This window comes from Pelodiscus sinensis, chromosome 19 (genome assembly GCF_049634645.1).
Source record: "Pelodiscus sinensis isolate JC-2024 chromosome 19, ASM4963464v1, whole genome shotgun sequence".
NCBI classification, from domain to species: Eukaryota; Metazoa; Chordata; order Testudines; family Trionychidae; genus Pelodiscus; species Pelodiscus sinensis.
Genome location: NC_134729.1, coordinates 5030510 through 5256070, shown reverse-complemented (window position 1 = coordinate 5256070; position 225561 = coordinate 5030510). Strand labels below are relative to the sequence as shown.

The 225561-nt window shown below is 60.7% G+C and overlaps 14 protein-coding genes and 2 non-coding genes across 42 annotated transcripts; 5 read left to right on the top strand and 11 right to left on the bottom strand.

The window, feature by feature from the left end:
• The first annotated feature begins 4717 nt into the window (after positions 1–4717).
• On the top strand, positions 4718–15275 carry TMBIM6 (transmembrane BAX inhibitor motif containing 6). 4 transcript variants are annotated; one of them, XM_075902020.1, is made up of 10 exons: positions 4718–4874; positions 11086–11191; positions 11494–11602; positions 11910–12030; positions 12289–12337; positions 12420–12517; positions 12595–12674; positions 13283–13383; positions 13643–13715; positions 14063–15275. In XM_075902020.1, exons 2-10 carry the CDS (start codon positions 11136–11138, stop codon positions 14084–14086), a joined length of 711 nt encoding a protein of 236 aa, XP_075758135.1. In that variant the 5' UTR covers positions 4718–4874; positions 11086–11135; the 3' UTR covers positions 14087–15275. The 4 variants fall into 4 exon arrangements, with proteins under 4 accessions (XP_075758135.1, XP_075758134.1, XP_075758136.1 ...); XM_075902019.1 differs by lacking the exon at positions 4718–4874 and adding an exon at positions 8531–8811; XM_075902021.1 differs by lacking the exon at positions 4718–4874 and adding an exon at positions 8862–9123.
• Positions 15276–19839: 4564 nt separating this feature from the next.
• Positions 19840–46106, bottom strand: NCKAP5L (NCK associated protein 5 like). 2 transcript variants are annotated; one of them, XM_075902005.1, is made up of 13 exons: positions 46045–46106; positions 31625–31695; positions 30820–30909; positions 29668–29736; positions 29503–29541; positions 28770–28889; positions 28255–28368; positions 25276–27761; positions 24682–24841; positions 24509–24587; positions 23436–23759; positions 22782–22924; positions 19840–21420 (listed from the first exon to the last, which is right to left on the bottom strand). In XM_075902005.1, exons 3-13 carry the CDS (start codon positions 30901–30903, stop codon positions 21181–21183), a joined length of 3858 nt encoding a protein of 1285 aa, XP_075758120.1. In that variant the 5' UTR covers positions 30904–30909; positions 31625–31695; positions 46045–46106; the 3' UTR covers positions 19840–21180. The 2 variants fall into 2 exon arrangements, with proteins under 2 accessions (XP_075758120.1, XP_075758121.1); XM_075902006.1 differs by lacking the exons at positions 19840–21420; positions 22782–22924; positions 46045–46106 and adding an exon at positions 34351–34563 and having other exon boundaries at positions 23623–23759; positions 24682–27761.
• Positions 46107–49913: 3807 nt separating this feature from the next.
• KANSL2 (KAT8 regulatory NSL complex subunit 2) lies at positions 49914–68932 on the bottom strand. Of its 2 annotated transcripts, XM_075902016.1 has the most exons (10): positions 68801–68932; positions 67312–67564; positions 66360–66538; positions 62682–62796; positions 61934–62101; positions 59308–59470; positions 58318–58414; positions 54926–55179; positions 52012–52251; positions 49914–50855 (listed from the first exon to the last, which is right to left on the bottom strand). In XM_075902016.1, the coding sequence occupies exons 2-10, from the start codon at positions 67560–67562 to the stop codon at positions 50721–50723; spliced, it is 1602 nt and encodes a 533-aa protein (XP_075758131.1). In that variant the 5' UTR covers positions 67563–67564; positions 68801–68932; the 3' UTR covers positions 49914–50720. The 2 variants fall into 2 exon arrangements, with proteins under 2 accessions (XP_075758131.1, XP_075758132.1); XM_075902017.1 differs by lacking the exons at positions 52012–52251; positions 68801–68932.
• On the bottom strand, positions 51059–51195 carry LOC112547140 (small nucleolar RNA SNORA2/SNORA34 family). The gene has a single exon (XR_003090887.2). It is a non-coding gene; the product is annotated as a small nucleolar RNA SNORA2/SNORA34 family (small nucleolar RNA).
• LOC112547139 (small nucleolar RNA SNORA2/SNORA34 family) lies at positions 58095–58230 on the bottom strand. Its single transcript, XR_003090886.1, has one exon. It is a non-coding gene; the product is annotated as a small nucleolar RNA SNORA2/SNORA34 family (small nucleolar RNA).
• Positions 68933–71751: 2819 nt separating the features above from the next.
• On the bottom strand, positions 71752–87960 carry CCNT1 (cyclin T1). Of its 4 annotated transcripts, XM_075902013.1 has the most exons (10): positions 87735–87959; positions 87077–87158; positions 86282–86410; positions 85810–85896; positions 85418–85478; positions 83962–84024; positions 83019–83064; positions 78761–78924; positions 78343–78413; positions 71753–77683 (listed from the first exon to the last, which is right to left on the bottom strand). In XM_075902013.1, the coding sequence occupies exons 1-10, from the start codon at positions 87914–87916 to the stop codon at positions 76277–76279; spliced, it is 2292 nt and encodes a 763-aa protein (XP_075758128.1). In that variant the 5' UTR covers positions 87917–87959; the 3' UTR covers positions 71753–76276. The 4 variants fall into 4 exon arrangements, with proteins under 4 accessions (XP_075758129.1, XP_075758128.1, XP_014433072.2 ...); XM_075902014.1 differs by lacking the exon at positions 85810–85896 and having other exon boundaries at positions 71752–77683; positions 87735–87960; XM_014577586.3 differs by lacking the exons at positions 85418–85478; positions 85810–85896; positions 87077–87158; positions 87735–87959 and having other exon boundaries at positions 86282–86413.
• A 3129-nt stretch (positions 87961–91089) lies between these two features.
• Positions 91090–94672, top strand: SPMIP11 (sperm microtubule inner protein 11). 2 transcript variants are annotated; one of them, XM_075902018.1, is made up of 5 exons: positions 91090–91285; positions 92563–92697; positions 93032–93176; positions 93288–93377; positions 94514–94672. In XM_075902018.1, the coding sequence occupies exons 1-5, from the start codon at positions 91201–91203 to the stop codon at positions 94560–94562; spliced, it is 504 nt and encodes a 167-aa protein (XP_075758133.1). In that variant the 5' UTR covers positions 91090–91200; the 3' UTR covers positions 94563–94672. The 2 variants fall into 2 exon arrangements, with proteins under 2 accessions (XP_075758133.1, XP_025044543.2); XM_025188758.2 differs by lacking the exon at positions 93288–93377 and having other exon boundaries at positions 91096–91285.
• A 1740-nt stretch (positions 94673–96412) lies between these two features.
• On the bottom strand, positions 96413–121470 carry ADCY6 (adenylate cyclase 6). Of its 5 annotated transcripts, XM_075902008.1 has the most exons (24): positions 119661–120071; positions 118596–118809; positions 117626–117773; positions 116423–117287; positions 111224–111373; positions 110531–110652; positions 109794–109905; positions 109347–109474; positions 108634–108792; positions 108167–108308; positions 107894–108022; positions 106596–106621; positions 106208–106355; positions 105920–106017; positions 105627–105714; positions 105122–105238; positions 104581–104739; positions 103835–104010; positions 102733–102768; positions 102249–102378; positions 101526–101789; positions 100324–100528; positions 99934–100058; positions 96413–99073 (listed from the first exon to the last, which is right to left on the bottom strand). In XM_075902008.1, exons 4-24 carry the CDS (start codon positions 117284–117286, stop codon positions 98945–98947), a joined length of 3507 nt encoding a protein of 1168 aa, XP_075758123.1. In that variant the 5' UTR covers position 117287; positions 117626–117773; positions 118596–118809; positions 119661–120071; the 3' UTR covers positions 96413–98944. The 5 variants fall into 5 exon arrangements, with proteins under 5 accessions (XP_075758123.1, XP_075758125.1, XP_075758127.1 ...); XM_075902010.1 differs by lacking the exons at positions 118596–118809; positions 119661–120071 and adding an exon at positions 121446–121470; XM_075902012.1 differs by lacking the exon at positions 117626–117773 and having other exon boundaries at positions 119661–120073.
• A 13198-nt stretch (positions 121471–134668) lies between these two features.
• On the top strand, positions 134669–149385 carry CACNB3 (calcium voltage-gated channel auxiliary subunit beta 3). Of its 7 annotated transcripts, none has more exons than XM_075902001.1 (14): positions 136948–138069; positions 138105–139730; positions 142799–142921; positions 143321–143443; positions 143624–143739; positions 144100–144164; positions 144621–144640; positions 144975–145055; positions 145828–145886; positions 146031–146140; positions 146605–146756; positions 147120–147215; positions 147789–147938; positions 148246–149385. In XM_075902001.1, the coding sequence occupies exons 2-14, from the start codon at positions 139686–139688 to the stop codon at positions 148525–148527; spliced, it is 1422 nt and encodes a 473-aa protein (XP_075758116.1). In that variant the 5' UTR covers positions 136948–138069; positions 138105–139685; the 3' UTR covers positions 148528–149385. The 7 variants fall into 7 exon arrangements, 6 of the variants coding, with proteins under 6 accessions (XP_075758119.1, XP_075758118.1, XP_075758116.1 ...); XM_075902000.1 differs by having other exon boundaries at positions 136948–139034; positions 139211–139730; XM_075901999.1 differs by having other exon boundaries at positions 136948–139092; positions 139211–139730.
• A 599-nt stretch (positions 149386–149984) lies between these two features.
• Positions 149985–160771, bottom strand: DDX23 (DEAD-box helicase 23). Its single transcript, XM_075901996.1, has 17 exons — positions 160618–160771; positions 158281–158450; positions 158103–158195; positions 157363–157462; positions 156658–156723; positions 156335–156473; positions 156048–156181; positions 155633–155745; positions 154986–155129; positions 154523–154748; positions 153743–153888; positions 153438–153615; positions 153124–153366; positions 152763–152914; positions 152466–152574; positions 151449–151623; positions 149985–150999 (listed from the first exon to the last, which is right to left on the bottom strand). The coding sequence occupies exons 2-17, from the start codon at positions 158448–158450 to the stop codon at positions 150776–150778; spliced, it is 2412 nt and encodes an 803-aa protein (XP_075758111.1). The 5' UTR covers positions 160618–160771; the 3' UTR covers positions 149985–150775.
• Positions 160772–161864: 1093 nt separating this feature from the next.
• Positions 161865–174179, bottom strand: RND1 (Rho family GTPase 1). Of its 2 annotated transcripts, XM_075901992.1 has the most exons (7): positions 174107–174179; positions 167599–167738; positions 166679–166903; positions 166090–166177; positions 164494–164603; positions 163536–163670; positions 161865–163308 (listed from the first exon to the last, which is right to left on the bottom strand). In XM_075901992.1, exons 2-7 carry the CDS (start codon positions 167608–167610, stop codon positions 163063–163065), a joined length of 816 nt encoding a protein of 271 aa, XP_075758107.1. In that variant the 5' UTR covers positions 167611–167738; positions 174107–174179; the 3' UTR covers positions 161865–163062. The 2 variants fall into 2 exon arrangements, with proteins under 2 accessions (XP_075758107.1, XP_075758108.1); XM_075901993.1 differs by lacking the exon at positions 167599–167738 and having other exon boundaries at positions 174107–174143.
• DRC2 (dynein regulatory complex subunit 2) lies at positions 172291–179043 on the top strand. Of its 2 annotated transcripts, none has more exons than XM_075901990.1 (9): positions 172291–172422; positions 175020–175158; positions 176044–176211; positions 176442–176611; positions 176834–176972; positions 177253–177450; positions 177569–177787; positions 178132–178284; positions 178571–179043. In XM_075901990.1, exons 1-9 carry the CDS (start codon positions 172403–172405, stop codon positions 178868–178870), a joined length of 1506 nt encoding a protein of 501 aa, XP_075758105.1. In that variant the 5' UTR covers positions 172291–172402; the 3' UTR covers positions 178871–179043. The 2 variants fall into 2 exon arrangements, with proteins under 2 accessions (XP_075758105.1, XP_075758106.1); XM_075901991.1 differs by lacking the exon at positions 172291–172422 and adding an exon at positions 174138–174276.
• A 741-nt stretch (positions 179044–179784) lies between these two features.
• FKBP11 (FKBP prolyl isomerase 11) lies at positions 179785–185581 on the bottom strand. 2 transcript variants are annotated; one of them, XM_075901995.1, is made up of 6 exons: positions 185452–185581; positions 184249–184314; positions 182695–182782; positions 181547–181580; positions 180891–180961; positions 179785–180019 (listed from the first exon to the last, which is right to left on the bottom strand). In XM_075901995.1, exons 1-6 carry the CDS (start codon positions 185473–185475, stop codon positions 179802–179804), a joined length of 501 nt encoding a protein of 166 aa, XP_075758110.1. In that variant the 5' UTR covers positions 185476–185581; the 3' UTR covers positions 179785–179801. The 2 variants fall into 2 exon arrangements, with proteins under 2 accessions (XP_075758110.1, XP_075758109.1); XM_075901994.1 differs by lacking the exon at positions 185452–185581 and adding an exon at positions 184523–184702.
• Positions 183415–194515, top strand: LOC142818935 (uncharacterized). The gene is made up of 2 exons (XM_075901989.1): positions 183415–183646; positions 188874–194515. The coding sequence occupies exon 2, from the start codon at positions 189232–189234 to the stop codon at positions 192178–192180; it is 2949 nt and encodes a 982-aa protein (XP_075758104.1). The 5' UTR covers positions 183415–183646; positions 188874–189231; the 3' UTR covers positions 192181–194515.
• A 4050-nt stretch (positions 194516–198565) lies between these two features.
• On the bottom strand, positions 198566–205449 carry ARF3 (ARF GTPase 3). The gene is made up of 5 exons (XM_075901988.1): positions 205310–205449; positions 202288–202507; positions 201056–201166; positions 200583–200707; positions 198566–200443 (listed from the first exon to the last, which is right to left on the bottom strand). Exons 2-5 carry the CDS (start codon positions 202433–202435, stop codon positions 200282–200284), a joined length of 546 nt encoding a protein of 181 aa, XP_075758103.1. The 5' UTR covers positions 202436–202507; positions 205310–205449; the 3' UTR covers positions 198566–200281.
• A 6401-nt stretch (positions 205450–211850) lies between these two features.
• On the bottom strand, positions 211851–221610 carry WNT10B (Wnt family member 10B). Of its 5 annotated transcripts, none has more exons than XM_075901984.1 (5): positions 221464–221610; positions 218710–218858; positions 216943–217205; positions 213903–214264; positions 211851–213290 (listed from the first exon to the last, which is right to left on the bottom strand). In XM_075901984.1, the coding sequence occupies exons 2-5, from the start codon at positions 218748–218750 to the stop codon at positions 212832–212834; spliced, it is 1125 nt and encodes a 374-aa protein (XP_075758099.1). In that variant the 5' UTR covers positions 218751–218858; positions 221464–221610; the 3' UTR covers positions 211851–212831. The 5 variants fall into 5 exon arrangements, with proteins under 5 accessions (XP_075758099.1, XP_075758098.1, XP_075758100.1 ...); XM_075901983.1 differs by lacking the exon at positions 221464–221610 and adding an exon at positions 221273–221455; XM_075901985.1 differs by lacking the exon at positions 221464–221610 and adding an exon at positions 220588–220722.
• Between the last annotated feature and the right edge of the window lie 3951 nt (positions 221611–225561).

The following is a 225561-nucleotide window of genomic DNA, read 5'->3' as shown; positions in this document are numbered from 1 at the left end:
TCCCCTGCCCCCTTCGGCCCTGCATCCTCTAAAACTCACCCCTTGCCCAGACGCGGCTACTCCTACCCGCCACGGATCTCCAAGCGCGTTACAAACATCACTCTCTTAGCCCCTTCTGCAGCCTGGGAAACTCAGGCGTGTCCGAGGCTCCTCCGGGCTAGAGCCACATGGACCCCAGGAGTCCTGACTCCCATCCACCCACGGCTACACCACAAGCCCCTCCGAGCTGGGACTAGAACCCGGGTATCCCGAGCCCTTTCGCCCAGTAGCTGCAGACTCCCTCGGCTCCCCTGAGCTGCCAGGGGCCGCCTAGGAAGGGAGAGGCCGCCCCCTGCTGGCGCTTGCTGGAACAGACACACCTACCCCCGCGCGGAGAATTTCTGGGGCGGGGCGGGGAGGCAGGCGGGGCCATGCGGCCACAGGGCCGGGCTGCAGAGGATGGGGAGAGAGGGAGGGGGCGGGCTGGGCATCTGCATTCGCGCCAGTCCTTGGTGGGGGGCATTTCTCTGCGCTCAGCTCCCCAGCTATACAATGGGATAAAACCGCCTCCTCCCCCGCCCCCACTTGGGCTGCGGGCCCCGTGGGCAGGGCCAGGCGTTGCTGTAACCCCAAGGTCAGGAACAGCCATCAGCGAGCTGCAAGCCACTGTACACGCCGGCCCCGGCCACCCCTAGATGTGGCACCAGCAATGCACGTCACCCCAGGGGGAGCAGCAACTGGCACCGCACCCTAGGACCCGCACCCCGGGGACACAGCTGCAGGGCACCTTGCTGTGAGGTGCAGCCGGGAGGGGGCAGCTGGCCATGCACTGGGTGCACCATGCCAGGGGAGCTGAATGCTCCATACTGGAGATCACAGCCAGCAATGCTCCAGATGCACCATGCTGCAGGTTGGGGGGGGACACAGCTGCCAATGCACCGGATGCCCCATGCCCAGGGGGCACAGCCAGCAAGATACGGGAGCCACTGTATCGGGGGCACAGTTATCTCTATATGCTGGACACACTGTACCCGGGGCATGGACAGCAATGCACTGGACACACAGGGCCCGGGGGCAGGCCTGCCAACAGCAGTGCTGGACGCCAGGGCAGAACAGTCAATGGGCCCCCGCATGGGTGGTGTTGCGCCTGCACTGGCTGGTGCCCAGCAAGCTGCCAGCTGCACTCTTCCAGCACCGTCAGGGTTTCCACATGCCTGCCCGGGGAGAGCTGCCAACTGTCTGAATCGCAAAAATCCAAAAACCCTTGCCCCATGGGGCAGTTGCCCTGGGGCTTGGTGATTCAAAGGGCCCTAGGACTCCCAGCTGCTGCTACTGAGCCCCCCCGAGCCTCAAGCCTTTTAAATCACCCACCGTGCAGCTCTGAGGGCTGAAGGGGGACATGTCATGGTTCCAGCAGCATGGAGGGCTGGCTGCCCTGCCCCTTCTTTCTAAGGCCCCGCCCCTTCTTTCTGAGGCCCCGCCCCTTCCGGGAGCACAGAGCCAGAACCTTTACCTTGTCCAGGGGCCCACAGAGGCTGTTGGCTCCCCTGCCCTACCCCTTCCATCAGGCCAAGTTCCTGCCCAGTCCCCAGCTCACTCCATCCCCTCCTCGTGGAAACTGCCCAATGGGAGCTGAGAGATTTTGCTAGGGGCAGGGACAGCAGGGAAAGCCTCCTCTTTCCCCTTGGCACCTGGAGCACAGAGTCACAGGGAGCATCCAGCCATTTTGAGCAGCCTGGGGCTATGGCAGGCAGGAAGTCTGCCTCAGGGTCCTGCAGGGCTGCTGGCCAGGAGCCACCTAGATAAGTGCCTCTTGGCCAGAGCCTGCCTCTCGCACCCCAGCCCCTACCTTCCCTCAACTCCCTTCCCCAGGCCACCATCCAAACCCCCTGCACTGCCTTCTCTCTTCCCCCAGGTCACAACTCCCTCCCAGATCCTGCACCCCCTTCTACACCCCTCCCCAGGCCAGAATCCTCTCCTGCACCCCAAGTCTTTACTCCAGATCACAACCTCCTCCTTCACCCAAACTCTCTCTCAGCCCCCACACCCTCTCCTGCAGCCCAGTTCCCTACCCCGAGCCCCCTTCTGACCCAGCCTCGGTCCCAGATCCCACACCTCCTCCTTAGAAAAGTGCAGCCCGTGACGGTGGTCGGGGAGCCCCCCGATCCTTCACCCCTGTCCTCAGCAAGATGAGACTCCACCAGCCAGTAGAATGGAGAGGGTTAATTGCTTCTCCAGGATACAGCACAGCATAGACATGATGTGGTTATAGGAGTCAGGGCCAGGCAGCCTTAGACCCCTTGGGGTAGGGGTCCACTGGCCCCTGACCCCTCGGTACTCAGCTTAGTCTCCTCTCTTCATGTCATCCCAGCCAAAAACTGCGCAGCTCCCAGGCCCTGCACCCCAGCCAGGTGGCCGTTTCCACCTCCCTTCGTCTCTCCCCCTGGGAAGAGCCTTGCTATCTACTCAGGCTGGAACTAGGTGTCTGGGCCAATCCACATGTGGGTGAGTCAAAGGGAATCACACATCACAGGGTAGAGGAAACCCGGGTTACAGAGCAGACAGCCCCCCCACTACAGGTATGTCTACACTGCATTCCTGCAAATGCAGCTGAGCGAAATCGCAAATGAAATGTGGATTTAAATTTCCCGTGCCGCTTTTTCGGAGAAACGCTGCCTAGATGCAGTTATTTCGACAGAAAACCCTTCTTTCGAAATTACCCTCAAACCTCATTTTATAAGGAGTAAGGGTAATTGCAAAAGAAGGGTTTTCTTTCAAAATAACCGCATCTAGACAGCGTTTCTTTTTTCGAAACAGGGTATTTCGAAAAAGCGGCCGGATGCGATTATGCAAATGAAGCACGAGAAATTCAAAACCGAGCTTCATTTGCAATTTCGCTTAGCTGCATTTGCATTCCTCTCTCGAAAGAGGAATGCAGTGTAGACATACCCTACCTCACACAGCCCTTGACCGCTTACCAGATCTTGGGAGTGGCCTGCCCACCAAAAATTATTGCCCACCCCTGGTGTAGAACTTGTCAGAACAGTAAACAGGAACGTTTGGTAAAACTGATCTTTGGGAGAGGAGAGTCTCTGGCTAGGGCCTGGCTCTTGTCCTGAACCCAGGGGTGAAAGGAACTCAAGCTTCTTACCAGTACTATCACCCTCCCTATGGAGGGGTCAGGGCAGGGGATTAGAGAGGAGGGGGCAGAGGGCAGGGGGTGGGTATGTAGAGGTGCAGGGGTCAGGGTTGGGGGTGAGGAGGGGCTCAGGGCAGGGAAGTGGGAGCTCAGAGCAGTGGTGCTGTGGGGGGTTCAGAAGTCTGGGCAGAGGACTCAGGATGTGGGGGGCTCAGGGCAGGAGGGTGTGGGGGGATGTGGAGCATGGAAGGCTCAGTGCAAGGAGATTGTGGGGATTCAGAGCTCAGGGCAGGAGGGTTTGGGGGGTTCAGGAATCAGGGGTGGGGGAGGGGAGGCTCAGAGCAGTGGGAATGTGGGGGTGGGGGACTCGGCTAGGGATGTGAATGGCTAACCCATTAAGCCTTAATGGTTAACCAATTAAATGGGATTTGACATCCCTAGCAAGGGCGCCTTCCATTGCAGGACAGTGGGGAAGCTGCAGCTGCACATGTCACTGCTGCTCTTCCTCATCCCCTGACAATCAGGGAGCAAGGGGAAAGTGCACAGCCTGCTTCATCCCCCTCTGCCCCTACCCTGGGCAACTAGGAGCAAGAGGAAGCCATACAGGCGGTGCACTTTTTCCTCGCTCCCTGATCGGCTGGAGAAGGGAAAGAGCAGCAGAATTCCATATGCATGGCTGCAGCCCCCCAAGAGCATGGGGAGGGTCTAGGGGCTGGGCCAAGCAGCTTGTAGGAGAACCCCAGGAGCCCAGCTGGGAGCAGTTGCAACTGAGTGCCTGGTTAGCTGCGTTCCTGCTGGTGCGCTGCACGGGGGACCACCGGCTTACTTGCACTTCTGCTTGAACCCCAAGCCAGACACTCTTTCCCGGCTCAGATTAGGAAGAGCTGGAGTCACACCCCAAATTCCCATCACCATCTAGGTTTTGGTGCAGTGCCCCAGTGGCACACACAGGGGGTTGTAGGACAGTAGAACTCACATGCAACATGACAAAGTGAATAAAATCCCCACTTCACAACCAGATACACGGGGGGGGGGCACAGTCGTGCACCATGGGGGGGCACCAGGTGCACCATGGGGGGGGGGGGGACAGCTGGCAATACAGCAGGCATATGGTACCCAGTGGTGGCACAGCCAGCAATGCACAAGATGCTCCGTGTTGGGGAGGGGCACAGCCAGCAATGCACGGGATGCACCGCGGGGGGGGGGCGCCATTCGGGGGGGGGCACGGCCGACAATGCACCACGCGCACCTTACGGGGCGCGGCAGTACCCAGCGCTGCCGCTGGGGGCGCTCCGCTGCGGGGCGCCTGCCTCCTGCACTCCCCTCCAGCGACTCCACAGCGAGAGCCTGCAGCACCCGGTCCGGCCTCTAGGGGCCTCCGGTGACTAGCTGGCCAATAGAGCCGCGGGAGGGGGCGGGCCGACCACTTATTGGGCGGTTGTGATTGGTCACCGGTGACGGATCCATGACCAATGGACGCGCGCCAAAAACGGCCAATGTTGGGGTTTCGTCGGGCCAATGGCGGCGCTTGGGTGCGGCCGGAAGCCTATTGGAAGCGGCGGGACTGACAGTGACCCGCTTTAGCCAATGGGAGGCGGCGAGCTCTTTAGCGGAGGCACCCAATGAGCTGCGGAGGGAGGCGGGAAACCCGCTCTGGGCGAGCCAATCAGCGGCGGGGCCTAGGTGGGAGGTGGCCGCAGGAGAGCGAGGCCAGAGACACGTACGGGCCCGAGCGCAGCGGTGACGGAGACGGCAGGTGAGAGCGGCCCGGGGCCCTCCTTCCCCCCCCCCCACGGGCCCCCTCCCCCCCACGGGCCCCTCTCCGCCCCCGCCCCCCCCCACCGGGCTTCCCTTCCCCCCCCACGGGCCCCTCTCCGCCCCCGCCCCCCCCGGCCTGCCCCCCCCCGCCCCCCCCACCGGGCTTCCCTTCCCCCCCCCGCCGGGCTTCCCTCCCCCCCACGGACCCCTCTCCGCCCCCCCTCTGCCGGGCTCGCCTTCCCCCACCGGGCTTTCCTCCCCTCCTCCCCCGCCGGGCTTCCCTTCCCTCCCCCCCCACGGACCCCTCTCCGCCCCGCCCCCCCCGCCGGGCTCCCCTCCGTCCCCACGGATCCGTCTCGGCCCCCGCCTCCCCTCCACCGCTGGGCGGCTCCTCCCCCCCCCATGGACTTGGCCTCTCGGCCTCCGCCTGGCTCCCCTCCCTACGGATCCCTCTCGGCCCCAGTCTCCCCCCCGCCGAGCTGCCTCTCTCCTCCCCCCCCCCCCATGGACCTGGACATCCTCCTCCCCCTCCCCTTAGCCGCGGGCCGCCCCCCCCCCTTTCCCATAGGCCTGGCTCCCATCGTCCCCCGGATATCCCCGTGTTCCTGCCCCCTTCTCCCAGATTCCCTTGGGCCTGGCTGCCCCCCATCATCTAATTCGCCATCGGGCCCGCCCTGGGTGTGTCTCCTCTCCCTGCCCTTTTACCCGAGTCCAGCATGGATCCCCTAGCCTGGCACAGCCCCGTCTCAGGCCCCTCGCAGGCCTGTGCCCCGTGTGCCCAGGCCCCGCTCCCTCCCAGAGACCAGGAGAGGCCCCAGGAGTCCTGGCTCCCGCCCGCCTCTTTGGGCTGGTACTTTCTAGGCCGCCCGGACCAGTGGCGAAATTTCGCAGTTGTGTCCAAGTGACACCACAGAAATGACATGTGTTGGAGCGATTAATGATGCCTTGTAGCTTGAGGCTTTTACAAATTGTAAGTCAGAGCCTGCTGAGGAAAACAGGAAGTAGCAGAGACTCTCCGATAAGGCGGCGGGTGGGGGGGGAAGGAATTTCAGTAGCACTTTGCTAAAGACACACACTAAAGTTGTGTTGAGTACATCCAAAGTGGGAAACCTGCCAAACGTGCAGTGGGGCCACCAGACGACAAAGGTGTGAAAGGCGAGCTCCAGGAAGGCAAGGCCATTACAGAAAAGCCAGATGAAGTGTTTGCTTTGGTCTGAGTGGCTTGCGTCACTGCTCTTGTTGAGCAAGAAACCTGAAGTAGTCCTGCGAAGGGATGTGTCAGAAGAGGTTTTAAAACAGTGATCACTAACCAGTAATAAATTACTAGAAGTAGCTGGGCTAAAGGGACTTGGACATGAAATTACAGAACTGCAAAATGAAATGTAGTCTCATGCTTAAGCTAGCCTCTGGCCTAGATGATTGGAAGGTAGCTTCTGTAGCACTGATATTTAAAAAGGGTTCTTTGGGCAATCCTGACCAGTAAGCCTACCTTTGGTACTGTGCAGTTTGGTAGAAAAAGCATATTAAAGAAAAAAAATTTGCCTGACATAAGGAAAATACAGCTCGTTGATGGCGAGTGAACATGGCTTTTGTAAAGGGAAATCGTGTGATTTCTCCTTGGATGCAAGGAGAGGGCCTCTTGCAGGTCAAACGGCTTGAAACTTGGAAACAGTGGGAATAAATGGTCAGTTTTTCCACTGTAAAGCCATGAGCAACAGAGTCCCCCAAGGATCTGCCCCAGATCTTTAATGAAGATCTGGAAAAGGGGGTAATCAGTGAAGTGCTATCATTTGTGGACAATACAACATTAGTCAGCATGGTTCCGTGTAAAGCAGAGATGTTAAAAATTGGGTAATAGGGTAACCCTGTAACTGCTGAAAAATCTGGTAGCTTTATACTGCAGAGTCCGCAGTGAAACCTCCCCAGGACTGGGGCTGCCAGCCCAGCTCCAGGGGAGGAGGCCTTGAGCAGCAAAGAGACCTGCCTGGGTGGCTGAGTGTAACTGACACCATTAAACATCAGCTTATTGGTTAAACGGTTAGTCATTTTCACTCGACTATCCATAGTGTAAAGTAGATTGAGGACTTACCCAGGTTTCTGAGATCTGTCTAAGAAAATATAGTTGAGTTTCATCTGCTAAGTAGTACTTGGGAACAGATAGTCCCAGTGATGAAGTCTCCATTGGCCATTACCACCCACAAACAAGGTCTTGGAGCCACTGTGGCTAATTCTCTGTAAACTACAGCATGATGCTCAGCTGCAGTCAAAAAGGCTGAGGGACTGTTAGGAATGAGAGAAAAGGTAAAACATACCATAAAGGCACTCTGTAAATCCATGGTGCACCTGTAACTTGAACACTGTGTCCAGTTCTGGTTGTCCCATCTCGGAAAGTATCCAGGAGAACTGGAAATAGTTCAGAGAAGAGCAGCAAAGATGATCAAGGATATGGAATGGCTTCCATCCAAGGGGAGACAAAAAAATGAGAGATGTTAAGCTTAAAGAAAGAGACCATGATGGAGGGAGAGCATAAGATACAGAGCTGACCAGTCTGAAGTGGTGTGCCCACATACAAAAGCGAGAGGTGACCTAATTAAATCAATAGGCTTAGGACAAAGAAGAAGTCCTTTTTCACACAAGACAGAACTAATCTATGGAACCTGTTGCCGCGGGGAGAGTGATGGCCAAAAGTATAATGGAGTTAAAAAATACTGTGAAAATTGGAGGGATCCATCAATGGCCATTAACCAAGATGATCAGGGGTGCAACAGCGTGATTGGGACAACCCTTATCTTTGGACTAGTCAGCTGTGGAAGACAGGAATGGATCACTCCACCGTTGCCCTTTCCTGCTCTCTCTCCCTGAAGTTCTGGAACAGAAGGGGGTAGATGGTCTGACCCGGTATGACAGCTGTCACACTCATCTCGACTCTGGCTCAGGCTGAGTCAGCTAACAAGGGAGATGCAAACCAATGGGGAGCAGACCCCACCTTTGAAGAGGGTATTTAACCCCCAGCATTACGGGGGGGACTGAGGCAGTAGCAGAGCTGGCTTCTGGAAGTCATCTTGAAAACCCCTACCTGCATGGGTGCAGTTGAGCAGGCTAGATTCTGGTGATTAGCAGGCTAAAGGCCTTTCCCCAGCTCTGATGCAGAGAACACCTGGGTTCTTCTAGGGAAGGAAACAGAGGAGCCAGACAGACATGGTGCAGGGCTAGGAAACAGGAGGATTCCTGGGTTTTCAGTCCCAGGCTGCGTGGCCTCAGGTCTGCTACCATCCTGCTGCGTAGTGGGACATCTGTCCCCAGAGCAATCTCTGCAGCTCCTTTGAAGCTCAGGTCTTGCTGATAGGATGCCCTTGTCCAGGGCAAAACAGCTGGGCTTTGGTCAGGAGCTCTCAGCCCTGGACTTGCTGCCACAGCTGGGGCTGAGAAGCCTTATCTGGATTCTGAGCGGGGAGCAAACAGCTGCCCAAGCACTGGCAAGGACAGGTGCCTGCAGTTTGTGGGGCTGGGACGTGTGGAGGGCTCAGGGAAGGCTGAGGACTGAGAAGACCCTGGAAGAGCTGGGGGTACCCTCCTAGGGGAGGTGTAGAAGGAAAATACGCGGGGCTGCCGCCTCCTGTGCAGAACCAGAGCTGTGAATGCCAGGGGGAGTGGGGCTTGCAGGATTTCAGGCAGGGCCTGGCTAGCTTGTTCTGGCAGTCCGGCTATCCCAGGAGGCAGAATAATGGGACTGTGATGTCATAGAGGGAACTGCGATGTCATGGGTGGGCTGTGCCAGCAGTTCTGCTGTGCTGTCCCGGCGCGAGGGTGTTTGATTTGCCTAGCACAGTCTGGGACAGCGTTTGCGCCCTGCCTCGCCTTTCCTCGGGGCAGCGCAGGGGTTCAGGCAGGCAGCAGAGCTCCCCTCGGAGCAGGCGCCGAAAGGCCAGGGCTCGGTGGGTAAAGGTTGCAGGGGTGGCCGGGTTCACTGGTTATTTATTGACGAGCCAGGGTTTGGCTGCTTACTGACCTCACCCCAGGGGTCTTGGTGACACAGGGGGCGGGCTTTCCGCCTGTTTGGTTCCCCTGCCGCAATTGGATGCTTTCGGACCATCCCTGTAAGCTCAGTCACACCCGTGTGAGTTCACCTACCACCACTGAAACCGATCGCCCCTCGGGGCTGACACGGGTGGCAGCAGAGGCCAGCCCGTGTGCTCCAGGCTAGGCTGCAAGAGGGCCTGCGCCGGGGAGCCACTGAACTCAGCCTGGTAGGCAGAGCACGGCCATCCCCCCCCAACCTCCGCCCGCCTGGTTCTTTCTCTTTCACTTTCCCGTCCCTGGGCCCACAGGCTGGGCTCGTGGCTGGCCCTGGATCCGCTCTCCCGACTTCCTCTGCCCAGTGGAGTCAGAGCCCAGGCTGACGTGAGCCAGGGGGTGGGTGAGCTCTGCCCCGTCTGAGCCTCCCCCACACACCAGGTGCCGACCTAGTTTGGAACCTTGCGCCGACTCCCCACGCCTGGGGCGTAAACACTGAGTCCTGCCCTGATTCCAGCTTGGGAGCCGAGTCCCGGCTGTCCCTGTTCCTCTCCCCGGCTGGGGCTGAGACGACAGGCTGTGGGAAGCGATTGTGGCTGTGCCCATGGGGCCTGAGCAGTGACGTGCTGTGGGCCAGGCCTTGGAAGCGGGGGGCTGAGGGGATCACCTGCTTTCTGGAAACTAGGACCTGGTAGCTCTTGTCCTGGCAGGATCTGGCGCTGTCCCAGACTGACGATCCCTTCGCGGTGTCTTGGCAGTGGGCTGATTCCTCAGCCTGGCAGCAGAGCAGCCTTTGCTCTGCTCCTGCTAAAGGTGGCAGGAGATCCAGGCTGGGCTCAGGCGCCCCCCACTTGCTACCATCACTTGGCACCAGGCTTGTTTGGCCTGGGCACGCTGGGCTGGCTGGCGCTGCTGGGCTGCACGCGAGCATCCCGAGGGGGAACCCCCGACAGACAGTCACTCTGCAGCCTCTGGGCATTGCGGTGCCTAGCCAGCGCCCCAGGGCCTGTGCCCACAAGAGGTGCCTTGGGCTGATTGTCCCATGGATGAGCCACCTTCCCGGGCTGAGCGCGTACACCAATCCTGGGATCAAACTCAGCCAAGGCATCAGGCCTGCCCTGTGCTTCTCAGGGAGGGGCAGCCCTAGACCTGTGTCCCCGTGTCACTGCATAGGGCAGGGCCACGGCCTCAGTAAACGTGCTGTAAGCCAGGCCCAATCCCCCGCCCTGTCCCTTCACCCCCTTGAGCCAGAGCCTGGGCTGGCGTCTGCACACAGGCTGCTGGGTGGGCAGGGAAGACCTGCTCTTGGTTACAGCGCTTGCAGGGATTCACTCCTGTCTGGCCCCCGTGGATCAACCCGGTGAATGAGGGAGGGAGCGACCTAGGGCCAGGGAGCAAGAAGCCTCCCTGCCCAGCGCCGATCCCGCCCGGTGACGGCCCTGCCTGGGGACGTCATTAGGGGCACTAATGGAAGCCTTGAACAAAGGCACTTTCCAGCTGCTCTCGCCTGCCAAGTGGAAGTCCCCGGGGAGCTGGGCTCGCTGGGAGCCTGTGACTAGCCCTGCAACAGCCTGCAATAATTGCACCAGCTAGACTTTGGGCCCAGAGCCCCGGGCAGGGGGATGAGGCGGCAGACGCTTGAGAGGTTTGCACAACAGCGGCACGGCTCCTACACGGTCCTCGGGAGCCAGGCTGAGCGCGAGGTGGAGGGAAGCCCGGTAGCTCGCCACTGGGGGAGGAGATCTTGACAGGCAGCTCCCTGGTGAGTCAAATCTCCCTGCACAGCAGGGGCTCCGAGCCAGGTTGCCGCTGGCTGTGGCGGTCGGGAGCCGGCAGAAGGCTGCAGCCCAGGCGTGGGGCGGAGATGGAGCTCACCGCGCCAGGCACGTCACGGCCCGCGGCCTTCGCCCAGCGGTGTCGCCTTTCCCTCCCGAGAGTGGTTCTTGTGTTTCCTTATTCTGTGCCCCAGAAAGCACCCTGCCACGCCTGGCTCCCTGCCTGCCGGGGTAGGGCGAGGTGGCCTACTAGTGCCAGCTGGAGGAGGGGGGTTGCTCAGGCCCCCAGGCTGGGGGGGTGTCTCCAGGCAGGGCTCTCCGGAATGAGCTGGGCACCGAGGGCTGTGCCTGGGGAGCTGGTCTTGGCAGCAGGGCTCCACTGTGGTGGTCTAATGCGTCCCCCTGCCCTGTCTTTCCCAGCTGGTGAAGCTCCACAAGGCGAAGGCGTGTCCGACCCACCAGCCGGCGCCATGGACGTGTTCAACCGGAACATTGACTTCAATGCGCTCTTCAAGTTTTCCCACATGTGAGTGTGGGGCTCCCTCCCCGGCCCTGATCCCCCTGGGCAGGAGTGGGTCCTAGTGGTTGGAGCCTGGGAGCCAGAATTCCTGGGTTCTTGCCTGGCTCTGCCCCAGAATCACTTGTCGGGGTGGGGCTGCAGGGCTTTGGGGCTCCCAGACTGGCCTCTCCGCCCATCGGGGCTGGTGCCAGTGGCCGTTCTCTGGCTCAGCTGGGCAGCTGGCTGAGCAGCCCTGGCAGTAGCCAGGCTGGGCTGTGGGGCAGCTCTGAACTCTGGGGGCTGCTGACTGGCTCCTTTCTGCCCCGCAGCTCCGCCTCCACCCAGCAGCACCTGAAGAAGGTCTATGCCAGCTTTGCTCTCTGCATGTTTGTGGCTGCGGCCGGCGCCTACGTCAACGTGGTGACCCATGTGATCCGGGTAAGGGCAGCGGCCCCGCCTAGTCCCCAGCCGGCCGCTTCTTGAGGGGGCTTGATGGGCTCTCGGGGGCATCTCCTGCCCATTTCTGAGTGCTGGCAGATGGGTGGTGGGCGCGGCAAATGGGCACCTGCCCTGCTGTCTTTGCTCCCGCACTGTGGCACTGACCCCTGTCGGCAGCGCCCTGTCAGCCCCCCAGCTTCTCCCATCTCCGGGCGGCTGTGTCGGCGCTGCCCATGGTGGGATAAGAATGGGGGGGCACCCCTTTCCCTCTCCACGGGCTCCCCGCTTACCTGTCTGTGTCCAACAGCTCAACCTGCTCTCTGGCCTGGGCTCCCTGGGACTGCTGATCTGGCTCACGGCCACGCCCCACAGCAGGGAGACGGAGCAGAAGAGGCTGGGGATGCTGGCTGGCTTTGCCTTCCTGACTGGTACGTGGGGGCTGCTGCCCTGTAATCTCCTGAGCAAAGGGGGTTGGTCTGCAAGGCTCCCTTCTCCCCTCGCTGGGGCCTGTGGCTCACCTGGGCGGAGGGCCACCCTTCTTCCAGGGCTGGGCACAGGGCGGTTGGTGGCAGATCCAGGCCTGGCACTGAGCCCTGGGCCCATCTCACCTGCCCTGAGCCCCACGGGGCTGCTGGCTGCTGACGGGGCAGGTCCTGTCACTGACGTGTGCTGTGTTGCCCTTGCAGGAGCCAACCTGAGCCCTCTCCTGGAAATGTGCATCGCCATCAACCCCAGGTAGGCACCATGGCATGTGGGGCGGGTGGGCTGGGCGCCCGTGTCCCTCTCAGCCCCTCTCACCCGCTCTCCTTCTCTGCAGCATCATCCCCACGGCCTTCCTGGGCACCGCTGTGATCTTCAGCTGCTTCTCGCTGAGCGCCCTCTACGCCCGACGCCGCAGCTTCCTGTACCTGGGAGGTAAGAACCAACCTCGGCCTCCCCCGGCCTGGCTTCCCCTCCCAGCACGGGGGCTCATGCCCCTCTCTCTGTCGCAGGCGTCCTCCTCTCTGGCCTCTTGCTGATGCTGCTCTTCTCCGTGGTTAACATCTTCGTGGGGTCCACTTGGCTCTTCACGGTGAGTCCCTCCCTCCCTGTGCACAAGGGTCCTGCCAGGACAGCCGGCAGTGGGGGGGGGGGCAGGGCAGGCGGGTGCCTCGGGCTGGCTGGGGGAGTCAGTGCAGTTCCCAGAGGTGGGTGTGATCCTGTGGGCCTTGTGCCACAGCCTGTCTGGAGCCACACTGGGCCCAGCGGGGCAGACGGCCCAATCCTGGGAGACCAGGTTCAGTGGGCCCCTTGCGGGATTGGGCCCTTGTCGCTCCCACTGCTGGGCCGTGTTTCCAGCCTGCTTTGCCTGGCACCCATCGCGAGACTGCAGCTGGCGGGGGTGGGTAACTCACCCCAGCTCGGGGCAGCCCGGCCCAGGAGCTGAGAGGGAAACGGGGGGGGGGGGGGGGGGAGACTCACACTGGCTCCGTTGCGCACACACAACAAAGTGGGACCTGCCTTGTTCCTGGAGCAAGTGAGACCAAGGCCCCCCCCACCCTCCTGGCCCCAGAGGGGGCAATTACTGGGGCAGGAACAGCAGCCCCTGCTGCTTGAGGGGGAACGTCCCAAACAGACTGGGTGGGATGGGGCATCTAAAGGGCTCGGGGGCTGTCCCTGACACTCCCTCCTCCCCACCAGGCTAACCTGTACCTCGGGCTGATGGTCATGTGCGGCTTCGTGCTCTTCGACACGCAGCTCATCATCGAGAAAGCAGAGAGCGGGGACAAGGATTACATCTGGTAGGGAGGGGCGTGGCGGCGCTGAGCCAGTGCGTGGGGGTGGGGATGACAGCTGGTGGATGGGGGGAGGGGTGGGGAGGACAATGGGGAGCTGAGTGGGGCTGGGAGGACAGCGAGCAGGTGAGTGAGACGGGGACAGGGATGACTGTTGCGATTGTGGGGGGACGGAGCAGGTACAGCTGGTGAATGGAAGTTCGGGGTGCGACAGGCAAAGAGCCCAGCCCCAGGCTGAGCCCCCAACTCTCTGCCTCTCCCCCAGGCACTGTGTGGATCTCTTCCTGGATTTCATCAACCTCTTTCGGGAGCTCATGATCCTGCTGGGGATGAACGAGGTGAGTCCCTGCCCGGCTCCAGGTCCCCGGTCAGCCGAGGCTGCCAGCCAGGCTGAGCACTTGGGGCAGACCCGGCAGCGTGGGCCGAGTTCAGCCAAGCAGGGACGTGGCCCAGAAATTGCCTGGCCCAGGGTCTCTGCAGTGGGCCAGGACAGTAGCCAGCACCCCTGGGCCCCTCCCTCCAGCAGCCCCATGGAGCTGAGCGCGAGGGTGGGGCCGCGCAGGGGCTGGCGAGGACGGAAAAGCTGGAGGCCCCCGAGGGGCAGCCGTCTTGCCTGCATGGAAGGGGCTGCAGAAGGGCTGAGCCAGCCGCAGGCCGGGCACTGACTCCTCCTCTCCTCTTGCAGAACAAGAAGAAGAAGGAGAAGTGAAGAGACGCCAGGTGCCAGTTGGGTGGAGCCCCCGCCGCCCCCCCCCACACATTAAAGGGGCTGCGCTCTGCCAGCGACAGGCAGCCGGGTTGCTTTTGTATTTTGTGGGTTGTTTTCCCTTGTTTGAGCTTTTTTTTTAAATTAGAAACCAGCTGCTTAGCAGCTCCTCCTGGAGTTTGGTTTCCTCTTCCTACCCTGCAGCTTGCTCCTGGGGGGGCCCCTCCCTAGCTCCTGTGTCCCCTCCCCCCAGCTCCACTGACTGAGTCTTTGCAGGGTTTGGGGCCTTCAGCGGCGTCTCTTCTCAGAGCAGGGCCAGGAGCTGGCTGTAGGGCTCTGCCTAGAGCCACGAGATGGGCCCCAAGCTTAAAGGGATCCAGGGCAGCAGAGGCAGGGGTTGTTCATCATCCCCCCCCCCCCCCCCCCATCCTAAGAGCTGAGACGCCTCCTAAAGCTGATCTTGCAGCAGCCCTGCCCTTCCTGCCCCTTCACTCAGCCAGGGTGTCTGAACCAGAGCGAACCTGCCCAGCCACCAGCACAGTCCTGTTCCCATGAGGTGCAGGCCCCGATCCCCTGGGGACTAGGCTCCTAGAACCTCTTGGGCTCCAGCTCCGGGGATCAGGGCCTGCCCTTCTGTGTAACTAATCCACTGGTAGAGATTAGTCACCTCCCCATGGGAGCAGCCCTACAGCCAGGCGTGGCACCTAGGGGCTCTGGCAGTAACACCAACCACCCCCCCCAGCTTGTGCTGGAGCTGACCTCGCTGCTCCCTGGCCTCCAGCTCCTCTGTGCTGGCCAGTCTCCCCTCACCAGGCTGCCAAAGCCCCAGTGCAGCTCCTGCCCCGCCCAGGGAACCCCTAGAGTTTTTGTGAACTTTCTCCCTGCCAGCCAGGCCTTCCTCCCCTCCCTTAGGCCAAACTCCCCCCTGCTTGCTCGGGCGGAAGGAGTCCCGCTCTCTCTAGAACCAGTGCCAAGAATTACAATGTAAGAAATCTACTTTTAAAGAGACGTCTAACAGGTTTTCATACCGTAACGAGTGTAATTATCCTTCTCTTCTGTCGGTGGCCAGCTGTGGCTGCGTTATCTAACTCATACTGTGAAGACAAAGGTGTTTTGATTCAGAAATATGAAATCTCCATAGTCTTACTTTGTACAAAAATAATAAATAAAAATCCTCAGACTTTAACCTTTACAGCCAAGCTGCCTGCTGCTCCTTGCGGGGTGGGGGGGGGAATTCGAGGCCTGCTGGGGTTGGGGCTGGAGCTGCTCTTGGCCGCCTGAAGCCCCAAAGATCTAAGGGTCTGAAGAGCCAGAGCTGACCAGCTACGTGTTACACAGGGGTTGGGCCTAGTCCTGCAGACCTGTGGAATCCTGCCTTAAATGTACCAGTCACCCTTCCACAGTGTGGGGCTTGGACAGCTCCTATCTCTGTTCTCTGGGGCTGGTCTCTACAGCCAGCCTTCTGCCTGCCCCACTGTGGCTCAGCTGGGGGAGTGATCCTGAGGCAGTCGTCAGCTTCCCCCCAGACCTGCGGGCCCCCCAGCACCAGCAGTGTCAGATGGAGCTGAGGGGTAGCAACAGGTAGCCAGTGGCTCTGGGTTGTAGCACGGGCATTCGTAGATTGGTGCAGACAGACTGGGGCTCCTAGGTGAGTGGAAGGACTAGTAGCCTACAGAGGCTGGCTGGGTGAGGGGTGGGGAGAACAGAACTGAGTAGCCACCCTACCTTGCCCTACACCTACCGCTCACCCAGGAGTGGGCACCCAGCCGGCCTCCCCTCAAATCCCCTGCCTGCTTCACTTAGACACTGTGGCCACAGCATGCGGCTGTGATTGCAGCCACCCCAGAAGCAGCTGCAGGGGCTGAGATCATGTTGCTTTAAGAGTGCTCAGGGGCAGTGACAGTTATAACAGGAGCCTGGGCCTTGCTTCCTTTCATGCCTACACCCCACTAGCCCTTTGCCCCACAAGGCATTTTAGACCATGGATTAACCCTGTAGGCGGCTTGCAGCCAGACTCAGGGAGGGGCCCCAGGCTGGATGAGAGATTGCAGCACAGCCAGGAGTTGGAGGGAGGGGAATGGTATTGGGGTCTGGTTTCCCTTCTTCCTCCAGTGAGGCAGGGGGCTGGGATGCCCTTGCCCACATGGGCCTGGCTGTTCCCTGCACTTGCCTTATGGGGCAGCTTGCACCTCCTCCACGCAAGTGGCATCACAGCTGAGAGGGCACCTAGCAAACACCCCCACACCAAGGAGAAGGGAGGCCAGAAAATGCCCTTGCTGGCTGTGAGCACCTTGCCCCAGACACACACACCCTGTCTGCCAAGGGAGCAGGTAACACGGGCTGCGGGCAGAGGATCAGTGGGGCTGGGAGTCACCCCTGGGAAAAGGGGGCCCTACTGCAGGGAGAGAGGGGGATGGTAAGTATGGCCCCCAGCAGGGACTGCAGCCTGGCCACACTGCCAGTGGTGGGGGGCAGCCTGGAATGCTGGACACAACCCCCCCCTGCTGCCCCGCCTTTGGGGGGCCCCTCCACATGGGGGGCTCTTCAGAGTGTGCCCTGTGAAACCTCCTCCAGCGAGGAAATGGGGCGGTGCCTGTGGAATGGGCCCAGCACAGTCTGTGGGGGGGTCAGAAACCACCCCCCACCTGCCCAGGGGAGGGGCCCTGTGAGGGGAGTGATGCAACTGCCCTGCAACCAGCGGCGCTGACCCGCGCTGGCCACAAGGGGGCGCTGCTGGTGCCTACCTGGAGCCACAGGAGGGGAAGGGGCCACTTCCCTTGCCTGCCCCATTCCAGCCACTGCCCCGCACCCAGCAGCCCCAGTGTGGGGGCTTGTGGGGGGGGGGCAGCACCTTCTCGGGGGGGGGGGCAAGCTGTCAGTATGTGCCAGAGTAATTAGTGCCCCCCCAGCCTGAGACCCCACAGACATCCCCTAGCACAGGGTGAGCCCCGCCCTCCCCCGCAATGTGGTACGCACCCCCTCCCTTCTCCAGCCACCTCCTCCTGGGAATCCCCCTCCCCCCAGGGCTGCAGCTCAGCTGAGCTCCCCCCATCACACTCTGGGTCCTGTGCATTGAGCCCAGCAGGGGCCGGCCCCTCACAGCCCCCCCCCCCCAGCCCGGGCATCTCCTCCTCCCCAACAGCCCTCTCTCTACAGCCTGGCCCCCACAGGGCAGCGCGCCCACAGGAGGTGGGGGGGGCAGATCTCACACGTGTGCGCGCCACAAGGGCATCACCTACTCTCCGGCCCTCACTTTAGGGGCTGGCGTGGGGTGACTCCTGCTGGGGTAAGGGGGGGGGGCTTCCGCCCCAAGGCAGGAACACAGCAACCAGTCCTGGCCCTTCCCCATCTCGCAGGGGACTGGGGAGTAAATTAATACCCCACTGGGGGTGTTACTGACCCTGCTCCCCACCCAACCAAGCCGCCCCCCCTTGTGCAGCTCCATGGGTTGATTGCAGGCCCCGCCTTAGGTGTATCGGCGAGCAAGGTGGTTGCTTTGGGCCCATGCAGGGCCCCGCGGTGCCTGTCCCCCACCTCCCTGGCTGCTCACTCGCTGCCCTGGCTAGGAGCCGCCCGGGGGCACAGCACAGCAGCTGTCAGCAGGCTGCCTTGGGCCCAGCAAACTCTTTGTTCGGGCCTGGTTGATGGAGGCCCCTGTGACCAGCCAGCAGCACCCTGGGCCAAGGCTCTGGGTGAAGCCCCAGTGCACACCCTGGGGTGGGCTGAGTCCCTGCTCCTGCTCTCAGCCCCTTCTGTGGCATCCTCCGTCCACCCAGGGCCCTGGGCTTAGCCCGGCCGCCCGCGGGCAGCGCTCACCCACCTACTGATGCCTGCCCAAGCCAGGCCTGCTGCTGCTGCAGGCTGGCTTGGCTGGGGGTGGCGCTCGGGCTGGTCGTGGCTGGGTGCAAGCCCGTCCCTCGGCTGCCTTTCTGCACACACTGGACAACACGGCGGCGAATCCCCCGCCCCAACTCCCCAGAGCTCCCTGGGGCCCCTGCTTGTGCCCGGGGGCTGGCCGAGTCTCTCCCCTCAGGGAGGGGGAGTCAGCAGGGGGAGCGCTGTCCCTTCATCTGTCCATCCCTCCCAACACAGCCCCCCGAGCTAACAGCTGCTTCCTGCAGCACACACCTCACCTTGCTCCCCCGCAGCCTTGGACACCCGCACCAGCAGCCTGTGGGGGCCGAGCACGGATGGGACAGCTTAGGGGGCACGCAGGCAAAGGCTGCTCAGCCCCAGCACGGGGGGCCTGGGCCATGCATATACACCCCATCACCAAGAGGAGCAACAGCCTGTTGGGGCACAGGGAAAGGCACAAAGTGGCTCTTCCACCTTCAGCCCCCCCCCCCCCACACACACACCCAGGCCCACACCTGCTCAGCCACAGAGGAGCTGATACACCTGCCCCACCAGGCTCTGGGCACAGGAGTGTCAGGCCACACCCGACCGTGGAGCACACAGCCTCCCCCAGCCCCCTCTTCTGCGCCGCACCCCATCACAGCCAGAACGCCTGCCCTCCAACTCTGCCCCTCAATCCCAGGGATCCTCCCCCTCTGCCCCACACATGCTGCTCAGCCCCTACCCACCCTGCAGAGGCTGGGTGCTGAGCCCCCCGGGGCCTGGCCTTGCGAGGCTGCAGCTGGGCCTCATCCTGAGAGCCGGGGTAGGTGGCTGGCCTGGACCCAGCTGGTGATGCCTGGGAGCAGAAAGGGCCCTGGCCGGCTCCGGGCTGGTCACCAGGAGACCATGGAAAGCAGCTGATTATAATCACCCCCCTTGGAGCCCCATTGCCTTGGGGTAAACCACTGGTGCTTTGGAAACCCTCCCTCAGCCACCCCCCCACGTGCCAGCCCTGCTGACACCCACTCCACCCTTCCCCCTCACTGCGCTCCAGCTTTGCCTGGCAGCCCCCAACAACCACTGCAGCTTGGCCAGCCTCCAGCCCAACTCCTCTGCCAACGGGCTGCTGCATGCTCCCCCCGGAGGCAGCTGGGGCTGCTCCATGCCCTCCCCAGAAGCGGCTGGGGCTGCTGCTCTCCCCCCCCCCCCCCCCCGAGGCAGCTGGGGCTGCTCCATGCCCTCCCCAGAAGCGGCTGGGGCTGCTGCTCTCCCCCCCTGCCCCAAGGCAGCTGGGCTGCTGCATGCCCCCCCGGAGGCGGCTGCATGTCAGCGCGGGCGCGCAGTGCCTGGTACAGCTGCCGGGCCGTTCGCTCAGCTGGGCACATGCTGGGATGGTGACAGAGTCGCTCTGGTCGGGGTTTCTCTCCCCTGCTCCTGCACCACTTGCTAGAGCAGCACCAGCTCTTCAGAGTGCGTGACAGGGAGAGGGCTCCCCGGAAGAGGGGCCCAACCCCCCTTTCCAGCCTGTCCTGCACGGGGTGGGGGGAGCCCCACTGGCCAGTCAGCATCTGTGGTTCCTACCTGCAGCTCAGAAGAGAAAGGGACCAGCCCGGGGGGGGGGGGGGGGGGGATCTCATCCGATTCACGCTGCATGAGTCCATCACGCCCCCCAGGTCCCTGCACTGGTGCCAAACCGGCCCCAGCAGCTCTGCGGTCACCTTCGTGCCGTGCTGCGGGACCCTGCCCCCCATGCCCTGTGCTTCAGCTGCTCGGGGGCACCCTGAGCCCATTTCCACAGGCGTCTGCAGTGGCTTGGGGGCCCTGCCCAGGGACCGATCACTGCCAGGGATGGCTGCAGGCTCCCCTGCTGCAGGTGGGTAGGCAGGGCGGGGATGGGAAACTGCTCATTAAGCCAGCCCAGCTCTTAACCTTTTATTGGCAATTGGAAGGGAGACCAAGGCAGACAATAAACAGCTGGGTTCACAATAACTTATATAAATAAAACCAAGTGGGAGGGCAGCATCCTTGAATAGAAAACCCAAGTGGAAGGCGAGAAAGGGCGGGCGGGAGAGGATCTGTACAAGGCAATAGCACCATCAGCGGGAGCCAGCCAGGGCAGGCAGCAAGGGTGGGAGCAGCCAGCCTGGCCCCATGGCAGCTCCAGGACCCAGCTGGGGTCAGCTCCTGGGAGCTGACCCCACAGCACCAGTGGGGAGAGAGGAGCAGGCGGGGCAGGGCTCAGAGCGCAGAGGGAGGCGCTGCACGGTGCCCCCTAAGCCCCACCCTGGCCCTGAAGGGGCACAGGAGAGAGGGGAACTGGTCCGCAGCCTAGAAACCCCTGAACTCCAGCCCCTCTGCCCCTGTGCACTGGGGGGCAGGGCAGCAGGGGGCTCAGGGCTCCTACAGCATTGACTCCCTCCACTCAGCGGCACTCACCCAGAGCTGGTGCACGAGAGGAAGGCAAACCTCCCCCTCCCGCATCCCCAGCCTGTGGAACTCCCTGCCACCAGAAGTTGAGGTGGAGAGCCGAGTAGGCAGGACCAAGGGATTCAATGCAGCCAAGAACCACAAACCAGCCAGTTACCTGAGCAGGGCAAAGCACCCCCTGCTGTACAGACGGGTCAGGCCCTAGCCCCCCTCCCTACCCGCCCGGCACCTCACGGCAGAACCGCCCACAGCAGGCGTCATGCACCTTCCTCAGCGGCCCTGGTGGAGACGGCCTGAGAGGGGGCCCTGGTACAGTCTGGGCTGGCAATGCCCACGTACCCACCCGATGCCACAGGGAATCCCCTCCTGACCTGTGCAGGAGCCTGGCTCCTGGGGACGGGCCTGGGCTGATCCGACCGCGCACAGGCCCTGCAGCACCAGGTGCCCACACCAGCCTCCGGGGGACGGAGGTTGGGGGGGGGGGGGGTGAGCCTGGAGCAAGCAGCAGGAATCGAACTGGCCCCAGGAAAGCGCCAGGCCCGGCAGATTTGGTTGTCGCCTCGCCCCTCCCGGCACCTAACATGGGGGGGGGCCGTGTCCAGGGCGAGGTGGCTGCTCAGTCCCACTCAGGAAGGAGTCCGGTGCTGACCCCCGGCCGCGGCTCCTCTGTCGGGGGGAGAAGGACCCAGCAGGATTCTGTGGCCCCCAGCGCCAGCAACGGGCTGACTGGTCCCAGCGCGAGCGCCTGGCTCCTGAGGGGTCGGGGGAAGCCCCCAGCACCAGATCTCCGGGCTGCAAAGGGGGCCCCGGGGGCACCCTGAGATCGGGCCCCGTCAGCCCTGGCTCCCGCAGGAGGACAGGCTGTCATACAGCGAGTCACTGAGCGACTCCGAGTTCTCCAGGCCCGGCTGGCCCTGCCCTGTGTCCCTGGACTTCAGGTCTGTGCTGCCTTCCTCGCCCACGTCCGAGGCACTGGGCGTCCTGCTGCCGACGAACGCCAGGGAGGAGGGGGGCAGCAGGTGGGGCACATCCGAGGAGGCTCTCTTCCGCTCCGCGGTGCTGCACACAGAGCCCTGCGGGAACAGACAGGAGCGTGAGTGGGAGTGGGAATCCTTGGGACATGGGTCCAAGATGTGTGAGCTGGGGGGGGAGGGGGGGGGGGAGATCTGTGAGCCCCGGGCAGACATCGCTCAGGGATGGGGAGCAGAACCCAGGAGGCTGGGGGGGCCCCGGCATCCCTCAGAGAGAGGCTGGGATTGGAGTTTTCGGGGGCTGGGCACTACAGAAGGAGGGAACCTTGACTTCCATAAACTGGACAGCCAAGTACCCCCCCACCGACCCTAGATCCCCCTCCCATCCCACTGCTGACACAGACCCCCCAAATATCCCCTCTCAGTCTGCCCCACAATACCCAGACCCCCAAACACCCCCAAATCCTAAAGCTCACATCCCAGCAGCCCTGGCTTCCTGCAACCCCCGACATCTCTGCCCCACTGGCCACAGCACCAATGTTCCTGGCCCCTCTCTGACAGCTGCTCTTGGCCCCAGCCGCCCTGTTCCGTAGGCTCGGCGCTCACACGCTGCAGGCGTGATGGGGTGATTGGGGGGGGTGCTGGTCGTCGTGGTGCTGCAGGGCCCTTCCATTTGGGGGGTTTTCCTCAAGAGGGGCCCCATGCGCATGGGGGTTAATCCAGGCTGGGCGCCAGACGGCCTTGCAGCTCGCTGCACATGCAGGCTGAGCCATGGTGCCAGGGCCCCATGCCCAAGAATTCTTAGCCAGGCCCCAGCCCCGTTCCTGTGAGGTGCCGCTGCCTCCTCCCCAGAGGCAACTGCATGTGAGTGGGGCCCCCGGCCTCCAGTGACAGCGTAACAGAAAAAGGCCAGAGCGCAACAGGCGCTCAGCTGGGCACCCCTTGCATTAGCCAGGTCACACGGGGCACCCCGCCAGCCTGCCCCCCGCCCTCCCACACAGCCCGCAGCAGGGCCGCTCCCGCGCCAGGTCCACAGCCCCGAGGGAGCTGGGAATGGGGGCGGCCGTGCAGGGGGGCGGAGGGGGGCTCTGCAGAGAGCCAATGCAGGCGGGCACAGGGCTGGCTGAGGGACCTGGCTGGTGCGGGTGCTTCCCGCTCGTTGCCCAGTCAAACGAGGGCCCAGGGCTGCTCTGTGCCAGCGCGGGGGCTGGGCTCTCCCTTCACGCTACTAACTGAATCCAGCTGTGCCCACATCTGCCAAACAGCCCCTCCTGCCTCCCCCCTGCACCTCCCACCTCCCTGCCCCAGCAAAGGGCCCTGAGAGCAGCCAGCTCCCCTGCCCTGACGCTACCGGCGCATCCCTGGCGGGGGCTGGGATTCCAGCGGGCAGGGCCACGGGGCCCACCCATACCGGCCCTTGGCAACACTGGCAGTTCCCCCCCCACCTCCAGTGAGCTCCTTACCCCGCCCAGCCCGTGCAGCCCCGCGAGGTCCCGGGCCGTGCACAGGAAGGGGTCAGCGGCGCCGCCGCAAGCTTTGGAGTTGGGGAAGGTCCAGTTCTTGCTCTGCCCCGCTCGCCGCGCTCGGCCGGTCTCCACGCAGGGCTCTGGCGCCGGGAGAGAGGGGGTGGGGCGTTAGCGGAGAGCTCCGGGCCTGGCCTGCTCGATTCCCCCCCGTCCTGGTGGGCAGGTCAGCACAGGGTGGGGGGGAGGGGGGCTACACCCTCTGGTAGAGGGAGAAAGGGGCCAGCACGGCCCAGGTGGTCTGAGAGGCACACGAGCAGGGAGGCCAGCTGGGACACAGCTCTGTGCCATGGCCAGGCTGGCAGATGCTCCCCACCTTCTCGGGGAGGGGGGGTCTCCTGGCATCCTCCAGGGAAGGATCCATTTCCCACAGGCGGTTCCCGATCCCTCCCCATGCCAGAGGCCCGAGCCCCAGGGTTCAGCAGGAGCAGGTTGCCAGGGGAGCAGCCGGGAGCTGGGCCGGAGAATCCCATCGGGGTGGGACCAGCAGGGATCTACGCATTGGTGTAAAACCGTAACGCCCCACGCTCAGGTGTGTGCACAAGCCCCCAGCTCGCTGGGCCCAGCGTAAGCCCCCCCACACCCGCGACTCACCCGGGTACAACCCGTCAGGGCAGCCCGTGCGGCCGCGGAGGCTCGGGGGCGGCTCGGCACCGGCCGGCACTCCGTGGAAGGCGGGCATGCTTTGGTGCTTCCCAGGCGCCAAGACGTCCTCTGCGCTGGGCACCTCCCTCTCCAGCGTCCGGGCCTTGCGGGGGACTCGGGTGGCACCAGGGGGCTGCCCCAGGGCGACGCTGGGCAGCGGGTCCAGGCTGGGTCTCGGCTTGGGGAGGTTTTTACTGGGAGCCCCACTGCAGTAGTCTGGGGGCGGAAAGGTGCCGATGCCGCTGTCCAGGGTCCGGGTCAGGGAGCCGCAGGCTGCGAGCGACAAGGCCAGGGCAGCGTTAGTGGGCGGGGCTAGGCCAGACAGACTTCTGGAGCCCCTCCCCACGGGGCATCCCAGGCTGAGTCCCTTCACTGCCATGCCCCTCCTACCTCCAGACTGACACTGCCATAGCCCCGCCCACCTTCCACTGCCACTCCCCTCCTGCCTCCAGACTGACACTGCCATAGCCCCGCCCACTCTTCACTGCCACGCCCCTCCTACCTCCAGACTGACACTGCCATAGCCCCGCCCACCTTCCACTGCCACTCCCCTCCTGCCTCCAGACTGACACTGCCACAGCCCCGCCCACTCTTCACTGCCACGCCCCTCCTCCTACCTCCAGACTGACATTGCCATAGCCCCGCCCACCCTCTACTGCCACGCCCCTCCTGCCTGCAAACTGACATTGCCATAGCCCCACCCACCCTCTACTGCCACGCCCCTCCTGCCTGCAGACTGACATTACCATAGCCCCGCCCACCCTCTGCTGCCACGCCCGTTCTGCCTCCAGACTGCCACAGACCCTCCTACCCTCAGACCTCCCCCTCCCTGCCTCTCCTGCCTCCAGACCTCCATCACCCCTAGCCCCAGCCACCCTCCAAAATGCCAATCACCACGCTCTGCCTCCCAAACCATGCACTCAGGCACTCTGCCGATAACTAGCCTGGCCTGACCCAGGGTCTGTGCCACACGGGCTTAGATAGAGAGTGGAACCGCGGGGGGCGGGGCCGGGGGGTGTCACCTGTGAAGTGCTGGGAGCTCACGGACTCGGCCAGGCTCTCATCCGAGGGGATCTCCTCCCGGAGCTTCGCATCTGGGCTCTTCAAAGGAAAGGAGAGAGGCGGATAAACACGGGGCCCGGGGCTGCCCCCCCCACCCTCGTGGGGCATGCAGCCCAGCCAGGGGTGCCCCCACCTGTTCAGGGGTCTCCTCGCAGCTCCGCAGGTGGCCGACGATGCCGTTCCGGGGCGGCCGGAAGAGCCTGGGGTCTTTGGCGTCCTGAGAGACCCTCTGGAAATCCCGGAGCTCCCTCTTCTGCTCCAGCCTGTTCTCGTAGGCTTCCTTCCCATCCACCCTGCAGGGAGGGGGCATGAGCCACCACAGGGCCTCCAGCACACACAGTTGGACCCCCACAGCCCTGCCCCCAGGTCAGGCAGCAAGGGGACCCCCTCCCCTGCCTCTGGGCTGGGCCCAGCCTGCCCTGGTCTGAGCTCAGGATGGCTGCCCCGGAATGCAAGCCCCCCCCTCCTCCCCTCCGAGCATGCCAGAGCTTGGGAGGCAAAATTCCCATTCGCAGAGGGTGAAACTGAGGCCCAGAGAAGGCTCCGGGAGTCTGTGCCAAGGCTGGGGACTGGAGCCAGGAGTCCTGGCCCCCCTTTCCTCACTCTGACTAGGCCCCAGTCCCCTCCCAGCGCCAGGGCGAGCGCCCAGGGGCCCTGGCTCCCCACACTGCTGACCCATTTCTGCTTCCGCCCCGAGCTCTGCCGGCTTCTCTCCCCCGCCCGGTACCTGTTCAGAAGCTGCTGCATGAAGTTTTCGGCCGTCACCTCCTGGTACATGACCTGCAGCTCGCTCTGCGTCTGCTCCACGAGGACGCCGCAGGCGTGGGGCCGGCCCTTCTCCAGCGCCAGCCCGTTGAGATAGGCCTTCTCCTCCTCCAGCGCCTTGCGCAGGTCCTCCGCCTTCTCCATCAGCCTGGAGATGTTGAGGCTCTCCGCCTCCAGCTTGCAGGCGGCCGCCTTCCCCTCCCTGCGGGGCAGCGGGGGGCCCGGGCCCCGCTCCTTCCGCTCTTCCTTGGCCTTGAGCGCCTCGGGCCGCCGGCTCAGGGCGGGCAGTTTGCTCTTGCGCAGCCCGAACCAGCTGGCGATGCCGCTCGAGTTCTTCGGCTTCCCCTCGCCCGCCGGCCCCTTGTCCTGGCCCTGCAGGCGCAGCATGTTCTCCTCAATGCCCTTCATCACCTTCTCCTCGATGGCCGAGTGCAGGGCCGGGGCCTTGGCGCTGTCGGGCGCCTTGCGGCCGGCGCCGGGGGGCGGTGTGGGCGGCCGCTTGGGGCTGCCGGCCTTGGGCTCTTCGGCAGGCGGGCGGGCAGCCCCGGGTTTGGCCGCTGCCTTGGTGGGCGACTTGGAGGGCAGCTTGGTGGGGCTCCCGTGGGGGCTCTTGTTGCTCTTGGCTGGGGGCACCGGAGGGGCTTTGGGGGGGTTCCTGGTGCCCAGGGGGGTCCCCGGCTGGCGGGCTTTGGCGGCGTAGTGCTTGGCGGAGCAGGCCTCAGCCTCCAGCCGGGAGCCCACCGAGCCAGAGGAGTAGCAGCGCCCGGCGGCATCCCCGCTGCGGCACTGCTCCTGGTGCTTGAGGCTGCCGCCTGCACCGGGCCGGGGGTGCGCCCGAGCCTCCAGCGCCTCCTCGCAGGGCCGGCCCGGGGCTCGGGGCTTCGCGGGGCAGCTGTTCTTCTCCAGCCCCGGCGCCTCCTTCCGCTCCCCGGCCTCCGCCCTCTTCAGCTTCCCCAGCGCCGAGAGCCGCTCCTTAAACGGCAGGTGTCCCGGCTCCGGCTGCTTCTTCCCGGTGCCGCTCCCCAGCCTCCTGGGCCCAGCGGAGTCCCCGGCAGTCCTGCGGGCAGGCGGCGGGGACTCCGTCCCCCGCTCCTTGGCCGGGGCGTAGGGGCACAGCTCAGGCGGGCAGGGGGGGGCACCTCGCCCGGGGGTGGAGCGGGAGCATTTGGGCAGCTCCGGCGGGGAGGCCAGGCCACCCACCGACAGCTCCGAGACGTTCTCGTAGTCGTGCGCCTTCAGGGAGCGGTGGCCGAAGGGCTCCGGGGAGCGCACGGCCCCCTCGGCCGTCCCAGGAGCCAGGGGCCTGCCGGCCTTGGGGGAGGCCTGGCCGCCTGCCCCAGGGGTCAGGGGGCAGGCAGGCCCCACGGGCCCTTCAGGGGATGCCCTGCGGCTGAGCCCGGGCGAGGGGCACACCTCGTAGTTGTTGCTGCGGCAGGGGATCTTGGAGCTGCGGGTGAGCTGGGGGCTCAGGCGCAAGGGGTTGGGGCCCTGAGGCTTCTCCCCGGGCGTGGGGATCCTCAGGAGCCGGAGCATCTTGGAGGGGGAGGGCAGGGGAAGTGCCCCCCCGCCCGGGGACGTGGGGCCCGGCTGCAGCTTGGGCTTGCCCTTGGCGCTCTTCTCGGGGGGCTCGTCTCCGGCGAGGCAGACGCTGAGGTAGGCCTGGCGCTCCAGGGCCGCGTCGGGGAAGGGCCCCAGGTCCTGCTCCCCCGGGGCAGTGCCAAAAGCTGGCTTGTCCGCGCTAGCCTGGGCCAGGCCTGATGCCGGCTTGATGGGCTGGTACCTGCCCATGGCAGAGAGGCCAGTGAGCATGTCGCGGCTCAGCACCCCCGCGGGGGGGCCCAGCGCCTCCAGGGGGCCCTCCAGCCGGTAGGCGGCCGCCGGCTCCCCGTTGAGCGGGCAGCCCTCCTTCCGGAAGTGCTGCAGGTAGCACTCCGTGTCCTCCAGCAGCAAGCCCAGGTCCAGGGCGCTCCGCAGGGCCTCGCCCGGGGGCCCCTTCTCCAGGGGGCCCGGCTCCCCCAGCTCGTCGGAGGAGGAGGAGGAGCTGCCCTCGCCCTTCTGCTGGCAGCACAGCGGGGGCAGCAGCTGGGGCCGCCCCCCCTCGGCTTCCAGGCCGCCCCCCTGGCCCTCCTCCTCCTCGCCCTTCCACTTCAGCGCCTCCTCCAGGCCCGTCTGCGCTAGCAGCAGGCAGGGCGGCCAGCGCTGGCGTGTGGCGGCCAGGAAATCGGCCGGGGGGCCCTCCCCATTCAGGGGCGACTCTGGCTGGCTCCCTGGGACCGGCTGGCAATGGCGGGAGCCGGCCTTGGTGGGGGAGTAGCCGGGCTCTCTCCAGGGCGGGGGGCACAGCAGGGGGTCCGTCTCCTCCAGCTTCCGCAGCACTTCCAGGATCTGGGCTTTCTTCTTGAAGAAGGGCGACAGCGCCTCCATGGGTTGGGAGCCAGGGCTGCCCGCCTGGGGAGAGGGGCAGGAGGAGCCATGAGACGCCCCTGCGCCAAGGCCCCGAGAACCCGGACCCCCAGCCCGGCTGCAGCTCACTGCTCCGTGGCGTTCGCTGCTGGCCACGTGGCTGCCCCCCCGCTCCGTCCCAGACATGGGGAGCCGAGTGGGAGCCCGGCTGCTGGGGGTGGAGGGTCCCTTTTGATCTCGGCGCCATGCCAGGGCCGGGGGCCAGCTCGCCCTGCGGCAGGCTGGGCTGTAGGGGGAGGGGACTCTGGGGCAGCCCCACACCTGCGAGGGTCCCATTCCCCCTGCTCAGGCCGGAGCCCACTGCCCTGCCACCCCACTCCATCAGGGCCATCCCCACAGCTCCCCACTGATCTGTGTCGGTCTGCTCGGGCCTGGCGCCCCCACCTTGGTCTATGCTCTGCGTGCCCGTCCCCTCCAGCTGGGAGCCTGGCTGGGCAGGGAGCTGGGGGTGGGGGTGGGGGTGGGGGGAGGGACATACCTCCCTCGGCAGGGCGCAGCATCCCAGGGGCAGCGGGGGGGCCAGCTTCTCCACCGAGCCCAGCTGGAGACTGGCTGGGGGGCTGCAGAGCGAGGGCACCGGGTGCAGCGCCAGCTGGGAATGAAAGCAAGGCGGTGAGGCCCAGAGACGCTGCAGGGGGAGGGCAGGGAGCCTGGGGGGCTGAGGCAGTAGCAGAGAGCTGGGGGGGGCGGGCAGCTGAGCTGGTACCAGGTGGCTGGGGAGGGACAGGGAAACTCAGGCCTTTACCGGGTAGTCGGGGGTGGGAGGGAGCCTGGGGGGGCTGAAGCTGCCCCTAGTGACCTGGAAGGTACCCAGTGGCCAGGGCTGGATGCGGCGCTCAGGCCGTACCGGGGAGCTGGGCGGGGCAGTAGCCGGTAGCCAGGCCTTGGCCGGGATGGGGCCGTACCCGGTGGCTGGGGGGATGGGAGGCTCAGGCCGTACCGGGGAGCTGGGCGGGGCAGTAGCCGGTAGCCAGGCCTTGGCCGGGGCCGTACCTGGGGCAGCGAGCCGGTCGCCAGCTGCAGCTTCTGCTGGAAGAGGTCGCTCAGGCTCTGGTTCTGCCGCTCCAGGTCAAAGACCCTCTTCTTCAGCTTGATGCACTCCTGGCGCAGGTCCTGCGGCCCCGGGGCAGAGCAGAGGGTCTGCGCCAGGGCCCCCAGCGGGTGGGGGGTGCTTGGCCCTGCTCTCACCGCCAGGCACTGGGCTCCCCTCCCCGTCCACACAGCTGGGTGGGGGTCTGCTAGTGTCCCCAGAGCCACCTCCCTCCACCCATGTGGCCCCCACCATGCTGGCCCCAGGTCACAGCCCCTTGGGGACAGGGCTGGCTCCCAAGCCAAGGGCATGCTGAGGATCCGTCATGCGATGCGGCATGCGGGGCTGGCTCACCGATCCAGGGCAGCTCCTATATCCCCAGTCCCCACCCGCAGGCCCGGCCCGGCCTGTCGCCACCCGCTACAGCCCTGGCAGCTGGGCACAGAGGCCGCCAGTACCAAGTAGGCTGCTTCCCTGCACCCCAAGTGCAGGCTCCGGGGCTCTGTTCCCACCAGGGGCAGGGGAGTGCTGTGCAGTGGTTATGGGGGGGGAGGGGCAGGACGCCCGGGTTCTATCCTTAGCGCGGCGTTGCTCTACAGCACCCCAGGGCCCTCTGCCCAGCCCCCAGCCCCCACCCTGGGCAGGTCCCTGCAGGAGGAGGCGCAGGTGGGCAGAGAGGCTCCGGTACCCACTCACCTTCTGGTTGAGCAGAGCCTGCACCACGTGGTTGGCAACCTGGAGAACAAGGAGGACACATGAGGGGTGGGAGAGGACGGGGGGGCAGAGCCAGCCACCAGCACCCTGCCCCCCAGGCTCGGCCTGGCGAGGCTCTGGTCTGGGCGGCAGGGCAGGGCCTGTTACCTCGTCCAGGCAGCGCTCGTAGGTCTCCCTCTGGTTCTCATTGGCCTGAGCCAGGGCCGAGTTCTCTGCCTGGGACCGAAAAGGAAGGAGCAGAACAGGTCAGAGGCCCAGTCACTCTGCCCCGACAGCCAGGCCGCCGGGGGTCTCCCCCTGGCTCTGGGGGGCAGTGAGGTCTGGTGGGTAGAGGGGGTGGGGCTGGGAGCCAGCACCCGGGGGTCTCCCCCTGGCTCTGGGGGGCAGTGGGGTCTGGTGGGTAGAGGGGGTGGGGCTGGGAGCCAGCACCCGGGGGTCTCCCCCTGGCTCTGGGGGGCAGTGGGGTCTGGTGGGTAGAGGGGGTGGGGCTGGGAGCCAGCACCTGGGGGTCTCCCCCTGGCTCTGGGGGGCAGTGGGGTCTGGTGGGTAGAGGGGGTGGGGCTGGGAGCCAGCACCTGGGGGTCTCCCCCTGGCTCTGGGGCACAGTGAGGTCTGGTGGGTAGAGGGGGTGGGGCTGGGAGCCAGCACCCGGGGGTCTCCCCCTGGCTCTGGGGCGCAGTGAGGTCTGGTGGGTAGAGGGGGTGGGGCTGGGAGCCAGCACCCGGGGGTCTCCCCCTGGCTCTGGGGCGCAGTGAGGTCTGGTGGGTAGAGGGGGTGGGGCTGGGAGCCAGCACCCGGGGGTCTCCCCCTGGCTCTGGGCGGCAGTGGGGTCTGGTAGGTAGAGGGGGTGGGGCTGGGAGCCAGCACCCGGGGGTCTCCCCCTGGCTCTGGGGGGCAGTGGGATCTGGTGGGTAGAGGGGGTGGGGCTGGGAGCCAGCACCCGGGGGTCTCTCCCTGGCTCTGGGGGGCAGTGGGGTCTGGTGGGTAGAGCAGGAGGGGCTACGAGGTAGGACTATGGGCAAGGCCCTGGCCCCTCTACCCCAGCCCCCCGGCTGCGGGGCTCTGGGATGCCGGGTGCGAGTCCCGCTGGCGGGCGCTGCCCTTGGAACAAACCCCCGAGCAGCCCGGGGAAGAAGACTCAGAGCCGCAGGAGGGAGCCGCACGGCTCCGAGCTCACCAGCACGGTGCCCGGGGCCCCCTCCCCATGCGAGTCCCACGTGCCAGGCAGCTCCTGGGGCAGCGACCCCCCCACGCCCAGGATCGCGCCAGCCGGCCCCAGACAGCCCCGGGGCGCCGCACCTCCAGCTCCCGCAGTCTCTGCAGCAGCTCCTGGCTGGTTCCTGGCTCGCTGCCGCCCTCTTCTGGCTTCATGTCTCCTGACATGGAGCCCTGCAACACAAAGCCGGGGGCCAGTGAGCCCCAGCGGTGCGCCCCCTGCCGGCTCCTCCCCCCCGCACCAAGGATGGGCCCCCTTTGTGCAGCTCCTGCGCCAGGCTCTCCCCACGGCCAGCCCAGCCCAGCCCCCAGCAGCCCTCCCCCTGGAACAAAGCATGTGCCCCCAGGGCAGAAGGGAGCTTGGGCTGCAGGAGGGCCAGAGCCTGGGGGGGATCACTCCAGAGGAGGGCAAATGAATGCCAGGGTGGGCATGGACACACATGCATGTGCAAAGGAAGGAATGCACACACGTGTGCAAGAGCATGTAAACGTGTGCATGCAAAAGAGGGAGTACACGTACATGCTAGCAGAGTGTTTTACATACACGTGCAAAGGAAGGGGCCTGAACAACCCTGCATGCACAAAAGGGGGTGAGGACACACATGGGCTTGCAAAGGAGGGTGCACACACACATGTATGTACAAAGGAGGATGTACACACACAAGGGTGTGCAAAAGAGGGGGCATACACACACCTGCACGTGCAAAGGAAGGTGAAGACACACGTGATCAGAAAGCGCCTACATACATGTGCACGTGAAGGTGAGTACACACACGTGTGCACACAAGCAGGTATTTACGTGCAAAGGGTGCACACGCAGGCGTGCAAAGGATGCGTGCACACACACACAGTCATACGAAGAATGGGGGTGATCTCTCCCTTTCCTTACCTCGCTCTGGGGGCCTGACCCCAGACCAGGCAGCACCTTCCAGCCTTCCCTCGTCACCTCTGCCCGTTCGCCTGCAGGGGGGTAAACCCAGTTATGAGACTGGCCCCCCCTGCAGAAGTCCCCAGTCCAAAGAGCCTGGAGTGGGGGGGTGCTCTGGGAACCCCTCCCCCCGGCACCCAGAGTCCGAACCCCGAGGCAGCTGAGAGCACCAGCCCAGGCAGGCTGCAAGGGGAGAGACTCTGACAAACGAACGTCCTTGTGGATCTGGTTGGACCTTGACGGGGCTGGAGCCAGGCATCAGCCAAGGCCGGCTCCACGCCCGAGCCGGCTGCAGCCCCGCAGCGCTGCCCGAGAGGCTGCCTAGCCTGGGTGCTCCGGGCCCAAAGCACCTGAGCTAAATGGAGTCGAGGTGCCGGGGGGTGACGCCCCAGACACTGCCCCAGCCGGACCTCACCCTTCTGCCGACTGTCACCAGCCCCAGACGCTGCCCTGAGCTGGGGCCCAAATGCTCCTCCAAGAGCAGCCAGCAGAAGGTACCTTCCCCTTGCCGTCCCACCCATCCTCTCTGCACCCAGCCAGGGGCAGTGCCTCCCCAAGCACCACCCTCTCCTGTGCCTCAGTCTCCCCAACGTGCAGTGGGTCTAAGAACTGCCGCCTGCCTCCCACAACAGCCTGTTCCCAGGAGGCTGTGAGACTCGGGGGCTGGAGGGTCTCAAAGGAAAGGCCCAGAGCAGGGCTAGCTCTCAGAGGGACAGCCCGAGTGCTCCCCGCCCCACCTCTCCAAAAGGCCCTGGAGCTGAATTGCACCCGGCCCCGCTTCCTAGCACTGGCGCCAGTGGACACTGCACAGACGCATCTCAGCAGCAGCGTTCCTGCTATTTTTTTTTCACCCCGTATGGAATAAATTTTGTTATGTGCACCGAGGCAGGTGTGGATGCGCACCACCCATTTAACCACGGGGGCGTTCTGCTAGTCACTGGGGTGGTCCAGAGCACTCAGCTTACAGGGACACTGCTCGGCATCGGTGCTGGTTTGCCCTGCAGGCTCTCGGCCCAGCCAAGTCAGAGCCTCCCGGGGCCGAGGGCTGTGTCCCCCACCAATCCCAGAGCAGGCAGGAAGCTGCCAGGTGGCACCGATGGCTCCAGCCTCACACCAGCATCTTGGAGTGAAAGCAAAGGGGGCCCGGAACAGAGACTGGATCCTGCTATGACTCCAGAACCCTGGGGGGACAGCCAGGGAATGGGGCAAGGTACCCCATGAGGGGCAGAACTGCTGCTTGGAGAGGGTGAGATCCAGCCTCTGAGTTACCCCAGCCCACCGCCAGCATGGCACCCCCTCTCTGGGACACTAACAAAGCTCCCAAAGCCAGCAGCCCCCAACCCCAGCACCCGGCCTCAGCAGGGTCCAACACATAAACACAAGTTTACAGCAGAGGGCACCAAAACCCGGACACCCAAAACCTCACTCCAACACCCCCAAAACTTGGCCCGCACATCTGTGACCCCCACAACAACCACCAAAACTCAGCCCAACACATGCCCAGCACCCCCAAACCTCAGTGCAATACACAGAACCCCCCAAACCTCAGCCCAACACACGCCCAGCACCCCCAAACCTCAGTGCAATACACAGAACCCCCCAAACCTCAGCCCAACACACACCCAGCACCCCCAAACCTCAGTGCAATACACAGAACTCCCCAAACCTCAGCCCAACACACACCCAGCACCCCCAAACCTCAGTGCAATACACAGAACTCCCCAAACCTCAGCCCACCCTCCCAGCACCCCCAAACCTCAGTGCAATACACAGAACCCCCCAAACCTCAGCCCAACACACACCCAGCACCCCCAAACCTCAGTGCAATACACAGAACCCCCCAAACCTCAGCCCAACACACACCCAGCACCCCCAAACCTCAGTGCAATACACAGAACCCCCCAACCTCAACCCACCCTCCCAGCACCCCCAAACCTCAGTGCAATACACAGAACCCCCCAAACCTCAGCCCAACACACACCCAGCACCCCCAAGCCTCAGTGCAATACACAGAACCCCCCAACCTCAACCCACCCTCCCAGCACCCCCAAACCTCAGTGCAATACACAGAACTCCCCAAACCTCAGCCCAACACACGCCCAGCACCCCCAAACCTCAGTGCAATACACAGAACCCCCCAAACCTCAGCCCAACACACACCCAGCACCCCCAAACCTCAGTGCAATACACAAACCCCCCCAAACCTCAGCCCAGTACAAACCCAGCACCCCCAAACCTCTGTGCAATACACAACCCCCCCAAATCTCAGCCCAACACACACCCAGCACCCCAAACCTCAGTGCAATACACAACCCCCCCAACCTCAACCCACCCTCCCAGCACCCCCAAACCTCAGTGCAATACACAACCCCCCCAACCTCAACCCACCCTCCCAGCACCCCCAAACCTCAGTGCAATACACAACCCCCCAAATCTCAGCCCAACACACACCCAGCACCGCCCAAACCTCAGCCCAACACCCCCAAACCCCAGTCCACCACACACCCCATCACCTCCAAACTTCAATCCAACATCCCCCCGAAAATCTGACCTCACAAACCCCGGTGGCCCCCCGAACCCCTCCAACTTCATCCCAAGACACACACCCCGAAATCCGCCCCCCCCCCAGTCACCCCATCTCCCCCCACCCCGACCCACGCGCCCCGGCCCGCCACCCCCCCACGCACCCAGGCCGGGCCGGGCTGTGGGGCGGCCCCGGGCGGCCGCTGCTCCGGGCGGGGCCCCCCAGCGCGGCGGAGCCGGGTCCCCAGCATCCTCCTCCGGCTGCGGCCCCGGCGGCTTCCGCTGCGGCGGTTCCCAGCCCGGCCCGGCTCCGGCCGCGGCTCCGCTATTGTTGGGGGAAGAGGCGGCGCTGCTGCCGCTCCAGCCTCGGCGGCTCCCTCGGGCCTGCGGCTCCGCCTCCCCGCCGCTACCGGGGAGGAGCCTGGGCCGGGGACCCGGCCCGGGACCCCCGAGCCTGGGGGGAGAGGGACCCCCGATCGGGATCCCCGGGCATGGGGGGCCCACGCCGCGACCCCCGAGCACGGCGGGGGGGGGGGGTAGGGGATCCCACACCGGGTCATGGGAGGAGGAGGATCCCCAAACTGGGACCTCATGAGTATGGGGGACCCCCTGGCATAGGGGGAGGGGGACCCCGATCAGGATCCTCGGGCATGGGGGAGCCCACCCCGAGCACAGCGGGGGGGGGAGTACAGGGGATTCCACACTGGGTCATGGGAGGAGGGGACCCCTCAAATTGGGGCCCCCCAGAAGAATGGGGATGGGAGGAGAAGGGTCTCTGATCAGGATCCCTAGTCATGGGGAGCCCACACTCGGACCCCAGCATGGGAGGAGGGGACCCCCGAAACTGAGACCCTTGCAATCATGGGGATGGGAGACCCCCAACATGGGAGGAGGGGACCCCCGAAACTGAGATCCTTGCAAGCATGGGGATGGGAGACCCCCAACATGGGAGGAGGGGACCCCCCAAACTGAGACCCTTGCAAGCATGGGGATGGGAGACCCCCGACATGGGAGGAGGGGACCCCCCAAACTGAGATCCTTGCAATCATGGGGATGGAAGACCCCCGACATGGGAGGAGGGGACCCTCCAAACTGAGATCCTTGCAAGTATGGGGATGGGAGACCCCCCCCGACATGGGAGGAGGGGACCCCCCAAACTAGGGCCATGGGTGGGAAGAGCTTCCCAAACAAGCTCCCCCTGAAGAGCCCCCTTGAGCCCTCAGGAATCTGAGTCCCCCAAACCAGGTCCTGCCTCCAGCACGGGGGGGGGGGGACCTCCAATGTACCGCCCCCCCCCCCCAGCTCCTTAGGATCATGGCACAGGGACTTCCCTCCTGGATCATCCGTTGTGGGGACCCCTCACAAACTGTCCCCAGGACCAAATGCTCTGACTGGGAGTTGGAGGACCCCCCGCCCCTGCCGCCCCCTTCCCGGCATCGCTCTAGGGGTGCTTCCAAGCCAGGCCCAAAGGAGGCCGATGTTTCCCCAGGCCGAGTGACTGTAGGTGCCCAGATCAGGACCCTCGGAGGAGCCTCATGTCCTGCCGGGGCTAAGCCCCCACTCTGAGCCCTAGACCCCTGCCCGAGGGGGCTGAGCCAGGCCAGCGCAGCCCCCAGGCCCAGCAGGAGCTGAAGCTGATGGGACAATGGAAGGAGGAGACAGAGCAGCTGTTCCGCCCTTAGGGCCACGGGGCTGGGGAGGAGGCAGAGCTGGGAGCAGTGACCCGGCTGAAGGACAGAATTAAGCAGCTCTCTGCCGCAGACCAACACCATTCCCCCCAGCCACCACCTGCCCTCCCTCACCGGCCAAAGTGCCCTGGCTGTGCCCAGCATGCGGCCCCAGGGCCCCGCTGCTAGCCCTGGCGCCTACGGGGCAAACCCACATGCCCAGGCCTTTTCGGCAAGGAGCTGCTGCCCGGACACTGCGGGAAGAGCACCCCAGGCGTGTCCTGACGGCCCAGAGCAGAGCTGCCACCGGGCGCCAGCCTGGGGCTGGATACGCCGAGCTTGGCCGGTCAAACGTGCACTGCTCCAGAAACGAGACAGCAGCAGGATCTATCTCCCTGGCATCGCGCCCGGGGTGCTGCCAAGTGCCAGCCAAGCGTCTGCCAGGGACCTGCAGCTCCGGCCTGCCCTGTCGCCGAGCGCCGGACAAGTCCCGGGGAGAGAGAGGAGCAGTCGGCGCCTCGGGGCGGTTCTGCGTCGTGACGGGTTTGCTGCCCATCACAGGACACGGTCTGGTGCCCCCCTCGGGATCCAGCCTTGTGCGTGGAGGTGGCAAAGTCTCCCTTGGGGCGCCAGAGGCTGATCCTAGCAGAAATCACCAATGTTGGAGACCTCCTGACTACGACAGGGGGGACTGGGGGGACCCCCGGGCGCTCGCTCAGCGCATGGGGCTCTCCACCCCCTGGATCCCGCTGCACGTGCTACAGGAGGTGAAGGCGGCTTTGTCACAGCCCGCCCTGGATTTCCTGCAGCGAGCCCTGCGAGAGAGTACACCCCGCTCCCTCCCCACAAGCCCTCTGGCCCTCTGTCCTGGCCCCGTTCCATGCCCCCCACCCCCGCCTCCTCATCCTTGGACCCCCAGCCGGCTGCAGGATTTGCAAACTGAGCCCATCTGCACAGGCGTGTGGGCTATATGTTGCGTGTTTTCACGTGTTTTCGCGTGTTTTCAAACTGAGCCCATCTGCACAGGTGCGTGGGCTATATGTTGCGTGTTTTCACGTGTTTTCGCGTGTTTTCAAACTGAGCCCATCTGCACAGGCGCGTGGGCTATATGTTGCGTGTTTTCACGTGTTTTCGCGTGTTTTCAAACAGCCCATCTGCACAGGCACGTGGGCTATATGTTGCATTTCTTCACCTTTGTGTCCCACCCCAACACCAAACAGGGGCAGGAGTAGCTCAGTGGTTGGAGCATTGCCCTGCTAAACTCTGGGTTGTGAGCTCAATGTCTGAGGGAGCCACTTTTAGCATCGGGGCAAATCTGGCAGGATGGGGCAAATCTGGCAGGGATGGCACTTGATCCTGCCGTGAGGGCAGGGGACTGGACTTGAGTGCTCAAGGTCCCTTCCAGTTTTATGAAATAGGTGTATCTCCATGTATGAAATGGTGGGACTATCTAAGACCCGTCAAGGGGCTGTCCCTCCCACAAGTGTGGGGGAGGAGCCTTTAGAACTGCAGTGGGCCGGTATGTACTCCAGCTTAATCCCACGGGGATGCAAATTGGTGGCTCCCCCACGGAGCCATGAGCACGGGTGTGTACCTGGGGCGGTATGCCGGCCCCTTCTGCAGCGTGAGGGAAAACCTGGCACACGCCTACCTAGGATCACCAGGTTGTAGCCCCTTTTCCAGCTCCACCCAAACCTTGCCGAGGTGCTGGCTGCACGTCTCCCTCCCCTGTTCATTTACGCCCACCCCATCCGTGGCCCCACAATGTCGCGAGGCCACGTCCGCCTCCTCCTGGCCCTGGCGGCAGCTGCCTCCTGTAGCAGCAGGAGGAGGATGCTGGAGGGGGGGGTGCTCTGCGACCGTGGGGCCCACTTCTGCTCCTCTGGGCGGCATCACTGGCTCCCTAGACAGCTTCGGGGGGCAGTGGGCACCGGGTGAGGTTCTCTGCTCGGTGTCCCCCTCCAGTACCCTCGTTTTAAACCTTTGACCCGGATTTTCATTATTTGTCCCCCAGAATCAATTGAACCCTGGGTCCAGTTGTCCCTCCCACAAGTCTGGGGGAGGGGCCTTTAGAAGTGGGTGGGGTGATGCCTGCCCACCCCCCTTGGGTTTCAAATAGTGGTGCCCCCCTTGGCCACCAGCTGGACGTGGGTCCCGACGTGTCAGGCCACGTCCCCGTGCAGCTCGCAGCACTTGGCCGGAGCCAGGGGGCCCCGTGTGCTCCCCAGTCTCTGCACCCGACTTTACAATCCTGCGGCTGGAGATGTCCCGTGTCGGCCATCCCCGTGCGACTCGCTCCCCGGCCAGCCGGCAGCCGATGGCAGCCGCCGGGCCAGAGACAGGAGGCCAAGGTGGTGGATTTATGTCCTTTCCCGAGGAGCCTGAGCAGAGCACAAAGGGGCGTGTCAGCAAGAACGAAAGCAGGAGGCGACCTCCCGAGACAAGAGGACGGGAAAGGCTCAGTCATGCCACTAAAGGGCAAGGAGAGAAGCATCCAAGCTACAGGTCGGGCAGCAGCCTCCCTGGAGACGGCGGCGAGGACAGGATCTGACTCAGACCCCAGCTTTCGGGACAGTGCATCAGCATCTTCTCTCACGCCCACCCGGTCCCGGCCTGCACGGCACGAGGAGCGACAGACGCCAGCTTTGGCTCACCGGCCTGTCTCCTCGTCTCTTCTGCAGCATGACACCCACCCGTCTGGGCCGTCCTGGATTTCCCCTGCCCTGCTGAGGCTCTCGGTTGGGAGGCGCTGGAAAAGCAGGGAAATGACACGGGCTGCTCTTAGCAGCGGGGTCTGAAGATGACAGCATCCCTCAAGCAGAGCAGTCACCAGAAGGCCCAAGCAAACAGACCTGGGTCCAGTTTGCCCTCGTGCTGCGTTTTGCAAGTGTCACTCGCTATTTGCACTGCTGTGAATGGCCGGGCAGGAGGCAGGGAACCCGGGGCCCTCCCGTATTGGTCCATCACTGGAAAAGCACGTGACCTGTCAGGTAGGTACCGGAAGGGGAGCTGCAGTGCAGGGAGTGGAGGCTGGCGGTGGGCTGGGCTGGAGCAGCCCCCAGCATTGGGGGCAGGACCATCCTGGCTAATAAGTATTGATGGACCTAACCTCCTTGAATTTATCTAGTTCATTTTTGAACTCCATTAAAGTCCTCATCTTCACAACATCCTCTGGCAAGGAGTTCCACAGGTTGGCTGTGCGCTGCGTGATGAATAACTTCCTTTTGTTTGTTTTAAACCTGCCAGCTACTAATTTCATTTGGTGACCTCTGGTTCTTACGTGACGGGAACAAGTAAATAACTTTTCCTTATTTGCTTTCCCCATCCTGTCACGATTTTGTAGACCCCTACGATATCCCCCCTTAGTCTCCTCTTTTCGAAGATGAAAAGTCCCCGTCTTTTTAATCTCTCTTCACATGGCAGCCGTTCCAAACCCCTACACTTTTTTGTTGCCCTTTTCTAACCTTTTCCAATGCCAAGATATCTTATTGCGAGGTCTGCGTCACCACTTTCAAATGAGGCTATTTCTCCCCCCTTCCCCCACAGCAGGCCAGGCTCCTGCAGGGGGAGGAGAAAGAGCCACAATCTGGCCTGATTCCTGCCAGGTGCCAACATTGCTTGGCCTGTGACCCGCAGCTTCCTCCTGTGCCCGTCAGGTGGCCCACAGGACGGGAGGGACACCCGCCCCAGGCAGGGAAACCTGGCAAATCCCCAGGGACCAATCACAGGCTGCTCTGTCGGCAACAGACCTCAGTTGTGGGCAGCTCCATGCATCACAAAGCAGAGACAAGGGGAGGCCCTGCAGCCCAATAGCCCCTATTCCTAGTGCACCGGCTCAGCCCAAATACCCGCCTCATGCATCTGACGCCCCATGCAGCAGAGTAGGACGCCGATCTGCCTTGGCACTGGGGGACCCGGTGTCAGGACAACTGGCCCTGTTCCGAGGTCTGTCAGTAAACGTGGGAGCCGCTTCATTTCCATCTAGACTGGGCCCGGGGCTCAGCCAGGAGCAGCGACTTGTCCCGATTTAAGTCAGCAGAACACAGATGTCCTGTCCGGTCCCTGAGGCTTAGACCATCCTGCCTCCCCCTATAGCAACAGTCACCCAAGGCCCAACATACGTCCACCCGCAGTGGGGGAGCCCGGGTCAGTTCCGTCCCGTCCCACGACACAGGATGTTTGCACAGTTGCAGAGGTTTTACACATGGGAATTCTGTTCATGCACAACTCCTGTAGCGATGCTACGGATCTCGCACCTTCCCGGGATAGAGTCTCATGCACACGCACAGATATTTCCGCCACCATGCCATTCGCTCCCAGGCAGACCCGTGACCCAGGACGCGAGCTCTCCTCCTCACGCCGGACACCTGCGTGGAGGTACGGGGAGCTGCAGAGGCTCAGCACCCCCTGGAGATCAGGGCTCAGTACAGAAATGACATGGAGGGATTGTATCCCCCACCAGTGAAATGCAGCCACCTCTGGGCTAGGGCGCAGCAGCTGTTTCCCAGGGAGCTGCGAGAGATCAGGGCGGTGGGGTGAAGAAAACCCATGCAGCTGATTGTGAAGCAAACTGAACTGGGGAAGAGGGAATCTGAGAAAGACACAAGGACTTCTCTTACCACCCCACGAGGGCTGGGGGACCGGCACGGAGCAGCCAGGACCTCGACTGACCGCCTCCATGGAGTGAGGAAGTGGCAGAATGCTGGGGCCACCCAGAGGAAGTGCCCTAGGTCGGATGCATCCCATCCCGTCCCGGATATGCAGAGGGCAGGACAGCTCTGGGGGAGGTTTCTCAATTCCATGCCCCCCGGCGTCTGGGAGAGGAGATGGACGCGGAGCTCAAACTGCGGGAGGCCGCGCCAGGATGTGAGAGAAACCCACAGCAAACCCTGCCACACTCCCTAAGCTCAGCGCCGAGCCGGGACCAGACACAACAAGAGCTGCGAAAATAGCCCAGGAGCCCTCGCTGGGAAGACGGAGGGTTATTTATAGCTGGCTCGCTGCAGCTCGGACACACGCCCAAGCTGGGGGCGCTGCAGCTGGGAGCTGGCTGCTCCATCAACCTCCCGCCTGGGGCTCCATCCCAGCACAGGGAGGGGGCTCTCCCAGTGCCGTGCCCCTCGCCAGGGTACGCTGCACCCCCGTGGGCAGCAAACCTGGAAAGGCAGAGGGCCGGGGCTGGAGGAGCAGCCCAGCTGCCAATGTCCGAGTCATTGCACCACGATGCAGCCAACGGGCCTGCCGGGCGCTCCAGAGGAAGCCACCCGGAGTGGGTGAAGGGGGAGCCCCAGGCTTGGCCGGGGCTGGACCTGCAGCTGGTTCAGGTCCCCACAAAGCAGCTCTGAGGTGCGGGCTCCAGGGGTCTCCTCCAGAGGGATTTTGTTCTGCCAGAACTGGGACGTATCCCACTGCCCACAGCGGCCCAGAGGTGCCCAGGCAAAGGGGCGGTTTGCCAGCGGACCGGTACCCACCCCTCCCTGCCATGGTGCTTTTAGCCACCCCGTTTCCATAGCAGCACAGTGCTGGGGCCAGGATGGGCTCCAGCAACCAGGACTCCTGGGTTCTGTTCCTGACCCGCCCGCCCATTCTGCGTGCGACCTCGGCCGCGTCACGCCCCCTCTCTGTGCCTCAGTCTCCCTGTGTGGATGATTGGGGCACAAAGCCACTTCTCCGCTGGGCAGCCCCCACCAGGTATACAGCAGGGCAGGGTCCGGGGGCCGAAGGATGCAGCTGCCCTGCCGTTTACAAGGGAGATTGCTCGTGCAGAGACCACCCTTCCCAGCATGCAATGCTCGGCGTGACCCACACAGCCTGGAACCCACTCAGCTCAGGATGGGGCGGTGCATGCTGGGACCTGCTGCTGCAGCCGGCATGGCCCTGGGTGCCCCGCGGAGAGTCTGACTGAGCCCCCGCGTGGGGACCCTGCTCCGCTCCAGGTCACTTGGGGTAAATCCCCGGAGCTCAGGGAGAAGGCGCCGTTCGCACAGCTGGAGCAGAAGGGGGGCCGTGAGGGGGAGCAGCTTCCAGCCCCAGCTGCCTGCCTGGAGTGGGGCCGCTCAGCTGGGTGAGTGACAGCAGGGCCGGGGTGTCTTCGGGAACCTTCCCAGCCCCCAGAGGGATTAGTGAGGAGGGATCAGAGCCCAGGCTGCCCCCAGCTTAGCATGTGGAGGCAGGGAGCGCCCATGGGGCAGAGACCTGGGCATCACTGGGGCAGATTTAGGCAGATCGGGGCTTCTCTAGGGCTATGCAACTGCACTGCGGCACCCCCAATGCAGTCATTGCTGGGATCGGAGTCTAGTGGTTAGAGCAGGTCTGGGAGCCAGGACTCCTGGGTTCCATTTCTGGTTCTGTCGCTGACTCGGCACTCGGCCCCGAGCTCCTATCGTGCTGCTGAGCCTCAGCTTCCCCATCTGTGCCACAGGCCCGGCCCCAGGGAGCCATGCGGCTGCCTCCCAAGCCCGCACTTCCCCTGGCTAGGAAGCTACGCTCCCCCAGGCTCCCTGCCTCCCAAGGCCAGAAAGGAGCCGCCATTCACCCGGCTGCCCCAGCACAATCCCTGCGGTGACGGAGGAGCCACCGACCCTCCCTGGTGTGCCTGGCGCGTGCTGGGCGGCCCGCGGCTGGACCGACGAGCCGCTGATTAAGGGTTTGTTCCCCAGGCGGATCCTGGCAGTGCTCGCCGGCACCGGCAGGCAGGTTTCGAATTCCGCCTTCCTTCCCGGGGCCCTTCTCTGAACTCAGACCCACGCAGCACGGCCCCTCTGGAACGGGGACCCCAGCATGGGACACTCCCGGCAAGCGTCCTAGAGGGGCATCAGGACACCGCCTCCAGCATCCAACCTGTGCTGGCTGCCAGCCCCTCCCCCCATCTGCTTTCACTTTGACATGCTAGGGCCCCCCCCCCCCCCCCCGGTCTATTCCAACAAGCGGACACAGCTCACAGATGAGACCAGCTCCAGGGGCTCCAGGAGCTGGACCCACGTTTGACCAGGCCTCCCAGGGGACCTGCCAGCTGCCTGGCTCTGTTGTTGGCTCAGAGCATGGGGGTCCTGGCACCAGGCTTGGAGTGCAGGGGCCCCGGCAGCGCTGGCCTGGGGCCCGTTCTGGCAGACCCCATCCTGAGGGCCCCAGGCTGCCCTACAGACAGACTACAGCCTACTGGGCCCTGGGCTGGCACATTCGGCTTTGCCCCGGAGGATCAGTGGGGCTAGCGGCCAGGTCCTGGCAGCAGCCAGATGCCACACGTTGCAGAGCTGCCCAGCGCCCAGGCTAGGGCCCCCCACCGACCTCTCCAAGTAACCCGCTGAGACCAGGAAGCACGAGACTCAACCTCCCCCACCCTCATGGCGGCTGGCCTGGCGCAGGCGCGTTGCTGCTCCGGCCCTGGGCTGCTCCCTGCACATCCACCTGTCTCAGTGCCCGGGGAGCGTTCCGTGTCACCAGGCATCACCTGGGGAGCAGAGCGGGGGAGCCAGAGACCCTCCAGGCAGTGCTGGGACTGGGGATCCCAGCATGCGCCAGGCAGCGAGGTAGGGGAGGCCTGTCTCCCTGCTCCCCACGCCTGGGGGAGGACCCCACAGCACACAGCCGCCCTCCACTCGGCTCCCAGTGCAATAAGCCCCCATCTCCGGGCTGCTGCGGCTTGTCTGAGGAGCTGGCAGGAAACAGCCGGGGGACAGAGCCCTGCTAATGGACAGAGACCTGCGAGGCCCATGGTGGGAGCAACAGCCGAGCCCCACAAACACCCTCTTCCCTCCCCACAAAGCAGGCAGCGAGGCCTCATCGGGGCAGGACGAGGGGCGGGGGTGCTAACCTGCAGCCGCAGCGGCGCACGGAGCCAGCCCCCTCCAGCTGAGCTGGGAGCAGACGTGGCCACATTTGCCCCAGAGCCGCGCTCCGAGAGCTAAGGGGGCCGGAGGGGGGAGTAGACAGAAGTACACAGAAACCATCCCCACGCGCGGCTACAGAGCCGCACCGGCACCCCCAGCCCAGGCAGACCCGCGCCCGGCCTCAGTGAGACATGGGGAATCGGAGCCACCCAACACGGTGGCCGATGCTGCTCAGGGCTCTGGCGGGTTGACTCAGCCCCGGCGTGGCAGCAGTCAGGCTGTTGGACGGATCCCTGTGTGGGACAGGACAAGGCCTGGGGCTGAGCAGTGCAGTCCAGCACCGGGGCCGCGCTGTCGTGGCCGGAGACCCAAACCCAACCCGCCACGAGCCACGTGGCTCCGAGAACCAACACGCAACACAGCACCTCAGCTGGCTTCTGGCCTTCTCCCCAGGGGCCCATCACTGACCATACGCCCGCCAGGAGGTAGCCAGGCTGGCAGCCTGCCCCCCATTACCACAGCTAGGGCAGCGCAACCCCTCCCTTCCCATCAGCCCTCCCCAGGCCTGGATTCAGAGTAGCCAAGATGAGCTTTGCCCCTGACGTTTCCAGCATGCCCGGGAATGATCCATGCACGGCTCTGAGCCACTGAAAGGCTTCCCCGGACCCCGGCCTCCCAGAGCTGGGGGGAGTCCTTCTCCCAGTGCTTTGGGCTTGTCCAGCCTCGTGCCATGTGAGCGCCTGGCGCCAGCTTCGCCCTCCCTTGCCAGGAGCTTGCAGCAGGCCAGGGCACAGCTTCCGGACCCCGCAGAAAGGCCACACTGGTGCGCAGCCGGGCCCCCCCCGTGCGAGACTCATTCAGCAGCTCAGTGAAAACACTGGCCGGCCCCACGACAGGGAGATTTTAAACGCAGGGGGCAGCTCTTTCCAAACAGGGCAGGACCAGAGGTTGCCATGGCGCCCACATCCCCAGCCAGCGTCTCAGTGACAAGTCAAGGGATGGTACAAGGAAACCGGCCGGTTCCTTTAACTCTGCCGCCTGGGGCGTGGCGCACCCATTAGGCAAAGGTGGAAGACGGGGGCTGCCGGGGCTCAGGCACACAGCTCCTTGGACCCTGGCAGGGGCTGTTCGGAGCAGCTGAACTTGCTGAAATGCGCTTGGTGGTAACAAAGTGCTACAAAGACCTGGCAGGTTTCTGGGCAGTAGGGTCACCTCTGCTGGGCAAGGAGAGGGAGGCGATGCCCAGGTGGGATGGGATCAGTGCATGCGGATCATCCAGGGGCTGGGGACATTGAGTCATCCACAATGCCTGCTGAAGGCAGGAGCCGGAGCATCTCAGGGTCCAAAGCACCAAAGGGGAATATCCCAGTTGCAAAAACACTGGCCAAAGTCTTCAAGGGCAGGAGAGGTTTGAGGGAGCCGGCGAAAGGCAGGCAGGGTCCGAGAGGGTAACCTATTAGCTCGGGTCTGGACAGGTGGCACCAACTGGCGATGACTGAATTCAGAGCCGGTGCGAGGAGCCACAAGTACAAGTCAATCAAAGGTGGGTGGGACAACAGCTTAACAATAACGCTCTGCCTACCCCTAGGCCCGCAAATTATTTCTTAGACAGACTCAGCCCCGTCAGGCGGGTCAGTATCATCCCAGTTTTACAGACGGGGAAACTGAGGCAGAGAGCCAGGCCAGGATCTGCCAAGGTCACCCAGTGACAGAGGCAGGAATAATCCCAAGACTCCTGACTCCGGCTCCCAGGCCACACCCTCTGGCCACCCCGTCCTCCCCTCTAACATGGTGGGGTGGCTGGCAGGGGAGCGGGTCACTCTAGGGGTGTTTTATGGGCCCATCCCTGCACCGTGCGGGTGGCCTTGGTCCCTGGCACTCACAGGGCGGCTGGACTGACCCAGGCGGCTGCCAGCCACCGCACAGAGCACATGCTCCAGAGGCCAGGCCCAGGTAAGACAGAGCCCCCTGCCCCAGCCCGGGCTGGCATGCTCACCCCACACCCGGACCCTGCACGCAGCTTGGGACTCCGACCCACGGGGAATTCCTTCTCTCTGCAGGACCCGGGGACGCGCGACGGCCCCCCTGCGCGAACCCCCTGGGCCACTTCGGCTGCGGGCTGCGCAAAGGGGCGGTGGCGCCGGCCCCGATCCCCGAGGCTCGGTCCGAGCCGGGGAGGGGGGGGGGGCAGAGCTTCCGCCCCAGCTCGTAACACGCAGGCGCAGCATAAAGTTGTTTTAACCGCCCCCCCCCCCTTTCCCGCATCCCGATAACTTCGCTGGAGACTTCAGCGCGCAGCGCGGCTGCCCGGAGCGACTCCGGATTGACGCCGCAGCCGCCCCGAGCTCGCTGCAGGACTCACCCAGCGGCAGCGCAGGGGGCGCCCGGCCGGGCCCTGGGCCGCGCTCCGGAGACGCTGCGGAGGCCACTCCGGGTGGAAGGCGAAGTGATGTCACAGCTGGGGGGGGGGGCTGGCAACCCCCCTTCTCCCACAGCCTGACCCGCCGCAGCCAATCGGCGCCGGGTCCAGCCGCGCTCCCCGCCAGATGTTTCCCATTTGGGAGCCCGGGCTGGGCTGGTTCGAATCCCGGGGCAGGACGCTCGAAGGGGGCGGCTGCCCCTCCCCGGGCAAGACCCCAAAGAGGTGACAGGGGGCCGCGGGGAGGGGGGGGCAATTCAGCGGCTGCGCTCTGGGGCCAGGGATTTGCTCAGCGCCCCGATCCCCTGGGGAGGGGGGCCCGCAGGACGCCCTGCAGCCAGCGCCCAGCCGTGGGGCAGAGGAGGCTTTGGGGACACTCGGCCCCAGAGGTGGCTGTTCACCAAGGCCCCCAACCGTGCTAGCTTGGAGACCAAAGCGCAGCAGGACCGTGCCCACCCCCACGGCTCCATCACTCCACTGCGTCTCCCTCTGCCACCCTGCGTGATTCCAGCCAGGGGCACCAGCCTGCTGCTGCCTGGGGCTCCTCTCCCCCGCCCCCACGGATCAGACATTTCTGCATGTTCCCTGCCCGCTGGCCATGGGCCTGTGGTGCTTGGAAAGGAGACCAGCTCTTAATGGCTCCCCTGCCTCCACTATGCCCCAACCAAACCCGGCTGCTTAATGTGGCTCTGTGGTAGCTGTGCCCCTCTCAGCCCCACGAGCGGAGCCAGGCGCACAAAGCCCAGCAAAGGAAACCGGCTGGGGCGCCCCTGGACAACGCCTCTGTCTCAGGTCTCCCCTTTGCCAGGTACAGCAGGAAGAGCAGGCCAGGATCCTGGCAGGTACCCCACACAGCCATTCCTGTAATCCTCCCTGCTCTGCCAGCTCTCCTTCCCCACCACCGGGCTCTGGGAGCCCCCGTGCCCGGGTGTTGGCAGATTTCCTACAGCTGGCTTGTCCCCGCCAGTGAGCTGGCACAGAGGTGCCCGCACCACATAGCGCAGCCCAAAATCTGCAACCCTCTGTCCCCGCAAGAAAGCCTGTTTTACTGGAAGCCAGAGGGGGGGAAGGCCTCAGGCAGAGAGGCCTGGGCTGCAGCAGGCCCTGTGGTTCAGGGCTGGCATTCTGCCCTCTAGGGAAGAGAGGTGCCCATTCCACAAGCTGAGGCAGCCCAGGAGTGGGGCAGTGCTGAGCAGTGGTTGCTGTTGGAGGGAGCGGGGCAGGTCCAGCATGCCCAAGACCAGCCCCGGCTCCATGACTCTGGGATGGAGAAGGTGCCATGAGTCTGCCCTACAGTCGCAACCCAATGGGGCTGTTGGAGGAGCTAGCTCCAGGAACCAGCCCAAGTCTCATTTGGGCAGCGACATTCTGGCTCCCCCTTCACCCACATGCTGTTTCCCTTCCCTCGTGGCCTCGTGCTGTTGAACAGCTGCCACATTCCGTCCCAGAGGTGGCTGCATTTCAATGCTGGGAGACCCTGGACCGTCAGGCCTTTGCATACACAGAGCTCTCTGAAATCAAGGTGGAAGGTCCCGAAACAGCCTCCCCTTGTTCACATGGTGCTGGGAGACTGAACCCCTGGCTGCAAAGCTCACGCAACAGGGTGGCTGGAGCCTCCACCAGGAGTGAGACATGCCAGGCAGGCACTTCATCCCACACACCCAGGACCACCACTTGCCCTGCTTCCTCCCCAGGCAGCTCAGTCACCTCCCTTCCACAGCCTGCTCCACCAACCATGCCCCGCTCCTGCTGGACTCCATGCTCTCTCTAACAGCTCCTGGCTGATGAGGGGCAGGGACAGCTGTGGAACTGGGCTGGGTGCAGAGCAGGAATCAGGACCCCTGGGTGCCAGCCCCAGCTCTGAGCCACAGGTCAAATCCTTCCTTTGCTCCCTGCGCAGGGAAACCGAGTCACCTAGATTCAGCAGCTGCCTATAAACATCATGTGGCTGGTGCCCTCTCAGGGACATAAAGCACAAAGGGTTGCTGGGCACCCTGTAGGATTGTGTCAGGCCAGCAGCCCCCACTCCCCGCCTCTGTACATCCTACCCTCAGGCACCTTCCCTCCCAACACACCACTCCTGGGGGGTCCAGTGAAATGCTGTGGCAGGCCCATGGAGCAAAGTACCTTGTCCGTTTGCAAGGCCAGGAACAGTATCATGTCAACAGTAAGCAAATGGATTCCCCCTGCCTCCCCATCGGAATGTGAATGGTTAACCAGTAAGCATCTTTACTGGGTGAATGCTTCCAGGTTACGGTTACCCAGCAGGCTGGAGCAGCTCCCTGCTTCCCCTGGGGGGGGGATCTGCTGCAGGGGTGGGGCTACAGATGCTTCAGGCTAGCTGGACTAGCTCTGCCCCAGCAACTCCTGCTCTGCCCACCGTTGCATCAGTTAACTGGTTAAAGAGAGTGATTAACTGGGATTTTACATCCCTACCCCCAAGCATTGGGAAAGGTTAGAAAACAACATCCACAGAGTGATTACAACAGATGGGGGCTGCCAGATCTGTGCTCAGTACTGGGCACAGGGTGAGCACAGCAGGGGAAGGGAGAGAGGAGGAAAAGAAAAACCCCAAAAGAGAGGCAAAGCTTAAATGCCTGAACCTCGGGAAAGTCAAGCTCCCTTTGCACGTCGCCACCAGGGCAACAAGCCAGCCCCAGCCTTCTGATCGGACAGAGCCAGGACTGCTCCCACCGAAACGAGGGGTGGAGCATGCATCACCAAGCAGGCCCTGCCCCAGAGGCTTGCAAGATGCAGGCCTGAGTCTGGGTTGCATGCAGCATCCTTGTCCTTTTGCACAGGGCTCACTTCCGCTTTCTCTCACATCACTGGGGGCTTTGACACCAGTGGCAGGACCCGGGCTGCACTATGGCTGGGCTGTTTGCAGGAACGGGCAAGCGTAGATACTAAGCTGTAAAACCCAGTCAAGCATGGTTAGCAGAACGGGACGGCCTGCCACCGGGCTTTGGGACTGCTAGAAGCAGCAATTCAATAAATACAAATCAAATCCTGGAAGAGGCTGAACCTTATCATTCCTCTAACTGAAGAGTTGCTTGTGTGGTTAAACACCACAGAAAACTCCAGCCCTGGCTCCCAGGCCAAGGCCTTGTGTGCAGAGCTATGAAGCCCTAAAAATAGTCGATTTGTAATGGGAAAGACTGGCAGCCCCTGCCCTGCAGCTGGGCTACGCAGGCGCCGCTTTCACCAAACCACATAGTAGCAGCGAATGTTTTGGAGTTTAACCTTGCAGGAGGGACCGAAAATAAGGGAGTGAAACATGAACATGTATTTTTGCTGGACATGGCAAGACTCAGGAGGTTTGTGGCCACATGGTTTTCATTCCACATTCTCCCCAGAGGCCCCCATCCCACGGTCCTGACACAGGATGACATGCCCTTGCAGTCTCTCTCGTTTGGCCGCTCTCAAGTTACACAGGGGCCAAGAAAACCCCTGGTAAAGCTGCAACTTCTCCAGGCAGAGGGTGCTTCATTCCCCACCCCCCAAGATTTTTTATGCACACGGAATGTAACCAAGGAGCAGGCTCCTAGACTAGTGGTAGCTGCCCTGGATTGCAGGCACATCTGCTCTTAAGACTTCATGCTCCGGCGTACATACACAGCCTCCGAGCGCAGGGGAGTTGTGCTTTTCCTTAATGCTCAAAGGATCAACTTCCTCACCAGCCACATTTCAACAAGGCCTCTAATTCCAGACAGCGTTACAAGTGAGAGTACCTCTCTCCTCGAACAAGAGGATCTCAGTGCACTGGGTGGCAGCAGAGGCAGGAGATGACAAACCCCCTGGACCACGGACAATTATTTTCTTCTGATTTCTTTATTATCTGGATTTTTTGTTGCTTTTTTTTTTTTTTTTTTAAGGCGGAGGTGGGAATTTCTCCTGTTCTGTTACAAACTGGAAAATGTGTACAGCACATTTATACATGGTTTGACACACGCTCAGCACCCCACGGGGCTGGTACATCAGCTAACACAAGGCTCAGGAGTGGAATTTCAGGCTTACAATGCCAGAGGAATGCCAGCCATTGCACACCAGAATTGGATACATTTAGAACAGCCTCTTGCTTTAGTACATGGTGCTACAGCGTGAACAAGCCAACCCTCTGCCTAGCACATGCATCCCTGACAGGCTGACTACACAGAACGTTCAGTCTCTACCTGGAAAATCTCTTTCAGTGGGACACGTTTACCCCTCTCCATGGATACATCACAACTTCGCCGAGCGCATATCCTACGAGCCAGCGAGCCCCTTCTATGTCTCTTCTCCCCTGACTGGGAATGACACTCTCACTAATGAGCTGTGCTTTTGGCAGGCTTGGCCGAAAGGAACCAGAACTGAATGAGAGGGGGAGGGTCTGACAGGAGAGCAACCAACTGGAACCTGTCATATGAGCTTCTGGCCAGACATTTCACCCTTCCCCGGTTCCACTGCTCTGGTGGCAATTCTCTAGTGGAAAGGGGAACCAACGTTAGAAGTGCAGTGAAGTGTCGCGTTACCACATTCTAACAACCACATGTATTTCACACTCAGGTCCATCTGAGGGCAGTCAAGACTGCAATCAAGAAAAAGATTTCAGAAGTATCGGTTCCCAATCCAAGATCTTATCAGCTGATGGAGGCTGGTTCTGGATTCCCATTGGCTGCTGCCAGTGTTCCATGGGGCCGGGCAGAGGCTGTAGTTTTTGCTAGCTTCCTGTCTTCCTCTGGTCCAGGCCTGCCCACCCCAGTCTGCAGGTGACTCTGTTAAAGACAGAAAATACAATCACAATTCCAGGGCCTGGCTCCCGGTTCCAAGCAGGATTTCCCACATGTGTGAGCAACATTCAGTAGAGAAGCCGTGAGATACGGCACCCAGAACAGCTGTGGGCCAGAGTAGGATGGGACCTCCAGAGCCATTCCAATCCTGTACCTCCGCCCCATGCCTGAGGGGGACCTCCTTTGCAGACTGTTACTTCCAAGTGAATTGGCCGTTCCCTTCAAGAGACTCTGGAACGGCCAACAGACCATGGGAAGGTATTCCTCTGGGCTCCTGCTTGAAACCAATGGCTACTGCAAGCCAATGGCCTTGATTCAGAGCCTGCTGCTGGTGCCCGTCAGAACTGCCAGTGGAAATCCCAAGAGTAGGCCCTGGCTCTCCAGGCTGGGAAAAGCTGGGAGCAGCCTTCTCAGCTTCTGAAAGAAGGGGAAAGTTACCACCCTCCAGAGAGTCCTTTTAGCTGTTGAAACAGCAGCATCCAGCCCTCCTCAGTAATCTGAGGGAAGGGAAAAAGGCTGGGGCCACCTCTAGAGAAAAGGCCAACCCCATAGCAATTGCCTGGATAAGCTAGGTGTCTGAGCCAGGTGCCACAGGGGGAAGGTGGGTTGAGAGGCCTAGGAGCAGGGTAGAAATGAGACAGGATAGAAATGGAGTAAATGTGCCTTTGGAATCACTACATGAGAACAGGACTTCCTGCAGCTCAGGCCACTGGCCTGGTTCCAGGCCTCCAGTGTAGACCACACCCCAATGCCTCACAGAGATGTATCCTGTCTCCCCCCCCCCCCCCCCCGCAACACACACACAAATAGCATACTGGCTTGCTGTGCCGGGAGGCATGCAGAGAAAATGTTCCTTCCTGACCTTGCAAGCAATCAGCTAATGGCTGGAAACAGGCAATCATCCACACAAGGGCAGAGTATGGCTGGGCTGCGTGAGGCCAAGGCTTTCCACAAGAGAGCAACAGCATGGAGCAACTGCACAGGAGAGCTGCCCCAGCAGCTTGTAAAAGGGGAGAAACCTGCTGGGTGCCTTGATCTAACTCACTACGGAGCTCTGGAGATGAAACACTGCCCAGATCAGGAGCTTTACGGCTACGGCTTCCTGGCTGGAAGCCCCAGGCACATTCCCTCAGTTCTGTACCTGGGAAGGTGGCTCTGCATGAGACCCTGCGGTTGCCATGATGGCATGGCCAGAAGAGCTCCCTCTGTCCGGCTGGGTCACCTGGGGCGGGATGCCTGGCTGAGGAGGTTCTTCATGGGCCAGTATGTTTACAGCAGCCTCAGCAACATCTTTGATGGACTGATTTTCCAGGGCCCTGGAGGCGTCAAAGAGCAGAGGGGAAGGGGGACACTGCATGCCATCTCCCACCACGTCTAAATCCTGCAAGAGAAAACATCCACCAGCAGGCTTCAAGGGGCTCAGTGGACTACAGAGTCGAGATTTGGGCCCCCTCTCTATATTACCCATTTATATCATAGAGCAAAGACCATGGGCCTGATTTTGCAAGGGCTGGGCACCCAGAACGCCACTGTAGGGGATCAGCAAGTCTGAAAGTCCTTGGAGAATCCAAAGGGAGCAGCTTTGCTGGCAGAGATCAGGCAACCCCTGATACTATCTGAAGCAGTTCCTAAGTCCATCAGGCTGCTAGAAACCAGTTTCACATGGGGGGCAGGGGATGCAGGGACAACCCCATTCCAGCTCCTCCAGATCTTCCTCCCAAATTGGCCACATTATTAGGGGCCTTTAGGGGTGGAAGGTGAGGACTGTTGGCTATGAAGACCAAATCCTGTGACCACAGGGCAGCAAAGACAGTGGTAGGGTAAGCTTCCCCCTCAATGCCCCATACCAACACAATTCAGCCCTGTCCTAAGCACTGGAACACCAGGAAATCCAGACTCACCATCAGATCAGTTTCTCTCTTCTCTCAAACCACACCAGTGCAAAAAGAAACCAGCCTGTCTGGGGCTTCACACTTATCTGATAACCAAGAGTTTGGTATGTTGGGTGCGGCCTGCTGGAGCCAGGACAGAAATCTGCCTTGCCCTAGCAGCTTTTCAGTCGGGGTGGCAATGCTGAACTTCCACTGAAGACAAGTCTGAGGACCCTGAGATCTGTAGCTCTGCATGACCTACCATCGCCCTGGAAACTGGATGACCAGGAAAGGGCGAACACACACAAATAACGTGCGGGGGCAGTAGGTTATTGTAGGAAATGAGAGAGGATCTCATTTCAATCTCTCAGGAGCCTGGTGGGCCCCACCCAAATTAGCACATTCCAGCAGAGCCCTGTCTGGGTGCTTGGACAGGCACTATTGCAAAGCCTTGCCACAGCCGCCTCTGTTTTGTTCCTCCACCCTGCCCTGCTCGCAGATACACTGCTGCTCTGTCTGCTGGATGTGCTGCCGATAATGTTGCCGTGAGAAGACGAGATTGGTCAGAGGCTGTTCAGGGAGGGTATTTGCTTTGGCTTTGGAGGGTGAAATGTCTGCCTTACGCTAGATAAAACGCAGAGGGGCTCTAGATGCTGACAAAGCTCTGAATCCTCAAGCAAGAGCATGGAGAGATTCCCTCATGGATCCCTATGGCAGAAGGAATTCCAGCCAGAGGAACGCCAGGTCCTGGATCACTTGCACCTCTAGCAAGACAGACCCAACAGCCTGGAGAAGTCACACACGCCAAACCTGTCCGCTCCTTTCCAGTCAGTAGTCATGCCCAGCTCACACAGCTCCCAAATTCCTGTCTGACCAACCATTCATGTCCTGCACAGGCCATGAGAACAGACACGTCTCCAGCTCCAGCACATTTCTGATCTGAGAAAATTCCTCCCACAAACACACAGCAGCAGGCCATTTCCACCATGCGAACATTTAAACCCCGGGGCAAAGAAAATGGACGCCCTGACCCAAGGCTCACGCAAGTCTGTGAAAAAGCATCTCCACAGTTGATCTAGATTCCTAAGGAGCAGCTTCAGTACTGGGGCTTTCAGGTTGCTGGATCAGTGGCACCGTCTCCTATGTGAATGCAATGGCTTCTAGGGGCCCTAGGGTTAAAAAGGCGCTCTCAGCATTCCTGTTTGGCTATTTTTAAGTGATTCTAAAAGTCTGCTTCGGGATAACGAGTGCAGGAGTTTGGCAATATCTAATTTAGAAAGCATGGCTGCTTCTCATTCAGAAGATAGTGCACCTGCAATATTTTTCTTTAAATACATTTCATTATGATTTTTCAAGATAGCAGCTTAACCCACATGCAGGACATGTCTGTAATCCACGGATTAAAATCCTTGTGTGTCCTTTTATGGGATGGACACAAAAAGCCGCTTTTAAAAAAAGCCCCTAAGTACAGCTTTAAATAGACCACCAGTTCCAAAGGAGCAATCGGGTTAAAACCTACCAAAACAAACATTTCCCAAACCCTCTGAATTCTCACTCCTCACATAAGATGGCTTTTTCTTCAATGATTAGAAACAAAACCAAGGACTCGACAGAGATACCAGCAACGGGCAAGTTGACCAGATGTCCCAATATTATCAGGACTATCCCAATACTGGGGGCTTTGTCATAGATAGGTGCCTATTGTACCCCTCTGGGCCCGATTTTTCATATTTGCTACCTTATCACCCTAGGCAAGTGGTGGGTGATGCTTAATCTCTAGCCACAGCTCACACCACTGTGCCTGCTTGTTGCATCTCCCATGAGCAGCACCACCAGAGGTAACACAACACTAGGTACTATGGTGAGAGTCCCAACCTTTCAGGAATCCCCTCAAAACTAGAGATCCTGCCCAGGGTTCTTGTTCTAAGGGTAAGGGGTCTGCCTTAGCTACCCAGACACTCCAATGTCATGCAGACCACGGCTTTTCAGTGACATCTGGTAACGTGCTTTGCAAAGGCAATGGGATCTGTAGCTTTATATCTCCTTAACCCCCCGCACCTCCTGAGATTTTACCATGCCTTTAGCATACACAGTGACAGCTATGCTCCTCTCTATTCACTGGCAGTGCTGGAGATCACGCCTGCACACCGCACTACAGCATACCACACGGCTGCTCCAACTTACGTCGCTGAACTCCAGGGGTAAGCTCTCTGTGGGCTGGAGCTCAGCAGTGCTCAAGTACAGATCCGTAGAGGCAGCGCCCAGCTCCTCAGGAACAGCCAGCACCTGCTCAGGTACATACATGGGAGGCGGCAGTTGGAGATGGAGCGGACAGCAGGGATTCTCAGAAAGGCTTACAGGAACCGGCTTGTTGCAGGGCACTTCCTCTAACCCTGGGCACAGCTTAAACAAAGTCTGGTTGGCATCCTGACAAATATCTGAGAAGATGCAGTCAAGGGGAACATACAGAGTCTGGCAGAGAAACCAGCTACCAAAAGGTGTCCGTCCTGGGACACAAAGCAGAAGCCAAAGCATAGACTCAAGAGACCAGGGATCTAGTGCTGAACTGCTCTGTGAGCATGTCCAAGTGTGCATGGCCCAGCTGTAAAATGGGGATATCATTGGTAGCCTTTGTGGGAAGAAGAGGAGGCTGTGAGGCTTAGCTAAGTGCTTGTAAAGCACTTCCACCCAAATCCTCAGATGGACAATGTTAGAAAAGCAATATAGTGTGTGACTGCAGATAAATTGTAAGTATCTGCACAATCTTCTAACATTTAATATGCAACAGAGCTCAATATTTATACCGATGCGCACACAGCTTTTTCCAAATCTAGGAATTTAGTTCTGAATTTTCATCCCTTTTGTACCTAAAAGTGCCCAGAGGAAAAATTATTCCTGACAATAACGTAAATGGGATTTACTGCTTTTCATCAAAACAGAACAGAGCTCCAATGCAGCCCAATTCTAAGGCTATCCAGCAGCAGACAGTCACTGGAGACTGCCACTTGCTCACTATCGAAACAAGAAGAACAATCCCCTGCTGAAGACGACAGACTGATTTCCTGTTTCAAGACCACTTAAAGCATTCCTGCCAAATTTAAATTTCATGAGTAACTTGTGGCCAATTACCGTTACAAAGAACTCCTGAGATTACTGTACCTGAAAAATTTGCAAAGTTTCCCCCTATTTGTTCACTTTGCAAATGACAGTGCTCCAACCCAAATGGCTAGTGACTTAGGCACTTAACTGTTTTTTCAGAGACTGGGTGCTCAGCATGCTTGGAGAAATCAGGCTCAGTTAAGGTGTCTCAAATCAGACTCATCCACAAAAAGTAAAGGCACACAAAAATAACTAGTTACTAGATCTTTGTGCAGAGTTACTTGCATAACTTCCCTTCTTATGCAAGGCAACAACTGCAAGAAAAATATTAAAAACAGAGTGATTGTAAAAGCACAAACCAGCAGGGAACTCCAACGCAGGCAAAGGAACCAAAACAGCTTTTAACTCATTTTTGTTTTTAAAATCCCCCCCCCCCCCCAAGAAATCTCTTAATACACCAATAAGATTCTGGGACAGATTTTAAAAGCTAGTAATTCAAACTAAGAGAATATGCACTGAGCCTACACCAGAAGAGTCTAGGTTTATCAGATGCTCAAGGGTGGACACTGTCAGAAAATAGGCTCCGTATAAAAAGCAGGGCAGGGCTCCAGATTTTCATCTCTCCCAGTGACTCCAGCTCAAGTGTTTAGTTTAGAGGTCAGAACATGATTTATCAAACTCACCAATGACACCTGGAACAGAAGAATCCAGCTGGGTTCTGTCTGTTTCATGTATCACCAACAATCTAGTTTCCTGAAAATCAAACAGAGCTGAGGAGTCTAGCAACAATGCACGGAACAGAATAGATTACAGATGGTTCTCCTACAACTATCAGCTCAGCAGGTCTGGCCAAAGTAAAATCTTATGTGTGTCAGTAAAGAGACATGAATCAGACATAAGAGAAGACATGTTTTATACAATCCATTCATTGCCTGCACTATGCTAAACAAGCCAGCTGCAAATGTCTCCTGGGTTAAGCCATTTAAGGGTATTTAACCCAGTTTTATTTTACATGCACAGGGACTGTGCAGAAACAATGGCCATTTCCTGCCCCACATCTGTTCCCTGTGTGCTTTCGGACTCAGGTCTGCTGACTTTGTTTTGTTACTAAACTTCATAATTTCCTCTGCTGCCAGCTTTACTCAGACAACTTGACTCTGGGAGAGGAAGATGGAATTTACTTTGAATCACATCAACAACTGTTAAAACTGAGGTCTGAATGCAGCACCAAATTCCACCTCTAGTGTGAACCCTTACAGACAACAGGGGCTGGATGTGTGTAACTGGAGGCAGAACATGGCTTATTACTATGGGGATGTAGGAGCTGGAAAGAATCCAGTGAGAATCGGGGGGCTGGCCCACTATTTTCTGCAAGCCAAGCACACTTGCTCTGACATCACTGACAAACATGCCATGGAGACAGTATGAGACTCTCTGTTCAGTGCAGAAGTGCACCTAAATAAATACAAGCCATCCTCGCTGAAAGTCCAAGATACATTCCAGAAAATTTGGACTTGCAGTGAAACAACTTAAAGCAGGGAATTTTTTTCTGTGGCTGACTTCAATTTGCACAAACTGCGTGTGTGTGTGTGTGTGGGGGGATGCGCGACTTAAGAGCAGAGAACGGGAGGACTTATAATGCATCAATTCCTACAAGTGTCAACAACTTCAGAGCAGAATGGACATATACCGGGGCGACTTACAGCAGGGACGTCCTGTAGTACCCTTCAGTGACTCTAAATAAAATAGGGCAGATCTAGGGACCTGTGACAATTCCTAGTGGCACTAAGCTTTATTCTTAAATCACAAAAGGCTCCACCCAATACTTCCTTGATCTAGATGTTTATCAGTATCTACAGCAGGGGTGGGGAACTTTACTGGGTTGGGAGCCACTGACCCACAGAAAAATCAGTCAGGGGACACACACAAGTGAGAAGCGGGGAAAAATCCCTCTCTGTGGCCCGACTGAGGAGAAACACACTCCCCTTGCACACCAGAGCCTAAGGGGCCCCAGCCTGGTAGATTTTGTGTGCTGGGGCACCAGCATGGGCTCCCCAACGCTGGGTGGGGGAGGGCTTAAGTCTCAGGGGCTAGATCCAGCCTTCATCCAGCCCCCAGGCCTGCAATTCCCCACCCCTGATCTACAGCCCGGATTCTTCAAGGATTACATTATATGCATTTAAGAGCAAGTTACTTCCATCTTAGTGTAACACAGATGGAAGTTAGCCTGTAGCTGCCTTGTAACCTATACTTCGCTTGTTGCTTCTCACTGAATTGGCTGTTCCCTTTAGAGACACTAGAACAGCCAACAGACCACAGGAAGGCATTTCTTTGGGCTCCTGCTTGAAACCAATAGCTACAGCAAGCCAATGGCCTTCATTCAGGGCCAACAGAAACAAGGATCAAAACAGCAGTCACCCCGGTATCCATCATGCTGCTGGAGTAGAGTCTCTACAGCTGGGAGGATAAAAGGATACGCGTGAGGCAGTGTCTGGTCATCGGGAGAGACTGACTGGAACATCGAATGTCATCGACAAAGGCCAAGCACCGCTGGCTGGAACGAGTAGTGTGTGCCTGCGAAGAAGCCCAAGAGAACAGGTTAGAGCCACGCAGAAGGACCACCCCGCTGCTGACTGAAGAGAGACCTGCCACTTGATGGGACTTATACACTCAGCTAGCAGAGCAGGATATAAGCTTTGTGTTGACATGGTTGTCAGAAAGAATTCAAATGCGGAGGCAGCTGGCAATTTCTAAGCATGTACTGAAATTTCTTGCCTTACAGCAGATTCTCAACCTGAGAGTTGGAAACCAGCATGCCCTTCTCAGATTGCTTTTTTTGGGGGGAGAGAGGTGTCATTATGGAAAGGCCCAAAGAAGTTTAAAATCAGTCCCATTCTTTTCCTCTAATTTCATGCTAACATTTAGGTGGCAGGCTCTCTCTCAAACAGTGGTACAGAAACAACTGCTTCAGTCAAATTTCAATTTTGGTTTCTTCTGCACAACACAAGGTGGCAACATTTGGGTGCCCAATGCTTAACTCTCCCTGCTCCACCAAAAAAAGAATTTCCATTGAATGACAAATGATGAAAACGTATCTCTACTCCTATTAGTCTCTTGCTCTCCACCCCTTTCTTTAAAAGGAAACATTCTCCAGATCGGCATGTTGGGCCTACATAATAACTGCTTCTGTCCTTTTAATAGAAGCAGCTCCACAGAACTCCACACTCAATGGCTGAAGTACCATATATCAAGCAAGCATCTGCCAGGAGTAAGTATTTATGGCTGACGTACACATCCCTAGAGACAGGGCTTTACAATGGAAAATCTGGTAGGACTGGAAACACATGGAACTTGCTGGAATGATCCCCACGAGAAGGGGAGGGAGAGGAAACCTGGGAGCTAAGTGAATCTGAAACTCACACAGGCCTGAGATTTAATTCCCTGCTTGTGTCGACAGCACGAAGTACCTGTTGGGCCGCACCCTCGGTTGCCAACATCCGACGTTCCTTCAGCTGGCGGTGCAGGAGAGCCTCCACGCCGTAGCGCTGCCGATAACGCCGGAGACACTTCAGTCGCTTCAGGTTCTCACGCTCCTTGGCCAGAAGCCCCTCTGGGCCTGTCAGAAGGCTGCTCCCTGGGAGACACAGAGAGAAGGTAACTGGCCTGAAACAACATTGCCCAAACCACAGCAGCATCAGCTTAAACACTCCTCTGTGTAGCAAGGACTCCGTCGTTCACTACTGAATGAGACCGGGGATCCATTTCCTATGCAGGGAGCCAGATCATTTAGCTAGCCATGGAGGGCCTTCAACTGCTGACTCCTTGCTTAGGGTGGTACTGAACAGCTCCACATTCAGGTGGTGGTTAGTTCTGCAGTTAGGGCAGGAAATAAGCCTGTAGGTAATATCTGACCAGCACAGTGCAGCCTCCAGTAAGCTCGTCCTATTACTGCAAGGAGCACAAAAGGAATCTCTAGGTACATCAGGCAGTCTGTAAGCATTTTTAAAGGACTCCTCCCTTCTGGAAACTGCCGATGGGTCAAACTGGTATTCGGACTCTAGCATAGGAATTCCCACAATTAGAATTACAATTTGACTTGTTTTATAGATTATTCCAAAGTTGACTCCATGAGCTATTTTAAAAGTTTATTTATGTGCAAATGTTGTGCTGTTAGTGTTCATAACTTTGCATTTACCTGAATGTTTGTCTGGGACTTTTCCCATCAAGTTATCGGTTTATAAAATGTTTTATAAAATACTAGAAGATTCATCCAGCGTTGCTCAAGTCAATTCATTTAAATCATTGCTTCAGGATGGGGGCTGAGGGATTCAGTATGCAGGCTTCCCCAGGGAGAGAGGACTACCTCAGCCCTCTCTCACTGCAGCAGCTTGAGGCCAAGCGAGAAGTGCCTCTCCATGGGCTCTGCAGCTCCAGGGGGCACAGCCGGGGAAGCGGTGCATGTCCCCAGGCTGAACAGGTTCATGTTCATCTGCCCCCTGCGCTCCCCAGCCAGAGCGAGGAATGCAGGAAACTCTGCATCTTCCTTTCACTCTCTGACAAAGGGGAATAGCCAGCAATGTCCCTGTAGGAACAGGGATGGGTGGAGGGGGGAAGCTTCAGCCCCCGGCACTCCTTAAAGGGTACCTGGGGGTGGGAGGTTCGGGGCTAGGTCAGTCCTGGATGGGGAGGGAGGGGGAAATGCCCTCAGTCAGCCCCTTTCACCTGCCTGGTGATTCTGTCTCTTTCTCTGTATGACAGGAGAGAGGAACAATCCATCCCATTCTGGGTACATCCCATTTTCCTGGCATAACCAAACCCTTGCCTCGCTTTAAGCTATGATAAGAGGAAGCTGTATATTAAATGTTGTGGTCTTAGCTCTGACCATTTAGGAGCAGTTCTTGAACAGACAAACTTTCGCAAATATATGAGACTGAATGTATTCTTCATGCGGTTCTACAGCACATCTGGCTACATGATGCAACATTTCACTAGCTGCACTATAAGCAAACACCCGCCTCCCAAGATCATCTTCTAGACCTCAGGAAGTTAGCAGAAGGCCAGTGCCTCTCCCGCAGACCTTGGGATGCCCCATGGCCACCTCTGCTTCTCCCATTTTCTTTTTGTAAATGATAAGCATGAAAATTGTATCCATATGAATTTTGTACGTATTTTATACAAGTATGACCGTGTATACATGGGAAATTGAACAAAGTTTGGAAGAAGTCTGCCAGGAAAAGATAAGGCCATGGCATGGACTTAGGGGTGCATGCACTGGAGCGTGCCTTCTGCCTGGAACGTAAGGAGCAGAGGATAAAGATGGAATGAGACTGGCGCTAGTCAAGGAAATAATTGTCTCATACATTTAACACATCATCTTCCCAATGGAGAAAGCTTTAACTAATGCTCACTCCCCTTTTTTCCTGTGCTTGGAGCATCTAAGGATTGAGGTTCCCCCGGATTCATAGGAAAGGCTTTCTAACACGGACGGAGGAAGCTGCAGCATTGGTTAAAGCTTTCTCTGCTGATGGAGGCCATTCTGCCAGTCCTCAGTCCCCACACCAAGGCCAAATCTACAAGAGAAGCTTTTGCAATACAGCATGTAAATTTGGGGCATGATTTTTGGCAACATTTCTATTCTGGCCTAAACCGCAGTGTAAACAGTTATACCAGCATGAAGATCTTTGACTGGCATAGCTTATTTTACCTATCAAACCATTATTGTACAAACTGCATACACATGAGGAAGACTTGCCAATACAGCCAGAATTCTTTTCTCGTGTAGACAAAGACTTGCACACCCTAACATTTTATTAAAAAACAAACCAGGAAATCCCATACAGAAAATAATTTCTCTCTGAGTTCAGGTTCTGCAGGCTTGTCTCCTCACAGTACTGCAAATGTTAAAGAGCAAGGAAATCAGACAACTTTCATGCCCACCATGAGACCAATCTTCAAGCACTAGGCCCACCAGACAACACTAATACACTGAAGAACTGAAATCACCCATAAGAAATAAAGGTCAGTGTATGGATTATACATGTACCGTGTCCTGTGGCCAGAGGAATACAGACTTATAGTTTTCTGGACCAGTACTTGCCTATGGCTTCATGCTCTCCTTTGCGGCTGTGCAAGTATCGACGTTTCTTCTCTTTCAGGAGGTGCTGGAGTCGTTTGAATTGGTCTATGTACAATGACTGCAAACGGATCAGCTTCTCACGCATGATCAAGGCCACCTCCTCAGCTGTGTACACACCAGCGTGTCTGTAAAACATGAGCTTTAAGAACACTTGCCAATAGCCTTGAAATAGCACAAGAGGTAGCCTAGAGTAGCACACCTGTGATAGTGAAGCGATCTAACCAAGAAGTGAGATCTACAAGCTAACCCAGTGCGTAGGAATCTACAGACAGGGAGCGGAGGTGGTTACATTCTAGAGATATACAAGATTGATCTGGTCACACTGGAGCAATGCAGGATTTTATTCTGCATCCTCCAGAATACTGAGCATGGCATTGACGTCACAGACTTCAAAGAAGGTCAGAGGACAACAGACCACTAAGGACCACCTAGCCCTGCACCCACTCTCTGAGAAAGGCTAAAACTAGATGCCTTTTTTGTGAAATAACAGCTTCTTTTCAACTACACCTCACAGAAGGAATTTTATTCCTGACCCTATTTGGAGATCAGCACGTGGGGTCACTGACAAGAAACACCATTTGCAATGTTTAGCTGTAACATTATTGAAGATGCTGTTTCTCTTCCTAGAACTGTCACTTAAGGATCTAAATGTAGCAGCAAGCTCCCCATCCTATACAACTAACAAGCATTCCCCATGGGTCTTACTTCAGAGGATCCTCCTGATCGCTGTCAATGCTTTCAGCTTCACTATCAGGGTCCCCTCGCCACGTTTGATCCACTGTCACAGGTTCTTGTTCTCCATCGCTCCAGCTGTCCTCATCTAAAAGGAAAGAAGCCCATTACGAACAGGCCATCAGCCCCGCTTCCAGAAAGCTGTTACTCAAGCACAGCACAACCAACAGTCGGGCAGCAGAGGAGGAGACAACCAAACTCTTCAAGAGACAAACAGGTCACATCATAGACATCCCAATTCCCAAACAGAAAACAGCCTGGTTAAGCTCCAGAGTTTGCATGGGAAAGTCTCCAGTTAATCTGAACTGTCAAAATACAGAGCTCCTATCTCTGCTACCACGAAAACCAAAAACTGCCCGCCTGCTCCCTGCTAAACTGTCCCTGCAGGACAGAAACTGCATCTCCTGCACCTAGTTGTGTCCATTTATTAGGGCAGAGGTCTTCATCAGGGATATGCAAAGGTCCTTCAGGATGTAAATCAACTCATCCAGATATTTGCCTGGTTTCACAACAGGCTACATAAAAAGCACTAGCAAAGTCAGTACTAGGGATGTTAAATATCGGTTAACGGACTAGTCGATTAACCTCATGAATTCTTATTGGTTAGTCGACTATTCTATAGTCCCCGGGGGTGGGGCTGGAAGTTAGTGTATCAGAAGCAGCAGCGTGGGGTGCCAGGTGGGAGCTATTCCACAAGGGGAGTCAATTTTAAATCAGCGCTCCTCGTGGACCGGCTGCCTGTCGCCCCATGCTGCTGCCTCTGATACAGAGGCAGCAGCACAGGGTAGTAGCAGCCCCTGTCCAGGAATGGGGCTGAGCTCCCAACCTGGCATGAACCCGAACCAGGCTGCCTGCCCACCTGGCTCTTAATACACTTTAAATGCAGAGCCACAGCGAGTGTAGGTCCTGGACCCAGCTCAAGCCAGGACTGAGCTGGACTGCTGGCCAGCCTGCTAAAAAACTTACTGGAGCTGAGGGGGGAGGAGGAGAATGTGTGTAGTCTATAGCATTAACCTATAAGCTTTTGCTTATCGGTTAATCGATATAAAAAACTGAAAGTAGGACAAATTACAAAGGATGAATATAGACAAACAGCACAGGAATGCAGGGGCAAGATTACAAAGGCAAAGGCACAGAATGAGCTCAAACTGGTTACGGGAATAAAGGGAAACAAGAAGACGTTTTATAAATACATTAGAAGCAATAGGTAGACCAAGGAGAGGGTAGGTAGGCCCACTGGTTAGTGAAGAGGGAGAAACAGTAACAGGAAACTTGGAAATGGCAGAGATGCTCAATGACTTCTTTGTTTCGGTCTTTACCGAGAAGTCTGCAGGAATGCCTAACATAGTGAATGCTAGTCAAAAGGGGGTAATTTTAGAAGGTAAAATAAAAAAAGAACAAGTTAAAAATCACCTAGAAAAGTTAGATGCCTGCAAGTCACCAGGGCCTGATGAAATGCATCCTAGAATACTCAAGGATCTGATAGAAGAGGTATCTGAGCCTCTAGTTATCATCTTTGGAAAATCATGGGAGACAGGAGAGATTCCAGAGGACTGGAAAAGGGCAAATATAGTGCCCATCTATAAAAAGGGAAATAAGAACCCAGGAAACTAGAGACCAGTTAGTTTAACTTCTGTGCCAGGGAAGATAACGGAGCAAGTAATTAAGGAAATCATCTGTAAACACTTGGAAGGTGGCAAGGTGATAGGGAACAGCCAGCATGGATTTGTAAAGAACAAATCATGTCAAACCAATCTGATAGCTTTCTTTGATATGATAACGAGTCTTGTGGATAAGGGAGAAGCGGTGGATGTGGTATACCTAGACTTTAGTAAGGCGTTTGATACGGTCTTGCATGATACTCTTATCAATAAACTAGGTAAATACAACTTAGATGGGGCTACTATAAGGTGGGTGCATAACTGGCTGGATAACCATACTCAGAGAGTAGTTATTAATGGTTCACAATCCTGCTGGAAAGGCATAACAAGTGGGGTTCCGCAGGGGTCTGTTTTGGGACCGGCTCTGTTCAATATCTTCATCAACAATTTAGATATTGGTATAGAAAGTACACTTATTAAGTTTGCAGATGATACCAAACTGGGAGGGATTGCGATTAATCTGGAGGATAGGGTCATAATTCAAAATGACCTGGACAAATTGGAGAAATGGTCTGAGATAAATAGGATGAAGTTTAATAAAGACAAATGCAAAGTGCTCCACTTAGGAAGGAACAATCAGTTTCACACATACAGAATAGGAAGCGACGGTCTGGGAAGGAGTACGGCAGAAAGGGATCTAGGGGTTATAGTGGACCACAAGTTAAATATGAGTCAGCAGTGTGATGCTGTTGCAAAGAAAGCAAACATGTTTCTGGGATGTATTAACAGGTGTGTTGTGAGCAAGACACGAGAAGTCATTCTTCCATTCTACTCTGCGCTGGGGTTAGGCCTCAATTGGAGTATTGTGTCCAGTTCTGGGCACCGCATTTCAAGAAAGATGTGGAAAAATTGGAGAGGGTCCAGAGAAGAGCAACGAGAACGATTAAAGGTCTAGAGAACATGACCTAAGAGGGAAGGCTGAAGGAATTGGGTTTGTTTAAGTTTAGAAAAGAGAAGATTGAGGGGGGACATGATAGCAGTTTTCAGATATCTAAAAGGGTGTCATAAGGAGGAGGGAGAAAACTTGTTCATCTTGGCCTCTAAGGATAGAACAAGAAGCAATGGGCTTAAACTGCAGCAAGGGAGGTTTAGGTTGGACATTAGAAAAAAGTTCCTATCTGTCAGGGTGGTCAAACACTGGAATAAATTGCCCAGGGAGGTTATGGAATCCCCATCTCTGGAGATATTTAAGAGTAGGTTAGATAAATGTCTATCAGGGATGGTCTAGACAGTATTTGGTCCTGCCATTAGGGCAGGGGACTGGACTCGACCTCACGAGGTCCCTTCCAGTCCTAGTATTCTATGATACACTATTACAACACTAGTCAGTACAAACTAAAATTTCATATTGATAATGACTTGCTTATACTACTCTTTATACCATACTCTGAAATGTAAGTACAATATTTATATTCCAATTTATTTTATAATTACAGGGTAAAAATGAAAAAGCAAGCAATTTTTCAGTAATAGCGTTATTTCAGTAATAGTGTCTGATTTTGTAAGCAAGTAAGTTTAAATGAGGTGAAGCCTGGGGGTACACAAAACAAATCGGACTCCTGCAAGGGATATGGTACTCTGGAACGGTTGAGAGCCACTGTATAGGGCACAGAACCTGCAAGCTGAAGTAGTAAGGGTATTCTTCAGATAGGATAGTAAGAGGAGCACTTGAACAGATGTTTACTAATTAAATTTCACAAATTCATTTGGATGCATTGTCCCATGTTTTACAGGAGGGGAAAACCTAAGCCCAGAAAGGCGTAGCTTAACTAGGGTAACACCAGGAGATCCTGACTTAGGGTCCAGTGATGAGACCAGTAAGCACAGTCTATCTTAAGACACAATGGTTTTTTACCACAGATCCCTTGGGATTGTTCCTTTTCCTCTTAATTGGGTGACTGTGTTATTGGTTCCTCTTGTATTTTAGCCCCAGAGAGCGCAGCTTCCCCCAAATTCATTTATTCTCATCTGTTTCATTCGAAACTCTTACCTAGGATTCGACTAGCTTCACTGCGGCTGCTTTCTGCTGTCTGGGAGCCCGGCTCCGTCTTTGCATAAGTGCTAAGTTGGCAAAGAAGAGTCTCGCCCATAGGTCCAGGGCTGGATTTCTTCAGCTGGGCTTGATGTGCCAGCACATTTCTGCGGGTATGTTCAGCACAGAATGATACCCTGCGGGGACAAAACAAAATGTTGTATGGCTCGCAGAATTCATAGCTTCCAATCAGCAAGGCAAACACAGCAATATAGTGAAAAGTATTCACTGGCACTTGGCTTAGAAAAGGAGTCATCTCCACTTCTTTCCTCCAACACAATGATAAATTCAAGCAACTCTGACAGTCATTTGTATAGTTCCTAATATATTAAAGAATATATGATTGACAAACCACACGCACAACCACTGAAATGCAGTTACCTCTGCCATGAAGGTGGCAGCCACATGGCCTAGCAGTAAGATGAGGGGACGAGGTCAAGCCCTCCCTCTTACAAAAAACTGATACTAGGATTTTTAATGACCCACGTGCATAGGGCTGAACATCTTTACCTCACAAGGACTCCACTCAAAATTCCGGGGATTCAAATATTTGTGATCTCAGAGGGCGTACTTATTTCCAAACTGACACTATGACTGTTGAAGATAAAAATCTGCAGTGATGCCAGCACCAGGAAACAAACATTACACAATTCTCCAGCCCCTTTCACCCAAGGATCTCAAAGCACTTTATAAGCATTAATGAACTTTTAATTCCTCTATCAGATAATTACTCCCACTTTGCAGATGGCTAAAGACAGACTGACTTGTTCAAGGTCCCACAATGAGAAAGCAGCCTAACTAGGACTAAAACTAAAACTCCTGGCTCCTTGTATTGTGCCTTAGCCATGGGATTGATACTTCGCATGACAAGATATTCCTGCCAAGCCACTTTAATTCTACCAGCACCTACCCGTCCTTCTTCTCAGTTTTGGGAGCAGCATTTGGACACCTCTTCCCATTCTTAGTTGAGACATAGCTGCACTGTTTGAAGGGAGCATTCCGGTCTTCTAGGATGTGCTTAATGCAGAATTCTTGCCCTTCCAGCCGAGGCTGGGAACACTGACGGTGTGTGAAGGCACAAGGCAAGGGTTCCTGGGGCCTTGGCACAGGGGTAACACGCCCCCGACTTGATGGCAAGACGTGGATCCGGATTCTGTTCATGCCTACACATGCAACAGACACGTACAGATAATTGTTATATCTAGAGCAAACCCCACAAGCTAGTACAACTGATCAGCCTCTGTTATCATCATCAAAGGGACCAAATAATTTGTCAAAGTGTTGGTATAAATCCCTGTGCTATACAGACAGTGTCCTGGCACAAAATAAGACACCTCAGTACTACAAGACAGAATAGGACGAGGGAATCCTTCCTACAGTCTTGGTTTATTCTGCTCTTCATTGGGAGGTGGGAGCTTCATGGCATCTCTGGTCACTTTGCCACTTCCGTCCCCTGCATTCACATTGTGCTGTCTGGCAGTGGAGGTCCCAAAACAGAAGAGGATGGGGAGAGGCCCAACTCAGACTCTTTGCCATTCAGACCCAGGCACATTTTTTGTGCCATGACTGTCTCCTCAGCAAGGAGGAAAAACATGGAAGGGGAGGGTCTGTTCTCCAGATAGCCCCTTCCAGGGTGAGAGTCACCTGCATCCCACCCCTGCCACAGAGAACTAGGACACCCCTTTGCCAAGACTCACCCACCACATTCTGCCGTGGGCTCAGGGGCCACAATCCCACCCCCACCCTAAGGCCCTGACAGGTGTCGGGAAAGGAAGGGGAGGCCCCAGCCAGAGTCACGGGCTCTGTGCTGTGTCCCTGCCCTGAAGAGCTTCCAACCCCACTTGGGAATGTGAATCTGAAACATGCCCTGGGGGAGGCAGACCCCCCCCCCCAGCTGCTTCCCTGGACCGCAGACCTCACAGGATGGTTCCCCCCCAACTTTCCCCAGCCCCCCTCATGGGCTTCCCCCACAGGCTGACCCCCAAGCCGCTCTCCCCTCCCCTCCCCCCCCCACAGGCTGACCCCCAAGCCGCTCTCCCCTCCCCTCCCCCCCACAAGCTGACCCCCAAGCCGCTCTCCCCTCCCCCCACAGGCTGACCCCCAAGCGGCTCTCCCCTCCCCCCCCACAGGCTGACCCCCAAGCCGCTCTCCCCTCCCCCCCCCACAGGCTGACCCCCAAGCCGCTCTCCCCTCCCCCCCCACAGGCTGACCCCCAGCTGCTTCTGACTCCCCCCACCCCCACAGGCGGTCCCGAACACAGGCCGCCCCCAGGCTCTGCCCCCTGCCTCCTACGGGCTGGTCCCCCTAACTCCCCGCAGGTTCCCCCCTCAGCGCCGCCATTTTGCCTGGGGGGGGGGCCGCGCCATCGGCCTAGCAAGGAAACACCGCCGCCATCTTACCTCGCCCGCGCCTAGACCGACTGGCGCCCGCCCCCGCCGCACCATTGGCCAGACTCGCCACCAATCCAGGAACGGGAAGGAGGCCGCCCCGTCGCGGCCATTGGAGGAGAGACCCATCAGTCCGGGAGCCGAGGCCAGCCCCCTGCAGGGACGGGAGGGGGGGCGGGGAGAGCAGGCTTCTGAGGAGTGGGGGAAGGGCTGGAGGGGAGGGGAGGGGAGGGGAGGGGGAGGAGTGGGGGAAGGGCTGGAGGGTGTGGGTAATGCAGGGGGAGAGAGAGGAGGGGGTATGGACCATGGGGTAGGACTACTGTTGGGAGGGCGGGGCAGGAGAGGCTGGGCTGGGGGGGCAGGAAGGGGAGGGGATGGTGGTGGGGAAGTAGGGCAGGAAGCAAAGGGCAGAAGATGGGGCTGGGCTGATCAGGAGGGTATGGCTATGGAGGGGAAGGAAGAGGGAGGCAGAGCTGGGCAGGTCAGGAGTGGGGAGGGGATGGCTATGGAGGTGGAGAGGCTGGGCTGGCGGGGGAAGGGATGGGGCTATAGGTTGGGGTGCATTTTGAAGCAGAGGAATCCTGCGGCATTACCCCTCCCCAAAAGCACCCATAGGCAAACTGGTGATGAAACAGCCCAGCCCCCCCTGCCTGGGGCATGTGGTGTCCCCAAGCTGGGCATCCAGAGCTCTTTCATTCACTAAACACACAGGCTGCGTCTAGAGCGGCATGATTTTCCGGAAATGCTTTTAACGGAAAAGTTTTCCGTTAAAGCATTTTCGGAACAGAGCATCTAGATTGGCACGGACGCTTTTCCGCAAAAGCCCTTTTTGCGGAAAAGCGTCCGTGCCAATCTAGACACGCTTTTCCGCAAAAAAGCCCCTATCGCCATTTTCGCGATCGGGGCTTTTTTGCGGAAAACAAATCTGAGCTGTGTGAGCTTTTTGTGCAAAAGCTTTGAGCAAAAGGGACTTTTGCCTGAACGGGAGCAGAATAGTATTTCCACAAGAAGCACTGATTTCTTACAGTAGGAAGTCAGTGCTTTTGCGGAAATTCAAGCAGCCAGTGTAGACAGCTAGCAAGGTTTTCCGGAAAAGCGGCTGATTTTCCAGAAAAACTGGCCAGTCTAGACACAGCCACAGTAATTCTTGAAGAGGAAGAGAAAATGAGGCTGGACTTGGCCAAGTCAGATCCAGTTCCTGGCTCTGGGTGCATCTGTCTGTCTCTAGGCCTCAATTCTGCTGCTGCCCACAGTGATCTGCCTAGCCTAAACTCAGGGCTGGAAGGACAAACCGGTAGCAGGTTTAACACAAGCCAAAGGAAGCACTTCACATAACACAGTCAGCCTGTGGAACTCCTTGCCTGAGGATGCTGTGAAGGCCAAAAAAAAAAAGAAAAAAAAAGTGGAGGTTAGGTCCATGGCTATTAGCCAAGACGAGCAGGGGTGGTGTCCCTAGTTTCTGTTTGTCAGAAGCTAGGAATGGGTGACCAGTTTATTCCCTCTGGAATGAACACTGTCCACTGTCAGAAGACAGGATGCTGGCTAGATGGACCATCATAGAGCAAGTTTAGCTGCTATGCTGCTTCCCAGTTGCTCTTGCAGTAACGCTCCCCTTCCAACCAGTTCCATAATGGCTACTGCTATAGCAAACTAGCCACACTCAACCGGCCAAATAGCCACATGTGGCTAGTGGCTTTCCTGTTGGACACCACAGCTCTATGGCTTCCCTATCCCTTCTGCACTTCGGTTTGCTCCTGACCCAAAGGGACCCTTCCAGGCAAAGGGAGTAACGTCTGGCTGAACAGTCCCTTCCCTTACTCAGGGCAGTGGGGTTGAGGCTCAGCCACCCCTTCTCATTAGACAGACATTCCCCGTGCCTGCTTGCTGATTGAGTTCATCAGGCCCAAGCAGGAGGCCAGCCTGTGATTCTATGCAGTGTGGCTTCAGACAGCAGGTCCAAGTGCACAAATAAGTGGTGGTTCTCCTTTCCTCTACTAGAGTCAACCGCTCCTGTGTCACAGCAGCAGCCCCTATGGACAGGGCCCCAGCAGCCTATTGCTGGGCTTGTTTCTCTTCCTTCTTCTCCCCACCACCCACTTTAAAAAAGTTGCCAGCCTCTACTTGACTCTGAAGAACTTGGACCCCCAATAACCAGTACCATGGCTGCAGCTAGTTCTCAGAACTACGGTGGGGGGAGTGAGTCAAACCCGGACAGGTTAACTTTGTGGATTAAGACCAGCCCATCCTTTCAGAGGTGCTAAAAGGCTATCAAGAGAACAGTGACTTCACAGCCTTAGCCAAACTAGGCAACCCTGGCTATGGGAGCCATGCCTAGTTGGACAAAATAGCCCTGTCTGGAACCATTATCAGAGACATTGGAAGGGAAGAAAATTCCAGCTGTTTAATGTACAAACTAGGGTTTGAGCTATTCCTCCTAGACACATTGTGTTCAACCAGTTCTGAAGCAGTAGCCACTTCAGCAAACAAGCCACACTCAGCCGGCCAAACAGCCACACACGGCTAGTGGCTAATACATTGGCCATCATGGTCCTCAACTATAAATTCAATGTGAACCTCATCACACTGGAATTCCTTTTCATGACTGGGTATCCAGCCTTCATTGCAATGAAGGCTGAATAGTGAATTATGCACAAGAGAGTAAGAACACACTTTTGCAATTACTTTTCAATGGCATGTAAGAGCCCTTCCTATTTTTCTACACACACAAACAGATGAAATCAGCTAGGGGGGTATTCCTCTTGTAGTTACACACCATTTTTTTCTCCAAGTGTTTTAACAAGAGGCTGACACTCCAATCCCCTTTCTCTATAGGAAACTAAGAAATGGCCACAAAGTCTAGGGCAGACTCAGGAAAAGAAACGGTCTCTCTTTTTAAATCCATGCCTTAACCTCATGGCCAGCCTACTTTTCCTTCAGAATTATAGCAATTACCAGTTTAAAAAAACAAAACCAAGAAGCAGATGAATTCTTTGACTCCTTTGCCTTTAACTTTTATTGATGTGGATAAATACAGAGAACATACTTGACAGCAAGATCCCAAACACCTGATGCCAAATTGGTTAACCAGTTTCCTGCTTGTTTGTGCACAAGACGCTCTTGCTGAAAGTCATCACATTTTGTATTGGGGTGGGATGGAAAGAGGGCAGAGAATGCAGTAGGTATCAGGACAAGGGCAACAGCGGCGGTGGAAAGGGGGGCAGGGGGAGAAAAAAAAAATCGGTCAGTTTGCAACCATAAGGCAGACCCTGAGTGTGAGATCAGAACACACATTGACTTTGCTCTTTGGCTTGATGTGGGTTTAAAAAAAGAAAGTGACATTGGACTCCAATCTGCGTTTTAGGTAATTGTAGAAAGAAAGCTTAGCAACAGCACAGTTGTATCACCCACCCACCCCAAGAACCTCTAGTACAAAGGTGTTGTGAAGCACCAGTAGCTTTGAATGCTGTCAAGCATCCCTTTCACAGACCAAAGGTGGTTGGCTCTGAAGACTCAGGCCAGTTGTGCCCTTCCCAGACAGCCGTATCTTGAAGGAAATGAGTTTACCATGGAATTGTAGCAAACTTCTCTTTTTTAAAAGTGTCCACAGTTTAAATATTTATAAACAGTTCAGAATAGTATTAAATTACCCTTCCTCCCTCACCCCTGCCAGTCACCCTTTCTTCCCCAAAGGATGAAAGAATTTTAGACCACAGGTGCTCAGAGAGGAAAACGCATGGAGTGCTACTAGGGGCAGGGTTGCTATCTTCACACTCAAAATGTTTTTGGTGTGTCTGACCAGAGAGTGAGCAGCTTCACCACTGCCAGAGATTATCTGTGGGGTGGAAAATTCAGGCAGGACTGCTGCCTTCCCTCACTGCAGAGGTTTCACACACCCTGTCTTTTACCCCCACTTTCCAGTCGGATTTGGAAGATAAGATCGGAACACCCGTCTGCCAACTTCAGCAGCATTTTACAGTTCACACCGAGTGAGTATGATGGAGTATCCTCCTTTGCAGATATAGCATTCAGTGGTGAGGAAGCCAGGTAACTTACACAGAAAAGGGTACTGCAGGAAAAGCAACTTGCAAGTAGAGCAGCCCCCACCCCACCTCCAACAGCCAGTGACTTACACCCATGCCATTCTTTCCACTGCCAGAAGGAAAGTCAGCTTATACCGGAGTCACCACAGAATGTCAAAGGGGTTTAAGTCAGGGCCTCCAGTTTCCATTTCCTGATCCACTGATGCCTGCGATAGGAAGAATGGGTAAGTTGAGCCCATAGTACATCAGAAGTCAGATTCTCTGCTCTCTTACATGAACACATTAAGACACCTGGATAAAACCTAGAGGCAATTTTAGATGGTACAACAGACACTGAATTCATGCATTTAAGAGTGCCTGAAACACTAATGATTTCTCCGTGCATTGTGCTCTTTTTCCATCTGGGATGCAAGATCCATTTTGGGCAGGAATGCCAGAAGAAAGTTTCTCCGTGATTTAAGCTGAACTCTTACTGTATCTTAAAAAGGAAACCCCTTTTAGTCATTTACCTTTTTGTACTGTCTTATGAACTTTTTTTTTTTTAAATCAAAAGCAAAGGAAACCTAGAGAACAGATGTTTCTCCAGAATTTCTGTGCTCCACATCCTAACCCAGGCCCCTTTCTTTAAACAGGATCCACCATACAGCACAAACACCTGCAAAGCCAGGCCTCTCAGACCATGAACTATGCAGGATTTGCAAGCTCATGTGGTGAAGGTGATACATTTAAGTACTGTTGGGTTTTCCCCTTCATTTAATACAGCTGGATGTTTTACACAACCCTCCAAATTCTAGCTTCATGAGCGATCTCAAGTCCGGTGCTGGGCACTTTTGAAAGACTGGCCTTTTCATGTAGAGTCTAGATGGGAATACAATTCCTGCAGCTTGGCCATGAAATTCACTTGTTTATGGCCGAGGGCTAAGACAGCAGAGCATCAATCCCAGCGGGAAAGTGGCAGTTGGAAGTGCTAGAAATGTAGCCATTAAAATAGATTTTATTCCAGACAACAGCAAGACACACCCCGCCCCCCACTCCCAGAGAAACCCCTGCATGTTGAACCCTATGAAGGGTCTTCTCCATCCAACCCCTGAGGCGGCTACATTTGAAGCAGTAAACTGCTCACCTGCTAAAAAAAATCATTAATAGCAAAAAGGGCAGAGCTACAAAGTGTCTGTGATGTAAAAGAAGCAACCTCATTAATGGCTTGATTAAAGAGATAGTGAATGTGCCACAAAAGGTGCAGGTCAAGCAACGGCCAAACCCCTGCTGAGAGTCTCAGTGTTACATAGGTAAAGAGGGAATAAAAGTTTTGCACCCAAAGCCAGATGAGGCTGGTACTGGCTGAGAACTCCACACAGACTGAGACTCCCTGGCCAGGGACAGTGCAGCTCCAGGTTAAAAGAGAACATTAAAAAGACAGGCAGAGTTCAGTGCAGAAGAGAGGGTTTCCCGAACACCAGTAGAGATAGTTTACTGGGAGTTTGGGAAATTATAACCTGAGCCACAACAGAGACTCCAGATTCTCTGAAAGATTAGTAAATACAATAAAAAAAGCCCAAAACTAGCTAGGGCTCCGCTGCTTCCACAGCAGCTATGGGTCCAAGTTCAGGGAGAGAACAACTGGCAAGCTTCTCTTCAGGAGTACCCTCAAACAACTCCTCGCCGCATGGAGAATGGAGCCACAGGCGGGCTGATCCTAAAGACCCTCTCTCGACTGATCTGCAACAGCCACCTGCACTGAGTCTGACTCTCCTCTGGGTAGAACGGCTCAGCCTGGACTGACTTCTGCAAGTCCCCCCAGATTTACACCCGAGTAAGAACAAATCCAGACCAAGCTTTGCAGGCCACTTGTGCATTTTGAGTGGATGCCATTAAAACCCCCGACTGCAAACCGTCTCCAGTTGCCCCCCTCAGATTCCAAGGGATGCCTGCGCTGCATCTTTGGCCTGCATACGCTGCATCAGAACTAGTGTTAGCTAGCAGGTGTGGGGTGGGAGGGGATGTTAAATGGTCAGATTCAAAGAGCCTGAGCAAATGCAAAGAGGATTCTGCATTAGGCAGAAAGGACTAGACACCTTTCTGGCCACTGCCACCTCTGGGGGAGAAGGAAGCTCCTGTTCCAAACACAGCCCCCAGAAGTCAAGCCAGCTCCAAGTACTTGACTGCTTGTCTCTGTAGGCAACCGAGCAGATGTACTCCTGCCAGAAATGCAGACAGTGACTCTGGCCCCAGAGATTCCCAACAGCCATGGCAATGTCAGTCCAACTGGGAGTCCCAATCCCTTCTGCAGTGAAACTTCAAGTCACACACTGGCCTGACTGGTCCTTTGACATTCGAACCCAGCCCCCTAGAAAGGACTATTTCAAAACTCACTTTTTTGTAGTTTTTTTTTCTTTGTAATAACAAATATGAAGAATCTCATTCCATAATGTGATTTAAATACACTTTGAAGCACACCCTGTCACAATTGTTTCACCGCCCTCCTGGGCACAGCACCTTCCCCCCTCCCCAACCTCACCTCCGCTGACAGGCTTCTCCCCCACCAGGAGACTGGAGCAGAGTTCCTGACGGCAATGCCATCTGCATTTCGGCAGCCCCTTCCTGTAGCAGCCAGGAGCCAGCCAGACTCCAGTCACTCTGACTCTGTAATCCCTTCGTTACTGGCATGTGGCAAACCCAGTCTGTCACAAGCAGTGGGGACTTTACAATGGAACCAGCACAAACTGGTAGGGAACTGCCCTTGCCTCCTGCGTGACAGAGGGGCAGTACCAGTGAGCAGACAAAGCCCTTTGCAAGGGGGAAGAGGGAGGTCAACACTAACTTCATTTCACAAAGGAGGAAACTGAAGTGACTCAGCCCAGGTAATGCCCAAGCTGGGAGTCCCTTGCTCCACCACCACCAGCCCATGCTGCCTCCATTCACTGCCCTCTGTGTACAGGCCAGCTCCTGTCCACCTTCTCTACACCATCAGCCACGCTCTGAGCTCAGATGAGCTGAGGCCAAGCCGTGCAAGCACTTCACACGAGCCCCCTCTCCCAGGCCCTGCAGCAGCCCTAGGGCACTTTACACCACCTGCCAGCTTCCCAAAATTAAAGTGAACAAAATACTATGAACAGATATAACTTACTGTTTAAATTATTTTAAAAACGTCTTTAAGAGATCCTGTGACACGTTTTAGGCAGCCCCGCCCCGCCCAGGCTCCATTCCAACAGGGGACAGGCCCCTGCAGCCCAATGGCATTCTGATGGCGGGGACCAAGGAAGCGGAAGGACATTTCTGACCCTTTCACAGCTTGGAGGACTCCGCACTCTAAGACCAATAATAAAAATAATAAAATTATAATAATAAAATAGTTTTGAGGCAGTGGGGTCAGACCACCCTGCCCCTCCCTTGCAGGGGCGGCCCAGATTCCAGGCATGTCTATACAAACTCAGTAGTAAAAAGGACTTTACTTGGGCAAGGGAGGGAGTGGGGGAGGGGGTTCTGAGGGCAGTGGAGGCGGTCGGGGCTTGTCCGTGTTGGCCACTCTGGAGCTCCCAGGGGCCCTTGGATTCAAGTACTCGCCATACGAGTGGGCGAAGTCGAAAGCCGGGGGCTGGGTGGGTTGCATGCCCTGGGCACTCAGCAGCGAGTGAAGCATGTTGACTGTATCCTGGTAGTCAATGGCCTGGTTTGTGTTGTGCCCATTGGCCCCTGTGGGGCCTTTGTCCGATTTCCCATGGGTCCCCCTGGCTTTGCTGGCCTGGGGGAATGGGAGGCCGCCTGCATCCAAGCTGTGCCCAGGAAGCTGGGCTGACCCGGGGAGGTGGGCGAAGGAGAACTGCATGCCAGCCACTTTGGAGCTTTTACTGATTTTTGGCTGGTGCTCATGTGTAGCAGCTGACGCCTCTTCCAGGAGAGGCCTCTTCCGAGAGGCCCCAGACAAGCTGAAGCTTTTATGGGCCAAAGTGCTCTGCTGGCTGCTGTGTTTAGAGTCTCCTAGTCGCTTGCCCCCAGCACCACTGGCCCCAGCTGCAGGCTGCACATGCAAGTGTTTGTGTGAGTGATGATTGTGATGGTGGTGGTTGGACAAGTGAGCCTTGTGTTTCTCCTTGTGCTCCCGGCTCTTCCCGCTGCTCTCGTCTGAGGAGCTGTGTCGATCCGAGGCAGTCGGCACCTTGATACGCATTTTGATCTCCTCTGGTTTGGAGGAGAGTGGTCTGTCCCCTCCCCCGCCTGCCGCAGGGATCCTCAGCTTCAGAGCAGAGGCCTTGTCGCCCTTTTCCGAAGGAGGCCGCTCTGTGCTTTCAGAGCTGCCGGTGGGGATCTTCAGGATGACTGGGGAAGGGTTGTTTTCCTGCTGGACTTCCCTCTCCCTCTGCTGCTGGACCAGGAGATTCTGTGCGGCATAGGCATACTGAGACCGCACATTGGCCTCCATGTTCTCCAGCTGCCTCTTCTGCGCGGCCAGCTCTTCAGCGTGCTTGGCGCGGTATTCCTTCAACGACACCTTTGCAGAGGGTGCGCTCTTGCTCTGCTTCTGGTAAGTCGCGCCATCCTGCTGCAGAGGATGATCAGTGGCTGCTGAGCTTTCGTTAGTCCTATGAACCTGGCCAGCCTCCAGCTTGTGTGGAGGATGGTGGGACAACCAGTGCTCTGACGGCAACATATCAGTACTGCTCAGATCACTAGGAGAGTCCTCCGCAGATGAGAGGGGAGGCCCGGCTCCTGCAGTAGAGGAAGTTGACATACTCATTAAGCCTGCGATGTTCATGTCAGAATTGTTCCTGGAGATCATGCTGAGAATAGTTTGCTCCGAGAGGCACTCCTCATCTCCTTGATCGTCCGCTTTGGATTTCTTGGCTGCTTGGGAGGCCTGAAATAAAGCCACAAGAAAGGACATTTGTACCTCAGTTATCCAATCAGGGAGAAAGAGAGCAACTGCTGCGGTGCAGATTTAGCAGCAAAACTGGGGTGTTCGTGGTCACACAGCTTCCCTCTGAGTGGGGCTATGGCTCTAGATGGTCCTGCAACCAGCTGTACGCCCCTCCTGCTTCATCATCCCCAACCGGGGAAGAAAATAGTTTACAGAACACATTGCTGCCCCAGGAGGGAGACCACACATTTACAAATGCAGACAGCAGCAAACCACAGGCTGACACAGGATGAGGGGCAAGGGTCAACTAGCACTTGGCTGTGTGTTAGGACTTGTGAGAGTTCACTCCTCTAGTGTTGGGCAGGACATCTCCCATGTGGCTGTGTCTAGCACATACAGGTTTCAAGTATAACTTAAAAGGCCCCAGAAAGGGGCCTCCTAGTCCACCTCATTCGCTAAGCAATGGGCAGGATATTAAACCCATTCCCTATGGAGGAGTATGTCAAGATAGGCTAAAGAGAAAAGCTCATCCAGGGGTTTATTAAGACTAATGCAAATAGAAATGCATGGTTGTTAAACCTTACTACTGACATGCCCCTCCCCTGAGACAACACTCCCACAGACAAGCAGTGGACAACCGCCCAACAGGACCATCTTACCCGCCAGTTGCGGATGCGTTTGAGCCGGTTGGGAGTCTTCTCAAGAATCTGCAGGAATTCATGAGTCAGCTCTGCAAAGGGGACACAGAACACAGACAAGCAGGTCAGAAGGAGGCTGTAGAGCAACCACAAGACAGCGGCCCATTGCTTGTTGACGGGTGGAGCTATTCATGATGAGATGGAGCTATTTCAGGAAGGGAAGTCTGGTGAGCTAGCAGCACTGACTATTTAAACTCATCCCACTTCAGGACTTCTACTGTCTACTGCACCACAAGCTGCCACACTGAAAACCTTAGCAAGATCTGAAGCCCTTGACGTCCATGAACTGGTCAGTGGCAGTGTCGGAATGGCAGACTCACGAACAGATGCCAAGATAATAAGAGTGCCTTTTTGGGGGGGACCTTGCTCCAAAACTTACCGTCTAAGAGCTCCAGAGTTACAGTGCCATCAACGTATTCCCACCAGTGCTTCCCGTCCGTGGAGACTGGGATCTCCCAGTTGGACCACTTACAAGCCAGGTGGATACAGACGCAGGCCACAACGGGAGGGGTGTACTGCAGGCTGAAGGTGGTCAGGTGCAGGCTGACGTCACCAGCAGGGAGAAAGAAACAGAAAGCCATGAACTCCCAAGCCTGAACCTCAGCACACACAATCCCCCGCTGAACAGACACTGCGGAAGAGGTGGGTGTGGTGGGAACACTCCTGAAGCGAAAAGGGCAATTCTTCCCCCAACACATCACTTGTTGTCAAGGCATCTCTATGCACTGCCAAGTCACTTGTTACTTCCCTGTGCTGCTCAAACCAATCCACTGCCAGCTTCTCCACAAGCACCTGCCAGCTTTGGGCTCTGGAGCCCACTGCCGGGGAAAAGAAGTTCAAGCATGCAGAGCTTCTGCGGAAGCCCCGGAGGTCCAACAGCAGAACCCAAAAGAAGCAGTGGGCAGCTGGGTTCTTAAGAAGCGGGCTCTGTTCAACCTGAGGAGAGACTGAGATAGCTCCACTCCTTCTGCAAAAGCAAATTCTTTACATGGCGGAAAAATGCCGGTTCCCAAGCTGAGCCAAACTCCTGTGAAGTCAATGTAACGTACGCAAAGTAATGACATACGCACCATCGTGAGACCCCCCCAAAACCAATAGTTCCAACAATAAAGCCTAGAAATCTCCACTCCTACCTCCCCCTCTCAAACCTTGGCTTCTTCAAACCACACAGCTTCCAAATGTCAATGGAGCTGGGGGATTAAAAGCTGCCAACTAGGAATGTCAGCAACTAGTCGACTACCCAATTAGCCTAGGCTTATAGGGTAGTTGAGTCACTACTCGACTATTGGCTCCCCCCCACCTTGCTGCCTCTGTATCAGAGGCAACAAGGGGGGGAAGGGAGCAGGAGCCGGTGTTGGGAGGAGCTGGCTTTGGTTCCCCCTAGCACCATATCCACCAGGGGGAGGTAGAGGCACAGTGGGAGACCCAGAGCAAGCTGGGATTGCTTCAGTCCTGGCTCACACTGGCCTGGGATCAAGGTATCTCTGCCTTTGAAATGTAGCAAGAGCCGCCTAGCTCTTGCTACATTTAAAAAGCAGAGGTGCAGTAGTCCCAGAGCCGGCGCGAGCCAGGACTGAAGCAGTCCCGGCTCGCTCTGGGTCCCCCTGCTGCGACTATGACTTTTGAATGCAGTAAGAGCCAGGCGGCTTACACTACATTTAAAAAGGCAGAGGCGCAGTGGTCCTAGAGCCAGTGCAGGCCAGTACTACTCAGTCCCTGCTTGCACCACCCCTGGGAGCTAACCCTGCTGCAGCTCTGCAGTTTAAATGTAGTAGGAGCCAGGCTGCTTCTCACGCAGATCCTACTACATTTAAACTGCAGACCCACAGCAGGGGTAGCGAGCACACTCCCCTCCCCCCCCCATCAACTAATGGAGTAGTCAATGGAAATTTCATAAACTACTCAATTAACTAACTACTCGCTACTTAATGTCCCTACTGCCAACTCAAAGAGACACCCAACAGCCCCTTCTAAGTGGCGCAAACAGGCTACTTAAGGGAGGACTGGTTAAGAAAAACCTCAAATCCACTTTGCAGGATATTCTATTATGGAGGTACCAGTGATGACTTCACAGTTACGGCTGCCCTCCATTTCACAGGGATTTGGCCTCAGCTTTATATGAAATATTTGCCCCAAATTTACAGCATCTACTCTTACAACACAAGATTAGGCTCCTGAGAATGTGCAATTACATTAATCTAGGCGTTCAAGTATATTAAAAACTGAGTCCTTTAGGCAGCTTAGTATTTGCTGGCCTTTGTTCTGAATGATCTTTCCAGAATGGACTTTCCAAGCCTGTTTTACTTGCAAGTAAATGAGTCCCACAGTGTCCAACCAGCCCAACCATAGCGAACTAGCCACACTCAGCTGGCGAAACAGCCACATGTGGCTAGCATGTTGGGACACCACAGATCTGGAGCATAGCCTACTTTGTACAAGTATCATGTACAGTAAGCTAAACCATTCACAATTGCTGTAGGGTTATTGTATAGTCCCCAAAAAGGTTCAGGAACTTAAATGAGGTGATTGTGACAGGTAACTTGGCCAATCGCTACAGCCAGTTGCCATGCAATAAATCTACTGGTTGATGCCCCTGTGGTCTATAAGGGAGCCTGGTTTCATGTCAAGAGTCTCCATAGGTCTCAACTTTATTTGGCTCAACTTTCATTGTTGCTTTGTGCATCAAGGAAACAGTGATTAGGGAACTAGTAAAGCACAGACATTGGGAGTCATGGACAGGGATCTGCAATTCACACCCATCTCCTTTCACAGAAACTGGTTTCACTAAAGACAAGCATCTAAACCAGGGGTGGCCAACCTGTGGCTTCAGAAGTTATTATGCGGCTCCTTGCATAAATACCAAATCCAGGGCTGGAGCCACAGGCACCAATTTTCCACTGGGCCGGAGGGTGCTCCCTGTTCAACCCCCAGCTCTGTCCTAGGAGCTGTCCCCCTACACCTTTGCCCCCTAGGATCCTGCCTCTTCCTACTCTCTCCACTGAGCCTATCGCACCCTTGCTTCCCCCCCTCCAGTGTCTCCCACTGAGGAAGAGCTGATCATAGTGGGCAGGAGGAAAAGGAGGAGGTGGCACTGAGCAGTGGGGCTGCCAGTGGGTGGGATGTGCTGAGAGTGGTGGTGGGGAGATGATCAGGGCTGGTGACATATAACTGTTGCTCTTTGGCAATGTGCATTGGTAAATTCTGGCTCCTTCTCAGGTTTACGTTGGCCACCCCGATCTAAACCATTAAGTCAATTGCAAATTAAGAGGCAGATTTGCCAATACAGTACGGTTGCTATGTGCTGCTCTGGTGATGTAAAGCCACTGTAATCCGTTTACTTTAGCCACTGGTGTACCAGTGAACCTCCCCTGAAGAATTAATATGTTAAAGAATTTAGGGTTGATAGTACATATCCTCAAATCATTAGCACTTCCACAATGTAGCACTTCCTTTGTGTTTCTTGTTCACTAAGATCGTGTATGAAACATGCAATTTTAAAAAGTTCCCAGACAAAAAGCTACGTTAAGATAGAGTGCAGGTTGAGCGCATGTGTCTGTAACACAAGGATTAAAAATAACACACAATCAGTGGCAGAGTAGGAAATGGAAGCAGCTTCCAACTGAGGCCTTATCTATACTAGAAACTGTCTACTGGCATAGCCATGCCAACAAGTCTCTCTAATAGAGATGCAGCTTATATAATTCCCCAAATAAGCTACACCAGCAAAGCTATGTCACTTAGAGGTGACATAGCCTCCCAATCAACACAGTTATGCTGGCAAGACTTCCAAACATACCAAACTTAATCCCGAGACCACCTGCTGAACCAATCCTTTCTGATGCAGAAAGCCACATACCAAAAGGGCATGTATTTGCCTTTTACATTTTTCACCACATTACCTTGCTTTTCACCAACATCTCCTCCAGAAGGAAACCCAGGTGTCTCATGTACACACAGCTGAAGTTACACAGCTTTTCACAGAACCTCTGATTCCATGTGTTTGCATGGAGTAACATTGCAAGACTTTCCATATTCTACTCTTTTTATAAAAGAGCTTCCAATCTGGGCCTCTTATTGGTACTGGTGTGAACAGTCATTCTTCCACCCTTATCTGAAAATCTCAAGTCACCTCCAATCTTGAGAAAGAAGCCAAACTGTCTTGGTTCTTTTCTAAGTCCGTATCTTTAGAAATAATATCTAGTATTAGACCACTGTCTGACACGCTGCCACCTTTTTCATTGCTGCCTTGCAGTTCCCCATCTGTATCCACCTGCTGTCTTGCCTTAGCCAGCATATGGCTCTCTGGGGTAGGAGGCATCATTATGTTCTGTTTGGACTGCACCTAGCATGAGGGGTTCCAGGCACTACAGTAATGCAAACAAGCACCTATATAGCCATTTCCTTCAAATACTCTTTAAAATCCATTTCTAACTCTCCAAACAGAAGTCTGCACTGGCAAGGAGCTGTCCACTCATCCACTGTAGAGTGCTCCACGGGACAGGGACCATTTCCCTTGTGGTACAGCACTGAGCAACACCCCGAAGTCACTAGATAATAATCCTCCAAAGAGTTCACATGGCATCTCCCCCAGATAAAACCCATTGCTAGAAACATAGGAATCAATTCAAAATAACAACCTGTTGGTCGCCATGAAGTAGGAAGTTTGTGCCAAATCCTTGCTGGCTGTAAAGGGAAAGGAAAAAAACCCAAGAGTTAGCTTGAACCATTCAGCAGGGACTCTCAGGGTAGAAGTACATGCTAAAAGTGCAGGCTTCCCCAGGGAGTGGCCACAGCAAGAATAGAACTGGACATGAAAGATCCATTTGGTTTCATTTAGGGATGTGAACGACTAATTGACTATCCGATAAGCAAATGCTTATGGGATGGTTGACAGGTTAGTTGACTAGTCACTCCTCCACCCCCTTGCTGCCTCTATCAGAAAGAGGCAGCAAGGGGGAGGGCGAGAGGAGGAGGGGGTGCTTCAAAGCAGCAGTACCACATGCAGCCCACTCCCAGCTGGCCCTGGGCTGCTTGTCCCCCCCACTGGCCCCGTGCTTCCCACAGCGCTTTTGCCTTTGAAATGTAGCAACAGCCCTGGAGCTGTTGCTACACTTCAAAGGCAGAGGTGCCCTGTCGACTAATCGAATAGTGGATGCAAATTGCATTGACTATTTGATTAGCCAATTAATTAAAATTTTACATTCCTAGTTTGATTTGTTTCAGTTCTGCCCCACAGCTACTGAAAAATGCAGCAACTTCTGTAAATTAACACAAACACTGTTTGTGCTTTACAGCAATTCAAAATCACATCTGTTCCCTCACTCATTTCAGCCATTTGCCACTGTAGCCTCTTTACTTTGAAGCTAGATATCCCACCATGAAACACACACTGTGGAAAGTTCAAGTAATTCAGCGACAGCTATAAATTAATGCTACCACTTAATGCTTATTTCAACCAAAACAGCCCAAGTTATTTAAACTCTGAACTCTCTAGAGGAACCACCTCATCTAGCACTGAAATACAGCCACCTTTGTGATGTAAGGGGGCAAGCACACAACAGCATACTTTAGGTCTCTTACCTCGCACAAGCTGTGTGCACTTCACCACATGTGTATGGGGGTGATCAATAGTGATCTCAAACCCTGAAAGAATGGCAGAGACACAAGGCCATTAGGCAACAGAATCACCTTCCTCATGGTTTTACATATCGCACATGCCTCCTGCTCCTGGGGAAGCAAGTCAGCTTCCCGACTGCACTAAAAGCTTGCCCTTTCTAGTCAGGGGCAATCCGGAATAAAGCAGAAGGATCAAGCTGTCCAGTCACAAAACTGGAAGGTCACTGGTTTCCAAGCAGAGAAATAACTTATTGCTGAAGAAACTTCACTGGAAACAAAACACCTATTAGGGGTCTTAAATAGCACAAAGTCTCTTGAAGCAGCTGTAAGGAAGAAAACTGGCATCTGATCAAAGGAATGTGTCTCCCAAAGTTCATAAGGAAGCAGGTGTCTTCCATTCGAGGGAGCCTGCAGTATGAATGCGAGATGAAATTAATTCTTGCTTCAGTTTACCATTTAGTTTTGTAAATTTTTAATAGGACGGCCTGTGTGCTGAGCATGCCCTTGTGTCTGTATATTTCTCTCACCAGCATACATCCATGGCAGAACTAGGATTCTAGAAGACGCAACTGGGAGGACTGAGCACAAGACAAGGAGCCAGAAATTCTACAGTTCAGATGCTGACTCCAGAGCTACCTTGCTGCGTAGTTGTGGGCAAGCCACTCAACATCTCTGGCCCTCACTCCAAGATAGGGATGTTCACCCACTTCACAGGTCAGTTAGTAGTGAAGCTGTGTCATATTTTAAAGATGTGAAGTGTTATTCACTACCATCCAGGCTAAAGTCTAGAGAGAAGCGTTTGAATTAATCAGGAAGGACTGATTTTTTTTAAACTAACAGAAGATTTTCTTGGCTTTTTCTTAATCATGACTACTGTAAACAGAAGCCTCTACCACTCAGGTGTCTAGTAGAGCCATAGGAAAGGCCAAATTTTTAGATACAGCGATACAAATTAAAAAATACCCCAAAAACAAATGCTAAAATAGCCCATCAAAGCAGCAGGCAACCTGATCAAAACATGGACATTGATTCTAGACTCCTTTCACTACACCAGAGCAGAGCGTCACCCATTCCAACCAGGTGATTAGAGTACCACGATGTTACAGTCTATAACACTTGTAACCAGAGTTACTGACATCCAAGCAGAACAAAACCTGTTGGGGATAGAAACAAGCCAAACTGCATATTTTTAAGCTAACAACTCAAATTAAAGTGAAACCTGAAAACACATGTATTCGAACCAAAGCATGAACTAGTGGTGTGAAAAAATAGTTTGTTGCCTGAACTCTTGCTCTCCCATTGGCCAGCTGTGCATCTGCCCTCCAGCTGTGAAGAAGACTGTGGAGTTAGACTTTCCGCTCTGCAGAGCGCTCCTGGGTCTGGGATTCGAGTGGAAGCCCGTCCGCTTTGAGAAACTTACCCAGGGTCTGCAGTATAATGCTCTCTAGAATGACCAGGTCTTGGGCTTGCTGCAGGTAAGCCTGGGGTTGAGAGGACAGGCAGGTTACTCACGATGAGCCACTCTGTATAAAGCCTGCACATTTCTAACTCTCTCTCAGGGAGGCCACAAAAATAAATTAATAAAAAAAAATCAAGGGGGAATCTTTATCCCACTCAGTACTAGAGGGAACTGGCACAGATTCCCCCCCCAAAAGAGAGAAAGCCAAGTGCTGGATGGGTACACTCCTTTGCTAGTGTTCATTTCACATGGGTTGCTGTGGCTGGAACTACGTGCTTTAGTCTTTGTCTCTCCATAAGAGTTTTACACATGAAGGGACATGTCAATGTGAGAAGCGTAGGTTAAAATTTAACCTTTTCATCATTTTCTACAAGCTTTGGCTCCTGGATAAAGCTTCTCCCTTTCAGCAGGGTTGGACACTCAGTTCCAGTTATGAAGGGCTGTCATGAGAGATGGGGAAATGGAAATATTTTTAACAATCTCATCATTAGACAGGAATGAACCATACACACTATTTTCTGCTTTGTTACAAGTGCTATTTAACCCTGACAGACATGTTCACTCCCTGCCCAGAAGCCTCTAATGCAGACACGACTACATGGCACATCGGATTCTTTTGTTGACATCCATGTAATAGAGGGAAACATGAGAGACCATAGAGCAGATGAGACAAGTCATCTACTCTTTAGAAGCCTGATGAGACGCTTTCCCACAAGTTATTTCTATTACCAGGATTCTACATGTCAGGATGCAGTACTCTGTGAGTATGTTCTCATTCCTCTCTCTCAAGCATGGAAATCATTCTGCTGGAGTCTGACCACTTACCTCGCTCCTAGTGTCTGGAGGGGTGTCCAGAGGATGCAGGCATGCGTGTGCTACCTTGATTACATGCTCCAGCTTACGAGGCTGTTCCTCCACCTTGGCTGCCAAGAACAGAGCTGCTGGTGCCACAGACTTCATTGGGCGGGGGGAGGGGAGGGGAGGGAAAAAAACATAAAAATTGTCTCCTGCTTCAAATATTCACACGCCTGTAGTGTCAGTGTCCAGACAGGCTCTGCTGCTATGAACCTCTCTGAGCAACCTTAGAGCTATGAAACAGTTGTATTTACTGATTTCCTCCAGGCGTCAAATCTATGGTGTAAATATGGATTTTAGGAGCTACAAGAAAAGTATTCCCTTTTAAATGCCTGTAGTAGGAAAACACTGTGTTTTGTTTTAAAGTCAGTAAAAGTGCAGGAAGTCAACTTCTAAAACTAACTAAAGAAACATTCATAGAACAAGAAAAATCTTTTAAGGATCCAAAGAATGCCAGCTGTGACAAAGTCATAATTACTGGCCATTACATTACATCTTTTGCCCAAAGATATCAAAGTACCTAATCAGTCCAAGCTCACAATCTCCCCTCCCAGGAGGTAGTCCAGTATTACTTCTATTTTAGAGATACGTAAATGGAAGTACAAAGAAAAGATGCTCTTTAGGTCACACAGCAAAGAGAACCCAGATCTCTTCACTCCCCCCGTTGTGCCAATTTAGGGGCAGGGAAATGTTGATAACGAACAGCTGTCACAGGAGGCTGTCCCCGGTTTTCAGACAAAAGGCAACTGCCCAACCAATACTTACGTTGCGGTGAAACTGGGTGAAGGACTGAACCATGTAGAACCGGTGCACATACACGATAGCTGTATTGATGGTCAGCTGAGAGCTGACGGCGTGGAGTTAAGAAAAATCAGTCTTGAAATTCTGCACGTCCGCCCCCCTCTTTCTGGGGAGCGGAGCACTTTGGCGGGCAAGGCGCTGGTGGCAGGCAGCGGTGGGCAACGTGCAGCGCAACGGGGATCTGCATGTGGCCCCGGAGACGCTTTCTTTACAGAGCCCCCCCCCCGCAGAGGTGGGGGCTGGTTTCCATCCGCGGAGGTTTTTGTTCTCTACGGGGGCTACTGAAGGGACGCGCAGGTGAAGCCAGGGGCACGTGCAGCGAGGGGGGGAGCCGGGCGGTCCCTGCTACGGTTCCACCGCCCCGGGAACGCAAGTGCAGCGGGCGGCGGCAGCACCCCCCCCCCCCCGGGAGAGCGGCCCGCGCGCGCAGCGCACTCGCCGGCCCCCCCGCCGATGCCAGGCGTCCCGCGGGAGGCGCGGTGGGGAGGGGAGGGGTCACTGAGCCGCGGGCGGCCCGGCTGGGGGAGGGGCTCGCCCGGCGGGCGGCGGGAGGGGGCGCGTTTCCGCTGCCCCGGGCCCGCTACTCGAGCCCCAGGCTGCGCGGCCTACCCGGCGCGGATACACGTTGAGGCGCTGGCCCATGTCCTGCAGCAGGTTGGCCGCCTGCTGCCGGTACGAGAGCTCCTTGTCCGGGTCGAGCCCGGCGCGCCGGGAGGGGCTGCGCTCCAGCTGCTCGCGGCTGAAGTACCAGCGCTTCCCCGCGCCGCCGCCGCCGCCGGCCCCTCCGCTCACTGAGGCCTCCATGGCGATCCGCGGGGCGCGCGCACGCCCCCCCCCCCACCGGGCGCGCGCGCGCGCACGCACGACGTCTTGCGCGCGCATGCGCCCCGCGGCGCGAGCGGGCGGCGGGGCAAGCAGGGGCCGCATTGCGCATGCGGCCGGCGCGTCCCGCGTTCAGGAGTACGAGCCGAGTCCAGCTTGTGCGCAGGTTGCGGCTAGGCCGCTGAGTGGGACTGCACTGCGCATGCGTGAGACCTGGGGGGGGCGCCTAGGGAACAGAAGTGGGCATGCGCAGAAGCAGGACCCTGGGGAGGCGGGTCGCTGGGTGGGGAGTGGTGTTGTCTTGACCTCTGACCCTTCTAGCCAACCTGACCCAGCCCCCCCCCCGTGACCCTGCCCTTCATCCCACTTCCATGACCCCCCCCAGCCCTCAGTGACCCCACCCCCCATGACCCCACCTGGCATCCCACCCCCCATGACCCCAGCTGACACCCCAACCCCGTGACCCCCACCCCCATGACCCCACCTGGCATCCCACCCCCCATGACCCCCACCCCCATGACCCCACCTGGCATCCCACCCCCCATGACCCCAGCTGACACCCCAACCCCGTGACCCCCACCCCCATGACCCCACCTGGCATCCCACCCCCCCATGACCCCAGCTGACACCCCAATGCCGTGACCCCCACCCCCCATGACCCCACCTGACATCCCACCCCCCATGACCCCAGCTGACACCCCAACGCCGTGACCCCCCACCCCCCATGACCCCACCTGGCATCCCACCCCCCATGACCCCACCTGACACCCCAACGCCGTGACCCCCCACCCCCCATGACCCCACCTGGCATCCCACCCCCCATGACCCCACCTGACATCCCACCCCCCATGACCCCAGCTGACACCCCAACCCCGTGACCCCCACCCCCCATGACCCCACCTGGCATCCCACCCCCCATGACCCCAGCTGACACCCCAACCCCGTGACCCCACCCCCCATGACCCCACCTGGCATCCCACCCCCCATGACCCCAGCTGACACCCCAACCCCCTGACCCCCACCCCGTGACCCCCCCCGACTGCACCTGAGCCCTCAGCCCCCTGCACCTGTGACTCCAGACCACCCCATGCCAACACAACCATTTTTAGCCCAGCCTCCCACCAGCCCAGAGCCCAGTCTCCACCCCCTGCTCATGTATAAGTGGCTGGTTCTGCCCTCAGGGCAGAGCTGCCCCTCCTCAGTGCATGGCAGTGCTCAAAGAAGCAAACAGGAAAAAAAGGGTCCTAAGGAACGGGGCTGAAAAGAATGTAGCACCCTACTCCTGGGGTCCCTCGGCTGGGACGTGAGTGAGAGATTCAGAGAGATGCAATGAGGATGATTCACAGATTAAAAGGACTGGGACTTAGTGAAGAAAGTGAAGTGAAAGAAAGTGAAAAAAGAAGAGACATATGTGACTGAGATTTTTAAAGTAAACATTGGAGAAGGAACTTGGGCATGGCGCCGGCTCTTATTGCAGGGGAAAGGTGACAACCAAGGGCATTTAAGTCTGATGAGACATTGCATTCTACAAAGCACAAATAGCGTAGCTCACTGCTACAGTATATAACTGGGGGCAAAAGCTTAGGAGATTGAGCTAAAAGGAGCACCCATTTATAGGGCCAATGAGAGCCACAAGAGTAAAATTTGCATTTTACAAGGGACAGAAATGCCCCAATGATGGGGATGAAACCTCCACTCGGTGATGGGGAAGTAGAGCACTTTCTTCTTAGGGGAAGGTTTTTCTACAACTGCTCACTTCAGAGTTTCTTGCCCTTCTGCCTCCAGAACTGGCCCCTGTTGGAAAGAGGATGTTTCCCTGCTCAGCCAGGGCATTCCTATGTTATCCGGGTTGGTTTACAACAGATGGCCAACACAAAATAACAGAGGACAAGGAAGACCGCTGGGAAAGTTGAATTCTTCCTACTAAATGTTTGCATGCTGGTTGTGCCCCCAAAACTCGAGGAGGGGGGCAGGGCCCCCACTGTACTGTGTACTGTATGCATATAGAAATGAGGTAATCTGTCTGCTGGAGTCCTTTCTAGACACCAAACATCTGCAAGTGCCTGAGCAATTCCTCAGATAGCAGGATGCCAGACACTTTGGCCTACACCCACCCAGCACCCCCACAACATCAAAATAGACTCCCCTGGAGCAGGCTGGCAGCTCCAGGGAGGGAATTAATTTGTGACCAAGGACTCCAGACTCTTATTGCTAAAGATCTTCAGTGTTGCTGACTGACCCACCCCGTAGAGATAATCTGTCCTGTGCGGGATGAAGGACAAAGTGACCCTGCTGACATCCACACAGCCTAGAGAACTCCGTCTGCTACAAGGTCCTTGAGAATCTCATGAGACAGCATTTTCAAAGAACTGAACGGACACCAGTTTATTTACTTGAACGTGAGATCAGCCAGACTGGGTCAGAACAAAGGTCCATCCAGCCCAGTATCCTGTCTTCCAACAGTGACCAATGCCAAGTGCCCCACAGGGAATGAACAGAACAGGGAATCATGAAGCGACCATCCTCTGTCACTCATTCCCAGTTTCTGACAAACAGAGTCTAGGGACGCCATCCCTGCCCATACTGGCTAATAACATTGATGGACCTGTCCTCCATCAATGTATCTAGTTCTCTTTTGAACCCTGTTAAAGTCCTGGTCTTCACAACATCCTCCGGCAAGGAGTTCCACAGGTGGGCTGTGCATTGTGTGAAGAAATACTTCCTTCTATTTTAAACCTGCTACTAGTAATTTCATTTGGTTCTTGTGTTATAGGAACAAGTAAATAACTTTTCCTTATTTTACTTGGAGCCCCCAGAGAGCAGACCGATTGGAATGACTCCTAGTCCCTACCTATCTGCACTGGATTAAAAGCAATGTGTGGGTAGGTGCCTGGAGTGCTGATGTGATTGAGGTGCCAGGATTTTCCCGTTATACGAACAGCAGGTGAGCAGAGCTCCCTGAGCTGGAGTGGAGAGGGTTTTTGAGGGGCCAACCCTCCTCCTTTTGCTGAAGTTTGGTCTCAGGTACCCCAGATTTAATACAACACAAACCCAAGCCAGAAGACAAGCTGTCGTCGTGACCACCTCCCATTACAGCCTCACAAACCCACATTCCAACTGGGTGGGAGGAGAGTCACCAACCAGGCTGCTGGGGCATCTCTATGGCAACGGAATCAACAGTTGCTTCACGGCAAAGCACCAGGGGCTGGAGGGAGCCAGAAAGCGCCTTCCTCGACTGACCCGGGCGGACGCAGGCGGCGTAGGAAATGGCTTTCTTTGGATTAACCTACCTGGGGTACCAGGAGCCCTTTCGGGAGAAAAAGCTGGCGTTAAAAACACCTGATGCAGCAGGTAAGAAGAGAGCCCAGATGCTATGGTGATGGGTGCATTAGAAACAGACCCGACTTGTCGCTGGTTGGTGGGCCAAGCACCCTGGAGAGCAGACTGGGGCTCTTCGTAGGGCAACAATTACAAGGCTTTTCCTTGGGTGATGTTAAAAAACTCTGACCCTCCCCCAGTCTCCTGGTGGGACAGCCCAGTGGAGTGGAAGGGGACAGGCATGTGTCAGTTAATAAAAGCCCTTCGCCAGTCGCCCCAGGGTGGTAGTGGTTTAAACCTGGAGCGGAGCCCCACTAACCCAAATCACTGTAGCATTCCAGCAGTCCCGCTACCTCCCAGTCTCTCTGCATCCGAGGCTCATGGGTGGAGGTCAGAGGGTCTCTTCCAGCCTCCTTAAGTTACCTCTGGCCTCATGTTCCAAGTACCATCCTGCCAGATGAGGATTGGACAGGTCTCTCTGCAGGAGTCACTGTTTGTAGCTGGCTACTTGAGCCTGCAGAAGGGTCAGGTTCAAACCCCCTCTGGGCAGCAGAGACTGAATTTCAGCCACTGACGAGCACCGGTCAGCAGCCCAGGTGTGAAACAAGTTCTCGGAGGACCGGGTTTCTACCTCAAAACTCACCATGGCCTTGGAAAGGGTTCAGAAAAGGGCAACTAAAATGATTAGGTGTTTGGAACGGGTCCCATATGAGGAGAGTTTAAAGAGACTGGGATTTTTCAGTTTAGAAAAGAGGAGACTGAGGGGGGATATGATAAAGGTATATAAAATCATGAGTGGTGTGGAGAGGGCCAATAAAGAAAAGTTATTTATTAGTTCCCTAAATAGAAGAACTAGAGGACACCAAATGAAATTAATGGGTAGCAGGTTTAAAACTAATAAAAGAAAGTTCTTCTTCACACAGCGTGTAGTCAACCTGTGGAACTCCTTGCCAGAGGAGGCTGTGAAGGCTAGGACTATAATAGAGTTTAAAGAGAAGCTAGATAATTTCATGGAGGTTAGGTCCATAAAAGGCTATTAGCCAGGGGATAAAATGGTGTCCTTGGCCTCTGTTTGTCAGAGGCTGGAGAGAGATGGCAGGAGACAAATCACTTGATCATTGTCTTCGGCCCACCCTCTCTGGGGCACCTGGTGCTGGCCACTGTCGGCAGACAGGATACTGGGCTAGACGGACCTTTGGTCTGACCCAGTCCGGCTGTTCTTATGTTCTTACCATGCCAGGCCCCCAGCCGCCCTGCTGGGGCCGTCTCCTGGGCTTCATTTTAAGTTTCCTTCTTGTCCTTCTCCTCAGGGCCGAAGCCACTCAGAGGGGGATTATTTCACCCATCGCTCCCCCCCATCGGCCCTGGGCGCTTGGATGGCACGGTGCACCAGGGCAGCCACGACCGCTATCGAGAGGCTGTGACGCACCGTTGGCTCCAGAGAAGTGAGTGAACAGTGTAATTCTCACGAGAGGGGGAACACGGAGTCAACACGCCTGGGTTCTAGGCCAGTCTCTGCCCCAGCCTCCCGGTGTGACCTTGGGCAAGGCCCTGCCACGCTGGTAGCATGGGGAGCATGATACTACTCCCAGGCTACCACACCAGCGAGAGACATGGTTCATTTGCCTTTGCAAAGCACTGTGAAAGATGCCTGGCAAAGAGGTTTTGGTCCCCAGCGCCTGCGGGCGGGTGCACCAGCTGCCTTTGCCAGCAAGCAACAGCAACCCCATCAAGTTGGATGCCCTCTCTAACAGTTCCCTCCCCCCCATCTGCTTCCAGCTCCCAACCAAGTGTTCAGGGTCCCTATGACCTGTGCACAAGATAGCGGCTGGTGGTTGCCCAGGGATCCTGCAGTTCGAGCAGAGGAGGCCACCCCCTGGATGACAGTGCAGAGGGTTCCCTTGATAAGGAGCCCCATGACCAGGTGAGATTGTGCTGTCAGCGGCAAAGGGGAGGGTGCCCCATCACAGTGTCAACACTCGGGGAAGGGGAGGGGGCCCCGACTTCCCAGAGTGTCTGACCCTGTTCCCACTAGGTTAGCAACACAGCACCCACCCCCAGAGGTCACCTGCCAGCTCAGATGCTCGCCCACTTTGCAGACTCCCCCAAAGCAGCGGAGCAGCAGGTGGGTTTGAGTCTCCCTGGCACTGCCCCTCGCCCCCGTGCAAAGCAGGCGTAGAACATGACGGCGGCACCTCGCACCCCCTTGGTGCCAACGCCTAGGCAAGGTGGTGGAGCCCCAGCTGCTAGGCAACACTCTCAGGCGGTACCCACAGGCAGCAGCCGGTCTTGGCGCAGCCCCCTGCCCACTTTATCATGCCAGGCATCACCTGGCCCAGCCCATGGCCACTGGGGGGCAGCAGGGCACCAGCAGCTCCACTGCAGGCTTGCTCTGCCAGCACAGGGAACAGGCTCAGAGCCCACCAGGTTTGAGGCTGGCTGGGGCGCATGGGCTGGAGGACACGGGGCGGCTCCGGGCACTACCCCACTCAGGTCCTCTTAGCCGGGGGCTCCCTCCCTGCTCTTGTGTGCCACACAGAGGGACCCAAATTGACTGGCCTGCTGCAGGCTGGCGGCGTCGCTCCATCCGCCCCGGGGAGGCCATGCTGGGTCCCAGCTCCACTGGCAGAGCATGGCCAAGGCTGCAGGTTCTCCGCAGGGGCAGGGATCACATGACACCCCCCCCCCCCCCAGCCCTTAAAGCGGCAGAGTGGCTTTGAGGGCTGATTGGGGTGGGAGCTGGCTCTCTCAGAGCCTTTTCCAGCCACATTCCCAGCAGTGGCTCCCTGGGGGGGCTGGTGCTGCAGAGCTCCAGGGGCTCTGGAAATGGAGCCCAGGCTCAGCCCGTCAGGGCGGGGGGCCCTGCATCAGCAGTTGCCAGCTGAGAAGTGGGGCTGGGCAGCCCTTCCCCCCACTTCGCAGGACCAGAGTTTGGATGGGGGCAGGTTTCTCCCCAGGGCAGAGGGGAGAGGGACTGCCCTGGCTGGGGTAGCTTCTGGCCACAATGACCCTTGGAGCCCAGCCGCGCTCACCAAAGGCCCTGATGCTGCGGCCCCTGCCTGACCATAAGGACCTCGAAGCAGGCACTGGAGCAAGGCGCTGGGCACGCCCACAGAGGGGACCCCCGTCCCTGCCCTGAGGCCTTCCACGCTGCCCACAGCACTGGGGCACATCCATCCCGCACAGCCCGAGCTGCCTCCTCAGGCCTGGGCTCTAGCTGGGCCAGGGGTAGGCATCTGACGGCACCTTTCCATGCCCTAGGTTCGTGGACAGCATGGGCCTGAGCAACCCCCATTTCAGCCTGTTCTGAGCATCCTGGTGGGCCCCGCTGCTGGGCACGTCCAGCCTTTCCCAGCCACGGAGAAGCCCCAGCGCTGGGGCCTGGTGGGCTCCAGGGCAATAAAACAATCGAGCAACTGAGCCCAGGCTGGTGATTTCAGGGAGGGGGGAGCCAGGTGCTGGGTCTGCTCCTTCTGCCTGGGCGAGGGGTAGAAGGACCATGCTGGGGGAGGCAGTGGGGCTGGTGGGTTGAACCTTAGGCGGGCACCAAGCACAAGCCCTGCCAAGGAACCCAGGCCCCAGGGCCAAACCGTTTTCTTCCAGCACTTGTGGAATTTGCCCCCACCTTGGCCAAGAAGGGCAAAGTGCCTGAGTTCTATTCCTCGTGCTGACCCCAGTTTGGAGAACGTCTGCACTGGGTCCCCCAGGCGTCTCAGCCCCGTGTGCCAGCTGTGGGAGAGCGCCCTGCTTCCCGGGCACGAGGGAGCTGCCCACCACATGGCCAGCCCCGGCTGGGTGGGAGCCAGCACGCACCCTTGGCTGGTCCCAGACAGGGATAAACTTCCCAAGAACTAGGGACCGTCCCACCCCTCCCTGTGCCTGGCCTGTTCTTTACTGCACACAGCAGTATGGACACAAACCAAACCACCCAGAACAAGCCCCTGCCTGGCCCACAGACACCCCCCCCCCCGGGGAGGATGGAAGAGAGCAGGCCCCACAGGACCAGGGAGGGGCTCAGCAGATGGGGCCTGGGTAGCAGGAGCCTGGGGACCAGGCTGCGAAGCTGTACGGGCTAGGATAGGCAGAGGCGCTCTGGGGCTCTCTCCCCACCCCGTCCCCGAGGCCTCACCAGGCTCCCTTGCACAGAGCGACTTCCCCTCCCCTAGCATGTGCATGTGCAGGGAGGGCAGGGGAGTGTGCAGGCGGCTCAGGCAGGGATGGGATGCAGGAATGTCCAAGTGTGGGGGACGGCCAGGCACACTGGGCATGGCCACCGGGGGGAGCAGTGCCCCGAGCTTTTCAGCTGAGCCCCACACCTCTTCTGGGTTCTGCCACTGCCAGTCAGGCTGGCACCAGCAGCCCTCTGGGCGCCCACGCTCCCCCGGGGGAACGGGTCAGAGGCGACCAGTTCAGCCCCACTGAGCGTCACCCCGGGGCGCTCTGTCGCTGAAGAGGTGGGAGCGGGTGCTTCCCCTTCACACCTGCTGCTCGGCTCCAGGCCAGGGGCTGAGTCCCAGCATCTTCTGCAGCAATTAACACTGGGCCCCAAAGCAGGAGCAGTTCTGCCCCCCGCCTTGCTGTCCCGCGCTGCTTGTCCTCAGCAACCCTGTTCCACCACAAACAAACCTGCCTCTTGGGGAACCCCAGACATATACCCCTCCCAGGCCTGCTCGGCGCAGCAGGTGCTAAGGGGTGCCGGTGGGGAAGAAGGGGACCCCATCCAGCAAGGTTCTGGCAGGGGAACACAGCAGACAGAGCCGCTATCCCTACCCACAGGCCTGGCCCAGCCCCCTCTACATGCGCACTCACATACCCGAGTCCTGGGGCAAGAGCACTCAAACACCAACAGCCGTTGCCTCTTTCTGGCTGCCCTGGGCCTTGGTTCCTGAGCAGTCAGTGCCCAACACACCTGGAAACCCCGGCTCAGAGCCACCCCCGTGCCCTGCACCCCAGCCCTGCAACAGGGGCGGCCCTGGCTCAGGGAGCCCGGCCATGCTGGACCTGTGCAATCAGCCCAGTTCCCCACCCACCAACCAGGCCCTCAATGCACAGGGAGGGAATTCAGAGGCTCTGTGGCAGCTACCCGCCCGGCCAGGCCTGGGGAACCCACAAGCAGTGCGGCAGCAGCCCTGGGGACAGGACACAGACAGGACTCAGCCGTTATTATAGAAAGTGAGTTTTATATATAATTTATATGTACACACAAGAAAAAAAGTACCTTTAATTTGCATTTCCAAAGAAGTGCCACCCCCCCCCCCCCCCGGCTGCCCCCAACACTGCAACGGCGCCGCCCTCCTCAGGGAGTGGGGGCTTCGGTCCAGAGCTGCTGCCCACCCCCCCACCAAGGGCAGCTCAGGGAGGAGCGGAGACCCCTTGGCTTTGGGCCCGGAGCAGCTCATCTGGCTCCGCCGTCGGATTAAAACTCCCCAGACACAATCACGGAAATAAAAAACACCCCAAAACTGCTAAAAAAACCAAACCCAGAAATCACGTTTTTTGCATTTAAAACAGCCCCGGCCCCGAGGGAGGCAGGTGGTTCCTGCCCTGGGTTGGAGGAATCCTGCCACGCCCAGCCCAACAGCAGAGAACGTGGCCTTCGAGCCAGGGGGAGCCAGACCGATGGCATAACAAGCTGGGCTCAAAGCCTCTGGGGGCCCAAGTGGACCCGCTCCAGAGCCAGTGGTCTGCCTTGCTGCAAGGGTGCAGTGAAACACCCCTTTCTGGGGGGGATATGACCAGGACTGATCAGCTGTCCCTGAGGGGGCTGCAGCAGCTCAGAGTAGCTGTTCTTGTGCCCCTGGGAGCAGGCTAATCTGGGGGGGGGGGCCTGTAGTTCCTAATGTTCCTTGCTGATTCATAACCCTGGGCTCACTCCCATGCCAAGGGCTGCAGCCTTCGGCCCAGCCAGGGGTTTGCTCCAGAGGTTTCCACAGATGGATGAGCATGGGGGCGAAAGGGGGGGGCTGCGTAGACTTAACCCGCCCCAGCCTAGGACCTGACACCCCCCCCTCCATGTCCCAGGCACCCCACTGCAGGTCCGGAGCTGATCAGGCTCTGGGGTGGGGGGAAGGGAACATCCCGTGACAGGGCTCGTCCTGCAGTCACTGGGCAGGAAGTCTCCCCGCACCCAGCTGGGGCAGCAGGCAGCCTCATGGGGCAAGTGGGGACCCAGCAGTACCAGGGCCAGTTCATTTCTCAGCCACGCATTCTATGTTCAAGTCGTAGCTGGGGAAGACACACCCACCCCTCCCCCACCTGGGTCTGGAGTCCCAGAGGTGGGGGGAAGGTTCCTTACATAAGGGAGCGGGGGTCAACTGCCCCTCCACAGGGGCACGTACCAAGCATGCAAGAGACCAGCACCCTGGGGCAGGGTTGTTTGGATAAAGGCAGGTCAGGCCAAGTCAAGGTTTTCTCAGCCCCAGCTGTGACAACCCCTCCCCCCATGCTTGGGGGGTGGGCGCTGCGCCCCCTTTCAATACTGGGCTCTACGGGCAGGGAACAATACTGGAGCTTGGGGGGCCTGGGGCCAAGCCCTGGCAGTTGGGGGACTGAACCGGAGCCAGCCAAGGCTGCGTGGCACTTGGGAATTTGGCACATGGGTAGCTTGGCCCCTGGAGGAGGCAGTAATGGGGGGGGGGGCGCCCACAGGAGAAGGGACACCCAGTCCCCAAGCCGGCTGAGTCACCTCCCCCACACCGCACAGGCTGACAGAAGGCCCCACCGACACGTGCCCCTCCCTGGGCCTTGCTGGGCATCGCAGGGTGGGGCTCAGCTGCCAGCGAGCCCTGCCACAACCCCACTGGCCCATATTCACCTCCCCCATCCTCTTTGGACTCATGCACCAGCGTCCCAGAAGTGACTCCCTGCCCCTCCCCGGCAATACACCGACATCCCCCCCCCCTTCAGCCCCTTTCCCCAGGAGACAGTTGCCCCCCCCCAGCAACAGGGGGCAGTTTTGGCAAATGAGAACCATCCAGGCCCTCCCCCACATCACAGTGAGACCTGGGGGGAGGTTACCATGGAGACACAGTGGGTTGCATGAGACCTGGCCCCTGCCTCGGCCTTTCCAACCGGCAGGGGCTCACTGCAAGGAGGGGGGGCCCATACCCTTCAATACCAGTCCATTTCAAATCCCCTCCCCCCCAACCAGTCTGCACCCAGCACCAAGGAGAATCACCCCCAAGGGAGCTCCTGGCCCTGCAGACAAGCATTACACAGCAGTGGGACCCCCGCGGCCAGCGTACAGGCGCCTCCTGCTACCGTCCTCTTTGGTCGATTGTGGACGGGGGCGGGTGGGTGTTGCCCAAGTTCATAGTCACTCGACAGGAAAAGGGAGGGCCCGTGCTCTGCCAGCCCCACAATGGGGCAGCCTGGGCACCCCCCAGCATGCTGGCTCCCGCAGTCAATAAATAAATAGAAAGTTCGCTGTAAAAATATTTCTTCATCGCCCACAGGGCATGCCGCCACCCTCCTCCCAACGCAGGCCTGGTGGCAAAGAGCCCTCCGTTGGCCGGGGCAGCAGCGCTTCCCCTCTTCAGCTTGGTGTCGCCATTTGGAGCCGCTTAACGAGATCCCGCTAATTCAGTGGGCCCGCGGCCGGGCTGACGTCCAGGCCTGGGTGGTTCCCAAAGGCTCCGCTCAGCCTGGCCCTCTGGCAGGCTGGGTCCTTCACGCCGAAGGTTGCGGCTGGCGCTAACTGCGGGGCGGGCCGGCGTTCAGAAAGTAGGTGGTCATCTCCCCTTTGCCCTTGACCTTGACGACCCCACGGCACTCCAGCTGGTAGCCCTTGGCCGCCAGCACCTGATACAGGTCTGTCGTCACCTGGGGACGGGGAAGAGAAAGCAGATGGTGAGAGCGGGGTCCCATCCCGGGCACAGGCAGACACGCCCCAGCACTTCAGCTCCCCCAAGGTCTGTGCTGGGAGTTTGCTTTGCCAATAACCCTGGGCCCTTTGGCTCCTAGCCCTGTGGGGTAGCCAGACCCCTCTGCTCCCCCAAGCGGGAGCACACTCCCAGCAGGCGAGCTCACCTCGGAGCTTAGCCTCCAGCTCCCGCAAGGCAGCCAGCAGACTGAGTGGGACCTAGGCCTCCAGCTCCATGTGGGCCGTGGCAGCTGAAGCAGGCCAGGGAGGGAATGCCCCGGGCAGTAGGGACCCTACGGTTTGGGCTCACAGCACCCCAGGGCCCCGGGTAAGGGAGTCCTCATGTTCCTTCACCAGCTGCCCCCTCCTCGACCAACAAGACCAGTGCACGACTGGGAACTAGAATGCCTGAGTTCTGTCCTGACACCCCCCCCCCCCCCGCCACTGGAGGCAAGAGTCCCAGCCCCCTTCCAGGGAGGCTGAATTCCTCAGTGACTCACACAGCACCAGGGATACCCAGAATGCACCAGCACCTCAGTCTGCCCTTTCCCCCACCAGCACTAGGGCGGCGGGGGGGTGGGGGGTGGTTCAGCACCATCCCCTGCTGGCTGGCTACTCCTACAGAGGCTCCACCCGGTAACGTCCCACCCCAGGCAGGGTGGAGAACTCCCCCTTCCCTGGAAACGTTCCCAGAAGCCGCTTTTCTGCCAGCTCAGTTGCACTCGCAGCGCCGGGAGGCCAGGCAGCCACTGGCCGGAATGGCCTGGCACGGGCTGAGAGCCGGGTGCCAGGCTGGGCTTAGGAGCAGCTCAGCACTCGCCTGGATGCGGTCAGGAACCCCCGTGCTGTCCATGCGGCTGGAGACGTTCACCGTGTTCCCCCAGATGTCATACTGAGGCTTCCGGGCCCCGATGACACCCGCTACCACCGGCCCGATATTCAGCCCTGCGGGGAGAGAGAGGTGGAGGGTCAGAGCTCTACCAGCCCATCTGTCTCCCCACGGAAGAGCAGACCCCACATCCCAGATCGGGCTGGGCGCTCAGGGCCGTGCAAGTGCATCTGCATGACTTTGCATGTGCGTGCTAGCGTGTCCTCACGCACACAGACACGCCTACGTTCGTGCATGGCCACAGGAGTGGTCCAGCTTGAGGTGGGAGGCTCACGGCAACCCCCACTCCCCACCCCGGGAGAGTCGGAGCCCCCCCCTCACCGATCTTCATCTGGAAGTTGTTGAAGGAGTGCTCGTTGATGTACTTCATCTGCTCCATGAGGCGCATGGCGTAGTCGGCCAGCGCGGTGATGTGCGTCCGGCCCTCGCGGTCGTACGTACTGTCGTTCAGCCCTGACGCAGCCATGTAGGTGCTGCCAATGGTCTTGATCTTTTCCAGCTGCCGGTACTGCGTCTCGCTAATGATCTGATGGGGGCAAGGGGCAGCTGCTGCAGCAGAGCTGGCAGGGAGCACTACGTGTCCCTCCCCCTCCATGCATGACCCTCCCCAGGGGCCCTGCACTGAGCTCCCTTGCCCCAGGAGACACAACCTTCCCTGGCCACCCCTCGGGATGGGCCCTGCTACTGCAATGACCCTGTGACATGTAGTGGGGGGCTGTCTTCTCTGTAACCGGGGTTCCCTGCGCTGTGATGCGATTCCCACTGACCCACCCACGAGGATTGGCCCAGACACCTAGCCCCAGCATGAGCAGATAACGCTGCTCTTCCCAAGGGGAGACAAAGGAAGGGAGGCGGAGGTGAACGCCTGGCTGGGGGCAGGCGGTTTCTGGCTAGAAAGCATGAAGGGAACAGACTAAGCTGGGTGCGGAGAGTTGAGGAGGGCGATGGACCCCTAACTCCAGGGGTCTGAGGCATCCGGGCCCTGACTCCTGTAACCACATCACGTCTGAGCTGTATCCTGGAGGAGCAATAAAGCCCCTCTCGTCTACTGGCTGGCGGAGTCTGTTCTTGCTGCTAAGGGGCTGCAGGATCGGGGGGGCCCTGACACGCTGTCACACCCCGACGCCATGAGCTGCTCCTGGGCTTGGCTAGTTCCGGGGCCCCACCCCAGGTTTTCCTCGCTCATGTGCAGAATGAATTTTGTTCTGTGCACCAAGACAGGTGTGGACGTGCACCACCAGTAGAAACACCTACTGCCAGCTGTGGGTGTTCTGCTAATCAGCTGGGCAGCATTTGAATTTCTCCTGGGTGGCCACCCTAGTGCTCAGCTTACAGGGAGCACTGTCCCCACCCAGAGCTGGGCCCGTGGAAGCCCCATTGGTGGTGCAGGGTGCAGTGACAAAGCCCATATCGCTGCTGCCCCCAGCTTATCCATCACCCCCACCCCCAGTTGCTGCCCCCTGCCCGGCCACACCCTCCACCACTGCCCCCAGCCCAGCCCGAGGGCTGCCCTGGCCCGACACCTCGTCGAAGTCGGCGATGATCTCGTTGAGCAGCCGCAGACACTCCACCCCCTCGTTGTTGGCCTCCAGCTCCACGTAGAACTCGGAGAAGTTGCTGATGGAGGCGAACATGACGGCCACGCACTCGCACGACTGGTAGTAGAGCTCGTCGTTGCACCGCTCCTGCGCCAGGAAGTGCGCGGCCACGTCCTTCGGCAGGATGTTGTGCAGCAGGCGCCGGTTGTAAGCCTGGAGCTCCTCCATCTCCTCCTTCTCCCCCGTGGCCTGCGGGGGGCGCTGGTGTCAGGGCCACCCCCACACTGGCCCCATGGGGAGTGGAGGAAGCCACACTGGGCTCTGCTGCCCCAGACTACTGGGTGGCTGACGAAGCCCTGCCCCGTTGGGGGGGGGGGGGGGGGAAGGGGAGGAACGAGGCTCCACCCTCCAAAACTGGCCCCCCAAACCCTCCTCGTCAGGGCTCTCCAGCTCTGCCCCAAGGGAGATTTGGGAGCAGCCAGCTCTCGTTCTCCAACCAGCCCGTGCGAGGGTGGCAGCAGGGGGCAGGGCCTGGCCAGCCTCGTGGGAAGAGCAGGATGCTGCAAGTGTGCGATAAGGATTGTGCCACCTTTCACAACATGTGCCCCTCCCCCTCCACACGAGAGGGACACCCCACCCCAGGTCCTTCTTCCATGGGGGAAGAGCAGACACACGCCCCCCCCCCCCAGCACCCTGGCCCCTCCCTACCTGTAGCTTCCAGAGGAAGTCAAGTCGGGCCGTGGACTCCACCTGCTGGGCGTGCAGATAGAGCGCCAAGGCAAAGACGGCCAGGATCACAGGGGTCATGTACTTCAGGGCCACCTTCTCCTCCGCCAGGCTGGGGACACGGGTGTGGAGGAGGTGTCAGGCTGCAGAAAGGCACCAAGGACCCCAAAACACCCTCCAAGCTGGGGGCGGAGAGTGCACGAGGCTCACAAGTCCTGGGGGATCCATGAGCACTCGCTGCCCCCAGAGATCGGCCCCCTAGCTGTACCCACACAGGGCTCTGCAACCATGGGCTGGGGGACCCCAGACCCTCACCCCCTCCAGGCCCCTCACCTGCCCCAAGCACCACTGTAATGCCCCCAAACCCACCCCCATAATACTCTTCACTTGCCCCAGGCTGCTTCACCCCTCTCCCATCCTCAAGGCCCCTTGTGCCAGCTCCCCCCAAGCCCACTTCCCCACTCACCACCCTGAAGTCCACTGGGTCTCATTCAAGGCTGGCCTAGCAGAGAGAAGAGTCAATGCTTAGACAATTGGGGGAGGGGGAGGGGGAAGCGATCGGGACATGAGCACCACAGCCCCATGTCTTTGGGGGGAGGGGGGACGACACAATCTAGCACCCCCAGGAGGCATGACAGCAGTGGCCCAGTAAGGGACAGGAATAAAGTTCCCCAGGATTCTGGCTGGATCCTCAGCAGAGCTACATCCTTGAGGGGTGTCCTCTGGGGCTGGGGGTATGAGACCCATAAGCCCCACCTATGGCCGGGCTACAGGCTATCCTGACCTGGGATGTGCAGTCTGAGTCACCAAAGCCTTAGCATGGGAGGTGTGAAACGAAAGCCGGGTCACCCCGGTCCTCACTGCCCACGTGAGACGGCCGTGCCGGGCACCACGCACGTGCGCCCACGGCGGGCAGAAGCCTGGTCCAGGCAGAGCGGACAAACGGGTTTCCTGCTGGAGGAGAGCGGTTTGCTCACCTGGCTCTGCGTGCGAAGCAAGCACATTAGCTCCCGCCTCAGAGAGCCACTGACCCCCCCCCCCCAAGTCGATGGAGGCCACTCTCCGGGGGAGCAGCACAGCGGGCTCATCCTACCCTGGGGGCAGGGGGAGCGGGTGAGGGACACACCCCTGGCAGCACCATCCGGGACCTCCGCCGGGCAGGCGGTGGCCAGGAACCGGGCTCAGATTCGGTAGAGCTGCACTCTGGTCTCCTCCCTTCTCACTCACGATCTCAGCATCCCGCGGGGCCTAACAAGGCCCCGTCGTTAGATCCCACGCTGCAGGGCGGGGCGAGGGGCCGCCCCTGCGCAGAATCGTTCAGACAGGTGCCTGCTGCTCTCTGGGGCAGCTGCCCTGGTGTTCCTGCCTGGGAGAAGCCGCTGGTAGCCTGCTGGGCACAACACAGGACTGGCTGGGTGGCGGGGGGGAGGGGGATGCTGGCATCAGAGATGCACAAGCAAGTCTCCCGCTCAACACAGGCAGGTGCCACCCAGCTCTGGGCACCCTGAGAAATACCACGGGGGAGCCGGGATTGGAGCCCCGGCCAGGGGGCCGGCTCAGGCACTCACAGGGCATTGGCCACCACCAGCAGGTCGTAGTTGTCGAACAGCGGCGCCTCGGGCCCCTCGGCCAGCACCAGGTACAGCCCCTCCATGGCCAGCATGAGCCCCAGCTTCCCGATGCTGCTGATGTGCAGGAAGACGGAGCAGGCCAGCAGGCTCAGCACGATGCTGTAGCTGAAATACTGGGGGAGGCAGAGAGGCGTCAGGGCGCCCGGGCTCCGACCAGGCTGCAGTAGGAGCCCAGGAGAGGGGCACCCTAACCTTCGGGGGCGGAGGGCCCTCCCCATGTGATCCAGCCAGCCACGTTCCAGAAACCCCAGCACCCTCCCAAAACGTGACCTCTTGCCCCAGCACAGGGGAAAATGGGACTTTTCAGAGGGGACAGGAAATTGGATCCTTTTTGGCCAATGCCCAGAGCATGAAGCCAGGGGCCCCGTGTCTATGCTGCAAAGCCACAGGGCTGGAACCCAGCTCCTGGCTCAGCTGCTCTGCCCCTCAGGGGGTCCTGGGGCCAAGGCCTGGTCAGTACCACGTGTGTGCGTGGATGGAACGGGGCGAGGGGGTGGTCAGGCTTGAGTCTGGGCATGAACTCTGGGCTCACACTGCAGTGTCAACACACCCTGGGAAACCTCCCCCCTCACCCCCTCCACTAGGACCCTCTCCAGCCTCTGCACCCCACCCCAAAGTGCCCCCCCGCTCAGCTCTCCCCGACGGCTCCCTCGCCGCCGCCTCACCCTCAGGTGGGCTCTCACCTCAGGGAAGTTGCAGGCCGGGGCATCCCCATCACAAGGGGGCACTTCAGAGCCCAGTGAGTAGTTGAGGGCGCGGACCTGGCAGGGCCCCACGGCCTCGGGCGTGACATTGAGGGTGCGGGCGGCACAGTCCCGCAGGGGCATGTGGCTGCAGGCGAACTGTGGAAAGACCAGACGTGGTGACAGGGACCTTGTGACCCCAGGAGCCCTCCTCCCCTCGGGGGGGCAGCACCCCAGGCTCAGACACAGGCTGCCTGGGTGGTCTTCTCAGAAGGTGCCGGGGGGGCCCAGCTTGGCCATTTACCTGCTCCCTGCTTTGGGAACACAGACAGGAAGCTGTTTATGTCCCACCCATGGGGTCTCCCCCAGCTCCCCCTCTGCACAGCCCCCCCCCCAAGCTTATACTGCGTCCCCCAAGCAAAGTCCCCTCCCGCACTCTGTACTGCCCCCCCAGCTTGCACTGCATCCCCCACTCCTCCCCCAGCTCTCACTCCATACTGCACCCCCCCAGGGGCCCCTCCACTCCCCCGCCAGGCGGTACCATGTTGACGAACGCGGAGATGAAGACGAGGAGGATGGTGAAGACGGCAATAAAGGTGTTGTGGGTGCGGGACTGGACGATCTTCTGGGAGACCCGCTGCAGGGCTACAGGGAAGAGCTGGGGTGGGGGAGAAAGAGGGGCTGAGAAAGGGGTGCCGGCCTCGCACGACAGCCCCAGCCTGGCATGGGAGGGGTCACCTTCCCATGTGCCCTCCCTGCCCTAGCAGGGTAGGGGCAGTGCGCCTCCCCTCCTCCACCAATGCTAACGGACAGCCTTGCCCAAGGGCTCAGCACCCCCAGGGAACTCCTCGTGGGGTACAAGGAGCAGCCTGCCCGCTGACGTCGGAATGGAGATGCCCCCTCATGCACGTGCACACTCACACTCACACTCACACTCACACTCACACTCACACTCACACTCACACTCACACTCACACTCACACTCACACTCACACTCACACTCAGGCAGGGCACGCACACGTGCGTGCGCACGAGCAGATACTCACGCTGATGCAGGAATAGACAGCGCAGACAAAGAGGATGTTCACCAGGATGACGAAGATGCTGACATAGACGCCGAGCATCAGTGGGGAGCTGTGGAGAAAGCGGCCCATTGAGCCCCACATGGTGCAGGCTCCCTGGGCTGCAGTGTGGAGAGGCTGCAGCCAGGCCTACACTGGGACCACATGCCTGAGCATGGGGCTCGCAGAGGGAGGGCACAGGGCCCGTGGGTGGGCAGGGGAGGGCTGCCAGCCCCACGGGAGGGCACAGGGCCGGTGGGGGAGGGGGTTGGGCTTACCGTGGGAACATCACAATCTGGATAAAGCAGATGAAACAGAAGACGAGCAGGGTGCAGGCCACGTAACCCCCAAAGCGATCGTCCACCTTCTTGGAGTACTGTGGGGAGAGGGGGCTGGGTTACTGCCTGGGGGGGACCCAGCTGTGCTGTGGGGGAGGGGGCACATCTGTCTAGGCCCTATGAGGGAAGGCGGAGGGGGATGAGCGGGAGGGGGCGAGGTGGGGTCTGGAGGCAAGAGGGAGGCAGAGGCCCCACCGTGGGGCAGGAGGGGGGCAAGGGCCCCGGTACCTTCTTCTCCAGCTCCGGCGTCTGGAAGGTCAGCAGGAATTTCTTGACGTGATCCTTGCGCAGCCGATCGATGCTGCGGGCGTCGATGGCGCGGCCCAGGAACTCGTCCACCTCGTCCTCGGGGCTCATGGCCTCCTGGGCGCTGCGGCTGCGGGGCCACGGGGGACGGGGGTGAGCACAGCGCCCCCTCCCCCGTGTACTCCCCTCTGCCCTCCGAGCCCTGGACCTGCCGCCCCACCCCCTTTGCCGCAGTTTGCAGGGCTGTGACCCCCCCTCCCTCCGGACACCTCCTCCAGCACAGAGTAAGGGCCATGCCCCAGCCTGGAGTCACCCTGCCCCAGCCCCAGCCCCAACATAGCCCCCCCCCCCCGGGGCCGGGCACGCTTACTTGTCCTTGCTGGCATCCTCAATGCCCTGCAGACAGAGAGAGGGCGTTAGGACAGTCAGGGCATCACCAGCCTCAGGGAACCCCCCAGCTCCATTCGGCACTCGCAGGGAGCGAGCAACACCTGTTCCCAGACTGGCAGGTCTGGGAAATTCCCCAGCGCCCGCCCCCTCCCCCCCAAGGCACTAGCGCCCCCCGAGCCCGCTCACCCATCCCCCCCTTTGTGCCCAAGCTCACACTGCCCCTCAGCAGAGCGTAACACTCCCTGAGCATCGCGCTGTGTACAAGCAGGGGATGGGAAGGGAAACTGAGGCACAGGGACTTGCTCAACATCACTCAGCCAGGCAGGGGCACAGCACCAGTGTCAGGAGCCACGGGTCTGGGTCTCCATCTACCAGCCCATCCTTCGGTCTGCAGTGCTGCATCCTCTCTCGGGGGGCAGCCGTGCCACACCCAGCCTGTCTTCCCAGCTCCTGCCCTGTGCTTTCCCCTAGCAGGGCACACAAGAGCCATGGCCCTGGGCCATCAACCACCCTGATGATCTCCTGCTGGGCTGGGGCACTGCAGCCTCAGGGCCTCTAACCACGGGAAGGGAGCTGGGAGGGGGGGCACCGCATGGCAACCACACCATAGCAACCCGCCGTGCAACAACGTCCAGCCAGGCCATGGCAACTGGCACTGCACAGCTGAGAGACTGTGCCATGGCAACCAGCTCCATGGCAACCCGCTCCCGGCGACAATGAGCCATTCCATGGAGACAGATGATGAACTGCGCCATAGCAACCGGCACCACGCCAACACACCATCCCACAGCAACCAGCAGGGCGGGCTGTGCCGTGGCCCGTGAGGCCACGCCACAGCCCAACCACGCCTTAGCGCCCGCTGTCGTGACAAGCAACTGCACGATGGCAACCATGCGAACAAGCCATCCCATTGCAGCCAACCACAGCAAGGACGGGCCGTGGGCAGGGAGCTGGGAAAACCCAACAACCCGCCGGAGTGAGGGCGAGGGTGCAAAACACTGGCTGACGGGCCGGATTGGGTGAGCTCGCATGGAGCACCAGTATGGGAGGGTTCAATGGGGGGGAGGGAGAAGAGACACACCCTGTCCCTACCACCATTCCACTCCCATGTGCTCCCCACTTTGGTTTGGGGATGCAGAGCTAGGAGACCCCCCCCCCCCCAGCCAGCACATGGCTCTTCAAAGGCTCCCCCCTAACCTGCAGGCCGGGCACAGATGGGCTGAGACCCTCTTCCCTCCGTCCCCTAACCCCCCAGCAGCGCAGACACCCCGCACTCACCATCTGCCGGAAGGCTTTGGAGTCTTTGGTGCGGGAGAAGGTGCGGTCAGGCACCCAGCGTGGCACCAGCCCCTCCGTGGAGTTGGCCCGGGCCCGCTGCAGCTTGGCCAGGATTGCCTTCTCCTCCTTCTGCAGAGAGACAAGAGGGCGCAGGGTGGGGGGGGCAGCCGCTGGAGCGTCCCTCCGCCCAGCGCCCGCTAGGGTCAGCCCTGTCCCAACTGCCCCAGTAGCCAGGGCAGCGCCGGTGCCTCGGAGCCCCGGCTCTAGACTCACCCGCTTCTGGCTGCAGCCCACGATGAGGAAGGTCTGGATGTTGTGCTCCTTGAGGTAGGCGTTGCGCTCGCCCCCATGTCCCGGCTCCACCTCGTAGTCCCCGTTCAGATACTGCAGCGTCGCCCACGTGATGTGGATGCGCCTGGGGGGGGAGGGGGGAGCAGCTCACTGAGCCTGAGCGTCCTGCCCCGCCCCCGCCCCTGCCCTGCTGCACCCCCCGAGTGAGAGTCCCAGGGGCAGGAACCCCACCCGATGGGGCAGGGCGTGGCAGCTGCTTAGCCCACAGATACAGGCGGGAACTGTGAGGTGAGCGCCCCCTAGTGCCCCACCGGGGCCAGCCCTGACTGCCTGGGAGGCACCCCGCTGAGCCCCCACCAGTACAGCGCCCCCAGGAGAGAGCCCCCTGCAGGTGATGCCCTGGCCTGACCCTTTGTAGCCGCGCCCCCCGCCCCGCAGCGCCCACTCACCCGGCTTTGCCTCCGGCTTCCATGTGATTGGCCAAGGTGACGTCGTTGGACCAGACGTCGAACTGCCACTTGCGCAGACCCAGCACCCCGCAGTGCACGCGCCCGCTGTGGATGCCGACCCGCATGTTGACGTTCACCCCCGTCACCTCGCGCACCAGCCTGGGGAGCACAGAGAGCGTCAGCCCAGCCCCTGCAGCAATGGGGCGGGTCCTGCTGGTGATGGAGAGAACAATGGGAAGTCGTGCCCATGCCAGGCTGGCAAGGCACAGAAGTGTCGGGGGCAGGTAGTGCAAGCCATCAGGTACTGGAGCCTGGCAGCAAACGTGCTGCAGGCCCCTTGTGAGCCGCACGGTGGCGTGGCAGAGGGGTGCCCGAGTGTGCTAGTCGTGAGCGTGGTCCTGGGTCTGCCGCACCGTGGTGGGGTGCTCATGGGAGTGGATAGCCAGCACCCGCAGCACGGGGCTGAGCAGAGCACGTGCACCGCAGCGAATGCAGCTGGTGCAAGATGCATGTTGTAGAGTATGGCAAGCGTGTACTGCTCCTATGGCAAGCATGCAACGTACACCGCACGTGCGTGTGCACAATCTGCGAGTCACGGGCAAGGCTGGGAGTTGCGTGCAGTGCACAAGCACGTGGGCGTGACAACGTGAAGCCGCTCGGCCGTTCTGGATGGGCCCAGGTCTCCCTCCCCGCCACCCCTCCCGATAACTCACGAGATGGCTTCTATCATGTCGACTCCCATCTCCACACAGCAGTGAGCGTGGTCGCCACGCGCCTCCGGCAGCCCGGACACACAGTAGTAGCAGTCTCCCAGGATCTTGATCCGCAGACAGTGGTTTTCCTGGGAAAGGGGGCAGGTGGCTCAAGGGAGAGGACCACACGGAGTCTGCCCAAGCATGCTAGCCCACGAGCAGAACCCCCCCCACCACCCTGTCAGCCCTGTTCCTGCTCCCCCCTCCACCCCGTTAGTCTCCCCTGCTCCCTGCCTGCCACCATCCACACCCAGCCCCCCGCCCTGCACGTCACCCTCCCAGCCCTCTGCCTACCCATGTCCCACCAGCTCCTGCCGCCTCTGCCCAGCCAGTCCCCACCCCCTCCCAGGCCTGCCACCCCCAGACCACGGACCACCCCCAGCGTGGGGGCGGACGGGCCGTGCTCACCGAGGCCAGCTTGTCAAAGCGTGCAAACAGCTCGTTGAGCGTCATCACCAGCTCCTGGGCCGTGCACTGGGACGCCAGGCTGGTGAAGCCCTCGATGTCTGCGAACAGGATGCTGCAGGGGAGGGGGGAGTGAGCCAGTCGGACCCTGCACCCAGCACCTCCCCCACGCTCCAGCCAGGCCCCGGGCAGGTCCCAGAGTCCCTGCGTCTCAAGCCCCTGCCCTGTGCCCCAGACAGCCGGGCCCCCCAACTCCTCAGCTCCAGGATTCCCCCAAACACCCAATGCCTCAGGCAAGCATCTGCCAGGGCAGGTCCCTCCCTGCCCGCCCAGCTGTGCCCAGGGGCTCCCCCCCCCACAAGGCAGAGCTCTGCTGTCCCACGCTCTCCCCGACCCTCAACCCTGCCTTCGGGCCCTGGCTTGGGCCACAAGGGACATTACACAGGGAGATTCTCATGGGTGCACAGGACCCTTGTAACATGAGCACAGCCTCCCCACCAGTTCCCCAGGCTTCCCCCCCCCAGCACAGCCTCCCCACCAGTTCCCCAGGCTTCCCCCCCCCCCAGCACAGCCTCCCCACCAGTTCCCCAGGGGCCCTGCCCAGCACAGCCTCCCTACCAGTTCCCCAGGAACGCCCCCCTCAGCACAGTCCCGCACCAGAGCCCCAGGCCCCCCCCCACAAGCACAGCCCTGCACCAGAGCCCCAGGGGGCCCCTCCTCTCAGCTCCCCACCCCCATACCTGACGTTGTCATGCTTCTGGATGTAGATCTTGTGGAACATCATGTCCTCCTTCTTGGTGCTGATGTCCTCCTTCATCTCCATGGCAACATGCTGGGGCAGCACCGAAAGCAGGAGGCGCTCCTGTATCCAAACCATCGCCGTTACCAGCACCCCCAAACCACTCCCCCATCACCAGCACCCCCAAGCCACCCTCCTCTGTGGCCCCCCAAACCATCCCAGTCACCCCCAAACCACCCTCCTCTGTCCCCAGCCCACCTGCAAACCAGTCCTGTCCCGGACACTCCCAAACCAAACTCTTCCGTGCCCCCCCCCACCACCTCCCCCAATACTGACACCCCCAGCCTCCCAAATCCCTCCCCATCACTGACACCTACCACCCCACACCACAGACCCCTCCGGCGCAGTGGAGAACAATCGATCCCCGTCGGCCCTAAGAGTTGGGGGACAGTTTGCACCCCACCCCCATTTCTCCTGGGCCAGGCCAGTCCTTGGCTCGTTCCTGTTGCCCCCATCTGGCCTCTCCCCACATGGACTCCCCACCCCACACAGCGCGGTCTAAGAACCAGACCCAGCGCTGAGCAGAGCAAAACCTCACCCCCACGAACACCCCGCGATCCATTCCCACCTTCTTCCTGACCCCATTACTCAAACCCACCCCCAGCACAGCGCTGATCCAGCCCCCCCACCCCACCTGCTGCCGGTTTTCCCGCTGTAGGTGCAGCCGGGCTTGGATGTAGCCGCGGGTCTCCTGGAAGGCTTGGCGCTGGGATACTTCGGCCGGGTAGTGGGTGCAGATCCCGACGATGTTGGTGCAGAGGAAGATCAGGATGTTGGCGCTAAGCTGGGATTGAGGGAGGAGTCAGGCCCGACACCCCAGCCCAGACAAACACCCGTTCCATTCCCACCCTCCTCTGTGGCCCCCCAAATTACTCCCCCATCACCAGCACCCCCAAACCACCAGCATCCCCAAACTATCCCCATGCCTCCTAAACCATTCCTGTCACCCCCAAACCACCCCCCTCTGGCCCCATCACCTCCTGCAAACATAAGACATCACCGAACCCAGCCATCAGCTGTGGAGGGCAGGCTGGCAAGGAAAGGGGGCAGGTTCAGGGTGATCCCCAGAGATCTGGGGCTGGAGCACTGGGGTTCAGCCCCACACGGGGAGGCAAGATGAGGGAGAGGGCTCCCTTACAATCCCCTATTCTGAGCATTAGAGCCAGTGCCTCCCCTCTTCCCCTTGCTGCAAACTTCCCTGCAGCAGTGCCCTGGGCTTGAGGCAGGGTCTCCGCTGCCTTTTCCCACCTCCCCAAAACAGGCGCTCACCCCTGCAACTCACCATTGAGATAGGTCCTGCGGCCCACCCCCCAGGCAGGGCACGGCCCAATCCAGCAGCTCTACTCTTTCTGCGGGGGGGGGGGGGGGGGGGTTAACTGGCTGTACCCCACAATCCCCATTGGGCTGCTGGGCAGGAGCCCTGGGCCTGTCAGAGCTGGCACCAGTGGGATGTACAGGACCCCCATCCCCCACCCTTCTCTGCCCCACAGAGACCCCAGACCTGGCAGGAGCCACCCACTGTTCCCGCAGGGACGGGAGCAGGGACTCGCAGCAAGAGCCTGCCAGGCCGCTTCGGAAGTGGGAGGAAGCTGCGGGGGGGGGGGGGGGGGGAGCGGAGATGGATTTAGCAGGAGCTGCATGTTTGCCATGCAGACCCCTCCCCGCTGGGGCCCCCAGCCAGGTCTATTTATAGCCGGGCGGTGCAGGGTCAGCACTATCGCATCCCGTGCAGATGAGTGCAGCCACATGCGCCAGCCCCAGCCCAGCCACACAATCGGGGGGGGGAGGCGCCCTCAGCCTGGGGCCCCAGCACACCCCAGCTCCGAGTGACAGGACACCAGCTGCCCCCCCCCTTGCCTAGACACAGGGCACTGGAGGCAGGGAACACACGTTTCTCTCTCTCACACACACAGCAGTTCTCGACTTGGAGGTTTGGGCCACAATCCGGGGGGGGGGGGGAGGCAGGGAAGTCTGACTCAGCCCCAAATGGGAGTTTTACTGGGTAGAAGGATTGAGGCATTGCCCGGTGCACTGGAATTCGTATTCTCCCCACCACCCCCACAATCAACAGAACCCTCAGTCTGGCTTAAAGCTGCTCCCCCCATGGCTGCACAGGGCCCCGGGACAGAGTGCGTCACCCAGTTTCACTTTGCAGTTTGGAAAGTCCTGCCAGGTTCACAGAGCGAGGGGGAGGGGGGAGAACAGCCCCCAGGGTCCCCAGGCAGCCGGTCAGCAGGGCCTGGGAACACAGCTCGCTCCAGAGCAGTTCAAAATCTGTCCCCCATGGGGCCACTCAAGAGCCGGCCAGTGACCCCTGCAGCCGAGAGCAGCCGTCAGGAGACGGTAGAGAGTGGAGCAGAGAAGCCTGCTAGGCCGCTTCAGCGCCTGCTGCCAGGGAGATCCCTGCTCTCACCCCATGCCAAGCCCCCAGCCCTACATAATCCAGGGGGTCCCATCCATAGGATAGCTGGGGTGGCTGCTGCAGGGCCCCCAAAAGCACAGGGCCTGGGGTGGCCATCCCGAACCATCCTATGGGTACAGCCAAGGCAGGAGAGGGTTGGGCACAGGCAGGCACAGCTCCAGCCCACCCCAAGATGCGGACGGACCCCCTGCAGCCCTGCACTCAGAGCTCTGCAGGAACAGTCGAGAGCTGCTCCCGCTCCAGCGGAGGCAGGAGAGCCGGGGGATGGCTGCCCTGCGGAGGCCACAGGCTCCATCTAAGTTTTCCAAAGGCGCCTGTCCCTCCAATCAAAATCTTTTAGGAGTCCACACATGAAGGGGGGGGGCGGTTGAAAGCCCCCAGCCTACACTGCAAAGACAAGAAAACCTAAGGCCACAAGTCTAAGCCGGGTCAGGCTCCTGCTACAGAGCAGCAGGTGTGGGGGCTCGGGCAGAGCCCAGGCCCTCAAGGGGAGGGTCCCTGAGCCCGGCTTCCAGACAAGCAGGAACATGTCCCCTCACAGCGCAGACACCACCCCCCGCCACACCGCCACCCAACCAGGCTCTGGGACTGGAGGGGCCCACTCGCCTGAGGCACAGCAGGGAGATGAAGGGACCGTCAAGAGTGTTTGCTGCTCCACCCCGATCCTGTGCCCACAGCAGCAGCTCCAAGGCCCAGCGAAGGGAGTCACTGGACTGGGAACAGGGCAGCACCAGGAGGGCAGGAAGATGCACTTCCCCTCTCCCGGGGTGCTTATGGTGCAGCAGCTGCACTGTAGAAGGGGCTCCAGCCAGCGCCTCTTTGCACACGCACGTGCACCGGTCTGGGGCACGAGCCACGCCGTGGGCCAGGCCCACCAATGGCCCGTTTGAGGGCTGCTCCTGCACTGCTCTGATCTGCCCAGCCATCGCTGAGGGCTTGGCTCGGGGCCAGGTTCACTGTCACCCCCACAGCCCGGGGGAGCAATACTGGGATCCCTGCCCAACTGAGGTGGGGGAGGATCCCGAGCGTAAGAGGCGCGTCTCCCTCCACCCAAGTCCTGCCATGCTATTCGGCAGGGCTCCAGCAGGGGGAGCGTCTCTGCACATGGCAGCTGCCCTGAGGGGTAGCTGGGGGAGCAGTCAGTTTCGGGGATGGGGGGTGGCTCCAGGGAACCCCCGTTTAAGCCACCCTGTCTGGGCAGAGGGCGCGATGGGACCCTGGCACCTGGCAAAAGCAACACCCACTCCAATGCCTGGACTCAAGGGGTTTAGAGACCCAGCCCCCCAAAAGTACAGGACGGGGGTCCCCAGCCTCCTTCATGTACCATGAGTGGGTCCAGTGACCCTCTGGCCCAGCCCTCCAGAGCCTGTAATGGGGCCAAGAGCCCCCAGACGCCTTCAGACATCCACAGGTGCATGCCCTGCCCCACCCCTCCGGGGGCTCCCACCAGGGCGGAGGGGGACACTTGAGCAGCGTCCATAAGCTTTGCAGCCTCTTTCGCCTGGGCACCCTGCCCCGTTTTAGCATTCATTGTCCCCTTTAGCCAGGTCCTGGGCTCTGTGGTCCCTCCCGGCAGAGGGAGGCTGTTGGCTCTGGGTGGGGCTAGAGTCACCCCCTCCCCCAGGACAGAAACTCACTCACACACCCCAACATCCTGTCCCCTCTACCCTAGAGGGCCCCATGCCCCACTCCCATCCTCCCTCCCAGCCCCCACAATGGAGGCCTTTGTCCAGCTTGCACCCCCCGCCCCGAGAAAACCCCCAGCCCACAATAGAAGGCTTTGTGTACCTCCCCCACCCTGGAGAGGAGACACAAGGGTTGGTCCTATTCACCCCCGCCCAGAGGAAGGGGGCAGCAAGAGGCGGGCTCCGGGGGGCAAGGAGGAAGCACTGGAGGCGGGAGGCAGGGCTGGAGGGATTAACATAGAATTAAAGTGCATGTGCCACATTTTCCAAAAGGGCTAAGGCCTGAAGAACTCCCCACCACATGATGGGAGCAGCCCAGCGAGGCCAAGAAGTCAGAATTACATGCCCTGGAGCCACCGTGAGCCCCCAGACAGACACCGGGTAGTTTGCAGGGGCAAGGTGGCCATGAGACAAGGACAGCCCCCCCAGTCCACCCGTCCCCACACTCCCAGCTCCCCTGCACACAGGACATGCTGCATGGGGAGACAGCCCCCCACACACCTGAGCTTGCTGCCACTGAGGTGGGGATGTGGAGCATAGGACTGGATGGGGGGGGAGGGGTCATGCCAGCCACACCAAGCACCCCACCCCTCCCAAGGGGGTGCTAATGGGGCAATGGAACAGGGGCTGGGGGGGGCATAGCTCCTATCTGCTTATCCTCAGCTCTGGGGCCCCAGTCTCCTCCTTCTCCCCCCCCCCCCCAACGGGGGAGCTGCATCACTCTCTAGAAACCCACGGTTCTAATCAGAAGCTGCCCCTTGGTGTATTGCCATGGAAACCACCTGCTGAATGGGAGCGTGGGAGCTGCATCCCCCCCAGAGAGCAGGAGCCCAGCCCTCAGGGTGGGGGGAGAACTGCAGTACCCACCCCCAGCCCCCATCACCCTCCCTGGCAGTCCCTGGGGTGGGGTTGGCACAGCCAGCCTCACGCCTCCCCCCCCCCACACACACACACACACAGCTGCTTGCACCAGTCCCTGACAACCCTGGCTCCCCGGGAAGGGCCATGCATGGGGGCCTGGCAGCAAGGAAATCTGTCCTCACACCCATGCCTCAGCCCTGCTCTATGGGGGGGGAAGCCCCTGTAACCCATTGGCTCTTGGGCATCTATCTCTGAAGGCGCTTGGGGAGATGGGCCCCAGGCCCCCAGTCAAACAGCAGGAAGGCCACTGAGGAGAGAAACCAGCACTGGGTCCTGCCAGCGCCCTCTCCCCCTCCCCCCAACCTCCAGGACTGGCCTGGACTCTCCCAGAACTGGCACCAACCTCCAGGTGACTGCTGCAAGCAATCCCTAAGATTTTCATAGGAGACTTTAAGAAAAATGACATTACGTCATGTGGGGGGGGGGAGAATATCCGGGCATAGCTTCAGTCAGAGCTGGCAACCCAAAGAGGCAGGCAGGAAGCAGGACCTTGCTGGGTTAACCCCTCCCCTGAACCCCACACCAGGCTGCCCACTGTCCTGTATCCAGGTGCCCCCGGTGTACGGCCAGGCGGCTCGGTGCCAGGCAGGCCAGAGACACTCCCCGCCCCCAGAAACCTGCTGTGGGGAGCCATCGCTGCTGGGGACACCTTCAGACCAGTCGTGAGGGCAGCTGCCCCCCCCAACCCCACATATTCCCTCCTTAAACCCACATCGCTACAGCAGGACAACAGTGGGCAGTCACCCAAAGCAGGCCCCCGCCCCCCCCTACCTCCCAGCCCCAAAGCAGGCCCCCGCCCCCCTACCTGCTTCCAGAGGAAGGGGTCGCTGGCATTGAGGTGCCAGGAGATGAAGAGGTGCAGCGCGGACAGCAAGGCGCCGGCCCCCACAGCAGCCCGCATGCGGACAGGCAACAGGGTGTAGGTGATGTAGATGAAGAAGACGCTCCACCAGATGCCCTCGGAGGCGCTGCGTGGCGAGGCCATGAGGGCGCCGAGGGCCTGCACCCCGCCCAGCGCGGCCAGCACCAGGTAGCTCACCACCCACATGGAGTCCTGGGGGAAGGCGCTGCGGCTGCACAGCACCATGAGTGCCAGGAAGAGGGCGGTGGCCACAGCCAGCGCGGCAGCGTAGGGCACGCGGGGGGTGCCGGGCACACAGTGGAAGAGCAGCATCACGCCGCACACCAGCACCAGCACCCCCATCAGGACGGTCAGGCTGCTCTGGTTCATCTGGAAAAAGTAGCGCTGGTACAGCCGCTCCAGCTTGGCCGACTGGAAGCGCTTGGAGCGGAAAACCTGCAGGAGGCGCTGCCAGCACTCGCCTGCCGACAGTCGCTCCCCCGGCCCGGCCGCCCCCTCCTCCACCGCCGCCTTCAGCCCCTTGGCCTCACCATCCTCAAAGCCCAAGTCCACCGACTTCAGTCCCAGGTCGCCGGCGACCCCCACGGGGCCCTTCTTGCCGTAGTGGTCCTCCTGCCAGGAGCAGTGCAGCCCCAGGCCGGCCCGTGGGTGGGCGCCGCGCTCCAGGTCGGGGTCCTGCAGGCAGCTCATGTAGCGTGGGCCGCAGAGCGAGGAGCGCGGGCGCTGGCCCTTCTTGCCGTTCCGCTCCCCCCATGCTGTCTTCCGCTCGTCCACCTTGGGCACCAGAATGCCACTAAACCACGACATGCTGTGGGCACCAAGGAGAGGGGGCGTTAGCACCCAGAGGCCCGGGCACATGGGGAACGCTCAGGGGTATCAGTGCCAAGGGGCAGCAAGGGTGGGGAGCGTCAGGGCTGTGGGAGATGTTAATACCAAGCATACGGCAGGGGTGGGCACCCAGCTTCAGCCCGGCTGGGGAGGGGTGTTGCTAGAAGACAAGCTGCGTACGGGGGTGCAGTAAGACCCCTTCCAGGCAGAGCCTTGGCTGCCACAGACAGGGTCTGCACGTACCCTACTTCCTCCCACCCCCAATTCCAACTCAGCCCGGTGGGAATCCCCTGACGTTAACCTGCCAGGAACACACACCTGGGTGGCTGCTCTGTGCCAGGAGCACTGAGCTGGGACGAGAGGAGCCGGCATTTAACCCAACAAGGCAGCAGGAGGGCAGTGCCCTAGTCCCACCTCACGTCCAGCTGGGCATGGGGCAGGCACAGGGGCAGGCTGGGCCAGGCACCTAAAAGGAGAGGATGCAGGAGAGGCCATCAGGTAAGCTCAGGACGCCAGCCACCCACAAAGGGGGCCACCCGCAGCCCCTTCCCATGCCACCCAAGCCCCTTCCCAACAAACAGCTAACTCCCCAGTGGCATCAGCAGAGCCAAACTGACAGACTCTCCTCAGCAAAGCCACAGCCCCACCATTGTCCAGGCCACCTGGCCCCGACTGTCCCACTCCTGGCCAGACACCCATCCCAGGCTGGAACATAGCACCATGATCCCCATGGCTCAGCGCTGGGTGGGGGGCGGTGGTGGGAGTCCTCAAGTGGTGGAGGGGATGAAACACATGTGGTGCAGCAGCAGCATTCACACACAGGGTATCTGTTCAGTTTCCACTCTGAAGTCCTGTGTGGCTGTTAAACAGCCCCTGTGCCCCACCCCAGAAGCAACTGCATCTCTGCACCAGACGAGGGGGCCCTGCGGGTAACCCTCTGGAATCGTTAGGGTGAACAAGGACGACGTCCAATGAACGGAGCAAGCGCTACCTCCCACTCCAGCACAGCATGGTGAGAACAGGCTGGAAGGAGGCTTGAGGGGACCTGGTGAGAAGTGGCCGCAAGGCTGGCTCCAGTCCCCCAGAGGATCCTGCTTGGTTGTCTCACCATGTCAGGGCTGCCCTGGTTTTGCTTTTTAAAAAATAAAAAACTGGACCAAGCTCAGGCATGGGAGCCCTGGGCAAGGTACCCCGGAGCCTCGCCTGCGCCTCTCAACTTTGACCCAGAGTCCCAGCAATCCCAGCCCTGGACTTCTGCTCACAAGTCCCAGGACAGTTAGGGACTTACCCTGTGTTTGAAAGAGCCACCAGGGCCTTTTAATGTGGCCCCAGAGCCCCTCCTCCAGCCCAGCCCGAGTGATTCAATATGCAGCAAAACTCAAATAATCTTCTGCTTTCAAACTCTATTTGTCTTGAATGGCGGCCAAGCCCGTGCTCCGTTTAGCTCCAGCCTCTTTGGAGAGTTATTCCGTCTCCTCCTCCTCCTCCTCCACGGCCCTTATCTACATCCCGGGAGCCAGTGTCAGCGCCATGACAGCACGCCCCGTTACTGCGGGGACGCAGGCACGATCCTACCCGGGGAGCAGCCCCCAACACCCCCTTCCAGCCCAGGATCTCCGAGCATCTTGCAGAGCTCCTTCCCCCAGCACCAAGGTTGAGAAGTGGCAGCTGATTAGCAGCCACACACCTCAGGACAGGAAGTGGCTACAACCCACAGAAGGGGGGGGGGGGGGGGAAGCAAAGCAAAAGAGCTTCCAGCTGGAATCTGGCCAGGCCATGGGGGCTTAGACCCCCGACGCCCTGGGCACAGGACCCTCCGGATCCACTCAGCGCAGCATGTCGGGTACACGCCTCAGCCCACAGCCACCACCTTCCGCAGCACGCAGCCCTGCAGCAGGGGGGTCTGCGTCTCCCGCGGGGCACCTGCAGCTCCCCTGGGCTCCCCAGGCAGCGGGGGGCTCCCAGCCACGTAGGGAACCCGCTTCGCTCAGGGCAGCTGTTGGCACCTCCCCACCCCGCGACAAAGGGCAGAATCCAAACCCGCCCTGCTGGAGACGGGGGCTGGGGGGCGAGGTCTCTACTTTGCGGGGACTCTGCGAGCCCCCCATGAACCCCGACCTACAAGCAGCTCCCCAGACCCGGGGAGATACCCCACCCCCCCGGCCCGGGGCAGGGCTCCTGGAGCTTCCCCGGGGACGCGGATTCCTTTGGCCCCCGGGAGAGGCGCGCTCCGGCCCGCCCCGCTCTGCAGGTGCCCCCCGCCGGGCTGCACCGCCCGACCCGACCCGCTCCTGCGCCGCGCCAGGGCCCCCCCAGCACGGGGATTCTGCAGGGCCCCAAGCCCGGCGCTCACCTCCCGGCCCCGCAGGCTGCTCCCGGCTAGTCGCGGCCCGAGCCTCGCTCCATGGCGCTGCCGGGCCGCGCCGGGCCCTCCGGTCGCTGTGCGGGGTAAACGCCCTCTAGCCCGGATCCACAAGCTCGCCCGGCGCTCGGTGCGCTCCGCGCGGGGCTCGCCAGCCAAGCCGCCTTAAAGGCGCAGGGGCCCTTTTAGTCCCCCCCTCCCCGCCGCCATGGGATGCGGGGGCCGCGGAATATTTCTCGGGGGGAGGCGCGCGCGCGCACACCCCGCCGGCAACACGCACTCGTGTGTACTCGCACACAGCTCCCTCCACACACACGTGCGCACAACCCACACACGTGTCCACACGTACAGCCTGCAACACACACATGTTCCCACACAGCAACACATACACATGGACACTCGTCCGCAGAGCAACACACACATGGACACACAGCAACACCCACAGCTGGCAAGACACACTGTACAGGTACATAGCAAGACCTAGGTGTATGAATACTCACAATAACTTGTATACTCAGCCAGCAACCCACAAACACACACACAAAGGAGCTGAGATGCCAATGGAAAAACCAGCTCTCCCCGTCTGCACTGGAGCCAGGCGCTGGGTGTCTGCTGGAGACAGGACCTCCATCCTGTGCCCTCCTGGAGCTGCATTAAATACATAACCCCCCAAGCACTCCAACCCAGCAGGCCAGTAGCACACACTAGTGGGAGACACCCAATAGCCCCCATGCACCCCAACCCAGGGGAGTGGAACACACACGAGTGGGAGGGAGACAGCCCTTGCAGAAGACTTGTAACACCCATTTTTATTGCCAGCATCCAACCCACTGATGGGCTCCCTGCCCCAAACAGAGGAGCCTTAAAATCCCCCTCCCCAGCGAACCCACCCCTGTAATGGCCATGGAGCAAGGGCTCAGCTTGCTCCCAGATCCTGGGGGCCGCCTTTGGGGAATGCCTGGGTGCAGGTTCCCTAGTTCAGGGGCAGAGTCCTCCTCTCTGTCCTGATACCGGCGTGTTTGGATCTGTTATTGATGGTCTTGGTCCTGAGCATGCCAGCCAGAGGGAAGCTGGCCTGGTTCTGCTTCCCTGCACCACTCCGGATCTGCCCCAACATTAATGAGGCCTGCACAAGGCATCCTGGCTCTAGAGCCCAGCTCCTCCGGGGAGACAGGCTTAATGATTAATTACTGACGAATTCCAGCAGCTCCTGGGTGCCAGGAGGACTCCGGCGTGCTGTGCCGTGCCGCTCTGGGGGGTTGGCACTTCTTTCTAGGGCACAGCCCATCTTGGTGGCTAGCCATCCCCCACCCCACACTCCCTGCTCCTTACAGATTGGCTTTTCCACAGACCATGTCTTGAAAATCTTCTTATGCACACCACTCAGAGGGAGTGATTACCTGGGGCTGGCCCATTTGGGCTCAGAGAGGGCAGCGTTTGGTATTTATTTATTTATTTGTGCATTTCTTTCCCTTCCTTCCTTCCTTCCTAAACTTCCATTGCATCAGATTCTGGTGCATGGGATCAGGGCAGAGGGATCACGTGGGTGCCATTAACTCTTTCAGCACCCCCAACGAGAAAATGAAAAACAAATCGGCTTCCCTGGGGTGCCTGACCCAGCGGGGAACCGAACCCATGTCCTGACCCACCAGTTCCTTTTCCCAGCCCTAGGAAGTCTGAGTGTATGCCACAGTCATGAACAAGCTGGACATGTTCAGCCAGTTGCTCCGGGCCAGCAGAGCCCCCTTTCTGCCCGTCACACCTGGAATTCCTCACCACTTCCAGCTGCTGTGTCCCAGCCAGAGGAGGCTGCATTTCAGCGGCAGGTCAGGCAATTCCTCCACATAGCTCAGCTATCAGCTCCTTACCTTTGTAAAGCTCTCTGGGATTAATTATTACAACGGTATTTCCATTGCCAGGTTCCAGAGCAGCAATAAACTAACACATCTCCAAGCTCTCAACACTCATTAACTATGCTCCCCTCCCCCCACCAAGAGGCGGTGATAACCATCCCCACTGTTGGGGTAAACTGAGGCAGGGGACTGTGTGTGACTTGTCCAAGGTCATGCGGTGAATCAGCAACAGAGCTGGGGAGAGAACCCAGGAATCCGGTAGTTCAGCTGTTAACTATTTCCCTGCGGTTTCAGTTGCCGGATGCCAGCAGCCTGGAGAACCAGGAAGGAAACGGGAGCGATATGGAGCCACTGGGTCCAGCAGCTGAGAGGAGGCGCAAAAAAGTCACCAACAAAACAAAACAGAAGAGCATTAGCCAGGATCAGTGGCAAAGCGCCCCCCCTCCCCCTTCCCGACTTCCCTTCCAGCATCCAACCCTCCAAGGCATGTTGTCGTAGAATGGTGACTCCACATTTAGTCCGGGGCAGCTAAGCTCAAAATCCAGCCCTGACGGGGGTCCACACAGTGGCTGACTCCAGTTTTCTTGAATTTGGCCCTCTTTCTAGTTTGCTTTATAATCGGTTGGGAAAGGTCTAAATGCAAAGCTGCACTGTGCCCAGAAATCCACCTCGCTCATTGCGGCCAAGAGGCCACCAAAACTAGAGATGGAGCCAAACTAAAATCCCAGATCCAAAATGACCCACGCGCTGCAGAGTCCAGGTCTGGATCAGAATCACACAGGCCTAGCTGAAAATCGGCAGCTGCAACATTGCAGACAGGGAAACTAAGGCACAGAGTGCCCCCTGCTGGGAGAGGTCAGGTCTCGAGTAGCTGGGAGTGTCCCCCAGCCAGCAATCCTGCCCTGCCCCCCCCCACACACACACAGCGCCCCCTGTTGGGAGAGGCTATAGTGGGAGTAGCTGGGCCTTTCAGCTGGCTATAGCATCAGACCTTCCAGAGCTGGGTGTTACTGAGTCTGTCAGCCCCAGTCTGAGCCTCCCAGATACCCCCTCCCCGACATTCCCCCATGCCCAGGCCCCTGAGCACCCAGAATAGCACACACTTAGGTTATCAGTACCTAGCCTCCATGGGGCTTCCCATCGCCTAGCAACAGACCTGTCACCAGCTCTGCCTGGGATTTGATTGATCCAAATTATGCTGTAAACCAAGTTGCCATGGCAGCCAGTGAAGGGGGGGTGAAAGTTCGCAGGCTAAACAACAACCCAACAACGTTCCAGGATGTGATGGGTGGGAGGGACGTGGGGTCTAGTGATCAAAGCAGGCAATCCGGAGCCCAGATCCCCGGGTTCTATTCCCTGCTGCACTGTTCAGCCTTAGCCAAGTCACTTACCACTCGCTGTGCACCTCAGTTTCCCCAACTGTGACGTGGGGATCACACAACTCACTCCACCGCACATGGGCTTTGGGTTCAAGCAGCCGGTGACACAGAAGCTGCCCCTATAGGTCCAAAAGCCACCCCTGTACTGCATGACCCAGCACGAAGCGTGTCGCACCGTCCCTCTCTGCCTCCAGGCTGCAGCCTCAGGCTCAGAAAATTGTGGCCGTGCGTATGTGTAAATGTGTGTGCACGCATGCATGACTCTGCGTGCGTACACGCATAGGCGTGACTGTGTGTGCACGCGTGACTGGCATGTTTCCAAGTCTGGATTAGCGGCCTGCCCCAGACTTCCCCAGCGCCGGGCCCCACCCCCTGGGCCGGCAGCTGGGAGCAGCAGTGCAGGGCTCCGTTCCCATGGGAAAGGTGGCTCTAAGGAGTGGCCCCAAGTTGCAGTGCTGGGCAGAGCCAATCCATGGCCAGGCTACACCAGGGGCCTTGACAGCTCGGGGGCTGGAGGAGAAACATGCCTGGCAGAGAGAGGACTGTATTGGCCCAGCAGCAGCAGGGCCTGACAGCTGATTTCAAGGCTTCCTGCGCCCTCTGGTGGCATGTCCCAGATGCTGCCAGCCCCAGTGGGGTCTGAGGCCAGGCCGGTTGGCCCTACGGGTGCCCCTCTGAGGGTACAAGCTCCAGGAGGATCGGAAGGAGCCCCCCAAACTGGATAGCCAGCAGCGTGCACTGCGCCCCCAGATAGCACTCCCTGGACAGCTACTTCAACAAGAGATGATCCTGGGAGAATTCCACAGGGATCTCAACAACTTCCACCCCGCCATCAACCTGAGCCTGGGCTAGTCCAGAGATCCACTTCCTTGACACTGCAGTTAAATTACGGCCACATTTCCACCCCCTCACACCTGAAACCTACCGACTGTTACACTTACCTACAGCCTCTCGCTTCCATCCTCACCTGAACAATTGTTTACAGCCAGGCCCTAAGATACAACCGGATTTGCTCCAGTCCCACCAACAGAGACAAACACCTACAGGATCTCTGTCAGGCATTCCTAAAACTTAAATACCCACCTGTGGAAGTGAAAAAACAGATTGACAGAGCCAGACGGGTACCCAGGCATCTGCTTCTTCTAGATAGGCCCAAAAATCCAAAATAACAAAACACCACGGCTGTGTCTACACTGGCAAGTTATTCCGGAAAATCAGCCGCTTTTCCGGAAAAACTTGCCAGCTGTCTACAATGGCCGCTTGAATTTCCGGAAAAGCACTGACGATCTAATGTAAAATCATCAGCGCTTTTCCGGAAAAACTATGCTGCTCCCGTTCGGGCAAAAGTTTTTTTCCGGAAAACTGTTCCAGAAAAGGGCCAGTGTAGACAGCACAGTAGTATTTTCCGCAAAAAAGCCCCAATCGCGAAAATGACAATCGGGGCTTTTTTGCAGAAAAGCACGTCTAGATTGGCCACGGACGCTTTTCCGGAAAAGCTTCCTGCCAATCTAGAAGCGCTTTTCCAAAAATGCTTTTAACAGAAAACTTTTCCGTTAAAAGCATTTCCGGAAAATCATGCCAGTGTAGACGTAGCTCACAGAGCCCCCAACTTAAACCCCTCCAGCGCATCCTTAATCTACAGCCTAGCCTGGAAAATGACCCCTCACTCTCACAGGCCTTGGGGGACAGGCCAGTCCTCGTCTACAGACAACCCCAACCTGAAACAAATTCTTTCCAGCAACCACGCAGCACAGCTACATCCTAATCCCCCAGGAACCCTCCCTTGCAATCAACCCCCGTGCCCGGGGCGGCCCATGAGCCTAGGCAGACTAGGTGGTCGTCTAGGGCGCCACCGGCCCGGGGCGCCCGGTGATGACATCACGGGGCGCCCAGGTGCCCGATGATGACATCATGGCCATTGACAGCCATGCAGGCGGTGGCGCAGATTGTGCCTTCCGCCTGGGGCGCCAGCTGCCGCAGCCGGCCTTGGACCACTCCTGCCCATGCCAACTCTGTCCACACATCGACACAAGCGACATCATCACAGGACCTAACCACTAGTGTGATCTGTGCCAGCAATGTCCCTCTGCCATGTAACATTGGCCAGACCGGACAGTCTCTGCAACAAAGGATTAATGGACACAAATCAGATATTCGAAATGGTAACACACAGAAACATTTCAACTTGCCCAGGCACTCACTGATGGATGGAAAACTGGCCATCCTCTTACAAAGTAATTTCAGGAACCAGCTAGAGAAAGGGTGCGGAACTGGCCTTCATGTGCAAATCTATAATATATAAAGGAGAATGTTTGTGCGCTAATAACTTGGACACTATGGGTACGTCTAAACTACAGGCTTTTGTCGACAGAAGTTTTGTCGACAGATACTGTCGACAAAACTTCTGTCGACAAAGAGCATCTAGACTACATTCAGTTCTGTCGACAAAGCAAGCTGCTTTGTCGACAAAACCCTGTAGTCTAGACACAACTCTAGATGCAATAACACCTTCTGTCGACAGAAGGCGTTATGCCTCGTAAAATGAGGTTTACCAGCGTCGACAAAACTGCTGAGTTCTGTCGACGTTATGTCGACAGAACTCAGCGGTAGTGTAGACGCAGGTATAGTTTTGTCGACAAAAGTCCACTTTTGTCGACAAAACTCTGTAGTCTAGACATACCCTATAAGAGCTACCGCAACCAAACTTCGCATGGGATAACCTTTCATCCAGGAGAAGTTTTTAAGGTCCTGTGGGAGGGACGAGATGAGAGACCGATGCCTCTCCCCAGGGCTGCACGGAGCTTGGCAGTGCGGGGAGAAGTGGCTTCCCGGGGGAAGCGGTGGGGACAGTCGCTCACTAAGGCCGGCGGAGGGACAAGGAAGTGGAGGGCAGGCTCAGGCACCGGCCACAGGTGTGTGGCTTCCTTCCCCTTTCCTCCCCTCAGGCTCCTCACCTCAGTTATATCAACTTTCCCGAGCAACGCTGGGTAACTCCAGCTAGTCTGACATATTCGCCCAGGGATTGAACAAAGACACATCTTGGATGGGTCAGCCCCCAAATGCCATCAGAAGCTAAGTATCAGGCACTTACAGCCCACTCTACTAGCCTCACACTTAAACATGCATACACCCGCACGAACATGCTTCCCACCACACACCTACCTGCACGTGTTTCTAGACAAGCAAAGAAACACTGCCTGGCACACTCACATGGGTGTATTCCTGTGTGGGTGACACACGGCCAGGCAGCATGGCTGTGCACACACACATACACACCCCTCCTTTCCTTCCTCAGTCCCTCCTGGTGGCTTTCACAGAATCATGGAATCCCAGGGTTGGAAGAGACCTCAGGAGTCATCGAGTCCAACCCCCTGCCCAAAGCAGGAAAAACCCCAACTCGATCATCCCAGCCATTTTGAAGCCGGGACTTCAAAACCTCTAGGGATGGAGATTCCAGCCCCTCCCTAGGGAACCCAGCCCAGTGCTTCCCCCCTCCTAGTGAAATAGTTTTTCCTAATATCCAGCCTAGATTTCCCCCCTGTAACTTAGACCATTGCTCCTTGTTCTGTCATCTGTCACCCCTGAGAACAGCCTCACTCCATCCTCTTTGGACGCCCCCTTATGGAAGTTGAAGGCTGATATCAACCCCCCCCCACACACACACACACTCTTCTCTTCTGCAGTCTAAACAAGCCCAAATCCCTCAGCCTCATAGGTCATGTGCTCCAGCCCCCTAACAATTTTGGTTGCCCTCCGCTGGACTCTCTCCAAAGTGCCCACATCCTTTCTGTAGTGAGGGGCCCAGAACTGGACACAATACTCCAGATGTGGCCTCCTCAGTGCCAAATAAAGGGGAATAATCACTTCTCTAGATCTGCTGGCCATGCTCCTCCTAATGCACCCTAATATGCCATTAGCCTTCTTGGCTACAAGGGCACACAGTTCACTCATATCCAGCTTCTCATCCACTGGAACCCCCAGGTCCTTTTCTGCCCAACTGATGCTTAGTGAGTCAGTCCCCAGCCTGTACCAACGCTTTGGATTCTTCCGTCCCAAGTGCAGGACTCTACACTTGTCCTTGTTGAACCTCATCAGATTTCTTTTGGCCCAAACCTCCAATTTGTCTAGGTCACTCTGGACCCTGTCCCTGCCCTCCAGCGTATCTACCTCTCCCCCTAGCTTAGTGTCATCTGTGAACTTGCTGAAGGCGCAGTCCATCCCCTCCTTCAGGTCATTAATAAAGGATCTGATCCTTAGGTTACTCCACTTGAAACTGACTGCCAGCCAGACATTGAGCCGTTGATCATTCCCCGTTGCGCTTGACAATCTAGCCAGCTTTCTCTCTACCTTACAGTCCCTTTCTCCAAGCCATACTTCCTTAACTTGCTGGCAGGAATGCTGAGAGAGACCAGGGCCAGATTAAGGGGGCGGCTAGTCGGGCAGCTGCCTGGGGCACCAGCCTATGGGGGGCACATGCTTACAGCTGTAAGGGGAACCGCACGCTCAGGGAGGGGCGGGGGCTGCACATGCACTGTGTGCCCGGGAGGAGCAGTGCATGCACCGCGCACCCGCTGCCCAGGGCGCAAGAATGGCTCGAGCCGGCAGTGTGGGAGACCGTGTCAAAAGCTTTGCTAGAGTCAAGGTATAGCACATCCACTGACTTCCCCACGTCCACAGAGCCAGTTACCGCATCACAGAAGGCAATCAGATTGGTCAGGCACGACTTGCCCTTGGTGGATCCATGTTGACTAATTCTGATCACTTCCCCCTCTTCCAAGTGCTTCAAAATGGATTCCTTGGGGATCCCCTCCATGATTTTTCCAGAGACTGAGGCTGACTGGTCTGTAGTTCCCCGGATTGTCCTTCTTCCCTTTTTTAAAGATGGGCACCGCATTTGTCTTTTTCCAATCATCTAGGACCTCCCGATTGCCATGAATTTTCAAAGATAAAGGCCAATGGCTCTGCAATGACATCCGCCAACTCCCGAAGCACCCTTGAGTGCCTTAGATCTGGCCACCAGGCTCTGTGTATGTTCAGCTTTTCTAAATAGTTCTTAACCTGTTCTTTCTCCACTGAGAGCTGCCCACCTCCTCCCCTAGGCAGTCTGGGGGCTGACCTTTGTCTGGGAAGACAGAGGCAAAGAAAGCATCGAGTACTTCAGCTTTTCCCACATCATCTGTCACTAGGTTACCTCCCTCCTCCAGTAAGGGCCCCACACTCTCTCTGATCACCCTCTTATTGCTAACATGCCTGTAGAAACCTTTCTTGTTCCCCTTCACATCCTTTGCTAGCTGCAATTCCAATTGCACTTTGGCCTTCCTGATCGCTCCCCTGCATACTCGAGCAACATATTTATACTCCTCCCTGGCCACCTGGCCAAGTTTCCACTTCTTGTAAGCTCCCTTTTTGTGTTTAAGCTCACCAAGGATTTCCCCGGTAAGCCAAGCTGGTCGCCTATCATATTTGCTCTTCTTGCTGCGCATCGGGATGGTTTGTTCCTGTGCCTTCAATAAGGCTCGTTTAAAATACTGCCAGCCCTCCTGGGCTCCTTTCCCCGTCATGTTAGCATCCCAGGGGATCCTGCCTTATGCAGCTGATCTGGTCTAGAGCAGACACCAACCACATCACCCCTGTTGCTCCTGCCTCTAAACTTAACCCAAAGACTCTCAAGAGGTTTTTCTCCTGCTTTATACAGGAGCTCTGAGCAATCCCACTGCTCTCCTACACACAGTGCAACTAACTCCTCCTTTTCTCACCTGCCTGTCCTTCCTGAACAGTTACACGCTTCCCTGACAGTGCTCCAGCCATGGGAGTCGTCCCACCAAGTCTCCATTAGTCCAGCCACATCATAGTTCTTTGGTTGGGCCAGGGCTTCTAATTCTTCCTGCTTGTTTCCCCGGCTTCTTGCATTTGTGTACAGCAGAGTCTCCAGCCTTTCTAAGCATGAGATCCCTTTTTGAATTGAAGTAGAATCCAGGATCTAGCTCAGACCCAAACACCTTGGCCCCGCCTCCTTCGTGCCCCTTCTCCAAAGCCCCGCCCCTGCTCACTCCATCCTTCCTCACTTTCACCAGGCTGGGGCAGCAGGTTAGGGTGCAGGCTTTGGTCTTGGATTAAGGGATTTGGAGTTTGAGAGGGGCTCTGAGCTGAGCTTGGGGCAGGGAGTTGGAATATCTGAGAGGGTTCTAGGTGCAGGCTCTGGGTGGGTGTTTGGATGCGGGGTGCTCGGGGCTAGGGCAGAGGCTTGGGGTGTAGGGGGGGTTCATGACTGGGGTAGTGGGGTCCGACTGGGCACCACTTACCTCAGGTGGCTCCTGGGTAGTAGTGCAGTGGGGCTAAGGCAGGTTCACCCCTTCCCCCCTGGTCCCGCACCACTCCCTAAAGCAGCCAGCAAACTCGATTCCAACTCCTCTTGTGCCCCCCACTCAGGAGATAGGATACAGGGTGGGAGAGGGGGCACCTTGACATCAGCACCCTCCTCTCCCTTCCCTGCCCTGCACAGCAAGCAGGAGGCTGCTAAGGATGGGGGAGGTAGCTCCAAGGCAAAGGGCAGGAGATGTGCAGCTTTTTGTGGAGGGGCAGTTGAAGTGCTGACATTTGACAGCCTCTTGGCCAAACCGGTCAGGATCACGTGTCAGAGGCTCCAAGATCTCCCAGTAGATCCCGATCTACCGGTTGGTGATCACTGGTGTACAGAGACCTTAGAGAACTAGCTGAGTGCCCCACAGTCTCCGTACAAATTAAGGTCCTCCCTGGGCCTTTTCCTTCAACCGCAACACAACTTGTGCCTCAAACTCCTTGATCCTTCTTCCCAGCGCTACATGATCTGCAGGGACCCGCTCAAGGTCATTCTTGGCTGTATGGAGGGTTCCTGCATGGAGAATTCTGAGCTCAGATGGAGTCGGCGGAGACGGAGCTCAGGCGTCGTGCCCAGGTCCTGGGGCAGACGGTCTAACCCCTCAGGCAGAGCCCCACGAGGCTGCTCCGTCCCGAGAGCGCCCCCCGGGTTCTGGTGGGCCGCTGGCTCGAAACGAGGGCCTGGCCACGGAGCTTGTGCTACAGGTGAGGCGCAAAGCCAGGCAGACGGAGGCATCCTGAATACACGAGTGTGCAAGGCCCCCAGGTGCACGTTTGTGTCTGCACCTGCCTCTGGGGCGCACAGCAGCCGTGTGCTGGGCTGTTCACAGCATGTCGGGCAGGGCCTGCACTCCCACACTTGCCAGGCAGGGAGGGGCCTTTTCCATGCTGGCTTCTCTCGGCCACCCAGCAGGAGCCATCCAGAGGCTACAGTGTGGTGAGAGCAGCCACCGTTACCAGCCCTGGGTACCCCCAGGGTCCTGGCTCCTGTGAGACACATCCCCACCCCACCTGGCACCTCCACAGATCCCTCTCTGCCCCAGGACTCCTGCCTCCATCTCGCACCCCCAGGACCCCACAGCCACACCCTGGGGCTGTGGGACACGGATATCCACAGGAGTGCCACAGATGTATCCATCCCTCGCCGCCCGCGGCTAGAAGGGACAGCCCTGGCTGCTGGCCACATCCCAGCCAGCACGGCAGCGGGAAGTGGTTAGCTGGGGGGTTGGTCCCCTCTCCTCTGCTGCGGTCACTGCTGTCCCCGGCTGCCCTTCCCTGCAGCCCTGCCCCCGCGCCAGGCTGGTGGCTTCCACGCTGGCCTGGGTGGGGGTGGGTTTGTAGGCGCCCAGGGGAAAGCGTTTCTGCAAATCTGCTTGGCAGCTCCTCAATAATTCATAGACTGCTGGCGCGCTCACAAGATGCCCTAATTCCAAGGCCCGTTCGGCTGCAGGAGACGCCCCAACCTGTCCCTAGGCAGAGGGGTGAGAAGGGGGACCCTGCCCTCCCCACCAAGCCCTCCCCCCCCCAGGCTCCCATGCTGCAAACTCAGGGGGCTCTGAAATATTTTGAGGGTGGAACCGGCACATCCTCTGGTCTCTGTGCCGGGCTCCTGCTGCATTGGGGTGGGGCGGGGACTGCCTGCGCGGCAGGGGGCACGCATCACAGACAGACGCAGGGCCAGATCCCACTCTCAGCCGCGTGGGTGTAAATCTGGAATCCCGCCCCGACGCAGCAGGGAGCCGAGATCCCCCATAGGCCCTTCGCCGATGCCGAGCCCGGTGTGGGGAGACCAACTTCGAACAGGGGCACAGGCAGCATTTTCCTCCCATTCTCCCTCCCCCCTGGCCCCTGACTCACACCCAGGGCCGGTACTTGTGGGGCCAACTGCGCTTGGTCTTGCTCACGGAAGCATCGCGCTCCAGCCCAGCCTCGAAAGGAGCAGCCAGGGGAGAACCCAGGAGTCCTGGCTTCCAGCCCTCACCTCTGACGACCCTCCGCTCTAACCACTAGACCCTACTCTCCTCTCAGAGCCAGGGAAAGAACCTAGGAGTCCCAGGGCCCTACTCCAATCGGGGACAAACACCCCTTCCTGCATCACCAAAGCCACGAGCAGGCGGGGCTGGAACCGGGAGCTGCAGCAATGCCAGGAGCCTCATGCCAGGCAAGGCTTTTGCACTGGAACCCGGGCGCTCTGAGGAGGCCCCCCCCCCCCCCCCGGCCGCTGGGAGGATCAGCAAGAAGCGCTCCCCAGCCCTGGCTATATATAGGCCGTGCTGTGTCAGGGGACGGCCGGCGGAAATGCTGAATGCTCTGAAATTCCAGCTCGCCTGGCAGCCCGGACTCGGGTCAGGGGCCAGCCCCAGGCGGGCCAGACCCATTCAGGGGCTGGGGGCAGGCGGTGCAACCTGCTGGGATGCTCCCGGGACCAGCCCGTCGAGGGCATGGGCATGATGGAGCCACGCAGCCAAGCTGGCCTCCTCCACCAGGGGGCGTGGGGGTGACCATACCCCACCCTGCAGCCATCAGCCCCCACCCCCCCAACAGCAAAGGACCCACAGGAGTGTGGAGAGGCTGGTAGGACGGGGGGGGCTAGGACATCATGGCAGAAAAACAGGGGCCCAGCTGGCTCGAGAGGACCCAGAGTCTGACCCCAGCCCGGCTTGGCACAGGCTAGCAGGGCGGCCCGTAGGGGAGAACAGCTCAGCTCTCGCGTCCCACCCACACTAGGTAGCAGCGCTTCAGCTCCCACCCCCCTGGCTGGAGCCCCTCAGGCAGGTCTCTGCCTCTCCCCTGCAGGCCCGGCTGGGGCCAGCCTGCCACGATGGACCCTTTGCAAGCAGGAGGGAGCAGCACTCAAGTGCCTTTCCAGTCAGGCTGCCAAGGTCAGGAGCCTCATCCCCAGTGTATCTGTGGGGCGGGGGGGGGGGGGGGGGGAATAATGGAGGCCAGATGTCCTGCCCAAGATCACACAGCCTGGGACAGGAGCTTGACTACCAGCTCCTCCGGAGCAGCCTCCCACAGCCCAGAGGCCTCCCACAGCCCAGAGGCCTCGCTGCAGGCAGCCTGCCTCAGTTTCCCCTCAGAGCTCCTCAAATCAGTAACACCATTATGGGCTCTCAGTCAGAGCCCTCCATGGAGGCCGGGCTTAGTAAGAGATGTAGGCGGGTCCCACACAACTCCAGTAGGTCATGGACATCCCGGGGCTCTTGCCTCATCTCAGCCTGGTCATCTGCAGCCATCGCTCCTGCCCTAGCTGGGTCCAGTCCTGCTCAGACCAGGGCTCTACACTCCCACAGCTCTGTGGTCCTGGCTGGTCCACCCCCTGCCCTTCACAGCCTCAGCCACCAGCCCGCCTCTGGCTCTTTCTAGAGACCAGCTCAGGCTGCTAATGAGGGCCCAGGTGGGCTGGAATTGCTGCATTTTAAAAGGCCCAGGTCACTCTGCGACCCCCATGCGCTCTAACTACTAGACTCTATTTCCCACCTCCAGCAGGGATCGAACCCGGGACTCCTGGCTTCCAGCCCTGCCTTGCTCTAACCACTAGACCCTGCTCCCTGAGAAGAGCAGGTGGGAAGAGAGTCTCTTTCTGGGGGTGTCTGTCGGGGGCGGGGCATGCACCTCCCATGGGCTGTCCAGCCACCCACTCGTTCTGCTGCCAGAATGAGGTTTGCCCCCCCCCCCACCCCCGTCTGCCCGGAGTCTCTCCCTCTCTCCTCTTCTGGAAACCGAAGACACCTCCTGTCCCCGGGGCTGCATGCTGGCATCGCGGCGCATCCATTAGCCGCAGCGCCGGCCAGGCCCGCGGGCTCCCTGCTCTCTTATTTATGAGGCTGCTTCGCAAGAGCTAAGTGGAAAGCTGCCCCCCCGCCCCCGCCCCCGCCCGGGAGGCTCTTTGTCTCTCAAGTGGGTCGATGCAGCAGGAGTTCTGAGAAGGGCCCATCCCCCGGGCGAGCTGCGTGCGGCTGGCGCTGGGCTGTGCCGGGCGGGCGGGGTTGGGGGAAGCCTGGGGGGGGGGGGCGTTCAATCAGCATGAGGAGGCAAATCAGGCTGGAGCTGACGGGGGGGGGGGGCGTCCCGGTTCTGGATGCTGGCCCAGCCTGGTGAAGGATCCCGGGCAGCCAGGACCCCAGCGTCCGGTTAGCGCAGCTTGGCGGGGCCACAAGGACACAGGGACCTGGATTTGATGGGAAAGACTCCCCCCCCCCCCCCCGCATCACAGCACCCCCTGGTGTTGCACTGGGGTCAGCACTTCCTGGGAGAGGAGGAGCCCTCCATGCCCCCCCCCTCCGCACCCGGGGTTTCTGTAGACCTCTCCCATCCAAGTGCAGACTTAGCCCAACCCTGCTTAGCAGAGGGTGCCGACAGGTCTGCAGGCAGAGCTTGGGGGTTGCCGGGCATGATGGGGCCCTGCTGGCCAGAAGCTGAGCCGGGCTGGGGGCAGGCTCTGCAGTGGGGTGTTCCCCCTGCCCATGCTGGGTGGCACCCGCTAGGAACAAGGCCCAGCTCCCCGGCCAGACGTGCGGACCCAGCTCCCGGCATGGCCGGGGCCCTCTCTGCACTGGGCTAATGTGCCCAGGGGTCCCAGCCACTTGGACAAATGGGCTCCCTGCACTCCCACCCCGTCCCCGGCAGGCGTGCGGGCCAGAGGGGCAGGGCAGGTGGGCCCCGACCCTGTTCCCCCAGCAGGTGGCAGGGGTGGGAGCCTCTGACCCCTGAGACCCCCAGAGCACATCTGGGAAGGGGTTAGTGTCTGGGGGGAACAGCGCGCTCTGGGGGGGACCTGGGCCACTCAGGGAAGGTGGGCAGGCTCCAGCAGCCGGGAGGGGGAGCGGCAGGTAGAATGGGGGTGCAGGGGAAGCCGCTCGGCCCACGGTCCAGACACCCAGCTGTGCACATCAGCATAGGCCTCAAGCCACCTCCGGGCTCAGTGAATGGGCAGAATTGAGGACAAGGGCTCAGGAGCAGAGGGAAGACGCCCTAGGGGGGAGCTTCGGCTCTGCCTCTCTGGGTCCTTGAGCCAACACTGGGCCGGGTTGGGCCCCCCAAGGTGCTCTGCGGGGCTGGACCCAGACTGGGGAGAGGAGGCCTGAGCCTGCACCCCATCCACCACAGCACCCCATCCCACATGATGCCCACGTGAAATCTGTGCCCCATCCCATGCCCGCACCCCGTCCCACGCGACACCCCCGTCTTGTCCCACGAGAGCCCACGAGCCCGCGGCTGCTCGTGCACCATTCCGCCAGATGCTCGTGCACCGTCCCGGGAGAGCACACGAGCCGCTCGTGCGCTGTCCCAGGAGCTGTCCCGTGGGAGCCCGTGGGCTGGGCTTCCTGCCTGTGTCCTGTGAGAGCCCGGGAGCTGGGCTGGGCTGGGCTGCTCAGCCAGGCGCTGGGTGAGGAGGCAGCCGGTGCATCTCCTCCTGTGAAGCAGCCGCCCTGCATGTCTCTCTCCAATTCCAGTGTCTTCCTGCTCAACGAGGTAACGAGGGTCCCCCGGCTCACAGGACCACGGACCGTCCGTCTGTCCAGCTGAACTGCGCCGCTCCGTGGGTCCAGCAGAAAGGGGGGGGCAGAGGATGCACTGTTTGTGGGGGGGGTTGGATTGACCCTGAAAGAGGGCTCAGGCTGCAGACTCGGCTGCTAGAGGCTCCTGCCGTGTCCCCACCCCCAGCAAGAGGCTGCAGGGAGGACAGGCGGTGAGGGCCGAGGTGCCGGAGTCCGGGCACAGCATGGAGGTAGGTGGGAGAGCCGGGCTGGAGCTGGCTGCGGGGGGGGGGGGGGGGGGGGGGATGAGGGGAGCAGCAGGGCAGGTGCCAGGGAGTCCCGCTGAGGAGTGGGGGGGACTGAGGGCTCAGCCCTGCCCTGGGCGCTCACCTCTCACACCCCACTGCACAAACTCCCCCTGGGGCTGGAGTAGCCCCCAGGGGCACCCTGCTCCATCCAGCAGGGCCTGCAGGGCCTCCTGCTGGGGGAGGCTGGGATTGGACTAGCTGAGCACCTCCAGGCAGGGCACCTGCCCCTCCAGCGCCCCCTGCTGGGAGAGTCTGAGTGTGCAGGCTTCCCGCCTGGGGGAGCTTTTTGGATAACGGGGTTTTGGGGGCGTGGAGGGAGGGGGAGCTTGTCTGCAGCTTCTCCCACGGCAAGTGGCTAGTTCATCCCTATTAAATCAGCACTGGAACTGGGAGAAGAGGGAGCAGCCCCTGGCTCTGCGGGGGGAGGGGGAGCAGCCCCTTGGCTCTGCGGGGGGGGGGGGGAGCAGCCCCCTGGATCTGCGGGGGGAGGGGGAGCAGCCCCCTGGCTCTGCGGGGGGGGGAGGGGAGCAGCCCCTTGGCTCTGCGGGGGGGGAGGGGAGCAGCCCCCCTGGACAAGGGATTAAATTGGCCCATCCCCCCAGCCCTTCGGAGTGGGGGGGACACCGCTCTGTGAGGTGCCTGCGTGGGGGGGGGTGCACCCCTCTGCAGCCAGGAGAGCATGGGGGCAGTTCGGGGGTGGGGCAGCGAGTCCCCTGCCCAGGGTCAGGGCGATGCCCTTGTCCTGTTCTGCTGTGCGGGGGGGGGGTTACTGCTCTTCCCCCCATTCCTGTGATCGGCTGGAGAGGGGGATCAGGGTGCGAGCTGCCTTCCCCCCCCCCAGCGCGGGCCCCTCCCCGGGGACGCCTTCAGTCCCCCCCCCCCAGCCGCTAATAGGGCGCCGGGGCCCCTTAGTGGGGGAGGGAAGGGGCGCCAGCTGGCGCCGGGGCTGGCAGGGAGAGGCGGGGAGGGAGGGGAGGGCGCAGCGAGCGAGGGGTGGGGGGCGCGGAGCGGGCGCAGCCGGCGGAGGGGGGCGGCCACGCACCCGGGGAGCGGCCGGGCAGAGCCGAGCTGCGGGCGCAGGGAGCGGGGGGCGGCGGCGCGGGGGGGGGCTCGGCTCGGGCTCGCTGGCCCCGTCTATGTCTTTTTCTGACTCCAGCGCAACCTTCCTGCTGAACGAGGTAACGGGGCCCCCGCCCCCCCGTCCTGTCCCTCTCCAGAGCCCCCCCCGGCCCTTCCCTGCCCCCCGACCCCCCAGCGCCCCCAGACCTTCCCTGCCCCCCAACCCTTTCCCCGCCCCCCCGTCCTGTCCCTCTCCAGAGCCCCCCCGGCCCTTCCCCCGGCCCCCCAGCGCCCCCAGACCTTCTCTGCCCCCCGACCTCCCAGCGCCCCCAGACCTTCCCTGCCCCCCGACCTCCCAGCGCCCCCAGACCTTCCCTGCCCCCCAACCCTTTCCCCGCCCCCCCGTCCTGTCCCTCTCCAGAGCCCCCCCGGCCCTTCCCTGCCCCCCGACCTCCCAGCGCCCCCAGACCTTCCCTGCCCCCCAACCCTTTCCCCGCCCCCCCGTCCTGTCCCTCTCCAGAGCCCCCCCAGCCCTTCCCCCGGCCCCCGTCCATCCAGCCCCCCAGCCCTTCCCCCGGCCCCCCAGCGCCCCCAGACCTTCCCTGCCCCCCGTCCATCCATCTTCCCCAGCCCTTCCCCCCCCCCGGCCCACCCGCCCTTCTCCCCCGGGCTTGCCCATCGCTGTGCATGTGAATGGGATTCCCAGGGAGGGACGGGAGAAAAAATATAGATGGGCAAGGAGTGTTGGGGGGAGGGGAAATCTGGGGGACAGGCAGGCGCAGTCTGGGGGCAGGGGGACTGGGAGGGGGATGGGCGCCAGGCGGGGAATGGGGAGATACAGGGGCTGGTTCGGCCAAGGACCTTGGGATCAGGGGAGTGGGAGATCCGGGGGGCTGGGGAACAGGTGAATTGGGGGGGCTGTTGGAGCCTGGTGAGCAGGAGGGGGAAGAGGCTCATGGAAAGGAGGGGACAGCCATGGGGGGGGGCAGACAGCTGATGCTGCTGAGTGGAGGGTGGAGTTTGAGGCGGTTGGTTGGGGGGTGAGATTTGGGGCAAGGTGCTGGAGCTTCCCTCACACCCCCGCTCATTGGGCTGGGGTCCAGGGTTCCTGCCTATCGTCCTCTCACCAGCTGTTGGGACATGGGGAGGGGGTCTAGCCACTCTGGTGGGACCAGGCCCAAGAGTCGGGGGGGGGGGTACCAGGGTGGGGTGTGGCAGGGTGGTGGGTGCCCAGCTGGGGGGGAAATAAATTCTCTCTCCTCTTCCACACACCTCCTGCCTGCCCCCACTGGGCACTGGAGAGGGCCTGAGGGACACACCCTGGCCTCGGGGACTCGGGGCCCCTGTGGGGTGGACACCCCCATGCACTGCACTCACATGCCCCACTCCCGGCTGCCCCCAGCCTGCTTGGAAAGGCCCCAGGGCTGAGCGCGGTGCCAGGGCAGGCTGGGGCGTAGTTCAGAGCAGGGCCCCAAAGCTCTGGGAGCTGGGTGGGGCCCCCGGTGGGCGTGTCACAGACTCCCCCCCCCCCCGCCCTGCTGCAGCACCATAGAGGGTGCCACTCAGATGCAGCCCGCCTGGGGAATGAGCTGCCCAGGCCCCGGTTTGATCCCCCGTGCGTCAGGATGGCTGGGAGTGCGTTCTGGGGCAGGGTGCGGTGGGATACAGGGTGAGGGAGGGTTAGGCCGGGCAAGGACCAGGGTGTTTCTCTGCCTGCCCAGAGCCGCCATCAGCTGGTGGTGGGGTCTGCCGGGGGCAGCACGTTCTCTGTAGCTGGCTGAGTTGGAAGAGCAGGTTGCTGTCCGAGAAGGAAGCCCCCGACCCATCATTGGCCCCTCTTTGCTCTCCCTGTGCCCACTTGGCTGCTGATAAATGGCCAGCAAAGGACTCAAATGTTAATCACCTTTTTATTTCCGCGGAACGAGCTACTCAGAGGCTGGGAGTCTGGAGCCTGGCACTAGGTCTGTGCACAGAGAGACACGGATCCTGGCACTAGGTCTGTGCACAGAGAGACACGGACCCTGGCACTAGTTCACATGGAGGAGGGATTGTGGATCTGTGCACGGAGGGACACAGATCCTGGCACTAGTGCACTTGGAGGGGGGATTGTAGATCTGTGCACAGAGAGACACGGATCCTGACACTAGTTCACATGGAGGAGGGATTGTGGATCTGTGCACGGAGGGACACGGATCCTGGCACTAGTGCACTTGGAGGGGGGATTGTAGATCTGTGCACAGGAGAACACGGATCCTGGCACTAGTGCACTTGGAGGGGGGAACTGTAGATCTGTGCACGGAGGGACACGGATCCTGGCACTAGTGCACATGGAGGAGGGATTGTAGATCTGTGCACGGAGGGACACGGATCCTGGCACTAGTGCACATGGAGGAGGGATTGTAGATCTGTGCACAGGAGAACACGGATCCTGGCACTAGTGCACTTGGAGGGGGGAACTGTAGATCTGTGCACGGAGGGACACGGATCCTGGCACTAGTGCACATGGAGGAGGGATTGTAGATCTGTGCACGGAGGGACACAGATCCTGGCACTAGTGCACTTGGAGGGGGGATTGTAGGTCTGTGCACGGAGGGACACGGATCCTGGCACTAGTGCACATGGAGGGGGAATTGTAGATCTGTGCACGGAGGGACACGGATCCTGGCACTAGTGCACATGGAGGAGGGATTGTAGATCTGTGCACGGAGGGACACAGATCCTGGCACTAGTGCACTTGGAGGGGGGATTGTAGGTCTGTGCACGGAGGGACACGGATCCTGGCACTAGTGCACATGGAGGGGGAATTGTAGATCTGTGCACGGAGGGACACGGATCCTGGCACTAGTGCACATGGAGGAGGGATTGTAGATCTGTGCACGGAGGGACACGGATCCTGGCACTAGTGCACATGGAGGAGGGATTGTAGGTCTGTGCACGGAGGGACACGGATCCTGGCACTAGTGCACTTGGAGGGGGGATTGTAGGTCTGTGCACGGAGGGTCACGAATCCTGGCACTACTGCACATGGAGGGGGGAACTGTAGATCTGTGCACAGGAGAACACGGATCCTGGCACTACTGCACATGGAGGGGGGAACTGTAGATCTGTGCACAGGAGAACACGGATCCTGGCACTAGTGTAAGTCTGTGCACAGAAGGGCGCGTGACCTCCCTGCCCCACATGCTGTGGGTTGCTCCTGGAACCCCTTCTCTGCTTTCCCCCTCCTCCAGCTGCCTCTGCCTCGCCTCCTTCCCTGGCATCAGCTCTTTGTTCCCTTCTGCTCTTCTCTGCCTCTCGCTCCTCCTTGCCACGCCCCCTCCCCTCCCTGCTCCTTCTGGCCTCCCTTCCACGCCTCCCCCCAGCCACTGCCAGCCCCATCAGGCAGGTGCAGCCGGGCTCAGGACCTGCAGGGCCCCAGCCCAGCCCTGGGGCGGCCGCGGCTGCTCCGCCAGCCCTGGCTCCCCCCCGCCCGGCCGAGCAGGGTGGGACCAGTCGAGTCTGCGCCCGTCTGGGGAGCCATTCCCCCTCCTCCGCTCCCTCCTGCCTCTCCCCGGCCCCCGTTCTCCCGGGCTCCCCCATGTACGACGACTCCTATCTCCATGGCTTCGAGGACTCCGAGGTGGTGAGTGGGGGGCGCCGGCTTGGGGGGCTGGCAGGGAGCCCCCTCCCCACAGGGCTGGGAGCGAGAGGGGTGCTTGCCTTTGTTGGGGGCTTGGGGGCTCTGGCAGCTCTCCCCTTCCCCCGCCCTCCGGCTATTTCTGCAGCACCAGAGCAGCGGAGGCATTTCCAGCCCCGCTCCCAGAAGATGGGGAGATGGGCGGGGGGCTGGATGGTGAACAACACTTGGCACCTAGCGGCAGGCCCAGGGGCTCAGAGGCCTGGATGGGCACCTGTGTGTTGGCCTGGGGTGGGTGTTGCATGGGGCAGTGGGTTTCATCTCTGCACCTGGCAGGGGGGCACCAGGTTCGGGGGGCTGTAAGCGAGAGGTGCTCTTGGCATTGTCGGAAGGTGGGGGCAGGGATGCTGGGGGCAGCCCCTGGCTGGGGGTGAGGTGTCCTGCAAAGGGGGGGGCACTGTGCCCCTGAGCTGCGGGGGCCAGCTGGGGGGCACTGGGCGGAGGGTGCAGGAGAGCCCCAGGCTGTGCCTGTCCCAGCCTGGCCATAGGGGCTGCACTCGGAGCTGGGCCAGGCCCCTACAGCAGCACCCGCCCGGGACAGAGCCCTGTGCCCTCCCCGCACAGCTAGCCCCTGGGTCTGCGCCCGCCAGCCCAGGGAAGGGATGGGGGGTTGGGATCAGAGCTGGGGCAGGAGAAGGCCAGAGCAGGGGGGCGGGGCAGAGGGACCCTGGACAAGAGGGGGGCACAAGTGAGAATGGGGGAGTTGGGAGAAGCTGTGCCCATGGCTGAGCCTGGCTCACGCAGCCTGGCAGGGGCAGCTGGAGTCGCTCCCGGAGGAGGGGACGTGGGGGGGGGGGGAGGAAGCTGCTTTTCAGAAACAGAGCTGGGGACCTATAAATATTTCACTGCAGCTTCTGCCTTTGTTCTGGGGACGCAGCGGGAGCTGCTCATTTAACCAGGCGGCTCCCGCGGGAGGGGGCACAGAACCCCCCCCAGCTGCCCCCAGCAGCCACTGCATGGTGCCCTGCCTCGTGCACCCACACCCCAAGGGTCAGCTGGGAATTGTGGGGCTCATGGGGGGAGCTCAGCCTTGGGGTAAAACAGGGCTGGAGGTTCGCAATGAGTAGAGTGGGGGATTCTGGGGGGCAGGTGGTGATGGGAGGGCTGGGGAGCCAGGGGAGCCGAGGGGGCATCGGGGAGGAAAGTGCTGGGCAAAGTGGGGCAGGCGTCCCACCCTCCCTGGTCCTGCTCAGCCTGGGGCCAGACTTGGCATTTGTGGGCTGGGCGCTGCCCCGTGGGGCCGGGCACCCGTGGCGGGCACATCTGCTTAGCTCTGAGGTGTGTGGGCTGGCGCCAGGGGGGCCGGATAATCAGATGAAACAACAAAACGGCTCCCACTGAGCCAGCTGGGGCCTGGCATTTCCCAGGGCTGGCGGGAGCGTAGGTCACAGGGGGTCTGTGGTCTCAGCCTGCAAAGGGTTAAAGGTTCCTGCGGGGTCGGCATTTCCTGGGGCGCACGCAGCTGGGAAAGGAAGGGCCAGTCTCTGGGGCGCCCCCCTCCCAACACTGGGCTCCCACCTCGGACGCCCCGTCCTGCTCAGACCCTGATGTCTGGCCCAGCCGGCTGGGAAAGGTGGCGAGGGCCCCAAGCCCCGCCATACCCCCCCCAAGTCTCACTTCCGTCCTGGGCCAATGGGTAGAAACTCGAGCAAAGGATGGGGGGGGGGGTCACCTCGGCTTGTGGAGGGAAGTCACAGCTGTCCAGATGCCAGACCCCTTGGAGGGAGCCGACCAGCACGTGGCCGAGGCGACCAGCCGGCCAGTGGATCTGGATTTCCAGAACGCCGCTGCCAAGGTCCCTCATCCGAAGGCCTGGATGGAAACCAAGATGCCCTGGATGCCAGGGAAAGTCCTCTCCTGGGTCAGGAAGTGGCTGAACTTAGGAAAGCCGGGGGAGGAGCTGACCAGCCGGTCCTGGGGGATCTGTGCTGAGCCCCGGCTGCTCACGGCCACTGCTGATCCAGGGGGAGGGCTGCCCGAGAAGAGGCCCCGTTTGCAGAGGATACAAACCGACGCCAGGGGGTTCAGCCCCGAGCAGGCTGCGAAGAGCCACAACGGGGCCTCCCCAAACTGGCTGCCAAGGCGAGAAAATTGCAGATGAAATCCGATGCTGAGAAGTGCAGAGAAATGATCCCAACCCCCCACATACGGGGGGGGGGGGCAGTGGAGCTGGGACCAGCCGGCTCCGCAGAGCCTGGAGACCCCACGGAGCATGCTCGCTACATTTCTGCGCTTTGGGGCGGGGGGCAGCCTCTGTCCCCCCTCCCTCCCTGGCCGCTCCCTGGGATGTGCAGGCCTGTTTGTGCAGTCCCCTCCCCGGAGGCCTGGCAGGCGTGTGAGCGGAGCTGGCAGCCACGGCGGCTCAGTGTTTACCCCAAGCGGGCGCTGGCATGGCCGTGCCGCTGACTTCACCCTCCCAGGAGGCGGATTTACTCCCTCTGCCATCTGGGGATGGAACCCGGGCCAGGCACGGAGCAGATGCCCAGCAGGGAAGGGGGATAAGGGACCAACCCCCTGCCCCTGGACCAGGCTGCTCTCTGCGGGGAGGGCAGGAGGCCGAGCTCTCTGTGATGCTGACCCTCTGGCGGGGCACAGCAGGGCCATCTGATGCCACTAGGTGCTCCCTGCCTGCTGCCAGCAAATCCCTCAGGAGCCCTGCAAGCAAAGTGCCGGCCTTGGGCTCCCCCACGCCACGGTCCCCAGCCCCCAGTGTTGATGTGCTGGCCCCAGGTGATCCCCACGTGCAGACGTGTCATAAAATGTGGCCTTCCCGTAGCCTCAGGGTTTGCATGGGGGGTGCACGAGGGGTGCACGAGGGCAGCTGCAAGGTGCTATTTGTAATCACCTCGGGGCTGGCAGCTGCACCCACCCCCTGCCAAGTCCCCAGGAGGGCCCGTGGGAGCCAGTGCTGGCCATGGGAGCACAGCGCTGGGTGCACTTTGGGAGGGGGTCGGGTGTCTGGGCTCCAGCAGCGCAGCGTCCTGCGGCAATGGCACTCAGCTCCCTCCCCACAGGGCTCAGCCGATTCCTACACCAGCCGGCCGTCCCTGGACTCAGACGTGTCCCTGGAGGAGGAGCGTGAGACCGCCCAGCGCGAGGTGGAGAACCAGGCCCAGCAGCAGTTGGAGAGGGCCAAGGTAGCCAGGCGGGGCCAAGACGCGGGCTCTGCACAGGAAGGGCACTGTGGATTGTAGTGGATCACAAACCTAGGGCCCCTCCCCATAACCTGCTCCAGTAGCAGTATAGGGGCTTGGACACACACCGCTGGGCAGTGATGAACATGCACCTGCTTAACCAGATCATACTGGGGAAGGTCCCAGGCCCTTCTCCCTTTGGCCGGTCCAGCAGGGCATCCCCTCTTTCCACTGCCTGACATCAGGCTGGGGGCCCATCTAGCCTGGCCTCCTACCTCCTGCAGCTGCCAATGCCTGTGGGTCAGAGGGGAGTGGGATCCCTTCTACCACTGGGGCCATAGGCCCATGGGGGCACCCGGCTGCCCAGCACTGACCCCCGCCCCATGTCCCTGCTCTCCCCAGCACAAGCCGGTAGCATTTGCTGTGCGCACCAATGTCAGCTACTGCGGAGCCCTGGATGAGGAGTGTCCCGTGCAGGGATCCGCCATCAACTTCGAAGCCAAAGACTTCCTGCACATCAAGGAGGTGAGCCTGGCGTCGGGCTAGTGGGGGAGCGACTGGGAGCCCGGGGTCTGATGCTGGCCCTGCCACCAGCTCCCTCTGGGCCAGGCTGCCCTGAATCCCGTCCTTCCAGGCCAGCCGGCTGCCGTCTCAGGGCAGGGCTTGGTCTCGCCCCCTCAACAGTCCCTGTCGGTGTCTCCCCAGAAATACAGCAATGACTGGTGGATCGGGCGGCTAGTGAAGGAGGGGGGGGACGTCGCTTTCATCCCCAGCCCCCAGCGGCTGGAGGCCATACGGCTGAAGCAGGAGCAGAAAGCCAGGTGAAGGGGCCGCCGGGGGGGAATCTCTGGGCCCGTCCCCTGCAGCCTGGTCCCATGGGGTCAGCGTAGTCACGCCCATCCTTGCGGGGAGCCAGCGGCAGCACGCCCATCCTGCACCTCAGCAGCGCAGCCCGGAGCTTCCGACAGGCTCCAAGGCAGCTCCGTTACTGGCAGCAGTAGCAGGCTGTTAACCTGTGCGGGGCCCAGCCACGGGAGCAGGCGTGGTGCACGGTGTGTAGGCATGTCACACACCGAGCCGCCTGTGAATACTCCTCGCCCCCAGGCTGCCCCCTCCCCTGTGATTACCCCCCCCCCCCCCACCTCCAGGGCTTCCCTCTACTCACTGTCGCTTCTCCCCAGGCGATCTGGCAACGCCTCCGGCCTCGGCGACCCCAGCAAGCGGCGATCGCCTCCCCCGTCCTTAGGTAACGGCTGCAGCGCAGCCCGGTGGGCAGGTCCCACGCACCACTCAGCCCCCCCCCACTCCACAGCCCCTTCTGCATAGCCCTGCCCCCCACCAGGCAGGGCACAAAGGCCAGGCTGGAGGGGCCCTCTAGGGAATGGGTGGACTCGCCCCCTGGGGCTGGAGGGGCCAGAGCCATGAGCCCCACCCTGCCAGCCACCATGTCCTCTGATCCCCGGCCTTGCCCTATGGGTGCCCTGGGCACCCCGCCCCTGCAGGGATCACGGGCTGGCTCGGGCAGGAGCAGAGCACTGCTACAGCTCAGCTCAGCTCATGAGGCTTGGCCAGGCAAGCTAGCGCCTCCCACTGCAGTCGGGGTGACCCCCACTGTCCCCACACTGGGGCCCCCCCAGTCCCTCACTCGCTGCTGCTCCCAAATTGCTTTCACCAACCCTGTCTCTCCTTTCCTTTCCACAAGCTAAACAGAAGCAAAAGCAGGTGAGTGGCCGGGGCAGGTGCGGCCGGGTCGCCGGCAGGGGGTGGGGTGAGCTGTGCTCACACCCTGCCAGTTTGTGCGGCCACTTCTGGGGCGGAGCTCGCCTGCCCCGCAACTGCAGAGCAGCCGCTTGGAGCAGAGGGGCAGGAAAGCCCCCTTGGCTCAAGTCAGGCTGCAGGGTGGGGTTAGGCAGGCTCAGGGGCCTTGGCCAGGACACCTGGGCTGATGAACCCCAGCCTGTTGGTTCTGAGGCCCCCCAGCGCTGGCCATCCAGCACCCCTCTGCCCCCCCTCCCGCGCCGACAGGCCCTGACCTGCCCCAACCCCTCTCTCCCAGACAGAGCACATCCCGCCCTACGACGTGGTTCCCTCCATGAGACCGGTGGTGCTGGTGGGCCCCTCCCTGAAAGGATACGAGGTAGGAGGGGGCCTGGATGGAGCTTTGGGGGGGGGGATTTCCCAGCCGGCACTGGGGGGGGGGGGGGGCGTTGTCTGGCAAAAGGAAAGTGGATTGAGCTCTCAGCGGAAGCAGGAACCCCACTGCTTGGGGGGAGCCGTTTCTTGGGGGGGGCTTGTCACTAGCAGTGCCACATTGAACGGGGGCTCCCAGGGAACAGCTGGTGGGAGGAGCCCTCTGACTCCCAGCAGGACCCCATGTGGCAAAAGCTCTCCCAGGCCCCTGCCCCCGCCCCCACGCTGTCAGCACTGCTCCCCTTGCAGCCGCCGTAGGGGGCAGAGCCCAGGCCCTGGCAGCCAGTTAAGGGAAAGCGCCTGCCTGGTGAGGGCGGGAGAGGGGCTTTGACACACAGCAGAGCAGTTCAGATTTTCTCCTGCAGGGGTCAGCGGTGCAGGCAGTGAGCCCAGACATGCCGGTGACTCCGTCCTGGTCTGTGCCTGCCCCCCCACCCCGGGGGCTCGCGCCTCTGCGCCTGCCTGCCCCCCGCCCTCACGGGCCAACGTGACTGGAGAGCAGATGGCCAGGCCGCAGCGTCCTGGCACAGCTGCCATCTCCCTCCCTTCCCAGCTGGCACATCCTTCCCTGGTGCCATCTGCTGCCTGGCGGTGCCTGCACAGGAGGAAGGGCTGGGGCAGAACTTGGCCCTCGCTGACCCCTCTCTGGAGCACTAGGCGGGCCTGGGGCACCCCCTGCACCTGGGCTGGCTGAGCGTGCTGGGTCCTTCTGCCCCCAGGTGACGGACATGATGCAGAAGGCACTCTTCGACTTCCTCAAGCACAGGTTTGATGGCAGGTGAGACCCCCCGGCACGGTGTCTGTGCCCCCTGCCCCCACGTGCTTGGCGTTCCCCTCCCCAGGCAGCCCTGAGCCTGGCTGGGGGGGAGGGTGTCTCAGCCGCCTGGCCCCAGGGGACACACCAGCCCTCTCGCCCGCTCAGGATCTCCATCACCCGCGTCACCGCCGACCTGTCCCTCGCCAAACGCTCCGTCCTCAACAACCCGGGCAAGCGCGCCATCATCGAACGCTCCACCACCCGCTCCAGCATCGGTGAGTCCTGCGGGGCTGGGGCAGCCAGCCCACCCCCCCGGGGGCCTGGCCGAAGCAGCAGCCTGCCCTGGGAAAGCAGCCGAGTCAGACTGGAGGCTTCCAGCCCCTCCCCGAACCCCTGAGCGAAGGACTCAGCCCACCCCCCACCTTGGCCGGACGCCCCGGGGTCCTGGCGCCTGCGGGGCAGAGAACGGCTCCCTGGCCCAAGTGTCCCGTAGCCAGAGAGATGGGGCAACCCGGGGCTGCCAGGAAAGGGCACATGAGCTGGGTGCGACTGGGCTCACCCCCCCTCCCCAGCCACCAGGCCCTGAGCCCCACAGGCTGTGCGGCTCCCGGGGCAGAGCAGGAGCAGCCCCAGGCAGGGGGTGGGGAGCCACTGGGGCCCCAGGCAAGCAGGGGAGGGGAGCTCCCTCCCTCGCCTGCCAGGGTGGGGGGCGCCAGGGGGCTCACACTCTCCCCCCCAGCCGAGGTGCAGAGCGAGATTGAGCGCATCTTCGAGCTGGCCAAGGCTCTGCAGCTGGTGGTGCTGGACGCCGACACCATCAACCACCCGGCCCAGCTGGCCAAGACCTCGCTGGCCCCCATCGTGGTCTACGTCAAGGTGTCCTCGCCCAAGGTGAGCGAGGTCGCGGGAGCCCCGGGGCCAGGCCGCACCCCCAGGGCTGGCCTGGGACCGGGGGTCTGTTGAGCCCTTGTGGCACAGCGCCCCCTAGCGCCACGTTGGGGCCGGCCTGGCCACCTGGAGGACTCCCCCAGCAGCTCCGAGCCACGCCTGCCCTGTGCAATAGTGTCAGCCTGCTGCAGGCTCGCTCCTTTGCCAAGCCCACAGCTAGGCCCAGGAGTGGGGAGAACCTGGGGGTTGGGGGCTCTGCCCAGCTTAGGAGGGGGATGGAGGCTATTCCTGGCCCAGGAGTGGGGGTAGGAGGAGGGTTTGGCCTGGCCCGGCCCGGAGACGTGATGGGCTCTGCTCCCTGGGCAGGTGCTGCAGCGGCTGATCAAATCCCGGGGCAAGTCGCAGATGAAGCATCTCAACGTACAGATGATGGCTGCGGACAAGCTGGTGCAGTGCCCGCCGGTGAGCGTGGGGGTGGGGCGAGGGTGGGACCCTGCAGCCCTGGCTGCTGCGCCCGCCGGTGAGCGTGGGGGTGGGGCGAGGATGGGATCCTGCAGCCCTGGCTGCTGCACCCGCCGGTGAGCGTGGGGTTGGGGCGAGGATGGGATCCTGCAGCCCAGGCTGCTGCGCCCGCCGGTGAGCGTGGGGTTGGGGCGAGGATGGGATCCTGCAGCCCTGGCTGCTGCGCCCGCCGGTGAGCGTGGGGGTGAGGCGAGGGTGGGACCCTGCAGCCCTGGCTGCTGCGCCTGCCGGTGAGCGTGGGGGTGGGGCGAGGGTGGGACCCTGCAGCCCTGGCTGCTGCGCCTGCCGGTGAGCGTGGGGGTGGGGCGAGGGTGGGACCCTGCAGCCCTGGCTGCTGCGCCTGCCGGTGAGCGTGGGGGTGGGGCGAGGGTGGGACCCTGCAGCTCAGGCTGCTGCGCCCGCCGGTGAGCGTGGGGGTGGGGCGAGGGTGGGACCCTGCAGCCCTGGCTGCTGCCCGCTCCAGCCCCCCACCCCCGTCACCCCTGCACTGAGTGGGCCCTTTCCTGCTCCCAGGAGCTCTTTGATGTGATCCTGGATGAGAACCAACTGGAGGACGCCTGCGAGCACCTGGCTGAGTACCTGGAGGTGTACTGGAAAGCCACGCACAACCCGCTAGGCACCCAGCCGCTCCTGACGCCGCCCACCGCCATCCCCGGTCTGCAGGTACCCGCCCCACGGCCCCCCCCTGGCGGCAGCCCCTTCCCTCCCGGCCAGCCACTGCCCCACAGCCTGGAGGTGGCCAGACCTTGCTAAGCGAGGGGGCGTTGCAAAGCCCCGCCATGGCTGGAGCTCTGCCCAGGGCAAAGGGCTCTCCCTGGGGCCATGGGGCCAGGGCCGTGCTGGGCACCGTCCATCTAGCCCCCTCGCCTGCCTTGCCATGGCAGCCCCATCTGCACAGCGCTCTGAGTGAGGCATGCCCCCCCCCCCCCGGCACTCTGGGTGGGGCCCTGACTCCACCTCTCTGCCCCAGAACCAGCAGCTGCTGGGGGAGCGGAGCAGCGAGCCGTCGGACGAGGCGAGCGAGACCTCCCGCAAGACCTGGGCAGCCTCCTCCCAGTGCAGCTCCCAGCACCTGGAGGACGAGTACCCGGACGCCTACCCAGAGCTGTACCAGCCCCACCGGCACCACAACAGCGGCCTGCACAGCGCCAACGGGCACGACTCGCAGGACCGGCTGCTGCAGCGCGAGGCCGAGCCTAACCCCGAGAGGGACTGGCAGCGCAACCGGCCCTGGGCCAAGGACAGCTACTGAGGGGCACCGCCCAGCCTGCCTGTCTCCTGCCCTGGGCTCAGCGAGCCAGGGCCCCACTACGCACCCCTGCAGCGTCAGACCAGAGCCACGGGCCCCGGCACTGGCTGACCGCCTGCCCCCGTCTTCCCCTGGGGGCCCTGCTAGGTTCCCCCAGCAGCCCCCCTTGCCAGGCGTGCGGCGCCTCAGGCAGCTGGATCCAGCTGGCTGAACGGGTGGGGAAGCCGGCAGCCCCCCGCTCCCTCCCCTTGCTCAGACAATCTCCCTGGAGGGAAATGCCACAGGCCCCCTGCTGCTAAGTGCAGCTGTGGAGAGGGCTGGAGCCAGGACACCTGGGTCCTACACACCAGCTGACCCCAGGTCTCTGGGTTGAACCTGCAGAGATGGGGGCACTGCTGGCTACCAGCCCCCTGCCATAGGGCAGAGCCATGGAGTTCAGCTAAAAGGGCACTGCCCCACCCCTGCAAGCATGGGGAATCTCAGCCCGCCCCGGCAGGTGCTGCTAGGCAGAGGGTCCCAGGCAGACCTGCCCCTGTGCACTCACTCCCTGCCTGCCCTCCCCGTTCACTTTCCCAGCCCCACTGCCCCACCCCGTAACCACTAGTGCCAGCCACTGCCCCACGCAGCCTGGCCATACCACACCCACCGCCCTCCGCCGGCTGCACTGGGGACTGCGCCTCAGGGTGTGGCAGGCACTGGGCTGGGGCAGCAGGGGCTGCACTAAGGGGAGAGCTGGGCCGAGCCCTCGCACGGCCCGGAGGCAGGGAGCAGCCCCACACTTGGTTTGGCTCTTTCGTAGGAAGCACTTACTGCACTGCCGCCTGCAGCCTGTTTAACAAAGAAGCGTTTGCAGTTTAGAAATGGTCTGTGTGTGTCTGTCCGTGGGCAGGGCTGGGTGCCAGAACCCCCGGGGCTATAAGGGGCTGGGTGCCAGAACCCCCGGGGGTGGAAGGGGCTGGGTGCCAGAACCCCCGGGGCTATAAGGGGCTGGGTGCCAGAACCCCCGGGGGTGGAAGGGGCTGGGTGCCAGAACCCCCTGGGCTATAAGGGGCTGGGTGCCAGAACCCCTGGGCCTGTGCTCACTGAGGGGGTACAAGTCCCCTTTGGAAAGCCCCCAAATCCGTGCGGGGTAAAGCTCATTGTGGGCAGCCCAGGCAGCATAAGGGGCCCTGTTCACCACCTCACCGGGGCAGCTAAAGACTCCAGAAGGTGCCGAGCACACAGTAGGGCCCTCCCTCCATGGGCATTGTAGGGCAGGGCAGGCCTTCCCAGGGGGTTCCTGGCAGGGGTCCTGTAGGACACAGGTGGGGAACCAGGGAGGCTCACTGACTCGTTAGCAGCAGCGCCCCCAGCTGGCTGGAGGGGGGAGGGGGGAGACCGCCATGCCCCCCCCACCCAACCTCAGCTCTGGCTCTTCGCCGGCCGCGGAGCCGGACACGGCCCAGTGTCTTGCGCACACAGACGCTCTCAGCAGTTTTATTCCTGCAGCGCTCGAGTCAACAAGAATTTACACATACAAAAAGCCCCGGCACCATGTCCCACCGGCTGCTGGAACACAGGCCCCACCCCCCGCAAAGGAGACTCGCCCCAAAAGGAGCCAGAAGCTCTGGGTGCTGCCTGGGGCCAGATCCCCACCCCCCTCGCACAGTCTGCGTCATTTGTGAAGAGGGTTTGGTTTAAGCCCTTAAAGCCAGCGGGGGAGGGTTCTGCCCCCTCTGTGCCAGGGCCCTCCTCAGGGGAGCCAGCCTGGAAAGGGGGGGGGGGGGGCGAGGCTACAGGCCGGGGCTGGCTGGTCTCTGCTCAGTCCCAGTTTTTCTCCATGAGGTGGGGGTGGGGTGAATTCAGCTCGACTCCCTTCCAAGGGAGCCAGAAGTGTCCCGGGCTGGATTTCCGGGTCAGCAGCCAAGCAGAGCAGGACCCGAGTGAAGCCGGGGGTCCAGTGGCCTAGTTTGGTCCCAGGTGTTCTGACAGGCGCTGCCCTCTGTGGCGCACGAGGGGCCAGGCTTGCAATCCAGGCTGCTAAAGTTCAGGCCTGGGAGCACAGGGACAGCTGCTGCCCCAAAATGGGGGCTCTTCCTCCATCAGTCCCTCCTTGATGAGGAGGTGGGGGAGGGGGGGCGCAGGTGACCTGCAGAGCTCCCCGCAGAAGGGGGCCTAGCTCCAAAGGCCTGGCAGCCCCTGGTACCTAGGGGTGCTGGCTGGTAGCCGATGGCAGCCAGGACCCAGCTGCCCAAGTCCCTTGGCCTGGGACTCACGCGAAGATGGTCTCCTCCCGTCTCTTCTTGGTGAGGATGGTGCCTGGCTTGTGCTGGGCATCTGGGTGGTTGGCCAGCTCCGGGGGGCAGGAGGACACGGGGCTCTCCAGGATGGCTTGCTTTAGGTCATAGAAGACTGTGGAGTCCTCCTTGGTCAGGAAGGTGATGGCCATGCCACTCTTGCCGGCTCGGCCCGTGCGGCCGATACGGTGGATGTAATCTGCAGAGAAACACCAGGATCAGACAGCGCACTGAAATGCAGCCACTTCTGGGGTGGGGCATGGCAGCTGCACAACAGCAGCTTAGCTAAGTGCTTGGGGGCGGGGAGTTTCAGGAAGACCGAACCGGGTCACCCAGGCTGGAATTCCGGCCAGATGTCAGGATTAATCAGTTGCCCTGAGATCTAACGACCCTCTGGTTTGCCTCCTCCGAAAGCTGGAGAATGTGCAGACAGGAAGTGAAGTCGGGAAGGAGGTGGGGCAATGGGCCTCTACAGAGGAAACATCCCTCTGCAACCCAGAGACGCGGTCCCCGTCAGCCTGCAGCAGCGGAGGGCCCCTCTGGTGGGCTGGTCCTGGGGTCAGCACCGAGCGAGGGGAAAGCCCCCACGCAGCCCTGCACCCCACCACTCCCTGTGTGTCCCTGTGTCCCCCCAAGGCCGGGACTCACCCTCAATGTTCTTGGCCATGTCGTAGTTCACCACCATGGAGACGTCCTGGATGTCGATACCACGGCCAGCCACGTCCGTGGCCACCAGGATGTCCTTCGCGCCGGCCTTCAGGTTGGAGAGGGCGAACTCTCGCTGCTCCTGGCCTTTGCCGCCGTGCAGGGTGCAGGCGTTGTACTGCGTGGGGGTGACAGGGAGACTTACCGCAGGGCCGGGCAGGCCGCCCCGCAGCCCGGCACAGAGCCAGCGGCAGCCCCTGCTGTTAGGGGCCTGGGAATTCACCCGCAGGCTCCAGCCCCTTGGCAGACGGGTGGACCACAGAGCTCCTGTCACATGCAGCCCCCAGCCCACCCGGCGTGCAGCCTGCCAGCTGACGGCCCGCCTGCAGGGCAGCACAGACGTCTCCCCCGCCCGGCAGCAGGCAACAAAGGGACGTACAAAGGAATGGGCGCCCTGCCCCCCACAGCCCCCAGGCCGGCTCACCTGGCCCATATGGCTCAGCGCAGGGACGTAGGAAGCGTCCCTGCACGCTGGCTCTGACTGTCCAGAGGTCCTGTGGCCTGCAGCGCAGGAGCCTCCGCAGAATGGCGGTAACTCACCACGAGTCAGAGAGCACTTGGCCAAGTTTGCAGCTCCCCCGCCCCGCCAAGCAAGCCAGCGCCCTCGCCTGCCCACAGGGTTGGCACAGCAGCAGCGGCTGTGTAGCCAGGCCCCCACTGCAGCTTGTGGAGCCGGGCGTGCCGTGAACAGGGCTGCAACTCCTGGGCGCGCTCCCGCCAGGACACACGCAGGCCAGTGCCCGGGCAGCAGGAGAGCCAAGCCGACCCCATGGCAGCAGGCCGGCTTCCCACCCGACCCTCCTTGAACGGTCCCCAGGGGTTCTGCCCAGCGCACCCGACCCACAGAGCAGCACGGGGACCCACCAGACAAGAGCTTGGGCCCTGGGGTCCCCTAGAGCCAGTGAGCCTGCCCTGGCCCTGCATGGCGACCATTGACACCCCTCGGGGGCTGGCACTTACCCCCATCTTCTCCAGCGACTTGGCCAGCACGTCACAGCCCTTCTTCTGGTTGACGAAGATGATGATGGGCGGGTCGAAGCCCTGCTCCAGGATGGCCAGCAGCTTCTTCCTGTTGGGTCAGCAGGCAGAGAATCAGGCCCCCCCCGTCAGAGACACCGCCCCCCACAATCCGCTTCCATTCCACCACCGTGCCCCAGGACAGCCCCTGCCAGAGCCCCCCACAGGAACCTGGTCGACATCCTGACACCCCAGCCCCCGCATCTCCCCAGCAACAGCCCCCACTGGCCCCCCTCGTACCTCTTCTCCGACTCTGACATGAGGAAGACCTTCTGCTCCACGCGCTCGTGGGGCTTGCCGGCCGAGCCGATGTAGACCACGGCAGGGCGGCGCAGGTAGCTGCGGGCCAGGCGCTCCACGGCGGGGGGCATGGTGGCTGTGAACATCACCGTCTGCAAGAGAGGGCCCGTGGGTGCAGCAGTTTGCAGAGGCTCCCTTCCCAACCCCGCCCTCAGGGCATGGGACCCAGCTGGGCAGCAGCCCGGGACCAGAGAACGGGCTGGATGGCCCCTCAATCGACCTGTTTGGGCTCCCCACTCCCCCCGGCTCCCAGCCCCATGGCTGCCCCCCTCCCCTCGGCCCTGGGCCTCGCCCCGCTGACCTGTCTGTACTTGTGCTTGCCCGACTCGAAGTTGGCCAGCATCTTCTCAGGATCCTCGGCCTCGTCGGTGTCGGGCTTCTGGTTGGTGACGGGCATGTGCTCCAGGATCTTCTGCACGTCGGGCTCGAAGCCCATGTCGATCATCCTGTCCGCCTCGTCCAGCACCACGTAGGTGCAGCGGCTCAGCACCAGGTAGCGGTTCTCCAGCACGTCGATGAGTCGCCCGGGTGTGGCGATGACGATCTGCAGGGGACAGCAAGAGGCTCAGAGCCCGCAGGGCCCAGGCCCCGGCCGCCCCCAGCCACGGCACTCACCTCGCAGCCCATGCGCAGCCGAAAGCCCTGGTCCTCCCGGGAGATGCCCCCGATGACAGCCACCGTGCGGATCCCCAGAGGCTTCCCGAACTTGATGGTCTCCTCTTCGATCTGCTGGGCCAGCTCGCGAGTCGGGGCCAGGATGATGGCGTAGGGACCCTGGTCCGACTCCTCGATCCTGCAGGCGATAGAACACCCGTGGGACCATTTCACCCCGGAGCCAGCCTTTCCCACACCCGGAGAATGCCCTCCTGTGCCCCGGCACCCCCGGCCAGGCAGCCACCCCTCCCCTGCTCGGGCCACACCTGTCGATCTTGGGCAGCGTCGTGATCCACACCAGCAACGGGATCAGGAAGGCGGCCGTCTTGCCGCTGCCGGTCTCAGCCACGCCGATGATGTCGCGGTTCTGTAGGCCAATGGGGATGGCCTGGCGCTGGATAGGGGTGGGTTCCTGGGCAGGCGAAAAACAGAGACACAGGATGGAGACGGACCCATGTCCCTTTCACCAAGGGGAGTGTGGGGCAGGGAACTAAACCGAGGAGCAGAGCAACCAAAGGGGGTGCAGGGCCCGGGGTTACCCCACCTCTGCCCCATCTCTTCACCCAAGCTCTGCCCCCTCCCCAGAGAGACATGACCCAGGGGATTACCAAGAGGCCTGGTGCAGAGAGAGAGAAAGTGAAGCCACCTGGCTGGGAGATGGCAGCGGAGCAGAGCAGGTGCTGGGTTGCTAGTGCGATCCCTGCTACAGGCACCAGGCTCCCTGGTAATCCCCCAGACTGCCCTGGGTGTTGATAGGATGGTTGGAGCAGCCTCCGGGGATGGGGAATGGGGGGGGGGGGGGGGGCAAAGTGCGAGGCCCAGGGAAGCTGCCCTGAACCATTCTATGGACCTGACAGCTCTGCCCACGAGCCCTGGCTCCCTCGTTCGCATTCCCCCGTCCCCACCAGAGACAAGAGCCCTACGTCCAGACCCAGTTCCCACCTCCAGGCCAAGCAACGAGACCCAAGCTTGGACCTGGATTCCTGATAGCAAAGGGCCAGTCACTCCTTCCCCCAAGAAGCTGCAGGGCTCAGCCCGGCTCTCACCTTGTAGCCACACTTGTCTATCACCTCCAGGATGTGGGGGGGCAGGGAGGAGTCCTTCCAGGAGCGGACAGGGTTGGGGATCTTGCCCCCCTTGGTGGTGATGCTGTAGTCCTCCCGGAAGATACGCCAGTCCCTGTCCGTCATCTCATCCAGCTTCTTCTGGGACCAGTGCCGGTCGTCCCAGCGCTGCTTGGCCTCCTTCTTCCGCAGCTTGCGCAGCCGGGCCCTGGCGCCAGGGAGGGGAGCAGCTCAGGTCTCGCCAACGAGCCCTACACGTCCCAGCATGCACTGGGCCGCCCCAAGGCCCACGGGGACTCTTGTGTCCCGGCATCCAGAGCCCACCCAGCCAGGGATCTCCGGCCCAGCAAGGCTGAGTCGGGGAAGGGGAAACCCAGCCTTGGCCAAGCCACGGGGCGCAGGTGGCGGTGCCCTGGCCTGACCCCCGCCCCAGCGGGTCACTCACTCCTCCTGCTCCTTCTCCTCCAGCGTCCGCCTCTTCTCCATCAGGTCCCCGTAAAAGCGCGACTGCTCCCGCTTCTGCTGCTTCAGGTCAATGCCAGCGATGAAACCCCTGCCCAGCAGCTGCACCTGGTGCCGCTCCTTGTACCTGGGGGAGAAGACGGAGCCTGCTGGCCTGGGACCCCGGCAGATCTCAGGATAGCCCAGGCAGAGGGGGAACCGGCGGGGCAGGCTTGGGGCCAGGTTTGGTTCCCACTGCTCCACACAGGTAGCCGACCTGCTATTTTGCACCCTTCTGGGGCAGGGAGCTTCCCCTCCCTGGGACTGATGCATCTTGCCCCTCACACTGCTGTGCCCTGCACTAACCACTAAACTGACTCCCCTCCTGGATCCAGGAGTTCTGACCCCCCCCCCAGCTCTAACCACTAGATCCCGCTCCCCTCCCAGAATGGGCGACAGAACCCAGGAGTCCTGGCTCTCTGCACCCCTCTCCTGCTGCACTAGATGAGCACAACTCCAGCACTGCTAGACGACTCTCCCCCCCGCTGTACGGGCAGCCGCTGTGTGCTTCCATCGCCCCTGTGCACCCCCAGCCGCCTCTCCAGCCCCCAGTCCGTAGCAGGGCTGCCCTGTCTGCCCTGCCCTACTCACAGCGGGTTGTAGTCGATGGACGTGTCCTCGGAGGCGTCCCACTCAAAGACGAACTTGCGGTCGTTCAAGTGCCGGGTGCGTCGGCGCTTCTTGATCCCGCCCAGGTACCGCTCCTGGAGGGGGCAGCCCAGCCGCGCTGTCAGCCTCCAACTCCCAGCCCAGCTGCCAGCTCCCCCCCCGCCCCACACCACCCCAGTAGAGAGGATCAGTCCCACCAAGGCCAGGTAAAAGGACTTGTCTGAGGTCACAGAGGGTGTCAAGGGAAGAGAACCCGGGGTCCTGAGTCCCAGCCCCACCCCCTGCTGTAATCACTACTCCCAAGGCCAGGCTAGAACCCAGGGGTCCTGGGCCCCCAGCGTCTCCCTTGCCCAGGGAGCGTGGGGGGCAGCCTTGGGGCCCCTGGCATGGCGGGCACCTTGATGGCATGCAGCTCCTTGCTCTTGTCCTTCTCCTCACGGATCTTCTGCCTCCCCTCCTCGTCCTCGTTGCCGTTAGTCTCTCGCTCCATGCGCTCCCGGCGTTCCCTGCGCTCCCGCTCCTGGGGGTCCTCTGGGGGGAGGGACACAGGGTGGATGGGAACAGGGCATGGCTTCCCAGCCCCACCCCCTTGGCCCCCAAGCTGGACAGGGCTGCCTGGGCCCTGCAAGCTGCTCCCCGGGAGGGCTGCCCAGGGTGCATTGCGGGGGGGGGGGGGGCACTTACCCAGCATCTTCCTCCCCATATCCTGAAACTGCTTCCTCTTTTTCCTCTCATCCTCCAGCAGCCTCTGCCGCTCCTCCACCTCCTGCTGCCGCCGCTTCAGGGCCTCAGCTTCCCGCTCCGCCTTGGACAGGAACTTGGGCTGGGGGGCAGAGAGGGCAGTGAGCAGTGCCCAGGCCTGCCCTGGAGCGGACCCTTCGGCTCACTCTGCGTGGGGAGCCCCGAACCGCCTCCAGACCCGGGGGAAAAGGGGCCATGTCTGCTCTGCCAGAGCAATGGAGGAGGGGAAGATGCCCCTACAGCGGGGATGGGGACGAAATTCTTACCTTGGCCTCGGCCTCCTCTTCAGCCTTCTTCTTGGCCAGCAGCTCCTCCAGAGACAGAGGCTGGGCCTGGAAACACAAGGAGTTAACATCTCCTCAGCCAGGATGGCTGCCCCCGGCTCCAGCCCACCTGCCCCCGGCTCCAGCCCACCTGCCCCAAACTGCACAGGCAGCACATGGCCCCCTGGAGCATCGAAGCGCTTGGGGTAGCAGGGGGGAGGGGGTTCCTGCCCTGTGCCCGTCCAAGACACTCCTGGGCTCCAGCAGACTGAGCCAGACAGGAGGCTGCGATGGGACAGGCGGTGGGGAGGGGTCTCAGTTCTACGGCTGTGTGCGCAGAGAACAACCCTCACGACCCACAGACGGGCGGCCCCTTCCTAGGGGGCTCTGGGGAGACCTGGCTGAGGCAGCCGCAGAGACGAGCAGCAGAACAGCTTGGGGGCTGGGCTGGAATAGGCAGGCTCAAGGGAAGACCCCCAGCTGCTCCCGGGGGGCTGGGCTACTGCACCTGAGACCCAGGCAGGGAACCCAGAGGACGCACACGGAGCACGCGGAGGCTGAACGCCAGGGCCCAACAAGGCACAGGAGCAGGCACCGCATCTTCTGCATGCTCCCTGGAGCACGCGCAGACTGACACTGGCCGTGCCCACCCCTACATGGCTCCCATGGCCCCTCAGCCCAGAGCTGCCCATCTTCCTGCCTTCCCACCTTCTCCTTCTTCAAGGCGGCATCCTCCTCTTCCTCCCCCCTCCGCGAGTCTCGCTCCTTCCGCGATTTGGAGTCTTTGCCACGGCCCGGGGACAAGCTTCTGAGGGAGTGAAAAAGCAGACATGAGACGCTCCTGGGCGAATTCTCCCTCAGCCAGAGCTCAACGCCTCTCACGCCTCCCATGCAGCAGGCCTGGGGCCACGCGCCCACTGATCCTGGTCCCACTCGGCAATCGTGGCAAGGTCTCCAGGAACACGTGGGGCTCTGTGGCTCCCATTTATCCAGAAAGTGCTGGGAACCAGGCAGCTCCCTCCTGGCGCAGGGCCACTCGGGCTGGGGTCTCGGCGAAGCAGGTTCTGGCTGTTAAGCGCAAGCCACCCCAGGCAAAGCCGAGATACAGCAGGAAGAGGGGCTGCTGGCTCAGCGACTACTGGGCAGGAGGCGCTGCCTGCTGGAGCCGACATCTCCTGGAGGAGAAGGGGAACCAGGGCCCTGCCCCTCGCCATCGTTATCGGCTCCACAGGGTGGTGGCAAGACCCCAACATCACACCTTGGCCAAGGACATTCTGCTCCCTGAAATCTCCAGCCCGGCCAGACCCCGCTCATTTCCAGTCTTAACCTGACAAACGGGTGCCAGTGCAGTGCGGATGTCTCATGCTGCACCCCAGAAGTGGTTGCATTCCCAGAAACTCTCCCATAACACTGTACGCACTGGCAGAGGTGGGGGTGCAAGGTTTTACCTGGAGCGTTTCCTGTCCTTGTCCCGCCGGTGCCCATCTTTCTCCCTCTCGCGATCCTTCTTATTCCGCTCACGCTCTTTTTGTCTCCGCTCCCTACAAGGGTAGAGCCGGGGGATCAGTTACCAGCCTGTCAGAGCCAACCACACGGCCCCCCACCCCTAGGCCTGGAGGCTGCTACCTCTCAGCTGACTTGGAACGGGAGCGGGATCTTGATCGGCTGCCCCGCCTCCTCTCCCGAGACCTGTGTCGCTTCCTGTCACGGTCCCTGTCCAGGGAGCTCGCACGTTTCCTCTCCTCCTTGGGGGGTGACAAGTCCCGCTCCTTCTTGTCGGGCACGTCACCAGCCATCTGTGCAGGGCAGTAAGAGGCTGTTAATGGGGGTGTGGAGGGTGTGAGAGGGGAACTGAGCTTCCATTAGCTTGGCACTGCCCCCCCCCCCCAAAAAAAAATACACGGGACACATCATTAGGTGCGGGCTGGCTTGGGGAGAGCAGAGAATGAGGATCTTCCCCTCTGGGGGGCGCTGACTCCCATCCAGAATTGGCCCAAGGGCAGAGGGGAAGGGAAGAGGGTGATTCCCTATTTTGGCCTTGGTGCAGCAGGGGTGTCTGGGCAGTTCACAGGACATACACCCTTTTTAATACAGGGTTACCACAGTAAACCCATGACCCTAACCCTGGGAGAGAATCCAGGAGTCCACTTCCCCCGCAACTCCACGAAAGAACCAAGGAATAGACCCCTGCACAGACACAAAGTTCTGTACCTGCATCTGTATCTGCAAAAGTGAGCTGCGGATATCCGCATCCATTAAGGACGTAAAAGGTTACCTGTAAGCATTAGCCATACTAGCATGCTCACCAGATAACTGGTTAAACGGAGGGGGGGGGGAAGAAGCAGTCCCCCATCTGCTGTGGCCCGGCTGACAGGAACCCGTGGGCCAGAGTGGTCCCCCGCCCATGGCACGACCCCAGCTGACCGGCTGGACCAGCCCCCCCACCTGTGACGTGGCCTGACCCTAGTGGGCTGGCTGGAGCAGTCCCGCAGCACAACACAAAGCAGTCCCCAACCCGTAGCGTGACATAACCCCAGTGGGCTGGCTGAAGCAGTCCCTCGCCCACAGTGCGACCCCAAGTGGATGGCCACAGCAGTCCACAGCGTGGCGTGACCACAGCTGGCCAACTGGAGCAATTCCTCATCTACAGCACAGCGCAACCCCAGCAGGCTGGCCAGAGCAGTCCCCCACCCGCACACAGAGGGCAGAGCCCCCCCCACAGCAGGATGGCCAGACCCCAGCAATACAGTTAACCGGTTCATTGATTACAATTAAATCGTTTAACCAGTTCACTTTGTATATTTACATCCCTAGCAGCGGTATCCAAGCAGGACCTGTGGGTATAAAAGGGTCATCCACAGATGACCAGAATATATGCAGTGTTATAGATCCAACATTTGCAACCACATCCACGCAAATGAGCCGTAGATACACACATCCACATCCGCGTGTGGGGACACCCACAGATATCTGTGGATTTGCAGGGCTTTTCCCAGACTCCCTTCCGCCTCTTCCCCAACCATGCGAGAGAACCCAGCAGAGGGGGCTTCCTCCGCATCCCAGACTATTCCCTCTAAGCTGGGCGCTTGTGCGGCTGCTCAGGAGACATTCAGATGCCACCCAGATGATTAGCAGAGCGCCCCCAGCTAGGTTTTTGTTCCTACTGGTGGTGCACATTCACACATGCCTCAGGGCACGCAAAATGTATTCTGCACATGGATGGAAGGAATTAGAGGGAACATTGTCCTGACCCCACGAGACTGCCCAGAGGTCCGTGCTCTGCCCCTCCCTCCCCCGAGAACCCAGAGATCCGGGCTCTGCCCCCCCCGAGACCCCAGGGATCCGGGCTCTGCCCCCCCCCCAGAGATCCCAGGGATCCGGGCTCTGCCCCCCCCAGAGATCCCAGAGATCCGGGCTCTGCCCCCCCCGAGACCCCAGGGATCCGGGCTCTGCCCCCCCCCGAGACCCCAGGGATCCGGGCTCTGCCCCCCCCCCAGAGACCCCAGGGGTCCGGGCTCTGCCCCCCCCCCAGAGACCCCAGGGATCCGGGCTCTGCCCCCCCCCCAGAGACCCCAGAGATCCGGGCTCTGCCCCCCCCCAGAGACCCCAGGGATCCGGGCTCTGCCCCCCCCCCAGAGACCCCAGAGATCCGGGCTCTGCCCCCCCCCCCGAGACCCCAGGGCCCAGGCTCTGCCCCCCCCCCCCGAGACCCCAGGGCCCAGGCTCTGCCCCCCCCCCCCCGAGACCCCAGGGCCCAGGCTCTGCCCCCCCCCCCGAGACCCCAGGGGGCCCAGGCTCTGCCCCCCCCCCCGACACAACAGGGCCCGGGCTCCGGCTGTGGCTTGCGGGGCGCAGGGCGGCGGGTTCGAGCCCCTGCCCCCAGGAGCAGCAGGACCGGCTGCCCCGAGAGCCGGGCTCCCCTCCCCCCGAGAGCGCTCCGGGGCCCCACAGCGCCGCACTCACCCCGCGCCGCGCCTCCTACTAGGCCTCACAGCCCCTGCGCAGCAGCCGCCATCTTACGACAGGCCCCCGCGCGACACTGTCGCAACGCCGCGCGGCATGCCGGGAAAGCGAGGCCGGCTTGGGCGGCCGGCGGCGACCGCGTCCGCAGCGCAGCAACTACCGCTCCCAGCAGGCACCGCGCGGCTCGCCGCCGGCATCCTAGGGAAGGTCGCTCCCGGCGCTGAGTCCGAAACAGCGCCCCCTGCTGCCCCAGCGCGCCCTGCCACCGCCCCCCCCAACTGCTGGCAGCAGCCTGCCCTGCTGCACCAGCACCAATCCCATCACTGCCCTTCCTCCTCCCCCCATTCCTGCCTGTACCCCCACCCTCATTATCACTGGCCCTGGCCTCACTGCTGCTTCTTTCTCCCTCTCCCCCCCCCCCCAACACCGCCCTCTGGCCTCACCGCCCCTGCTCCAGTTCCTCCTGTGCACCCAGCCCTGCCCCCACCCATCCAGCCTCTGTGCATTGGGTTCCCATGCAGCTGGGCTCCGCAGAAGACACCAAGCCTGCTCCTCCTCTCCCCACCAGCAGCACGGCCCCTGGGGACGCTCCTCAACCCGGCAGCCAGAGCCAGGGTAGACTCCTCCACTTCATTCACCAGGATCTCACTAGCTTAACACCCAGGGCTTCCAGCTCTCTTGAGCCAGCTGGTTCTGCAGCCCAACATTTCCAAGGGAGAGTGTCAGCCCACGGGGCTATTGGCCCGCTGTGAGCCGGTGGCTCAGAATCTCCAGGACAGGGAGCCCTCTGGGGCCAGTCTGAAGAGCCCCCCTCGTCCCCCCAATATGTTAGAACCACTGCAGTCACAGCTTCAGGGGCAATGGGAGACTTCCTGGGGCTGGCCCGGCCAAGCTCATGGCCCCACTGATTGCTGTGAAGAAGGGGCTGGGCTGAAGAGGGGGCAGGGGAGGAGAGAGAAGGACAGCTGTAACCAAACCACCTCCCTCCCGACTGTCTGCCACAGCAGAAGGAGCTGCTGTGAGTTACAGGGCCAGGCTGGCCCTAGACACCAACCCCACTGCCTGGACCAGAACCCCATAGTCACTGTGGCCTGAAGGGTCCTTATACTGTGATCACATCCCCTTGCCTCTCTCTGCACCCTAGCAGAGTTGAGTTCCACCAGTCTCAGGAGAGAGCCCTGCTGTCCTGGCAGGGATCGGCCCTGCTGTCCTGGCAGGGACCGGCCCAGGGACCACCATGCAGGTAAGAGGGCAAAGGGGCAGCAACTGTTTCACTACAGCCAGAAATAGGCTCTATCTATTGAAATTCATCCCAGCCCTCACCAGCCCCTTCCCCTGGGCAGAGCATGAAGCAGGGGGTCTGTGTGCAGCCATAACTAAGCTCCTGTCCTTCCTCAAAGCCAAGTCCCCTCTTGTTTCTGCCACACGGGGGTGCTGCACCCAACACAGAGCACCAGGAATCTGGCCCTGCCTCCGCTGGCCAGACTTTGCCCTAAGACTCACACTGCTAGGACAGTGACTCACTTGCTCCAGGGCTGAGTGGCCCACCGGACGCTCACTCAACCAGACAGAGACAGGAGCTGGCGTCACCTCCACACCCACAGTAGCCCTGCTGGAGGTGATGTGGCTGAAGGGAGGGGCAAGAGCCCTGTGGATACCCACAGCTAGGACCAGTGGTTAGCAGGAGTCCTGGCTCCCAGGCTTGTTCCCAGCTTGGTCAGTCTGCACATAGCTGGGGCAAGTCCCTGCCCACAGGCGCCTTAGTGACCCTGTCGGGGAAGACGGTTGGCATTGCAGTGGTGGAAGGGGGAAGGTGTTTTGACAGACACAGGAGGCGCCCTTGCCGCTGACGGCTGAGCCAGTGTATTTTCCATAATAAATAAGCTTTTTAATAACACTGAACACTGACGAGTTGCCCCCCCAAAGTCTATAAACCAGTTGCCTCCTGCCCCCCCAGAGGCAAAGGTGGAGCCGCCCCCGCGCGGGAAGCGGGTAACGTGAGCCTAGAAGCAGCCGGCTCCAGAGACAAGCAGCAGATGAAGGGGATGCGTCACAGCCAGACACCGAGTGGGCATTCAAAGAAATGGATGGATTTCCCCCTCCCCCCTGCTCCAAGGGGGGGGGGGGGGCACGTGTCAAGAGCAGCTGCTTGCCAAGGTCCTTCTGCATCGAGACGCCCCGGGGCGCTCATCACCCGACTCTCTCTTCCTCGGAGAACGCGTGCTGAGTCAGCGTGGGAAGCACTGGGATGGTGAAGGGCCAATCCTGGGGCTGCTTAGGCCAGTCGGGAACTAGAGGCCTCTCTGCAGGCTGAGGTGTCACCGCCCCATCTGGCCTGGGCCACCAGGCAGCCCCCCACCCCTCCCCCATAGCATCGGCTCGAGAACATCCAGAGGCCAGAGTTGGGGTTTGGTCTGTCCGTCCCTGCCCCGGGGCCAGGCCCCTTCACATGATGGAGCAGCTTTTAGCCTTCTCCTTCTTGAAGGTGGAAGACAGGAGTTCGGAGCGGCTGGACAGGTGCAGGAGTCTCTTGGAGAGGCTGCGCCCGGGACTCTTGGGAGCCGGGGGGCCGGCCTTGCTCAGGCAGATGGCAGATGCTGTCCGGAAGATGCTGTGCACACTCTTCTCCGATGTGAAGGCGGAGCACTCCAGGTAGCTCTCTGCTCCCAGCTGCTTGGCCACAGCACAGCCCTGTAAGCCAGCCAAGGAAAGAGCCATCAGACAGAGCCAGACAGAGCTTGGAAGCTGCTGGCCAGGTAGGTTTGGGGCTGTGGCACTAAGCCAAGCTTCTGGTGCAGAGCTCCAGCCATGCTGGAACCAGAAAGCCAGCCCCTCTGGGTTGGGATCTGAACTGGAGCCTGGGCACCCCCCTTTTAGGAGCAGTCCTGGCCGATGGGGGACGAGCTGAGCCCACTCACCTGCTCATAGGAGACGGGCGCCTGCTTTTGGTGGGACAGCTCCATTAGGGTGCTCAAGTCAGTCCGCAGATCTGTCTTGCAGCCAATCAGCAGGACCCGGGTGCTGGGACAATAGTCCAGAATTTCTGTCTTCCACTGCATGGAGAAACCCCAAGTGAATCAGGCCCTGGAGCTGGAGTCACCAGGCTTAAATCCCCTGGCCTGACTCAGCTGCAGCCCACAGGACTATCAGCAGCCCAGCCCTTGCACTATCTCTGGGTCCCAGCCACAGGAAGGGCGTGGGCCCCACAGCGCTACCCTGGTGACAACACAGCTCAGCCCAGTCGGGAACCTCACCCCACCACTGGATCCTGCAGCGATCACCCCAGTCCAAGCCACCTCACCCCAGGACTAGCTGAGAGTGGCTTGTGGGCGGGTCGTTCTGGGCAGTGACCCCAGGTCTGAGCCCTGGCAAAGGGGGTTAAAGAAACATTCCCCTCCCAACCCCATGTTTGAACCCCAGGGTCACCCCCATCTCCGGGAAGAAACAGCTGGTGCCCACAGGAACAGCACAGGCAGCGACGGGGGTGCTACTCTCAGGCAGTGGGGCAGAGGAAGCTCCCCCCCATGTTTAAGCCAAGCAGAGAGTCTTGGGAGAAGGAAATTTAGGGGTCACCCCCAGGGTTTAGCCTCCAGCTATAGAACGGCTCTGGGGGCACAGGAGTGTTTGGCTCCCCATGAGAGGGGCTTGGCCTTCCCAGTATGAAATACCTCACCCCTGCGGTCAGACCCCTGGGGAAGGCCTGCTGGATGCGAGTGCGGAGAGCTGGGGGGCAGGGCCCTTAGAACACCCCAGGGTTGCCACCAGCTCTTGTCACTGCTGGCTGGAAGCACACCACCTCATCTCTGTCTGGGGCCAACTGCCCCAGGGCCCCCTGCTCCACATGAGTGCTCAGATGTGCCATGGGCCCCCCCTCACCTTCTTCAGGGCACTGTCCATGGTCTCAGGGCGGCCCACATCAAAGCAGAGCAGGACGGCATCAGAGTCGCTGTAGCAGAGAGGACGCACATTGTCGTAGTACGGGGACCCTGCGAGAAGGGGGCAGGCCACAGGTGAGCCCCATGAACCAGGGGAGCTGCTGGAAATCAAGGCTCCGCCAGCACCCATGTCCGGTGGGGAAGCAGGATCCTCGCAGGCAGGGGGCACTGCTTGGGGGCCCAGGTTAAGCATCCTCAGCCCCCACATGTGGCGCTGACTGAGCCCCACTGGGTACAGCTGCACAGCCAGGGCCCTGCAGCTCCCCGTCCTCCCACTCCCTGCATCCCCGGCCCCTCTGCTACGAGCATCCAGGAGCCATTTATATAACCAGCTGCCTCCCTCCAGAGGAGAGCAGCCAGGGAGCTGGGGGCAGCGGAATGCAGGCAGCAGGGGTGGGGGGAGAGGGCTGGCACAGGTGCTCCCCCACCCTGCGGGCACTGGGGGAGGGAAAGCCCAGGTGCCCTCCCCCACCCCCGGAAGCAACATCCCCGGGTTTTGCAGCCCAGACGCTCTGTGCTCAGAATAGCAAACAGCCGCGCTCCCTGCGCCAGCGCATCGCCATAGCAACAAGGGGGAGCCAAGCGAGACTGGGACCCCCTTCTGGAGGGGGGACACTGCAGCGGCGAGGGAGGGGGCTGCACCCCTGCTGCAGGGGCTCCCTGATGTGACCTCCCTGCTGCTAGAGACAGCCAAGGCTTCCCCCACCCCCACAGCCTCCAGCCCCCTTTGTCCTCGGGGAGTGTGTGTGTGTGTGGGGGGGACAAATCTGCTAAAACAATCAGGAGCCTCCTGACCGGGGATTTCCAGTGAGCCCCCCCAGCCCCTTTCCACAGCACAGCACAGCCGCAGCAAAGCGCTGCAGAGGGGAGCAGCACGCCCTGTCCTCCCAGCTGTTTGCCTCTGCCTGGGCACTGGGACTTGGGGGGGGGGGGGACAGGCTGCAGGGAGCCTGCTGGTCCCAGGGGGTGCAGGCAGATCGGAGCAGTCTGGAGATGCAGCACCTCTGCCAGTATCAGAGATGCCCCCTGCAGGGCCCTGTTCCCTGGGGTGACAGGCTGCCCCCCCCCACCAAACAGGGCTGCTATTGTTTCCTTGGCTGCATTTGGTGGGGTCAGTGGGAGCGGGCTCATGTCCCTTCCTCCCCCCTGCCGGGAGCCAAGCCCCCAGTGCTCAGAGACGCCAGGGAAAGCCAATCCCCATGGAGGGGGGGGGGGGGGGGGGGGAGTAAGATGCTACGGGCAGGGGGGCTTCCCAAGGTAAAGCCAAGTCTGACCCTGCAATGGTAGCCCCCCCACCCCACTGAAAGAATTAAGGGGGGGGGCTCATGCCTTGAACTGGCCACCCCCTTAAAGAGCTCCCTCTTCAATTCTTCACACGCTTCCCTGCAGTGGGCAGTCCCCACCCTGCACCGGGAGCTCCCCCACACCCCTAGACAGAACCCAACACATTCCAAGCTGGGAGGGGCAGAGGGGATGTGCAAAGAACCCCCCACCCCCATTACCTCTCCAGCTCCCGCCCACCTGGGGGGCTCCTTACCCGAGGTGTCCCACAGGCTCAGCTCCACGCGTTGCTCCTCTGTCTCCAGGCAGGCAGTGTAGTTTTCGAAGACCGTGGGCACATAGGTCTGTGATGGAGAGCGGGCACCTGTCACCACCCAGGCCCCAGAGCCCCCAGCCTGAGGGGAGGATGCTGCCATCCTAGGTGCTCAGGGGGTTGTTGGGACCTGCCCAGCAATCTTGCACTAGCCCAGCTGCCAGCCAGAGCCAGGCACGCTCCGCTGGACAGTGCGGAATGTGTGCGGGGAGGGGAGCCATATTCACACCCCCCACTGGCCTCCCCTGCAGAGGAGCAGCCATTTGCCACATTGCTACAGGGAGCCACCGGCAGAGCTGGCTCAGGCACAAAGACCCCTGCCAGGAAGGATGCCAGCCCCAGAGCCCACACTGAGTGTCAGAGGTTTCCAGGGGACCCCCAAGAAATCAGTGCCCACAAGTCCATGCTCAGCACTCTGGAAGGGGCCAGAAAGAGGCTCAGAGAGGCATGCCAGGAATGCTCACCCAGCAGATCGGGGGCCTATAGGGACCAGTCCTGGGTAGCCCAAGGCCAGATGCCCCCAGGCACTCACCTCAGGGTAGCAGTCTTTCGCCAGCACCTGTAACATGGCAGTTTTCCCGCACTGCACATCCCCCACCAGGACTAGCTTACACCTGGCCACAGCTGGCTGAGGACTCCTCCTTTCCCGCATGATGAGGAGGGCGTGAAGTGGGGTGGGGGTCCTGGCTTCTCTCCAGCCCAGCGCAGGAGACTCTGCAGCTCCAACCAAGTCACCACACTCCACTCCACTGAAGCCCTGCAGGAATGAGGAGGAGGGACAAGCGCTGCCCCTATATAGAACTTAACAGCCAATCACAGTCAGAAATGGGTCTCTCCTTAACCAATCGGCCAGGCAGGGCTCTTGCCTGGTAGCCAATGGCAGAGGTCCTGAGTCACTGAATCCCCGATAACGACACTCCCCTGCTTCCTTTTCTCTGCTGGGATCCGCTCAGGCGTGGGTCGCAGGGCAGAGCCTGTGCCCGCCGTTGAACTGGTGGGGAGGTTTTTTAGCTGATTTAATTACCAGCCAATTAACAGGCCTACAAGGATTTCTGCCCCCGCCCCCAGCAGTGATGCAGGAAAACTGTTCCAATGAAATGAGGGAGATTCCCTCCTTTCGGCTGGCCTGGCCGCCTGCTGGCTGGAAATTCTCAGATTGCAGGTCGTGCTGAGTGGTAGTAAGGGGCCGTGACTCAGCACATGGGGGCAGGCACCTCGACACCCCTCAGATTCCAGGCACCAAACCCCAGGTGCCCAGCACCTCCCTGGGTTTTAGCTTCTGGCATCAGCCGACTGATGTTTGCATAGCCATTGATTTTCAGAGTCCCACAAGAGAGAAATCAAAGAGGCAACGTCTCTCCGATTCCATGCCAGGGACACAGCCCCCTGCGCGGGGTGTCCCTAGGCTCTGACTGCCAGCAGCTGCGACTGGATGGATCGCTGGGTAATTACCGTTGGGTTCATTCCGTCTGAAGCAATTGGCGCCAGTCAGGAGACAGGACACTGAGCTAGAGGGACCACTGGCCTGACCCAGTCTGGCTGTTCTTGTGCCCTCTGGAGCTGGATGGTCTATCCGCAGGTGTCTTACCAACCTGAGTAAACAGATGTGTCTACTGATGATCCCGAATTTTAAAAATTGAGAGGTGCCCTTTAGTGACATCCAGGCAGGCACTTGAGAGGGTACAGAAGGTAGATTGGGGGCTGCAGAGGACTAGGGTAGCAGAGAGGGAGAACATGAGGGTGAAAACATGAGGACTTGGGGAGAAAGTGTGGAAAACAGGGGTGGGGGGCATGGCTGTAAGGAACAGATGGGGGCCAAGGCGGAGGGAGGGAGCTGGCGAGGGGCAGGAGGAAATGGGGCAGTGATTAGGAGAGAGAGAACTCTGCTTGGCCTCTCAACCCCACAGTCCGGTCTCCAGCCCAACTTTGCCATCTGGCCTGCACATAGTCCAGACAGCCTGGGAGCCACGGTTTGATAAGATCCAGCCCTGACTCAGAATAAAGTCACTTGCCCTTGAGAGCCAACTACCTCCGGGGTGGGACACGGCCGATCACCACAAACCGCCATGCACAGAGGCCACTTGAGAACCGTTGTCCCTCGGTCTTCGTCTCGCCGTATGTGGGTTGCACACCCCGCCGGGGAGCACAGGCTGGTCAAGCTTTCGAACCCGCGGTTTCTACTGGATGGTTGTATTTGAATTGTGTGAAATACTTTTTAAACGTCACGTGCTGGGGAGGAGCTGGCAGCGTAGGCAGGGCCCATTTGGTGTCTGTGGTGCTGTGATGCTTTCCCGGGGCAGCCCTGGGCTGCAGGCCGTCCCTTCGGGACAGGTTCATTTCCCTCCCTGAACTGGAATAAGCTATGGTTTTACCCCAGTGGAACTGCATCTGCATGGGGAGGGGGGGGGGAGCTTTCCAGCCCGTTATAGGGTGTGTTGCTGTCTCCCGGTGATCCTTCTGTGCACCACAAACTCACCAGCTCCCTTCCCATGGGCTGCCCAACAGCGAGGGGCGTCTGTCCAGCTGGCTGGGTTGTTAGAAGTGCCTGACAGCCCCTGAACTGGCTAAAGTTTAACATGGCGATGGCAACACCGCTCCCTGGGTGAATGGCCTGACCTCTTGGGCACTAGGGTAGCCAGGGGCACGCTTCTTCATTCAGCGTCTGGGCTCTCTCGGGCATTGCTTAGAATTCCCCCACCCGCTGTTCATCCCTCTGCCTTTGCCTCAGCTGGCCACCCCAGAGCCCTATCCAGGGAACAGCTGGCGGGCAGGAGAACCCCAGCCAACTCCCTTCTGCCCTCACGCCCCCCCACTCCTGAGACACCCCAGAATGCCCTCTGCACCCAGGCTAGGGCTATTTGGAGAGGACGGCCTGCGTTGGAATTTCCCCTTTGGGAAGGGGCCCCTGCTGGGAGTTGGGCTCAGGCTGTCTGGACCCAACCTCTCACTGAGCTGCAGAAGCTCCCAGCTCGCTCTCCATCCCCCAAACCTGGCCATGCCCCTCCCAGCTTCCCTCTGGCACGGAGCAGCCCCTGCGCTGGGCACCTCTGTGCCTGGGCGGTGGGTCCCCTGCACTGTGTGCTGGTATTTCCTTGGGAACCTTTCAGCCTGTCCTGTGACCCTCAGTGTCAGCCTGCCCATGGGCAGGGCCAGCTCTGCGGACTCACGCCAGGGCAGGGCTATTCAACGGAGCCCAGAAAGAGGCAGGGGAAGAATAAAGAACATAAGAACAGCCGTGCTGGGTCAGACCAAAGATCCTTCTAGCCCAGTATCCTGTCTGCCGACAGTGGCCAGCACCAGGTGCCCCAGAGGGGGTGGACCGAAGACAATAATCAAGCGATTTGTCTCCTGCCATCTCTCTCCAGCCTCTGACAAACAGAGGCCAAGGACACCATTTTATCCCCTGGCTAATAGCCTTTTATGGACCTAACCTCCATGAAATTATCTAGCTTTTCTTTAAACTCTGTTATAGTCCTAGCCTTCACAACCTCCTGGGGCAAGGAGTTCCACAGGTTGACTACATGCTGTGTAAAGAAAAATCAGAGATCTGGGCCCCACCCTGTCTCTGCAGTATCCGGGGGGTGGGGAGCAACTCAGGGAAAGGATCTCATTGTTGGGTGCCCACAAGGTGCAGGAGCCAGCCCCTCTCTGCCACCTCAGAGGTCCCACACAGCAGGGAGGCCTGGATGTCCTGGAGAATTTGCGGCAGGGATCTGGGCTTTCCCCACAGGCGCTGCTCCAAATCCTCCAGTAGTCAGTCCTCTGCCCTTTCTGCCCCAGCCTCCTAGGCTCACATCCCAGTGCCAGCTGAGGTCACAGCGGACTCTGCTCTGATAACAACCCCCCTCAGGACCGCCACAAACACATGACATGAGTCAGTGTCTGAGACAGAGTGTGTGAGTGTGGGGGGGAAGGTCTGTGAGCCAGGACTCCTGGGTTCTACTTGCAGTGTTGGAAGGAGAGCTGGGCCTAGCAGTTAGCTGGGGCGTGAGGAGTCAGGATTTCTGGGTTCCATTCCCAGCCCTGGTAGGGTGGCATTTGATTAAAGGAGACAACAGGACTGCTGGATTCTGGTCCCAGCAGTGGGAGGGAAGTGCTGTCTAGTGGTTAGAGTGGAGGCTTGGGAGTCAGGACTCCAGGAATGTAGTGATCACAGGTCAATCACATTGCAGCCATCTCTGTGCCTCCGTTTCCCCAACAGACTACTGATGGCTGGGTAAGTGCTTTTGAGATACTCAAAAAGGCTGACTGGGGCTGAAGCCAGAGAATCAGCCCCAAGGTTGGGAACAAGAAGTATCTCTGACCCTTTAGACAGGACTATGTAGCACTTTAAAGACTAACAAGAAGGTTTATTAGGTGATGAACTTCCGTGGGCCAGACCCACTTCCTCAGATCAAGAATCCTTGATCTGAGGAAGTGGGTCTGGCCCATGAAAGCTCATCACCTAATAAACCATCTTGTTAGTCTTTAAAGTGCTGCATAGTCCTGTATTTTGATTCAGCTAGACCAGACTAATAAGGCTGCATCTCTATCACTATTCTGACTCTTTAGAACCTCTGGTCTGGTAGCACTTTATAGTCTAACGAAACATGTCGATGGTATCACGAGCTTTCGTGGGCACAGCCCGCTTCTGCAGATGAAGAAGAAGAAGCGAGCTGTGTCCACGAAAGCTCATGATACCACCTACATGTTTCGTTAGTCTATAAAGTGCTACCAGACCATTTGTTGGTTTTTTCTGTAACAAACTAACGTGGCTACACCCTGAAGCTCCTTTAGGACCTGGCAGGGCGTAAGTGGGCTCTTGCTGCTTCCATGCTGTTTTGTGGCAGGCTGGATGAGGAAGCACTTTCCAATCCCAGGTTCCGCCTGGCTTCTGGGAAGGGAGTCTGGGACTTTCCCACAGCACTAGAGGGGAGGGAGGTACCTGGAACTTGCCTGGTACTCTCCAGCCTGATTAGTAAACAGCGCCGCTGCTACTCACCCATGCAAATTCCTCAGCAGCTAATCTAGTGGGCAGCTAGAGCCAAGCAGTTCTCTCTGGGGCTGGCAAGTTGGCTGCTTTTGTTCAGAACAGATCTGACTCCCCCCTCCCCCCCGGTCTTTCCCTAAAAGAAAAACTAAAAGAACAACACTTCTTCAGAGGAGTGGAGTGTTGTGCCCATGAAAGCTCATGATGCCATCTACAATACGTGTTTTGTTAGTCTTTAAAGTGCTACTAGACTATTTGTTGTTTTTAAAGTTTTTCCTGTTACAGACTAACTCGGCTGCCCCTCTGAAGCTTTTCCCTAGGGGGTCCCTCCTAGGCCACAATGATCCTGCTCTAGACACTGGAACTGCAGGCCTGGAACACGTCAGGGGCTGGCTGGTTCTAGCACCCAGTGTATGGTGCGATAATACCCACACAGCACCTCCTGCTGGGAGAGACCAGGGCTGGAGTAGCCAGGAGGACTTGTTACTTTAGGGCTGCTCCTCAGTCATGGGAGAACACCTCCTGGTTTGCTGTAATGTATCCTATGAGAGCTGGACCATGCACTCTGGTTTGTTATTGTGGAGTGGCTAGCTCCCGAGCCTCCCTTTTCCTTAGATCTAGCCTTGCTGTGCTGTAATTCCATGCTGCATAGCAGCTCAGGGTGGTGCGCCCACAACTGGGGGGCAGCATTGCCCCTGCTGCCCATCTGCTCAGTCACATAGGGCAGCAGGAAGGATGAGGGCTGAGGAGGCGCCTGTGAAGACTTCCAAGTCATCTGTGTCCAGTAGTTTGGGCAGGAGCCCAGCAGCTGCTGTAGACCCAGTCTCCCCCAGCAGGAGGTGCTGGTGCCCTGGGCCAAGCTGGCCCCTGGTCAGCTACAGGCTGGCACCCCAGGAGGGATGGGGATAAAGCAGCCTGTGCCACGTTCCTCAAATGCCCCCTCTCTCCTTCCCCCACACCTGCCCATGAGGCTGGGGTAATCCCAACAGCCTCTAGGAGTGAGGCTGACTGGTGGCAAGTAACCAGGGTGGGAAAAGGAGGAAGAGGCATGAGTGGGCCATGCAGCTGGGGGAGGGGGACTGGGGGAAGTCCAGAGGTTGCACCAGACGGCTCAGAAATTCCAGGACTGCTGCTTCCTGAGAACGTCTTTCCCGTCAGGAGGAAATGCTGATGTACTGGAGAGCGAGCCCTCGTCATACACCAGCCAGGGTGGGGGGAGAGCTCAAGCTCCGGGCTCCTGTGCTCTGGAGAGTCTAATGGGGAGACGGGATCCTGCCCTAGACACCGATGTGGGATCCAAGCACCAGGTCAGTTCTTGATTCCAACCTTTCCGGCCCAGATCCAGTAACGGACTGAATTGGACCTGTCCCAAATGGGGGGAGGCAGATGGGGGAGGGAATACAATGATGCAGGGAGGGAGAGGATTTGGCCTCTCTTCATATAATTAAGTCCATGTCGGTTACCATGACAACAGTGCTGCAAAAACACCCCACATTAAAACAATAACAGGGGAGTAACCCCAACTCCCAGACTTGGTTCCTAGCGCTTTGAAGGCAGCCGCTGGCATTAATCACATTAAGCCCTGGTCTCAAACCCACCTGCTTCCCTCTTTGGGCTTCCTGGCTCTCAGTTGCAAGACATCCTGGGGCCCTGACTCTTCCCACCCCAAGCCTATGAGCCCCCCCACCTTGGCTCCATTCTGCATGGGCATAGCGCTCTCTACTGGCTGCAAAGTGCCTGCAATGCCAAAGTGGGCACTTGACTTGGGACAGGGGAGTGGAGCCGAGAGCAGCAGCATGGGAGTGTGGGGCAGTGGAACTTAGCAAAGAGCCACCTCTAGGGAGTGAGAGTCGCTTATCCCTCTTCAGCTTGGGGGCAGGACTGGGTATGAGCAGCATCCTCTGTCCATCCCCAGCACCTTCCACCTCGGGGCCTCCACATTGGGACTGAACCTCACCCGCCCCAGGGGGTTGGTCAGATGAGGAAAGTGAAGCACAGAGGGGGATGTGCATCCCCCCAAGGTCACATCCTGAGTCAACAGTGGAGCGTTGAGTAGAACCCAGAAGGAGTGGATCCCGGCACTGATTCACTAGCCTAGGCTCCTGCCCACCAGAATGTCCTGGAATTGGCCACTACTGATCTTTGTAGATCCTTAACCTCTGCTGGTGTCTCCCCTGGCCCAGAGCCCTCTGTGCCCATGGTCAAGCTGGCAGTACCCCAGCACTGGGCTGGGTCCAGCAACAGCTGGTGCTGACACCCCAAAGTGGGGTACCAGGGCCCCCAGTGTCCCCCATGGAAACAGGCTCCACCTATAAAGGGGAATAGAGAGGCATGATCCCAAGGGAGAGGCAGGTGGAGGGGTACAGGGAAGTGTCCAGCTCTGTGCATCCAGGGGAGGGCAGGATGGCAGGTGCACAGAAGCCTGCAGATGGGAGAGGGGCCTGGAGGCAGTGGGCCAGGCTGTGTATGTAAGGGGTCAGGGCAAGGAGGTGTTTCCTTGGACAACCTCCCCAACCCCTTCCTCCCACTGACCCCTCCCCCTGCTCTCCCTCCTCCCACTGACCCCTCCGTCTGCTCCCCCTCCTGTAACCCCCTCCTCCCACTGACCCCTCCCCCTGCTCTCCCTCCTGTAACCCCCTCCTCCCACTGACCCCTCCCTCTGCTCCCCCTCCTGTAACCCCCTCCTCCCACTGACCCCTCCCCCTGCTCTCCCTCCTCTAACCCCCTCCTCCCACTGACCCCTCCCTCTGCTCTCCCTCCTCCCACTGACCCCTCCCTCTGCTCTCCCTCCTCTAACCCCCTCCTCCCACTGACCCCTCCCCCTGCTCTCCCTCCTCTAACCCCCTCCTCCCACTGACCCCTCCCTCTGCTCTCCCTCCTCTAACCCCCTCCTCCCACTGACCCCTCCCTCTGCTCTCCCTCCTCTAACCCCCTCCCCCCACTGACCCCTCCCCCGTCTATCCCCCCTTCTCCCACTGACCCCGCCCCTACCTGCCCGCAGTCTCCGGGCGCGGCGGGTCCTCCAGACCCAGGGGCCGCTCACGCCCCGGAGCCTCCCTCTTTGTCACAGCGGCCGCTCGTTAGCGCGCGCAGCGCAACGGAAGCGGCTGTTGCTAGGAGACAGAGGGACGCGACGTGCTGCGCTGGGGGAGGAGCGAGAGGTACGCGGGGGGGGTTGAGGAGTGGGGGGAAAATCCATGGGAAACAGCGTGGGGGGGGGGGCACCATGGGAGGAGGGGCCCTGGGGGGAGGGATGGGGGGCACCATGGGAGGAGGGGCCCTGGGGGGAAGGATGGGGGGGCACCATGGGAGGAGGGGCCCTGGGGGGAGGGATGGGGGGGCACCATGGGAGGAGGGGCCCTGGGGGGAGGGATGGGGGGGCACCATGGGAGGAGGGGCCCTGGGGGGAGGGATTCGGGGGGTATCATGAGAGGAGGGGCCCTGGGGGGAGGGATGGGGGGGCACCATGGGAGGAGGGGCCCTGGGGGGAGGGATGGGGGGGCACCATGGGAGGAGGGGCCCTGGGGGGAGGGATGGGGGGCACCATGGGAGGAGGGGCCCTAGGGGGAGGGATGGGGGGCACCATGGGAGGAGGGGCCCTGGGGGGAAGGATGGGGGGCACCATGGGAGGAGGGGCCCTGTGGGGAGGGATGGGGGGCACCATGGGAGGAGGGGCCCTAGGGGGAGGGATCGGGGGGCACCATGGGAGGAGGGGCCCTGGGGGGAGGGATTCGGGGGGTATCATGGGAGGAGGGGCCCTGGGGGGAGGGATCCGGGGGGCACCATGGGAGGAGGGGCCTGTGGCGGAAGGGGCCCTGGGGTGGGATTCCATGTGTTAGGGAGGTATCCCATGCAGGGTGGGGGTGTGCATCTCGGGGCAGCATCTCACCAGGCTCCCCCCCAGCCCAGCCGCCATGCCGAAGAAGGGGCGCAAGGCGACTGCCCTGAGCGAGGAGGAGCAGTTGCTGCTGATGCAGCAGAAGATGCTGGCGGAGGAGGAGCTGAGCAAGAAGAAGGAGGACATGCTCACCCAGTTCCTGAAGGCAAGGCCCAGGGTGCAGGCAGGGTGGGGGCCGGGGTCTGGCTGCTCATCCCATCCCAGTTTAGCACCATCTGCAAATTTCCCCTGGAACCTGGAGTGGGAGTAGGAAACTGATGGGGGAGGGAGTCAACTTTTTGACAAAAAATCTAAACCAATGGTGGGCAACCTGCAGCCCATTGGGGTTCTGTGTATGGCACATGAGTCATTTTGCTTACTGTTGCCCATGTGCGGAGTTGCTAGATTCTGCTGGTTTCTACCAGCATTTTTTTGTTTGTTTTTGTTTTCCTACCGGCATTACTAAAGGGACACACACATAAAGCAAAGGCATATGAAATGAGGTACAAGCTGATTGCACACCACATTGACCTGAGAGCTGTGCGCTCCCTCTGCATCCAGTCACAGTTCTGCTACAGTGCAATCAGCCCAGCCCACAAATGCCAGGTACACAAGTGCAGTTAGCCAAACTACGCTATCCTGGGAGACCATCTTGGTTACAACATTCTTGTGGCCCACCGAGATGAAGGAGGGCCACTTGTGCAGCCCACTCACTAGTATAGGTTGCCCATCGCTGATCTAAACCCTACAATTTTGCTTCTGAAATGTATCTCATGTGCCCAAGGCATGTGTCATTCTGGTGTCTCGTTCTTCCCTGTGAGCCAGGCTCCCTACACAGACTGCACCTCATGCACCATGCTCTCCCATCTTAAGGGTGTGCTAAGTATCCCTGTCAGTTCTGTGTCTTGCTGCTGAGCTGGAAGATCGCTGAGTCTCTGGAGCCTGTGCACTGCTTTGGGGCATAGAGGCTCCGATCTAGCCAGTTAAATCCCATTAGGTTGTTGGCATGTGCTTCTAGCCAACCAATGTAAGCTTGTGACCCACCCGGCAGGACAAGCTGGCCAAGGAGGAGCATAACAGCACCCTCAACATGCATAAAATCAACCTGCAATGGCGCACCGTGCTGCGGGAAGTCAAGGCCAAAGAACTGCGCAAAGACATTGAGATCCTGAGCCAGACCTTTGAGCGGGTGGTGGACTGCAAGGACAGTGTCATCCGGGTAAGCAGCAGGGATCCTGGGTGAGTGAGCTGGGAGGGGTATGTAGCTCAGTGGGCCCCTGAACCGGACCAAAAGAATGGCTAGCAATGCCCCCAGGAGGACCTGCTGCCAGAGGGCAAACCAAGTGACTAAGTTGAAGCCCTTGTAGCCCTTACTGCCGCTGAGTGCACTGGGGTAACAGCTCCGGGGCAGGGGCTGCAGCACTTGACCATTCTCTGTCTTCTGTCCAGTCACTGGCCAGGGACCTATCAGAGGCAGAGGCACAGTATACTCATGCTTTGTGCAGCCACCTGCACAACATCGACCAGTTGCTGCAGTTGCAGTACTGTCGCCTGAAGTACCTGGATGAGGATTACACCACCGAGCTGGAGACCCTGAAGAAGGAATTTGAGACAGAAAGGTACAGCAGAGGACACGGGCAGGCAGCTGATGAACACAGGGATGGGGAGGCAGCTGGACGAGGTCCCAGGGCCATGAGCCCTCATCCCTGGTTTCACGACTCTTGTGTAGAGCCCCATTGTGGAGCAGCTCCCCAGAGCTTTCTGGGTTGCCGTCAGTTCCCCTCCCTTCCCCATTGCGTGCCTTGCTGGCTAAGCCCTGGGCTCAACTATTGCTTCCCCAGGAGGATGATCATTGAGCACCACGACAAAGAGAGCCGCTATATGCAGGATGTGCTGTTGGCCCTGGAGCAGAACTTCAGTGAGAGTGAGTACGAGGCCAAGCTGGACTTCCAGAGCACCAGGGATGATGTCAAGAACAAGGTATGGGCTGAGGCGGTTTCATGTCAGCCTGGGGTAAGGGAGGGACTTGGTGACACCAGCCAGCTTTCTTCTGCTTCTTCCTCTTCCCCACACTCCTATATGCGCAAGGCTTGCTAAGGCAAAGGTATGGGCAAGAATCCATCTCTACTACCAGGCCCTCACCTCTGCTGGCTTAGTGGGCTGCTGCTTGGGTTCCTGCCCTGGAGTGTTGTTTGGTGGGCTCTGCAGGCATGGCTGGTGGCTCAGGGTGGGTGAGGGGCTAACATGTCTCCCCTCTCAGAACCTGGAGGAGAAGCACTATCTGCGTATGCAGCTGGAGGGCACAGTGGAGGAGTTGTGGAAGCGGTTCCAGCAGGCACTGAAGAACTACACTGAGGCGACGGAGGACCGGAAGATCGCATTTGAGGCCCTCAAGCTGAAGGATGAAAAGAGCTCCAAGGAGATTGAGATGCAGATGAAGAAGCTGCAGAAAATTCAGGTCAGTGAGGCTGTCCCGCCCAGGCCCTTGAAGCAGGGAACTGGCTCTCTTGGAGGTCATGGGGTTCCCTATGTGCAGAGCTCCTCACTGACTGCACCAGGTGCTATTTCCCTGCCAGGACTCCATTGCCGTCCTGAAGGGCAAGATCGCAGCGCACATGCGGGAGGCCGAGGAGCAGAACCGGCATGTGCGTGAGGAGAAGGAGGTCGTGCTCAAGCAGCTACAGAAGCTCAAGAGCCAGATGAATCAGGCCAGGACCAAAGCTAGGAGCAACCTGGCCAAGCTCACCATGGACAGCGGCACTGCCCTGAAGACACTAAGGGGCATCATAGAAAAGGTAAAGGCCAGACTCCCCTAACCCTGAAGGAGAGGCCTCTGCCCTGCCCACAGGGACCCTGCTATCCCCGGCCCTGCCAAATGCAGCTCCCAGCTGCCTGTCTGGTACAGACAGAAACAGGTCTGTACCAGACAAGTCCCCGTGTGCCATATGGCCTGGCTGGTGGGAGACTCACTTCCCCCCAACCCTCCTGGTCCTAGGGAGACAATTCTGCTGCCTGCTCCCTCCCCTGCATTGTTGACACAATCCAGAAGCCCCCAGGAAAAGTACCCCCTCCGGTGTCCAAAGGACACAGCCATTCTCTATTGCACGCTGAGCTGTCCCCAACCTTGCTTGCCACGCAGGCAGAGTTCATCCTGAGGCTGGCCGAGATGTGTCGGAAGCTAGAGACGGAGGAGGAGAAGGTGCTACCATTCTACGCCTCCTTGCTGAGCAGGGAGGAGCAGGAACAGGTGGAGCAAGTCTCCCTGGAGAAGCCTGAGGAGCCACTGGCCCAAGTAAGGGGTGAAAGCGTTTGGCCTAGCCCTAGACTCCTCCCCATCAGGGCACTGGAAGTAGGGCAGGAGCCCAGATGCAACTGGGTACATGCCTCCCCCAGCAAGAGGAAGGCAGGGGTGGCGGGGGACAGGCTGGCACAGCTGGTGCCATGACAGGCAGCTGGCGAGATTGCGAGCCATGTGCCCTTTAGTGGAGCAGACAAGCAGCACAAGATGGGGTGCATGAGGGGAGTCTTCCCCGAGCAGTGCTGCCACCCTCAGGTCCCTCTGTCCTTTCCACATGTAGCTGATGCAGCACTACCTGGGCCTGGAGCACTTCTGGCAGAGGTACAACAAGGTGAAGCTGGAGCAGCTGTCTCTGGAGCGTGAGAAGGCGGCGCTGGGCCAGGAGAACCAGAGGCTGCGCCTGTTGCTCAAGCAGTACCTGGACGGGATCTCGGTGAGCGACGAGGTGCTCAGCCAGCTCAACCCCCTGCTGATCCTCCACCGCAAGCCCCAGGCGCCTGGGCCTGCCGGGAAAGCCGCCTGCAAACGGCCCCTTTACAACATCACTGAGGCCGCCCACGAGGTGTCGCACATTCTGTGAGCCAGCCCGGGGCATGCTGGGAAGAGCCCTCTGCGAGCTGCAGCAGCTCCTGCCTGGCACCTGCAGCTGGGAGTCAGGCCCACGGAGCGGCGAGCGCTTCCCCGGAGGGGCTGGCACACTCGCTGGGGAAACGCCTCGGCCATGGGAAGCTGCCATTAAAGGGCTGAACCGATTGCAGTGGCTGATGGGTGTGAGGCCTACGGCAGCGCCGGCTGCACCCCAGGGGACTGGCCCCTGAAGTGTACATCTCCAGTCTGAGCCAGGGATGACTCCTCCTCCGCTCTCGGGGGTGGAGCTGAGCCCACTGGCCTGGTCTGGGAATAGCCTGGTGGAATCAGACTCCAGAGCGGTTCCCAACCTTTTCCAGATGGGGACCCATTTTGACAATTCAGGAAGACTTGGTGACCCAGGGCAATTCAACACCAGGGGGAGGAGGGGGGGCAGAGCCACCTGGGGAGACACTTGGCGACCCTTTCGAAATGTAATGGCGACCCATAGGTTGGGAAACCCTGGCTGCTTCCGCCAGCATTAAACCCGAGGCAAACACCCAGCCCAGCCTCCCTTCTGCCAGCTGCAGAGAAAGGGGATGTGAGAGGTGGGTGCAGGGATCTCTTCTCCCACCACCCAGGCAGGCCTGATTCCAGGCCCAGAGGCAGTGAGGGGCTGCCCTGGGCCACACAGAGGGCCTGTAAGTGTAGGGGAGCTGAGGGCATCATCCAAGCAGCCTGGTTGGCGCAGCTCTGCAGGCCAGGTCCTGCCAAGCAGCTGAGTGAGCGAGATGCCTTCGCTCATCCTACCCTGTCTAAGCCCTGGGAGCTGGCTTCACCCCAGCATTGACCTGCAGGGTTCAAGCCCATCTTGCTGCCTTGGCCCCTCCTCCACAGGCGCCTGACAAGCAGCCACAGAGCAGGTGCTGACACTGGGGAGAGATTTATTTCTTTTTGGCCTTGTTTCTCTTCTCCTCCTTGAGCCTCTTCTTGCTCCCCGGGGGGGTGCTGGCCTTGTGGTAGAGGTGGTAGCCAATCAGGCCCAGCAGGCCTGGGACCAGCACGAGGCAGAGCAGGGGCAGCACGTCGTTCGTCAGCTTCTGCCAGTGGCTGGCGCGGGAGAGGCCGACCAGCTCCACGTCAAACTGCAGCACGGCGTCAGCTGGGGAGAGAGGGCACGTGCCTGAGTTCAGCTCCCCACACACAAGGCAGGGGCAGGAGTGGTTCTGGCACAGCTGACACAGGACCAGTACTGCTCCAGTCCCCCGAGCAGGCCATCCCCAGGCTGCCACGCCCAGAGCAAATGAGGTGGCTGCAGCTCTTGCAGCCTCTCCAGGCAGGCCAAGGACTAAAGGGGCTACAGAGCCCAAGCTCCCTCCCTCCTTGGCGGGCCATGGGGGACACAACATCCGGGTGTCTGGCAACCTGGCACCAGGGGGCGGAGTCTGTGACAGGAGTTGGTGAGTAATCAGAGGGCTGGGAGGTGGCGAGAGACACACCTAACAGTAGCCTAGCCAGGGCCGGATTAAGCGGGGGGGCTAGCTGGGCAGCTGCCCGGGGCACCAACCTATGGGGGGCGCCTGATGGCAGCTGTAAGGGGTGCTGCGCGCCCGGCTCACAGCGCCCCTTAGAGCTACAATCAGGCACCACACACCTGGGGCCGGGGGCCACGCAATGCCCCTTAGAGCTGCCATCAGGCGCCACGTGCCTGGGGCCGGGGGCCACGTAGTGCCCCTTAGAGCTGCAATCAGGTGCCACATGCCTGGGGTCGGGGGCTGCACAGCGCCCCTTAGAGCTGCAATCCGGCGTTGTGCACCCGATTGCAGCTGTAAGATGCACAGCGCGCCAGGGGGCGGGGCCACGCATGCATCCCGTGCCCACTGCCCAGGGCGCAGGAACGGCTTGAGCCAGCCCTGAGCCTAGCCCTGGGGTGGGGACATGAGGGCTTGGCTCTGCAACTCAGGCAGACTAAGGAACAATCCCGTGGCTGGCCTGGATGGGCAGGTGTGGAGGTGGCAGCGAGGGGCGGTTACCTGGGACAGCTGGTGGGGATCCTCGTTTGCCATAGGCCAGGTGAGGTGGGATGATCACCCTCCGCTTCTCCCTGCCAGGCAGAGAGAGAGAGGGGCACATCAGAGGGGCCAAGGCAGCATGGCCAGTGGCAGGTGGTTGGAACATTGGCTCAGTGACTGAGAGCAGCCTCCTGTGCAGTTTTGCATCCACACCCAGACCCGATCCAGCCATGGGAGGTCTAACATCAGAGCTGTGTACTCATCTCCAAGAGCTTGCAGGCCCGTGGCTACCTCCCATCATGAAAGGAGCTCCTTGCCCTGCCCCCAGCAGGCAGCCCAGGCCAGAGGGCAGGCAGGGAGCCCTTCCTGTGCCTGGAGATGAGCACACACTGCGACCCAGGCCCTGCTTCCTTGAGGGAAAATGCAGTCACAGCAAAGAGCTGGCTCCCGTCCTAAGCTCTGACCTGATTTGAATTGCCTGTGTGTGTCCAGCCCCCCTGCTCACTCTGCTGATCCACGATACACTAGCTCCATGTGGAGCCCCATAGTGGGAGCGGGGGTGGGGCACTGGGGGATCCCCCTCTTGTCTATTGCTTTGGCTAAGAGTGACTGAGCCAGGATGCCTTTCCCCAGCCACACCACCACTGCTCTTGCTAACAAGCCAGGGCATCACTTACCCAACGCACATGTCTAGCAAGCTTTGCTCCAAGCCTGGGAGGAGGGAAAAACCACAGAAGAAGAGACACAGATCAGGGGGATTCTCAGAAAGGTTTGTCACCCTCCTGGGTGACGGGGCCACTTTGAGATCACTCATCTTCCCAGCCCTGGTCCCAGCAGGCCTCTTTTCTGAGCCTGTGGCCCTGCTGAGCTCTGTCAGACTCGTGGCACCACAGGAGGATGAGCAATAGTGTGGGCTGGCAGGCCAGGGAACTGGGAGCCAGAAACCTCTCAAACCTGAGCCTGAGCTAAGCCAGGGAATTCCTAATACTCCCCCCTCCCAGCTGGTCCCATTCCCCACCCAGGCTCTACTGAATGTCTACAAGGGGTGGGGTTGGGAGCAGTGTTCCCTTTAAGCTGAGAGCATGGGCAGCCACCCAGCTGATATTCAAATGCCATCCAGCTGATTAGCAGAGCACCCATTGCATGCTTCTACTGGTGGTGCACCACTGCACGTGTGATGGTGCACATAACAAAAGTTATCCCACACAGATTGAACCATTAGAGGGGACACTGGTTGGAAGGGCAGATTCTGTCACACAAATACCAGGGCAAGGGTATGTGGCTCCTTCACAGCCCCTCATTGCATGGTTGCCGACAGGACAAGCCAGGGAACGTGTCAGCGGGTTCCAGAGAATAGCCAGTTTGTATCAGTGCAGGGGGCTTGTTGGACAGCTGAGCGTTCCAGCAGGTGCCAACAGAGACCAGCTGGAAGAGACTCCTGCACATCCACTGCACTTAGGAGGCCAATTACAACTGTAGGCCCCACCTGAGTACAAGGGTTCCCATCATGCCAGATGTTGCACTGGCCCCAACACTGCGGGGGGGGGGTCCCCCATCATGTCATGCGCTGCACTGGCCCCAACAGAGCAGGGGGGTCAGTCATGCTAGGCGCTGCACTGGTACAAAGGGAGAAACCGCCTGTGCCCCAGGATCTCCTGCTCTGCAGACATGGCAAAGGGTAGGAGAAAGGCACGGCCCCTCGCAGGTGGGGATAAGGACCTGAGACAAGGGCACGCATTCAGTCAATGGCAAAGACAGAACCTCAGCCCAGATGTGTGGAGGCCCAGCCCAGCCTCCCTCCGTACTAGAGACAAGGAGAACGTACCAGGGATCACTTGTTTTTTACCCAGCTCCACCTGCAGGGGGTCCCGCGAGAGCGAGGTGTCGATGATCCGCCCATCCTCCAGGTTGCCCTGCCGGGAGACATTGACACGTGGGTAACCTCCAAGAACCCCACCATGGGACCTGCTGCCAGGCCAGGGCTACCCCAGCTGGGCCAGGACCTTGGTCAAGGAAGCTCCCGCTGCTGCACTCCTGACAGACACGCAGAGGGCATCACCCTGGACAGGGCGATTGGTGAGGGGTAATGGGGGGCACCAGCTGTGATGGCGCGTTGGGGGTCCCCCGTCTCCTGCACCCCGCGAAATGGCATGAACAGACTTCACCAGCCAGTAGAATGGAGGTTGTTTATTGTTCCTCCAGCACAGCGCAGCACAGATGTAATCTGGTTACAGGAACTGGGGCTAAGAGGCCTCAGTGCCCCCTTGAGATAGGGGGGTCCCAGCCCCCTCCCCAGCTCCTTCTTCCCTGCCTTCCAGCCAGGAACTCACTAACCCTCTTCCAGCCCTGCCCCCCAGCCAGGGCAGCATTCCACCTTCCTTTGTTCCTCTCCATGGGGGGTGGCTGGCCATACTCGTTTGCATAGTGACTCATCCTGTTTTGCTGGACCCACGGCAGCCAGTGGGGGTTACCCCAGAGCCAGCAGCATAGAAACCAGCCAGGTACCCCCACTACGTCACACCAGCCATGTGACCCCCCCCCCCCCCAGCCCAGGGAACAGCTGGGACAACCCCCCTCAACCCCAAGTCCCGCCCATTCCCCCAGCTGATGCAGCCTGGGGGCGTAGCCAGGCCAGGGGTCTAGCAGTGCAAGAGAGGGGCACTGGCAGCACTGGAACCAGTGGCAGGGGAAGCTGAGCCATGTGGCCCCAGCTCACTCCGCACCCCTGGCCATGTTGTGCCTGGGACTGTGCAGCTCTGCTTCCTTCGCCACCTCCGGTGAGTGCAGGGGCAGGGACCCCGGTTGTGGGCACCAGCCCTCCCCACGCCCTCTGGGCTCCCTAGGCCTCCGCAAGGGACAGCTGGGCCGTAGCAGTGGCAGTGAGGCGAATGGGCGGAGCTGGGCGCAGAAACGGGAAGGAAGGCGCCTGTTCGGCAAAGGCTTAGAGGCTGCCTGGAAGGGGCACAGCTGCAGCCCCCGACACAGGGACGCTGGCGCGCCCCACGTCCAGACACAGCAGCGTTCCTGCCCCCCCCCCCCACAGGGACGCTGGCGCGCCCCACGTCCAGACACAGCAGCGTTCCTGCCCCCCCCCCCCCGACACAGGGACGCTGGCGCGCCCCACGTCCAGACACAGCAGCGTTCCTGCCCCCCCCCCGACACAGGGACGCTGGCGCGCCCCACGTCCAGACACAGCAGCGTCCCGACACGGGGGCGCTGCTGTCCCACCCCCACGGCTTGCAGGAGCGGCCCCGTCACATCCTCGGCCCGCAGACCCCTCCCCGACCGACCGGGCGGGCCAGGCGGCGGCAGGGCCCGTCGGGCAGCCCGGGAGGAAGGAGCCGCCCGTGCTGACGTGTTCCCGCCCCACCCCCCTCACCGTGTAGTGGATCTGCAGCGTGTCCCCCAGCGCCGAGCGCTCCGCGCAGTCCTCGGGGGGCGGCACCTGCAAGGCGAGGGGGTCACAGATCGGGCTCTCCCGCGCCGCACCCCGGGTCCCCTCCCGCCCCGCACCCCGGGCTCCAGCCCCCCCTCTGCCCTCCACCCCCAGTGGACAAGCCCAGCGCCTCCTTCCCTCAATAGCCCCCCAGCTGAGAACAGGTCCGCCCGGCGCCTCCCCCCGCACCCGGGTCCGGAGCGCCCCGCTCCCTCACCAGGGTCTCCAGCTGCAGCGCGGGGGGCGGGCTGTCCCCGTCGCTCTCCCCCCTCGCCCCGTAGCCCAGCAGCAAGAGGAGGAGGAGGGGGGCGGCCGGGAGCCGAGGCAGCATGGTCAGTACGGCGGTGCCTGACCAAGGAGTGTGTGTGTGTGGGGGGGGGGGGTAGCACCGCCTCTTTCCGCCCTATTCCCCCTCCCCGGGCGGTACTAGCACCGCCTGGTGCCTTCCCACACCGTCATTTCCCCCCTCCCGCCGCAGCTCCGCCCCGGCCGGGCACAGGGGACACGTGCCAGTTGTGGCTCCCCCCCCCCCCCCCCACCCTCCCTCAGCACTAACACTGACGTGGAAAGTCAACACACCCGCTAGCCCCGCCCTCTGTCCGCCCCACATCTTGTCCAGCCGCTGGCTGGGGGCCCCAAGGGCAGGACGGCTCAGGAGCCCTAGGGCGGGGCTGGGCCAGGCAGCAAGACGAGTTCAGGGTGTGGGGGGCTGGTCTGGCTCCAGACGGGTCACTGGTGGGGTGGGGGAGAGGAGCTATGAGCGTGGAGGGGGAGAGTCCAGACGCAGTCACCTAATGTGCATGCGCAGCACCCAGTTCCTGGGAGGCGGCTGCACCCCGTTTGTGAAGGAGTTTGGAGGTTGGGCACAGGCCTCAGGTTCCCAGACAAACTCCAGGGGGAGAAAGCCCCAAGCGTCCCCTATGCCTGTCCCTAACTCCAGGGGCAGCCGGGGCTTCAGCCCTTTCAAGCTGTGCGAAGCTGGCTGGGCTGTCACAGACCCCTCCCCCCCCCCGTCCGCCCCCCAGATAAGCACCCAGCAGCAAAGCCCCTCTGCGCAGCACTTGGCTGAAGGGAGCCAAGCTGGGGGTGCTGCAGTGACTTCTAACAGGGGCAGGGGGTACCCAGGCTGATGTAAATCATTCTTACCCCCTTGCCCCTATGGGGCCACATCCCCAGCGGGTGTAAATCAGTCCTAGAGTTACTCCAGCTTGCTGGTGAAGGTGGTTCTGGGGGCTCCTCTAGGGCAGAACAGAGACGGGGAGCTGGGGGTGAGGGTGTGACTAGGTCCCCCTTTCCTCCTCCCCTTGGGCAGCTCCTCCTACATTTGTCCTTTGCCCAGATGCAAACAGCTACACAAGGTGCAAAGCATGTTCCAGCCTATTCAGCACCCCACTGTCCCCTCACTCCCCTGCTCCAAGCAGTGGGGCCTTCCCCACATCACTGGCACAGACTAACAGCACCAGGGTCACGGCAGGATGCTAGTGGGTGGCAGGAGGGTTCAGTGGTTAGTGAATAGGTGAGGCTTACAGGTTATGGGAAATCACTAGGGCAGGGGTCTCCAACCTTTTTAAGCACAAGATCCCTTTTTGAATTTAAGTGCAATCCAGGATCTACCTCAGACCCAAACACCCTGGCCCCGCCTCCTTCGTGCCCCTTCTCCAAGGCCCCGCCCCTGCTCACCCCAAACACCCTGGCCCCGCCTCCTTCGTGCCCCTTCTCCAAGGCCCCGCCCCTGCTCACCCCAAACACCCTGGCCCCGCCTCCTTCGTGCCCCTTCTCCAAGGCCCCGCCCCTGCTCACCCCAAACACCCTGGCCCCGCCTCCTTCGTGCCCCTTCTCCAAGGCCCCGCCCCTGCTCACTCCGTCCTCCCTCCCCCATTCTCCGTCCCTTTCACCAGCCAGGGTTCGGGCACAGGCTCTGGTCTTGGGCCAAGGGATCTGGAGCGCGAGAGGGGCTCTGAGCTAAGCCTGGGCAGGGAGTTGGGGTGCAGGAGGGGGTTCATGACTGGGGCAGGGGTTCGGCGCTGGATCCAGGTGGACACTGCTTACCTCAGGTGGCTCCTGGGTGGTGGTGCAGTGGGGCTAAGGCAGGCCTGGCCCTGCACCACTCTCAAAAGCAGCCAGCAAACTCCCACCATCCCAAGCCCTGTTGTGCCCCCCCCCCCCCCCGCTCCCTTCTGTGGAGATAGAATATATGGTGGGAGAGGGGGCACCCTGACATCAGCGTCCCCTCCTCTTCCTTCCCTGGCCTGCACCACAAGCAGGAGGCTCCCGGGGAAGGACAGCTCCAAGGCAAAGGGCAGGAGGTTTGCATCGGTGGGGGGAGAGGCAGCTGCTCTACTGGTTGGTGACCACTGCACTAGGGCCTGGAGCAGCCCCCTGCTGCAGGCACAGACCTACTCCAGCCCTGCGGGACTCACCTTGGGCCCAGGGTGCTCCAGTCTGGCTGGAGCAGGCCCCATCTGCAGCTGAGGGGCAGCTCCAGACCAGTCAGGGTGGAGCGCCTGCCGGACTGAGCCCCCCCCCATTTAATCAGTTAAGTGGTTAAAGTTAACATTTAACCAGTTAACCAATTAAATGGGATTTTACATCCTTAGTTCCTGTTCAGTTGCTGAACTGCACTAACTCCACCTTTGGCTCACGGCCTCCAGAAAGGCCAGGGAACAGGAAACCAACCCCCTGCTTTCTGGGGGAGAAGATGCTGCATTGATCATGCCTTACATCTCACAGTGCTCTGGGGTGGAGGCCTGACCATACCTGATACACAGTACCAGTGGCCCCAATGGCCAGCAAGCTGGCAGTGCATGCTGTCCCAGAGCACCCTCTTGTGGCCAGACTGGGCACCACCGACGCCCTACCTTGACTACCCTGCACCCAGGACACAAACAAGTCCAAGCTGGGTTGCAGGTATCTGGGGTATCCCCTTCGTAACCAGGAAAAGGCCAACAAACAAAAGCACTAGCAGAGAGACAGCCAACCCTCCTTCAGTTGTCCTACAGGAGTCATGGCCCTTTCTCCAGGCGCTTCACTCAGCTCCGCTCCCTTTCCTGGACTCCAGTCTCTCGCCACCAGCTGGGCGGAATCCTGCTCTACCACCAGCTGCCTGTGGAGACCCAACTGCAGCTGATGTCCCGGACGGCCCATAGCTCCCACCATCCGGGTGTCCGGCCACCATTCACAAGTGCCCCTCGCTGGGAACAGGCCGCCCTGGAGGAATCGCCTCTCCATAGGTGTGCCCCTTCCGGGCTCCATTCCCCAGCGCACTCACCGTGGCCACGGCCACGTTCTGGGCATTACCGCCACACTGCAGCTGGCAAAAGGGGCGTTTCCCTCAGTGTTGGTATCCACCATCCTGAGCAGCAAAGAAAATTCATCCACCAGCCTCGCTAGAGCTGTCTCAGTGGCTCTGAGCACCACCGCTCTGCCCACCTAACCTTTAGCATGGAGCAGGCCTGGGGGAGCCGGGTGGCTAGAAACACCCTCTGCCCGGAGCTTGCCGGAAACTGCAGGCTACTTGGGGTACGACTAGACTAAATGCCTCTGCTGACAGAGGCTTGTAAAATAGGCTACCCGACATAGCCAATAGAGCGGGGATTTAAATATCCCCGGCTTCATTAAAATAAAAATGGCCGCTGCGCTGTGCCAGCTCAGCTGATCGTCGGCACAGTGCGCGAGTCAAGACGCGGATCGGTCAACAGGGGAAGCCTTTGTCAACCGCTCCTGTAAACCTCGTTTCACGAGGCATAAGGGAGCAGTTGACAAAGGCGTTCCCTGTAGATGGATCCATGACTTGACTGCCACGCTGTGCTGACGATCAGCTGAGCCGGCACAGCGCGGCGGCCATTTTTATTTTAATGAAGCCGGGGATATTTAAATCCCCGCTTCATGGACTATGTCGGGTAGCCTATTTTACATGCCTCTGTCACATGTAATCTAGACATACCCTTGGAGTCTGCTGCTAGCTCTGGGAGAGGAGAGGGGCTTAGTGGTTAGAGCAGGGGCAGGGCCTGGATTCCTGGGTTCTACCCTGAGCTCTGGGAGGGGAGAGGAACCTAGTGGTTAAAGGGGGACTCCTGGGTTCTCTGTGAGTGACTTGCTCTTTGTGTCTTCTGTTTCTCACAGAAAGGAGGAAGTAGGGATTGTAGGCACTCTGTTGCAAGTGATTTCAACTGTCCTGTAGTAACCCCGAGTGTGTGCCTCAGTTCCCCCGGGCACTGCATTGCTATCTAGAGGGAGTGGGGGATTCGGGTGTGACTCACTGGGGAAGGATGCACAACCCATCACACACACAATGGCCAGGCTCACTGTAACCTGAGCCTGGGGGGGGGGGGGGTGATCAGGTGACACCTTTTGCCCGGGAAGCTGGACAAAGGGGGAGGCGGGGCTAGAGACAGAGGTATGCTGCTAGATGAGTGAGGGAGTCTGGCTGGTTTGGGGGCAGAGATGGAGGCTGGGGCTCTGGGCCCCTGTCTTCCCAAGATGGATTGTGCTGACGGCTTCCGGGTCCTGCGCTGCCAAGTCTGCCCGGTACCCCTGTGAACTAATAAAGCTCCTGTTCTATCTGCCAGCTGAGAGCCGCGGATGGGGGTGCAGGGCCCAGGGGTGGCACTGAACCCCATGGACAGAGCATCCAGTGACTGAGGTGCAGCACAAAGAAGGGGGACGAGCAAGAGCCAGGCATGCTGACAGCCAGTGAGGAGCAGTTCCAGGAAGCAGAGGGGCCTGCAGCTTAGCCCGATTGTGATCCTCGAAAAGGGTGTCACCCCGAAGAGGGGTTTCCCCTGAGAACTGTGGGAAGTGGTCCCTGGAGGCGGAGGGGCAACTGTGACCCTCAAGGAACCTGGCACTCTGAAGGGTTCTTCCTGGGAGTCGTGGGGCGCTGCAAGCCCTGGCCTGAGAGTCTGCACCCTGGGGAGCAGCGGGGAGATGGCCTATAACCGTCTCCCTAAGAAGGACATTGTTGAGCTTTGCCAGGAGAGAGGGCTGCGCGTTGGGGGGTTCACCAAAGCCCATCTAATTGCCCTGCTGGAAGAAAATGATCGTTCCAGGGAGCAGGACCCTGTCCCAGCTGGGAGCTGCCAGACAGCCCCTGGGAGCGTTTCAGGGGCTGAGGAAGGAGAGGGGGCTGACCGCCAGATGGACAAAGCTCCCACTAGGAGGTGCTCGGCCAGCAGCAGTTCATCCTGGCTGGGGTCCTCCTCAGCGGATTTGCGAACCCTGGAGCTGGAGCTGCGGCTAAAGGAATTGGAGGCCCAGGAGAGACAGCGGCAGCATGAGCAGGCCATGGCGGAGCTGAGAGGCAGAGAGACCCCGGCTGCAGTGAGAAGGGAGGAGCCCAGGGGGGCCTGGACTGTAGGGAACGTTGAAATGAACAAGGAAGAGGGGGACGTAGATGCCTTCCTGAGTGCCTTTGAGCGAACCTGCGATTTGCACCAGTTCGACCCAATGGATTGGTTCCGGCTTCTCACCCTCTTCTTTCAGGATCCCGAGGCCATGGAGCTGCTCAGCCAAATGGATGGTGGGCTTCAGGGGGGAGACTACGAACTGTTCAAACAAGCCCTAGAGCACAGATTCGTGCTGACCCCTGAGGAGTACAGGAAGAAATTCCGGAGAGCGCAGAAGGGCCCTGAGGAAACCTACGTGACTCTAGTCTCCCGGATGGAGCGATACGTCTGCAAATGGGTAGTCGGGGCTGGGAGCCAGATCACAGAGGATCTGGTTAAGCTGATGGTCCTGGAGCAGCTCTATGAAATCTGCCCCCCTGACCTGAGACTGTGGCTGATGGACAAGAACCCGGAGGACCTGCCCAGCGCAGGCCGGCTGGCTGATGCGTTTACAGACAGCTGGCCCGGGAGTGAGCCCCGGAGAGATCGACTCGCAGCCGTGCAAAAGGGGGAGGTGCCCACTGGGGTCCCCCAGAAGAGAGGAATCAGCAACCTCCTCCCTAGGGGGACAACCGCTACCTGGGCGGCCCAGCCGGCCCGAGGGAACCGACGGGACCTGACCTGCCATCGCTGTGGGGAAAGGGGCCACAAGAAGGCTCAGTGCCCCAAACTCCAGGACAGACGGAGCAAACCCAGAGGTCCCAGGGTTAACTGGGCAGGCCTGCCCCTGCGGAGTGAGTGCCTCGTTCCCCTGGAGGTGGATGGGAGGAAGGTCACAGGGTACTGGGACACAGGCGCAGAGGTGACGCTGGTCCTGCCTGAGGTAGTGGCGCCAGACCACATGGTACCCAACACCCACCTGAAACTGAAGGGCATCAATGGGTCCTCGTTCGAGGTACCTGTGGCCAGAGTGCATCTGAAATGGGGGGCTAAGGAGGGCCCCATGGAGATGGGGGTGCACCCGCACTTGCCTTCTGGGGTGCTGATGGGGGGTGACTTAGAGGACTGGCCAGAAGGACCCCCCAGTGCCCTGATTGTTACCCTTAGCCAGAGCTGGCAGGAGGCACTCTGCCCTGGCCCTGGGGAGGGTACCTGGCAGGGGATGCGGGGGCCTACCCCAGCAGACAAGGCATTCCAGGGGGCTGGTTTCAGCAGTGACACAGGCAGCGAGAGGGGACCGGTCCCCATCCCTTCCCCGGCTGCTGAATTCCAGGCCGAGTTGCAGAAAGACCTTTCCTTGCAGGAGTGGAGGCACCAGGCTGGTCTGGGTGCGGCTCAGCGCCTGGGGGAAGGCTGCCAGGAGAGGTTCCTGTGGGAGAAGGGATTCCTGTACCGCGAATGGGTCCCTCCAGGGGAAGTGGTGTTATGGGGGGTTCAGCGGCAGCTGGTGGTTCCCCAAAAGTATCGCCACAGGCTGCTGTACCTGGCCCATGACGTCCCGCTCTGGGGACACCTGGGGACCCAGCGCACCAGGCAGAGGCTGCTCCAGAACTTTTATTGGCCTGGGGTCTTTGGTGCTGTCCAGCGGTACTGCCGGTCCTGCGACTCCTGCCAGAGGGGGGGGAAGGCCGCCTTGAGGCCAGTGCCCATCAGAGAGGAGCCTTTCCAGAAGGTGGTGATGGATATAGTGGGACCCTTCAGCAAGGTGACCCAGTCGGGGAAGAAATACGTCCTGGTGGTGGTAGATTTGGCTACTCGGTCCCCTGAGGCTGTGGTGTTGCCTTCTCTTGAGGCAGACGCTGTGGCTGACGCGCTGCTGACCATTTTCAGGAGGGTGGGGTTCCCCCAGGAGATGCATACAGATCAGAGATCCAACTTCATATCCGCCCTGCTCCAGTGCTTGTGGGAGAGGTGTGGGGTCCGGCACACCTGGGCCTCCGCCTATCACCCAGAGTGCAGTGGGCTGGTGGAGAGGTTCAATGGGACGCTAAAGCAGATGCTAAAGACCTTTATGCACCAGCACCCACAGGACTGGGACAAGTATTTACCCCACCTGCTGTTTGCATACAAAGAGGTGCCCCAGGAGTCCATAGGATTCTCCCCATTTGAGCTGTTGTACGGGAGACGGGCGAGGGGACCCCTGGACTTGATAAGAGATGAATGGGAGGGAAAGGCCTCCCCTGATGGAGATGCGGTGGTGGAGTATGTGCTGACTTTCCGAGAAAGGCTCGGTGAATTCCTGGGCCTGGCCAGAGAGGACCTAGGCAGGGCCCAAGGGAAGCAAAAGATCTGGTATGACCGCACCGCCCGGGCCCGTGCCTACGCCACAGGGGACCAGGTCATGGCTCTCATCCCCGTGCGGAGGAACAAGCTGCAAGCAGCCTGGGACGGCCCCTTCAAGGTCGCCAAGCAGCTAAATGAGGTCAACTATGTGGTGGAGCTGCCCAACCGGGCGCCCAGCCACCGGGTGTACCACGTCAATATGATCAAACCGCACCGGGGCAGGGAGAATTCGGGGCTGGCCGTGTGTAGGCACTTGGAGGGGCTGTGAAACGATCCCTAGGTGGATCTTCTCCCTGGGACCAGGGCTGACTCCTTGCTGGAATCTATCCCCCTCTCTGACCAGCTAACACTGGGGTGGGTAAAAGGGCCTCCATGGGCCAGATCCGGCCTGCGGAGGTCCTGCCGCTCCCCCGCCCCCAAGCCCTGATTAACGTGGGGGTGGGAGCAGGGCCGGATTAAGGCATGGGCTAGCCGGGCAGCTGCCCGGGGCGCCAACCTATAGGGGGTGCCTGATGGTAGCTGTAAGTGGCGCGCAGTGCCCCTTATAGCTGCCATCAGGCGCCACGTGCCCGGCTCCCGGATCGCAGGCTGCAGCAGCTCCCAGCGGCCACCCTGAAGTGGCCGCCTGGGGCGGGGGTCACGTTAACCCCCGCAGCGCCAGCCAGCAGCACCCTCCCCCCCGCGGCCACGGGGCTCTGCATGGCCAGGCTCGGACCACCCTGGGCAGCCCATGGCCCATGGACCACCCAGGCTGGGCCCATGCATCCTGCCGCCGCCAGCTCCACGTGTCCTCCCCCACGCTCCAGCGCGGGGTCGGGGCTGCGCATGCGCCCTCCCCCACCCCGGGGCACTATTAAACAGTCTGCCCGGGGCGCCAGAATGGCTTGGTCCGGCCCTGGGTGGGAGGGGAGTGCAAAGTCTCCTCCTGGTGCAGGTGCCTCCCTCTGGGCAGGGCGGGTCCCTCTGGGTGGGGCGGGGGCAAAGACTTTACATGCTCCCCCCCCCACAGACCAATCAGGGTCTGTGGGTGGGGTAGTATCCTGGCCCCACCCCTTCCACCTGGCTCCACCCCTTCTGAAACAGCTCAGGGCCGCTCCCCCCCCCCCCCCCCCCCCCCCCGGTCAAAAAGGATTGCCCACCTGAGGTAACACCTGCCCAGCAGACAGAGATCAGAGAGGTGCTGCGTTCCCACCAGCAACTCTTCTCCAACAAGCCCCGTCTCACTAACCTGACCATCTACTGGGTAGAGACAGGCACCCCACTCCTGTGCGCTGCTCCCCATTCAGAGCCACGGAGAAGACGGCCCAGGACCTAGAAAGAGAGGCCGTAGGGGTGATCCAACCGTCCTCCAGCCCCCGGGCCTCTCCAGCGGTGCTGCTCCCCAAGAAGACCATCAATCCAATTGTGTGTGGACTATCGGAAGCTCAACACCATCACTGTGTCCAGTGCCTACTCCACGCCTGGACCTGATGAGCTCCTAGACAAGCTGGGGGGGCGCTCGCTACCTCACCACCATGGACCTCACTAAGGGCTATTGGCAGGTACTGCTGGACCCTGATGCCAGACTGAAATTGGCGTTTATCATCCTTGTGGAGGTCTGAGCGGTCCTGGTCCTGCCTTTCGGCCTCAAGGGGGCGCTGGCCACCTTCCTGCGCCTGGTGGACCAGCTGCTGAGGGGGATGGAGAGCTTTGCCCTGGCTTATCACCCCAATGTTTGTGTCATTAGCCAGTAAACCCAGCCTGTGACGAGCCCTTTATGGGCCTCACCGACGCCTGAGACACAAGGGCTGGGAGCGGTGCTGATGCAGGTGGATGAAAAAGGGGAGCAACGCCCCATTGTGTACTTGCTGCTGCCCCGGGAACAGAACTATGCAGCCCTAGCGAAGGACGCCTGGCCCTGGAGTGGGCCCTTAGAAAGCTGCAGTCCTATCTGGCTGGGCAGCATTTCACGGTGTAACCGCCTCCTCTCCTGGCTGCACCAAATGAAAGGGACCAAGGCCAAGCTGCTGCGATGGAGCCTGCTCCTGCGGGATCACGACATGGACGTGATGGATGTTAAGGGGAGTGCGAATGGCAGGGCCGATGCTTTTTCTCGGAGTGGGGGGTCTGAACTTCCCCAGGCCTCTGGCTAAGCGCCCCTGCTTGGTTCAGGCTGCAGGGGGGAGAGATGGGAGGAAGTGGGGATTGTGTTCACTCTGCTTTATGTCACGTCGCATGAGATTTCAGCTGTCCTGTAGTAACCCCGTCTGTGTGTGCCTCAGTTTCCCTGGGCACTGCATTGCTATCTAGATGGGGATGGGGGTTTCGGGTGTGATTCGCTGGAGATGGATGCTCAGCCCATCAGGCACACAATGGCCAGGCTCACTGTAACCTGAGCCCGGGAGGGGGTGTGACACCAGGTGACACCTTTTGCCCAGGAGGCTGGACAAAGGGGCAGGTGGGGCTGGAGACAGGTATGCTGCTAGGTGGCTGGCTTGGGGGCAGAGATGGAGGCCAAGGCCCGGCTCAGGGTAGATTGTGCTGTTGGCTTCCGGTTCCTGTGCTGACAAGTCTGAGCTGCGCTGTGTCCCTGTGAACTAATAAACCTTCCTTCTCCCTGCCGACTGAGTGTCACGTCTGGCTGCGGATGGGGGTGCAGGGCCCGGTGGCTCCCTGCCCTGCGGTGACACTTGGGGTTCAGTGCCTGCTCTTCCCTAGTCCCCACCCCCGCACTGCTCTGTACCCAGCCTTCCAGAGTGGCAGGCAGACCTGAGCAGGAGCAGAGCCACTAGGTCCTGCCCGGCTTTAAGGGCACCAAGCTCCCAACCCCAGTAGGTGGCAGCAAATCATCAAAAATTCCTCCGGTTCCATTTGGACCCGCCTATCAGTGCGCGTAGGGCACTGCTGGGGGGAAGCTCGCCACATGAGCATCCCAGCTGGCATGGTCCAAATGGGGCCCTTAATGCTTGTGGAGGCTTTGACTTGCCAGGGACTCAGTCAACCTCATTTCATGTTCAAGGTCCCTGGACCTGAATTGTGTTGGAGGAGGCTGTTTGGTGCCCAGATGGAGGCATGGCCCTGCCCCAAGCACCCTGAAGCCGCAGAATGGAGGGGGGGTGTGATCTAGCGCTTGGGGCGCTGGCTGAGGACTCGGGGATGATCTAGACCGTGCTTGCTCCTGCCGTGAGGGCAGGGGACTGGACTTCATGAGCTCTGGAGGTCCCTTCCAGTTCTAGTGTTCTGTGATTCTATGACATCTGGGTTCATTCTTGGCCCTGCGGCTGCCCCGTGGGGAGATGTTGGGTAAACAAGTTCATTTCACTGGGCCATGACACCACCCCTGTGCTATGGGGCTAATGCGTCTTCCTGGGTTGGGGTGCTGGGTCATGGCAGGGACAGCGACTCCCTCCCTGTCTGGGCAGCCCCTAGCACAGCCAGGGAACCAGACCAGGCCGTGGCGGTGCTGCCCAGGCACAGCGGGAGACACAGAATCTGCCCCCAAGAGCTCGGAGCCTGAGGGAATAAATTCCCACCAGCGGTCTCTGATCAGTGCGAGGAGGCAGGAGTCAGGCACAAGCAGAGCCAGGCGGCTCCCGGGACTGCATAGCCCTGGGGGAGGCTGTTTGGGCAGATGCCTGGGCCATGGCGGCTGCGAGTGTCTTGCAGCCCCTGCAGGGCTGGGGCAGGCTCCGGCACCAGGGCGCTGGGGCGTGAGGAAGGGGCCAGGAGGGTGTGCGCAGTCCCCCCTAGTACATCGGCCCGTCTCATGACTCGGTGACAGGGCCTGGCCACAGCGGGTGGGACAGCCTGGCAGGCTCGGTTACAGTCGCCGCCGGCCACTGGCTGGAAGGCACCGACCCCAGGGCACAGCTGCCGACCCCAGTAGCCACCAGCCAGGCCCTGCTAAGAAGGGCGATAGAAGCTGCACGTACCCTTCCAGCTGCCTCGCAGCCCCAGCACCCAGTCGTCCCGCTCAGCGGTGCCTGGCCCCGGGCGGAGTGTGGCTCTGGGGGAGAAGCTGGCTCAGGGTGGGCCGGCCCTCCGGCCTGTGGGCATGTTGCTTTCGCCAGGCCAAGCAGCGGCAGGGTCAGCGGCTGGCTGGGAGCCTGCTCATCACCCGGCAGCAACGGGCCCTGGGGCCACCCAGCAGCACAAGGCGCCACGGGGAGACAGATTGGTCCTGGGAGCGTGGGCTGAGCCGTGGTGCCGGCTCCCAGGGCGACGGGATCGGCATGCCAGCTATTCCCCCGCCAGGACGCTGCTCCCATTGTCTGGGCCACGCCTGTCATTCCCCGGCCGCAGCCCCGCCGCCTGCACCGACATACCAGCCCCGGTTGCCGTGATGTGGCGAAGACGGGCTGGCGGCTCAGGCCATGGGGCTCTAATGGGATTATGGGGGCTTGGGCAACTTGGGGCTGGGCCCCCTCCCTTCCCCAGAGACAATTTGAACTGGACGGGCTGGTGGGAACTCGGCACCAGCCTCCGGCCTGGGATGGGGGAGGGAAGCCCCAACAGACCCCTGAACAAAGGCGAGAGATGGGATGCAGGATCGGGCCCCGTCACCTCTCAGCTGCTGCAGCCGTGGCTCGGGCCGACGCGCGGGGAGGAAAACAAGAGTCCTGGCTCCCTCTCCTCTCCCAGAGCCCAGGAGACCTCAGTCCCCCTCACCCTGCTCTGACCATCTGCTCCTCGCACGGGGGACCGAGGGGCAGCAATAGCTCTGGAGAGCGTGGGGGGGGGGGGAGTTGTGGCCCCCGCCCTGTGCCCAGGCATGTGATGTTCTTAAGAGACCATCCCAACTCAGTCACTCACCCACGACTCGGTGCCACCCCGGGCTCAGGCCTGGTGCCCGCAGCCCCCACCTCAGCACCACTGCCCGGTCTTGTGGGAGGAGAGGGAGGCTTCCGTCTCTCCCCCTCCATGCACCCCGCCCCTCACTTGTGTCCTGCCCCCCACGTGGGCCTGCCATGCACGAGCTCAGCTGCGGTTCAGCGCTGGCTCAATTCAGCAACAGAGTAGCCAGGCTCCGGCAGGGGCATTTAAACCCAGGGGCTTAGGCCTGGCCTTTTCCTCTCACGCCCTGCCCCGGCACCAGCCCTGCCCCTCTGTGGGGCACAGCAGAACCCATGGGCTGTGCTCTGCCCGTAGGGAAGGTGCCAGCTCCTCATGCTACCGGAGCTTGGCCAAGGCCCTTCAGTCTCATCTGCACTTCAAAGTTGCCCCGTTGAACAGCCCCGGTGCAGCAAGGCCCTGCAGTGCGAGCAGGCTGGCGAAATGGGACAGGGCCCCAGCCAAGGGGTGCATTTATCACTGCCATAGCGAGGCTGGGAAGAGCCCGTGTACAGACACAGTTCAGCCTCCTGAGCTGTGCCCATAGCAGCACAGTTGAGAGGTGGGGAACCTGCCTGAGCCGCGTGGAGACACCCACGTCTGCAGCTGGACCCTGCCAGCGGATTCACCGGTTCGCTCAGACTGGCAGAGCCCAGGGCTGGCACCTGCAGCCCTCAACAGCACCGTGAGTGAGCCGGGACCAGCCCTCAATGGCACAGGGCCACTGGGGCTGTCTGTACAGCACCTCTGAGTGCGCCTTGGGGCACGGACTGGCTCTCCCCAGCTGCTGCAGGGCCCTGTGCCTGCTCCCGGGTAGAGCCTGTCTCCCCCTCTGGGTGTTCTCATGACACAGTGGTGGGGCACCGCTGTACCCCCAGGTCTCCCGGGGCAGCAGCACTGCTCACCCCAGCTGCCATCTAAACTGCGCCGCTCTGGAACGTCCATTCTGCCCCACTGTGGTACTCCATGCTGGATTGGAGGCCCAGTCCTGGCGGGGGCTGAGGCTGCATGGCTGAAGGCCAAGCCGAGGCGGCATAAGTTCTCCAGCGTGCAGGAGGGCGCAGGAAGGGGAATGGGGTGAATCCAGCAAGAGGAGGGTGACTGGGCTGGAGCAGTGTGAATGCCACAACCTGCCCCCACTTCAGCTCATCACACAGCAGAACTGGAGTCCTGACCCAGGTGCCCCTCTCCCTTCCAGAGCCGGCTGCCACGTCCTTTCTCCAGAGGCAGGTAGCACCCTTCCTCCCGGCTGCCCCCACCTCCCCAAGTTGGGCCGGCCCAGGGCTGGGGCGAGGATTCAGCCCCTGCCTCCATTTCTTTCAAATCAGAGTGCGGAACAGGCACAATCCGCCTCCCTCAGCCCGGATTAGAGCTAATGGGATTTACCATTTCAGCCAATATCCCCTTAAAAACAGGGCTCGGGGGGAGTGTGTGTAAAGCTTCTCTAGCGCCGGATCTCCCTGCCTCTTCAGTGCCATCACTCCCCTAAGCTCTTTCTAATTAAAGTCAGCCCCGGCCTGTCTGTCAGCCCTCCCCCGGCCCAGCGAGGGCCCCTGGCTGCACTGGTACTCAAGGGCAGGGGGTGCGTACAGCACATCTTACACCAGATCCAGGCCACCTACCGGTTCAGCCCAGCTCTGAAGGGAGCCCGTGGAAAAGCTGGGGCTAAAACCCAGGAATCCTGCCTCCCAGCCCCCCTGCTCTAATCCTCTAGCCCCCACTCCCTTCCCAGCACCAGAGCTAACACCCACGGGTCCTGGCTCCCTCCCCACCTGACAGAGCAGCTGAGTGGCTCAGATTTTCAGGCGCCCCAGGAGGGGAAAGAAGCGAGGCCGGGCCAGCTCTACATAAAACATGTTTAATATTCAATGGGGGTACAGGAGTCCTCGTGTATCCAACTCCTCAAGAGCCAAGGGGAGCAGGGGTGCTCTGCACACAGGCCATGTCCCAGGGCGGTGGTGGTGAAGCCAGGGCAGAACCGCGGGCAACATGTCACACCAAGCACAGACCGGGGGTATAAATACATGTGCTGGGGAGGCGCTTACAGTACAAGGATCTACAGCCCTCGGCCAGCCGTCCACGGGGCAGGGGGGGAACGTTCGATACAATCATTGAGCTGCACACAAGGGAGGGAGGGAGCTCCAGGCGCAGGCCGGCTGTCCCCTGCCAGCTGGTTAGGGGTGGCTCCCCCAATGGGCGGGGCAGGGGAGATCAAATTTCCCTCCATCTTGGGGGAGAGGGTTGGGGAGTCACATGCCTGGCTGCTGGGGGGCGGGGGGCAGAGAAAAACCGAATACACTCCTTGCTAACCAGCCTGCTGAGAACAGCCCTAACAAGCGAGCCCAATGAGCTCTCCTCCTGGCACACGGGGCCCCCCGGCTACCCTTCCTCTGCTATAGACCAGCCCCAGTGGCCAGCGGGGGTCCCTCCCATAGCCCCCCACTGACACAGAAAAGGGGCTGGTGGACGAACAAGGGGGAGCCGGCTGGAGGGGGAGGAATCCAGCCTCTTGAAGCGACATGATGGGGGGAGGGGCCCCACTGAGCCTGGCTTTGTTCTGGGTGAGGTTGGGGGGAAGGGGTCATTTAGCAGCTGTGGGGGCCTTCAGGGAGATGCAGGGAACCGCAGGGGGACGCTAGGGCCGGCTGCTGGTGCTACACAGGAGCTGCACTAAGGGGCTGGCAGCTTTTGAAACCCTGGAGGAGGAGGGGGGGGCGATGTCCACCATGGTCCCCATTCTGCCCCCAAATCCACACCCCACCGCTCCCACCCTGCCCCCTCTGGCCCCCTCGGGAACGTTCACTTCCCTGGAATGGAGACTCCGCCGACCCGGCCCCCCCTCGTGTCTGCAGCTTGGTGGTGCAAGGCAGGTGAGGGAACGTGGGGGCTGGCAGGGGCTCTCAGGGCACATGCAGCAGAGGGCTGGGGAAGAGCCATGTTGCCAGCAGGGAGCGCTGCCCTAGCAAGCAATTCAACAACCCCCAGGAGATAAAAGATGGAATGTGATGCAACCCCCCCCCCCAAAGATTCCCCCCAAATCCTCCCCCCAGCACAGACTGGGCAGGCCCCCCTCCTAAACCCCCTTACACAAAACTTAAAGCTGCCTTGAGGAATTCACCTCCGTGTTCAGAATCACATCACAGGGCACCAAGAACAACATAAAAACAACACAAAAGAAAAGGCCACTGCCACACATGGGGCAGTCTGTGTCCCCCTGGTCCCTCCCCAGCCTGTGGCCCCCAGGTGGCAGGGAGCCTGCCCCACTTGGAAGCAGATGCCCCCCGCCCCATATATATTTATATATCTATATATTCATCACACACGCACACACACTGAGATCCATGCAAACCCCAGGGGGACCAGAACTGAGACCCCAAATCAAACCCACAGCAACCGGTGCCGGAAAGAAAGCAAAACCCAACAAGAGGGGGAGGAGGGAAGAGACCCAAACAGCCCCGCCCGGGCAGCCGATGGGCCCCGCCAGCCTGAGAGGGGGTGGGGAGAAAGGCGGCTCCGCCCGGCCCCTCGCAGCACGGGGGGTGGGACGGGGCAGCTCTCGCTCACTTCTTGTTCTTCAGCTGGTTGGCCAGCCAGTCCAGGCCTTCGTAGAGCCCGTCGCCGCTGGTGGCACAGGTGGCCTGGATGTACCAGTTGCGGTGACGGAGGGAGTGCAGGCCCAGCTTGTCCGTGATCTCCGCTGCGTTCATGGCGTTGGGCAGGTCCTGCGGGGAGGGAAGGGGTTACAAGCTGGCCTGACCAGACACCACAGCGATGGGCACCTTGCCATCTGGTTAGGGGGCCAGCCAGGGGCAGGAGCTCTGGGGATGAACGCGGGGGGGGGGGGAGAAGGGGGGAACCCACCTGCTTGTTGGCGAAGACGAGGAGCACGGCGTCCCGCAGCTCGTCTTCGGCCAGCATCCGCATCAGCTCCTCGCGCGCCTCGTTCACCCGCTCCCGGTCATTGCTGTCCACCACGAAGATCAGCCCTGAGGGGGGAAGGGTGCGACCCGCTGACTCCCAGCTAGGAAGCCCCACTCTGCGGTGGGGTGGGGTGTGTGACCGGGCACACCCGACCCCTGAAAGGGGGGTCGCACAAAGTCATTCACCAATTCCCCTCCCCCTACTCACTCACACCATGGCGGGGCAGGTGCGGGGTGGGAATCGACAAACCCTCTAGCCTTCCCTTGCACCCACATATACTCAGCCAGGCCTGGACTACTGCTGGGTGGGGGAGGGAAAGCCCCCACCAAGGGAAGGGCATGGGACACCCCCCCCCCCCTCCATGCTGGATTCTGAAGACAGGGAGTCGGGGGCGGGGTGTCTGCCCGATGTACCCTGGGTGTTCTGGAAGTAGTGCCGCCACAGGGGCCGGATCTTGTCCTGGCCGCCCACGTCCCACACGGTGAAGCTGATATTCTTGTACTCGACGGTCTCCACGTTGAACCCTGCAATGGGGGAAGAGGTTAGCCGCAGTCTGGCCCTGTGCCCGGCAGGGAGCTCAATCCTCTTTGCCCAGGCATTTCTGTCAGCAAGGGGCACTGCTCAGCACCAGCCAATGCGGGGTCTCTGGGTACTGGCCTGAGATACAGCACGGGGGACCTCAGTGGGGCAGGTCAGGTTTATTGTACAGATGGGGAAACTGAGGCACAGACGGTCCATCATGGAGGTTAGATCCATCACTCATTAGCCAGAATGGGGAGGGATGGTGTCCCTTGCCTGTTTGTCAGGGGCTGGGAATGGGCGACAGCAGAGGGATCATGTGAGGGTTGTTCTGTTTACTCCCTGTGGGGCATGCGGGTTTGGGTACTGTCAGCAGACAGGATACTGGGCCGGATGGGCCTTCGGTCTGACCCAGTGTGGCCGTCCTTATGTGTTTTTAAGTCAGCAACTTGCCTCCAGCAGGGCAGCAAAGCAGGGCAAAGAGCCCAGGGGTTTGACTCCCAATCCATCCTCCTCCCCCTTTCTCTAGCCATCCAGAGGCAGGGATAGAATCTAGGCATCTAGGCGGCCAGCCTTCCTTGCTCTAACCACTAGACCCCTCTCCTCTCCTAGAGCCGGGCATAGAACTGAGAGTTCCGGCTCCCAGGCCAGATCTGCTCTAATCACTGGACCCCGCCCGCCACTCGCCTCCCAGTGATGCAGACAGGACCCAGAGGCAGCGAGTCCTGCAAGCTGGGCGCTTGTGCAGCCACTCAGGAGACATCCCAATGCCATCCAACTGATTAGCAGAGCGCCCACAGCTAGGTGTTGTGTAACAGATGGTGCACATTTGCACATGCCTCAGTGCAAGTGACAAAAATTATTCCGCACGTGAATGGAAGAAATCCAAGCGAACGTTGCCCAGGAGCCTCAATGATGTGTTCTGTGGGGTGCCAAATGCCCCACGAAACCAGCCGGAGCCCAGGCCCATTTTGGGTCAGACAGTCCTCTCCTCCCACCCCCAGGCTAGCATGACAGGACCCCATGCCTGTCACAACAGAGTCCCGTGAGCCTGACCGACGAGGGGAGGAGGGGACAAGTCCGGTTGGTCTGAACCCCGAGGGCCATGGCCCCACTCCAGCCCTACCTATGGTGGGGATGGTGGTGACGATCTCGCCCAGCTTCAGCTTGTAGAGGATAGTGGTCTTCCCGGCCGCATCCAGCCCCACCATCAGGATACGCATCTCCTTCTTGCCAATCAGGCTCTTCAGCAGGGTCCCAAAGATGTTGCCCATGGCGGCGGGGAGCAGTGCAGGGGCTCTGGGGCCGGATCACTTGCAGCGCACGCCTGGCGTCGAGGCCGGTTCCTGGGCAGCAGGAAGGGCAAGGCTGGCTGGCATCTGGTGCCCGCGGGGGACAACACCTCCCCGTGCAGCCGGCTGCTGGGGGCGCACACCCCAGAAGCTCAGCTCCATGGCAAGGTGGGTCTGGCCCTGAGTCCCAGCTCTATGCCAGCACAGACCTCCATGTGTTCAACAGCTGGTGCTGGCCCTCAGGATGCACCCCAGGTGGGCAGGTCTTGAACCCACAAACCTGGGGTCCCCGGGCCAATGCTTTAACCCCAGGCCACTCAAGAACCAACCCCACCTCCCTTCCTCCAGGGTGCCCCTTGTCCAGCCTTCCTAATGGGGCAGCTGGTGCTGGCCCTCAGGATGCACCCTAGGTGGGCGGGGCTCAAACCCACAAACCTGGGCATCCCCAGGCCAATGCCCTAACCCCTAGGCCACTCAAGAACCCGCCCCACCTCTCGGGCGCCCCTTATCCGGCCTTCCTAGTCGGGCAGCTGGTGATGGCTGGGGAGGGGAGGGGAGGTGGGGGGCTGCTGACCCACTGGCTCCAGGCTACCCCAGCCCAGCCCCGCAGCCTGGGGGGTAGGAAGACCTGCAGGCAACCTGTGAGACAGATCAGTCCAGAGCCCAGGGCAGGGCCACAGTCCCACAAGGGCCCTTTCTCCCTGCATCACAATACTGAAAGGCAGAGCTGGGGGTCGGCTGTGCCAGGCTGTGCTCAGCGCCCACCACGGCCAGCTGGATCGGCAGCCTTCACTCTGCCTCTATTGAGTGTTGGCCTCAAAGGCAATGGGCGCAGGGTCACAGCAGTGCTGCCAGCAAGGAACAGCACATGCAGGATGGGGGGGGGTTACAGTAGGGAAAGGCCCCCCCCTTCCATCACTGCATGCTGGCCAATCAAAACAGGCCTCCCCGCAGCACACAGACCTCAGCCCCCAGGAGAAGAGTCCAGACCAGCCATAACATGCTGCACAGAAGGGGAAACTGAGGCAAAGAGCCAGGGACTTGCCCAAGGCCAAGGAGTCAACAGAAGAATTCCCAAACTCCTGACTCCACTTCCCTCCCAGAGCTGGGAACAGAACCCAGGAGTCCTGGCTCTCAGCTCCCCCCATACTAGCCAGTAGGCCTTTCTGTGGTCCCTGCACAAGGGACGGGAGCACCATGGCCTCTCATTCTTCCAACCCTTTTTCCTTGGGTCGGTGTTTTAGGCCGCTCCCTGCCTCGGCGTAGCAGCACTCCCTGCCCACCACACCCTCCTCTGGCTCCCTCAGATCCCAGTGCCCCCCTGCCAGCCATCTGATCCTTCCCCACGGCAGCCTGCCTGCATCTCCAGCTGACATGCTGCCCTGCCAGGGCCCCCTCAGACTTTCCCTGGGCCCGAATGCCCTGGCCCCAGGAGCTCCAAGCCACCCCACATTAAGGCAAGGCCCAGGCTGGAAAATGGCTAATGGTAAGGACACTGGTCCTTGCCTTCCACCCCCAACTCTTTACATGGAATAATGGGGGGGGGGGGCAGGAAAACCCATAGGGGGGGTATTTTCTGGTCAGCATGGGGGCAAGAGCACAGGTCCCTCAGCCTCCTCATTGGCCCCCCTGCCTGGGGAAGATGGGCCCCCCAGGGAGAAAGGCAGCCCCTGAGCTGAGGGGGGCACACTCAAGAGAACGGGGCAGCATCTAGTCCCCCAAAAATAGCTCCCCCCAGCAGCAGGGGTGAGTCCTGCTGCCCCCATTGCGTGCTGGGCTCCTTGCTCTGGCTGAAGGGCACAGCCCCAGCCACCCCACTCTGGATGGCACCCTGGGGTCCTGCCCCTCTGCTGGATCCGAGACATCCCCATTCTCAGGGCTCCCTACTGGCAACGACATGGGCAGGCCTGCTGCCCCCCCACCCTGCTTCAGACTCCCATCTTCCCCGCCGAGTAATAGACCCGACTGACGTGTGTGCACCCCAGACGACCTGCCCCCCCCGCACGCTCAGCCCTGCCTCCCCATCCCACTCAGGGTGCTCCCTGGTTCGGGCAGGGCCATTGCAGCGCCTGCCCTGCTCCCCCCCCAGGACGGGCCCATTGCAGCGCCTGCCCTGCTCCCCCCCCAGTACGGGCCCATTGCCGCGCCTGCCCTGCTCCCCCCCCGTACGGGCCCATTGCCGCGCCTGCCCTGCTCCCCCCCCATACGGGCCCATTGCAGCGCCTGCCCTGCTCCCCCCCCCCGTACGGGCCCATTGCAGCGCCTGCCCTGCTCCCCCCCCAGTACGGGCCCATTGCAGCGCCTGCCCTGCTCCCCCCCCCCCGTACGGGCCCATTGCCGCGCCTGCCCTGCTCCCCCCCCCGTACGGGCCCATTGCAGCGCCTGCCCTGCTCCTCCCCCCCCGTACGGGCCCATTGCAGCGCCTGCCCTGCTCCCCCCCCCGTACGGGCCCATTGCAGCGCCTGCCCTGCTCCCCCCCCCCGTACGGGCCCATTGCAGCGCCTGCCCTGCTCCCCCCCCCCCCGTACGGGCCCATTGCAGCGCCTGCCCTGCTCCTCCCCCCCCGTACGGGCCCATTGCAGCGCCTGCCCTGCTCCCCCCCCCGTACGGGCCCATTGCAGCGCCTGCCCTGCTCCCCCCCCCCCGTACGGGCCCATTGCAGCGCCTGCCCTGCTCCCCCCCCCGTACGGGCCCATTGCAGCGCCTGCCCTGCTCCTCCCCCCCCGTACGGGCCCATTGCAGCGCCTGCCCTGCTCCCCCCCCCGTACGGGCCCATTGCAGCGCCTGCCCTGCCCCCCCCCCCCCCGTACGGGCCCATTGCAGCGCCTGCCCCCCCCCGACGCGCCCCGCGCCTACCTGCTCCGGCTCGGGCTCTTCCTCCCGCCCCCTCCTCCCCAGCTGACTCTGCACCCAGCCCCCGCCGGCCGGAAGCAGCAAGCCCAGGGCACGCACCAGCGATCTCGCGAGAGCTTCGCCTGGCCCTGGGGAGCCGGGGGGGGGGCAGCAAACCTCGCGACATCAGAGCCGGTCGCTATGGCAACAGTTGCAATGCATGGGGGGGTTGCACCTGTAGGGGAGGGGACGTGCAAGGGAGGACTGCATGGGGGTGTATTAGGGGACCTAAGGGTGTGAAGTATTGGGGGGGGCGCTGCGTGCCTGGGGGGGCGGGAGGCTCGACGCCGGTGGATGATGCGTGGGGGGGGGGTCACATCAGCGTGGGGGTGGAACACGCGGGGGCTGGAGCGTGAGTAGGGAGGCTGAAATGCATGGAGGGCTCCTATGGCGATGGTGAGGCTGAAATGCGAGGTCTGCAAGGGGGAGCACGTTGTATTAATGGGGGGCTGTGGTGCATGAGCAGGCTGTGTGCGTGGAGATCATGCTACATGAGCGGGGAGGGCTGTGCATGGGGGCTGTGGTGCATGAGCAGGCTGTGTGCATGGAGATCATGCTACATGAGCGGGGAGGGCTGTGCATGGGGGCTGTGGTGCATGAGCAGGCTGTGTGCGTGGAGATCATGCTACATGAGCGGGGAGGGCTGTGCATGGGGGCTGTGGTGCATGAGCAGGCTGTGTGCATGGAGATCATGCTACATGAGCGGGGGCTGTGCATGGGGGCTGTGGTGCATGAGCAGGCTGTGTGCATGGAGATCATGCTACATGAGCGGGGAGGGCAGTGCATGGGGGCTGTGGTGCATGAGCAGGCTGTGTGCGTGGAGATCATGCTACATGAGCGGGGAGGGCAGTGCATGGGGGCTGTGGTGCATGAGCAGGCTGTGTGCGTGGAGATCATGCTACATGAGCGGGGAGGGCTGTGCATGGGGGCTGTGGTGCATGAGCAGGCTGTGTGCGTGGAGATCATGCTACATGAGCGGGGAGGGCTGTGCATGGGGGCTGTGGTGCATGAGCAGGCTGTGTGCATGGAGATCATGCTACATGAGCGGGGAGGGCTGTGCATGGGGGCTGTGGTGCATGAGCAGGCTGTGTGCATGGAGATCATGCTACATGAGCGGGGGCTGTGCATGGGGGCTGTGGTGCATGAGCAGGCTGTGTGCGTGGAGATCATGCTACATGAGCGGGGAGGGCAGTGCATGGGGGCTGTGGTGCATGAGCAGGCTGTGTGCATGGAGATCATGCTACATGAGCGGGGACTGTGCATGGGGGCTGTGGTGCATGAGCAGGCTGTGTGCGTGGAGATCATGCTACATGAGCGGGGGCTGTGCATGGGGGCTGTGGTGCATGAGCAGGCTGTGTGCATGGGGGTCATGCTGCATTAGCGGGAGTGAAGTGCATGGAGAGAGGTGCAATGCAATAGGAGCTGGTTGCCCTGCTGTGTGAGTAAGGGATGAGGCCTGGCCCCATCGCTACTTGCAGAAGGCAGGACCCCACCCCGGGGAGGTAGCTTGCCCCAGCTTATTTTAACAGGCTCCATGAGGCACTGCAGAGCCTCCTGCAGGGTCCAACACACCGCAGCCAGAGGGACATGTAGGAGCTGCACTCCTCTGGCTCTCCTTGGGTGCTGCCTGCTGGGGGTCCCTCTGGAGCAGCCAGGAGGTGCTGCTGCATTGCTAGGGACAGTGTGGCCTAGTGGCTAGGGAGTTGGACTGAGATGCTGGATTCTATTCCCCTTTCTGCTGGGAGGCCTGGAGTAAGCACCAGTTCCTTCTCTGTGCCTCAGTTTCCCCACCTGTGGAAGAGCTAGATGAGAGCTGGGTATTGATTATTAGTCCCAGCCTTACACTCAGCCCAGCCACTTGGACCTGCCAGGTGAGTAGGGTCATGGGAGGGAGCCCATCCCCCTGTTCTCAGAGCTGTCCCCTTCTCTGGCTCTGTGACCCTTCTGCTCCTGGGCTGGCCAGAAGGCAGTGAACTCACCCCTCGCCATGGCAGGGCTGTTGAATGGCTAAAGAGCATTACTGGGGCTAGAACCCCTGGGTTCTCTCCCCAGCATGGGGAGGAGAGTGGGGCTAGTGGGTTAGAGCAGGGGTGGCTGGGGGCCAGGACTCCTTGGTCCTAGTCTCAGCTCTGCCATGGACTGATCGACTGGATTGCAGTGGGAGTGGGGCACATCTCCCTCGTGCAGTGGCTCCGAGCGTGCCCCTGCACCCCATGGGTGTTGGGGAGTGCGCTGTGCCGCTCTCCCCCAGCAGGTGGCGCCTTTCGCCTGGCTGTGATATAGACCCATCAGAGGTCATCAAGTCCAGGTCCCCGCCCAAGGCAGGACCAACCCAACTCAGTGTTCCCAGCCAGGGCTGTGTCAAGCCGAGACTTAAACACCTCTAGGAATGGAGATTCCGCCACTTCCCTAGGGAACCCCTCCCAGTGCTTCCCCACCCTCCTAGGGAAATAGCTTTTCCTAAAATCCAAACTAGACCTCCCCCTCTGCCACTTGAGACCATTGCTCCTCATACTGTCACCTGTCACCACTGAGAACAGCCTCTCTCCATCCTCTTTGGACCCCCTTCAGGAAGTTGAAGGCTGCTCTCAAATCCCCCCTCACTCTTCTCTTCTGTAGTATCAATTAGGGATGTTAAATATCGGCTAATTGAATAATCGAGCAACCTCATGAATTCTTATCAGTCGACTGTTTTATAGTCCCCGGAGGCAGGGCCAGCAGCTGGTACGCTCTGGCCTCACTCCTTAGGAGCCCTCTGCCCCTCTGATACAGAGGCAGCAGTGCAGGGTGCCAGGCAGGAGCTGGTCCGCACAGGGAGCCGTTTTAAAAACCAGCTCCCCTCGCCGACCAGCTGCCTGTTGCCTTGCACTGCTGCCTCTGATAAAGAGGCAGCAACGCAGGGTGGCAGCAGCCTCTGTCTAGGGTGAGTCTGAGCTCCCGAATCCAGTGCAAGCCAGAACTGAGCTGGACTGCCTGCCCGCCTGGCTTCTAATACACTTTAAATGGAGATCTGCAGCAGGGGTAGGTCTTGGACCCGTTTCAAACCAGGACTGAGCCAGATTGCCAGCCAGCGTGCTAAAATATTTACTGGCAAGTGGGGGGGCGGGGAATGCGTGTAGCCTATAGCATTAACCTATCAGCTTTTGCTCATCAGTTAATCGACTATACTATTACATCCCTAGTCTAAATAAGCCCAAATCCCTCAGCCTGTCCTTGTCGGTCACGTGCTCCAGCCCCCTCATCATCTTCATTGCCTGCTTCTGAGCTCTATCCACTGTCTCCACATCCTAACATGAACTTAGCCCTGGGAGCTGGGCTTGGCTACCTCTGCCCATGGGCAGCCGCCGAGTTTGAACCATGTGGAGGCTTGTCTTTCCACTGGCCAGGACTGCTCACACGGGAGATGGGGGAGACCCAGGGCGCTGGGGCTGTTGCAGAGCAAGGGGTGTGCAGCAGCCTGGGAATCGGGGTTCCTGGGTGCCCTTCTTCCCTGATACATGAGTGACTGCACACAGAATCCCACTTACTGTATGTGTGCACACAGCACCGTGCTCACTGGACACACTGGACACACACAGCCGTGCTCACCGGACATGTGTGCAAACAGCTCGGCACCCTGTACACACACACACACATACAGCTGTGCGCACTGTATACACACATAGAGACCCATGCTCACTGTACATATGCATACATATGCACACATTGTACACAGACAGCATTGTTCACTGTTCCTGTGTGCACACAGCCTGGCACACTGTACACACACACACACACAAAGCCATGCTCCCTGTATATGTGCCTACATACAGCCTTGCGAGCTGTATGTACACTCACAGAGCCCTGCTCATGGAGTACATGTGCACGCACGCTGTACACCCCTCCCTCCCCCGCCCAGTGGCTCCACTGCCCTGCTGTGTGGCTGGAGGCTGGGCTGGGCTGCAGGGCAGGCTGAGGTCAGGGCAGGGCCTGTGTGTTTGTAGCGTGAGTCAGTGTGCGACTCCCAGGGAGTGTCCTCACTCCACTGCTAGCAGAGAAGGATGCTGGCGAGTGAGGCATCCCTAGGGCAGGCTCAGCCTCCTATTGACGCCCCTCAGCCCGGCTCCAGTGAGGCTGGTGAGGGGGGCACGGGAAGGCATGTCCCAGCAGCAGGGGCTGAGCCCCCCAAACCTCATTGCACATGGGGGTTCAGCCTCATGTCAGGGCATCAAGGTGGGGCTCTTCCCAGCCCCCCATGGCTTCCACACTCCGTGACCCACCATGGATATGCCCTGCCCCCTTGTGCCCTGCTCACCTGCCCCAGAATCCCAGCACGCTTTCTATCAGGGTCTCTGCCCTCGGGCCAGCCTATGCGCTGGGGGCCCCCTCACTCGGGGTCCTGGATCCCAGGAGCGCCCATCTAATCTGCTTCCCAGGGCCTGCTGCTCTGGGGAACTCCACAGCGGTCAGCTCTGGAACCAGTGGCCCAGAGGGGAGGCCCCTGCTCTACCGGGGAGGGGGGGTTTGCTTCGTTCCCCGTGAAGGAGGGCATCTATCCCTGCTGACTGCTCGCCCTCTCCATGCACAACAGCCTGACCCCACCTTGCTGTGCTCCCCTCTAACGCCCAGTGGCTGTGAGTTCCACTGGTCACCTGCACACGGCGCCAATGGCAGTCAGTTAGGTCGCAATTGCATTCGCTGCCCTGCAGTGCTGCCGACGGGAGGCTGTGCAGGGAACCCAGAGCACTTGGGAGGGGGGCGGGTCAGTGGGCAGGATGGCGGCCCTCCCTGGGCCAATGGCTCTGGTTAATTTGGTGCCTGTAGCTGCAGGCACCTCCTGGGAACTTTCATCTTTGCCCCTGGTTGGGGGGAGGGGAGGCACCAACACTGGTTGTCCTGCCTGTAGGTGGGCAGGGAGGCTGCAGCAAGGAATGCAAAGCAGCAAGGCTGGTTGCCAAAGGGTGCCTGCAGCCCTGTGTCCTGTCCTGCACTGGGCTGGGACTGCCTCTGCCCCCTGGTGCTTTTGGCTCAGACTGGCTCCTCTGGGTCATGGCACCCAAAAGCCACTAGGGGAGGGGGGAGAGTGTGTCCCTTGAGCTGCCAGCCAGGAGCCACCTGTTCTCAGGGTCAGCCGAGTTGGGCAGGGTGGGGAGCGGTGAGCAGAGCCCCAGCAAACTCACCTCACAATGAGCTAGTAACCCAGCCCCAGCCTCCTAGGGTGAGAATTGAACCTGCAGCCTAGCAGGGCAGCTCCCTGTCCTGTATCCCTGAGCAGCTGCTATAAAATCCCCGTACACAGACCAGCTATTCCACGGGCCAGGTCAGGACCATCCGTCAGCTTCCACAGCCTTCACCCCTGGGCACCGGGCAATGTCCCCCCGTATCATTTCCATCCATGTGCAGAATATTTTTGGCGCACCGAGGCATGTGCGAATGTGCACCACCAGCAGAAACAAAACCTGGCTGTGGGCGCTCTGCTAATCAGCTGGGTGGCCGCACAAGCGCCCAGCTTACAGGGAACACTGGCCCTGGGACTCTGCTTTGCCCAAGCCACGGGGCCCCAGGAAGCTCACAGCCCTATTGGTGGCACTGCCATCAGGAAGCTTACAGGTGGGTGGGGTGCGGGCACTGCTGCCAGGAAGCTCCCAGCCCCATTGGGAGCCCTGCCGCAATGAGACGTCCGCAAGGAGTCCCACAGCAGCGGGGGCACTGCTGCGAGGTCGCACGCAGCACTGCTCTCCGCTGTGGGAAGACGGCCTGGCAGTGCCGAGCCTGCGCCCACGTGCCACGTGAGTTCACTAGGAAGGTGGGAGTCCCCCGTGGCTGCTACTGGCACCACCTTTCCATTATTGTCCCGGCAACCCCTCGCTAGCTGTTGCTGCGCCCAGCCACAGTACATGCATAGGCCCTGGCTGCCCGCTGTTTTCATTAGCCTGGTTCCTACGAGCCCTAAGAGCTGCCCCGAATCAGGTGGATACACCCCCCCCACACATGCACACACCAGTGTGTACCCACACTGCACATGCCTCTCCTTGGCAATGAGCCACTTACTAACCTGGGCCACACCATGAAGGGGTCCGCTTGGGGCTCCCCTGCCAGCTCCAAACACAGGCCCCATGAGATGAAGCATCACCCGGAACCTGCCCGCTACTCCCCTGCCAGGGCCAGGGAGAGAACCCAAGAGTCCTGGTTCCCAGCCCCACCTTGCTCTAACCACTAGACCACACTTCCCTGCCAGAGCTCAGGATAGAACCTCCTAGTCCTGGTACCCAGCCCTCCTTCTACTTCAACTCTCCTCTTTGCTGGACCTGGTCTGAGAGCTGGGACTTGCTACCCCAGGGCTCTCCCTGCCCCACAGTCCTTCCCCAGTGAAAGTGTCCATGCAGTGGGACCCATCACAGCAGAGGGCAGCCGCCAGCTGCAGGTAGCAAAGGTGGTGTCGGAGAAGCATGGCTGGGCCGAAGCTCCGTGTCACCACCCGGCACAGGGCACTGGGACCTGGCACCAGTGAATTCACCAGAGGCTCTCCAGGCAGATGCGTTTACTGGTAGTAACTGGCGTGACAACATGGGGTGCTGCTCTGCGGTATGCCTCGGGCTGGGGGTGACAACAGTGGGGGCACAAGGCGCTCATGGACTGTGCTCGGGAACCCCTGAGAGTGGAGTAACCCTGCCCTAGAGCCGTAAATTAACCCTGCGGTGCTCTCACCCACCCCAGCCCCCCATAACCTTGCTGCCCAGAACATCCCCCAGCCCTGATACCACACTGGGTCACCCTAGCTTCTTCTGCTCTGCTGTGCAGCTCCCCCATAACCCCACTGGCCAGAACTTCCCCCAGCCCTGATACCCCACTGTGCCCCCTGGCTCCCCACTGCTCTGCTATGCAGCTTCCCCATAGCCCTGCTGCCCAGAACATCTCCCAGCCCTGATACCCCACTGTGCCCCAGGCACCCCACTGCGCTGCTGTGCAGGGCCAGCGCCTCCATATCCTCTCTGCTCCTGGAGCTTCCTAATGCCCCATTGTTTCTCCAAGAGTCCCCCAGCCCCCCCCAAAACTCCACTGACTCCTGGCATCTCCCGTACCCCCCCCCCCACTGATCCCTGTGCCCTCTTTCACTGCAGCATTTAAAGCATTTGCTACATTTGTTTACTCCCGTCTATAGCTTCCCTCCTGCCCACGTCTTGGGACCGGCTACAGCCCCTGCCTCCCATGTCTCTTCTTTCCTTCCTGCAGCGCCCTGGGAGCTATGTCTCCCCACCCCATCTCTCCAGCTGTGGGGTGGGGGTGCCACCTCCACTCTGGGCTCATTCCTGGGGCACCTGCCCCGGGCCGAAGTGCCTGCAAGGACCCCCCTGTCAGGCAGAGGGGGAACCCCCCCTGGATCTCTGAGCCTGGCACGCCGCGGAGCGTGGGACCGAGTCACTGCTGGCCAGGGGCTGCTCCGTTCCAGCCCATAGGAGGGCAGGGCGGCTGGGGGAACAGTCCTGGGGCGCTGCCGCCGCCCCGCTCACTTGCACACGCTGACCCAGGTGCTGAGCCGGCACTCCTCGCACACCACGTAGCAGCACCAGTGGAAGTGGCAGCGGCACCGCTCGCTGAGGGTCTGGCGCAAGATGTTGTGGCCCCGGCCGCAGCAGAGGCTGGCACAGCTGTCCATGCGGGGGCTGGTGCGGTTGCAGGTGCGGCCGCGGGTGCCGGGGGAGTCGAGGACCGGGTCGCGCTCGCAGAAGTCGGGCGATTTCTCGAAGTAGACGAGCTCGCGGGCCAGGCGGCGCTGGCCCAGCCGCGGCCCGAAGACGCCCGTGTTGCGGTTGTGTGCGTTGATGAAGACGGCGTGCTGCAGCCGCTCCCGCAGCACCGTACCCACCAGCCGGAACTCGGGTGCCACCGGCCAACACGTCCGGAACTGGCAGCTGCCCGAGGTGCCGTGGCATTTGCACTTGCGCTTCATGTTCTCCGTCACCACCTGTCCGGGGGAAACAGGGACACCGGTGAGCCGGTGGAACTCCCTGCCACTGGACAGTTCCACAGCAACTGCCACAGCCACAGGCTGCTGGACCCTCTGCAGCTCATCACTGGCTGCTCCCACCAGATGTGTCCCCCCCCCCACACACACGCTCAGGTGCACTGAGGCCTGAGGTGTCTGCCATGAGCCTCAGCAATAGCGCCCTGCCCCCCAGCACCGTGTCTCTGAACCCTGGTCCCTTTTGGTCCATACTTGTCTTCCCAAACACCCCTCCCCTCCTCTTCGCACCCCCATGCCCTGTTCTGGTGCTGGCCCCACCATGCCTTGCAGCCACTGCCCCCCTGCCCCCACAGATCTCTGCCCCCCATATCTTGCAGGCACTGTGCCCCTGCTCCCCCAGATCCCTGCCCCCATGCCTTGCAGGCACTGTGACCCTGCCCCCCAGATCCTTGCCCCCCATGCCTTGCAGGCACTGTGACCCTGCCCCCCAGATCCCTGCCCCCATGCCTTGCAGGCACTGTGACCCTGCCCCCCAGATCCCTGCCCCCATGCCTTGCAGGCACTGTGCCCCTGTCCCCCAGATCCCTGCCCCATGCCCCGTGGGCACCGTACCTGCCTGCCCACCCAGTTGTTGTGGATCCTCATGCGGGCTTGGATGTCACGCGGCGCCTCTCGTGAGTCCAGGAATTGCCGGGAGAAGCGCTCCCCGAAACTGACGTCGGGGCCACAACCGCCCCACTGCCAGGTGTCCTGCGGGCTGGGCTCCCCCAGGAGCGAGGCCAAGTGCGTGGGCAGCCCCTTGCCCCGGGACTGCACCTGCCGCTGGCTCAGCTTCGCCCGCGGCTTGTCCCGGCTGCCGCGCTCCCCCCACATGCAGCCACAGCCCCGCAGCTTGCCCAGGCTGCAGGCCGTGGCCACGGAGTGCATCACGCCGGCCGCCAGCAGGGAGAAGGCAAAGGCGCTTTCCCGGAAGCCTGTGGAGCACATGGCAAGGGGGTGAGCTGGGGCCCAGGCCGGACCCCTCCCAAGTAGGGACACCAGGGACCCAGCTGAAATGGACAGGGCCAGGGAGAGGGCCCAGCGTCACTGGAGTCAGATTTCACCAGGGCGCTTTCCCAGAGCATCACAGGATCCTTTCCGCTCCGCTGACCCCCTGTTCTGGGACGCAGCTGCACCGTCCAGTGTCCCCTGCTGTTTCTGCCCCTTCGACCCTCATCGCACGGCTCCAACCCTGCGCACTGCATCCCCTCTCACCCCCAACCCTGCACACTGCGTCCAATCGCTCCCAATGCATCCCCTCCCATCCCCAACCCTGTGCACTGCGTCCAATCACTCCCATTGCATCCCCTCCCACTCCAACCCTGTGCACTGCGTCCAATCACTCCCATTGCATCCCCTCCCACTCCAACCCTGTGCACTGCGTCCAATCACTCCCATTGCATCCCCTCCCATCCCCAACCCTGTGCACTGCGTCCAATCACTCCCATTGCATGCCCCCCACAGCACTGCATCCCCTCCTACCCCAACCCTGTACAATGCGTCCAATCGCTCCCACTGCATGCCCCCCCACAACACTGCATCTCCTCCTACCCCCAACCCTGCACACTGTGTCCAATCGCTCCCACTGCGTGGCCCCCCACAACACTGCATCTCCTCCTACCCCCAACCCTGCACACTGTGTCCAATCGCTCCCACTGCATGCCCCCCCACAACACTGCATCTCCTCCTACCCCCAACCCTGCACACTGTGTCCAATCGCTCCCACTGCATGCCCCCCCACAACACTGCATCTCCTCCTACCCCCAACCCTGCACACTGTGTCCAATCGCTCCCACTGCATGCCCCCCCACAACACTGCATCTCCTCCTACCCCCAACCCTGCACACTGTGTCCAATCGCTCCTACTGCATGGCCCCCCCACAGCACTGCATCCCCTCCTACTCCCAACCCTGTGCACTGTATCCAATTGCTCCCACTGCATGCCCCCCCACAACACTGCATCTCCTCCTACCCCCAACCCTGCACACTGTGTCCAATCGCTCCCACTGCATGCCCCCCCACAGCACTGCATCCCCTCCTACCCTCAACCCTGCGCACTGCATCCAATCACTCCCACTGCATGGCCCCCCCACAGCACTGCATCCCCTCCTATCCCAACCTTGCTCACTGCATCCAATCGCTCCCACTGCATGCTCCCCACAGCACTGCATCCCCTCCCACCTCCAACCCTATACACTGCATCCAATCGCTCCCACTGCATGTGGCCTCCCAATCCCAAGAGCGCTGCATCCCCTCCCACTGCCACTCCTGTGCACTGCACCCAATCGCTCCCACTGCATGGCCCCCCATCCCAACAGCGCTGCATCCCCTCCCACTGCCACTCCTGTACACTGCATCCAATCGCTCCCACTGCATGGCCCCCCATCCCAACAGCGCTGCATCCCCTCCCACCCCCAACCCTGTGCACTGTTTCCAATGACTCCCTCCGCACAGTGTCTCCAGCTGCTCTTGCTCCTTCCACCTTCACTGCACAGCCCCAGCCCTGTGCGCTGCGCCCAATCGCTCCCCCTGCACAGCGACCCCTGATGTTCCTGCTGCAACTTGTCCCTGGGAAAGTCCCTGGAGGCAGCAGCTGCTGCTTACCCAGCTGGGGAATGGGAGTCATCAAAGACTCCTCACTCCCGACCCACAACCCCTCCCAGCCCAGCCCTGGGCTTCCCCCCCCCCGCCCAGCTCTGCCGCTGCCTTGCACTCCTGACCCCCAGCCCCCCAACCCAGGCTCTACCCCCTCCAGCTCTGGGGTGCCCGTGCCCCTCACTCCCGACCCGCAGGGCCCTATTAACCCTTTTCTGATTCGGCCCCTGACAAAAACCACTAACCCCACTGAGCTGCACTGGTGTTTGAAGGCAGGTCTCCGGAGCCCACAGCCTTAGTGACCCCTGCTCCCAGCTGGGCTGCCACGCTCCATGGGCACGAAAGGGTTAAAGGTGCCAGGAACCCCTCCCCTGCGCTGCCCTGGGGGTGCTGTCTCCCCTTCATTCGGGAGAGCAGACCTGGGACGCTCCCCTGACCAGCCCTCCAGCCATGCCTCCCAGTCCCTCAGAGCTGGGGCCATGGGGCGTCTCTGCGGAAGCTGCCCCATTAGCACCAGCCGAGACCCACAAAACGCCCTGTGCCCCAGGAGCAGCCTGGCTCCAGCTGGCTCCAGCTCCCTCGCTTTGATCCTGGCGTTATTAGCTCCTCTCCCTCTGGCAGAGGCAGCTTCAGGTCCCGGGAGCAGGGAAGGGGCAGCCCCAACGAGCCATCCCGGCAGTCGGAGGGTGGGGGAGGAGGGGAGTCACAGCAGAGGGGCCAGCAGGAAGGGCATGGGTAGCTTGGAGGCCAAGGAGCTGAGGGGCCGCGCGTGGATCCAAGGCAGGGGCCAGTGCCAAGCGGAACGGGGAGGGTCAGTCCAGACCCCTGGAGAGGGCAGCCTCTCCCCGATGGTCCCCTCTTCCCCAGCCCAGCTCCTATGCCCTCCGCAGACAGGCCCAAACCGGGGACTGCAAAGCCCACCCCTGGGCACCTTCCCCTTGGTGCCCCTGTGGCTGGGGGGGGGGGGCCCAGTCCTGGACCGTGCTGTGCGGGGGCTGCGGGGTCCCTCTGCCCTCACCTCTCTGGAGGATGGCGCTGCCCTGCAGCACCTGGCCCGCGCCCTGCAGGCTGGAGCAGTTCCAGCGCTGGTCCCGCAGCTGGTGCTGGCACTCGTGGATGGCGATCTGGATGCCCTGCAGGGCTGAGGCGGTCACGTCGGGGCTGCGCACGCACAGCCCCATCTGGCGCTTGCTGAGCCCCGGCAGCGTCAGGCACACGGTGTTGGGAGTCAGGAGGGGGTCACTCGGCTGCTTCGGGCCCAGAACGGTGTTCCCCAGGGCCCTGGAAGGGAAGCGAAGCAGGGGAGAAGAGCGGAGGGGAGAAAACCCAGGAGTCCTGGTGCCCAGCCCTCCCCGGCTCCAGCCCTCCAGCCCCTGCTCCCCTCCCAGAGCCTGGGAGAGAACCAAGAGCCCTGCCCCCCCCTCCAACCCACCAGACCCTGCTCCCCCCCCACAGCTGGGGAGAGAACCCAAGGGCCCTGCCCCCCCCACTCCAACCCACCAGACCCTGCTCCCCCCCCACAGCTGGGGAGAGAACCCAAGGACCCTGCCCCCCCCACTCCAACCCACCAGACCCTGCTCCCCCCCCCACAGCTGGGGAGAGAACCCAAGGGCCCTGCCCCCCCCACTCCAACCCACCAGACCCTGCTCCCCCCCCACAGCTGGGGAGAGAACCCAAGGGCCCTGCCCCCCCACTCCAACCCACCAGACCCTGCTCCCCCCCATAGCTGGGGAGAGAACCCAAGGGCCCTGCCCCCCCACTCCAACCCACCAGACCCTGCTCCCCCCCCCCCACAGCTGGGGAGAGAACCCAAGGGCCCTGCCCCCCCCCACTCCAACCCACCAGACCCTGCTCCCCCCCCAACACACACAGCTGGGGAGAGAACCCAAGGGCCCTGGTCACCCCCGCAACCACTAGACCCCACTCCCCTGAGCTGGACAGAAAACCAAGAGTGCTGCCCCCCCACCCCCCACTCAGACCCTGCTTTCCCCCCGAACCCAAGGGCCCTGGTCACCCCCGCAACCACTAGACCCTACTCCCTTCCCTGAGCTGGGCAGAGAACCAGAAGTCCAATGTGCTATGCGCACTCCAGCCCTGCTGGCAGCTGGACCCACGTGCAGCCTGCATCACACGCGTGTGCAAGGAGTGCAAACCTGGGACAGCCCCCCCCGCGTGTGCAAGGAGTGCAAACCTGGGACGCCCCCCCCCTTCCCCAGCCGGAGCTCTGCACCTGGCCCCGTTTGCAGGGGAAATTCCCCCCTCACGCTCCACCCCGCTCCCTGGAACCAGATGAAAGGGGTGTGAGGATTAGGTGCGTCACGGGGGGGGGGTGTTCCCGTGACGATGCGAGAGCCCCCAGGTCTAGAGCAGAGGTTTCCACGGCAACGGAGGGAGGGGCACGAACAACCCGGAGACTGCGGAGAACATCTTGGTGCTGAAGGGGAAATAGCGAAGCTCCCAGCCGTGAGGCGGGACCGTGACCCCGTGACCCCCCCGGGACGCCCCGTAACTCAGGAGACCTGCCCCCCCACAACTCCCCCAACGCCCCGTGGCCTCCCATGAGATCCAGTCGCCGGCCGCCTCCTGGCTCCCAGCCCCACTCCTAATCTAACCACTTGGCCCCACTGCCCTCCACAGATGGGTTAGAAGGATCCTGGCGCCCGGCCCCGCCCCCACTCTGCTCTCTAAACCCCCCCCCCCCACCCAGACACCTCATACCGAGGCCGCGGTCGCCTCTCCGGACCGGGCCCCCCACCCCTCCCCCAAGCCCCTGCCCCCTGCTTACCGGCTCCAGAGGCAGAGGGCAAGAAGGGGGGCGAGCCCCATGCTGTGCAGTGGCGGGCCGGCGCCGGGGCTGCTGTGGCGGGCCGGGCGGCGCCTCCTCCCTCATGTCCCGGTCCAGAGGGCTCGTCTCCTGCTCCGGGCAGCCGCGGGCTGGGGGCAGGAAAGGGCGGAGGTTTTTTGGGGAGAGATGTCCCAGTCCCCTCCCCCACGCCACCTCCTGTCAGCCCTGGGGCCTCACCCCGGTATAGGCAGGGAAACTGAGGCAGGCCAGGGGACTCCGGACCCGCTCTCACGAATGGGTTCCCAGAGGACAACCCCAGCCCAGCTCCTACAGCCAACGGGTTTGAAGGGACGGGGGGGGGGGGGTCCCCGGAACCCAGCGCCGGCCCCCATAGCACAGGTCCCGAGGCTCCCCCCCAGGCGGTGGGACGCGCACCCCAAGGTGTCCGGCTGGGGGGGCTTCCCCGTCCTGCTGCTCTGCGCCGGGCGGGGCCGTGAACGCGGCCCCCTCCCTGTCCCCAAGCAGCGGGAGCCTGGACCGCATCGCCGAGCTGGGCGGGTTCAGAGCCCGCCCACCCTGCCCCGGGGCCAGGCTGCAGGGCCCCCACCCGGGTGGGGACCCCAAGGGCCAGGGCAGGGAACCGATCGCAGGGGCCTCGCCCCGCGCCTGGGGGAGCCACAGCTCCAACCAGCCACAAGCTGAGCTAAGCGCTTCGGACCGGCCCCTCTCCCCAGCGTCCTGCCTGCTCCGCGAAAAACTGACCCGAGAAAGCTCCGGAGCCTGGATCTCCTCAGCGGCGGGGCACTGGCAGAGCCGGGGAGAGAACCCAGGAGTCCTGGCTCCCAGCCCCCCCTCCCCCCCCAGTGCCGGTGGGAGAACCCAGGAGTCCTGGCTCCCAGCCCCCCCTCCCCCCAGTGCCGGGGAGAGAACCCAGGAGTCCTGGCTCCCAGCTCCCCCTCCCTCCAGTGCCGGGGAAAGAACCCAGGAGTCCTGGCTCCCAGCCCCCCTCCCCCCAGTGCCGGTGGGAGAACCCAGGAGTCCTGGCTCCCAGCCCCCCTCCCCCCAGTGCCGGTGGGAGAACCCAGGAGTCCTGGCTCCCAGGCCCCCCTCCCCCCAGTGCCGGGGAGAGAACCCAGGAGTCCTGGCTCCCAGGCCCCCCTCCCCCCAGTGCCGATGGAAGAACCCAGGAGTCCTGGCTCCCAGCCCCCCCCCCCCCCCCCCCCCCAGTGCCGGGGAGAGAACCAAGGAGTCCTGGCTCCCAGCCCCCCCTCCCTCCAGTGCCGTTGAGAGAACCCAGGAGTCCTGGCACCCAGCCCCCCCTCCCCCCCAGTGCCGATGGGAGAACCCAGGAGTCCTGGCACCCAGCCCCCGCACCCCCCAGTGCCGGTGGGAGAACCCAGGAGTCCTGGCTCCCAGCTCCAGTGACATATTCGAGGCCAAGCGCTCCAAGAGGAGTGTGAAAGGGGCAGGTGGCTGACAGGGCACTGGTTGGAAAGGGGGGTTGACGCTGGATCTGAGGGGGATCCAGACGGAGTGAGATGGACTTGCTGTCCTGGGGCGGGGGTCCCACTCCTGGAGTTGGCCAAGCCCTGGGATCTGTTGACGGGCACACGGATGAGCTAGTGGGCATCTCCCTGGCAGCGCACGGGGCAGACTGACCACAGCCCTGCCCTCCTCCTTCTAGGGATGGGACAGTCCCTTCTGGAAAGATGAGGCACTCTAAACACCCCCAGAGCCAACATGGTACATCCCCTGCACCTCACTGCACACACACACTGCACCACACGTCCCCAGCTCGTACTGTACACTCACTGCACACTCATCTACATTGTACTGGCACAGCACCCCCCTACAGTCCACTGTACGTGTACTGCGCACCTCCTGCGCCACACACTGCGCACCCTGGTCCTCCACAGCGCGCCTCCTCCTCTGCTTCCCCCCACTCTCGTGTGTTCCCCACAACTCCGGAGCGCCCTCAGACATTTGCTTTCCCTTTTCCCGTTCACTGCCCCCCCCCCCCGTTCCCTCCTGGCTCACGTTGTGTCTAACAGCGACTCTGTCCACCAGTGCACCCCAACCCTCCTTTGTCCAGCCCTATGTCCCCTACGCCTGTCTGTCCATCCTCATACCCCCGTCTATCTGTCCACCCATCCATCCCCATGTCCCCCATGCCTATCTATCCCCATACGCTCTATGTCCGTCTATCCATCCCCGTGTGTCTGTCAGTCCCCATATCTCCCCCGTCTATCAATCCCCATATCCCCTCTTTCTGTCTGCCTGCCCATCCCCATCCCCTCCTTTGTCTGTCCCCATGCCCCCGTCTATCTGCCCAATCATCCATCCATCCATCCATCCCCAAACACCTCCTGTCTATTTACCCATCCATCCCCCTCTGTCCGGTTACCTATGCACCCCCGCACACCCTGTCTATCTAACTCCCTCCCACACACCCTGTACCCCCTGACACCCCGCGTCCCCCCAGTGGCAGGGTCCCCCCTCCCAGCTAAGCCGTGCGCCGGACACACTCCTCCCTTCCCTCGCTTCCCTCCCTTCCGCTGCTCACTCTCCGCCCGGCCCGGCCGGCTCCACTCTGGCTCCTCAGCCGCTCCTCTCCATCTGCCGGGCTCGACAGCTCCCGCTCGCTCCCCCGCCGGGCGACTTGGTTCTCTGCACCCTCCCACCGGCTCTGCGAGCGAGCTCGCTCCAGCCCCCCGCCCCACCCCAGGTGCGGCCCCGCTGGGATCGGAGACTCACACTGCGCCTGCAGAGCCGCTCGCAAGTTTTTCTTGGATCTGGGGGGAAGATGCAGCCACTCCCTGGGCCGCTCCCCCTGCCTGTGCCTAGCCAGCTCGGCAGAACGTCCGCCCCGACCGCTGAGCGGCCCCTACCCAACCCCATGCGCCCTAGCTAGCCACCCTCCCTCCCTCCCTATAACCCCCTGTCCCCGTGCGCCCTAGCTAGCCACCCACCCTCCCTCCCTATAACCCCCTGTCCCCGTGCGCCCTAGCTAGCCACCCTCCCTCCCCATAACCCCCTGTCCCCATGCGCCCTAGCTAGCCACCCACCCTCCCTCCCTATAACCCCCTGTCCCCATGCGCCCTAGCTAGCCACCCTCCCTCCCCATAACCCCCTGTCCCCATGCGCCCTAGCTAGCCAGTCCTCCTTTCCCTTACACCTCTCTGTCCCCGTGCACCCTAGCTAGCTACCCCTCCCTCCTCATACACTCCTCTGCCCCATGCGCCCTATCTAGTCACCCTCCCTCCCCATACACCCCTCTGACCCATGCACCTCCGTGTCTATATACACCCTTTAGCTATCCATCCTTTCCTCTCCATGCTCACCCCCTCTCTGACTCCACAATCCCCTCTACCTAGCCATCCTTACCCCCACCCCATGCACCCCTCCGCCCTCGCACTCCCTCCCTCCCTTTGAGCTCACTCCTACCCACTGTCCCCCAGGAGCTGCAGGCGCTGGTGACCGTGACTCAGTGCTCTGCTAATGAAGACAACGTCCCCAAAGTTTACGCTTCCTAGAAATCATGGGGTGTCGTATGGTGACTTTCAGGGGGCAAACCCCGGTGTCCTGGCCCAGACCCGCTCTCGGTCAGGTCTTACTGCCACCTCCTGCCCCCTCGGTTGGCTGCTTCCTGCCCCCAAAGCCTTGTGTAGCTGTTGCCACGTGCTGCTGCGGCACCCCAGACTCGGACTGCTCAGTGCTGGGAGAGCGAGCTCCACAGCTCGCTGTTGTGCGCAGCCGAACAGCTGCTGCGCTCCACCCCAGAGGTGGCTGCCTTGCAGCGAAGGGGTGTCAAGTAATCGCTTCCCAGGCAATTCCAGGGCCCGTAGGGCCGGGGTTCTTGTCAGGGGGTCAGCTGCTAAAGGTTCCCCCACTCTTCCGCCACGCCCGCGAGGGGCACAGCGCCGGGGTCATGGCTCAGCCAGCGCGCAACCGGAAAAGCACTTGCGCTCTGCCGCGCCAAGAGCGCAGGGCCTGGCTTGGACACCAGGCGCAGACGCTGCTACCTCAGCTCTTCGCACCGGGCAGTAGGACCCGGGGGGCAGCTGACTGGGCGGCCCCAGCCCGAGCGGGCTCCCGAGGCCGCTGCGCCAGCAGGGGAAGCCCTAGACTGCGCGGCCCGCCGATGCCTGCCAGCTGGCGCGCGGCCAGCGCAGCCGGGACTTTCCGGGGTGGGGATGCGCGTTTCATCTCCCCCGTTGGTGGGCAGGGCCCGTGCGCGCCTCGGCCCCCTCCCTGGAGCTGGGACTGGGCCCGCAGCGCCTCCGCCCTGCCGCCCCTCTGGGCTCCGCGGAGGGCGGGGAGCCGCACGTGCCTTTGGCCAAATACACAGCCCCATCCCCGCAACCTCCCCTCCCGGAGCGCAGCCCCCCCCATCTCTGTCTCCCCTTCCAACCCCTGCCCCATCTCTGTCTCCCCTTCCAACCCCTGCCCCCTCCCGGAGTGCAGCCCCCCCCATCTCTGTCTCCCCTTCCAACCCCTGCCCCCTCCCGGAGCGCAGCCCCCCCCATCTCTGTCTCCCCTTCCAACCCCTGCCCCCTCCCGGAGCGCAGCCCCCCCCATCTCTGTCTCCCCTTCCAACCCCTGCCCCCTCCCGGAGCGCAGCCCCCCCATCTCTGTCTCCCCTTCCAACCCCTGCCCCCTCCCGGAGCGCAGCCCCCCCCATCTCTGTCTCCCCTTCCAACTCCTGCCCCCTCCCGGAGCGCAGCCCCCCCATCTCTGTCTCCCCTTCCAACCCCTGCCCCCTCCCGGAGCGCAGCCCCCCCCATCTCTGTCTCCCCTTCCAACTCCTGCCCCCTCCTGGAGCGCAGCCCCCCCATCTCTGTCTCCCCTTCCAACTCCTGCCCCCTCCCGGAGCGCAGCCCCCCCCATCTCTGTCTCCCCTTCCAAACCCTGACCCCTCCCGGAGCGCAGCCCCCCCATCTCTGTCTCCCCTTCCAACCCCTGCCCCCTCCTGGAGCGCAGCCCCCCCATCTCTGTCTCCCCTTCCAAACCCTGCCCCCTCCCGGAGCGCAGCCCCCCCCATCTCTGTCTCCCCTTCCAACCCCTGCCCCCTCCCGGAGCGCAGCCCCCCCCATCTCTGTCTCCCCTTCCAATCCCTGACCCCTCCCGGAGCGCAGCCCCCCCATCTCTGTCTCCCCTTCCAACCCCTGCCCCCTCCCGGAGCGCAGCCCCCCCCATCTCTGTCTCCCCTTCAAATCCCTGACCCCTCCCGGAGCGCAGCCCCCCCCATCTCTGTCTCCCCTTCCAACCCCTGCCCCCTCCCGGAGCGCAGCCCCCCCATCTCTGTCTCCCCTTCCAATCCCTGACCCCTCCCGGAGCGCAGCCCCCCCATCTCTGTCTCCCCTTCCAATCCCTGACCCCTCCCGGAGCGCAGCCCCCCCATCTCTGTCTCCCCTTCCAACCCCTGCCCCCTCCCGGAGCGCAGCCCCCCCATCTCTGTCTCCCCTTCCAACCCCTGCCCCCTCCCGGAGCGCAGCCCCCCCATCTCTGTCTCCCCTTCCAACCCCTGCCCCCTCCCGGAATCCAGCCCCCCCATCTCTGTCTCCCCTTCCAACCCCTGCCCCCTCCCGGAGCGCAGCCCCCCCATCTCTGTCTCCCCTTCCAAGCCCCGCCCTTCCTAACTGCAGCCTCATTGGGAATAGCCCCCCCCCACCCAGAGCACAGCTTTTTCCTCCTCAGCCCACATCTGGAACCCCACTGCCCAGAGTGCACCCCCCCCCCCAAGCTCTTCCTCTTCCATTTGCTGGGACTGCCAGAGGTGATGGTGACTAAGGGGCTGACCCAGAGAAGAGCCCCAGAGGGATGGATGGGGGCATTTCCCAGTTCCCCGGGGGTCCCCCACACCCTAAGGCTTTGGGGGGTTCATGCCCCTGGCCTCACACTGTGGAAAGGATTCTCTTAGGGTTCTAGATCTCAGTGTGGAGCCACTGGAACCTGGACTCCGGGGTTCTATGCGCAGCTTAGGGAGGGGCGGGGAGCCAGGACTGGGAAGGTCCCAGTTACCCAGTGCTGAGCTCGTGTGTTTTGGCTCAGACTCTGGCCAAGAGGAGCGACCGCCCAGGCTGGTCTGGGGGACGAAGGCCAGAGACCTGCCCAGCACAGTTCCCAGAGCAGAACATGCAGGCTTGATTTCCAAACAGTCAGTGCCAGGGACTCGCCCCCCCCCCCCCCCATGGCAAAGCATGGCTTGGAGGGGTCAGTGGGAGCCAGGGAGGGGTGGGGGACAGCAGGGGGTAATGCCCCACATATGCTGCTCTCTGCCCCCTCCCCACCAGCCCAGCGAGGCTGCTGTCTTCTGGGGGGGTGGGGTGGATGGGGCTGGAGCATGGACCCTGCCCTGGGGCCTGCTGGCGCCTGGACCCTACCTGGCTCCCTGGCCAGCCTGGGGGAGGGGGAGAGAGTTTGTGGACTCTGCCTGTGTCAAGTCTAGGAAGGTCTCAGTCCATCTGCCCCATTGCTGCTGGCAGCGTGAACCCCTGTGGGGTGGCGGAGGTGGGGTAAACCCCTTGCCCTCACTAATGCCCTGCTCCATCAGCCCCCCCAACTGCCCCCACCCGAGCCAACACCTGGCTTCCTAATAAGGCTGCGCCACAGGGCTGGTGCTGGGGAGGGCGTGCGGGTGATGTGCTGGAATGCGCATGGGCGTGTCCCTGATCAGACACGGGGCGACGAGTGGCGAGAACTATCTGCTGCACTGGGGGGGCCCCGGGCTCCTGGTGCTGCTCCCCCTCAGCCCCAGCAGCACCTCAGGACCCTAGGCTGTAAGGAGCAAGCAGGGGCTGGGACAGGCCCTGGTGGCAGGTAGGAATCTGCAGCTGTCATGGGGGGCCAGGG

Coding starts and splice junctions, on each gene's coding strand:
- TMBIM6 (XM_075902019.1), top strand. CDS start 8,637: ATGGGTGGGCTGTGCCAGCAGTTCTGCTGTGCTGTCCCGGCGCGAGGG. Junction 11,603..11,909: donor TGGTGACCCATGTGATCCGG/GTAAGGGCAGCG, acceptor TGTGTCCAACAG/CTCAACCTGCTCTCTGGCCT. Junction 13,384..13,642: donor GGGGACAAGGATTACATCTG/GTAGGGAGGGGC, acceptor CCTCTCCCCCAG/GCACTGTGTGGATCTCTTCC.
- NCKAP5L (XM_075902005.1), bottom strand. CDS start 30,903: ATGTCAGGAGACATGAAGCCAGAAGAGGGCGGCAGCGAGCCAGGAACC. Junction 28,369..28,769: donor CGACCGGCTCGCTGCCCCAG/GTACGGCCCCGG, acceptor TTTCATTCCCAG/CTGGCGCTGCACCCGGTGCC. Junction 24,842..25,275: donor ATGCAGCAGCTTCTGAACAG/GTACCGGGCGGG, acceptor CCCTCCCTGCAG/GGTGGATGGGAAGGAAGCCT.
- KANSL2 (XM_075902016.1), bottom strand. CDS start 67,562: ATGAACAGAATCCGGATCCACGTCTTGCCATCAAGTCGGGGGCGTGTT. Junction 55,180..58,317: donor GACCAGACACTGCCTCACGC/GTATCCTTTTAT, acceptor GCATCTTCTCAG/ATATTTGTCAGGATGCCAAC. Junction 52,252..54,925: donor TACCCCTGGAGTTCAGCGAC/GTAAGTTGGAGC, acceptor TTTCTCTTGCAG/GATTTAGACGTGGTGGGAGA.
- CCNT1 (XM_075902013.1), bottom strand. CDS start 87,916: ATGGAGGCCTCAGTGAGCGGAGGGGCCGGCGGCGGCGGCGGCGCGGGG. Junction 83,065..83,961: donor GTGCACACAGCTTGTGCGAG/GTAAGAGACCTA, acceptor TTCCCTTTACAG/CCAGCAAGGATTTGGCACAA. Junction 78,414..78,760: donor AACTCTGGAGCTCTTAGACG/GTAAGTTTTGGA, acceptor TCCCCTTTGCAG/AGCTGACTCATGAATTCCTG.
- SPMIP11 (XM_075902018.1), top strand. CDS start 91,201: ATGGCTTTCTTTGGATTAACCTACCTGGGGTACCAGGAGCCCTTTCGG. Junction 91,286..92,562: donor AAAAACACCTGATGCAGCAG/GTAAGAAGAGAG, acceptor CCTTCTCCTCAG/GGCCGAAGCCACTCAGAGGG. Junction 92,698..93,031: donor GCACCGTTGGCTCCAGAGAA/GTGAGTGAACAG, acceptor ATCTGCTTCCAG/CTCCCAACCAAGTGTTCAGG.
- ADCY6 (XM_075902010.1), bottom strand. CDS start 117,286: ATGTCGTGGTTTAGTGGCATTCTGGTGCCCAAGGTGGACGAGCGGAAG. Junction 109,906..110,530: donor CAGAAGCATGACAACGTCAG/GTATGGGGGTGG, acceptor CCTCCCCTGCAG/CATCCTGTTCGCAGACATCG. Junction 108,023..108,166: donor TGGGCTGCAGCCAGAAGCGG/GTGAGTCTAGAG, acceptor GTCTCTCTGCAG/AAGGAGGAGAAGGCAATCCT.
- CACNB3 (XM_075901998.1), top strand. CDS start 142,175: ATGGCCGTGCCGCTGACTTCACCCTCCCAGGAGGCGGATTTACTCCCT. Junction 143,444..143,623: donor ACTTCCTGCACATCAAGGAG/GTGAGCCTGGCG, acceptor GTGTCTCCCCAG/AAATACAGCAATGACTGGTG. Junction 146,141..146,604: donor CACCACCCGCTCCAGCATCG/GTGAGTCCTGCG, acceptor TCTCCCCCCCAG/CCGAGGTGCAGAGCGAGATT.
- DDX23 (XM_075901996.1), bottom strand. CDS start 158,450: ATGGCTGGTGACGTGCCCGACAAGAAGGAGCGGGACTTGTCACCCCCC. Junction 158,196..158,280: donor CGTTCCAAGTCAGCTGAGAG/GTAGCAGCCTCC, acceptor CTACCCTTGTAG/GGAGCGGAGACAAAAAGAGC. Junction 155,746..156,047: donor AGGAGCTGCATGCCATCAAG/GTGCCCGCCATG, acceptor TGCCCCCTCCAG/GAGCGGTACCTGGGCGGGAT.
- RND1 (XM_075901992.1), bottom strand. Junction 166,178..166,678: donor CGAAAGACTGCTACCCTGAG/GTGAGTGCCTGG, acceptor TCTCCATCACAG/ACCTATGTGCCCACGGTCTT. Junction 163,671..164,493: donor TGGACAGTGCCCTGAAGAAG/GTGAGGGGGGGC, acceptor TTCTCCATGCAG/TGGAAGACAGAAATTCTGGA.
- DRC2 (XM_075901990.1), top strand. CDS start 172,403: ATGTGGGATCCAAGCACCAG. Junction 175,159..176,043: donor TGCTCACCCAGTTCCTGAAG/GCAAGGCCCAGG, acceptor CCCACCCGGCAG/GACAAGCTGGCCAAGGAGGA. Junction 178,285..178,570: donor CTGAGGAGCCACTGGCCCAA/GTAAGGGGTGAA, acceptor TTCCACATGTAG/CTGATGCAGCACTACCTGGG.
- FKBP11 (XM_075901994.1), bottom strand. CDS start 184,636: ATGCTGCCTCGGCTCCCGGCCGCCCCCCTCCTCCTCCTCTTGCTGCTG. Junction 182,783..184,248: donor CGCTGCAGATCCACTACACG/GTGAGGGGGGTG, acceptor GTCTCCCGGCAG/GGCAACCTGGAGGATGGGCG. Junction 181,581..182,694: donor TAAAAAACAAGTGATCCCTG/GTACGTTCTCCT, acceptor CCCTCCTCCCAG/GCTTGGAGCAAAGCTTGCTA.
- LOC142818935 (XM_075901989.1), top strand. CDS start 189,232: ATGGCCTATAACCGTCTCCCTAAGAAGGACATTGTTGAGCTTTGCCAG.
- ARF3 (XM_075901988.1), bottom strand. CDS start 202,435: ATGGGCAACATCTTTGGGACCCTGCTGAAGAGCCTGATTGGCAAGAAG. Junction 201,167..202,287: donor CACCACCATCCCCACCATAG/GTAGGGCTGGAG, acceptor CCCCCATTGCAG/GGTTCAACGTGGAGACCGTC. Junction 200,444..200,582: donor TCGTCTTCGCCAACAAGCAG/GTGGGTTCCCCC, acceptor CCCTCCCCGCAG/GACCTGCCCAACGCCATGAA.
- WNT10B (XM_075901984.1), bottom strand. CDS start 218,750: ATGGGGCTCGCCCCCCTTCTTGCCCTCTGCCTCTGGAGCCG. Junction 217,206..218,709: donor GCCCTCTGCCTCTGGAGCCG/GTAAGCAGGGGG, acceptor CTTCCCTTCCAG/GGCCCTGGGGAACACCGTTC. Junction 214,265..216,942: donor CAGCGCCATCCTCCAGAGAG/GTGAGGGCAGAG, acceptor TGTGCTCCACAG/GCTTCCGGGAAAGCGCCTTT.